The sequence below is a fragment of the Phyllostomus discolor genome, chromosome 8 (genome assembly GCF_004126475.2).
Source record: "Phyllostomus discolor isolate MPI-MPIP mPhyDis1 chromosome 8, mPhyDis1.pri.v3, whole genome shotgun sequence".
Taxonomy (NCBI): domain Eukaryota; kingdom Metazoa; phylum Chordata; class Mammalia; order Chiroptera; family Phyllostomidae; genus Phyllostomus; species Phyllostomus discolor.
In genome coordinates, this window is record NC_040910.2 from 112,456,632 (window position 1) to 112,731,006 (window position 274,375).

Genomic DNA, 274,375 nt, shown 5'->3' on the forward strand with positions numbered 1-274,375 from the left:
TAGGGGAGTCTCCGACTGCCCCGACTGCCCCAAAGCGGCGCTGTGCCCGCGCCCGCCCGCCCAGGGAACAGACGCCGGGCGGCGGGCAGTTCTGGGAAGCGAGGCTGTGGTGAACCATCCGGGCTGCGCTGGGAATGAGGTCTGGCCGGGTGCCTGGAGCTAAAGTGCCGGTGCCCAGGAGCGGGAGAGCCCGGCACGGGGCGAGGAGCGCGGCTGGCTCCAGGGAGCTGTGCTCCGGGCCCCAGGCGCCTCTGGAGAGCCAGGCCTGGTGGGGGGCCGGCGGGATGCGGCTGTCCCGCTTGCCCTACGGTGACCCTGCGGGCTGGCCGCTGCAGGGAGACCGCCGGGAGCCCCTGACCCGCTGGGGTCCTGGACCGGGTGCTGCTCCTCGCCTCCCCTGGGTGGGCGTTTAACACGTGAACGGAGGGACCTCCACGGCCACGCTCCGACTTCCTGCAGCAGCGGCATCTCCACAAGGACCTCCCCAGTCCTCCCCACCCCCCCTGCCAGGCATGCCGCACCCCCAGGAATGTCCCCGGCTCCTCCACCCACACCTCGGCGTACACATTGGCACTAACGTTTGTCACCAGACTATTTGAGCAAGTTCCAAAGGAAAATGATACTCGTCTCTCTGGTTCCCAATCAGCCAAAGTGGCCGAGAAGTGGGTCGGAAGAGGCGGGGAGTGGGGTGGTGCCATGAAGGACAGAGGAGAGATTCCACCCATGACGGAGGGCACCTCTCTCTCAGGCCGCCCGCACCGGCCGCACCCGGGTGCGGTTCGGACTTCCTGAGCCCCGGCTGGGGAACTGCCCCCTCCCGTTGTGAACTGAAGGCTGCTGGCGGTCCGGATTCCCGGTGGGCAGGCGGACCTACTCCAGTCAATTTTTAAAATTTTTTTTTGCACACAGACTTCTCATCAAGGTCCTGCTGTTGTAAGGAGAGGTGGAAACTTCCACAAAGAGGTCACTTGGTTGGTTTCCATCTATTTTCCTCTCTGGGCACAGGGCTGACCCGCGGGCAGATCTGGAGCCCGAGGTGGCCCCCACCAGGGAGGTGAGGGGCACAGAACTGGGGAGGACAGCCGGGTGGGCTGATCCACGGTCGTGGGTGTCAGTGGAGCCACCTGAAGCGCCGCGGGGCAAGGGACGGGTGGGGACTGGACCCTGCTCGGGGGAAGACTGGGCCTTCGGAAGAGCGAGACCGGCACGCCGCCTCCGGTACCGCAGGCAGGACCCCCTTAAGCCGGGCTGTGTGCGCTCCTCGCCGGCGGGTAACGGAGAGCCGCGGTGTGATCCCAGGCTGGCACACCTGCGGGATCCCGGTGCGCCAGGAGGGCCCGGTGCGCGGGCGTTGGGGAGAGTCCTGGGTTACCTGCAGCCTCTCGCGGGGGACGCGGGGGCGGGGCCAAGTCCGGCCCTGGCTCCTCCCACCTCCCCGGACCTCCTAGGAGCCAGCAGGGGCCGCCTTGCGTCTTTGGTGGGGGTGCGAACGGTGGACGGAGGGCGGAAGCGTAGGGACCGGGCCGTGAGGCGTGGAGCGGGCTTATGTGCAACAGTCGCCAGGGAGCCCGTTGTCACCCCGCCTCCCTAGCGACTTCTCGTTTCCGTAATACTTATTCTACAAAACGATTCCTTCTTTCCTTCCTGCCTGCCTGCCTCTTTCCTTCCCTTCCTTCAAGAGGGAGGTAGGGAGCACCTACTGGGTGTCAGAGACAGCGCTGGGTGCCTGGCGTTGATCCGTCTGGGCGCTCCAGCTGCATGGATTCTTTCCAGCAGGACAAGATTATTCCATCACGGCCGAGGTCGCGAGTAGTTCATTTCTGCTACACTGAAGTGCTGTGGAGATGGGGTGCAGGGGTGCGGAGGCCTCCCCTCGCCTCCCCAGGGCTCCCAACCTGTAGGTGCCCGGAGCAAGCAGAGCCTGGGGCGGGGGAGCCTCAGGCCACCAGCGCCAGGGGCCCTGCTCGGCCGGCCACCTTGGGCCTTTTCTGCGGGCCACTCCTGCCTCACGCCGCTTCCCACCGCCTGAAGGCCTCAGCAGCCTGCTTCCAACATCAACCCGAGGGGGCCACGAGCTGAGAACATGAGAACACCCTACTCCCTCCCGCCGTGGGAGGTGGGTCAGGCTTGGTCTCCAACTGAGGGCATGTTGTAAACTTAAAATGTGCTTTACGAGCTGGCAACAGAGCCCCGCAGTTCGGCATCCGAGAGGTACAGACAGATGACCTCCCGTTGTCACCCTGTCCCCGGGGGGGGGTGCCAGGTTCATGTCTTCCCAGAACAAAAGGGGGGTGCAGAGTAGGGGGCCACAGGCTGGCCACAGGCCGGAGATACACCGTTGACCTGTTGTTGGAGACAACATTTAAACATTGGGAACTGCACACCCACCTCGGAACTGGGGGCTTTCTTTGGAAAAATCGGATGATCTGGCATCTGTGGACCTTGGTTCTGGCCGCTCTCCTTGGGCCCTGAGGTGGGCGGGGGGCCCTGGAGCTCAGCACGGCCCACCCAGGATGACGCCCCACCCCCGGCCACACACACACACACACACACACACTCACACACACACACGCACACACCTCCCCACCCTCCCAGGAGCCTCGGGCAGTTCTCTGCAAGTCACCTTCCCCCGCCCCCGCTCCTCTAGGCTGATGCAGGCCAGAAGGCTGTTGTCTTAGGGGCTTCATCTCGTCTCCTAGACCCCAGGAAACCGGAAATACACGGAGCCTGGGCCTGCCAGCCCCGAGCCTCTCCTCCCACCTGCTGGGGCCTGGTCGGCGTGGGCCTCCTCTCAAGCAAAACTCGCCCTGCCCAGGGTTCCGGTGCCAGCTGGCCTGGGGTCATGCGATGCACAGCGAGGGCCGGGCAGGGGGATGTTCTGCCAGGGAGCCCCCAGCCCCTGCAGCCCCAGGGAGCCGGGATTCCCCGGGACCTAAGTGGCCACAGGCCACGGCGCTTCCCCACGCCGGGCCGCCGGAGCCCGGGGAGGCCTGCAGCTCCGCGCCGGGGTGGCGCTGGCTGCCTGCCACGCCGCAAGAGGCCGAGCTTCCCCTGAAGAGGAGAGACGCATCCACCTCTCACCGGGACAGCGGCGCACCGGCGGCGTGCTCTGCCCGGGCGGCGTTTCCAGAAACCTGGGCTCTGGCTTCTGGTCAATGGAATGCCACACGGCCCCGGGCCTCGGCGTGGCCAGGGAGCCTTTGTGCAACAGGCATTTCCTGTGGCAGATGACACGCTTTTCGACCTTGGAAAGGCGATGTGGGCACTGCTGCCCCCCCCCGACCCTCCCCCCACGGGACAGGCTGCTGATTGGAGCTTCAGCATTTGGCAAGGTCATTCTCGAAGCCCTTCAGCCCCTTGGGGGCCCCCCAGGGCTCCCGCCAACTCGGGGCCCCGGTGCTGCGGGCCTCAGGCCTTCCAGCCGTAGGGCCATTTAGGGCACAGCTGTTTGCCAAAGCAGAGGATGGCAAATTGTGGTGCACGAGCTGGCGTACTGTTTTTGTAAATAAAGTTTTATTGGAAACCTAGCCACACTCATTTCTATTGCTTGCGGCTGCTTTGGCTGCTGAGTTGAGTCATTGCCATCTGGCCCACAAAGTCTAAAATATTGACTCCTGGGCCTTCTGAGAGGACGCTGGCCAAGCCGTTCTCTGAGGCAACGGGAGCCTGCCTGGTGCCAGGGAGGGCTGGGGTCAGATCTCGGTTTCTTGTGTTTTTTTTTTCCCTCAAAGATTTTATTTATTTATTTTTAGAGATAGTGGAAGGAAGGGAGAAAGAGAGGGAGAGAAACATTGATGAGGGAGAGAAATACCAATTGGGCTGTCTCAAGCCGCCAACCAGGGCACCTGGCCCACAACCCAGGCGTGTGCCCTGACTGGGAATTGAACCGGAGACATTTAGATTCGAAGTCCGGCATTCAACCCACTGAGCCACACCAGCCAGGGCCAGGTCTTAGTTTTAGGGAAAGGGTATCAAGGACTGAGGACATCAGAGTAACAGCTCGGTGGGGAAAACAGATCCTATGGCCTGGAGGGAGACCGGGGGCTCAGGTGAGCCAGCCCTGGAAGGTAAGGCCCCGGGCCGCCAGTTTGCGATGGGTCTATGCGGCAGGACCGTAAACCCCCAGGAGGCCCAGCCCCACTGTACCCCCCTGCCCCCGACCCTGGGGGTGTGTGGAAAAGCACGGAGGGTAGCTCCCCTCTGCGGCCTGCAGACTCTGGGGTGACCCCCTTCCGCAGCAGGCACCAGCGCGTTAGGCAGGCCAGCGTCTGCGGAGCCACCTCCGGTGCCCGGTCCTGTGCTGGGCGCTCAGAGGACACGGGGCTCTAAGGGCCCACGTTGGGGAGCGGGGGGGTGGGGGGGTGGGGGCAGGAGACAAAACACAACCATTGACCAGTGAACAGGGTTCGATCGCTGCGAGTGGTGGGAAGAAAATAAAACCGTACAATCGTGTTGCGGGGCCTGGAAGGCGTTGCTAGGGGGTGGTCAGAGCTTGGAGGATTAGAGGAGCTGGGGGAGACGCTTGTAGCACAGGGGACAGTGGGCACAAAGACCCCAAGGTGGCCACGCAGGTGGGCAGTCCCGGGGGCAGAGGAAGGCCGGGCTGGTGAGGTGAGGCAGTGGCCACCTGGGCTCGCTCCAGATCCAACAGGGAGAGCCTGCTGCTAGGGGAGAGCTGGTTACCGCCCCCCCCCCCCCCCCCGACCCCAGGCCGCCTGACAGAGGGAACTTTCACGCCGAGGCAGAAGCACAGCCCAGCCTCCTCCTCCTCCTGAGAGAACGGGCTAGCAGCGCTTTGTCTGAGAGAGACCCTTGCTCACGAAGCGAGCTCGGCTCCAACAGGAGGCCCTTCCCTGTGCGCCGGCAGGATCCCAGTGCGGGGTGGGGGGTGGGGGGTGAGTCACAGACAGTGGGGCACAGGCCCTCGGCTCAGGATGTCCGGGCGTTTCCTGCCGGGCAGGCCAGCTCCGCTATCAGGGGCAGCAGCCCACCCCCACCCCCACCCCCTGACGTCAACACTCCGTCCAGAGAATGGGTTTCCTCTTCCGTCTGGGAAGACACGGTTTCTGTCGTCTGTCCGTCGACCCCCTCACGCGCACCCTGGCACCTCCTGTTTGGGAAGCAGGGAGTGGACTAACGAGAAGGCGGTGGGTGAGGGGGGCTCAGCGGACATGCTTCTGAGCCGTGCGGGGGGGGGGGGGGCCTCAGAGGACAGATGCTTCCTCCAAGGTCATCGGGTGTGCCGGGGACCCCTCAGCGGCAGCGGTCGGGTCTGCCCAGACTGCCTGCCCCCCCCCCAGCAGCAGCTTGGTGGGGGGGGGCTCCCAGGCTGATTCTCTGGGGCACGTGCCTTCTCTGAGTGGGCCCTGTCTGCTCTATGCGGTCTCGCCAACCAGCCCCCGTGGGAGATGAGACCCCTGGAGAGAAGAGCGTTTGTGCCCTTCTCATGTAAATGTCACACTTGAAAAAATTGCTCAGCCTCTGAAGACCATCATTTAAAATTTTTGCAATCGCTAAATGTGCGTGTTCTGGGGCAAAGTGGTGGTTGCTTCGCTCTGGCTGTAGCCGACAGTGTCTGCCTCCCAAGCCGGAGGCTCCCGGCGAGTGGGGGTCAGCAGGCTCCGGAAGAAGGCCTGCCCTCTGCACTTGATGTAGACCCTGCACGTAAGCCTCCCGAATGCAATGCTGCCGACCTCAGGGCGTGTTACTAGAACTTACTGGAGATCGGAAATTCCCAGTGGGTCAGGACTGCAGTTGTTTGTCTCACTTAATCCTTCACCCAGCAAAGCTCGGAGTGCCAAGGCGGGGGGGCTCTTTTCTGGAGGGGCAGGGGGCTCCGGGGGTGCAGGAGGGGCTCGCCATTTCTCACCGCGGCACGGCCGTCCGGCAGCGCTGCTCTGCAGCCGCCCCGGGCGCTGCGGGTGCTGTGCAGACCTGGAGCCGTGAAACCGATGGTCTCACTCCAGTTACTGGAAGTTAGGAAATTTGATGATTCACCACTTCTAACTTGGAATAGTTGAATCAAATTCCATCTTCTGTTTGTGAGGCTATCTCATCTTAATGGAAACATTAAAATCAATGTGAATCCCCGCTGATTGTAAACGGTGTGGAGATTCTTGAATGGCACCAGCAGCCCGTGTCAACATTTTGGTGGACTTACGTCCTGTCTCCCCGTGCGCACACTCTTTTCAATTTTTAACGAAGTAAGATAAGCTTTATTCGGTAATCTGGTTTTACACTTCACGTCAATAAACAGTTCTTTTAGAACAAACATTCTCTTTTGGTTGTTGGTTTCTTCCCCATTGTTTTTGTTAGAACAAACATTGTTCAAGAACACAGTTTTTTTTATGGATGCCTGGTTTTGCAACGTTAGTGACGTATCATTACTTATGTAACCAACTCCCCCTCTGTGGATTGCATTCACATGTTGTTTTTTTTTTCAAATTGTAAGAGAAAGTTTATTTAGAGAGTTACAAAGGTGGTAGATTGGGGTGAGCCAGGTGGGCTGCCTAGGCTGAGGAAACGAGTTACAGGAGCAAAAGCAGGGCCCTTGGCGCTTAGGAGAGGGAAAGGCCCAGGTAATGCACCTGGGGGTGGAGTGGGGTGGGGTGGGGTGGGGAGGGGAAGGCGCGGTCGTGCACAGTTTTGAGTTCAAGAACAAATGCTGAGATGAACATTCCTGGGGGGGACCTGTCACTGTTCTTTGCTTGGGATAAGTTGGTGGAAGTGGAATTCGGAATGCTTTGTATCCAGGGTGTCTGCACCTTTTTAACCTCGCAACACAGCTCCCCCGCCGCCCCCCCCCCCGCCCCCCGCCCAGCAATAAGTAGGAAATGACTGTCCCCTCTGGCTTCTCCAGCCTCCAAGGCCCAGCCCACCTGGGGCGCCCGGGGGGCCGCACGCATCAGACCAGGGCTACCTTTCCCGTCTCAGGATCCTGCGACGTTTTCCTTTTAAACGATTGGCCACCAAGTGTCCTTTGGCTGCAGGGATGAGCTCCCTCAGCTTAACCAGCCAGAGACCCGTCCCTTCCCGGGCGGGGGCTGGTGACAGCAGGTGTCTCGTAGCCTGCACACACGGCGGGGGGGTGGGGTGGGTGGGGGGGGGGCTGCAGGCCGCGGGACTGACAGGGCGAAAATGGGGTTTTCCGTGCTCAGTGCGTGACGTGCGTCAGCGGTAACCCAGTTTTGCACAAAGCGTAACCCACACCTCCGGGGGGTGCGTCGGCCGCAGGTTCAGCCGCACTGGATCGCGGGGTCTACAAGGTGAGGTCCCCACCTGTCGATGCGGAGTCAGGGGGATGCAGGCGACCGCGCCCGGGCGCGCAGCACACGGGGGACCCCCCGCCCGCCCCACCGCGTCCCCAGACGGGAAACTCGGGCTGCGGGCAACCGGGCGCCTCCCGGCCGCGGTCCCGGCGCGCGCCGCCCCGTGTCGGCGCGCGCGTTGTCAATAAAGTTCTTGCGCGCCGGAAGCGGAAGCGGCGAGTCTCCATGGCGGCGGCGGTGGCCCGGCCGGTGTTCTGGAGGCGGCTGCTGGGCCTCCTGCCTGGCCGGCCCGGGCTGGCCGCGCTCCTGGGGCGCCTGTCCGACCGCCTCGGCAGGAACCGGGACCGCCGGCGCAGGAGGTGAGAGGGGCGGCGGGGGGGCGCGCGCGGCCGCCCCCGCCCGCCCGCGGCGTCACAGCGAGGCCCGAGTGTCCCCCCCGCGCCCGGGCCCGCCGCCCCGGCTCCCCCCCTCGGCCTCCCCGGGGGCCCGGGCCCCTCAGCCCTGCCCGCGCCCCGCGGTGCGCGGAGACGAGCCGGCCGCCGGCCGCGGGCCGCGTCCACGTGCGCGGAGGGCTTGTGTGCGCGCCGCGGGAGGGGGCGTGACCGTCTGGTTGCGAGACAGACGGTCCGGGCTCCGAGGGGTCTCTTCCTTGAGCAACCCCGGCCGCGGGGTGACCCCGCGGCGTGAATCAGCCCTGCTGGGATTGTGTGCACGCAGCGTTTCTCACATCCTGCCATCCGGGGCTGTGAAGCAATCCTGAGTCAGTGGCACTCGGGCCGGGGAAGAGGAACCACTCGAACCCCCTTCTCCGAAAGCTTTCCAAAGGGCCCGCGTTCTGGAAAAGTACTGAAGCGGGTTACGTAAACGGCGAAGTAGGCTTGCGAGCAGGGTGTGCGGGCAGTGGTCTCTCAAAGCAAACATTTGCCCAGAACGTGACGACTAAGAAGCCTGCTGCTCTGGCTGAGATAAAAAAAAAAAAAGAAAAAAAAAAAGAATCCTCTTGTGTTCATATGCTCTTTTTTTAAAATTAGATTCTAGCGTTACCCTTGACCCGTGGTGTGTGTGGGTCAGGGGGGAATCTTTGAAGGACATCCTTTATACGGTTTGCGTCGCCCTAGATTTGCATCTGCGGCTGCTGTGTGAGGTTTGACCCCCCCCCCCCCACTGGCCTAGGGTGCCGCCGACCGTGGCCCCCTCCGGTGGCTGATTCTAGATAGGAAGAGGAACTTGCTTCATGGTGGGTGACGGTGGGAGATTTACAGCAAAAGAGCCGATTAGGGGAACTTGTGGGTGACGGATGGAGCTCTTGGAAGCCTGCTGATCAGAAAGGCTCTGAGATTCACATCAGCGCACGCAGCGCGAGTGGGGGTGGCCTCGCCGCGCTCGGCACCCGGTTCTGAGCAGAGACCAGTGCGTCCCAGTGGGGGAGTGAAGTCAGATGACTTCTACGTCCTAGCCCCGGGCTACCGAGAAATTTGGTTGGAAGTTTCAAGATTCTGTTCTCTCCTGGAAGATGTTTAGGTGATTTTGTCATTTCCCTGTACGTGTTTAAATTGCGTGAAAACCGTTATTAATCACTGTTAACATTGGAATTGTTTGCTAAAGGGTGTTGGGCAATCACAAATTCTTCTAAAAATGATATTTCTCTTGGGTGGTTTTTTTTTTTGCGGGGGGGGGGCATTGTGTCAGTGGGGATGGTCTGAATTGACTCCCTGAAGTGCTTTTTGTGAGTAGCGGCCCCGAGTTTCCTTGTAATGGCGTGGGGGGAGGCCGCTGGTTTCCGGGGCCCACAGCCCCACCAGGAACCCAGGGGAGCCACACACAGAGGCGCACATGCCGGAGACTCGTGTCCGGGGGTCCTTGGGGGTCACGCCTCCGCTCCGACCGGCGCCGTCACCGGCCTGTCGGTTTCTGACTCTCGGCCTTTTTCGTTGTTGTGCGGCTTTCCTTCCGATTCCCGGTGGCCTCGGCGTCTGGGGCTGTTCACGTCTGCAGGGGCGCTCACCCGTGGCCGCTGGCTTTCGTTTCCTCCCCCTCCTGAGTCGCACCTCCCGATTCCTCATTCCCCGAATGATGCGGTTTCTTGTAACTCTGATCACTGATTCATTGACAAGGGTTCTGTGTAGCCGTGAACTGAAGTTATTTTAGATTTCAGCCCGCCGGTCTGACTCAGCTGTCGGAGCACCGGGCGAACCCTCGGGGCCAGCCGGACGGCAGGGAGAGGGGGCGGTGCCTTCGCTGCCCTTCGCTGCCGCGGTTTCCTTGCCGTGACAGGCACCCGTGGTGACGGAGAGCTCCCCTTACTGTGTCTGCTAGTCACTGGCCCAGAAACCCTGCAGTTGTCCCTGAAACAGGCCTCTGGCTCTCCCCCACGGGCTGCCGGGCCCGCCCCTTCAGCAGGCGCCGGGCACCTGAGAAGCAGTGATGAGACCCCAGGTGCTCAGCGCCGTAGCAGCAGCAGCAGCAGCAGCAACAGCCCAGCGAGGCAGGGAGAGGCACGGGGGTGCCCGAGAGGCGCACGTGGGAGTCACGGGAGGCCTCCCGGTGCTGGCGAGAGCAGGAGTGGGCGTGGGCGCGGTGCAGGATGGGGGGTGGAGGGGGATGCTGGGGGGACCGCGTGTCTGGAAGGACAGTGAATGACACGAGCTGATGGTCACAGCAGCAGCGGACCGCCGTCCTGGGCTTCCACAGGTTCTCCCTCCCCCGCATTTCCAGGGGCTGCTGGGGGTGCCGAGCGGGGAGGGGAGGGAGAGAGGAGCTGGGCATAAGCCAGCCCTCCGGGGAGGCAAGCTCTGAGATGCTGTGTAGTTTGTCTTGCTCGTGGTCTGGGCCGAGGCAGGCGGGGCTGATGGGAAGCCAGGGCGGCGGGAGGAGAGGAGAGGGCGGTGGGAGGGTCAGCCCTGGCGGAGTGTGAAGGGGCGTGCCTGGGGGGCAGCCCTGGGCTTCGGTCAGACGGGGAGTGAGGAAGGGCCAGGTTTGGGGGCTGCTGCCAGGGAGAGTCAGGGGCACGCTTAGGGTTCAGGCAGAGCGCCCAGTGCCGAGCTGACTGTGGGGGTCTGGAGCACGGGGTGGGGGGGCCGGGGCGAGGAGATAGGAGCTTCCGACGGTTGTCGGAGCCGCAGTGTCGACTGTCTGGAGCCGAGGAGACCCGGTGGGAGGTGCGTCGGGGAGGCGTCAGCTCCTCACCTTAAGCTCCCTGCCATACAAGGAAGTCGTTTTTCTGTGGCCTCCTTTAAAAAAAAACCAAAAAACAAAAAACACCCATATTCAATTTGAGTTACATGTGCAGAAAAGTCTGTTTTTGAAACTCAGGTCCTGTTTTCCTCGTTCTAGGCGTGTGGCCGGGGGGTTGGCTTCCCCGAGTTGGGAGGGGAAGCGTCACTTGCAGATTCTCCTTTCAGCCAGAGTTCCTTGCGCCGTGACGGCATCAGCACGCGCTTGTTCAACTGGGTAGCAGTCTCTGCCCTGAGGGACCACCGGGTTCCAGAAATGACTTGCTCTTTGAACTTGGCGGTGCCGGGACCCAGTCCTCCTGACTCATCGGAGTGCGGTGGGGTCACCTCTCGGTCTATTTATAGCCCTGAAACAGGTGGGAGGGGGAGACTTGGAGTTGCGGCACGGTTTCCCCCAATCCACGTTCTCGGACCCGGCCTTGCCGGGAATGGAGGTGCGGCGTGCAGGGGCCGACCCCTGGGCTGCAGCCGTGTTGGGCTGGTGCCGGCCCGCGTCTGCCCCGAGCACGCTGGTGCTGGCGCTGACTCAGGCCTGGTCGGCGGCTGCGTGGACGGGCAGGAGGCAGCCCGGGGCCGCAGGGTTGGGAAGGATAATCCCCCGGTAAACACTGGCCCTGATGCACGTGAAGGGGCCGAGTTCAAGGCTGCCTGCCGGGAAGTCGGGCTGGCGGAGGCGGCTTGGACTCCTAGCACAGGACTCCCGGCCGGCGGTCAGGTGGGCCTCATGCGTTCGGCCAGGCCAGCCCGCGGGGCGGTGGGGGTCGTGCGCTGGATTTCTGGCGCCCTGATGTGACAATCGGCTTTCTTTCGGGGGCGCGTCAGGAGCGGAGTCAGCGGCCTGAGCGTGGCCCCTGGCGGGCCAGGGTCAGTTGCGGCCGGAGGGAGTCCGGGAACCCGCCCGCCTCCCCGGCAGGTCCGGCCTCGCGAGAGGCAGGCAGGGCCGCCCGCCGGGCTGCCGGAAGTGCGCGGCCGCGGGTCGTTGCCCGAGCCTTTCTCAGGAAGTGTTATGACTGTTTCTCACTAGTTCACTTTTTTTTTTTTTACACATGTAAACGTGTGTGAGGGAAGGGGAAGGGTGGGTTTTTCTGAAAATAGTCGTTTCTGAAAATACGGCAATCCGGAGCGCTCAGTTTCTTTTAAGACTTCCGTCTTTCGGAGGGGACCCAAGCCGCAGGGTCTGGACCACGAATCTCATCTCCGAGTCCCCGGGGCCCTGAGCCTGCAGCCGCGGACACCCGGTAGCCCTCGAGTGGGGCCCGGAGCCTCGACGCCTCGCACTGCCGGCGTGGAGGTGGGGCTGGCGTCCGAGGCATCGCTGGGTCCTCTGTTCAGAGCCCCGCATGCCCTGTTTGGGAAAAAGCCCTGGGTCGCTGGCCTGCACTGAGTGTGGGGGACAGGGGGACAGCTGGACACAGGGAAGGTGAAAGGCGTGGCCGCATTTTCCCGTGGGTGCGGCCTCTGCTCCCCGAGGCGCCCTGCGGGGGACGGCGTGTCCGCGGGGTCTCGGCAGCCGCTCTGCTCCGGCTGCTGGTCCTGAACTCACGTCCCGTGTCCCTCCCAAGAGGGGCCAGGCTGCGCTGTCCTGTCTGGGGCCGGGAAGGCTCCCACCGTCTTGGTTTGCCGGCGGCCCCTGGTCCGGGGTCTCGGGCACAGGGGCATCAGGGCACACTGTGCTTAGTCAGGGCTGTCGGACTGGGCTCCTCCTGGACACGGAGGGGAGCGGCTGCCCTCGCCCGCACGCCCCCTCCCCCCATGCTTGAGGGTCCCCTTGTCATCCCCCGGCGCCCACCTTCCATCCCCCCTCCCCCCCAGGCCCCTGTCTGGGTGGAGGAAAGGGGCTCCAGGTCCGGAGTCCCCGGTGCTCAGGCCCAGCCCCTTCTGCAGATTCCAGGGGAAGCCTCGAACCGTGCGGCTGCACCCAGAGAGTCAGGCGCCCTGTGGGTGCTGGGCCCGCCCTTCGGCAGGGCTGCCTGTCGAGTTTTGCTTTTAGAACCGCAGGCTGGGGCTGGTTTGCACTGTTCGTTCCGGGGGCTGAGCGCCGGGCGCCCCTGCTCTGCCCGAGCGCTGTTCTCTAACCGCCCCCGATGTGCCAGAGGGGGGGGGCCCACTGCAGACCCCAGCCCCTGAGCTGCCCCGCCCTGTGGCTAGAAGTGGGAGCTGCGTGGCATCGAGGAGTGGGGACAGGAGCCCAGGTCTAGGTGCGGGGTGCGCGCGTGCACCTGAGCCGCCCACTCCCGAGGTGGGAGTGGGCCCGGCTGCCGGCCGCTCCAGACCCCCGGTGGGGGGGGGGCATCTGGGGCTGGTGCCCAGGGCACCTGCGTGACGGGCTGCTGCTGGCAGCGGGGAAGCCTCTTCTGAGAAAACTCCCGGGAGCCCCTCGGTGGGAAGGGCGGGGGGAGGAGGGGGAAAACGGATGGGCCCCGAGCAGGCTCCCGAGAAGCCTGAGGTGGCTGCTCAGGTGGGGTGGGCCGCGCGCGCCCCTGTGGGGGCAGCCGGCCGACAGTAGCCCGGACACCCCCGTGGCGTTTCGCGGCCGCTCCCCTCGAGCGAAAGCAGACCCGTCAGCCCGCAGACGGAGCAGGAGGCCCCCAGAAGAGGCCTCAGCAGGTCTCAGGCCGAGGCCCCGGGGGCGAGTTCCAGGGAGAGCCGCCCGGCGGGACAGCATCACTGAGGCACACAAGTCGTGTGCCGGCGTTCGGACCCCGATTAGTTACTTTTGGCGCCTGCTGTGTTGGGCCCCCCCCCCCCCCCCCCCCGCCCCCCGTAACTGCAGGTGTGAGAGCCTCCGCCGGGGCTGTGGGAGGCGGGGCCCCGCCTGGCCCTCCTTCCCGGCCCCGCGTGGTGCGTCCCAGGCGTGTGCGTGTGGCGACTTGGACGGAGGCCCACACTGGCACCTGCCCTCCCCGGGGTTGTGTGCCCGGGAGGTGCTTCCTCCTCCTGCCTTCTGCGAGCTGACCGCGTCTCCTGGCCCGCGGGGAGGGCGTGGGGACTGCCTGCGGGGCCGGGGCGGCGGGGGCCGGCGGGCCCCTCCTTAGGGTCCGAGCGAGCGCCTGCGCTGGCGAGGGTTGGCAGGCCGGGAGAGAAGTTGCTCTCACGCTACCGTGGGGTTTCCCCGCGGACAGGCCGCGTGTGGTCGGTGACTCGGAGACCCGAGGCCCCATCTGGAACCCCAGAGGGACCGACGGGCCGGCGTGCGGCCTTCCCGAGTCTCCGGTTTTCCCTCGGCCGGGAAGGGCCCGCTCCCCCGGGACGCACTCGGCCTGAGCTCAGCGGGGGCGGCCCGCAGTTCGGGAGGCCAAGGGGCCGTGCCCGGTTCGGTGCTTGGGGCCGGCCTGTGCGGCCGGTGCTCATCCCCTGGGAGCCGGGAAGGTGGCTGCGCACTTGCACACACGGGTGCAGTCACCGCCACTGCAGAGACCGCGGGCGGGCGGGGGGGGCTGCCCATCCGCCTCTGCCCCCTGAGGCTTCCCAGGACCCAGGGCGCCGGCACCTTGCAGGCCGACCGGTTTCCTCGGCGCTGAGTCGGCGGCGGCGACGGCGACATGCCGGTGGGCTTCCTGGGAAGCGCAGCTGTGGGCGTCCGGCGGTGTGTGGGGCCCCATGTGGCCCCGGGAAGGTTCGGGCTTGGACAGGGCGAGCGATGACGTCACCTTCCTGGAATCTGTGGCCCCGAGGCCCCCGGGGGGCTCGAGCGCCCTTTGCCCAGGGCCCTCCTGGAGGCCGAGCTGGAAGGCCACACCCCCAGGAGGGGTTTCCTGCTGCGATTTCGGGAATTTGGGGTGGGCCGGGTTTGTGCTGCAGGCTTGCCTGACCCTGTCCCTGCCCCAGTCCCGGAAGGCGCCCCCGCCCTGGGCCCGGGGGAGGCCCGCGGCTGCAGGTGCCGGCCCAGGGCCGCCCCGAGGGCGCACGGCCCCGAGGAAGGTGTGTCCGTGGGGAAGGGGCGGTGTGGTCACTGCTGTCGCCTCTGGAGGTGGCCTCTTCCTGCTGCAGCTTTTCGCTCCATTTCCTAGGAGTGAAGACAAAAAGTGTTGGACCCTTGGGAACGTTTTGGGGGTCAGATATTTAATTAGTTAATCCAGTGTAAGAGAAAACTTTATTTTTCTGGGTCTCTCACGGCAGACGTGTCCTCATGTTCGGTGGCCCCCCAGGGCTCCCGCCGCCCAGGTGTCGGGGGCCGTGGTAGCCAAGCGGTGGCACCTGGGGGCTCGCCGGTGGCTGCTGGAATCAACCTGGTGTTTGGGGCGCTTGGGGTGCACCCGCAGGCTCCGGCACTTCTGCGGGGGCTCAGCCAGTGGGGCCGAAGGGAAAACCTCTGTGTAGAGTTTGAGTTGGACTCACTTCACGTGGTCTAGGAGATTGGTAAAAAACAAACACCCCCCCCCCCCCCAACAAACTGTTGAGAGAGGCGTCTGAGGAAGGACCTGAGCAGTGCAGTAACCCCCTGCGTGTGTCTCTGGAACCAGGTCGCCATGGCTGCTGTTGGCCCCTCTGCTGTCCCCGGCCGTCCCCCAGGCCAGCCCCCCGCCTTGCTGCCTGTGCCCCGAGGGCGTGCACAGGTTCCAGTGGATCCGGAACCTGGTGCCGGAGTTCGGGGTCTCCAGCTCGCACGTGCGGGTGCTCTCCTCCCCCGCCGAGTTCTTTGAGCTCATGAAGGTAAGCCTCGCCCGAGGGGCAGGGTGAAGGGTGTACGGCTGGGCGGGCCCCAGGCAGAAGTGCCTTCCGCTCGGGAAGTCTCAGCGGGCCACCCAGCAGACCCCCGTGGGCTCGGCCAGGTGGTCCTCAGCGATGGAACGGCCGAGTGGGGGTGCAGGGCAGCTCTGGGTCCAGGCCTTGTGCACCGAGTGCCCTGCGCCCTGTGTTGAAGTGGAGCCCACAGGAAGGGGGGCGGGAGAGGGGGCGCCCCGCCCCGCCCGGCACCTCCCTGCTGAGGCGGCTGTACTCTTGGGCAGAGCGTTTGCCAGAGGACCGCTGGCCCTGGTGCGGTGGGCCACCGCACGTGCACCCTCTGGGCTTGCTTTAAACCAGGGGCGTCCGACCTCTTGGCGTCTCCGGGCCGCCCTGGAAGAAGAAGAGTCGTCTTGGGCCACGTGTTAAATACGTCGAGACACGTGATCACGAACAGACCTCGAAATGTTTTAAGTGAACTTGTGATTTTGTGTTGGGCCACGTTCACAGCCACCCTGGGCCGCGGGCCGGACTCCCCGCTCTGAGTGTTAACTGGCGCAGACACCACGGAACAGCTCAGCGCGGGGCGTGTCGGCCTCCGAGGCCAGGGGACTGCGCTGCTCAGCGGACTATGAAACGGTGGCTCTGAGTTCCGGGCGCTTTCTTCTCTTCCAGGGGCAGATCAAAGCGGCCAGGAGACGGGTGGTGATGGCATCCCTCTACCTGGGCACGGGCCCCTTGGAGCAGGAGCTGGTAAGGCCTGGAGGCGGGGGGGGGCGGTCCTGGTGGGAGCAGCGAGGGGGCCGCATGCCGCCTGGAGAGCGGTGTCCGGCAGCCCTCCCTTGCCCATCCCGGGGCCCACCTGTGTGCGCGTTGCCCCCAAGACTGGGCGTGTCAGGAAGACAGCAAGGAAGGTGTGGGGGCCTCACCCTTGTTGGCCTGGGCCCGCTTTCCCCCGCACTGGGGGCCCCAGCCGTTCTGCCTGTGGTCCAGGGCCCCCCAGATCTGGCCTGCGAGCTAAGTCTGGTTTGTATGTTTTCAAACGATCGAGTTAAAAATCAGAAGCAGCGTAGTGTCTGTGCCTCGTGGGAAGCACGTGAAATGCCAGTTTGGGTGTCTGTGAATAAAACTTTATTGGAACGTCGCCACACGAGTGCCGGCGGGGCAGTGTCCGGGGCCAGGGCTGCAGCCGACCCTGCCCCGCCTGGCAGGCTGTGCGCGTCACGGGCGCCGGGACCGGTGGGGGTGGGAAGGGTGGCAGAGGCCGTGCTTCCCGCGGCCTGGTTCCGGCACAGGTGCCGGTGCGAGGGTGACCTGTGGGCTGAGCGGCGGGAGAGCGGACGCGGTCAGCGGGCTGTGTCTGTGCCCCGGGGTCTTGCTGCTCCGAGGCTGGGGGATGGGACCCCTGCCCACGGGGAGTGCCGTTCTGGCCCAGAACGCCGCGGGTGGGAGCTGGGCAGCAGCGGGGCAGGGGGCACCGGGTGAGCATTCACGTGCCGCCTCTTCTTCTCTGAGCTGCAGGGGGGGGCCTCTCCCTGTTCCCCGACACTCTTGGCCGCTCAGCGGCCAGTGGCTGGAGAGCACCTTCAGGATGGGGGGTGTCCATGCCGGCCCTGTGTCCTGCAAGGCCCTGCTGGAGGGGGTGTCGGGTGGCGTCCTCAGGTGACCATTCCCACGGTGGCCTCAGATGAAGGTGCGGGCCTCTGAGCACGGATGGGTGTGTGTTCAGAGAGGGCAGTGGGGTGTCGGCCGACTGGGGGGTGGCCGTCGTGCGGTCTCACGCCCCGCCCCCTGGGGCCCGTCCCTCGGCAGGTGGACTGCCTGGAGATTGCTCTGGAGAGGTCGCTGCGAGCCGAGTCCCCCTCGGACCTCCGGGTGTCCGTGCTCCTGGACTTCACGCGGGGCTCAAGAGGTGGGTCTGACGCCTCCCCGCGCTTCCCCCGGTTCCCCCAGTCCCAGAGCCTCTGTCTCAGGCACTGTGAGCGCCCCCCACCCCCACTCCAGCACAGGGCGAGGCCAGGGGAGGCCTGTCCGGCTAGCCCAGGACCATCCCATTGTCCGAGTCAGGAGCCTTCCTGGGGCTCGGGCCTGGCGGAAAACAGCTTGGCCCGGAAGAGAGGTTTTGGGGCTCTCGAGACTGGCCTGCTTCGGGCAGGTCGTGACCTGGGCTTGGACATGGCACCAGGGCTGTTCTGCTGGCCCCGGGCCTTTGAGTGGCTTCCTCCTCCGTGTCGTGGCCTCCGACGGCCAGGCCCCACTGAGCATGGCCTCTGGGCCCCTGGAAGAGTCTGCTTCCCTAGTGGTCAGACCAGAGCCCCCGTGTGGCCGCAGCAGGGGCTCCCAGTGCGCAGCCTGCCTGGCCCGGTGCTCTCCCCCTGCGGGGCCGGGGTGCGGGCTCAGGGCGGGCAGGCCCCAGGAGGACGTTGGGTACAGTGACCCGAGGGGACGAAAGGGTGCTGGTGGGTGAAATGGCGGGTCTCCGCGGTGCTGACCGCAGCGGCCCTGCCCTGAGACAGGCGGGTGCCCGGACCGGAGGTGGGCCCGGAGCCCCTCTGGCTGACCGGTCCGGACAGGCGCACCGGTGAACGGGGCCCGCGGTGGGCGGCCCCACACCGTCGCCGCCGCTTCTCCCGGTGTGAGTCGCCCGTCCTTCTTACTCCGCTCGCCGGTGTGCGCAGGCCGGAAGAACTCGCGCACGATGCTGCTGCCGCTCCTGCAGCGGTTCCCGGAGCAGGTCCGAGTCTCCCTCTTCCACACGCCGAGCCTCCGCGGCCTCCTCCGGCTGCTGATCCCCGAGCGCTTCAACGAGACCATCGGCCTGCAGCACATTAAGGTGTACCTCTTCGACAGCAGCGTCATCCTGAGCGGGTGAGCTCCGCTGGGATGTCCGGCTAGCCCAGGACATCCCCCCCTCCCGTCCCCGCCCCCCCCCCCCCCCCCCCGGGCCTCCCCGCCGTGGTCCCCGCGGAGGGAGACCCGTCTGTCTCCGCGAGCCGTCGAGAACCCGCCCTCGTGGTTTTAGCCCCACTGCTGCTGTTGCTGCTGCTGCGGGCGCCCCCGGGCACCGCGGCTGCCTGGGAGGGGGAGCCCCCGGAGCCCGGGCGGGAGACGCCAGGGCCGCGGGGCCGCAGAGCAGCTCCGAGTCTGCTCCGCGCGGACGGGGGCGGGGCGGAGCCAGTGCGCGTGCGCGGCGGAGCCCCGCTCAGCGGTAAAGAGAACGAAGCCTCGCCGCTTTGACAGCAGCGGGGTTCACGCCAAGTGGGGTCAGTCAGACGGAGAGAGCTGATGTCACTGATACGCGGAGCCTAAAAAAACCCAAACTCGTCGACAAAACAAAACAAAACAGAAACTGGCCCGCAGACACGGAGCCCGAGCTGGTGGCCGCCAAGGCGGGTGGGGGTGGGGGTGGGGGTGGGAGGAAAACAGGTCTGTAAATAGAGTCTGGCCACACCCACTTCGTGGTAGAGCTGGAGGGGGCGGGGCTTGCTGCGCGCTTCCTGTGCGCGCCGCCGTGCGGGGCCCCTTGGGTGGGCGTCCCCTGTAACTTCTCAGTGACACGGGAGACCAGAGGTCCGAGAGGACGGTGACTTGGTCAGGCAGAGCCCCCAACACGCAAGAATGGGAAGGCAGAGCCAGGAGGGGACCCAGGTCCTGCTGAGTGTCGGGCTCGGGCACCGTCACTGTGCTGGTGACCCGCCACAGCTCTTTGCTCAGCCGCCCGGTGGCTCTGCGAGGGAGGGGCTCCACCGGCCCCTGTCCAGTGTCACCTCAGTGCCACTCTTGCCTGTCTCTCGTCAGTGGTCGTGCTCGGTGGCCCACAGGTGGCCGCCGCAGCCCCCGTGTCCTGACCGGAGCCGGCACCCCCGCCCCTGTGGCTCACCGGAGGCCCGCCCCCGGGCCCGCCCCCGCCCGGGCCTGAGTCCTCGCCTGCTTGTCCCCCTCGCAGCGCCAACCTGAGCGACTCCTACTTCACCAACCGCCAGGACCGCTACGTGTTCCTGCGGGACTGCCCCGAGGTCGCGGACTTCTTCGCGGAGCTGGTGGAGGCCGTGGGGGACGTGTCTCTGCAGCTGCAGGCGGACGACACCGTGCGGGTGGTGGAGGGCATGGTGCACCCTTACAAAGGTAGGGCCTGGGCCGGGCCGCCCCCTGAGCCTGGGCTGGGGGGTTGGGAGGGCCGGGAGAGCACGTCTCTGGTGGCCTGGCCACAGGCGGGGAGTCTGGGGTGGCAGGGCCCGGTTCTGCTTTTGTCGCAGGAGCCAGACGGATGACTCACTGGCCGTCGGTCACGCTCTGTGGGGAGGGAGCCGGGTGGGAGCGTGGGCCTCGAGGCTGAGCGGGGGGGAAGGGGGGCGAGCAGGGGAGCCGTGGTGCGGTGTCTGCCCCCCCCAGGGCCAGCTCCCTGCTCGGCCTCGTGGAGGCCCTGTGGCCTCCCGCCTGGACAGTGACCCGGAGAGCCCTCAGCCCGGCCCTGGCGCATCCTGGCAGCGAGGTTCCCGGGGGCAACTGCGTTCCTGTGATTCCTGTGGTGGCCACTTCCCGTGGCCTCCGAGGGCTGCTGCTGGCTCTGCTGCATCAGCAGGCGGGGAGGGGTCAGCCCGGCGCGGGAGGAGCTTCTCCGGCCCCACCTGGAGCGGCAGCGTCGGGAGTGCGGTGCCTGGGGCCAGGGGCCACGGGGCCACGTGAGCCGGGTGCCTGCCCGGTCTGCTGCCGGCTGGGACGCTGGGCTTCGGCCTCGCTTTTTAATTTGGTCCTCACAAAATTCATGGAAACCTGTTTTCCCTCTCGTGTAAACTAGCATTCTCCGTGTTAGCCTCCACTTTGCCCTTTGGCTCTCGGAGCCCAAAACTTGCTCTCTGCCCCACCCGGAAAGCGTTGGCTGACCCCCGTCCGACCCCGCAGGCCAGGCGGGAGTGTGCTCAGGACGGGTCCCTGCGCTCGGGGGAGGAGGGTCGGTCCATGCGGGGGGGGGGGGGGGGGGGGGAGTGCCTGGGCAGCGCTGGAGGGGCAGGCGCTGGGGCAGGGCCCTCAGCCCCAGGGCGTAGGAGGGGCTCCCGGGACGGTGCGGTGTCGGCGAGGAGAGGGCTGCGCGCTGACCGCCGCCCCGCCCCCCCCGGGCCAGGGCTGAGCGCAGGTGCCCTGGGCGCCGCTCTGGCTCTGCCTTCTCAGCCCGCCATGCGCAGGGCTTACCCGGTTCCCCATCGGCCTCCCGGAGAGCCTGCTTTCGCGGCATCGCTGTCCCGCCTCCATCTGCCTCAGCGCCACTTCTTGCTCACGCTGTCCTTCCGTCTCCTGCCGTTGCCCCGCCCCCAGCGTTGCCCCGCCCTCAGCGTCTTCAGCAGACGCTCGCCTTCCGTCTCCCCTTGCCCGACAGCAGCACCCACAGCCGTGCCTTGCCGCTCAGTGTGTCTGGTCGTCCGGTCTGGACGGTGCGGCCCCGGGCTGGAGTCTCTAAGTACGCAGGCCCTCGGTGCGCCATGGCCCAGCTGGGCCCCGGTCCTGCTGCACGTGCTTGTGCTCACACGGGTCTCTGTTGCGGAAGGTCCCAGGCGTGGGGCTTGTGTGCGCGCGCACGGGGGTCAGGTCCCCGAAGCTCCTCCGATGCCCCCCAGGCGTCCCCAGGGTGCCTGCCCCCGTGGCGGCCCGTGCCGAAGTTTTCACGCGCGGAGCGGGTTGCGGCCTTTCCCCATGCCCGAGGGCAGGCTCCCTGTGGCGAGGCCCTTTGCTGGCCCTCGCCTGCGTGGCCAGGTGTGCGGTGGAAATGCATTCGGTGCTGACCGGCTGTCGAGGGCTGGGCAGGAGTGCGGCTGCGTCCGCCCCCTCACTCCTCCTCCCTGTGCCTCCCCAGGCGACCGGGCGGCATACTGCAAGGCGGCCAACGCCAGGGTCATGGGTGTGATCGAGGCGGCGCGGACCCGCCAGCAGAGGCTGCACGCGCAGACCTTCCATGGCGACGCCCTGGTGCCGCGAGAGGACGCCGCGGCCGCGGGGGACCGCAGGCCCGCGCCCGACACCTGGATCTACCCGCTGATCCAGATGAAGCCCTTCGAGATCCGCATTGACGAGGCCGTCACGGAGACGCTGCTGACGGAAGCCGAGCGGGGCGCCAGGGTGTTCCTCACCACCGGCTACTTCAACCTGACGCAGGCCTACATGGACCTGGTCCTGGGCACGCGCGCCGAGTACCAGATCCTGCTGGCCTCCCCGGAGGTGAACGGCTTCTTCGGGGCCAAGGGCGTGGCGGGCGCCATCCCCGCGGCCTACGTGCACATCGAGCGGCAGTTCTTCCGGGCCGTGTGCAGCCGCGGGCAGCAGGAGCGCGTGCGGCTGCAGGAGTACCGGCGGCGGGGCTGGACCTTCCACGCCAAAGGTACCGGGGCGGCCGGGGGCCGGGCGCGGCCCACCCATCCTGCTCGGCGCCTGTCCCTTAGGCCGCGTCTCACGCTCGTGCACCGGGAGTTCACGGCTGGAGTCGCTCGGGTGGCGGCTGTAAGACGCGCTTCACCTGTTCCCTCTCCAGACAGACGGCGGGGCGCGGGCTGCGGTTCTCCTCGGGTGTGGGCGTCCTCCCGTGCCTGCCACGCCCTCCTGGGGGGCAGGGCGGGCAGGGCTCTTGTGTTGGGCGCCGAACCGCCCACGCCATCGCCCTTTGTTTACAGTCGAGAAGGTCGGGGCTGTGCCTGTGGACGCTGCTGCCGAGAACGGGCGGCGTCTGGGCCGCTGTTGGAGAGGACTCCTCTCGGGCTCGCATCCCAGGGGCGTGACGGGGATGTGGGGGGCGGGGCTGGACCCTGCCCTGCAGAGGGATCGCGCTCAGGGACCCTCACAGCCCCGCCGGGTGGTCCTGAGTCCGGGGGTGGGGAGGGGCGGTGCAGAGGCGGAGCCTTTCGTGGAGCACCCGCCTCTCCTCACTTCTCCGTGGGGGTCAGGGGCCTGCTCGGCTCCTGTGCGGGCTCCAGAGCCTCGGGAACAGCTGAGCAGGACGGAGGGAGGCGTGGCCCCGGTCTCTGTCCCAGGTGGGGGTCCTGGCTGCAGGCTGCCGCGGCTCCTCGTCCGTAGTGTTAGCTTTGGGGGTGTCTTGGAGCCCCTCCCCAGGAGGTCACGGTGCCTCTCGGGCAGCTCCCATTTCCTGTGTGGGGCCCGTGGGCCTGCTCAGGTGCGCGTGGGCAGGGAGCCGCCCTGCAGGACTGACCCCAGCCACTGGCGCCGGCCGGGCCATGCCCCAGGTCAGATGTCCCAGCAGGTCAGCCGGCCGGCCAGTTGGGGGGCACGTGGAGAGCATTTCAGGGGTGGCTTTGTGACTCGTGTCCACAGCAGCCCTGCCGAAGGGCGGGGCCCTGGAGACCCTGCTGGGCAGCAGGAGCGGCTCTGACTTCCAGAGCCGTGTGCATGTGTGTGTGAGCGTGCATGGGTGCACGTGTGTGTGTGTCCGAGTGCACCTGGGGGGTGCACAGTGCTCACGTGTCCGCCCCGGGGCTCTCTCCGTGTGGGGCTGCTGTCGCTGGGGCCCCAGGTCGGCCCGGCCCCTCGGCCCTGACTGCCGTGGGCCGTTTCCCTGAAGCCGCCTCAGCGGTGACTCCCCAGTTACCGTTGAAACAGAAACACTCAACCGGCTTTTCCAGTGCGTCGCGCCTTTTCCCGGACTGGCAACTCCTGCCGCTCCCTCCCCCGCCCTGCCCTCCTGTGGGCGGGGCCCTGCAGCCGGGAGGGAGGGGGCCGGGGATCACTGGGGAAGGCCAGGGATCCCAGGGCCTGCTCCTGCCTGTGCCGGAGGGGGCGGGGCGGGGCGGGGAGGGGAAGAACAGATGGGGGAGGGTGCTTGGACAAGGGGCCTCCTCCTCCGAGAGCCAGGCGCCAGCCAGCGGTCCCTGGGGGCTGCGGCGAGAGGCGGGGCCCTCCCTCCTCTCAGTGGCTGTGACTGGCAGTGGGGGTCCTCAGCCAGCCCTGTCTTCTGGCTCTGCCTTTGGCGGGCGAGTTCCCAGCGAGGCCTAGGAGGGGTGCAGCCCGCGCCGCTGAGCTGCAGGCAGACCGCGCGGGTTTAGGTGGTCGGGGCAGAGGGCCGTTGCCCTCTGCGGGGGGGGGGGGGGGGGGGGCAGGGCTCGGGACCGCTGGTGCGTCTGTCTGGGTGTGCCGAGGCTGGGGGCCATTACCACCGTCCCCCTCTCCACGTGCCTAAGGACAGGTCAGGGCCGCTCCTGGGTCCTCCTGCTCCCAGAAGCCCTTGGGGGAGCAGAGCAGAGGGAGTCGGGGCCCCCTGCTTGCGGCCTCTCGGTCCGGGAATCGCACACCCCTGGGCGTCGCACCTGCTGGCGGCCCCGAGGGCCTGGTGCTGCAAGAAAGCCCTGCTTGGTCCCTGCCCACGGGAAGCCGGCCGGCCGGATGGGGACAGACGGCCTCGTCGTGGGGAGTGGCTGCCCCGGGCAGCAGGTGCCAGACCGCGGTCCAGCGGGTGGCCTGCATGGGCGCAGGTGTGCCCCACGGCATTTTCTGTGGCACGGACCGTTGGCAGTGCTGAGCTGCTGGGTGGGGGTGTGCGCTGCTGGCCGGCTGGCCGGCCGGTCTCTCAGCAGGCTTGGACCCGCGTGCCTGGACTGGATCGGGCCGCTGCGGGTGAGCCGGAGGGGCCTCCCGCTGGAGCAGGGGTGTCGCCCTTGCTGTCACGGGGCCACATCGGCCTCGCGGGCGCCTTCCCAGGACCGAGTGTGGTCTCAGGGTTGTGCACATGTAACTGTTCCTCGGCGAGGGGCCAGGAGCTGGGCGCTGCCGCCGGCAGGAACGGGGTGCCGGGCCAGGCCCGCAGGCCCGGCGTCTGCCCCCCCGTGTGCCGGACACTTCCCTTGTGACACGGTTCGCCTGTTCCGTTGGGTTGCGTTTCCGCGGAGGCTGCCCGTTGAGAACACTGAGGAGACCCGTGTGGACGGGAGTCAGCGGAGAGGCCGTTGAACTTGGGTCCTGGAAGGGCAGGACTCGGAGGCGCTGCGGGGGTCGCCGGTGGGCGCCGGGGGTCCGTGCTGCTTCCCGTCCGCCTGGGTTGCCGTGCGGGCGTCCGTGGCCGGGCACCACGCCGTGCACACGGAGCCTCACCGGACAAGCTCTTTTCTGTAACGAAGTTTCTGCTTTTCTGTTTGCCTTATCTGTTTGTTAGAAGACTTCGTTTTCTTCAGAGCAGTTTCGGGTTCACAGCAGAATTGGGAAGGCACAGGGGTTTCCCCCGTACCCCTTGTCCTGAGCAGGAGCGGCAAGCAGTGGGTACCCCCCCACGCCGGGTGGGGGGAGGGGCGGGGCTTTGCCGAGGGCGGACATTTCAGGGAAAGGATCGGAAGGAACTTTGATTCACTGGGCGGGCGGGCGCCGCGTCCCAGGTCTGGTCCCGGGTCTGCGTGGGTCCGGGCGGGGCCGGTGGGGGCTGGGGGGTTCTCGCTGGTGCTGACAGGGGCCCGTGAACGAGGGTGGGGCTGTCACTCCTGCCCTGCTTTCCAGCGGGCTGCTGGGCGCGGGCGGACAGTGCACTTGGAGCGCTGGGCAGCGCCACCCGCCTGCCCGGCCCTGGCGGGCCGTCCCCCCTGGGAGCCGGCAGGTGTGCCCACCTGAGGCGGAGCCCGCGCCGGCAGCTGATGGGCAGCGCCGGGTGCCCGAGGAGCGGCCCTGGTGTCTCCTGTCCCCTCCTGCTCGTGCGGGCTGAGGGCCCTGAGGTTTACTGCGGAGTGTTGTGGGGGGAGGGAGATTTGGGGTTTCCTGGGTGTGGCCCCCACAGAGGCCTCTGCCCGGTGCCCCGGGGGCCCCTGCCGGCGTGCTCGGGTGTCCTCTCACCGTCAGTTCTCGGCCGGGCCTCGCTGTGCAGACCGGCGGCTCCCCCGGGCCAGGCCCTGGGCGCAGGGCAGCCCGACGCTGCCCTCCAGAGGCCTCTGGTGGAACGGGGGCAGGCCACGGGCAGGCGGGCCGTCCGGCTCAGGCACAGTGGCAGGGCCGGGGGCGGGGTCACGAAGGGGACGGCAGAGGAGGGGTCCCTGCTGACAGTGGGGGTCTCAGGTGGGGGGTCGAGGAGGGCCTCTTCGAGCCGGTGACCCTGGGGGATGGAAACACCCAGCCCGAGACTGGCTGGGCCTGAGACCCCGCACGGGGCCCTGTGGCGGGCAGTGGCGTTGGAAAGTGGCGGGGGGTGGGGGGTGGTCGGTGAGGGCTGGGACCGTGGCAGTAAGCACTGTGGGGAGCCCTCGGGTCCCCTGCTGCCCTCTCCATAGTGTGGCTTCACTGGGGGCGCCCGTGGAGCAGAAGCAGGAGTCCCCCTTCCTCAAGGGGGTGCTCAGGGGGTGCGGCAGGTCGTTGGGGCCCGTCAGCCTCTGGCCCCTGCCACACCCGCCCGTGTTAGCCGCAGAGCCGCTCCCTGGGCGGGCAGGCGGTCCCCGGGCCGGCGGAGACGCTGGGCCCAGAGGCCAGGCCTGGGCTGAGGCGCTGGGGCCGGAGAGCAGGTCCCGGTGGCTGGGAAGTGTCGCATTCCCGGGCAGCAAGCCTGTGGCCCGGCGCGCCTGACCTGCGGGATGAGACGGCTCCCAAGGGCCCCTTGCTCCCCTGCCCCAGGGGGTGTTTCCCAGCCGCGGGCAGGGTGCAGCGCAGCGGGAGGGCTGGGCGCCCCGGGCTGGTGGGCCTCGGACCGTGCTCCCGGCTCTCGGGGCCCCGGCACTGGGAGGCCGCCCGCTGCTCCCTTCATGGTCTTTACCTTCTTGTTTTGAAGAGTTGATTGTTTTCTTTTTTTTTTTTTTTTTTATGTTTAGATGGGGGAAAGGGAGGGAGAGATCAGTGGTGTGAGAGAGAAACGTCGATGGGTGGGCTGCCTCTCAGACTCACCCCGACCGGGACCAAACCCACACCCCAGGCCTGTGCCCGGACTGGGAGTTGAACTGGCGACCTTCCGGCGTGCAGGGCGCACTCAGCCAGCGGAGCCACACCGGTTGGGGTGGTCTTTATCTTTTCCTGGTGGAAGACGGTTGCCGTGAAACTGGACTCCCGGGGAAGGTGGGGGGGGCAGGCTCCCCGGTGGGGTTGGTGGGGCAGAACCCGTGTGCCCTTTGCGGCCCCGAGCCCTCGGCTGGAGTCCAGCCTGAGCGGGGCGGGTGGGGGGAGGCAGCAGGGGCGGAGGTCCTCGCGGGTCGCTCTCCCAGGGTCTCTGGCGGGCGAGGGGGGGTTGGTGGTGCTGGAAGGACGGCGGACTCCCGGCATGTGAGACGCAGATGAGTGGACAGTGTGTCCGTGGTGATCAGGTTGTTTTCGGGGGGCGGTGGTCAGAGAGAGCGGGCCTTAAAAACCTTCGGGGGGTCGGTGATGGGAGTGGGTGGAGAAGCGGATGCGGGGGTGCCCGTCCGGGACTGTCTGGGGGGCGGCCGAGCCCCGGGCTGTCCTGGGAGGGAGCGGTCCGTGTTCCCTCGAGTTCCACAGATAAAGAGCGCCCGTGGGACCAGGCCCTGCAGACCCTGCGGTCCAGGAGCCTGGGATGGACACGGGGCAGCGAGGTCCATGTCAGCCGTAACCTTGGTCACCCACGTGGGTGTCAGGCATCCCCTTCCTTGCCCCCTACCCCCGTCCCCTCTCAGTGGCCCTGGGGAGCTGGCCGACCGGCGGCACTGAGCGGACCCGGAAGAGCCGGGCGGTGATGGCAGGTGGCCAGAGCTCGCGCCTCCCTTCACTGGAGCCCGGTCGCCCGTGCCCCCGGCTGCAGGCTTTGCGGGCGGTGGGGCGGGGGAGCGAGCCCGGTGTGGGTGCGGAGGACGAGGGTGGCGCTTTGCTCGGGCCTCCCGGGCGCCTGCGGCAGGGTGCCGGGGCCAGCCTGGCTGCCCCACGGGGGCTCAGCAGCGGGGCGGGCGGGCGGCCGAGCACGCACGCAGGCGAGCAAGAGGCTGCGCCGTGGCCTCCGCGAGGGCGCGTGCGGAGGGTCAAGTGCGTTACAGGAAGAGGCAGCCGAGCGTCGTCACTTCTTGCCCAAGACGTTCTTGGAAGTGCTCTTGCCCCGAGTGAGAATTAGGAAATGGCCTTCTATTTTAGGAGGCTGGTGTGTGTGACTTGTTGATTGCTTGTGGCCGTGGGCCCTCTGCAAAGGTCACGCTGGCAGGGAGGCCCGCGGGGCGGGGGGGGGGCTGCTGCAAGTGGGGGCCCTGCCGAGGGGCTGGGGCGGCGGGGTCCTGGGGCGGCTCGGTGTGGGGGGGAGTGTGTTCCTGGGAGTGGCCCCGGCCCGGGGGTGGAGGGGAGCAGGAGCAGGGGCTGCCTGTGCTCGGGTCCCCGTGACATGTGCGTTCTGAGAGAGAGAGCCCGAGACCCTGTCACAGCGCGTCCCCGTGGGGGTGTCGGACCGGACCCCGCTCCTAGGGTTGGGGGCAAAGCAGCCCCCTGCCTCATGGCCGCGCGCACTGCCAGCCCAGGGGGGGGGGCTTGTCCTCAGGGAGGAGGGCGCGGTGCCCACGGGCCCCCGGCGGGGCAGGGGCCGTGGTGGGAGCGCAGGGCCCCGTGGTCTTCAGGTGGAAGCAGGGTGGGGTGCCCCGTTCTTCCCCCCACCTCTGTCGCCAGCTCTTGAGGCCCAGGGAGCTCTGGTCCCGGGCTTGGCGGGGGCCGCTGGGAGAGCAGGGCTGCGAGGCCCTGACTCCGGGGGAGGCCCTGACACGGTGCCACCAGCTCCCCTCAGGGACCCACCGTGGCCGGCCCGGGGGTGGGGGCCGTGTGCAGTGCGGCCCGAAGAACAGGACCCACCCAGGGAGCCCCGGGGGCCCGCAGGGAAAGCAGGCCTGGGGGCGCCGCGGGAGGGGGCGGGACTGGGGGGGTCTGCTTCTCCCCCAGGTGGAGCGAGGCGCGGCCCGGCCCGGCGCTCACTGCTGTCTGCACGTTTGCTCTTCCCGCAGGCCTCTGGCTGTACCTGGCAGGGAGCAGCCTGCCCTGTCTCACGCTGATTGGCTCTCCTAATTTTGGGTACAGGTCAGTGCACCGGGACCTGGAGGCCCAGATCGCCATTGTGACGGAGAGCCAGGCCCTGCAGCAGCAGCTCCACCAGGTCGGTGGCCAGGGGCCCCGGGGGGCGGGGTGCTGGGTGCTCAGACCTTCCCGCGTCCTCCTGGTCCGGGGTGGCGGTCCGAGGTGCCCTTGGGGCCACTCCTCGGCGGGCAGGGTACAGTGCTGTCCCCAGTGTGAGCACGGCGGGGGTCACAGCCGATACCCTGTTGTTCCTGGAAAAGAGCCTCCCAGGGGGAGGAGGCGCTGAGGGGCGGCGGGGGGGCAGTGTTCCCACGAGGGGAGATGCACGTGGAGGGGGGCGGCTGGAGAAAGGCGGCACCCCCAGAGGGTCTCGCCCCCCTGAGGGACGACGGTCTGACTTATCCGTTCCAAGGGCAGAGTCCCAGGAAGCCACTGGAGCTCGTGGGGGGCCGTGTGTGAGTGTCTGCCCGGGGCTGACGGGCTTTGAGGGCGCGGCCCAGCTCCCGTGTGTGTGTGGGGGGGTCCCGGGCAGGGCTCCAGGCGGCGGGGTCTCAGGCCCCCCAGGCCTCAGCCGGTGGTGGCGTGCGGCCTGTGCCCTCGAGTGTTGGGGAGTCACCGTTGCGAAATCACCGGGGCCTCTGTGGATGGGAGGGGGGAGATGGTCACAGCCCCGTTCGTCCCCGGGATCTGCCCCCCGGGATCTGGGAAGCTCGTCTGGCCGCGCGGGGCCGCGGTGCCGGGAAGGGCTGCCGGCCAGGGGCGAGAGGAAGTGGCAGTGGTCATGCTCCGGGTGGCCAGCTGGACAGTCTGGTCTGCTCGGCAGCTTCCTGGCCACGGGGAGGCTTCCAGCAACTGACCGGGGAGGAAGCCCCTGCCCTGAGGGTCCAGCCGGGGACGCTGGCCTCGGGGCCGGGCCAGTGTGACGGGCCCGGTCTGCAGCACCCCGTGGCAGCGGGCCGGACCCCGCCTGCGCCGTGCAGAGGGAGGGGGCTGCCGCCCTGGGGGCGGGGGGGCCCACAGCGAGTCTTAGTGTGAGCCTGGCCTCGGGCCAGGACGGGTCTCATGGGCCGGGGCCGATGCAGGGGAGCAGCCCCCGGCCTGAGCCCCGGGCCCTGGGACCGCCTGGTCGCCCCACTTCCCGAGCGGGGGGACTGAACCCACATCCTGGTTCTTGAGAAAGGCTGGCCAGTTGTGGTCAGGGCCCGCTTTCCCAAGCGACGTGTCTGGGATGTTTTCTCTTCCTTCCCAAGCCTGCCTCCCCGGGGCTTTCGGCGGTGGGGGGCGGCAGGCCCTGCCACCGCGGCTCTGCCGCCCCTTGGGGGTAGGCGCGCCGGCTCCCGGGCCTCGGAAATGCAGAAGTGTGCTTCTGGATGCTTCCACCTACGTGCCAGCTTTCTGGGACTGCGGCCGCCCCCCGGGAGGCCTGTCCAGGGCCCGGTCCTGGGAGTGCCCAGCCACCCAGAAAGTCCCTAGAACCCCGCCGCCCCCGGGGGGTGGGTGGCTCCACAGCCGCCTCTGGAGCGCCGCCGGGGGCGCGGGAAGGGCCCGCGGGGTCGCGGTGGGCACCCGAACGGGGATGTTTTCCCCGGAGCCCGGGGCTCCTCCCTCTACCCGGCATACACAGTGGGCCCCGCAGGCTTCCTGGTTCTGTCGGAGAACCGGCTCACCACCCGTGACCCCGGAGGGACGCCCTCAGACGGCGTGTGACCTCACTCGGCTGACTTCCTCCTCCGTCCGCGTGTGGCTTGGGGAGGAAACTCAAGTGTTTCTGGTAATTTAACTGGAATCTTGGCTGCGAGTTCCTTCGAAAACTTAAAGCCGGAGCCGGTCCGTGGGGACCTCTGCCAACCAGCCCCCCGAGACCGAAGCTGGCTTGTATGTCGGCACAACCACCAGGCCTTGGGCCCCGCAGCAGCTGCCGGCCCCGAGGGCCCGCGCCGGGGCAGGGGAGGGCGCCCAGGCTGGGGGCTGCGCAGACCCAGGCCAGAGAGCGCCCCTTCCACTGCCGTGGGCCCCCGCCTGGGCGGCGGACCGAGAACCGGTCCTGTAAGGCTCTTCCTGGGGCCCGGGCAGCTGTCAGGTCTCTGTAGCCGGGGCCGCGGGGGTCTCCACTGTGGGGTGTGATGCGGGCAGCTCACAGCCGGGGGCACGGAGGTCCAGGAGGGGCCGAGCCCCCGCCTCCACCGGCCGTCAGTGCAGTTCTCCGCCAGGAGGCCGGGAAAAGTGTCTCCTCACTCGCTGTCAGATAGTTGTCGGGTAAACCGCGGACTGGAAGCACCGGCAGGCGCGGGCTGTGTGCCTGGAGCGGACCGCGGGGTGGCGTCTCCGTCCTGGGTGCGGGCGCAGGGGCCGACCCTGGGGTGGGGTTCACGACGTCGGGGTTACAGGGTGCGTGCCACTTCACGGGCGGCGTCTGGTTGCTGACTGTGTCGGGCACTTGCCCGCGTCACTGGGGGAGCGTTCTGGGATGCGGCCACCGTGGGGAGTGCTGGGCCGTCCCCGGGGCACGTCGTGTTCCGGTGGCCGCCGGCCACCCCGGGGGTTCCCGGTCGTTCCTGGCTCTGCGGGCTCCGGTGACGGGGTCCATGGGGAGCCCTCAGCCTGGGGTTCCGTGCAGCCCTCCCTCGGGGTGAGGCCTCGGGGGCGGCGCTTCTGGAGCACCTGAGACCGCCAGGTGTGCCCCCGGGCCAGCTCGCTTAAACAGCGGCCCTGAGGGCAGCCCTGAGGGCTGCACGTCTCGGGCTCAGAGGCTCCGGAACACCGGGCTCCTCGGCTTTGCTCAGGGGCGTCCGGGAGGGGCCCCGGCACCCGCTCGCTGGCGCCGGGCAGGGGCGGCGTCACCGGGGGCTCCGGGCGGCCCCTGACCCCGCCGGTTCCTCCTCCCCAGGAGCAGGAGCAGCTGTACCGGAGGTCGGGCATGGTGTCCCCCGCCACCTTCGAGCAGCCGGGTCGGCAGGTGCAGCTGTGGGTGAAGATGGTGACTCCGCTGATCAAGAACTTCTTCTGAGGACCACAGGTACTGCCCCTTCTGTGCGCACGGCTCCCCGGGGACCTCTGGTGGGGGTGCCCCAGGGCTCCTGGCTGTTGGGGGTGGCTGTGTGCGCCTCTCGGTTCGGGGGTGCTGAACGGGGCCACCCTCCCCCTTCCATCAGGTACCAGGCCGGCTGGGGCGGGGTCACCCGCCCGGTGACCACAGGACACAGAGGGAGACTCTGTGCTCCCCACGGGAAGCTGAGCAGGTGCAGAGAGGGTGGGACCAGGAGGAGGGAGTGCTCAGCCCTGGGGCGCCTGGCTCGCTGCCCCCAGGGCGGCACCCCAGGGGTGCTGCCAGGAGCCAGCATTGGTGACGGGGTGCACGCACTCCCCTACCACGAGAACTGCCCAGGCGTGGGGGTCAGTGTGCGGGGTGTGGCGGCTCTGACTGGCGGGCCTTCCCCCAGCCATCCTCTGCGTCCGGGCCCTGCGGATTCCGACCCCACCCCCAGAGGCCCCTCCTGGGCCCAGTCTCCCGGCTCCCCAGTCCTGGCTGCACCGGCCTGGTGGGCAGTAGTGGCCGGGCCTGGGGCCCATGGGGAAGGGCGGGCGAGATGGCTGGGGGGCGGGGGGCGGGTGTGCGCAGTGCTGACGCCGCTCTGCCTTCACAGCGTGGGTTCCTCCGGGTCCCCCGGAGTATAAACACTTCTAAGGAAACCCAGCCCCCACACATCCTACTGGTATCACACCTGCTTAGAATGTCAGCAAGAGTTCCTTTGGGTTACCAGATACCTAGGAGGCGCTCACAACGCCTTTTGGTTTTTTAATTATTTTTTTTTCCTTTCAATTTTTTGACGCTTTTGACCGAGGTCTGGATAGGGCCCCCACCTTGGGATGGGGGACCCTTCACCCAAGTCCCGTTTAATGTATGGGTTTCTTTTCCTTCCCTTGAAACCACTTTGTTGAGGAACGAACCTCACTTTGGTCCGGTTCGCTGGAAACCTTCTTGTGTCACCTCGACCCGTCCTGGGTGCTGGTCAAAGGCCAGGGCGTCCCGCCCCCACGTCCCCGGGAACAGATCCCAGAGCCTCACTGCCCGGCCACACATGTCCTGGGGCTGGAACTGGCACAGAGGCGGGCTTTCCGGGGGCGCGGTGGGGGGCTGGTGGCGCCAAGGGCCCCCTCGCTGGCCCTGGAAGACGGGCTGGCCGGGCCGCACCGGCAGGCCTGCATGCGCGCCGGGCAGCCCCAGGGCAGCGCGGCCTGCAGGGCTCGGGCTGGAGGTGGGTGGCGGCTGGACGCCCTTCCCTGGGGCCAAGGCACGTGAGCCAGCCCTGTTTACCTTGCAGCTGCTTAGTAAGCTCGCCTGTGGGACAGTTGGACTGGAGAGGCCGAAAGAATGTGCCAGGGCCGGCTCTGTTTGGAGAGGCCGTGGGCGGGGCGGGGCAGGCTGCAGGCGCGAGCGACCCCCACCCCGCCCAGCCCCTCCCAGCCCCTCCCCTCGTCTCTGCTAATCACCTCCCGGCAGCCCCGGGCGGGCAGGTCTCTGCCCCCCACCCCAGGAGCTCTCCGCAGACCTGGGCTCCGGCCCCCCTGGGCAGCCAGGGGCCAGGTGCAGACCTCAGGAGTGGTGCGCACGTGACCGCGGAGCAGGCCGGCCCCTGGTCCCTGCCTCCCTGTCCCCACTTGTGCCCTGGAGCACCTGGAGCTGAGGCTCCTCTTGGGAAGTCCGGAGATAATTCTGTCAGCCCACAGCATGTTGTGTGATACGGCTGTTTTGGGCCCTGAAGGCAAAATTGGGGAAACTTCCCATTTTGTGGTTATTACTAGGGATCGAGAAGGAGGTGCCTGGTGGCTGCCCTGTTCACAGCCCCCGCCCCCCCGAGCCGTCCCTTGGCCTGCATGTGAAGGGCTGCAGCGACCCCTCCTGGCTGGCAGAGGTGGTGGCCGGGCAGCCAGGCTCCTTGGCTTGGACGCCTGCCCTGGAGGCCGCAGCCCTGCCCCCGGGCCCAGGATGGTTGGTTGCCTGGTTGGTTGGTTGTGACTCGCCAGCCTCAGGTTCCGGGCTTCTGGGACCGCCCACTGAGCCGCAGTCTGGGCCCAAGTCCTCCAGCCAGACGTCCCTGGGGGGCGGCCTTGCCTCTGCTTGCGCCGTCTGTGGGCCCACCAGCAGCCTCCCTGTGCCCCCCACTTCCCAGTCTGTCCCCACGGCCCTGCACCCCACGGCCCTGCCAGCCTCCAGTGGCAGCCCGGCCACCTGCCGTCAGACGCTGCGGGGGTGGTTCTGGGGGCAGGTGATCAGGGCTACAGGTCTCAGCCAGGTGTGTCCCAGGGCAGCTGGGGGCGGCTTCACAGCCCCCCATTACTCGGGGCGGCCGCGGGCCCCTCTGGCGCCATCCCCCTTGGCCACCGTGTGCAGCCACTAGTGTGTCCGACTGCCTTTCCTTGGAGGTCCCAGTTGGGTCTCTGAGCTCCGTCCACCTGGACAGGGCCGGGGACCCGACATGTGACGACATGTGGGCCGAGGGACGTGCCCAGGGCCTTGTTCCCGGGCTGCAGACGGTGGCGGGGAGGCCTCGCTGGCCTGGGTGAGGGTCCCTGTGCTGTTGGAGGGCAGGTGTGCCTGGCCTGGCGACCCACCCGGCTCACGCGGGTCCTGAGCAAGACCGCCAGAGGCACATGCCTTGGGGCACAGGGAGGGGACCCAAGACGAGGAAGGGGGCCGGTGGACTTGGGGTTCTTTGTGTGGCCGCCCAGGACAGCCATGGCTAAGCTGGTCCCTGTTCCCAGGGCTTTGGGGACGTGGGCAGTGAGGGGATGTGCGTCAGCTGCGTGGAAGTGGCTCCTCCGAGCGGCGTGTGGAGAGGGCGCCGCCGCACCCCAGACGGGGATGGAGGGTGCCCTAGGGGACGGAGTGGCCTGGGGGGGGGGGGTCACGGGCTGCAGCCAGGCCGTGGGCGTGGCGGCGGCTCCCTGACCCTCGGTGCCGCTGCTGGGAGGAAGCTAACCCGACCGGCCCCCCAGGGAAGTCGGGACTTGGGGCCCGGTCCCTGGGACACTTGCCCTGGGGACTGGGAATCCCCCCTCCTCCCCAAGCCTGTGTGGGGCCCTCGGCGGCCATCAGGTGCTGGTCTGGAGCCGCTCAGGGGACGCAGACACGACTGGGTGACGTCGGTGCTTTAATGGGCCCGCACCCCCTTCCACGTCCCCCCACCCCCGCCCCCCGCCCTCAGGTGCCTGGGGCCCTAACGGCCCCGGTTACTCAGGGGAATGGAAGGCGACCTCCGGCCGCTGCGAGAGCCAGCGCCGGTCGCAGGACGGGGTTTCCGGTGGTCCTCGCGGCCTGCGGGGAGGGGGCTCCGGCCGGGCTCGGGCTAGGCCTGCAGCAGCAGCGCCACGGCCGCCAGCACCCACTTGGAAGCCCTCTCCTTGGTCTTCAGGTTGAAGGTCCAGACGTAGGTGGGGCCGCGCACGCGCGTCTTGTACACGGGACACTCATACATGTTCTTGGTCTCCATGCGGTCCACAGGGATGGCCTTGACGAAGACGACGGGCATGGCCGGCGTCAGCTCCTTCAGCCGCGCCTCGGCGATGACTCCGGTCTGGGTGTCCCAGCGCGCCCCTGCGGGACCGTGCAGGCGGTGAGCCCGGGGAAGGGCCGGGAGGGCGTGGCCTGCCGGGCCCCGCCCCCGCGCGCACGGGCCCCAGTCTGCCTGCCAGGAGCGCAGGAACGCTAAACGGGGGGTTGCAGACGGGCCGCCGCTGGGGGCGCGTGACTGCCTCTGCCCACGGCGCACCGGGTGCACACTCCACGCTGCTCCATCGTACGCCCGTGACTATCGGAGCCTGTGCTCAGTGCAGGCTGGTACCACTCCGCGGGAGTCACGGGGTCAGCAGCCCCGGCTCCGCCCCCTGCGCCCTGTGCACCTGCGCAGTGCGGCCCCCACACATGCGCGCGCCCCGTTCTGCCTTTACCCGGGCCGCTGTTGTGTCTGCCCCCAACTCGGTGATGGTTACGTTTCCTGTCTGTAATTAATCCCGAAATAAACACGGAGGAGGGCAGCATGCCTGTCGGTGGTGGTGTGGGCGCGGGGCCCTGACGCCGCCCAGCGCAGGGTGGCACCACTCGCTGAGCAGGGCGGGCCTTTGTGGTGGAGCCGCTGGCCCTCGGCTCAGGGTGGCACCGGGGACACGGCCTCTCCCTCCTGCTGCTCGGTCCTGGCACACAACACCCCCCTCCCACCCCCCGTGGTGGCCAGCCCTGAGCTCCCCTGCTTGGTGGGGGTGGGGCGTGGCCAGGGGCCCTCACCACTCACCCTCCAAATGCACCTGTGTCCTGGGGTCCCTGCCCTCCCTCAGACAGGGCCTGCCGTGGGGGTCCAGCCTGCTCCTTGCCTGGAGGGCCATGCTCCCGTCCCCCAGACTGGGCTGGGTCTGTCTGTGGGTCCCGTCACTGTGCCTGGTCCGCTCTGAGCGCCCGGCCCCCGCCCCGGTCCCAGTGCACCCGGCTGTGGTGGCCCAGAGCCCATGCCGGCGGCCCCGGGGCCGCGCCCCTCACACCCCTCACACCCCTCACCTTCCATGAAGAGCCCGTACACATAGGAGCCCTCTCGGGGCGGGGCGGTCACGTCCTCCCGGTTCTTCTTGGTCACCTCCACGGACAGACACATCCTGTCCAGCGGCCACTCGTTCTTCCTGGCCATGGACTGCATGATGGCCGTGAGGAAGGACTGCGGGTTGAAGAAGCCGGCCAGCCACACGGTGGTGGGCAGGGCGAAGTCCGTCGTCCAGGCCTCCAGCTCCTGCGGGGGGCGGCGGGGGGGAGGGGAGGTGAGCGGGTCACGCGGGGCCTCCACCAGCCCCTCAGCCGGGACCTGGCTCCCTGCCTGGCTCTGGTTTACGTGGGGGAGCAGGAGGCTAGGACCACGGGCGGATGGGGGGCCCGAGAGAGGCTTCCGGCACCCCGCCGCTTCCAGCAGCGGGTGCGGCTTCCTGGGCCCCGCCAGCGCCGGCTACTGCCGGTGGGTCGGGGGGAGCTGCTCGCGCTTCCGGCGCCGCCGGTCCCGCTCTGACCCAGCCCAGCCCCGCTTCGGGGCGCGCCGAGGGCCAGGGGCCAGTGCTCACCCTGATGCGGAGCAGCAGGTCGGCGTACCAGGCCGCCAGGCCCATCATGGAGGGGTAGGCCCGGGACACCCACGAGTCGGGCACAGTGTCGTAGAACAGAGCCGTGGACAGGTCTTCCATGTCGGTCGTGATGGTCAGCTCCCCCTGAGGGACGGGCAGGCGGGTGGGCTGTGGCACTCGGCTTGGTGCGGGGCTGGTCCGCCCCGGGCCGCGTTTGGCCGGCTCTGGGCAGGCAGGGGGCACCACCCGTGTGTGTGGTGAGGGTGTGGCCGTGTGTGGGGTGCGGGCTGCTGCAGACGCCCTGCAGTGGCCATACTGGCACCTCCTGCCACGGACGGCCTGCTCTGGACGCACGCAGCTCCACGCCGGGGACGGCAGGGCCAACGCCGCAGGGCCGAGCCGCCCAGCCGCCTGCAGACGGTGGTTCGTTGTGTGGTTGAGGCAGTGAGTCAGCCTGCGGCGGCCAGCCCGGCCCCTGCAACCTGTCCCCAGGCCAGCTGACCCTTCAGTGGCCAGCCCGATCTCTACGGCACGGCCCCGGGCCCAGCTGACCTCTTGGTGGCCAGCCCGACCCCTGTGGCGTGTCCAGGGGCCCAGCCGGCCCCTGCGTCTCTTACCTTCAGCCCCAAGTTCAGCTCCTTCAGCGACCGCCGCATCTCGTTGGTCAGGATGTTCATGCGCTCGCACTCCTGGAAGGCGACCACCACGTAGGGGGTCTTCTCGGCCGCCTTCGCCATGATCTCGGCCATGTTGAACATCTCCGGGGTCTTCTCCAGGATCTCGTCCAGCACAGCCTTCACCTGGAAGGCGGCCCCAGCAGCCCGGTCACTGCCCCGCCCGCCCTCCGGCATCAGGGTCAGGGCGCCCGCCCCCCGTTCCCAGCCCCGACTCTGGGAGCAGAGGCGGGGGAGTTGCCCGGAAACCAGGGCCACGTCTGACAAGGGGAAGGGAGTCTCGGCCCACAGGCTGCAGGGTCCTGGCCTTCCGACACTCAGCCTGCTCCCCCGCGGGGTCACCGGGCGGTCGTGGTGTTGGGCGTTGGCCGTCTGCAGGGACAGGCCTGCAGGGTGGCCAGCAGCACGCCCTGCCCGTCAGCAGACTGCTGGTGTCCGTCCTTAGACCACCAACACGGTCACAGGGCCTAGCAGCACTGAGGGTCTTCCAGGCAAGGATTTGCTCTCCAGCCCTGGCCGGTGGGGCTCAGCGGACTAAGCGCCGGCCTGCGAACCACAGGGTCACCAGTTCAATGCCCAGTCAGGGCACAGGCCTGGGCTGTGGGCCAGGTCCCCAGTAGGGGGCGCATGAGAGGCAACCACACATGGATGTTTCTCTCCCTCTCTTCTTTCCTCCCTTCCTCTGTCTAAAAATAAATCAATAAAGACCTTTAAAAAAAAAAAGAATTTGGTCTCTTTCCCTGGAAGCCCACCACTTGGCTGGCTGTGAGTAGCGCTCGTCACAAAGGGCGGAGGGTGGCGCCTGCTGAGGCGGCTGAGGCGGGCCAGCCACGTGGGGACACAGTGGACGCCCTGACGGCCTCAGTGCTGCTCGGGTGCCCCTGGGGCTGCCCGCTGCCGCCGTCCTCGAGCCTCGGGAGGGACCGTCCCGGGTTTGCGTGCAGAAGGCGTGCTGGGGTGGGCGGGGCAGGTGCTCCCCGGCCCGCGAGCCTGCACCTGCCCCAGGGTCTCTGGCTCTGAGGTCTGAGCGTGGTTGCTGACCGGTTCCAAGGGCCGCCGCCAATCAGGGCGCACCCCGTGGCCCCCGCTCCCTGGTGCAGAGCATAGGGCCCCTACCTTCTCCTCGCGAGACACGCCGGTGCCAGCGCCCGAGTCCGTCTCCTTGGGCTGCATCTCCAGGACCGTGCGGAACAGCTTCTCCGAGGTGACCGTCAAGAAGCCAATCTCGGCATTGGGGTGCAGGCCGTACAGGTAGGGACTCTCGGGGGGCAGGTTCTCGTTGATGTACTCATGGTACCCCTGAGAAGGGCGGCAGGTGATCAGCGGGTCAGCAGGCTGCCCAGGTGGACCTGTGTGGGCCGGGGCCTGCCTACCGGAAACCCCCCCCCCCATCTCACCCTCTGCACACACCTGCGGCCCCCGACCCTCCTTCCCGGGCCGCTGCCCTTTGCTCCCCAGCTACTGGACTGACCTCCCCAGCCCTGCCCCCGTCCCCCACCCAGAAGCTGCGTTTCAAACCCTCCTGGGTTCCCTGACTTCTCTGACTTCTCCCCCAACGACTGGTGCCCCCTGGAGGACGCCGCTGCCCTCTGGCGCCGGGCCTCCCAGAGTGAGTCCGAGTTGAACGGGTGGCCCGCCCTCGGGAGCCCCCCTCACCTTGTAGTCCAGGTTGGGGGGGATGTGGAAGCCGGGGGCCAGCTGCACCTCCCCCTCCAGCATCTCCACCCGGATGTACTCCAGCAGGTAGGTCCTGCAGAGCCGCCGGTCCCAGTCGTCCGTGATGTGGCCGCCGTACATGATTTCTCCGAACAGGTAGCGGAGGTCGTCCCAGGGCACCTTGGGGGAGAGGGTGGAGGCAGTGGGGGGGGGGGCGCACCCAGCCCTCCGCCTGCCCCAGTGTGAGGTTGACTCCCGTGCAGTGGGGTCCTCCGCGCCCGCCAGGGTCACCTGCGTCCCTCCCCACCCCGCCGTGTCTGTCTCAGGCCGCGGGGGACGGCCCTGCTCTCTGCGCTGTGTGGCTTCTCCAGAGCTCTGCTGCTGTCCGCGGCCCCTCCGGTCCCAGCTGGCCCCCTGCATGTTCCTCCCGTGTCGGCCACGCCCCGTGGCGTGGGCCCCGGGACTCCTTCCCTCCACCCCCACTCTGGCAAAGCCGTCCGACGCCACAGCAGCGGGTTTAGACTCCTGAGCAGCACCGAGTGGCTCTCTGGCCGTGAACTCCAGCTCGTCTGGTCTTGGGGGTGGGGGGACGGTCTCCCGTCGGGTCTCACGGGCAGTGCCCCGGCCCCAGGCCCCTCGAGCGCCCCTACACCCCGACCCTGGACTCCCCGGGGCCCACGGAGCAAAGACCCCGCTGGGCAGGCGGGGGACCCTGCCGGTGGCGTGCGATCACACGTCCTGGCTGTCCGGGTCCTGGGGTCCAGCCCAGCGAACCGGCTTGCCAGCCCGGCGGCGGCCCATCAGCTGCCCGTCTGCACCCGTCCAGCCTCGGCCGCTGTGGCTGCACCCCGTTCTTCCGGCTGCTCGCCGAGCGCCGCAGCCACTTAGCCGAGAACGTGCCTCCAGAGGCGTCGGTGTACCCGTCACCAGGGAGACGGTTCACGCCAGCTTATCCCCAGCCCCCGGGGGCAGGTGCTCTCTGCTGATGCCGGGGCTCCCGCAGCGCCCGCCCGGAGTGGCTGTCTACCGCATGCCGGCGGGTTCAAGGTCACCGAATAAAACCGAGTCGACTAATCAGTTGTCTGATCTGGTCTCGTGAATTTTCAGTTGTCATATTGACGTTCTCACGACTCGTGTTTCTCTGCTCGGCCACCTTGGGGGGTGCTGAGCGGCTGCTCTGGCACCGGACTGTTCCACTGCCTCACAGCGTGGCAGCGCTGCTCCTCCTGGGGGCACACCCCACCCCGCCTCCCTGGCCCCCAGAGAGCTGCCCCCCGGGGGGGCACGGTGCGCTCACCCCAGGGGCGCCTGTCGGACATGGCACCGGGCCCCCGCAGGGCGTCTGAGCAGGCCTGAGTTTGTAGCAGACACTCAGCGTGGGAAGCACAGATCTCCTTCCTCCGGGTCGGAGGGACCGAGGGACAGGGGTGACGCTGTCACTTAACATTTCCGGGGAGTTCGGGCAAAGCAAGTGCCCGCCCGATGTCCCCACCGCCCTCCTGCACCGCCCCCATCCCCGGAGTGCAGGGCGCAGCCTGGACGCGGGTGTGCGCACGCGGGAAGGGCCCGAGTCAGCCTCTAGCAGTGCCACGCTCCCACACGAGAGCCCCTGGAGACGGCCGCTCTGACACGGGCCCGGTGACAGGGGACACCCTTCCCGTGGGCTGTGCGTCCACTCATGTGTGAGCGTTCGGCTCGGAGCCGGTCCCCGCTGAAGTGACCACCGCCCCGTCTGACCACTGCCAACGAGAGACGACCGCCCCCTTCCCTTCCCCCAAAGAGCGGCTCCGGGACCTGAGGCCACCTCGGGGGTGGAGGGTGGGGCAGGGGGTGCAGGAAACGGCTCCTGCCCCCTGGGGCCTCCTGCCTCCCCCGGGTCTCCCCTGGGAACCAAGCAAGCAAACGGCATTCCGAGTTCAGACGTGGGTGACAACCCCCATGAGAGGCGCAGTTTCCCTGCCCGCCCCCCCAGGTCTAGGCTGCCCAGGCCGGGGGGTGCCCCCTGTCAGCCACGGGCCAAGGTGACCGTAGGCCATCCGAGGTCGGCAGGCTGTGCGCCAAGGTGGTGTGACAGCACAGGTCACCAGAGGTCACTGCGGGGCTGGGCTCCCTCCCCGCCCTGCCTCCAGCTCCCTCACAGCAGGGAGGGGAGCAGCAGGCCTCCCGGGCCTGGCCACGGTCACCAGGCCACGGTCACCAGGCCACGGTCACCAGGCCCCGGGGGGTCAGCTAGTGGGGGGTGGAGCTGCGCTGCAGCCCCAGGCCCCTGGCCCCAGCGCCCTTCCTGACTGCGCCACAGAGGTTAGGGGCAGCCTCCCCGGGCAAGCCCAGCCCTGCTCTGGCTGCCTGTCCTCCTCTCCCCGGCGCTGGGGGCCACAGTCCTTGCCGCTGTGGCTTTGGGGGCCTGATGAGGAGCGGAGCCCAGGGCCTCCTCCTGGGGCTCAGGGGCAGGTGCTGCGGCAGGTGCTGCAGCAGGGCCCAGCTTCCTGGGACGAAGAGCCCGACCAGGTCATGCGAGGGGAGACGGGGAAACTGCCCACAGTCCTGGGTGGTGGCCACGCCCCGGGGGTCTTAGACAGGCTGCCGGGCCAACCACCGGGGGCCCGAGCCACTCACTGCGGGCTTGGCCCCACACCCGAAGCCGCTCTGCGACTGGGGCCAGCCCTGCTGTGCCTTTGTGGCCGGCCGGCCGGAGGCCATTCCCGGGGGGCGTGCCGCTTTCTTGCCCATCCTCTCGGCGGAGCACGCCTCACTGCACGGGCACGCTCGGTGGAAACGCCGGGAAGTGGCCCGTCCTTCCTGGAGGGACACTGACCCAGCACCAGCCTGTCCCTGTTCACCCCGCCCAGGTCCCGGACACCTGACCCTCGCAGAGCGTGACGACACGCAGAAACACTGCCCCACGGCTGACACTGGTGGGAGGCGACCCTTCCAGTCCACGTCACTGACGTCTCTCGAACTCGGGGCACAGCCCAGGGCAAAGGGAGGGGGCGCTGAGCTGGGCCGGGGGCCCGCCCCTACCTTGGGGTTGGCCTCCAGGTAGTTGTACAGCACGTTGATGGAGATGGTGAGGTCCCCGTTGTTGAAGGGGTACGACCTGTTCCAGCCCTGGGCCCCAAACTTGCGCCTCTCGGCCACCACCGCGTGGAAGTAGCAGAGGGCGAACAGGATGCACTTGAACTCGATCTCCTTGGTGCACATCTCCAGGGTGTCCTGCAGGGGGCGCACACTCTGCGTCAGGCAGGCTCCACAGAGCAGCCAAGCTGGGGACCAGGGTCCCATCTGCCAGCTGCTTCACAGAGGGTGGGGTGCAGGTGGGGTGGGGGCTGCAGGTGGCGGGGACAAAGCCATCAGCGGCTCTGGGTCGTCTTTTGAGTCTCTTGGGTCTGGGTCTGCAAAGCCTGGGAGAGGAACCTCAGGACTCCCACAGAAAGGGTTTTATCCAAACTCATGAACCGACCACAGTTCAGTCTGGGGCTCCCTGGGACACTGCTCCCCAGAGGACAGCCCCGGGCGTGCCCAGCACCCCCACCCCGTCTGGACAAACAGCGCCCCGCACGCTCCCTCTCAGGTGTGCCCCCCCCCCCCGGGCGGGGCCTGCCCTTCCCAGCCGGCAGGTGCTCCTCGAGGAAGGACAGGCCCGCTCCAGGCTGGGACTCAGGTGCGTGAGATTTTACTGATTAACCATCAGTCTTTGCTAAGGGGCAGCTGTTGAACGGACGGAGGCTTCTGGAAGCTCAGCTGCGTCTTGTTCATCCACTCAAGCGCTGGCTGAGCGCCTTGAGCTAGAAGGGGGTGAGGGGGCGGGCGGGGAGCTACCAAATGGTCACCACGACAGAGAGAAGCGCAGGGGAAAAGGCCCCGGTACACAGAGGGGGCGCCCCTCACCCTGGGGAGCTGTTCCAGGGTCTCAGAGACCCAGGAGTGTTCTGTTCCCAGACACCCCCCAACCCCCCCGCCCCTGGCTAGTGCTGACACCGCTGACCTCAGCTGCCTCTGCCTCTGCACCCGCTGCCCAGCGAGCCCTGGCTCAGGCGCCCCCTGAGCCCGCCGCGCCCTGGGCGCACAGCGGTTACCACACGGCTCTCCCTGCCTTCGGTCCTTGTGACTTCACTCACACCCTGGGGGTCCTTTGCAAGCCAGTAGGGGGTGTGTAGTCAGCGAATCAGCTGTTTCCACTCATCATTTCATGTGCTCAGTCGGAGACAGGAGCTGCGCATTCTTGCCACAGTGAACTCCGCAGGCAGATGGCTGTGCTAGGGGTTACTGGAGAAGCAGGGTTTCCAGCTCGGAAAAGTTGTAGACTCCAGCCCTGGCTGGTGTGGGCCAAAAATTCACTGGTTCAATTCCTGGTGCGGGCACATGCCTGGGTTGTGGGCTGGGTCCCCAGCTGGGGTTGTGTGATCCATGTTTCTCCCCCTCTTTCTCCTTCCCTTTTCTTCTTTTTAAAATAAATAAATAAAATCTTGCCTTGGCAGATGTGGCTCAGTGGACTGAGCGCCGGCCTGTGAACCAAAGGGTTGCTGGTTCCATTCCCAGTCAGGGCACACACCTGGGTTGTGGGCCAGGTCCCCAGTAGGGGGCGTGCGAGAGGCAACCACACATGGATGTTTCTCTCCCTCTCTTCTTCCCTTCTCTTCTCTCTAAAATAAATAAGATCTTGCCTTGGCTGGTGTGGCTCAGTGGATTGAGCACTGGCCTGCAAACCAAAGGGTTGCTGGTTCAATTCCCAGTCAGGGTGCACACCATGCCTGGGTTGCAGACCAGGTCCCCAGTAGGGGATAACCTTCTCCTTTCCTCTGGCTATTTTTAAGATTCTCTCCTCTTTAATCTTGGCTAATGTAATTACGATGTGCCTTGGTGTGTGCTTCCTTGGGTTCAACTTCTTTGGGACTCTCTGAGCTTCCTGGACTTCCTGGAAGTCTATTTCCTTTGCCAGTTTGGGGAAGTTCTCCTCCATTATGTTTTCAAATAAGTTTTCAATTTCTTGCTCTTCCTCTTCTCCTTCTGGCACCCCTGTGATTCAGATGTTGGAACATTTAAAGTTGTCCCAGAGGTTCCTAAGCCTCTCCTCATTTTTTTGAATTCTTGTTTCTTCATTCTGTCCTGGTTGAATGTTTATTTCTTCCTTCTGGTCCAAACCATTAGTTTGAGTCCCGGTTTCCTTCCCATCACTGTTGATTCCCTGTGCATTGTCCTTTATTTCACTTTTCACAGCCTTCACTCCTTCCTCTGTTCTGCAACCACACTCAACCATTTCTGTGAGCATCCTGATCACCAGTGTTTTGAACTGTGCATCTGATAGGCTGGCTATCTCTTCATCACTTAGTTGTATCTTTTCTGGAGCTTTGATCTGTTCCATTTGGGCCATATTTTTTTGTCTTGGCACACCTGTTACGTAGTGAGGGGCGGAGCCTTGGGTGTTCACTGGGGCGGGGCTACCACGTCCCTGCGTTGTGATGCTGCGTGTGGGGGAGGGGCCGAGAGGGAACTCTGCCTCCTGCTTGGCTCTCAGCGGGCTCTCAGTCCCTTCCCCCGCTTCCCACAAGCACAGTGGGCCCTGCTGGTGCCGATTCCTGGGTGGGTGGTTTGTGCACGCTCTAGACCCTGTGGGTCTCTCCAACAAACTCTCCTGTGAGGCTGGGAGTTTCTCCCGCCACCGCCTCAACCCCCACAGGTGTTTTCAGTCAGAGGCTTTGAGGCTTCATTTCCCTGAGCTGGAGCCCTGGGCTGCTCGGCCTGTCTTGCTCCCCAGTTGTTCCTCCTGGTTTACCCACATGCAAACGCAGGGCCACCCGATTTGCCAACTGCTATCTCACTCACCTAGTCCGCCAGGCGCCGCCTTGCCATGAATCCTCTCTGCCCGGCTGCCCGGCTCCGCCCCGCCCACCAGTCTGGATGAATGTTTCTTCTTTAACTCCTTGGTAGTCGGATTTCCATACAGTTTCTATTTTTATGTTTGTTTTTTTGTTTTGTTTTCAAAGTTTTTGTTGTCCTTTTGGTTGTGCAAGAGGCAAACTGTATCTACCTACACCTCCATCTTGGCCGGAAGTCCGTCTTTCTCCCTCTCTTCCTCCCTCCTTTCCCCTCTCTCAAAATAAATAAATAAAATCTTAAAAAAAAAAAGTGGTTTTAGCACTGGGTGGTGTGGCTCAGTGGATTGAGTGCCTGCCTGAGAACTAAAGAGTCGCCGGTTTGATTCCCAGTCAGGGCACACGCCTGGGTTGTGGACGAGGTCCCCAGTAGGGGGCGCATGGGAGGCAACCACACACTGATGTTTCTCTCCCTCTCTTTCTCCCTTCCTTCCCCTCTCTAAAATAAATACATTCAATAAATAAATAAGTAGATAGAATAGAAAAAGGTTTTAGACTCCAGCTTCACGATCAAGGGTGCGCACCCAGAAAACTCCCGCGTGCAGCAGAAGATGGCAGGTGCGGGGAGAGGGGACACTGGTGGGGAGGGTGAGGAGACGGGGGCCAGGATGCCGGGGAGGGCGGCCGAGAGGGTAGCGGCCTGGGGCCGAGGTGTGGGGGAGGGGAGGACTCGCGTGAGTCAAGACCCGGGCCACAACGGAGGGCACAGGCCCTCAGATCAGGGCCGGTTGAGGCCCCTGCGTCCCCCCCTGGAGGACCAGGGCGCCTGGGTCAGCATCTCCCTGAGGTAAGTGGGGGGACCTGCTTGGGGAGGGAGGGAGACGCGGACTGAGCGCAGAGCCCAGCGCGGCCACGAGGAGGAAGGGTCGGGTCAGCGGGGCCCTGTGGCACGGCCAAGCCCAGTGACCATCACAGATCCACCCTCGGGAACTGGGCCCCTGCCTCGGGTGCCCGGACACGCCAAAGCCTGGGACTGCGTCCACCGGGGCCGCCCTCGAGGGCCGGGAAGCCGAGCGGACGCGCGCATTTCCGCTCTGACAGCTGTGAGTGGTGGGCACGCCCTCGGCTCTCGGCTCAGTCTCTCAGGGACATGTTGGCTGTGCAATGCGGGGTGCGTGCGTGTGTGGGTGTGCATGCGTGAGTGTGCGTGTGTGTGCATCACAGGCGGTGTGGACGGGAGAGAACCAGAGAGGAGCGCCCTCCGAGTCCAGGGTCTGACCCTCGGCGCAGCAGACCCAGCGATCCCGCGCGCTCTGGGGCCCCTGGGCCGCCCAGACGGGGACGGGCCCTGGGCGCGCGCACGCACGCACGCACGCACGCACAGGAAGCCGCCCTACCTGGGTGAAGAGGTCCAGCGCCTTGTGCAGGTTGGCGTGCATGCCCGTGGGCGGCTCGTTGGTGATCTTGATGGCGTTCTCCAGGATGCCCTGCGGGATGATGTGGGACTCGGGCGTGGGGGCGGGCTCGGCGCTGATGAACACGCGGTAGTCGCCGTGGCTGCCGGCGCTGTACCGCTCCAGCTTCTTGTCCAGCGTGCTCAGCCACCGGGCCACCAGGTGGATGTTCTGCGGCCGAGACGGGGCTCAGCGCCCGCCCCTCGCTCTGCCCTGCCCTGGGCCCCCAAGGACAGGCCGCGCGGCCGTGTCTGCCCCCGACCGGGCTCTCCCTACCTGCGCTGCACCCCCCACCCCGGTGTCCACTCTTATGGGGGTGCCTGGCGTGCGGGGCGATTTCAGCGGAGCAGCTGCAGCCCCAGGACTGATGCCTCCGCTCAGTTAACCCAAGACTCCGGCCTTTACAAAGCCCGCCCTGCCCGCCCTCGGCCCACACCGGCTGCGGCCCCGCGGTCCCAGCCCCCCGCTGGGAGGTCTGGGTAAAGGAGAAGGGACCGGGCGAGGCCCCCTGGGCTGAAGTTAGCCACACTGCGGGCTCTGCGGGAGGGAGCCAAGCGGCCTGGAGGTGGGAGCGGGACAGCAGGATCGAGGAGGGGCTGGGAGGTGGCTGCACCCAGGATGGGGGTCCTGCTGGGGTCCCCCCAGAAAGGGATGCAGAAGTCTCCCCGCCGTCGGCTGGGGGCAGGAGGGGCACTTTGCCGCTGGAGTTCTGTGCTCTTAACCATGTCTAGCTGAACGTGGGGCGGGCGCCTCCCGCCCGCCGGTGACAGCGACCCGCGTGGCCCTGGGGCTCGGGAGCCCCGCACCTGCAGGATGACCCAGTGGCCCTTCTCCGCAGCCACGTCCAGCGCGTCCTCAGCCACCACCTCCTGGCCCTGCCCCAGGGACACGTTGTGCAGCTTCCCGTTGTCGATGGTGAACCCCAGCTTCTTCCCTGGAGGGGAGGAAAACAGGGCAAGGCTGGGGGCGCCTGGGGGGCGAAGTCTGGGCCCCCCCCCCCCGGTCCTGCAGCTGGGATGCCCACGCGCCCCCTCATTGGCCTTTGTTGTGGCGAAACACGTATGGCTCCAAAGCTGCCACTTTAAATGCTGCCCTAATGTGCGCAGCGCGGTGACGCCCAGTATGTCCACGGTGTCAGGCCGGCCTCCTGGTTCCGGGGCATTTTCGTCCGCCCGGGAGGCGACCCCGCACCCACGGAACAGTCATTCCCCACCCCCCTTTCTCCAGCGCCCAGCGGCCGCCCATCCACCTTCTGCCTGCGGATTCGCCCATCGTGGAAGCTTCGGACAAATGGAGTCACGCAGGCCGGGGCCTCTGTGCCCGGCACCCTCCCCTTGGCACAGTGTTTCCAAGGTCCACCGCAGGGCGGCACGGCAGGGCCGCGCTCCTTTTTCACGGCGGAGTAATATTCCACCCCGCGGATCGATCGCACTGTGATCGTCCCTTCCTCAGTGGAGGGACATCCGGGCCCCATCTGCCTCGTGGGCGTAGTGAGTGGCCGTCTGTGTGAGGCGCTCGCTTGAACGCCTGCTTTCGCTCCTCTGGGGTCTGCGCCCGGGAGCTGGGGTGCTGGGCCGTGCGTCACTCTCCGTGTAAGGCACTGACGCGCCGCCACGCTGCCTCCTGGGGTGGTCGCAGCACCGCACGCCCCCGCCAGTGGGGCCCCCGGCTTCCCCCTCTCTCCCCCTCCTCCCTGCACTCGCCACGTTCCGGGTTTGTGGTCACAGCCGCCCCGGGTGTGTGTGGGGGGGGCACGTCCCTGCAGGGGTCCGGGTGTGCCCCCCCCGGCGACCCAGCCGCACCTACCCAGGGCCTCCACGTCTTTCAGGGGGTCGACGCCCGGGGAGAGGATGAAGAAGATGGGGGTGGACGGGCTGCTCTCCTCGTAGGACTTGGAGAACTCGACGCTGCGGCCCTCCACGAACTTGCTGCCCATCTTCTCCTCCACGAAGTTCCTGGGGGGGCGGGGGGTGGGGGGACACGCCGGGTCAGCGCGGACCTGGGGGGTTGGGGGGAGGGGCCGTTTCTCGGTGGGCTCTCTAAAGCGGAGGAAGGCCCGCTGTCCGTGTGCAGGGGCGGGCGGGCGGCCCCGTGCGCACAGGTGCGGGGCACACCAGGCCAGCCGGCCGGGAGGGAGGGAGCGCAGGCCAAGACGGGGCCGAGCTCGGGGCTCACAGGGGGTCACATCCCGGGGCCAGGGGGCCCGAGTGCCCCCGGGAAGTGTTCCGTTTCCGCCGCCTCCCTGGGCCCCATGCAGGTCCCGCGGGTGGGGCAGACGAGGGTGGCCGGGCAGGGCACAGTGCAGCTAGGCCTCCGCGCCCCCCACGACCGGGGCAGGGCTTGCTGAGGAGGAAGGAGGCCCGAATCCCGGGCGTTTTCTTTAGGGACCACACCGTGCGGCCAGAGGACCCAAGGGAAAGAGTGGACTTGATGTAAATCTCTCCTCCCATCTTGACCCCCACCGCCCCGGGGTCCACCAGGGCCCTTCCCGTGGGGGCCCAGTGCTGCCTGGGGTGGCCTTCGGGGGCGCGAGGCCTCCTGCCCCGCCCCTGACCTGAGGGGGCGGAGCCGCCGTGTTCTGAGTGGGGGGGGGGGCAGCCCGAACTCCCAGGGCTCCTCTGCCCACCCAGGCCGCGCCCCAGGGAGAGCTGGCCCACCTGCAGGCCGGGGGCCCTCCGAACTCGCTGGGCACCCGTGAGGCCCTTCGGGGGGGCCTGTTCACCCAGAGGCCCCCCCACAGTGCCACGGGGAGCCTGCGGCTGGTGCCAGGCGGGGGGCACCCCAGTACCTGCAGTCGCCGCCCCCCCACTCTGGCCTTCGCTGGCTTCTGACCAGGACCAGGGCTGCCCCCCCTCTATGCCCCTGGGGGGGTGCGCCCACTCTTTCCCACCCCACGGGAACCCAGTTGGGGTTCGGTGGGGGGCGCCTGGCGCGGGGGCCAGAGCTTCGGTGCCTCCGTGTCCCCCTCTTCCCCTGTGCGCCGGGGTCCTCGCCGAGCCAGGCCACGGAGGCACCGGTGCCGGGCGAGGTGGAGACAGTGGGCCCCTCCGCCCTGCGCCCCCCCCCCCCCAGGCCGGGCGGGGGCTCACTTGATGGCGTAGGTCATGCGGTCGGGCCGCATGCACCGCACCATGCACAGCTTCTGCAGGGCCGTCTTGTTCTTCCACTCCTTCGGGAAGACCTCCTTCTCCGGGGCCTCCGACTCCACGAACTTCTTCCAGCGCTTGGCCGACCCCTCTATGTCGTTGTCCAGGTTTTTGAACTCGTCCATCTCCGAGAGCGCCTGGGGGGAGGGGGAGGGGGCCCTCCCGCGCTGAGACCAGGCGCCGCCGGCGGACCGCAGGCGGGGGGGGGGGGGGGGGGGGGGGGGGGGCAGGGGGCCAGGGAGGAGGCCTCTCCTGGGGACCGACTCCGGCCGCTGCTTCTCCAGAGATGTCCCCCACCCTGCAGTGGGACTGGCCCCCCCAGGCTGTTCTGGGCGGAGGGAGACAGGCAGGGCCCCTGCACGTGTGTGCCCAGGCACCGGGAACAACCCGGACACTGTGCCTTCTCCTGGACACTGCAGGTGGGGAGCCTTTTGGGGGGGCGACCCCTGGACTCGCCCTGGGGCTCAGCCTGTGCCGTGTGGGGACCACAAAACGTTGCTGTGTTCAGATAGGAAAGAGGGGTCCCCCTGGATGGGCGGGCAGCCTGTGTCTCAGGGCCCCGCCCCGGTGCCCCCCGGTTCCACTGAACGGCACAGCCGGTGAGCCTGGGGGGCACCCCCAGCGGGAGCCGGGAGAGGGGCCGGCGTTCCCGGCCAGGCGCGCACCTTGATGCCGCCCCAGCCCTGGTTCTGCAGGAAGTCCACGGGCGACACCACGCCGGCCTTGAACGGGAACCGCAGCAGGAAATCCAGCTCCACAGGGTTCAGCTCCTTCTTCATGGACAGAACCTGCAGGGGCGGGCGGGGGTGCGGGTTGGGCAGGGCCACTCATCACGGGAGGGGTGGGGAGGGGCGGGGAGGCGCCTGTGGCCTGTCCCGCCCCCTCGGGTCAGGGCAAAGCTTGGTCTTCGCCTTTATTTTTTAACCATTTTATTTATTTATTTTTAAAGAGAAGGGAAGGGAGAAAGAGAAACATCAATCTGTGGTTGCCTCTCTCGCACCCTGTACTGGAGACCTGCCTGGCAACCCAGGCAAGTGCCCTGACTGGGAATCGAACCGGCGACCCTTTGGTTCTCAGCCCGTGCTCAATCCATGGAGCTACACCAGCTGGGGCTGTTTTGTCTTTTTAAATCGTGGTAAAACGCACGTAACAGAATACAGCATCCGAACCCCAGTGAAGGGAGTGACCTTAGAACAGTCACATTGCTGCACGGCCCTCACCCGAAGGAAGGGGAGCCCGGTGACCCCCGCCTCCGCCGGGGGGTTGCTCCCCCGCCCCCCCGAGTCGTTGGGCGCGGGGGCACTCAGTACCTGGAAGGTGACCTGGGCCAGGAAGATGAGCTTGTCCCGCTCGAAGAGCCCGCGGGCCGTGTACATGAAGACGGAGTAGGTGATCTCATCCGTCAGGTTGGTCACCCGCTGCCGGACCTCGTCGGCGGGCGCCGTCCTCTGGATGGCTTTCTCGAAGACCACGTGGAAGGCCTGGGGACGGCGGGCACGCCCACGGAGGCTCCAGGACCGGGACCCCCACCCCCAGCCGCTGCCTGCCCCGCCCCCTCGCCGCCCCGGGCGTGCCCGGCCCCGCTGGCCCCACCGCCGCACCTTGAGGGAGAACTGGTAGATGGGGTTGATCTTGTTCAGGTCGTTGAGGATGAAATACAGCAGTGACGCCCTCTCCGCGGCCGGCCGGTAGCTCTCTCTGGCCTCGTTGATTTTCGCCTCCGTGATCTTCGCCTCCAGCACCTGGGGACCGACCACAGGGGCCGCAGTGGAAGCGAGGCGGGCGACCCCCGAGGGCAGGGGGGCCGGCCTCCCCGCCCTGGGCGCCCTCGGCCCACGGCCGGCCCGGGGTGCTGCAGCCGGGCCCCTCGCCAGCCCAGCGGCCAAGCCCGCGTGCCCTGGCCTGGGGCTGGCCCACCTTCTCCTCGATCTCGCTGGCCGTGTGCTTGGTGGTCTCCAGGTTCTCCACCAGGGCCGTGTCTCCCAGGAAGTTGCCGGAGGCGGCCGACAGGCGGGCCAGCAGGGAGTCCTCCAGTTCCTTGAGAACGATCTTGAACTCGTTCTGAGACTTGGTAAGGTTCGCCTGCGGGCGGGGCAGGCGTGGGGCGGGGAACCACCGGTGGGCTCGGCCCTGCCTGCGCTGACACAGCGGCGGACGGGAGCCGGCCGGGGCGGGAGCCCCCAGCTGGGCCAGTGGCCGGCCCCCACCTCTGCAGCTGCCTGTCATCGGCCACGGTGTGACCAGGGCTCGGGGACCAGGGGAGAAGCGTGGGTGCTGGGGCCGCTCGGTGCCCTGCGAGTGCCCTGCGTGGGCACTTGGGGGCCGGCAGTGAGGCCAGCCTCGCGGGGCAGCCGGCTGGCGCTTGAGGCCCCTGGGCACCACCATGCCTCCCGGTCTTTCCCAGAGGCGGTCGTGTCATTGAGAGCCACACGTTGGGGCAACCAGGAGGGAGTGGCCGCTCTCTTGTCTGAAATGCAGCTCAGCGTGATACGCCGAGGCGGCTTCGCAGGGAGACAGAGAACCAGGGAGCCCCCGACCGTCACCCGCACCCCTGTCTGTCCTGGAGCCGCCACGCCCCGGGCCCCCCTCTGTGGCCGACGTCGGGCCTCGTACCTTCAGCTGCTCCAGATCCGGGCGCTCCTTGGCCACCACGGCGGCCAGGAGCTGGTCCTCGAGGCCGTCCCTGGTGACCAGGAAGTTGATGAGGGTGCACTGGGCCTGCATCTCGGGCTTGTAGTGGGGGTTGAAGTACTTGGTGTGCAGGATGAGGCGGAACTGGGGGTGGTACTCCACCTCCTTGTCTCCGATCTTGATGTACCTGGGGGTCAGCGGAGCAGGGCTTGGAGGGGCGGGGCGGGGCGGGGCGGCCGGACAGACACCGACCGCCCCGCACGCCCGCACGGTGGCCGCTCCCCGCTCGCTGCCGCCTGGCCCCCTCCCGCTGCGGCCGGGAAGGAACGGTGACTTCCTCTGCCCGCCGTCCTCTCTTCTCTGCCCCGTGGCCAGTCCGGCTGGGAGGTGCGGCTGCCCTGACCCCGGCTGGCCAGTTCTGACCTTTACGGCAGTGTGCGCCCCCCCGGCTGCAGGGCAGTCTCCCTGGGGCGGGGAGGGGGGCAGGGGCCCGCTGCAGAGACGCCCAGCGGGGGCTCGCCCCAGAGGCCGCCCGCCACAAAGGCCCACGCGCCCACTGCCGAGTGCCGGCACGTCCCGGCAGCTCCCAGGGCCGAGCCGGGTGTGGGGTCCTCCCCGGGGGCTGCTTCTGCCTGGCGCCCCACGCTGCTGCTGCTCCCCTCTTTCGGGCCACGCTCACACGTGGGGGCCTGACGGCACACTTGCTGGGCCTTCTTCAAAGCCCAGACCTCAGCGCGTTCACCCGCTGCTTCTGTGCCGGGCTCCTGCCCCCGCCCCTGCAGCTGAAGGGGGCGCCCGCCCGCTCCTGCACTCACACTCTTTGTTCTGATTTATTTATTTTGTAAAAAATATTTTAGCCCTGATTGGTGTGCCTCAGTGGATTGAGTGCCAGCCTGCGAACCAAAGGGTCACTGGTTCGATTCCCAGTCAGGGCACAGGCCTGGGTTGCAGGCTGGGTCCCTGGTGGGGGGGGGGGTGCATGAGAATCAGCCACACATTGATGTTTCTCTCCGTCTCTTTCTCCCTCCCTTCTCTCTCCTTAAAAATAAATAAATAAAATCTTTTAAAAAACCAAGTATCTACATATAAATAAATAATTGATTTAAAAATTAAAAAAAATATTTTTAAAAAGATTCTATTAATTTTTTTAGAGAGAGGGGAAGGGAGGGAGAAAGAGAGGGAGAGAAACATCCACGTGTGGTTGCCTCTCACACGCCCCCTACTGGGGGGCTGGCCCACAACCCAGGCCTGTGCCGACTGGGAATTGAACCAGTGACCCTGGGGTTCCCAGGCTGGCACTCAACCTACTGAGCCACAGCAGCCAGGGCTTGTTATGCTGATTTAACTCCTTTATGTTAGAAAGGTAAATAGCAGCTCAACGCCTCAGGCACGACTGGAGAAACAAAACGTGGTCCACCCACAGGATGGAGTGTTACTCAGCCAGAACCAGGAGCTGGGCTCCAGCACCGGCTGCAGTGCGGCCGCGCCTGGACAGCTCGGTGCTGAGGGACAGAGGCCGGCGTGCCAGGCCGCACAGTGCGGGGTTCTGCTGATGGGGAGCATCCAGGGCAGGCGGCTCCGTGGGGACAGAGAGCAGACTGGGGGCTGCCGGGGGCTGGGGGGGCAGCGGGGTGAGTCCTCCATGGCACAGGGGTTCCTGCTGAGCCATGGGAATGTTCTGGAACTAGATACAGTGGAGGCTGCACCGCACTGTGAATCCACTGAATGCCACTGAATTGTACGCATTAAAATAGTTCTTTTCAATGTGCACGGTATGCACTTCACCTGGACTTGGAAAACTAAAACAGACTTCCAGTCAAGATGGAGGTGTAGGCAGATACACTGTGCCTCCTTCTCGCACAACCAAAAGGAGGACAGCAACAAATTAAAAAAACAAAACCAAAACCCCCCGCCCTGGCTGGTGTGGTTCAGTGGATTGAGCGTGGGCTGGGAACCAAAGGGTCGCCGGTTCCATTCCCAGTCAGGGCACGTGTGGGGGTTGTGGGCCAGGTCCCCAGTAGGGGGCGCTTAAGAGGCAACCACACATTGATGTTGCTCTCCCTCTCTTTCTCCCTCCCTTCCCCTCTGTGTAAAAATAAATAAACAACCCTGGCTGGCATAGCTCAGTGGATTGAGCGCGGGCTGCGAACCAAAGTGTCCCAGGTTTGATTCCCCACCAGGGTACATTCCTGGGTTGCAGGCCATGACCCCCAGCAACCGCACATTGATGTTTCTCTCTGTCTCTCTCTATCTCCCTCCTTTCCCTCCCTAAAAATAAATAAATAAAATCTTTAAAAAAACCAAACAAATAAACAAAATATTAACAACAAAAAAAGCCCCAAACCAGAACTGCCAGAGGGTCGAACTGTATGGAAGTCTGACGACCAAGGAGTTAAAGAAAAAATATTCATCCAGACCAGGTGGAGGGGCGGGGAGGGGCAGAGATGGGCAGCCCAGGCGGCAAGGTGGCCGCTGGGGGAGCGGACGGTCCCGCATTCGCACGCAGATAAACCGGGAGAAACAATTGGGGAGTGAGACAGGCTGAGCAACCCAGGGCTCCAGCTCAGGGAAATGAAGCCTCAAACCTCTGACTGAAAACACCTGTGGGGGTTGAGGCAGCGGTGGGAGAGACTCCCGGCCTCACAGGAGAGTTCACTGGAGAGAGCCACAGGGTCCTAGAGTGTACTCAAACCACCCACCCGGGAGTCGGCACCAGCAGGGCCCACTGTGCTTGTGGGAAGCGGGGGAAGTGACTGAGAGCCCGCTGAGAGCCAAGCAGGCAGCAGAATTCCCTCTCGGCCCCTCCCCCACACGCAGCATCACAACGCAGGGACGTGGTAGCCCCGCCCCAGTGAACACCCAAGGCTCCGCCCCTCATACCTAACAGGCGAGCCAAGACAAAAAATATGGCCCAAACGAAAGAACAGATCAAAGCTCCAGAAAAAATACAACTAAGCGATGAAGAAATAGCCAGCCTATCAGATGCACAGTTCAAAACACTGGTGATCAGGATGCTCACAGAATTGGTTGAGTGTGGCCGAAAGACAGAGGAAAGAGTGAAAGCTGTGAAAAGTGAAATAAAGGACAATGCACAGGGAACCAACAGTGACGGGAAGGAAACCGGGACTCAAATCAATAGTTTGGAGAAGGAAGAAATAAACATTCAACCAGAACAGAATGAAGAAACAAGAATTCAAAAAAATGAGGAGGGGCTTAGGAACCCCTGGGACAACTTGAAATGTTCCAACATCCGAATCCTAGGGGTGCCAGAAGGAGAAGAGGAAGAGCAAGAAATTGAAAACTTAATTGGAAGAGCAACCAGACTGGAAAAAAAAAAGGAGAGACAGGGGAAAAAAAAATATGTTTTCAACAGAGCAGATCAGTCCCCCAGGACTCATCCTTTTGAGTGACCAAGAATTAGCCAATCTATCAGATGCACAGTTCAAAACACTGGTGATCAGAAAGCTCACAGAACTGGTTGATTTTGGACGAAATTTAGATGAAAGAATGCAGATTACCATAAAACAGATGCAGGAAGACACGCGGAGGAGAGCCAATAGTGAAAGGAAGGAATATGAGTCTCAAAACAATACAGTGGACCAGAAGGAAGATAGAATCAACCAAGCAGGAAAGCATGATGAAATAAGAATTCAAAAAATTGAGGAAAAGATTAAGAGCATCCAAGACACCTTTAAACGTTCCAACATCCAAATTATAGGGGTACCAGAATCGGAAGGGAAAAGCAACAGATTGAGCACGTATTTGAACAAATAATAAAGGAGAACTTCCCCAAACTGGCAAAGGGAACAGTCTTCCAAGAAATCCAAGGAGCGCAGAGAGCCCCAAAGAAGTTGGACCCAAGAAGAAACACACCAAGGCACATCATAATTACATTAGCCAAGGTAAAAACGAAGGAGAGAATCCTAGAAGCAGCAAGAGATAAGGGGACAGTCACCTACAAAGGAGTTCCCATCAGACTGTCAGCTGATTTCTCCAAAGAGACCTTACAGGCAAGAAGGGGCTGGAAAGAAATATTCCAAGTCATGAAAGACAAGGACCTACATCCCAGATTGCTCTATCCAGCAAAGCTCTCATTTAGAATGGAAGGGCAGATAAAGTGCTTCTCAGATAAGGTCAAGTTAAAGGAGTTCATCATCACCAAGCCCTTATTTTATGAAATGCTAAAGGTACTTATCTAAGAAAAGAAGATAAAGAAAAGACATGTATAGTAAAAGGACAGCAAACTCACAAATATTAACAACCACACCTAAAGCAAAACCAAAAGAAACTAAGTAAACAATTAGAACAGGAACAGAACCACAGAAATGGAGGGCACATGGAGGGTTAGCAGCAGGGGGGTGGGAGGAGGAGAGAGGGGGAAAAGGTATAGAGAATAAGTAGCATAGAATGTAGGTTGAAAATAGATAGGGGGAGGGCAAGAATAGTACGGGAAATGTAGAAACTAAAGAACTCATAAGTATGACACATGGACATGAACTAAAGGGGGAAATGTGGGTGGGAGGGGGTACAGGGTGGAGGGGAGAGAAGGGGGGAAATGGGGCAACTGTAATAGCATAATCAATAAAATATATTTAAAAAAAAGAAAAAAAAAAGAAATTGAAAACTTAATTGAAAACATAATGGAGGAGAACTTCCCCAAACTGGCAAAGGAAATAGACTTCCAGGAAGTCCAGGAAGCTCAGAGAGCCCCAAAGAAGTTGGACTCAAGGAAGCACACACCAAGGCACATCATAATTACATTAGCCAAGATTAAAGAGGAGAGAATCTTAAAAATAGCCAGAGAAATGAGACAGTTACCTACAAAGGAGCTCCCATCAGACTGTCAGCTGATTTCTCAAAAGAGACCTTGCAGGCAAGAAGGGGCTGGAGAGAAGTATTCCAAGTCATGGAAGGCAAGGATCTACATCCCAGATTACTCTATCCAGCAAAGCTATCATTTAGAATGGAAGGGCAGATAAAGTGCTTCCCAGACAAGGTCACGTTAAAGGAGTTCATCATCATCAAGCCCTTACTATATGAAATGTTAAAGGGACTTAGCTAAGAAAAATAAGATAAAAAATATGAACAGTAAAATGACAACAAACTCAGTTATTGACAACCACACCTAAAACAAAAACAAAAGCACACTAAGCAAACAACTAGAACAGGGACAGAATCACAGAAATGGAGATCATATAGAGGGCTATCGGTGGGGAGTGGGGAGAAGGGGGAACAGGCGCAGGGAATAAGAAGCATAAATGGTAGGTACAAAATAGGGGGAGGGTAAGAACAGTGTAGGAAATGGAGAAGCCAAAGAACTTACAAGTACGACCTGTGGACATGAACTAAGGGGGGGAATGTGGGTGGGAGGGGGTACAGGTGGAAGGAAATAAAGGGGGGAAATGGGACAACTGTAATAGCATCATCAATAAAATATATTTAAAATAAAAAAAAAACTAAAATAGGTCCAAGATTCGCAAAACGTATAAAATAGAAAGAAAAACGTGACCAATAAGAATCACCACCTGGCCCTGGCTGGTGTAGCTCAGTGAACTGAGCGCCGGCCTGCCAACCAAATGGTCGCCAGTTCGATTCCCAGTCAGGGCACATGCCTGGGTTGCAGGCCAGGTCGCCAGAAGGGCGTGAGAGAGGCAACCAGTCAATTATTTCTCTCCCTCTCTTTCTCCCTCCCTTCCCCTCTATAAAAAAAAAGAAAAGAAAAGAAAAAAAAAGAACCACATCTGGAGGTCATCACTAATAAAACACTGCATTTAGCCCCGGCTGGCGTAGCTCAGTGGATTGAGCGCGGGCTGCGAACCAAAGGGTTGCCGGTTCGATTCCCAGTCAGGGCACAGGCCTGGGTTGCAGGCCATGACCCCCAGCAACCACACATTGATGTTTCTCTCTCTCTCTTTCTCCCTCCCTTCCCTCCCTTCCCTCTCTAAAAATAAGTAAAATCTTTTAATAAGACAAAACGCTGCATTTATTCCCAACTGGGATACGGCCCCACGACCTCGTCTCCCCTCTGAGCCGGGGTCCGTCCCACGTGGCAGCATTTTGGGGAAGCTCCTGCTGCCCCCCGGGACTGTTCCCCACTCTGCTCCCCGGGGCCGTGCGGGTTAGCCCATGGCGGGCTGCACCCGGAACTCACTTTCCCTTTTTGATCGTGTTCCTGCCCAGCAGCGGGTCCAGCACCGGGTCCACGGTCTCGCCGATGTTCTCGATGAGCAGGGTGTCCCCTTCGGAAACGGCCTGCTCGATGATGTCCAGGTAGCTGCGGGCACAGCGCCGGCCCCAGTGAGCCCCCGGGGGGCTGGGGGGCTGGGCACCGGGCAGCTGTGCGCCCCAGGGGGCTCCGGAGGAGCGGTGGCCAAGGGGCCGGCAGCTCAGGCCCCCCTGTGGGGAGCGCAGGGCGTCCGTGTAAGCCACCCTGTGGGATCCGGGGCGCAGAGCGGGAAACGGAGCCGCAGACCCTTTCACACCTGCCCCGTCCGACCTGCCCTGTGCTCCTGGACGGCCCGGACGGTCGGCCGGCGTGCAGGGCGGCCCTCATCCCGGCCCCTGTTCCTCATCGGTGACGAGGAAATAAAGCACACAAGAGACGAGGGACGAGGGAACGAGCAGCCAGCAGCCGCCCGGCCCGCCAGTGGCCAGGCCGGCGGAGTCCAGCCGGGCCGGGAGCCCAGGGCGGCACACCTGACCGCAGGAGCCGCAGGTCACGGGGGTCAGAGCTCCAAGTTTAATTCTTTACTCTTGGTGCCATTCCAAGGGCCAGACAGTAAAAAAACAAAAATCCACCCGTTGGATGCTGTGTGCATTTGAAGACCCACGGGTGGTTTAACAGGTACGAGGCCCCCCCCCCCCAAGGGCGCGCCCGCACCTCTTCTGCCCCAGGCGGATGGCTTTCAGCTCCTCCCCGTATTTGTTCCGGATCCACTTGATGCCTTGCAGCTGAGCGTCCACAATGAGGGGCCAGCGCTCCGTGTTGCACAGGATGGTGGCGTTCTCGGTGGACATGCGGTCGCTGGGGAGCCCCTGGTTGTTCCACGTGGCCACGTCCGCGTCATCGGTCAGCAGGGTCAAGGGGTCCAGGCCCTCTGTGATGGGGATGGGGACCTGCGTGGGGGGGGAGGGGGAGGCGGTGTCTCTCGGAAGCGGCGGTGCAGCCTCACGGCCCCGAGGACACAGGTGGTGGGTGACCGACCGGCCACCGGCAAGGACACCGCCACCCCCGCTGCCCTGACGGGCATCAGCATCGGCCACCGCAGGCCGCGGTCTCGACCCCGAGTGGCCGGGGCCTCGGTCTGGGGATCGGAGGGGAGGCCCGGCTGGGACCACCCCGTGGGGGGGCCTCTGGGGCCTCCCGAGGGACCCGCCGCTCACCGCCAGCTTGTTGATGTAAGGGACCCAGAACTTCTCCATCAGCTCGTTCCGGTACTTCTTGGTGAAGTAGCCCACGTAGGACACGAAGGCCGAGATCAGCAGCACGTCCCCGCACAGGGTGACCCCCTGGCTCTTGAAGCTCTGCACCGACTCGGCCCAACGCACATTCTCCGAGGCCAGGCCCCCCACCAGCCTGAAAAAAACGGGGCCACAGTGAGCAGGGTCGGGGAGGGGCCGGGCATCCAGGGTGGGCGGGGTCGGGGAGGGGGCCGGGCATCCAGGGTGGGCGGGGTCGGGGAGGGGGCCGGGCATCCAGGGTGGGCGGGGGCGGGGTGGGGCCGGGGATCCGGGAGGCTCCGGGGAGAGGAACGAGGCGGGCACGCCCCCACCTGTGACCTCTGGCCCTGGCCTAGCGCCCCCTACTTCGATGCTTCAGCGGTGGCCATGCTGCGGGGGGTGGGGGCGGGGAGTCGGGGGCGGGTAGAATTCCAGGGAATAAACGCTTCAGGGAACAAGGCCAATGCTTTCTGCTGGCGGCACCGGGCGCACCGGGTCTCCCCCTCCCCAGGACGTCTGCGCGGACCCATGGCGGCCCTGACGCTCCAGCCACTTCGCCCACGAGCGGGAGCCGCTCCCCCGACACCAGGGAGCGCACTCCGGCTGGCGGTGGGGGGCTGGGCGGTGGCCACAGCGGCCCCAAGACAAGGCAGCCTCCGAGGGCACCTGGCCGCTTGAGTAGTGGGCACCCCAGGGTGTGCCTCGGGCCTCGGGCCGCCGGCTGGACCCTCAGTGGCCCACCACAGGTCCGAGCGCGTCGACCTGCGTCTGCCGGATGCGGCCCAAGGTGGTTTGTCTGCAGCGTCGCCCACACCGCCCTGCCTCCCTGTGACCCGCGGCGAAGGCAAGGGCCCCACCCCTCTGGGGCCAGCCTCTTGCAGCCTGGGGAGCCGCGCCGCTCACAGGGCGGCCTCGAGCGCCGGCGGCCGGCACCCCGCACCCCGATGTGGCGGCCTGGACCGAGAGGGCCGCGGCGCAGACACGCCCGGGCCTCACGGACACGGAGAGAGACAAGCATGGGAGACGTCCCCCTGGTCGTTCTCACACTCATCTCTCGTCGGACACGACCAGGTGTGGGGTTAAATAAAACGTATTGTCAACACTGATTTCGTCTGCTTCTCTGCACTGTTTCAAGGTGGCAACCGGGCAGTTTTGAAGGACAGATGTGGCTCATGTCACGCCCCCCCCCCCCCCAGGGACAGCCCAATCCAGAGGCCACCTGTGCCGGACACACGGTGCCCGGAGCGATGAGCCTGCAGGCCTGCACCCGCCTCCACGGTGCAGGTGGCCTGCGGACACACCCCGGTCCCGCCTGTGTGGGCGCCCCAGGCAGGCGGGGGCCTCGGGACACCGTGCTGTGCCAAGCTGTATTTCCCGAAGGTCATGGAACGTCCCGAAGGTCACGGAATGCCCAGGTGCACCCGGGGGGCGTCCCCAGCTCCAGGAGGTGGGGCCTCCGGTCAGCAGTCGGCCATTCTATTTACCCAGGCGACTGAGCTCAGGGGGTGAAAGCTGGGGCGACACCGCCCCCACCTGGGGCTCCTCCCCCCTCCGCCAGAGGCCACGCTGCAGGCTCCTCCCCTTCGGGGGCATCTGAGGGACAGGAGGGGTGGCCAGCGGGGCAGAGCGAGCTACCTGTTGGCCAGCGAGATCACCCTGTTGGTGGCATCGGCCTCCTGCTGGCACTTGATCTTCTCGGCGGTCGCCTTCTCGAACGCCGACGTCAGGTTGTTCAGGTTGGCGTTGAGTTCCTGGAAGGACCGGGCGGAGGGTCCAGAAGTGCATGGGGACGGCGGCTCCCCCGCCCCCGCGCTGGGACCGGACCCCCTGCATCCGCCCGCGGGCGCTGTCCCGGGCTGCAGAGCGTCTCCCGGCAGCGGCCGTGACGACCCCCTTTCGGCAGAGTGCCGGGCCGGCCGCGCATGCGCACTCACGGCGATCTTGTTCTTGATGCGGGACAGCTTGTCCTGGGCCTCGGCCAGCTCCGCGTTGGCCTCCTCCAGCGCCTGCCGCTTGGGCGCCACGTCGCAGTACACCTCGTAGAAGCGCACGATGTTGATGCACCAGGAGCACAGGCCCGCGGCGGCCGTGGACTTGGAGCGGATGAACTCAGGGTCAAAAGTCGGGTTACCCTGGTAGGGCCTGGCGGGGGAAGAGGGGCGCTGGCCGGGGGCTCCGCAGGGCGCCGCAGGCCCCATGTCGGTGCCCCCGACCCGGGCCCCGCGCTGCGCGCGGCTCCGGCCGTTGGCTGCAGGGGACAGCAGTGAGGGAGCGTAGGGTTTTTTTTTTTTTTCCTTCACTTAAGATACAACAACCCCCTGACTGGCGTAGCTCAGTGGATTGAGCTCCGGCTGTGAACCAAAGCATCGCAGGTTCGATTCCCAGCCAGGGCACATGCCTAGGTTGCAGGCCATAACCCCCAGCAACTGCACATTGATGTTTCTCTCTCTTTCTCCCTCCTTTCCCTCTCTAAAAATAAATAAATAAAATCTTTAAAAAATAGATACAACCACCACAGGAAGGAGGAGGAAAAGGGGAGAAGGCCCCTGGGGTATAATTTGGGGTGTGCGGGGTCTGGCGGGCAGCGATGTGAGGCGCTTCAGCCTCTCCGTCCCCGGCTGTCCCACAGCCAGCCTCTTCGCAGTCCAGGGGCTTAAAGCCCTGACTGTGTGCGAGCTACCGCGTTAGAGACCAGGGGACACGCCCATGGGGGCAGGGGAGGCGGTCCGGAAACCAGGGTTGTTTTACGGAGCACCACGTCCTGAAGCATAACCCAGGCCTGCCGGCCGCAGGGAGAATGAACTCTGCGGATGATCCGAAGCAGGACGGATGGCGGACTTGGCCTCGGGCTGGGGGCGCAGCGGCCCTCTCCGCCCCCGGGGGGGGGGGTGTCTTACAGGGAATCGGGTCCACGTGGCCTGAGGTTTTCACACACTCGGAGAGTGGGGGGCGGGGCGGAGGGGGGGCGGTCAGGTTTGCTGGGCGAGGAGGAGGAGACAGTCACGCAGGCATGGACATCCAGCGGCTGCTAAATAACGAAGCTGACGGGGCGTCGTAAACACACAGGGAGAAGCGTCTTATTTCCCCAGCGAGGTCAGGTCGGGAAAGTAAGAGCAGAACCAATGTCATTTCCACTTTGGGGAAAAAAAAAACTTTGGAAGAAGGACCGAGATTCCCTAAGCGCTGACCGTGGCGGCTCCCCAGGGACCTGTCCTTCCTCCGACACGTCACACTAGTCTTTATTTTCACACGCTTCCCGTTCGTCCAGGGGTTTCCTCAGCGGGCAGGGCTTGGAGATGCGGGGGGTCTCACCAGGGGTCCCGGGGACCCAGGGATCCGGGGTGCGGCCCCTCCTCCGGTCGGGGTGGAGCCGACCCTGAGTCTGGGTTGCCAGGGGAGATCCAGGCAGGCGCCCCCCCCCACCGAGGTGTAAACGGAGCGTGTGCAGTGCTCCCGGGCGCAGGGCCTCGCCAGTGCTAGTGCACTGGGATCTACGGGTGAAATGTGGGTGCGTGGGAGTCCCCCCGCACGCTCGTCCCAGTCCCCCACCCAGGGGTGGCACTGCCGGCTGGGTGAGTGTGTCCCCTCCGGGTGAGGTGCGCTTACAGGGGCAGCCAGGCGGGGCGGCTACCTGCTCTGCAGCGCAGGCCCCTGCCCTCCCCTGGCAAGCGGGGGTGGGGGGTGGGGGGGAGACTCCGGGGCCTGACGGCGCCTGGACGTGGCCCCCGGGGGGACTGAGGATGGCACCGCGGCGCCACCCACGGCGACCAAGGACACTCACTTGAACGCCTTCAGGCAGGCCTCGGGGATGTGCTCCTTGTCGAACTTCTTCAGGGAGTCCAGGAACGTGTCCACCTTGCCCATCATCATCTTCGCGGCCTTCCAGCTCTTGTCCTTGGGGATCTTGCCCCCCGGGGCGGTCAGGATCATGACGGCGGCCGTGACGTTGACCACGGCGTCCGGGGGCGACCCGAAGGACTTCAGCTCTGTCAGGTTGTTCTGCAGACGACCGACACGACCGGCCCGTGACCTGGGAGGGGGCCCCGGGCGCCCCGGGGACGGTCCCAGGGAACCTGCCGTGGACACGCCCCGCCCCGGACCCACGGCCAGGGCCCCCGTTCCTTTCTCGCTCTCCGCTGACCTTGTTCAGGGTGTCCAGCGCTTCCTGCGCGGCCAGCAGGGCCGGCTCGGCCTTGGCCAGGTCCGTCTCGCAAGCCTTTTGCTTCTCAGTGACGTTCTGGGAGGGAGCCAGGTGGGAAGGGTCAGCGCGGGCGGTCTGCCTGGGTGGCGGAGTGTGGGGGGAGTGCGCAGGGATCCAGGGGGGCGGGGAGGCGGGGAGCCCCCCCTCCGAGTGCCCCCTTCCTGCTCACGGAGCGCCAGTCACCGCCTGGAGTGCGTGCGCCCCTCTCCCCCCTGCCTGCGTGGTCCCGGCCCCTCCACACTCAGGGCCATGAGCCTGCCGCGGCGGACGGGGGTCGGGGCTGGGAGCTGACCCTTCCGCCGGCCCCAGCCCCCGGGCTGCAGGGGAGCCTGCAGAGCAGCCTGGAGACCGTGAGGCCGTGCTGCCCCTGGGACAGTTCAGGGACGCAGCTCCCCCTCCCCTGGGGAGAGTGAGGGCGCCTCCGGTCCCGCACGAATTCCTTCCTTCCTCCATTCGCGCACACGCCCGTTCCCTGAAGCACGCATTCCTTTGCCCTGTGGGTCAGGAGGAGTCCCTCCGAGCCTTTGGGTGCCGGGCAGACAGGCCCGTGGAAGCCTGGTGTCTGCCAACAAGAAGCGGCACCTGCCTGACACCAGAGGGCGATGAGGATGAGGAGCCGGGGTGTGTGTGTGTGTGTGTGTGTGTGTGTGTGTGTGTGTAGCATTTCTGGGGCTTTGCGGAGCCCTGAGGGTGAGTCCCAGGCGGGGCCAAGAGCCTCCCGGGGAATCCCGTCCCACATCTGCCTCGGGGACGGCGCGAGCGTCACTGAGGGACACATCTGGAAAGCACTCCGCTGGCCGGCTGCGCGGGAAGCACCGGCCTCCTTCCCGGGAGCTTCCCGGGGGCTGTTTCTGGACTTGGGGGCCGCAGACAGGTGGGTGCCCCGAGGGCGGGGGGCGGGTCACAGAGCTCAGGCTGTCGGATGAGGGTCCCGGCCCAGAGTCTGACCGCACCACCTGCTAGTTCTGTCCTTGGGCCTCAGTTTCCTCATCTGCCTCCCTCTCAAGAGACAGCGGACGGCTTCTGGGCCGCCCGAGATCCAACGCTCTGCAGACACGGGATGGGTGGCCCACAGCCATGCAGGGGGGCGGGGGCGTGACACCGGACCAGCAGGGACAGGGAGCTCCTGCTGGGAGCCCACCCCGCCAGCGACAGCGAGACCTTGGGGGGCTCCGGGGCAGCAAGTCCGAGGGCCAGGGCTGCGGGGGCGGTGTCCCCAAACCCAGCCGTGCCCAGGGGTCGCCGGCAGCGTCTGGTTAGGACGCAGACCCGATTCAACCCAGCGGGGCCGGGATCTGGGATCCAAGGACCTGCACTTATTGGCTCCCGGCCACGCTGCCACCCGGCCTGGGGACTGCACTCGGAGGGGCGTGGCTTCAGGAGGACATTTCTCTGACAGACAGGCCTCTTCTGAGCTGGAGGCCCTGCCCCTGGCGACGTGCCCTCCCCCCGGGGGTGGGGGGCAGTCCCCTGGGTGGGGGGCCCTCTCAGCCTCCCCCGGGGCCTCCCGGGAAGGCCCGGGCGTGCAGACTGGCCACCCACCTTGTTGATGACCTCCACCTTGATCTCCTCCTCGTCGGCGATGGCCTTCTCCTTGCTGACCTTCTCCGTCTCCACGCCCACCACGTGGATCAGCTTGTCCGCGTTCTCGTTCTTCTGCTTCAGCTCGGCCTCCTGGATGGCCAGCTTGGCCTTGAGGTCGTCCACCTTGGGGGGGAGACACCAGAGGGTGGGCGAGTGGGGCCCGGCCCACGCGCGCTGCCTGCCCTCCGGACGGGCCTCGGGCCAGGGCGGCCCCGGGGCTCCGCAGAGCTCCCCGGGACACACTTGGAGGCACCTTTGCGGTTTCTCTCAGGGAGGTACTTATTGAGCACCAGCTGTGTACACAGGGTCTCGAGGATAAGACACATTCTTAGTGAGCTGACATCCAAGGTCCCCCGATTTAAAAACGTCAGCAGTGTCAGGGTGCCGGGGGTTCTGGGGAGGTGGCCCAGAGAGGGAGCCAGAAGCCAGGAACAGACGCTCCCCGGGGAGTGGCGGGAGGGTGGGCTGGGAAACGGCGGCTGGTGGAGCGCCCTCCTGCCTCCTGCTCGTTTCTACCCCAGGGAGGCCGCTCAGCAGCTGCAGGCTCTGCCCGCCCCCACCCCCCTGTGGATGCTGCCCCCAGGGGGTCTGAAAGGCACCTGAGGGAAAAGGACGCAGCCTGCTGGGCTGGCCTCCCCCCCCCCCCCCCCCCCCCCCGCTCCCGCCCTCCCGGCCCCCCCACCTGGGAGGCCGTGCTCTGCAGCTTCATCAGCCCGTTCTCCAGCCTCTCGATCTTGGCCACCAGCTCCATCCTCTTCCGGGCCAGCAGGTTCTGGTAGAGCTTGATCTGCTCCAGGAAGGTTTTGGGTGTGGTGTAGTTGTAGCGCCTCTCGGTGGCCAGGTACACCTTGGACATCTCGTTGACCGTGGTGTGCACGTAGGCCATGAACAGGCTGATGGAGGCCTTGACCTCCGGCTGCAGAGGCGACCCGGGTTGCAACGCTTTGTGGCCCGTGCGCCGCCAGGCGTGCCGCCCCCCAGCCCCGAGGAGGGGCCCGGTGACCGGGAGGCTGCCGGCCTCCGGGAAGCCGAGAGGCACGGCTCCCCCCTCTCCCTCTCTGAGGTTCCCTGTCCCGTGAGGCGCGACACAGCCAGGTCGCAGGGGGCAGCAGAGCTGGTCACCGTCACTGTCTCTCAGTGAGCGTCACACTCACACGCGTCCCTGTGCCCCTGGTGAAGCTTGGAGGAACCCGGGCCGCCCAGCAGGCTCCCACGGTGCCTGTCCTCTGCTGGGCCCCGGGCTGGTGGTGACCCTCTGACCAGCCCCCTCTGTCCGCCACCCACACCACAGTTTCGTCCCCCACTGCCCGGGCCCACCCCGCCCGCCCAGAGACCGGCCCTGGGAGCTTCGCTGCCCCGGGAGCCAGCCGAGGAACACGGGTTCTCCTGCAGGTTAAGGCGTGAATGTGTCCGGCACACGTTTCTCCGGCATCTAGCCGGCAGCCTTCGCTGGTGCCGGCGGCGGGGCCACACCCCGATCCCAGCAGGCTCGTCCTGGGGCCGGACGCCCGCCTCCATGCCCCGGGCGAAACGCCGTGACCGCGGTGTCCCCCTGGGTACGGCCCGTCCCGCAAGGGACCGCTCCCGAGATGGCCAGCTGGGGACCCCACCCCGCTGTAGGAACTTGGGAAAAGGCTAATCCCGGGTTCGGTTTATCCCGCGACGCAGCCAGATCTGCGGGCAGAACGGAACGGGACGACGGAGCGCGAGGGTGCAGAGGCCGGCTGGGCCGGCAGCGAGCCCCAGGGGCGGGCGCGGGCGCCGCCTCTCGGCCGGGAAAGACGCCGTGGGAGGAAAGGAGGGCAGGCTCCCGCCGCCCTCACCCTTGTCCTGCCCTGGAGACGGCCAGGCCCGGGGAGGCTGGGCCGTGCCGGGCCGAGGCAAGAGGACTGGGTGTCACTCATCACAGTGCACACGGGGGGCGGGGGAGGGGCAGCCGCTCCAGGCGGGGGCTGGGCGGAAAGCCCGAGTTGCCCAATCTGACGGCAGGTCGGTGCCGACCCTCCTGACCCCGCCTTGTGGGGCGCGGCCACAAGGCCGGACCCCCGAGCTCGCAGAAACAACCCTCCCTGCCCAGCAGTGCGGGGCCGAGACCCCCACAAACAGCAGCCCCCTCCTGGGGTACGGGTTCCTTTGCTGTGAGTCTTTTGGCCTCGACGTGGACCTTAGACAATCCTGCATGACACCTCCACCCGTCTCGGTCACCTTGTGGCCGAGGCGAGCACCTCACCTGCCTCGCCCCAGCCCGGGCCCTGTCTCCGGCGCCCCCCTGCCCCCGCCCGCCGCGGCTGGCACAGCCGGGGCAGGGGGGAGCCGTGGCCCAGCGACTCACCTGGATCCCCTCCGTCTCCTCCAGAAAGCGGGCGCTGACAGACACCAGGGCGTCTTGCGGCCACTCGTGGAACCAGTCGATGGCCGTGCAGTTGACCACAGCAGGGAACTTCCTCGCCCGGACTCGCAGGACAGAGCCCACGGGGGAGAAGCACAGGATCACCTGCGAGTGGGGCACGGAGGGGGCCCCCGGGTCGAACGCGCGGCCATGGCAGCCCAGCAGGCCGCGCTCGGCGGACGCCCCGACCCTCCCCAGGGGTGTCGGGGTGCAGAGGTCGGCCCTAGGCGCCCCCCCCAGAGTGACGCTGCTCTCCAAGGGGGCGGAAGAGTCGGGGTGAAGGGCGGACGGGGGATGGGCATCCACGCTGGGCGGAGGAGGCCTGACACTAGGGAGGAACACACTCCTGTGAGCGGGTCTGGTCCCCCCGGCCCCGGGAGACTCGCAGCCCCCTCCAGGCCCCAGGGGGCCGTGGCCGGTGCACACACAGGCTGGGGCTCCTGGGACCCGAGCTGCAGAAGGCCCAGGGGGCCGGCCCTCTTGCAGGACCAGGGTCTGCCTCTTCACGGGAGCCCCAGCCTAGTTCTGCCTCCGTCCCCTCAGAGGGGAGAGGGAAGGCCAAGGTGTACTTGTCTATTTGAACTTGCCGTCTGTTTGCGTGTGTGTGTGTGTGCAAAACACTTCTTTCGGCCGTGAAATGCTGCTAGAGGCCCCTTCCAGCGGGCAGCCCCACGGCCCGTCCACTCCTGACGGGTTTCCCCATGCTGGGGGGACAGCCCCCGCCCGCACCCAGACTGGACACGGGGCGCCCGTCCCCCGGGCCCCCCCACGGAGACGGGGGCCGTACCTTGAGCTGCCTGCGGACCTTCTCGATGAAGAACTTCCAGCAGGCCTCCCGCGTGTCGGCCATGCCCTGGGACTTCACCTGTGGCCGCATGGACGAGATGATGCTCTCCACCTCCTCCTCCGCGAACAGCCCCGGGATCTCGCCCGAGGCCAGCAGGTCGTTGATCAGCACCAGGAACTGCTCCTCGGCCACCTGGGAGTCCGTCATCAGGAACACGGACGCCACGTTCTTCACGGCCGCCTTGATGTACTGCGCGTTCAGGTCCACCTGCGCCGGGCAGACACGCGGGGGGTCCGTGTCGGTCCGTGTCGGTCCGTGTCGCCCGCGCGGAGGCGTCCCCACGGCCCGCTGGGAAGGGGCGCCCGCTCCGCCGCGTGAGAGCTGGGCAGGGTCCCTGAGGGGACGGGGGTGGGGGGGAGCCGTGGGCAGGGAACCCCCGAGGTGCAGTGACGCCGTTCCCTGCAGCCGTGCGTGGGGGCACCCCGAGGGGGAAGCACGGCGGGGGGGGGGGGCCAGCCTCGCCAAGGGGTGGGAGGAGCTCAGCCCTAGAAGCAAAGGGAATCGTGACCCTCGGGTGGGCCTTGAGGTCGTGACACTGAGTGGCACTGGCCAGGCTCCGGAGGACGGATGCTGCGCGGTCCCACCTGTGCGGGGCACCGACACGGCACTCCAGAGAGACAGGAAGAGGACAGTGGGCACCGGGTGCAGGGGCGGCGAGGGTGGGGGGGAGCTGTTGGTTCAGGGACACAGTGTGGGTTTGGGGTGATGACAGCAGCGTTCTGGAGACTGGGGGAGGGGGGCGGAGCGGCCGCGCACCAACGTGAAGGCACCTAACGCCGCTGAGCTGAACGGTTCAGACGGTGAATCCAGGGTTCCGTGGGTCTCACCACACCCAGAAAAGGGGGGACCCACGCCTTAAATGGAGACCCCAAGGACCCCCCTAAAACATGTGCGCCACAGGCTTGGATCGGGGGACCGAACGCTGGAGAGAAGGGTTTTCCAAGGCCCCCCGACACGAATGGGCCCCTCCCCATCAATGGCGGGGTTTAAGGAGGGAATGGAACACCCACCCAGGCACCGGGAAGAGGGTTCGGGCATCACAGAGCGGTGGGCTCGGGGGGGCTCACGGGTCTGAGACACACGCCACGGACGCGTGTAGGTGGTAGACAGACGTTTAAAGTTTGAGTGTCGTCCGTGTGTTAGGTGTGCGACTCTTCAGGTGGGGTTGGCGGTTCGCTTATCTACGCTGCCTGTTTTTTTCTGTGAGACCCGCGGGCCTCTGCAATCGTTACAAAGGCTTTAGAAATGTCCACTACAGGCGTCCCCAGGGCTCAGGTCTGCCCCGTGGAGCCCACCCTGCTGACGTCTCCCTGCTCAGAGAGACACGGCCCAGGTCCCGCAGCTGGGGTTGGCTGGGGTCCAAGCCAGCCTCGGGCTCCCTCTTTCTCAGCTCTGAGAGCAGAGGCCATGCCCCGGACGTGCCCCGCCCTCCCCCCACCTGCAGCCGGACCCCCCTGAGCTCCGCGCAGCCCCGGGGGGAGAGGAGCAGACCACCCCCTGCATCTCACAGCCGCATGGAGCGCGTTCGGTGGAGGCCGGCCGCGCCAGGATTGCCGGCCTGCACCCGACTTCAGGAGTTGATGGCACGTGTGGGCCTCGGGTTGGTCATCCAGGGGAGCAGGGAGGAGGGGGCTGCTGGGGCGGGGGGCAGCCCGGGTAGGCCCGGGCGGCAGCCCGCGTCCGCCACCCCCGGGAGCTGCGGAGGGTGCTGCTTCGCCCCTGTGCCTGGGGACGGCCGGACGGGAGAGCCGCAGAGGTCCGCCCAGTTCAGACTCGAAGTCTGGTCGGACTGACCAAGGCTGGGGACGCCGGTCGGAGAGGCTGCTGCTGGGTCCGGGCCCGAGCGGCCGGATCTGGGAGTGACGACAGACCCTCCGGTCCCGGGAATGGAGTCCAGGGGCTTCGAGTGTGAGAAACGGCCTTTCCTCTGGTCCCAGCGGCGGCTTCTCCTCCCGCACCCAGTGTGCGCGGCACCTCTGTCTCTTGCTCCCCCTCTCTGCTCGGGGGGCCCCAGGGCAGTCAGCTAGGGCCACCACCACAGGGCCCTTCCGCAGCCGCGCCCCTTGTCCTGCCTGGAACCTCCGTGGCCTTGACCTTGGGGCCAACTCCTCCATCTCGAAGCTGAGCCCTCGCTGGCCTTCCCTTCACGCCTCTCTGCTGTGGGTCTTCTGCCGACGCTGCGGACCACCACTCCGGGCCAGGGCCCTCGCCCTGCACCCCCCGGGGGGTCTGTCCCACCCCGGCCTGTGCAGTCCCTCTATGCAGTCCCCTCCTCTCCCCGGCCGTCCGGCCTGCCCCAGGGTCGCCCCGCCCCTCCCCAGGGCCCCCTGCCCTGCTCCTGCAGCTCCCAGCCCCTCGGCGTTCCCTGCTGTCGGCGACCCGCCCTGCACTGTGCTCCAGGTCTTGTCCCCTCGGCTCAAACATCTTGCTGGCTTCTCGTGTCCTTGGGACCAACATGTCCCTCAGGGTTGGGTCCCAGCTCCTCCCCTGCTGCCTCTGTGTCCTCCAGGGGCACCCACAAGCTCAGGGTCCGGCCCGCACACTGCTGTCACGTCACCGGCATGGTGGAGGACACACACGTCCCAGTCCCAGCACTAACACACACACACGCTGCTGATATCGTCCTGGGACTCTATTATCAGAACAACAATGTGTCTTATGAACTTGTGTTGGCTCGGGAGTCTGCTTCCCCGACAGGAAGGAAGCGAGGGCCTTTCGCCCCAGTCCCTTTCTGTGCTGACCTCTGAACCCACAGGAGCTGCTTTAGGAATGAAAATGGGGGACGGTGCAGAGCCACCCGCCGAGGGCGCAGGGGGAATGAGCTGGGAGGGGCGGAGCCCGGAGCAGCCGCAGCCCCCGACCGACAGGAAACATTGCATAGCTAAGACCCAGCACCCGTGACCGTCCCTGACATGAGGCACCAGGAGCAAAACCCACGCAAGAACCGAGATGCGCAGGACACCATCAGAAAAACAAATCACTACGATGCGGCGGGTCGAAGAGAAACGTCAGTGGAGAGAACGTGGTAATACAGGTGGCTGGTCCCTTGAGAGAGAGAAAGAGTAGAACCCAGCCCTGGCTGGTGTGGCTCAGTGGAGGGAGTGCGGGTCCGTGAACCAAAGGGTCGCCTGTTCGATTCCCAGTCAGGGCACATGCCTGGGTTGTAGGCCAGGTCCCCAGGGCAGGGGCGTGTGAGAGGCGACCACACATGGATGTTTCTCTCCCTCTCTTTCTCCCTCCCTTCCCCTCTCTCTAAAAATAAATAAATAATAAAATCTTAAAAAAAAAAAACAGAAAAAGAAAGAGTAGAATCCACTGGGCACAATGACAATCGGAAGGCCCATGTCGTCCTTCTGGGGCCCTCTGCTCGCAGACATCCCCCCCACTTCCTGCAAGATCCAGGGCTCCGAGCTGTGCAGCGCCCCAGAGGCGTCCTGCTACAGCCGCCCGTGCCGTGGGGAGGGGCTGTGGTCCTGGCCCACGGAAGCCGCCACGGCACCAAAGCCAAGAGAGACACGCCCACACAACGCGGCCAAACCACCGTCAGCTCTAACCGGAGGCGGCGTGACAACCCATTCTGAACAAGCTGCGTTTTCGGGAAGAAGAAATCGATGCCAGGCCTCAGCGGCGTGTCATGGGGTTGGGAGACGGGATTGCGCTCATTCGTGTTTCATGAGCTCCAAAAGCGGCCAGCATCGCGAGCGCGCAGGCAGAAGCTAGGGACGGCGCCGAATCACCCCACCTGGGAGCCCCGCCCAGTGACGCGGGCCGCAGCGATCCCTGGGCAGCCCCGGTCTGCACGGATTTTACAGACTCCGACCTACCGTGCAACGGCACCCACGCGTCCTCCTGCCTTTGTCCTTAGGGCCTGGGCCCCGGCCGAAACGTCCCCGGCCTTTACTTTCCACGGTGCGGAGCCCGCTGGAGAGGGTCAGCCCGCCCACCTTCTGGAAACGGGGTGTGAGGGGCCCCGCCCCCTGACCCCCCCCTCACCTTGAGGTCCGCGACCCCGTAGCCCTTCTTGAGGGTGATCTGGAAGACTTCCAGCGCGCTGATGTAGGCGGCCAGGCGCGAGAGGCTCTGCTTGCCGCTGCCGCCCACGCCCACCAGCAGGGCGTTCCCCCGGGGCGACTCCAGGATGCGGTTGATCCTGCAGATGTGCGCCACCGCGTCTTCGAACAGCACCTGCGGGGGCGGGCGCGCCTCAGCCTCTCGCCTGCAGGGGGCGCTCCCTTCCCCGGCACGGAAGTGCGCCCGGCCCCCGGCAGGGGGCGTTCGCCACCGTCGCGCAGCCCCGGAGCGCAAGGCGGGGTGTTCGCGCTGTCCGCTGGGGTGCCGCCCACTCACCAAGTTCATGACCGCGTTGACCTCGTTGTAGCTGTCCAGGACCTCCCCTAGCAGCTTGTTCAGATGGGCGCTGTCAGTGACCGGGAGGTACTTGGGATCGCCGACGCCCTGGGCGAAGTGGCTGAAGATGTTGGGTTTGGCAAATAAAAGCTCCTCACTGAGATCCTGGGGAGAAGCCGTAAGGGACTCCTGTCGTTTGCCTCCCGCTGTTTGCACGCCGTGGACGCGCCGGGGACGCGCCGTGGACGCTGCAGCCCTAGCACCTTGCCACGGTGCCTCAGGAGGCGGGGCCACGCGTCCAGGGCCCAAACCATTGTTTCTGGCTGCCCGGCAGACAGCTGGGTAACACTCCCTGGCGGGATGGCCCATCGCCCGTATAGGAGGAAGAAACTGATAGTCCAAAAAAATGACTTCAAAGAAAACAAAAACAAAAAGCAAAGGCACCAAGAACACCCAGGACGCAGCAGCGAGAGCACAGACACCCAAGCGGGGCCTTTCTCCACCCCGAGTGGATGCGGAAGGTCGTCACACCCTGACCTGCTGAGGGGCCGACTCCTCCTCGCTCAGGTGCGCCCCCACATGGCAGGGTCGCTCCGGCGGGACCCAACGTGGTCCTTCCCGTCCCCACCAGGGGCTCTTCCAGGAGGGGCGAGGCTCTCAGGGGCCCCGGGGCTCGCTGCCCATTGGAGGACTTTCCGGGCTCCCCAGAGGGACCCGGTGGCCGGACTCACGTCAAAGAACTTCTTGGTGGACGCGATGGTGACGCGGCGCAAGGTCTCCTGGTCTTTCTCATCGATCATCTTGTCCCCGTACACCCTCTCGGCCTCATGCAGCCAGAGGCGGACCAGGTCCATCGGGGTCTTCAGGACCTCTGCTGTGGAGAACAAGACCCCCTTCCCGGACACAGGAGGGTCAGCGCCTCCCGCTGCGGCAGGAGGGGAGCCGGCCTGGAGCTGTGCGTGGGCGAAACCAGACAGCGGGTGTTTCCCCAGGGAGCCAGCCCTCGGCTGCCGGTGCAGTGTCTTCCCCACCGGGAAAGCCGCCGGTTGCCAAGACCACGCAAATCCCGAGGCTGGAGGGTGTGTCTGTGGCCAGGGAGACGTGGGGGATTCCTCCCCACAAGACAAGGTTAACGGCTTCACCCGCTAGTGGGCTGGACGGTGAGGAAGGGACGAGACAGGCTCATCTCGGGGGGGGTCTCAGGGCGGTGGGGGACGAGCATGCTCTGCAGCCAGCCTGCCCGGGTCCGGGTCCGGCTCCGGCTCCAGCGCGGCCGCTCGCTGACCAAGGGCCCCCAGCAAGGTCAACAGGTGCTCATGGAGGGTGTGCTGTTTCCAGGGCTCTCCGGGACGCCGGGAGCACAGTGCCAGCAAGACAGACCCTGCCCTCACGGAGTGTGCGTGTTAGTGGGAGAGGCAGCCAGGCCAACAAAACAACAAGGTGAATTGCACATCGTGATGTGCTCGAAAGACGTGCACAGGGGCAGCCGACAGAGGGCGTGGGGAGGAGGAGGAGCCCTGGAGAGCAGCCGTCTGAGCTGACGCTGGAAGGGGGGAGACGGGCGGGGCTTAGCCGCCCTGAGCTTCAGACTCTCCTTCCGGCACACGGGGGTGCGAGAGCACTGACGTCGTGCGGAGGAGAAAGCGGGTGTGGGGGCCAAACCCAGTGCCGGGCTCAGACCGGACGGTCAGTAAATGAGGGGCAACAGCATCACTACCACCCCCATGACCCTCATCGTCACGTCGTCACCACCACCATCACGGTGTCACCATTATTACATCATCTCCATCACTAACACCGTCACCATCACTACCATCATCTCCATCACTAACATTATCACCACAGCTACCATCATCACCATGGCCACCATCATCACCATCACTGCCATCATCATCACTAACACCATCACTAACACCATCACTAACACCATCACTAACACCATCACCATCACCACCACCATCACCATCGCTACCATCATCACCATCACTAACAATGTCACCATCATCAACACCATCACCATCACTACCACCATCTCCATCACTACCACCATCTCCATCACTACCACCATCTCCATCACTGCATCATCACCATCACTACCATCATCACCACAGCTACCATCATCTCCATCACTACCATAATCATCACTAACACCATCACCATCACTGCATCATCATCACTAACACTGTCACCATCACTACCACCACCACCATCACTACCACCATCACCATCACCACCACCATCACTACCACCATCACCATCACTACCACCATCACCATCACCACCACCATCACCATCACTACCATCATCACCATCACTAACAACGTCACCATCATCAACACCATCACCATCACTACCACCATCTCCATCACTACCACCATCTCCATCACTACCACCATCTCCATCACTGCATCATCACCATCACTACCATCATCACCACAGCTACCATCATCTCCATCACTACCATAATCATCACTAACACCATCACCATCACTGCATCACCATCACTACCACCATCACCATCACTACCACCATCACCATCACCACCACCATCACCATCGCCACCATCATCACCATCACTACCATGGCCACCATCATCACCATCACTGCATCATCACCCTCACTAACACCGTCACCATCACATCACCAGAAGCACCATCATCATCATCATCACCACTGTCATCAGTCCCCAGGTCACTTTGCCGTCCCTCCTGACAGCAGCGGAGGAGCAGAGCCCCTGTGCGCCAGGCGCTGGGCCGGGAGGCGGCACGGCGTGCAGCGGAACGCACGGGTACCTGGAAAATATTGGAGAGGTCCCTGAGGTTGAAGATGTAATGAAACTTAATGGCCGTCGGAAGAAACGTCACCGTGACTTTCTGGTGCAGGGCTGTGAAGGGAGAAGAAGACAGTGACCCTCGAGGACTCTCCGTGGCCCCGGGAAGGGCACGGCTGCAGGTGCGGGGTCTAGAGCAAATGGACTGTGAGCCGGCGACGCTGTACGGAAGGAGCCTGCACAGGCGCAGAGGGGGACCCTGGCTGCCCCCCATGACTGCAAATCGTCTCTGTGTCCACTGGGCTTCCCACCCGCTGCTCCCGCTCCAGTGACCGGATTGCACCGCATCTCCTGTTGAACCCAGCCTCGCTTAAAACACATTGATTGAGCCCTGGCTGGCGTAGCTCAGTGGATGGAGCTCAGGCTGCGAACCAAAGCATCGCAGGTTCGATTCCCAGCCAGGGCACATGCCTGGGTTGCAGGCCATAACCCCCAGCAACCGCACATTGATGTTTCTCTCTCTCTTTCTCCCTCCCTTCCCTCTCTAAAAATAAATAAACATAATATTTAAAAAATACTGACTGAGAAGTGTAGATAAAATGTCAACCAGGGGAAAAGAGGAAGCAACCACCAGCCCCTTAAGGCAGCAGGGTTTCCTGGCGGGAGCGGGGCCCTGCTTACCCAGGGCCGAGTTCACCAGCTGGCCGCTCATCCTCTGGACCACGGCGGGGGCCGAGCGGTAGGTCAGGTGCTGGGACAGGATGGTGCTGTAGATGGTCATGAGGGCCTCCTGGCCCGGGAAGCTCACGGCAAACACGCAGAAGTGGCGCTGCCCGGAACAAGCGCGACCCCGCGTCAGGCAGCTGCTGGGGGACCAGCTTGCAGTCCAGCCACCTCCCGGGGCGGGGGGCAGGTTCTGTCCTCGTCGCCCAACTGTCTTGTGGGCATGGCCAGAATGCCTGGTCTGTGGTAGGGTCCCGTAAATATTGACCATTTCCGAGACAACCAAATGTACTTCATGCTCGCAGGGAAAATTTTGACGGGGGTGAAAGTGTCTCGGAGCCCAGGCCTGGGGTTATTTTCCAGGTCTCCGTCTGCTTAGAGGAGCCGGAGCTGAGGTTCTGTCTGGGCTGGGGCGCAGGGATAACCCTCTCAGCATGTCCCGGTTATTGCACTGGACATGCGCCTGCTGGTCGGATATCTCTGGCTCATCCGAGACCCGGATTGGACAGGGCGTCTGCTCTTGCATTTGCTAAATCTGCCGGCCCCGTGGGGTCCCAGGGCCCGGCTGCCTGCCTCCGGACACCCCCAGCCCCTGGAATGTCCTGAAACGTTACGGCGTTCTCCGGAGAATGCCCGCCTGCAGCCCTCCCCTCCCCATCGAGGCTCGCCTTCTCCTTTTCCCAGGGGACCCTCGCCCCCTGGCGGCTGCGGAGTGCGTCCGCCGCCACCCACCTGAAGTCGGGGGTCGATGGTGAAGGACCCGGAGGTGGGATTCATGCAGGCCACGTACTGGCAGTTGTGGACGTCCTTCAGCGTCAGCTTCTGCCGGTCGTACCTGAGCGGGGAGGTCGGCGTTGGGGTCCCGCCCCAGCCCGCGCCCCACCCCACCCCACCCCAGCCATGCCTAGCCCGTGGCAGGAGAGGGAAAAACCTCCGTCCTCCCAGCCCTGCCCCATTCCACATCTCCCTGTGGCCCCGCCCACCACTGCCCCTGCCCGAGAAGCCCCGCCCCCAGAAGCCCCGCCCGTCTCGGCCCCGCCCCCAGCAGCCCTCCCTACCAGTGCCCGTGGTCCATGTGCTGCCGGATGAGCGTGTGCGGGGCCACAGTCCCGTACTTGTCCACCTCGGGCATGTTCATGTCGTCAATGAAGTAGATCAGCTTCTTCGTGCCCGGCGGCCCGTAGTTTCTCCCCGATTTCTTCTCCAGGGGCTTCTCCAGGACCCCTGGGGAAGGGCACTAGTGAGCCGCAGGTCCCGCAGGAGGCCCTGCAGGCCCAGAGTCCCCAGCGCTGGATGCTGGGGCCGGGGAGTGGGCCCCGGAGGGGCCGTCCACCCCCAGGCGAAGGGGGAGGGGTGGACCTCATGGGTGGGCGGGGGGCTGTAGAGACCTTGTGCCCCGTCAGCCTCGGGGCCCCTCAGACCAGCTGCGACGGAGCGCCCTGTGGGAGCTGCCTGGGGGCACTGGGCAAAGGGGTCCTGGCTCCCTGCTGTGCCCCCCACTCTGGGGGTGGAGGCCAGCGGGTGGGGGTGGGGAAACCAAGAAGCAGTGGCAAGTCCCTGGGTCTGTGGGGGGAGAGGAAGAGGAATGTGTGTGTCTGGTGGGGGGCGGGGCGCAGCCGTGTGGTTGGTGGGCCCAGGCTGGGCTGCGAGGCCCCGCCCCGGCCCGTGACCCCGCCCCACACCCCCGCTCCTGGCCCCGCCCCCCGCAGCCCGGCGCACCCTGCAGCATGGCCGAGGTCGTGTAGAAGTTGAAGGGCACGGCCTGCACCAGGTAGTCGTCGGTGTTCAGGCTCTCCAGCTTGTCCCCCATCAGCACGGACTTGCCCGTCCCCGCGTTGCCCACCAGCATCACCGGCCTGGACTTCGCCATGAGCAGGTCCATGAAGAAGCGGATGCGGATGGTCTCCGTGGTGTGCACCAGAGAAGCCTGGGGGGATGGGAGGAGCGGCGACCCTCAGGCACACCTGAGCCTCCCTTCGCCACCTCTGGCCACTTGCACACCCGAGCGTCCCGTTGAGGCCCCAGTCTCACTTAAAAGGCCCTGTTGCGTGAAGCCACCTGCACCCGGACGTCCCGTTCCCCACCCCCGCGGCCGGGCGCTGGGTCCGGCCCCCACATCGCCAGGGACCTGCCTCCCCCTCGGGGGCGGGGGCGGCCACCTGCAGCGGGGCGTCGGGGTCCAGCTCAAAGGCGGGCACTTTCTCCGTCCAGGGCAGGAACTTTTTCGAGTCAGGGTCCAAGTAGTAGTCGAAGACTGTGCCCTGCGAGGGGAACTTGATGGTCTTGAACTCGTTCACCCACCACTTGCTGAACTCGACGCGGTAGTCTATGAGCTGTGAGAAGACGCAGCGGTGAGAGGGCCGCGGAGGGACCTGGGCCGTGCGGCCGGGCCGGCGCGGGGCGGCGCCCACCTGGTCCTGGAACATGGCGCCCCCGAAGGCCCAGAAGCAGGCGAACACGAAGTAGAGCTCGTACAGCTCCTTGGGGGAGTCCGGCGGCGTGTTCTTCTCCGTGAGGAGGCACTCGAGCAGGTACAGGATGGTCTGGATGACCGTGACCTCGGGCACGGGCGTGATCCTCTTGAAGCCGAAGCGCAGCTTGTCCAGGCACAGCGGCAGGTACTTGTCGAAGAGGATCATCAGGTTGGCCTTTTCCGACTGCACCTTGCGCCTCTCGATCCAGCTGCTCACCACCCTGGGGGAGATGGGGGCGCTGCCAGGCGAGGACCGCCCCCTGCGCTGGCTCCGCCCAGCGGCCCTCCGCGTGGTGAGCACCTCTGGGCGCCCCCATGGGATTCCCGAACTCTTGCCTGGCGATGCAGAGCGCAGGAAGACCCGAAAACAGGGCTGGGGCAAGACTCCAGGGCTCCTGCTCCCTCCCACCCGCAGACCTGCGGCGCCGGGCAGCCCCCCCCCCCCCCCCCCCCCACAGCATGCCTGAGCCCCGGTCTGCTGCGGGAGGACTACCGCCCCACTCACGGGTTCCACCCCAGGTCCGTGGGGTTGATGTAGAGGATCCCGGCCCTGGAGACCGTGGCCGGGGTGGCCGTCCGCAGGTGGCTGATCTCGAACACCAGCCTCATGGTGCGGTTCAGCGGGATGCGCTCGTTGCTGGCCAGGGTGAGGACCTGGGGCGGGTGAGGCCCGTGGGCTTTCAGCAGCTCGCACGCCATCATCCCGGCGGTGCACCGCAGGGACGCATCTCAGAACCAGGAGGGGGCAGCAGGAGACCCCCGCACCGCGCCCCCCCTCCACTGACAGCGCCCCTAACCTAGCGTTTCTCAGCGTCCTTGGCGCCGGCCCCACCCAGGACAGTGTGAGGCTGTGGGGTGGGGGTGTCTGGGTGCCCTGTGGGCCTCTCTATTGTATTAAATTTTCACTGACCGGCCTCCCATCCCCCGGAATTCTGGAGTTCCCTCCTCCACCCGACAGATTCATTTTCTTTTTTTAAAGATTTTATTTATTTATTTTTAGAGAAGGAAGGGAGGGAGGAAGAGAGAGAGAGAAAAACATCCATGTGCAATTGCTGGGGGTCATGGCCCGCAACCCAGGCCTGTGCCCTGACTGGGAATCGAATCTGCGACACTTTGGTTCGCAGCCCGCACTCAATCCACTGAGCTACGCCAGCCAGGGCCTGAGATTTTCTTAAGCTGCTGCTAGAAAATTCTTCCTCCCGAGGTATGAGCTATCCTTCCCACACTGGGTCAGGTGGGACCGGACCACAGTGTTTCCCTGTCTGCACCCTCCACCCACCTGTTGCCAAAAAGTGACAATGACGGGGTGCATGGGGCACTGGGTCCGGGGAGGACACCTCCATAACAGGGGACCCTCCCTCGTTCGCAACTCTCTGTGTGGAGCTCCAGGCAGATGGCACCCCCAGCCCCAGCCTGCGGCGGGTTCTGGCCGCCATGCGCCGCAGGTTGCGAGGGGGACGCTGTCCATGTGCCGCAGTTCCTGTGGCTCTGGGGGGTCCGTTGTGCAACCCGGGTCCCCTCGAACCTTGTTGTCGTCCATGACGGTGTTGAGAGATTCTATCCACATGGGGTCAATGTCCCCGTCCAGGACGATCCACTTGGGGCCGTCGTGAGTGATGTTGGCCAGGTCCCGCATTATGGTGGAGAACAGGCCTGTGCGCGGGCGGGGCCGGTGTGAGCGGGGCTAGTGTGTGCAGGTGTGAGCAGGGCTGGTGTGTGCACAGGTGTGAGCGGGGCTGGTGTGAGCGGGGCCAGTGTGGGCGGGGGCCACAGGGGCTGAGCCCACCCTGCCCCTCCAGTCCCCAGCGGGCCTAATCCTTGCCTCCTTCTCCTGCAGGTGGCCTGTGCCCTGCTTCAAAGGGCAGTGGAGGGCCTCAGAGAGGGCATGGCTGAGCTTATTTCCTGCCCATCTTCTCAACCCTGGGGACCCTCCTTTACCCCTGAGCCTCAGGCCCTCCTCTGGGCTGACCCGCCGCGGCCCTCTCTGGTCTGGTTCCTTTCCTCAAGGTTCAGCCACCCTCTGTGGAGCCCCAGGCCCCTGCTCTGCACTCCTCACTCATTCATTCACTCGTTCATTCACTCATGCACTCACTCACTCATGCACTCACTCACTCACTCACTCATTCACTCACTCACTCACTCATTCACTCACTCACTCATGTACTATTCAGTCATTCACTCATTCACTCACTCAATTACTCATGCATGCATTCACTCATTCATTCACTCATTCATGCATTCACTCACTCACTCATGCATTCACTCATTCACTCATGTATTCACTCACTCATTCCTTCACTCACTCATGCATGCATTCACTCATTCACTTGTTCACTCACTCTCACTCATGCATTCATTCACTCCCTCACTCACTCATGCACTCAGTCATCCACTCACTCATTCACTCACTCACTCATGCATCCATTCAGTCATCCACTTACTCACGAGTTCACTCATTCATGCACTCATTCAGTCACTCATACATTCATTCACTAATTCACTCACTAATTCATTCACTCACTCACTCATGCACTATTCAGTCATTCACTCACTCATTCCTTACTCACTCATTCATGCACTCATTCACTCACTCAATTACTCATGCATGCATTCATTGATTCATTCACTTTCACTCATTCATGCATTCACTCACTCATGTATTCACTCACTCATTCACTCACTCACTGATTCACTCATGCATTCACTCACTCATTCACTTGTTCACTCATGCACTCATTCACTCACTCACTCACTCACTCCTCATCCGAGGTGTGCCGAGTGCTCCGAGTGCCAGGCTCGCAGCAGGGCCTTGGGCTCAGTGGGAGCTCTGCCCACCCCTGGGAGTGGGTCCCGGTTGGGGAGAAGCACGAGACACGCACAAAATAGGACGGGGGGATTGAGTCACACAGAGAAACTGGGTGAGGGGCAGAGAGGAGGTGGGGGCTGGGGGGCCGCCTGGCAGCTGTGAGGGGTGAGGGCAGGAGCCCCCACAGGCAGCCGTGGTGCTGGCCCAGCGCTTCGGGACCCACCCTCCCCTGGGACCGTGCCTGGCCCAACCTCAGCCTCGCGGCTATCCCTGAGGACCGTCATCATGCATCGAGTGTGGGGGTCCCCCAGACCTGCATCCCTGGGGGCCTGCCGGGCACGGAGACGTCTCCCCACACGCTCACTGCCCGCTGGTGACCCCACTGGTGACCCCGCACCCCCACGCAGCCCACCCCGGGGCCGCCGCCTCCGTTACCGTCCTTCCACTCTCTGGTGGCCGGGTTGATGATGCCAAAGAGCTCGTCGCAGGTGACGGCCTTGGGGTCCAGGTCCACGGCGACCGGCTTCCTCTTCAGGTTCTGGTAGGTCTTGTTGAGGGACTTGAGGACCTGGGCGAAGGCGGGGTCCCTGAGGACGGGGCTGCAGGGCGGTGCCCACGTGGGGGAGCGGCCCCTGTGTGAACCCGGAACCTAGACCCCCCGCCCTGGGGGTGTTTGGCTTTGGTGACACGCCGGTGCCTTTGCATCGAGGACGTGGGGGCGGCAGACACGCCGTGACTGTTCTTGTCCTCTTGTCCGCAGACGGCACCGAGCTGCTGGCCCTGACACCACGCAGAGGCCGGGGAGGGTCACAGGAGCTCCCGGCTGCTACGAGCAATCCATGCTGGGGAGCCCTGGCCGGGTAGCTCAGTTGGTTAGAGCGTCGTCCCGATACTCCAAGGTTGCGGGTTCAATCCCCGGTCAGGGCGCAAATAAGAATCCTCCAAAGGACGCAGGAATAAGTGGAGCATCAAATCAATGTTTCTCCCTCCGAAATAAATGTTTTTAAAAAAGTAACCCATGCGCACTGAAAAAAATTATTTATGGGACAAAAGCAACCCCTAAATCCTCACAGAAAAAGATTTGTGAGTACATTTGAGGCTGTTGTATTTGGTATGTACATATTCCCTTTTAGTGGACTGGAGTCACCCAGTGTCTGCCTTTTAAAACGACGACTCGCTGTGGGTGCCCCCGTGTCCCCAGCCTCTGGGGACGACCTGCACTGAGGGCACAAGAGTGCGTCCCGTGGGCCTCTGGCTGGACATTGGCTGCCTCGGCATTTGCTACAGAAGTCGGGGACCTGGGCCCCGCCCTCTGCTTCCACCGCACCCTGGGCAGGGGCAGCAGACAGCAGGGTGGGGGTGGGGGCTGCCCCCAGGGAGGCAGGCGAACCTGCGAGAAGGGCCCCTTTCACGGGACCGGGCTCCCGTGGCCACTCCTCACGGCCTCCCACCCCCCACACCACAGCTTCCTTCCCGGCCCGTGACACGTTCTGGTGTGCGTGTGTGTGGGGTGCTTCCAGGAGGTGCTGGGCTGGGGGTGGGTGGCAGGGGGCAGCCCCCCAGCAGCTCTGCACCGTGGTGCTAGGACGCCGCCGCGCCCCGCCCTTCCGGTGGGGGGGGAGGGCGCCATGCCTGGGACTTGCCGCTGCCCGCGTTCCCGATGACGAACACCGAGTGGCGCACTTGCAGCAGCTCCTCCAGCTGCACCACCTTCAGCAGGAAGCTGTCCTCCGCCTGCAGCTTGAGCTCCAGGATGCTCTGCTTGATGATCTGGGGGTGGGGGAGGGGCACTGGGCGGTGTTCTGGGTGGGGAAGCCCCCCCTCACAGCAGGAGGTATCACCCTCCGGGGCGGGCGCTTGTACACGGTGCACCACTGAGGCTGCTGAGAACCCCCTAGGCTTGGCCGCTACCCCCGAGCTCCTCCTGAGACCCCCGGCACTGAGACAGGACAGACCAGGGCTGGAGGGGCAGCTGGGGGCCGCAGGGGACCGCGGGGGTGTGAGCATCGCAGACCGGATGACCTGGCCACCTACCCCAGCGCGGCACCTGCCACATAGGTGCCCACCCGACCCGTGGCAGAAGGCAAGGCCCCAGGCCGGCAGGACCCACCTTCTCGAAGTTGAGGTCCCGCTTCCGCGGCACGTCCAGGGCCGGGAAGAGGTCGCCGATCAGCCCCATGAACACAGGCAGGTCGTCCGTCACGATCTTGGGGATGTTGAAGTCCCGCAGGGCCCGCATGAGCACCTGGTCCTCCGCCCGGCTGGGGTCGCCCCGCTTCAGGGAGCCGGCCACCACCAGCACCGACTTGATGGCCCGCAAGCCCCAGTCGTAGTGGTCCTGCGGGCGGAGGGAGCGGCGTGGTGGGCATGCGGCCGGGGCCGCTCCTTGCGCAACCCCGCCCCCTGCGCACCCCGCGCCCCGCCAGCGCCCACCTGCTTGGAGAGCAGCTCCTTGCACAAGGTGTAGAGCGTGATGAACTTCCTGGCCAGGAGGCGGGCCTCCAGGAAGCCCTCGGCCACCAGCATGATCTCGCATATCAGCTCGAAGTCGGGGACGACCATAGCGCAGGGCCTGGGGGGTCAGCGGGTCAGCCCTGGCTTCTCCTCTTCCGCCCGGACCCCACTCGCCCCTCCCCACCCGGGGCACACTTCGCCTGTGAGTGGGGGTGGACCAACAGCGTCACTGGTCTAGATGCTGGGGGCCGATGCCCTCCTTCCTCCGCGCCTCCCGTTCTCCCTCCGCCCGCCGCGCGGGTGTCTTTGGGCCCTCCTCTGAGAGTCGCCCCCAACCCTGCCTGCTTCCCACGGCCTCGGTGGGGGCCCCTGCCCCAGGGGGCCGGAGCGGGAGACCCCGTGTGCTCTCCAAGGGGCCCTGGCCTGCTGGATCCTGTCCACCCCGCGTCTTCTCTCTCCCGGCTCCGTGCCCCCCCGCCCCCCGGCCCCCAGCCTTTCCCCGCACGCCGCCGCCGCCCCCCGCGCACCTGAACAAGGCCTTCAGGTTCTCCGGCAGCTCTGTGCGGCCCGCGTACCCGGGGTTCATGGTGATGAAGATGCCGACGGTGGGGATGAGGCGGATCATCTCCCCCAGGAAACTGAACGTCTTTTTCTTGGCCCGAATGGCGTCCTGGACGCACTTGACCTAAACCGCGGGCACACAGACACGGCCGTGGGGGCGTGGCCGGTTCCCTGGCGTCGCAGCGTGCGGTGGCTGTGCACTGGCAGAGGGACCCCTCCCCTCCACTCCCACCCTCCCAGTCTCCCTTCGTGTAAACCACACTTTACGTTTGGAGGTGGTCCCAGACGCACATGTGGTTGTGAGACCGCACCCCAAGGCTCAGCGGGCCCCCACCCAGCGGCCCCAGGGCAGCGTTGCCCACAGCAGCGCCGCCGATTCACTGCCAGCGGACGGTCAGGATGTGCGTGGGACGTTCCCGTCCCCGAGAGGACCCTCCTGTCACCTCTGCAGCACACGCTCCACCCTCCCGCCCCAGCCTCTCCTTGACCCGCACACCCCGGTCTGCAATTCCGTCATTTCATGAACGGGACTAAGTGGATCGCGCATGCGTCACTCTAGACCGGCCTCCGTCACCAGCAAAACGCCCCGGAGAGTCCCCCTGGGCGGGTGCTGCTGCGTCTGTGGTCTACCCCCGTCATTGCCGCGTGCTGTCCCACCTCCTGGCGGTCTCACGAGTCCCGTTCCCGCTCTGGCTGCAGCGACTGACGGCAGCCACCCTCCCCGCGCGTCAGACAGGGTTTGGGGAAGCCGGTACCCAGGGACCTCGCAACTACGGGGATCTCAGGGCGGGAGGAGGCGGCGGCTGCAAACCTCCCCGCCGCCACGTGAGGGCGCCCCAAACCCATGGTTAAAACCTTTAAAGGCCTGCCCGCTGGATCCTCGGGGACCGGAGCTGGGGACGGGGGTCTGGCAGCGGGGGGCGGGACCCCTGAGAACATTTTGCTGGGTCACCTGTGCGCAAGGCCTCCCCTAACCTTCTGTTCCAGTTCTTGCTCCTTCATTCCAGGCAGCAAACAGTTAGTGCCTGAGAAGGCTCCACGTGAGTATGCTGGCTTCTGACTTGGGGGCCGGGGGAGGGGGACCAGTACTCTGCTACCGCACTGGGGTTGGGGGGCCCCCAACCCGCCTCGGGGTTTGGGAACAGCCCTGCGCAGAGGAGGGGGACCGCAGCGCAGGGTGCCGGTGCCCCGCACTCACTGCGGACCTTGCCGGCAAACCCGCGTCATGGAGCCCATTTTACAGAGCAGGAAAGGCGGGTGGCGGGGGCGGGGCACGGAGAGCTCGCGTCAGTGGCGAGCACGGAACTGGGCAGTAAACTCAGTCGCTGGAAGCCAGGCTTCACCCGTGTACCCAGGCTCCCCTGCTCCTCCCACGGCTGGGGGAACCCGGGGGCTGCCCGGCCTGCCCGCAGCCCCGCCTCCCCCGCGGTCTGCAAGGCCAGGCTCCCGTGAGCTCGCGTCCACCCATCTGTCCGCTGTGAGGGAGGGGGAGGGCCGCAGCGCCCGCAGTGCCCGGACCCCGGAGCCTTCCGGAATACCGGCGCTGATCCCGGACCGGAGGTTGGCCGCGGCTTCCCCGGGGTGGGAGGAGGGAGCCCGCGGGTGGCCTGAGGCATGTGTCCCAAACGCAGACGCGGCGGCCCTCCAAACACGCGGGCTGTGGTGCGCAAGGGCGACAGGGCGGTGCTGTCCCATCGGAAGGCCTGGCTGCGCCTTGTCCCGGCCCCTCCCCCCCACGTCCTGCCCTCACGCTCAAGAGTCCCCAAAACACCAGGGCACATTTCTTCCTTTTCTTCTCTTCTCCCCTGCGGTCCTGCTCTCCCCGAGCCTCCCTGTCAAGCTGACGAACTCCTAGGCACCCTTCAACACCCGGCTCCGCTGATGCCCGCAACAGAACCCTCCGTCCCAGCCCCCACGCCGGGTTCATCACGCCCTCGGCTCTCCTCAGTCCCGCGGATGCCGCCTCGGCGCATCCTCAGGGTTCTCGCTTCTGTTTGTCCGACCACGAGCGGGCCCCTGAGGGACCGGCTGGGCGCATGCCCATCTCTGTGCCCCCCGGTTGGGCTGAACGAATGCGCGGCGGGAAGGCTTGCCCGCCCGGAGCTGGCAAAGCAGTGGGTCACCGCACCGGACCACAGAGCCCCGCAGCCCTACCTGCACGGCAATCACGGACAGGACCTCCACCGAGATGCGGTTGAATTCGTCAAAGCAGCCCCAGGCCCCGGTCTGGGCCAGGCCCTTGTAGATGTTGCCACAGGACTGGGGAGGGGGAGGGAGAGGAAGGGACGCTGGGTGCCGGCCTGAGCCTCCAGCCACGCCCAGGGGGCGGAGCGACAGGCTCTGGAGCATTGGGGTCCCCAGAGGCTGGCAGGCAGGACGGCCCACTCCCCGGGAGGGGTGGATTCTGTGTGGGGTGGGTGCCAGGAAGAGCCCCTCCTCCCCGGGAGCCCTCGGCACCCAGACCCTCCGGGGGCGGGGCTTCCCCCGGGTCCCCTAACGGGATGGGTCAGAGGCACACTCGCTCGAGGTCCAGTTGGGCCACAGAGAAGAGGCTGCCCTCACCCCGTAGGGGGCGGGGGCGGGCAGCTGGGTGGTCGGGACAGTTCCTCATGCACATGTGGCTCCCCGCACGGGCAGGCGGGGCGTTGGGGCTGGTCTGTCCGCCCCGGGAGCCTCTCCCAGACACTCTCCTCCTGCTCAGGAGGCCCCAGCCCCCGGGGGCCAAGGCCACCAGCAGGGCCTCAGCGGCTGGCCTGTCCGAGGGGCGGAGGCCTGCAGCCGCCTGGCGCCTGGGGCCCCCTCCCCGGGTTCAGGGGGACGCCTGCAGGCATCTGGAGCTCGCTGGGGGTGGGGGCTGCGGGCTCCTGGGGCAGGGGCCCTGCCGAGTGCTCTGGGGGGCCTGGGGCGCCGCCCGGGGCTGCGGGCGCACCTTGTAGTCCATCTGCTCCGAGCAGTTGAAGACGTACACCATGGTGCCCAGGGCCCGGCCCAGGTCCTTTGTCGTCTCCGTCTTCCCCGTCCCGGCCGGGCCGGCCGGGGCCCCGCCCATGATCAGGTGGAGGGACTGGGTCAGGGTGATGTAGCACCTGCAAGGGAGCCCCGTTCAGGCAGGTGCCGGCACCCCCGGCGGTCCGCGGCTCTTCCACCGTGGCTGCCGTAGCGCCCGCTCAGCCCCGCGGGCAGGCACGGGCTGGAGATGTGACCGGGGGCGAGCCCTGAGCCGGGTCACGGAGGTGAGGCTGCAGTCCCGAAGGGCTCGCTCGGAGCAAGCAGGGCTCACGCCGGGGAGTCACACCGAAGCGTCCCCATTGTGTGGGCCCTCGGAGAGGCCAGGCAGCTCCCCCAAGGTCACACAGCCAGCACGGGAACGGGGGAGTCGGAACGCGGCACCCGAGGCCGGGCCCCTGGTGGGTCTGGCTGCAGTCCCCCCCGCCCAGGCGCCCGGCTCTTTCAGCCTCCGCAGGCGGGACCTTTGGGCCTGACGGCGGGGAGAATCGTGGGAAAGGACCAACGGAAAACCTGCGATGTCCTCCCCTGAGAGGTCCAGGGCCGGCCCGGCGGCCCCCGGAGGCAGGCCCTGGCGCCCTCACCTGTCGGTCAGCGGCGTGATGACCAGCCGCGGCGTGTTGCCCAGGTACTCGTAGGAGTACTGGATCTGGGCGTCGCAGATGTTGGCGAAGCAGTGCCGCTTCTCCTCGTCCCAGCGGTGCCGCAGCTGCGACTGCCAGGTGAAGGCCTGGGAGCTCTCCACCTGCGGGGGGCGGCGGGGGGCGGGGCCTGAAGGCCAGCTGGTCCCGGGCCTGTCGCGCAGCCCCGGAGCCCAGGAGAGCGCCCCCGCCAGCCCCTCCCCCCGTGCAGGGGCGAGTCCTCATGAGGGGCAAACTGGTTCCCCAGCCCCCTTCCCCCGCACAACCCCCGGCGCCCGTGCCTTGGCCGTGATCATCTTGGCCACCACGTCGCGCGCATGCACGTCGATGGTGCAGATGGTCATGATCTTCATCCGGTCGCCAGCGCTGAGGCTCCCGATGAGCAGGGTGATGAGCGCGTTCAGCTGGCTGATCTGCGGGAGCGAAGGCCCCTTCGATGGACGCTAGGTGGCGCCCGCCCCTCGCCGCGTGGTTCCCCCGAGCTCACCCCAACCGGACCCGGCGCGGAGGACGACCTGGCGCGGAGGACCACCGGGCCCTGGTCCTCAGTAACGAGACTAGAAACAGGTTCTCAAGAGCCTCCACCTCGAGGCGGGACAGCTGCGGAGCAGCCCCCCGTGCCCCTGAAAATGACGCAGTGGGAAAAAATCTGGTGCCGAGGAAGGTGGTGGGTATTAAGTGAAGACAGTGGATTGTACAGCGTTGGAAAACAACAAAAATCATAGAAAGTGAGGCGTTGCATGTGTATTTTTACACATAAGCCAATTGTATGGACACAAAGGATTACAGGAACAGTGTTATATGTGTTTAACATGTAGTATTTATATAGTGCATATTAAATGATAGTATTAAACTAATATTAGAATAACAATAGTATTAGAATAATAATTAGGTAATAATACTTTGGAAGCAGTTATATCTGGGGATGGGTTATGGGTAGCTTTTCCTTCTTCCTTTTAAACATTATCTTTCGTTTTAAAATTCCTGATCAGGAATCTTTCAAAATAGACCCGTGGCAGCACGTGATCATTTCCAGACCAGAAATTCAAGTCCAGTCTCCGTGAAGCGGGTGCCGGGCAGAACCCCGGGGGCGGGCAGTGTCGGACTCGCCCCCGCGGGGGGGTCTCTGCGCTCTGGGCAGTTTCCCGCCCGCGCGCGCGGCCCCCACACCTGCTTTTTGTTGTAGTCTTTGATGGCGTTCTCGTATCCCTCCTCCAGCCGCGCGAACGCCATGCCCACCTCCGTGGTCCACCAGATCTGGGTGCACGTGAGCGCCACCTGCAGGCAGACGGCGCGCGGTGAGCGGCGCTGTGCTCCCGGGGCCTGCGCGGTGGCCCGCCCCGCTCAGCGCCGGTCCTCGCCGCCCGCACACCTGGGCCGCGTAGTCAAAGATCCACTGCTCCCTGGGCTTCTCCTCGTACGTCACCACGGCTTCCGGGATCTCGTGCCGCAGCGTGGCGCACATGTGGTCCAGCACGCGGTTCAGCCAGACCTCCACCTGCGGACCGGAGCCACACGGACCAGAGAGGCCGTGAACGCATCTAATTCCCATGACTCGCTTTATTATTTTAAAAAACTGGCCCTGGCTGGTGCGGCTCAGTGGACTGAGCACTGGCCTGTGAACCACAGTGTCGCTGGTTTGATTCCCAGTCAGGGCACAGGCCTGGGTTGCAGGCCAGGTCCCCAGTAGGGGGCGCGTGAGAGGCAACCACACATTGATGTTTCTCCCTCTTTCTCCCTCCCTTCCCCTCTGTCTAAAAACAAATAAAATTTAAAAAACCATTCAAATACTGAGTATTTGTCGCAATCCCCACCTCAGGGGTGAACACGTGGAGGTTTTTCTAGAGAAGGGAGAGTGACCAGCGGGCAGAGAGGGGCCGGGAAGCCCAGGGGTGGGCAGGCGTGGGCGCGCACACGAGGCTGCCGGCACTCCAGGCTGTGCGTCTGGGTCCCTCCCTGCCGCCCTGTGCTCCTGGCAGGCTCTGACCCACAGGGCCCCCAGCTGCTCCTCGTGGGCACTGCCTGGGGGTCCAAGACCGACACTCGGGGCAAACCTGTCGTTAACAAGCCTTGTTTGTATTGTAAACACAAACCCCCAACCACCTGCTACTGGGGGGTGGGGTTTACGGGGTCGCTTTTCCTCTTTAACCCCCGTCCCCTGCGGGCAGCCTTCGCTGCGGCTTGTGGTCACTCTGGGGAGCGGGTCTGAACACTCGGTGAGGGTTGGGTCTGGCCACAGCCCGCCGGCCGCCACCCGCCACCGCAGCCGGCACTTGAGGCCGCGTTGCTGAAGCTCTTGCGTGAGATTTTTCTCCCCAGACCGACTGACCTCCGAATCACGTTTCGCTTAGGCTAATGTCGACATGGGCTCAGTTGCTCGATCAACTGATTCTTGGACAATGAACCGTCTCAGGGAGGGCTGGCCGGGATGTTTGCCATCAGCCTCCGGGGGTGTGGGGAGGGGGCTGGCAGCCTTGCTGGGAAAGCTCAGAAGGGGCGTGGGGTCTCCAAGGTCAGGGACCTCCGCAGCCTCTCCAGGGGATGAGGCCAGTGGTCCTCCCCGAACAGGAGCTAGAGCGTGAGTCAGGTGCGCGCAACCCCCTTCAAAGCCGCAGAAAACTCCAGGGCCTTCCGTTAAACTCTTTTCTCCCTCTCCTTTTCTATTTTTTCGAGACACCCCCCCACCCCACTGTGGGGCGGGGCTGTGCTAGGGACCCGAGAAACAAGCCTGTTAAGCGCTCATTCTATTGAGGCAGAGGGAACAGGGCAGAGGCTCTCACACCCGCTGCCCCGTCATCCTGGGGGTGGGGTCCCTGCCCCCCCCCCCGCCCGCCTGGCCTGTGACCCCGCGCCCGCACCCACCTGCCCCGAGAGGTCGCACTCGCTCTCGAAGTCCATGTACTCATCCTCCTTGCTGTACATGCCCAGCCCCCGCTTGAGCGGCTTCCCGTCCTCGCCCAGCTGGAACTTCAGCTTGCACAGGCTGTCGAAGAGCTTGGACAGGTGGCGGCTCACCTGGGCCGGGGTTGGGGGCGACACCAGAGTCACGCGCCTGAGGACCTCCGAGGGGCATGGGCAGCCCCATGCTGCTTGGCATTTCCAAGAGTCTTTCTTTTTGGGGGGTGGCTGTACGCCCCCTTCTCAGGTCAACATCCGCTAGTGTGCCTCGCCGGCCGAAGGGACCGTGGAGACTGCGCTCGGGCAGGACCCAGGAGCCAGCCCCAGGGACCCTGGCTGCGGGGACAGGTGGCTGTTCCTGAACGTTTCTTTTCCTCGGTCAGTTAACCCTTCCCTCTCCAGGAACCCCTTCTTCCTGGCCTGGAGGTAGGCTTTGGGGGTGGGGGAGGAGAGGAGTCCAAGGGCCGCCTAGCGCGGGGCGGCCCCCTCAGCACCCGGCCTTGAACCCACCGTCCGGGTGAGGACACCGAGACCCGTAAGGTAAAAGGCAGGGTTAGCGGTGAGCCCCCCGGTCCTGCCACCGCTGGGCCCCGGGGCGGGGGGGGCACGGTTCTGGTGTGCACGACCTCATGGAGGTGACCCAGGGACACCGGGGACACTCCTCCACAGCCCCAGGGCTGCCCAGGCTCGGGGAGCTCGGGGGCCCCCCAGAGCAGGCCCGTCCTTCAGGGTGGGGGGCCGCCTACCTCCACGGGGTCATTCCCATTGGAGAGGATGTCCAGGAGGTCAGCCGAGGACACAAAGTAGAACCTCGGAAAGGCCAGCCTCTTGGTCTCCAGGTACTCGGCCAAGGCCTTTTCGCACACGGCCAGCCTGGGGGCGGGGCACGAGGCCGCTGAGTGCCAGGGTCCAGGGGGGCGTCTCTCGGACCAGCCTGGCGTGGGGGCCAGGGGCCGGAGACTCCCAGTCTGCTGTTCTGTTCACGGCCCGGGTTGGCTTCTGCCTCCCGACAAGCAGGGCCCACCCTCCGCCAGCCCCCAGCCCTATGGGTGGGCGGGTGCCCCTGGCGGGAGGGGGCGTGGTTTGACCCGCACAGCCGCGGCTCCCTCCCTCTCGGCTGGCTGCGCTGCCCGGAGTGGCGGGTGTGGCTGGGCGGTGGGGCGGGCAGGGGGGCACCAGCTCCCAGGGCAGGGCGCGGGGACCCGTGACCGGGGGCGTCTCTGCCTCGTCCCGGCCAGCGCGCGGGTTCCTGGCGCCGCCGCCCCGGTCGAGCCGGACGGGGACGCCTACCGCTTCTTCAGGTCCTCGAGTTTGTTGTAGAGGCCGGGCTTGTTGGTGGCCTCCACCACGTTGGGCGTCTTCACTGCGTCCTCCATCAGGGCCTGGGGACACAGGGGGCCGCCGAGGTGTCAGGAGCCCCGCTTCGCCGGCACCGCCGCCTCCGGAGGCGCCCGGGCAGGGGCCAGGCGGCCGCGCCGACCTTGAACTCCTTGTCAATGTCGTCGAAGCGCTGGGAGTCCTCCGGCAGCTGGGCACGGATGTCCTCGGAGCCCACGAAGATGCTCTCCAGGTGGCTCCAGGTCCTCTGGACCTCGAACCATATGGAGATGACCGAGTCCGCGGTGGACAGCTTCTGCTGCCAGCTCGTCACCTCCTTCAGGAAGTGGGACAGGTACTTGGACATCATCAGGTTCTGGAGCTGCACCTGGTTGTCCTCCAGCGTCTCCACCAGCACCTCGTCCGACTTGAGCATCATGACGCCCGTGCGGGGGTGCGGCTCGTGCTCGAACTCCATGGTGGACCAGGTGCTGTCCAGCGCCTTCAGCACCTGCGGGGGAGGGGCGGGGCCGAGAGGGGCCTCTTTGACGAAGCCGAAGTGTCCGTGAACGTCACTCGCGACGGCCAAAAGGCGGAAACAACCAAAATGCCCATCAGCGGATGGTGGAGAGGCACAGTGTGGCCCGCCCACATGCACGGCGGAATATTACACAGCCGTGAAAAGGAACGCCGTTCTGACACACGCTGCTGTGTGCATGCCCCTCTAGGACGGGATGCTGAGGGGAAGGAGGCAGGTCACACATCGTGGAGATGCCCCGGGCAGACAAAGCCGCAGAGACAGGAAGGGGGTGAGCAGCCGCACAGAGCTGGAGTGGGGGGTGGGCGTGGTCAAGGGCATAGCTCCGTTCCAATGACCGTGAAATGCCCTCAAATGGACTCGTGGTCCCACGTGATGGTTTTGCACACCTCAGACTCTGCTGAAACACATCGCATCGTCCCCTTTACACGGGCGGGGGGTGTGGCATGTGAGTTATGGCCAAATAAAGCAGGTTAAAAAGAAAAAAAAAGCCAAACTGTGACCATTGGAACTCTCTCAACAGTTGGGGGCGGAGAGGTCTGGATTGTAGAGGAGCCCTCCAGGTGGCCCTGCGGCCGGTGACCCATTAACGGCCCAGGGCTGGTTGAGGGCGGGCCCTCCCGCCCCCACCCCCTGGGCCCGCAGGAGAGGAGGGCAGGGCCCAGGTCAAGGGGCTGCGGCGGGATGGGAGGGGGCCCAGGGTGCTTTGAAGTGTGCAGGCTGCTCTGGGCGGGAGGCGGAGCCACAGCAGGAACTGGAACCCCTCCCCCTCCCGGTGAGGGCGTCTGGAGACACTGGACAGGATTTCTGCCGTGGGTCCCGTCAGGAAAGGCCTTTCGTGCTTGGTGGGTGCCGGCCCCCCTCGAAGCCCCAGCCTCGGCGTCCCCCGGGCGAGACCCCCGCCGCCGCCGCGAGCACACGGTACCTTCTCCATCCCGGACTCCTTCACCGCCTTGTCCACGATGTTGCGCACCTCGTCCTCGTACTTGTGCAGGTTCAGCTGCAGCAGGTCCGCCAGGGTGGTCTCCTCCGACATCTGGAACTTCACCTGGGCGGGCCAAGCCAGTCGGTGCATCCCACGCGGGGCCTCCCGCACCCCAGCACGGGCGCCCTCGTCCCTCACGGAGACGCTCCCAGGTCAGGGAGCGCCTGGAGCCGGAGCGCCCGGGGCGGGTGGGCTGCTTCCCCCGGCCCCGACTTCCTGCCCCGAGGAGCCCCCTCAGGGCAGCGGGGTGAACGGTGCCCCCAAATTCCCACCCTACCCCCCCACCCTGGCCTGAGCATGCAGCCCCATTTGGACAGGAGGTCTTTGCAGATGTGAAAGGTTGTGGGGGGACTCCGCCCTGCCTGACCACGTGGGGCCTCAGGCTCCGGGCGGGCGCTCTCGTGGGAAAACACAGAGGGGTCCGAAATGCGGCAGGGGGCCCTGTGACCTCGAGGCGGAGACGCGGTGTGGCGTCTCTCCCGGGGCCCTGCGTGGGGCCTGGGCCCCCTCTGCTCGTCTGGGTCTCTCCCCGGGGCCCAGGCCACACTGCACACGCTCCTCCCTCCCCGTGGAGGCACAGCCTCCTCCCAACAGCCAGAATCATGGTCGCGGAACACCCAGCCCACACGCCCACCCCAGCGTGGCCACGTGGGTTCTTTCTCTGCTTCCGTGGGAGCAGGGCCACACTTTCTCTCCTTGTATCCGTGGCATCTGCGTGGGGGCCCTTCCGGGGGCGGTCGGACTCAGCTTCGCTCAGTGTTAGCTGGTGGGGGGAGGGTTCCCACCGGCCTTCCAGGGGGTGGGGGCGGGTCAAGGCCAGGACCCCCCTGCCAGAAGATGTCCTTCGGAAGGTCTGGGCACCAGGATGGTGCTCCTGGGGCGCGGGGGGGGGTCCCAGGAGCGGCTCATCCCCCCAAAACGTCCTGAGCGCTGTGGACACTCCGCCTACAACCAGCGCCGGCTACACCTCTGGTGGGACCCCGGTCGACGTGACAACGGCGGGCCCTCTGCTAAAAAATGCAGAAGCTCCAGATGGCGACCGGAGGGCATTCAGTGCAGCGCAGGCTGCAGGGCTCGGGGAGCCCACGGGCGTGCGTGTGAGGCCGCCTGGTCCGCACAGGCCCCTGGGGCAGCCCCCAGCCCCGCGCATTGGGCGGAGCGGCCCGGCCAGCGGCGCCTGGGGCCGCGGGGAGGTACCTGGGTGGCCTGCATCAGCTGCTGCCAGTGGCGGTCCCGGATGGCGGGGTTCTGCAGCTCGCTCACGGCACGCAGCGACGTGATCATGTTCTTCACCGTGTTGTCCAGCCCCACGAAGGCGTCCCAGGTCCGCATCTCCTTGTCCAGGGACCTCACGTCCTTGGCGAACTTCTTGCAGTCAATGTCCATCTGCTCCACATTGATGTTCTTCCACTTGGTGGTCTTCCAGTCGTCGATGCTGGTGTTGACCTGCGGGGGGCGGGGGGAGCCACTCAGGACGGCCCCCCGGCGGCCCCACCGCTCCCGCAGGGCGAGCGCCGCGGGGAAAACCATGTAGAACTGACAACAGAGTGCGGGCAAGTTGGGAGGGGGGGCCCGCTCGCTGTGGAGACACGACCTCACGGACAGACGCATCAGACTCTGAAGGATGCCACCGGAAGGCTGGCGGTTCAAACGTGTTTTGGCAGAAACTCGGCACCCAGAAGGCCCAAACCACGAGTTCAGCCTCAGGGCCTGACGAGAGCGGGACGTGCTGGTCCCCCTTGAGTGCGGCGGGACGCCCACCAAGCGACACCGCGGCCCGCGCCGCACAACCGGCCAGGGCGAGAGGAAAGCGGCCGACGCCCCAGAGCGCGCTCTCTGGCCGTGTGGGAGCGAACCGGACGCCCGTGGGAGGGAGGCAACGGGGAAAAACCCCAGGCGTTCGGAAATTAAAAACACGCTTCCAGGTAATCCGAGGCTCTAGAGGAAGCCCCGAGGGAAATAAAAGACGCCGTGCAGAACCGAAGGCGATGTCAGAGCAGGCAGGACCTGGCTGACGTGGAGAGGCAGGTCTTACAACGCGGCGTGTTTGCACTGGAGAAGGGGAGGAGTCTCAAGGCGACAAAAATCGCATCAAGAAACTAAAAACAGAGCCAGATAAACCCACGGCAAACAGGAGGAAGGAAATAATAACGATGGGACCCAGACACTGATGAAAAAGAAATTAGTAAAACAATAGGAAAAAAAGTATTAAATGCAAAGCCGGTCCTTTGAAAAGTCGATGAAATCGATCGTTTACGCCCACCCGTTCCGCTGACCAAGGTGACGGTGCGGGGGGGGGGGGGGGGGGGGGGGGGTGAGCCGCCAGTGTCGGGGGAGGGAGGCCCCTGGAAAGGGTGACGAGGGGAAACCGTGAGGACTTCACCCCCGAGAACCGAACCTTGCAGGAGAGACGGGCCAGCTCCTCCGAGGCCACGTGTCACCGACTTGTCGCCAGGCCTCTCCCGCAGTGGGGGACAGGCAGCCGGAGCGGGCTGCGCCCACTGAAGACATTGAATTCGTAACCCAAGATCTCCCCAAAGAAAAAATCTCCAGGCCCAGGTGGCTCTCCTGAACACTCAACCAAACAACTTAAAGAAGAATTCACACCAGTTGTACACAATCTCCCCAAGGACGTCAGGGACGAGGACATCTGTCGGTCCACGTCACCAGCCTGGCAGCACCCCGGGGCCGAGACCAAAGACATCCCCAGAGAACTGCAGACCGAACCTCTCGTGGACTCGGGTGCAAGACGCGCCACAGACGGTTCTCAGGCCGGGTCCAGCGGCGCCTGGACAGAGTCATAAGCCACGGCCAGATGGGGTCCGTTCCGGAGGTCGAAAATCAGTCGACGTCACCCACCGTGTTAGAGAAGAAAGATCACACGATCGCAGCGGCTGGCACAGAAGAACGCGGGACAAAACCCAACACCCACTCACGGCAAACCCCTCAGAAATTAGGAAGAGAGCACGTCCTCAGCTTGAAAACGCACAGCCGGCTGTCCTGCGTAGCGGTGAAATGCTGTCCCTGAGACTGACACAGAGAACGGGGCGAGGGGTCAGCTCTCGTCGCTCTTACCAGCACAGTGCCGACGAGCCAGCCGCCGTGATAAGGCAAGGAAAGAAATACAAGAGCCCCGGCTGGCGTAGCTCAGTGGGTTGAGTGCACGCTGCAAACCAAAGTGTCGCAGGTTCGATTCCCAGTCAGGGCCCATGCCTGGGTTGCAGGCCACGGCTCCCAGCAACCGCACATTGATATTTCTCTCTCTCTCTCTCTTTCTCCTTCCCTTCCCTCTCTAAAAATAAATAAAATCTTTTTTTAAAGAAAAATATAAGCCACACAGTTGGAAAAGAAGGAGGTGGCCTTATTATCTGTGCAGAAAACCCCTGAAGAATCTCGTTAAAACAACACTCCTAAAACTGCTGGTGACCTCAGCAAGGTTACAAGACGCAAAGCCAACACGCAAAACTGTTTGTGCACACGGAAACACACGTGTGGGAACCCAAACCGCAGGCGCGGTGCCGCTCGGAGTCAGGTCGAGAAAAGAGAACAGGGAAGCGTTTGGATCTGGATCGAGCCGCGCCTGCATGAGGCCCGTGCGCTGAGGTTGAAGCCCGGAAGGAGCCCGAGGAGACCCAGGGAAATGGAGAGACGAACCGTGTTCACGGGCTGGAAGGCTCAGCGCGGCGAGGAGGCTGGTTTGCCCCAGAAGAATCTACGGATCTGATTAATGCGAGTCCTACAGAAACCCCAATGAGGCCTTTTTTTTTTTTTTGGAGGTGTGACGAGCTTACTCGACAGTTTGTGTGGGGAAGCCCAAGTCCTGGAAGCGGCAGCACTGTTTGAAAGACAAGAGTCAAGTGGCAGGAGCCCCCCCCCCCCCCCCCCAAACCACCAGCCTCGCAGACGGGTGGCTCAGCGACAAGACCACAGCGTCATTGTCACGGAGGGTCGGCACGACCGGCGGGAGACCCACCCACAGCCCCCCACACGCATGGGCACGGCCGGTTTCTGGTCACGGCGTGGGGGCAGCTCAGCGGAGGGAGGCCAGCCTTCCCGACGGAGGGCGCTGGGCCCACAGACACCCCCAGGCAGAGCAGCGGCCCTCCGCCCACGCCTCCCCCCTCGCGCAGAGAGCGACCCCCCGTGGACCACGGGCGTCGGTGTGAGACACCGCCCGGCACGACTCTTCAGAAAAGAGCATGGGAGAAACCTCTAGAATGCAGACACAGGGCTCTCTGATTTGACCCAGAAGGCACCTCCCCCAGCCCGTGCAAAAGACCAGCGGGCTGGGCAGCACCCACACCAGGAACCTTCGCTCCTCAGAAGGCCCCGCCCCGTCGGGGGCGGGGGGCGGTGTTGAGGGGGAGGGGGTCCGGCTCCAGACTGGGAGGAGCTGTGTTCGGACACAGACCTGACTGGGGACGAGCTCCCAGGCTGTATAAAGAAACCTCAAGCCCTGGCTGGCGTAGCTCAGTGGATTGAGCGTGGGCTGTGAACCAAAGTGTCGCAGGTTTGATTCCCAGTCAGGGCACATGCCTGGGTTGCAGGCTACGGCCCCCAGCAACCGCACATTGATATTTCTCTCTCTCTCTCTCTCTCCCTCCCTTCCCTCTCTAAAAATAATAAATAAAATCTTAAAAAAAAAAGAAACCTCAGAACTCAAGAGCAAACAAACAAAGAACCCCAGTTACAAAAGGGGCCCAAGTCGTGTGCGGTTGCCAGAGGAGCAGGCACAGGGTCGCCCAAGCCAGGAAGAGAGGCGCCCCCACCCGTCCACAGGAAAAACGCCGATGAAAGCCACAGGGGCCTTCCTTTCCCACGGACCGGGGTGGGGGGTTGGGGGGGCATTCCTTACTTGGACACACTGTGACAGAGGTGAGCTCTGAGGGAGGCGGAGGGGAGGAGCGGAGGGAGGCCGGAGGGGAGAGAGGCAGAGGAGCGTGAGCCCAACTCCGGTCCTTCGGCGCCTCCGTCGGGGTACAGGAGCGCCCGGGCCGCGTCTCCTCGGCACACCCCCCCCCGCCCTCGGCCCGCTGCCCGGCTCACCATGACAATCATGTCCCAGAGCTCCTTGAGCAGGCGGACCTCCCTGTGGCAAGCCTTGAGCTGCTTGTAGTCGGGCACGGCCACCTCGAACAGGCTGCCGGACTTGCACAGCGCCTCCATGACCTCCTCCATGGCGGCGATGCTCTTCTGTTGCTGGGGGGGCGGGGACACGGGGTGGGGTGTGTGTGAGCAGGCGCCCGCCCTTCCCTCCGCCGCAGGCTCGCTCTCCTCCACCCCTCTCCCACTCGAGGAGGAGGAGGATGACGACGAGGACGGCAAACTTCCCGGGGTGGCGGGCAGCACCCTTCACCCCCCCTGTGCCCCCTTCCGAGGCCCCCCGGTCTCCGTTCCGACGGGAAGTCGGTCTGTCTTTGCGAGTCCCAGCCTGGGGGCCGACTTCTCATGGACGTGGTGTGAACGCCAAATTCCCTCCCGAGATTTCCCGATTTCCCAGAATCTCCGCCACTTTTATGCTACGTGAATTTTTTTCGTCTTATTAGATATCATATAGGCAACGCCTGGCTGCTTTGGAAATTGGGAAAATCTCCATCCGCGAAGAGGAGAGGAAAGAACAGCCACCTCAGACCCGTGGCCTGAGCGTGGACCGCCGGGGGCGCTTCGGTGTCCAGCAGGCGCGGGTCCAGAGGCGGTGCCCGCGGGGCCATGAGCGCACCTGCCCCTCCCCCACAGAGCACACCCGGGAGCCCTCCTCCTCCAGCCCGCCCCCCGCAGACATGCCCTGGGGTCCAAGGAGGGACCGGCCCGTCTGCACGGCGGCTTGGGGAAGTGGAGGTTAGGCCATGGGCAAAGGGTAGGGCCTTGACCTTCCGAAGTGGTGGGCTTTGAAGCTACGCAAGCAGAAGAGCAGAGGCTTGAGGGCAGGGAAGTATGGGGCGACTCGGGGGGAGACCTTGGGGCTCCCTGCGCTCGCGCCGGTGGCACCGAGGGGTGAGGCGGGGAGTGTCGACTGGGTGGGGCACTGCGAGTGGGGGCATCTGCGGGCACGGTGGGTTCCCGGGGCTCCCCGCCGGCTCTGAGGAGTCCGAGGGACCGGGCTTGAGCGGCCCAGGCGCAGGGCTGCAGAACTTGCACCGGCGGATGCTGACCATGATCTTGCCAGGGGGGACGGAGCAGGGCAAGGGCGAGGCTGGGCCGCTGGTGGCACGTGGTGGACCAGGGACAAGAAGGCATGGGGTGACGGGCGAGTGCTAAGCCCGGGGACAGGAATCTGCTGAACGCGAACGGGGTTGGGGACCCAGGGCGTGGGGCGGGGGGAGGGGCAGGGTGGGGGCTGTCAGCTGCCGGCCTGGAGCAGCGGCCGGACCCACGGGGCCCCGTTTGTGGACTCGCAAGAACGGCCGCCTGAGGAAAGACGGGGGAGCGGCGGGGCCCCGGGGCCCCTGCCCAGCTCGGGCCGGGGCACCAGTACCTTGTTCAGGGACCGGTAGGGGTCAGGGTCGCTGAAGGTGAAGGGCGCCTCCTGCCGGAACTTCTCCCTGAACTCGTGCTGCTTGAGCTGCGGGAGAAGCGCGGGGCGGCGTCACACGGCGAGGCCCCGCCCCCCAGGCCGCAGCCGCGCCCCGGCCCCGCCCCCGGCCCCGCCCCCAGGGGCCTCGGACCTCGAACTGCTGGCACCTCCTGCGCAGGATGTTGACCTCGTTGGCCTGCAGGGGCGCCACGTTCTGCTTCACCTGCAGCGCCAGCTTCTTGGTGTTCGTCCACTGCTCCGGCAGCTCCTGCGGGGGCACGGGCCGGGCGGCGCCCTTCTCTGTCCTCCGTCCGCCACAGCGTCTCTCGTGGCGAGACGACGGACCCCCGGGGAGCGGCGCCGGGAGCAGGGAGAGCCCCGTGTGCCGCCCCGCCTCCCGGCCACGGCGCCGCGGCCACACCCGGCGATGGCAGGGGTGCGCGTTTCTGTCACCCAGGAGACCCAAACCCATGTGTGCACGGGTGTGCATGTGCCCACACGCGTGTCGTGTGTGTGTCGTGTGTGGGTGCGTGCTGTGTGCCCTGTAGTCCCAGGCGATCTCATCCCGTGTGTAGGTTCCTGTGGCCACCGCCGCGGTCCCCACACAGGGCTGCTGCCGAGAAGGAAGCTGTCGGCTGTGTCACCTCTGGGCCCGCGCCCGCCGCGCCCTGTCCCTAGGCACCCGCCGCGCCCCGTCCTCCATTCCCCTGGTGCCGCCAACTCAGGAACAGCTTTACCAGCCAGAGAGGAATGTCTGTGTTTTCCGAGGCCTTCGTGCCCGGGCAACCCCCGTACTCACACACGCGGTGTTCTAACGAGGAAACCCCAGCCCGCCAATTCTCTGCCCACCAACGGCCCCGGTTTCACTTTCCCCCGTGACCGGCCCGTGGTGTCCATGGTGGGCACCTCTAGCGCCATCTATCACCCCACTGCCCCCACCCTGTGCCCAGGCGCCCCCGGCCACACACACTGCTAGTCCCCAGCACGGGTGGCCCCGAGGCTTCCGGCCCCTCCCCGCTCTGCCCACAGTCTGGATGGACCCCCCTCGGCTGGGGGGTGTTGGGCACGAGGCGGGGGCGGTGCCCACGGCGGGGGAGTGGGTCCGTGTGACGGGACACGGAGCCGGGCTCAGAGTGGGGAGAGGGAGGGGAGGCCGCCAGATCTGGGCGGGGGCGGGGGGGACTGACACTCCGAGGCAGGGTCCTCAGGACCTACGTTGTCTGTGCTCCCTACCCCCCACCCCCGGCCCGCTGCCTGGAGGCTGAGCCGGCTGTGGATGTGCTGCACGGCCCTCCGGTGTGCAGGGAGGCCGCAGCTGGCCTGGGGCCTGCTGGGCTGGGCTGGACTGGGCTGGGCTGGGCGGCCCCGGAGCAGCGGCCCCACTGCCCCTCGGAGTGGGGCGCGGGCCCCGTCCTGATCTCCATGGGGCCTCTGCTGACCCCAGTCCCTGTCGTGAGCCTCATGCCCAGGGCTGGCCGGGTGTGCAGGAGGAGGGAGGGTAGGGAGGCACCTTCAACCGGAGGGAACGGCAACCAACGGAGGAAATCTCGTCCACCTGTGAGGCCGCCTCGCCGTCCCACCTCGCCGTCCTCGGGGGTCCGTGCCCGGAAGGGAGGTCCCGCCCGCAGGCCCACGTGGGAGGCCTCGTCCCCAGTGACCACAGCCCTCCGCTCCGGCCACAGCTGAGGCTCCCGGCTCAGGACGCCCGAGGCTCCGGGCCCCCACCCCCGGACACCCGACAGGCCCGGGCCGTGCACGCACCTGCAGCTTCAGGTACGTCTCCTCGGGCATCTCCTCCCCGTATGTCTTCAGCAGCTCGATGGTCTGCTTCAGGGGGTCGAACATGGTGTCGGTTGCCACCTGCCGCTCCTTGACCTTCATCAGGTGCCCCATCATCTTCACGAGGCCGTCGTAATCCCCCTCCTTGAGCGGCGTCGTCAAGCCCGCCCGGGCGACCTTCATGAAGGCTTCCAGGTCGTCGAGGCTGAGGGGCCAGAGGGCAGCCCGTCACAGGCGCCCCCTCCACGGTGTCCCCACCCCCTGCCATCGCCCCAGGCCCCCTAGCTCCCTGCTAGCTGATGGGCAGAGCCCAGGGTGAGGCCGCATCTGAGAGGCCCCTCCCTGCTGGCCCCCCAGGGGCACTAGGCTTGATGAGGCTCCCTCACGGCCCTGGCCGTCACCTGTACCTGCTCGGTCACAGGTATCTTTATCATGTGCCAGGCTGCAGGGTCCCGGGGGGTTTCTGCGGCACCTGCCTGGCGCCTGACACTGCGTGCCTGTTAAGTGGGTGTTGGCGGGAAGAAGCAGGGCACCCCCTCGTGGCCAGGGGACCCCTTCTGCTGGGGACCACCTTTGGGGGGGCCACCGGGCTCCAAACTGAAGCTGCACCTTCACCCCTTGCCAGCCCCGGGGGAGGAGCCGGACGACACGGCTCACTTCCCAGGAAGGCTGTGCGCCACACCCCTGGCTGGGTGGGGGGGAGGTCCCCTCGAGTTCCCCCGGGGCTGGGCGGGCGCCCACCTGCTGACGACGTGGTTGCTCAGGTGGCGCTTGAACATGAGGCTCCAGCGCTTGATGGTGTTGAGCAGGGCCTGCTTGAAGGGCCGGCAGTCGCACTGCAGCCAGCCGTTGAACACCTTGGTGCTCTCGCGCCGGGACACCTCCTCATACAGCTTCTCGTAGGAGTCGATCTGGGGGGGGGCGGGGCGCGGCCCTGTCACCCGCCCGCCTGCCGCCTGGCGCGCTGTTCTCCTGCCAGCACCCGGCACCCCCCCCCCCCCCGCCCCGCCGTGTGTATCTGGGCTCAGCAGAGGCTGGCGGTGGGGGTCACACACGAGGCCCGCTCCCCAGGACACCGCTGAGGAGGCCAAGTGGCCGCCCAGCCCTCTCTGGAAAGCCACCAGCCGGCTCCACCTCGTGTGGCAAAGGGCGCCCCCTGGGGTGCCCCGCGGTGGGCAGGCCGCTTTTGCTCATGGAAGGAGGGAGGGAGGGGGCCTCTCTCTCACTGTGCAGCGGAGAGAAGGCGGAGCTTCTTTCCTCCACCCTGATTCTCGCTGTCTGCGTGCTCGCAGCTCTGGTGCCTGGGGCCTTGCTGACCCAGACTGTCCCCCTGTCCTGGTCACCCAGGGCCAGGTGCCAGGCCACTCAGACTGGCCAAGCCTAACCCCGCCTGCTCTGGCTCACCCTCTCCTTCCCACAGAAGCCTCGATGGAGGTGCCTCCCCACCCTGTGCCGACCCCTCCGCCTCCTGACCGACCCTGGTGCGCCCCACGTGGCCCTGCGGGGCCTGGCACGCCCCCGTGGGGACCCGGGAGTCACAGACTGGTTTTCCAGCGGCAGCTGCCCCCGGGTCTGCTGGCCCCCCGGGGGCCCCGGCGAGAACAAAACCCTCCTCGCTCTGCGCCAGCCCCCACGACCCTCCCTGGGGGCGGCCCCCCCCCCCGCACCTGCTGCTGGAACTGCGCCAGGGTGGGCGGCGTCCTGGGCCCCGTCTCCTCCACCCGGACGTCCAGGTCCTCTGGGCTCACGGCGTGGCCGTGGATGAGGAAGTTCCGCATGGACTCCTGGAGGTCGTCCACCCAGAGGTAGGAGTACCTCTCGAAGGAGTCCTGGTACTCCTCCGCCTCCTTCAGGGTGCTGACCACCACGCTCGACATCTCCTCCCGCATCTCGATGAGGTCGGTCATGTCCTCCAGGTCCGACTGCGGGGTGGGGGGAAGGGAGGGGCGCCGCCCGTGACCCTGGCGCCTGCGGCCACGACTTGAATGGGATCGCCCCCGCCCGGGGGAGGGGGAGGGTCTCCCTGCTGGTGGAAGGGCTTCTCCCTCAGGAAGACATGCCAACCGTGACTTCTGCCCGGAGAACCCAGGGTGACCGGCTGCCAGGGGGTGTAGACGGAGTTCGCGCGGAGGGAGGGCGAGGGCCGGGGGGCGCCCAGCAGGCAGTCCCAGAAAGGAGGCAGCAGCCACTGGGCAGTGTTGAAGGTGTGGTGGGGAGGAGCTGAGGGAGGAGCAAACAGGGCGGGGGCCCCAAGGCCCACCCCCCCTTGGGGAAGGAGCTGACGTGGGTGGGGGCAGGGTGGGAAGGAGTCTCCCCTGACAGCCGGCCGGAGCTGGCTCTTTCCGGTCCCAAGTGACAAAACCCGGGCGAACTGGTGTCCCCGAAAAGACAGCCATTGGCTCGTCAGAGCCCCCAAGGCAGGGCGTGGGTGGGGCTTCATAACATTTTGTTTAAGATTTCATTTACTGACCATATTTTTCAGACTTTAAGAGGCACTTTTCCCCCCCCCCTCACATTTGGGAGGAATAATGGTGGTTAATGCTGCTGTTGAGTTCTGTTTCCATTTACATTGGTGAAATATTATGTTATTTATGTTATTTAACACATTTTTTGTTTCAAAATTTTTTTCCCTGTTTTTCTCCTCTGAAACCTAGGCGTGTCTTATGGTCCAAAAAACCCCGCAGTATTTATTTGTAGATAGAGAGAGTGGAGAAAGAAAGAGAAAGAGAAACATTGATGCCAGAGAGAAACATGTGGCCCCTGGTTCGCGTCCCTGCAGGGACCGGACCGGACCCCAAACCCCGTGCCCCGACCAGGCGTCCAATGAGAGCCCTTTCGCTCTGCGGGACGACCTCCAAGCTACTGAGCCACACCGGCCAGGGCTTAATCCTGTTTTTCATTTTCTGCGTCTTGAGATGGTTTGACACCTTCAAGCGTCTGGCCTGCTGAGGAGAGGCCGCCTCCCCCAGGGGGAGCCAGGTCTGAGAGAGCAAAGGGCGGGGAGGCAGGGACACCTCCCAGCGCAAACCCACCTGTCCCAGCCGGCCGCCCGGCTGTCTCCTGGCCCTCACGCTCGGAGCCAGCGGGCCTCCCACCCTCACCCCCCGGGGTGCAGGTGCAGCTGCAGTCCCCCCTAACCTGAGCAGCCCCCTCACCTGCAGACCCCAGGGAGGCCCTGGCCTGGCCCCCCCCCCTCCAGCTCTGCCCCGAGTGCCCACTAAGCCGGCCCTGCATGGGCGCTGCGCCTCTCCTCCCTAGGGAGCAAAGTCAGAGGTCTCTTCCAGTGGCATTGACCTCTCCACGTCCCTCCGTCATCACCTCCGCAAATCGTGTCACTCGCAGGCACCAAGATGGGGCCCCCCCGCACACTGGGGTACAGCGGCTTGATCACCAGGACCGAGTCCTGCTTCCCTCCGTCCTCTCCTGGGACCCCTGCTGCACCTGCTGCCGGAGCTGCGGACGCGCGTCCCACCCGGGTCCGGAGCCTGCGCCGACCCCCGGGGGCAGGCCCCGTTCTGGACTCAGGGCAGCGGGCACCTGGGCCAGACCGACACCTTCGTGTTGTCGCCGCCTGGGAGTCCCTGCTCCCCTTCCCGGCTCAGCCCCCCGGCAGCCCCTCTGCCGAGCCACTGCTGAGCTCGACGGGCAGTTCCCCTGGGTCCTCGCCTCGCTGCAGACGCATGCATGCGCACGTACGCACACGTGTACGCACGCGTGTACGCGCACGCGCATCTCTCTCCCCGCCAACAGCGCGGAGCGCCTCGCTGTACACATTTGCTGTTATAAGCACCGTGCCCAGTGCCAGACATTCCAGACAACGCGGACAGACGCTAAGGACAGAGCCCCGTCCCGCTGCTCTCGCCCCAGCACCCGGGGGTGGGGGGGAGCACCTCCTTTGCGCCCGGGGAAAGCATGCTAACGGCTTAGAGGGCGTCCCCAGGAAGACAGGTTTTTGTTTGTCCGGGCGCATGAGCTCACATCCCAAACATTCTTTCACCCCCCGACGCACGCCCAGTGGCCTGTGGGGGGCGCTGTTCCCGCCCTGGCTCCCGCTGGCGGCTCGTCCCGGGACGCCCGCGTGCAGCCGGGCCAGACCTGCTGGCGGACCCGGCTCCAAGGGCCATGGGGGTTCTTCCAGTTCATGCATACGACGCCGGACGGACACCCCCCGCCCGGGAGCCAAGCCCCGCCCCCCCCCCCCCCCCCCCCGGCCGCGCGCCCACAACCAGATCTGACCGCAGGTCACTTACGGGCGGGCGGCATCTCGAGCCGACGGACCCAGGAGCCCGGGGAGGCACGCATGGGGACGTGCCCCGAGTGTGGACGGAGACTCAGCGCCCACGTGGCAGACAGGGGAAAAACACCAGGAACCCGGGAGGGCGCACTCTGGGGGTCCCGCAGGGGTGGGCGGGTGTCAGGGGCGGGCGGAGAGCCAGGCCGGTGGATGAGAAGCCGCTTTGGGGGGCAGCACCAGGCTGCGGGGGTGAGGACGAGGAGCCCGCCTGCCGTCCCGGGGGTAGAAGCCACTAGGCCCGGGTCGCGTTCTGGGCCCCCGTCGCTCAAAATGTCAGCCCCCAGGCCCTGCGGGGTCCGGGAGGCCCCTGGGAACCAGGAAGGCGCCCGGAGCCCCAGCCGGCGGGGTGGGCGGGGCCGCGGGGGGCGCGGCGGCGCGGACTGACCTTGTAGCTCAGCCGGCCCTTGGACAGCCGGGGGATGAGCTTGGCGGCGTTGTAGATGTCGTTGACGAGGCCCTCGATCAGCGCCAGGAAGCCGTGCTCCGCGCCCACCTCCAGCGTCGGGCTGAAGGTCATCCCCTCCTCGCCCAGCTCCATGCGGATCTCGAACAGCGGCCATATGCCCTCCTGCAACGGCGGTCACGGGGGTCGGCGCCCCGCCCTCGGGGGTGGGGGGAGCCGGCCTCGGCACCCAGTGCTCACTGCGGACTCCACGGGAGGGGGGGCGCTAAGTCCCGTGGGCCCCGTAGCCCCTGGTGCACATGGCATGAAACCAGATGGTTGGCCCTCAGACCAGAAGGGGCCGGAGCGGCTGGAGGCAGGGCGGGACGGGACAGGACAGAGGCTGGAGCACAGACCCGGGGCCAACGGCCTCGGTTCGAAGCCTGTGCCTGCTGCTTAACAGCTCTGTGGGCCCCACCTCCCGGGTTCCCAGGAAGGGCCAGCCCTCGTGTCCCCCGGAGGGTCCCACTGAAAAGGCTCACGCACGCGGTGGCCCTGTCTGTACCCGGGTGCCCCTCGTGGGCCCGCCGGGCAGACAGGGCCGGCCTCGCTGCAGGGTGACCGGTGGGCGCCTTGATCCTTCCAGTCCCCACAAGGCGGCAGCTCGGTGCCCACCCACCTAACCCAGCTCCCACCCAGCCCGTTTCCGGAACGGCAGACGGAAGGTGGCCAGGTGTCCCGAGTGCAGGGCACCGGGGACAATCTGGGGTGCGGGACTCTCCCTTTTACAATGGGGACCAGCTGCCCCCCGCTCCAGCCAACTTTACTCGTCCTGTTTATCGGGAACTCGCTAGCCTGCGCTCTCGCCGGAAACCGTCGCCCGTGGGTGCCCCCGTGAGCCTGGCGCGGGCGCCGCCGTCGTATCCGGGACACGCACACAGCCGTGTGCACGCGTGCACGCGGATGCCTCCTGCGCGTGCCGCTCACCTCCAGCACCATGTTGTTCATGAGGTAGTTCAGCGAGCGGCGGACGAAGTTGTCGAACTCGTCCAGCACCATGTTGTCGATGTAGCTGACGTAGTCCTTCCAGGCCTGGCTGGTGGTGTTCGCGCGCAGCAGCTCCGCGTTTTCCTGCGGGTGGGCGGGGCCGCGCGGCGGGCTCCCCGTCAGCTCCCCGGCCCGCCCGCCCCCACGCCTGCCCTCCAGCACCCCCCCCACCCCCCGGCGCTGCCGCCCTCGCCAGGCCTGGCGTCCTCTGACCTCTTCGGTGTCCCCTCACAGGTCACCTCCTCCCAGGGGCCCTCCTGGTCTACCCCCACCCAGCGTCTGATTGGTGCCTGTCCCCGCACCCCCACTTGCATTCCCTTTAGCAATGCATTATTTGTGTCAGGGCACAGGGGGCGACGTTGAGTCGTGTTTTTTTTTTTTTGTCTTTGGTCTGTATCTCCCCTTGGTGCCAGGCTTCATGGGGACGGAATTGACTGTCCTTTCCACCATTGTACTTCCAGCCCTCAGCAGCGCGCCTGGGACAGAGCATGCGCTGACGGGTGGGTGGATGGAAGGACGGATGAGTGGACAGATGGATGGATGATGGACGGATGGGTGGATGGAGGGATGGGTGGGTGGATGGATGGGTGGATAGACAGATGGTGGATGGATGGATGGGTGACGGATGGGTGGGTGAATCTGTAGGACACCAAGGGCCACAGGGGAACACAAAGATGAATATGACCAGGTCCATCCCCTCAAACAGGTACACTCGACTGAGAAGAGGAGACGCAGGCTGACAGGACTCGGTGTTGGAAAGCAAGAAATCGTTCCAAGGACCAGGGCAGCCATGGCGGGCTCTGACCAATGCACGTGACAAGGACACCTCATCGAGTCGTCAGCCCCCTGGCCTCTGCCCCCTGGGTGCCTGTCCCTGCGGCTCCTCACCGCGACCATGGCCTGGATCCTCAGGCCGGCCTCCTTGACCGCGGTGTAGCGCCTGTTGAGGTTGACCAGCCGCCCGTCCAGGTCCAGCAGCGCCTCTTTCTTGTTGTCCTTCCGCTCGAACAGCGGGTTGGCCGACCAGTCCTGGGTGGGAAATGGGGAGTGAGGGGCGGGTCTGGAGACAGTGCCTCTGGCCTCCGGCCTTTGCTGCGTGCGCACTCCGTGGTGTGAACGTCCTCACCCCCCACTGACCTCAGGGAGGACGAGGGGCTGCAAGGAGCCTGCGGTGTGTGCACTCAGAACCCAGCAGGGTCTCGGAGGACAATGGCAGGTCCCCTTCCACCGAGGCCACCTCCGCCCTCTGGATGACACATGACACTCTGTCTGTCTGGTGTCACCCTCTCTGCTCCCTCGCTCTGCCTCCAGGGACAGTGAGGGTTCAGATCTCCCGCCTCCCCTCTGCCTGGGACTTGGCATTTACACGCAGTGTGTTTGAATTCTGTGTTTCAGTCTGGTGGGCTGACTGCATCCATCCATCATCCATCATCCATCCATCCATCCATCCACCATCCATCATCCACCCAACCATCCACCTATTCATCCATCCATTTATTCACTCATCCATCCATCCATCCATCCACCATCCATCATCCACCCAACCATCCACCTATTCATCCATCCATTTATTCACTCATCCATCCATCCATCCATCCACCATCCATCATCCACCCAACCATCCACCTATTCATCCATCCATTTATTCACTCATCCATCCATCCATCCATCCATCATCCATCATCCATCCATCCATCCATCCACCATCCATCATCCACCCAACCATCCACCTATTCATCCATCCATTTATTCACTCGTCCATCCATCCATCCATTCATCATCCATCCATCCGTCATCCATCCATCCATTCATCATTCATCCATCATCCATCCATCCATCCATCATCCACCATCCATCCATCCATCCATCATTCATCCATCATTCATCCATCCATCCATCATCCATCCATCCATCCATCCATCATTCATCCATCATCCATCCATCTGTCCATCCCTCCATCCATCCATTCATCCATCATCCATCATCCGTCCTTCTATCCACCCACCCATCAGCGCATGCTCTGTCCCAGGCACACTGCTGGGGGCTGGAAGTACAATGGTGGAAAGGATAGTCAGTTGTTTCTATTCCAGTTACTTGGTATTCTCTTGAAGCCAGGCGGCCAGATGCCACCTGCTCGTTCTTGTCGTCAACTCTCAGACAGGGTCAAAGGTGGGAAGACTCAAGGCTGGGAGAGCTGGGGGTCTCCCAGATGCTGCTACCTCGTGGCACTCAAACCTGAGCGTGCTGGCCCCTCCCCCGTCCCCACTGGGCATGAGGCCACGCCCCTTTGCAGCTCCGGCCTCTGAGTGGCTGAGGATAGGGCTGGGGCGGCACCTAGAGGGGTCAGCTTGGTTCTTGCTGTGACCAGCCAGCTCGCCCCTGCTGGGTGGGTGGGAGGTCTGTGTCCCTCTCAGGTTCACGTGCTGAGGTCCTAGCCCCCCTGGCATGACTATATCTGGGGGGGCCTTTGGGAGGTGACTAGATTTAGATGAGGCCAGGAAGGCGGGGCCGCCGTCAAGGGATCAGTGTCCTTAACTCGGGGACACAGTGAGAAGGGGGCCGGCCACCTGCCAGCCAAGGAGCGAGGCCGCAGGAGAAACCAGCCCTGGTGGCCCGGTCTCCCACTCACGCCCCCGGAGGCCTCCTCCCAGGAAACCAGGCCCTGGGCGCGAGCCTCCCAGCCTCTGGCGCTTGGTAGTGGCCCTGAGCCACAGACGCACGGACGCTTCTAGACCGTCGGGGAAAAGACTGTCTCCTCCAATCCTTTACCTGGACGGGATCACTGTGCCGGGGAGGTTTAGAAAGAAAAGGTGTTTAGGAGCAAGCGAGGACTCACGCAGCACACCCTTCGTGCACCTTCCTAAGGGAACTACACAGGGGGACGAGCCCGCTCGAAGGAGACATGCACCAGGAACGAAACGGTGGCCCGCAACGGTTTCTGTCTGCGGTCCTGAGCGACCCCAGGTCAGGGGCCTGGAGAGGAAAGCGGACGCGGGCGGAGAAAGACGCGGGGCACGCCAGAGTGATCCGCGATCAGGCACAGTGCCACGTGCCACTGAGGTCGCTGGGACGGCCTGGCCCGTGTCAGAGACGCTAGCCTGCCTCAGCTCCCGCGGGAGTGCGGGGGGTGGGGGGGCGGAGAGCGCGGGGCTGGGACCCCCCCGGGGGGCCTGAGGCCCCTCGTGGGTGGGGGTGGCCGGGAAGCAGGTGTGGGGGGAGCGGTCCTGGCCATCTCATTGTGGCACAGGGACAGAAACACAGCTCCAACCCCCTCGCCGTCCAGTGCAGTGCAGCTCCCCAGCAGGTGCTGCAAACTGACGGGGCAGCGGGTTTGCAGCTTCCTCCGGGAGAACGCCCTGCAGCTGGCTTTGCAAATTAGGGCCTTGGCGACAGACCCCGGGTGGTGGGGGGAGGCTCCCCCCACCACCCGGCTCGGGGGCGGGAGCCAGGCTGCCTCTCTCTGTTGAGCAGCGAGTGCACACCGGGTACCACCACTGGGTCTGAGTGCCCCTTTCCGCCTCTCGTTCCCAGCACCGGCCTGGCACAGAGGGGACCCTCTGTAGGGAGCAGGGACCTCACGGTGACGTCAGGACAGGTGGCCCCAGGGCCCCGGTTTCCCTCCCTCCCTGCGAGGCAGCGCACGTACCTTCATGGCCTGGGAGATGCCCTCTATGTTTTGCTTGGCTTTCTGCATCCTGTTCTCCAGGTTGTGCAGGATTTCCCGCATCTCCTGGATGTACTCAAACACGCCTGTGACACAAGCAGAGAGGAACGTCACACGGCGGGGGACTTGGCAGGAGGGAAGCGTCTCCGGGGACGGCCTGACCCTCGGCGTTCATCAGGAGGCAGTGCTTGGGAAGTCCGTCCGCTCCTCCGGGGCACAGAGCGGACATGCCGGGGACGTCCCTCCCCGAGGGGCCGCGCGGAGCCTCTGGAAGCGGCGTCTCCCTGTCCCCAGGCAGGCAGGTAGGAGACGCTGCCCGGCACGCCAGACCCCTGACGTTCAGGGCCCACCGGTGCACCCGGCTCTCCGACCGCAACAGGAGCTCTCACGGCTAGGCTAGAGCGTCTGACACAGAAACTCTCAATGGCCCGGCGCCGGGCGGCTGGAGAGACACGTGCCCCTGGGCGGAGGCGAGAGGGAAGGATCGCAGGACCTCCTTGCCCAGAGGAGTCCTGGCAGACCCGGCTGGGGGAAGTGGACAGCCCCGCCTTCTTGCTGCGGAACCAGTGGCAGGACAGGCGAGGGGAGTCGGGGAGGGCGCCTCTGCCTGGCGGTGGGGTGGAGGGAGGAAGGGGGACCTGGGACACATCGCTTCCCAAGTCTCTGACCCCTGCTTTGAGGCAGCCGCCCCCAGCACTGTCTCTGCCGTGCCCGCCTGCAGGGGGTGGGGGGGACCACCACGGGCCCCGGCCTCCAGCAAAGTCCAACCGGGCGGCTTTGAGTGCCCGAGGGGTCCCCGCTGGCTCCCACGTGTGAGTGAGTGACACAGACAGGCTGTGCCGGGACTGCCTGGGGGAGCGGGCTCAACCACCGCTGGGTCAAACCACGTGACCCTCGCTGCTGCGGACAGACGAGCGGGCCCCCCAGCCAGGGGCGGAGGAGGCCGCCCCCCCTTGCCCCCCCAGTGTCTCCCAGGGCCGCGGGAAGGCGGCCCCCGTACCATCGCTGTTCCAGAACAGGGTGGTCTCCGCGTCCAGCAGCCGCACGTCGATGGCTTCCAGCTCCGAGTGGATCAGCGGGAGCTCGATGTCCATCACCGTGGTCTTGACCTGCAGGGCACACCGGACGGCCTCAGGGCCTTCGCCCCCCGCCCAACCCCGAGTCCGTGGCGGTGGAGGGGGTACCCACGGGGCGAGAGGCCGAGGAGGCTCCCGCTCAGCACAGGCCGAAGCTGGTGCTGCCGCCGCCGCCGCTCACCTCGTTGTACCAGCCCACGATGAGCTCCAGGTTGCCCACGAACTTCCGGAAGGTCTCGTGCTGGGAGAAGAGCTTCTCGGCGCTCCTGGGGATCGCCTTCTGCTGCTGGAAGTTCAGGTACTTGACCTCCCTCAGCACCGCCACCAGCTGCGGCCGAGACAAGGGACACGGGGGTGGTCAGGGGGTGGCCTCCCTGGGCAGCGCTCAGCAGCCCAAGGGGGGAGGGTCTGTCCCCAAAGCCTCCACAGCCTGGGGGCCTCCGAGCTGGGGGTGGCCCGGGTAGGGCGGGGGGCTGCTGGCCGGCTCAGGACGTCCTCACCCCCCGCCACACTCAGCGGCTCGGGTGGGCGTGTCACCTCGTGTGTCAAACAAACGTCTGAGGACGACCTACCGGCTTCCCCCGGTTCCTCTGGGGGACCCGCCCCTCCCTGTCCGCTGCCTCCTACCTGTCACCGCCCGCCCGCCCGGGAGACCAGTAACAGAGCCCTTCCCAGGGAGCCGCTGCCCTCGCCGCTGGGTCAAGGCCCCGTCCGTGGAGGTCCTGGTGACCCCCATGTTGCTGAACCCACAGGTCACTTCATGGGTCTTATCTCACGTGACCTCTCAGCAGCTGGTCACCCCCATGTACACGCCAGACACTGCTGGTCACTGCTCCCAGTCCCTCTGATGCCCCGAGACGTGCGGGTCGGAGGGTGCAGAGCGTGGCCCCCACCATCTCCCCCTCATGATCCCCCAACATCATGGCTTTGAGAGCCATCCGCGTGTGGCTGGCTCCCATGTTTGCGTCTCCATCTGGGGGCTCCGTCCTGACCCCTGCATCCGCCCGCCTGTGCAGCGTCTGCACTTCGACGCCCGCCTGACATCAATGCGGCCAACACAGAGCCTGGGGGCCCTGCCTGGCAGCCGGCCCAGCTCGCCCGGGGGTGCAGCTCGCCCCCCACAGGGTTCCACCCACATCTCCCCCCACCCCTGGCTCCGAGACTCCCCCTTCACCCCGCCTGCTCTGTGGGGGAGGTCGCGGCCACCCCCTCTGCCTCTCTGTGGCGCCCACCCACGTCCCCTCCCTTTGTGGGGGGACACGGCCTCCGGCTGCCTGGCTCACGGAGTCACCCCAGCGCACACACACTCGAGCAGGTGCTAGTGTGGGCTCACCCCATGAGAGGAAGAGCGGGTTGTGGGGAAATGCCCCCGCACTCCCCCCCTCCGGATCCTGCTCCTGCTCCCTGGGCTGCCTGGTCCCAGCCCTGGGCACCCCCCACCCCCCGCCCCCACCCAGCCTCCCTAGCCACAGGCAAAGTCTGGGCAGCCGGCCGAGCTGGGCTGGGCTGGGCTGGGGGCGGGCGGCCAGGGGGCCCAATGGCTCGGATCCTGCCGAGACCTTTTCCTTCCTTCCGTCTTTTTAAAACATAGACCCTCAGACTGACGTGTCCTCCGGGGACCCCGTGAGAGGCGACCCAGCTTCAAAACCCTGCTCTCGCTGGGGTCACTGTCAAGGACACCAGTGTTCCGTCTCTCCGGCCGGCACTCTGTCCCGAGCACACTTGAGAAAGCACCGACGGGAGGGAGCGTCGGCGCGAGGAGCACCGGTCCCCCCCAGCCCCCCGCCAGCCCCAGGCCGTGGGAGGCACACCCACCGCCTTGCTGAAGTTGACGCGGACCAGGCCGCTGAGGGGGTCGCGCCGGATGAGCGGCTGCCCCAGGTTGATAGTAGCAATCCTCGTCCACGCCCGACACCCACTGCCGGTTAGGTCCGCTCGCGGTAGCTCCTCAGCAGCTCCATCATCTCGTCGTACTTCTGGTAGATCAGCCTGGCCTCCACGCTGGACATGACCCTGCAGTCCGGGCCGGGCGGGGGAGTGAGGCCCCAGGTGGCACCAGCCGGGGGGGGGGGGATATGCACACCTTCTGGGGTGGGGGGCCCTCTGCAGCGCCCCGGTTGTGAGGGTGGGGGTGGCCGGCAGCTTTCTGCTTCTCCCCTACTTAGACCCTCACTCCACCTTCTGCAAGCAGCCCGGGAAGTCGAGCAGTGACCCCAGTACCCCCGGCCCCACGAGGTCAGGGCTGGGGCCACCCCCGCTCACTGCCCTCCTGTTCTCTGGCAGACCAGCCACAGGGAGCTGGAGGTGCTCCGGCAGCCAGTGCCCGAGGGCGGCCCTGTTCCAGCCCCGGGTGGGTGCACCCGTACGCGCACCTGACAGGTGCTGCTAGGAGGCCCCCTCCAGCCCCCTCCCACCTCTGCCTTCCTGCAAGCCCACGGCGGCCACAGGCGACCTGGCCCGTCCCCCCACAGCCAGCTCTGTGTCCGCGGCCTCGGCCTGGGCTCGCGTGGCTGGTCCCAGTTCACCTCCATCAGGTTGAGGTCAAGGGGAGCAGGGCCAGCCAGGTCCTTCCTGACCACTCATGCCGAGACGGCACCCAGAGGTGGTGGGGTGAGGGTGGGAGACACGCACGCACCTCTTCTGGGAAGGCTGGGTCTGGGAAGTGGAGGCTGGGCCTCTGTGAGGCGTGGGGGTGCCTCGGCGCTGGACTGGCCCCCGCCCCCGTCCCCTCCCCTCCCACCTCGGCCAGGCCGCTCCCCCACTCACGGGTGCTCGATGTGCTTGAGGTAGCCCATGGGCACCTCCAGCCGCTCCTGCAGCTCCAGGCTCCACTTGAGCTGCCCGGCCACGGGGGGCATGTTCCTGTGGATCGGGGGGATGCTCCCGTCCTTGGAGGCCGCGATCTGGGCGTCGTACAGCACCTTGGTGTTGTCCAGGTCGGCGTCAAACAGCTCCAGCATGACCGAGTACCTGGGCACCACCTCGGCGAGGATCAGTGGCCGCTCCAGGAGGCCTCCGCACATGTACAGGAGCTGGGGGGACGCGGTGGGGGGCGGCCGGCCATCAGCGCAGGCCCCCGCCACCTGCACCGCCTGCGTCCCCCCTCTGCCCACCCGCTCTGCCCCGTGGTTGCAGGCACAGCGCTCCGGCCGCGCTGCTGCCAGGCGGAGAAAACGCCGTCCCGCCGAGACAGAGAACCTCTCTCGCTGTGCAGCGGCGCCTGGCGAGGTGGACACTGCCGTGATGTTGGCCGGGTCCCAAAACCCCGGTCCTGCCAGCCGATGGCATGAACCAGGGCCAAGGCCCTGGGCCAGGAGAAGCCAGGGTTTGGGCAAGGAAGAGTGGAACAGTTAAAAAATACAATTTAAAAAAATATAAAAATCGCCCTGGCTGGTGTGGCTCAGTGGATTGAGCACCAGCCTGTGAACTGAAGGGTCGCTGGTTCGATTCCCAGTCAGGGCACAGGTCTGGGTTTCGGGCCAGGTCCCCAGTAGGGGGCGCTCGAGAGGCAACCGCATGTCGATGTTTCTTTCCCTCTCTTCCTCCCTCCCTTCCCCTCTCTCTAAAAATCAATAAATAAAGTCTTTAAAGAAAAAGACCACTGGGCAGGGGTGGGGGCCGGGGAGCGGGAAGCCGGGGGTGCAGGAGGGCCTTTCAGGGCCTGGACAGAGAGAACGGTGTGGAAAGGCCCGCTGACGAAGGGCCAGCAGCCCCGCCTCCAGGTCAGGGCAGAGGAGATGCCTGCAGCGCTCTGCCCTCCGCTCTCTGCCGTGCCCCGCCCCCTCCCCAGCGGGGGCACCCCTTCCCCTGCCCGCACCCAGGCCCGGCGGTGCCTCAGGCCGAGGGCGGCTCCATGGACAAACAGGGATTCATCCGCGCTCCAGCCACCCGGCGCCCCTTTTATTTCGGGGCACGTGGCTGCGGCTCTCCGTGGCTGCAAGGGCTGGACCCGAGTCTCCCGTGTGCCCCCGTTTTTGGTTTGACAAATGTGACCAGTGTCCCTGAAGGTGACCCTTTGGGGAGAGAGGAAAAGACGGCTTCGGGGGCAGGGGAGCGAGTTTCAGGTCCTTGGAAGCCAGACGGAGCAGCCAGGGCACCCCGGGGGGAGGGGGGAACTGAACCGCCCCCTTTCTATCGCAGCCCCTCCTCCCTCCAGTTCCCTGCAGGGACGCTGCCCGCAGGCCAGGTCCCTGGCACTGTTTAAAGAAGGTGACGGGTGACAAAACACCAACGGTCCCCTCGCTGCCGCGCTGCGACCCTCCCCCCGACTTCCCTCCTTCCCAGGCCTCTTCCCTCCTTTTCACGTCCACGCACTGTTCTGGCGGAAGGCGTGCGGGAAGGAAGCTCATTTTACTTTCTGCCAAGAGCAGATGAAGTGGAAAATTGCTCTAGAACGTTCCTGGCTGCGGGTGAATTGCTGACAGTGAGAAATCTGGGGAGCAGCTTGGGAAGGGGGGGGCGGGGAAGGGGGGCTCCAGGCCCCTCGCGTGGGAGCGGCGGCTGCGAGGTGGGGAACTGGAGGAAGCTGGTGACGGGTCACACATCGCCTTCCCCCTTATTTTCCTTGGTTTTCTCTTTTTGATGCGGCGCAGCCATAGAGGTAACATGCAGGAGGTGGCTTGTCCTTTAAAAGAGCAAAAGCCAGCCCTGGCTGGCATAGCCCAGTGGATTGAGCGCGGGCTTCGAACCAAAGCGTCGCAGGTTTGATTCCCAGTCAGGGCACATGCCTGGGTTGCAGGCTATGGCCCCCAGCAACCGCACATTGGTGTTTCTCTCTCTCTCTCTCTCCCTCCCTTCCCTCTCTAAAAAATAAATAAATAAAAATAAATAAATAAATAAAATCTTTAAAAAAAAAGTGCAAAAGCCGATGGGGGCCATTGGCAGGTCCAGAAAGCCCAGCGGCAGCGGAACAGGTGCGTCTGTGAGCTGAGCTCCCGGGGGGGGGGGGGGGGGGGGGGTGCGAGTCCACCTGGCCCCCGGAGTGGGGACCTGAACGCTGGGTGGCAGAGGGGTCCGTGCGATGCAACGGCCCAGCCCCATCCTCAGTCTTGGAAGACCACACAAGGTCCCCCCTGCAGGACGTCGGGGGCCCCTTTGCCCACTGTCACCCTCATCCTGGCACCCCCAGTCCCACCTGGCGAGCTCTGGCACCGTCTTTGACTTTTAGGGACCCCATCCCAGAGGAGCACCTGGCGTGTCCCCAGGAAAGGGCCCTGGGGACCCTGCCCTGGGAACGCCCTGCACTTGGGCAGCCCTTGGGGCTCCGCGTCAGCGCCCCAGGGCTGGGGGGTGTCCTTGCCCGGGGCTGGAGGAGTCTCTGAAACACTCAACTTTGGGTCTCAAAACCAGACAGTCCTGGGACTACAGGGGGGAGCTGGTCGCCCAAGTAAGAGGAGGTCTCCTCACAGAGAGAGGGTGTGCCCCGCACTGGACTCGCCCGGGCTGGCGGAAGGGTCTCTGGGAGTGTTCAGGCACCGCCCCACCCCCGGGGGCTGAGGGCGGAGTCTCAGCCGGCCCCGCCCCCACCCCCCACGCCGCGCACCTTCGCACAGGTCTCGATGGAATTGCAGTCGTCAAAGCCCTGGCAGAAGATGGTGGCCAGCCTCCTGTCCAGGTCTTGAATTTTGGTCTCAAAATCGGCGTAATCGTCGTCAAAACTCTGAAAGCGAATTCCGACGTCAACCTCTTCATCAGCCCGCAGGGCTGGGACGGGGCTCACCCTGACGCCCTCTCCCCCCACCCCGATGCACCCCCAGGCTGGCAGGATGTGGGGTGCCCTCCCACAGTGGAGCCTGCTCATCGTCTGTAAGAAGAGGGCTGGGAGCCCTGGCTGGCTTAGCTCAGTGGATTGAGCACGGGCTGCGAACCAAAGCATCGCAGGTTCGATTCCCAGTCAGGGCACATGCCTGGGTTGCAGGCCATAAGCCCCCAGCAACCGCACATGGATGTTTCTCTCTCTCTTTCTCCCTCCCTTCCCTCTCTGAAAATAATGAATAAAATCTTAAAAAAAAAAGAAGAAGAAGAAGACTGGGGCCCTTGCCCCACACCCCCCCCCCCGCGTGTCCCCCCCCCCCCCGCCCCCACCTCAGGGTGTCATCTGCCGCCGCCCCAGCCGGCGGCCGGGCCCCCGACCTACCGAGTCCCCCGGGTCCAGGGGGTCGTACTTGCAGTCCGCGAACACCTTCACCAGCTCGAACACCTCCTCGTAGATCTGGGCCACCAGGCTCCCCAGGATGTTGCCCCGCACCCCGCCGATCTCGATTTTCTCCAGCTTCAGGAACTCGATGGCGGTTTTGTACAGGTTCTGGGGGAGGGGAGACCCCGGACTCCCAGGCAGCGGCTCGGCCTCTGACCGAGCCCGGAGCCCAGCAGAGAGCAGCCAGGGAGCGCGTGAGGTCCCCCAGGGCCACATGACAATGGTGACGGGGGGCGGGGGGCGGGGGAGGCTCTGCCTGTTGGAGTCAGTGTTCTCCCGAGTCCCTTCTAGCACATCCCCGGCGGTGACCGTGGAGGAGGAGGTGGAGCTGCAAACTGCGCCGTCCTGGGCCCAGCGTCCCCAGCAGGGGAAGGCAGGCCTAGGAAAGGCCCCCGGACTCGGTCCCACCGACCCTCCCCCTGCGGTCCCCAGGCTTCCTGACCGGGGTCACTCCCTGGGTCATGGACGGAGGAGGAGAACCAAGGGGAGAAGCCCCCAGCTTGGGCCTCGTTCACTCCTGGCCGAGGGCTCTGGGCCTGGAGGAGGCCGCCGGACGACCCAGCCTCCCCGGGACGCGGACGAGTGGGGGCAGTGGGGACAGAAGGCGCAGCCCCTCCCGGGGCGGGGCGGGGGGGGGGCAGCCTGGGAGCGGCAGGCGAGGCGACCCCGGCTTCCCCTTTACCTCAATGGTCTGGACGCGCCGGAAGAAAGAGTTCATCCTGGAAAACGCCAGCGAGGACGGGAATTCCCAAGGCACCGGCTCCTTGTCCTTCGAGGCGAGACGGAGAGGGAGAAGGCGGAGTCCGCCTCAGCCACGCCCCCTCCGGCCGCACTGCACCACCCCCTGCGCCGGCCCCCGCGGGCCGGGCCGCACCTTGAAGAAGAGCTTCATGTTGGCGCAGCAGAAGTCGTAGGTGCGGTACAGCTCCCGCAGCACGGCGGCCGACAGCGAGATGTTGTGCAGGACCTCCTCGATCTCGCCCTGCAGGCCCTTCAGCACCTCCTCTGGGCCCAGGTAGGTCCGCGTCTGCGGGGGAGGAGACCGCAAACCGCCTAGGTCAGCCGCACGCAGGCGCACAGTGGGGCCAGTCCGAGACCGGCTTCTCACCACCCAACCCGCACCTGCCAGCTGCCGGGTGGTTTTCGGGGGACAGGGCGGCTCCCCTCACCTGGCCCCTCGCCCTGAGCTAAGGCTGCAGTGAGATGGGTTTCGGTCACAGGTGGGTGAGGCTGGGGCACCCTGCTGTGGCCCTCGGGGTTGGGGGGGGGGGAGTCCCCCAGGGCTGGCTGACAGGGCTGCGGCCACCGAGGTGAGTCCCGCCAGCAGCCCCGGACTCGACCATGTGCTCTTAGGAAGGAAGGAGAGCGAGCCTTATCCAGGAGACGGGACTAGAAGACCCCACAGAGCCCCCGGCTGAGTCCTGGGGCGCTGGCACTCGGGGGGCAGAGCCCCGGTCCCCTTCCTCTCCCTCCCGTGTGGGCTGGGCAGGGCAGGCAAGGCCCAGGTCTTGGGAGAGCGCCGGGGGCCGCCGAGACCCCACGCTTAGCCCAGAGCCTAAACACCCGGTGCCGACAGCTTTGCCCGTGTTCCCCTGCTGGGGACGTGGGCGGGGCCAGGCCAAGGTTGGGAGGGTGGTGAGGACCCCTTGGGCGGGGGGGTGCTGGCTGAGGCAGGGGCAGCTACCAGTTCGATGATCATGTTGCAGAGCTCCTGCAGGATGACGATGACCCTGGAGGGCGTGCTGTAGTGCTTGGAGGTGGCCCAGATGTAGCAGATGGTGTAGAGCGCCTTGGCGATGAAGGTGGGGAGCTGTGGGGAGACGGGGGGGGGGTCAGTCATGACACCCTGGCTCTCCTGCCCCCACAGCTCCAGGAGGGGCCGCCCCCAAAGCAGAGGGAGGGGCTCCTGGTCGCAGCCGAGCGGCCCCCGCCAGGGGCCCTCCCCCGCGGACGCACCGCCGTGAAGTCCGCCTGCTCCATCTCCTCCAGCAGGACCCGCAGCGGCGTCAGGTACAGGACGATGTCCTCGGCTTCCTTCAGCCCTGCGCGGGGCGAGGACACGGTCGGGGGTGCGTCCGCCCGGCAGCGAGCACCGCCCGCCCCCCCCTCCCCCAGGCATAGGACGGGCTGCCAGTGCCACTTGCCCCGAGTCCGGGGCCCCCGAGTCCGGGGCCCCCGAGCCCTCAAAACACGGAGGCTTCTTCAGAGGGCAGGGGCCGGGAAGCTGCTCGGGGTGGGGGGCAGGCTGCGTTCCCCGGGGTCCCCCGCACGCCCCCCTCCCCCGAAGGCACCGACGGCTCTGGGCGGGCCCGAGGCCCACCTTCGTTGACGCTCATGTACACGTTTTGCAGGGCTGGCCAGTAGCAGCTTTTGGCTTTTTCCAAGACCTCGACTATCTTGTTCACCTTGGGCCTGTTCAGCTGAGAGGGTGAGAGGAGGGACCTCAGCTTTTCGGCAGGGGACCCGCAGACCCCAGATGCCGCTGCCGTCCGACCCCGCAGCCGGGGTCAGCGCAGAGCCCCAGTGGTCAGCGCAGAGAGGCCGAGGGCTGGCGGCTGCTGCTGGCGGGGGTGCAGGCCGCCTGGCCGCCTGGCCGCCGAGCGCCCGGTCCCCGCAGCACAGCGGGGTGAGGGGAAGGGGGGGGGCGTCACCTGGTCGTAGATGCACTTGAGGTTGGTCAGCCGGGCATCCCAGAACTCGAACTCCACCCGGGGCAGGGGGTGCAGCCCGTCCAGCAGGGCCTGCGCCGAGTCCTTGCTCAGCACGTCCCGGATCTGGTGGGACCAGTCGATGACGATGGTCTCGATGGCGTGCAGCAGCGAGTTGTCCTGGGAGGTGGGGAGCCTGCGGGCACAGGGTCGGCGGGCGCTGGGCCGGCCTCGCCTGCCTGCGGGGCTCCGGCGGCTCCGCCCCAGCGGCCCCCAGCGCCCCCACCCCACGTCCCCGGGCCCCTCATAGCCGCCTCGGGGAGGCTGGAGGGGTCCCCACACCACCCCCTGAGCAAAGGCCGGGTGTGTCAGAGGTGGCTCCCCTTCCCCCGGAAGAGAAGCAGCCTGGCTTTGGAACAAATGTCCGAGACGGCTCCCCCGGCGGTTGTTGGGGTCACACGGGGCGTGTGGTGGGGCTCAGAGGGGACCCACGCAGAGTCCCCGGAGCGTCCCCTGCCATGGTGGGTGCATGGGACCAGCCGCCACCCTGTCCAGCCCCGGGAGCCTCGTGCTGCAGGCAGCTGCAGGGGGTGGTCAGGCCCACGCGGGGCCCCTGGGACATCACAGCCCCTTCTGGGGCTGAAACCCCTCCTGGCCCCTCCGCACCCCTCAGTCCCTACCTACGGCCTAAAGCTGGCGTCCCCTTCCCTGGCTGCGTGGCAGGGGTGACCGCTGGCACCCCGTGCCTGCCGTGTGATGCCGGGGCCCGGACGCATGGGCGTCTGTCCCGCCCTGGTGCCCCCCCCCCCCTTGGACTGGGCGCCCGGCCCCGGCCCTGGCCCGGGGGGAGGGGGCACCCACCTCTCCAGGGACTCCGACGTGCCGTCCAGGCTCCCCAGGTGCTCGGGCACCGGCAGCAGGGTCTTCCCCCGCACCTTGCCCCCGATCACGAACACCTCGTTCTTCAGCTTGTGCACCTGCCGCACGATGTCCTCCGCCACCACCTGCGGCCACCCGCTGGTGTTCTCGCTCTGGTTCAGCAGCGAGTACAGGATCTGCAAGGGGGGGGGGCGCTGAGCCCCGCCCCGCTCACGCCCACTCCGGGCGGAGTGGGGGGACGGCGAGTGCGCGGCGCCTGGGCCCGGGGCAGCCGGGTCCTCTTCCATGCCAGGAGGCGGGGCCGGCGTCTCCGCAGGGGCCAAGCCACCGCCAGGGAGGGACGCCCCGCGCCTGCTCGGTCGGCTCGCGCTCTCCAGGCTGGAAGCCGCATCCTGAGCTGCGTGGGGGCACCGTTAGGGGCTGAAGCCTGTCCCCCGAACCCCGGTGTCGAAGTCCTGGCCCCCGGCACCTCAGGGTGCGACTGCATGTGGAGGGGGGCCCTCGAGGGTGGGACCGAGGTAGAGCGGGGCCCCTAGGGTGGGCCCTGACCGCCACGGCGGCTGTCCTTGTGAGGCGCAGCAGCCGGGGCAGACCCGGAGGGGAGGCCGTGTGAGGACACGGGGAGAAGGCAAGCGTCTGCGAGCCCAGGGGAAGGGCGGCACTGCCGACACCTTGACCTCGGACTCCCGGACTCCGGGGCCGCCGGCTGCTGTCACTGGGGCTGGACGGGGCGGGAAGAGAGGTGCCCTGCTTCCTCGACCGGGCCTCGGGGTCACACCAGGCAGGGGTGCGGTCCCCACTTCACAGAGGAGGACCCCTGCGACGAGAGAAGCTGAGACACTGGCACCCCGGCCGGGCTGCGGGCCCGGAGTGGCTGCGCCCGCCGTACCCTCGAGGGCGACGCGGCGGAGGAGGCAGGACGTCGGGGGTCGCACAGAGCAGCGCCCTGTTCTCCCCTTCTTTCCTGGGGGTCTCGGGACCGGGCACGCTCGTTTCCCTGGGGTCACGGGGTGCACCCCTCCGTGGCTGTGAGAAGGGACGGCACCCAGCGCCGTGCGGCCAGGGGCCCTCTGAGCGGTCAGGGGCGCGGTAGCCCCCGGAGGTCCGGCCGGAACACCGGTCTGCTCCAGCCCCCTGAGGGGGCGGGGCCCAGCCTCCCGCCTCTCTGACCAGCTGCCCCGCCCATGCTGCTGGCCTGCGGACCGCCCTGTGGGGGGCGGGGCTCTGGGCCGCTCCCTGCAAGGTTGCCCTCTGAGCCCTGGACCCCCGGTCTCGCCCCCCGCCCGGGCCGCCCGCCAGGGGGCGCCTACCTCCCCCACGATCACGATCAGCTGGTCGACAGGGGCGGGGCTGATGTCCCCGTAGATCAGGTTGTCCTTGTAGGTGTCCTTCTTGAGCGTCTCGGGCTTCTTCTTGATGAAGTACACGCCCTTGAACTTGAGGGAGGCGGGGAAGCCCAGGCAGGGGAGGATCATGCCGGCGGGGTTGAGCGTCAGCACCAGCACGCAGACGTCCGCCTTCTCGAAGAACTCGGTGAAGAGCGCCAGGTTCTCCTCCGCCCCCGTCATCTTGCTCCACTTGTCCGGCTTGAACTTCAGGATGACGGCGGCGACCTTCTCCAGGTACTCCAGCCGGGGGTCCGGCGTGATGGTCATCGCGGCGTCTCCTCAGGCCGCCGCCGTCTGTCTGTCAAGTGGACAGACGCTCGGATGGGATGGGGGGCTCCCAGGGGCGGCCCTTGGGGACCTCGCCCTGACCCAGCGAGAGGACGGGCACGTGGTGGAAGTTTGCGCTGCGGGTGGGCGAGGGGTGGGCAGACTCGGGGGAGGGGCAGGGGTCGCACTGTCTGCTGGGCTGGACAGCTGCCCGCCGCCCCGCCGTGGCCGGTCACGGGTGGACCCCGGCCGCAGACAGGGGCGTGTGTCTGTGTGAAAGGCAGGCATGGCTCTGGGGGGCGGGGGGAGGAAGCAGAAAGGAGACGGTCACGGCAAGGTCGTCCAAAGGGGTGGCCAGAGAAGGTCAGGTTCAAGGGGCCAAGGAAATCGAGAATTAAGGCGTCGCACCCCGAAAATACGTGGGAGATGCAGAAGAGGAGGGGTGACCCCGGAGTGCAGGGTGAAGTTCCTCACGCTCTCCCCGTCCTGACCTGTCACAGTGTCCCCCAACTTCTCCCTGCGCTGGAGTCTCTCCCTGCCCCCGCACCCAGGGCCCGTGGAGGGATTCCACGGCACAGTCCCCACCGCCCCTGGAGCCCGTGCCCGTGTCTCCCTGGGAGAATGCTCGTGGCCCTCCCCGGGTTCCCTGGAGGGTTGGGTGGGGACCCCCTCGGAGAAGACCCTGAAGTCTCAGAGGGCCAAGACCGGGGTGAGGAGAGTGAGCTCCTCCCCGTGGGCACAACCTTTCAAGGGACGCCCGGAGTTTCAGTAACCAAGGTCAGTGACACTTCAGTATTTTTAACCAGAAAAATTAATGCAAACTTGTGATCAACAAACTATCAAAATTCCAAATAGAGACAGGCTCCTTGCGAGGGCTGGCACCAGTGGGGCGGGCGGGCGAGTGCCCGGTGGGATGCCACACCGTGCCTGAGGCTGGCTTCCCCGACGCCTGGGGGGCATGTGGCGGTAGGTTTCTGGGGGAACCTGGGGCTGCTCAGTGCCTTTGGGGGCCAGGAGGGACAGCCCAGCAGCTGGGGCACCCCTCCGTCCCAAATTCCCTGGCACCTTCTCTTGCTGCGCACCTGCAAGAGCGCCTTTCCAGGTGTCTGTGTCCACGGAGGATTCTAGAAACACCGTGAGTCTGTCCGTCGGCGTTGCCACCGGAATGAAGGAAGTCACGTGCTGTGTAGGATTTCATAGACTTGGGTTTTTACAAAATTAACTTTTCTTCTAAGACTGGTATCGGGGTGGGCCCCCTCCAGAGCCCCCCTGGTTGGAGCCCCCGCTGGCCCCCAAGTCTCCCCCCATCAGACAGTCTCATCTCCAACTGCCATCTAGCCACGTTTGAGGGGAGGGACGGGGGGCCCCCGGGAACAGCGTGGTCCCCTGTGATGCATCGGGCAGAGGCCGCACACCGTTGTGGGAGGGGGGGCTCAGGGACAGCTTCTCCAGGAGGCGGCCCCACGCCGGGCCCTCGGGACCAGACGGGAGAAACCAGGGCTGGGGGCCCCAGGAGAGGACAGTGGGCCGAGGCGGTGGACATTGCAGAGCGGCCGGAATGAGGACGGGGGACGCAGGAGTCCGGGAGGGGCTGGGCCACCGTGGGCAGCCTGCACGCCGGGCCCGGGCCTCTGACGGGCTCTGAGCCGGAGCAGAGCTGTCTCCAGTGTTGGGGGGGGCGTGATGGGCCTCCTGCCCCCCAGAGCCAGGGCGCCGCCTCTCCCCGGGCTCGGGGCCACTCACCAGGGACGGCACGCGCCTGCCCCGCAGACCTGCAGGGCGAGCCGACAGGCAGCCTCCCCCCCAGACCGGCGGAGGAAATGGCTCCCTTCCCTCGGAGGGCTCCAACTGCCACGGAACTCCCGCGAGCCCCCTCAGCGCCCGGGACTTCTAGAACCTTCTCCCCCAGACCCGAGTGACCGGGGCCTCAGAGCGCACGGGCACCCCTCCACCACCCAGCACGCAGGAAAGGCCCTCGGCCCCGAGTGCCGTCGACCTGGGGCACTTAGGCCATTTCTCGTCGTCGCTGGGATTCCCATCTGTGGTCTCAGTCAGTGCTCACCATCTGCTCCACCGCTTCTGGTTCCCTCTTTCTTCCTTTTTTTAAAAGATTTTATTTATTTATTTTTAGAGGGGGAAGGGAGGGAGAAAGAGAGGAAGAGAGAGAGAAACATCAATGTGCGGTTGCTGGGGCCGTGGCCTGCAACCCAGGCATGTGCCTGACTGGGAATTGAACCTGCGATGCTTTGGTTCACAGCCTGAGCTCAATCCACTGAGCTACGCCAGCCAGGACGGGAAACAATCTTAAAAAGAACCACCTTGGAGGAGCTGCCCTCCCTACAGGGCGGAGCCTTCGGCACCGAGTGTGGCCGGCCGGAGGACGGACGGACAGCTCTGCGGGGCGGGGCCGAGTCTGGAGACAGACCCCCACACACGCGGGCAGCCGGTGTCCGACAAGGCACCCGGCAGTTCCCTGGGGCCGAGGACAGTCCTGCCCACAGATGGCGCTGGGGCATCTGGACAGGCAGATGCCAGGGCGGGGGAGTTGGACCCTCCCCTCGCACTGTCTACAGAAATGAACTGACAGGGGTCCAAGATATCGAAGTAAGAGTTAAAATTATCAAGTGACCAAAAAAATAGATCAATTGGGGAATGCCGAAATCAGACACGTTTGCGCCTCACAGCTCGCTGCAGAGGAAGTGGGCAGAGAGCGCACAGAACGGGGGGCACCAGCCCGTCACACGTCGGAGAGGGACCCGTGTCCAGAGGAGTCAGAGGACACGTAACACAACCAAAGCACAAACAACAGCCTTCAGGACGGGGTAGAGGAAATGCCCGGCCGGGTGGCTCAGCTGGTTGGACCACCGGCCCCTACCCCAGGAGGTGGTGGGTTCGATCCCCGGCCAGGGCACATGTCTTGGTTGCCAGTTCGACCTTCAGTGGGGGAGCGAGCGCGGGCAACTGATGGGTGTTCCTCTCCCTCTCTCCCTCTCTCTCAAATCAATAAGCACACCCTAGGGTGAGAATTTTTAAAAAATGGGTAAAGGAAAAAATAGACATTTGTCCAAGACAGATATACAAGTGACCGAAAACCAAATACACGGAAAGGAACCCAACACCGTTAGTCCCCGGGGAAACAGAGCGGCCGAAGTCACGGACACGGAAAGCGGAGGGTGGGGGCGGGGCGGGAGCTGGTGTTCACGGAGGCCCGGGCTTCGGGGCGGCGAGGAGGGTGCCGGAGGGGGGCGGTGTGGCTGTGCAGCAGTGGGGGGTGTGCAATGCCCTGAACTGCAACTGCACTCTTAAAAATGGCTAAAATGGCAAATTTTTATATCCTGTCTCTCCACACCCCCCCAAAAGCCCTACACTCGGGGAGACCCAGGCTCCCTGGCTGCTGTGGTGCCGCCCCCTCTCACCCCCACCCGCCCTCGGCACATCAGCGCCCACCCACGCGACCCCAGCAGCCCCCCGGCTCCCTGGCCTCCCGGGTTGCTACTCTCCGGCCCACGCTGCTGCAGCCGGCCCCCGGGCCGGGACCCCTCCCTCCCTCCCCCCACACCACTCCTGTCCCCAACGGCCCATTCCCCAGAGCCTCTTCAAACAGGCAATGGCCATGTCTCCCCCTGCTTCAGACCCACCAACTGCTTCCTGCTGCCCTTGGGATCAAGCCCAAACAACCCCCAAACGGCCCTCTGAGCCTTGGCCCGGCCCCTTGGTACGGGGAGGGGGGGGCGGGGGGCAAAGAAGCGTTACCGTGGTGAGCACACGGAGCCCAGAGCTCACTCTGCTTCTCCTACCCGCGGCGCACTGTGCCGTTTATCGCACCGCAGCTGCAAACCGGCCTTTGCCCAGACCTGCACTGCTCTCCCCGCTGGTCGTCCCGGGACCCGACCCGACCGGACCGGACCACACCTGACCGGGACCCGCTGCAGCCCCGCCGATCTTCCTCCCGACGCCCGCTCCCCCGGGGGGCTCCCCGCCTGGCCTGGAACCCCCTGTCACACGCTCACTCTCTCACGCACGCACTTGCACATTCACATACGCACAGACACCCACACACATGGGCAGCCACGTGCATGTACACACATGTGTGCATACACGCAGTCTTGCATGCATTCACACTCATGCACACGCACATGCCACATGCACACACACACACACACACCTGTCCCACTCCTACTCACCCCCAGTGCCCAGCTGGGGTGTGTCCCCCAGGGTGTGTCCCGCACGGCTGTTGCCCCCTTGGTCCCCAGGAAGCCCCCTGAGCACTGGGCGCTGCTCCTTGGAGTCACCCTGGGACAGGTGGTGGCAATTGGCAGTCACGTGACCGGGCGTCAGTCACCCACCTCGCCACTGCTGGGCCCGCCCTTGGACGAGCACGGCCAGCCCAGACCCCGGCCCAGGGCCCGCCCACCGCAGGCCCCCACGGGCTGTCCCCGCTGAGGGGACAGAGCTCCTTGAAGCCCCGCTGTGAGGGGCTCCGCTGCACCCCTCTAACCAGCGCTCCCCAACCACCCGACCACAGAACCTTCCCCCCTTTGGGCCCCATTGCGCCTCGGGAACAGTCTGAAGCCCTCGGTCAAGGTCGTAGCCGGTCCGCCTCCCTCCAGAGCCGTGCTCACCGGCTCTGTGCCCCGAGACCCCGAGGGCCAAACACTGAGGATGAAACCGTGGACGTGGGGGGGAGCCGGGGAGCCAGGGAGCCCCGGGCGGACGCCCTGTCTAGCGTGGAGGAGACCCACGTTGTGGCAGACCCAGCGAGCCCCCAGGGGACGGCCGGGCCCAGCCACAGGCGGCTGATGGCAGCTGTCACCCGCCCGGGAGGGCCCCCAGCTGGGACACGCCACTCCCTCCCCCCCTCGCGCTGGCGGTCACAGGGCCAGGGCCCGTCCCCGACTTCCTGTCCCCGGGGAGCCCTGCTGAGTTGACTTGGAGGACGAGTGTCAGGGCAGACACGACCCGTCATTAACTGCAATGTCAGGACAATTGTCCCTGCTGGGGATGCTGGCAGATGGCAGGAGTCTGGGCCATCTGGGTCTCGTCACTCCCCCGGCACACGCGTCCTCCTCCTGTTACTCTGGCCTGCTGCCCCCCGCCCCCACCCTACGTGCTCAGGCAGAGTTCCCGGCAGAGCGGACGGCGGGGGGGAGGGGCGGGGGGAGGGCGGCCTTTGTCCTCCAGCCCGGGCGTCCAGGCTGGGACACCGGGCAGGACAGTGCGGGGGCTCCATGGGCAGCTCTGCCTCCACCGCGGGGAGTCGGGGCGGGGCCCACAGCCCTGGGGTTCAAAGACCCCGAGCCCCTCCTAGTCCGGGAGGGGTCAGGGCCCCTCAGGGGGGACAGCCTTGCTGCCCTTTTGGCCCATCCAGGCAGGAGGGTCGCTAACAACACAAATGAGGACTCGGGTAGTGGACAGGGGCGTCCCCGAGTCCGGGGGACTCCAGATTCACGGTCGATTTCGGCTCAAAGCCCTCTCGGGGTGGGGGGCTCCTTCCTGCCGACTGTCCCCAAAAGGACAGACCCCAGACTTCCCTCGGGGTCCCTGCAGGAGAGCGCCTGGCCGGCCCTCCGGTCAGTGCTGGCCGTGTGGCCTGCGTCCCGGCCCAGCGCCCGCCGTCCTTTCCCCAGGCTGGCTGCTCACCACGTGACCACTGAGGCTCACTTTCTATTCCGGGGGTTGGGGGGGTGGGTGCCCGAGGACAGGCTGGGCTCTAAGATGCCCGCGGCCCCTCCAAGGGTTTCCACAGCACGACAGCTCTGCTCCTGCCGGAGACCTGGGAATAGCCGAGAGTTCTTCCCTAAAGGGTCAAGGACCCTTTTCCTTGGACTGTTAAGAAAAATCAAACTGCGGCATAGCATGACCTCTTCGCTGCCTCAGCTCAGAACAGCTCGCCCCGGGAAAAACATCTCCAGGACGGAAACCACGTGCTCCGGGGGACATCTGGCCCCCGAGGCGGCGGCCGAGGCTGCGGACCCTGCCGGGCCTCCTCGGGGTCCGGCACGCTGCACGGCGTCACTGACTACGCTCCAGCTCACCTGTGATGTCCAGGGAGGGGGACAGGCCCCCACGGCCCGGGGGGGCCGGCCTCGGCTGGGGGGGCTTCTCTGCTCTGTTTGCAAAATGAGAAGCGCTTCGAACGTAGTGAGTCGGGGAGAGGAATCCGCACGTGGTCTGGAAGTGAAGTTTCCTGCCGCGGTCTGACTCGGCCCGTCTGTCTCTGCGCGTCCCCCAAGGACAGGCAGTCCACCACGACAGGGCCGCCTCCGCCTCCCCGAGACCCCCGGGGTGGGGGTGGGCACAGAGGCCGAGAGGGGCCTCCCCTGCCACCCCGAGAGGGTCCGGGGCACTCATCGCCCAGGGCGTGTCCCCTTCAGCGTGGCCGCCGTCCCCGAGTCCGTCAGGAACTGGATCCCAGCCGTCCCCGTGTTCCCCTGCGTCTCTCTCTCTCTCTCCAAGGGTGGCGTCCCGGAAAACCGGGACGCATGCACCAGCCGGTTGCAGCGCCATGCTGACCGGCGTAGACGGGGTGGGGCTGACCGCTTCCCGGGACCCGGCGGGACCTCTGGAGTCCCCGGGGCTCTCTGAGAGGGGCACTCTGTCAGGACCACCCCCTGAGTCACCCGGGCAGCCCGGTGTGGAGTCTGGTGTCCGGGTCACCCGGCGCTGCCGGTTCAGCCCCTGGGCGGGGCCCTTTCATACACTGTTTTGTGGAGCAGAAAGAGCACAGTTCCCGCAGACCTCTCCGGCCTGGCACCCGCCCCCAGCCCTCGGTTTTCCTGTTACTGACGCCTTGTGCTCACGGAGGACCGTTGTCATGAGTGACGAGCCCATGTGGACTCTCGGTTACGGGAGGGTCGGCTCTGCAGCTCATCCTGGCAGGTGGGGCAGGCAGGTGGAGCCTGGCGGCCCCGTGGTCACGGGTGGCCCTGCCACGGCGGTGCGTCAGGGGACCCCAGAGCCTCTGGAACGCCGGGCCCCTTCCCTGTCTCGGCCCGAGTGTCCCAGAACCACGTCACCATCACACAGACAGCCACAGGACTCAGGACCCCATTTCCACGTCATCTGCTGCTGCCACCCAGTCCTCGGAGCGCCCTCAGGTGGCCAGAGGGGTGTGTCCCCCAAACCTTGGGTCCCCGGCACAGTCTGGTGGGGCGGAGAGGGGACAGAATGTGAGACTCTGACATCTGCTCCCAGGCCAGCTTGGGAAAGGGCCGCCCTGCCCCACCGAGCCACCAGGAAGGGGCGGCTCCATCCGCTGGGGTCCGCCCCTTCCTGTCCTAGCGAGAGGCCGGAGTCGGGCACGGTGCAGTGGCCGCGGCTGCACCTCGGAGCCGCCCCAGGAAGCCGCCCTGAGTCTCTGCAATGCCTCGTGTCCGCAAGTCCCCTGCGGGAACTGCGACACTGAAGACACAGCACGGCTCTCGAAGGGCACAAGAGCGAGTGTGCAACAGGCCGACCCTGGGCTGTTCTGGCAAATTTTTTTTAAAGATTTTATTTATTTATTTTTTTAGAGAGGGAAGGGAGGGAGATAGAGAGAAAGAGAAACATCAGTGTGCAGTTGCTGGGGGTCATGGCCCACAACCCAGGCATGTGCCCTGACTGAGAATCGAACCTGCGACACTTTGGTTTGCAGCCCACGCTCAATCCACTGAGCTACACCAGCCAGGGCTATTCTGGCAATTTCTAAAGTTGTGTTCCTACGTTAGTCATGAATTTCGTCTTTAAAACAAGGAGTGACTTTGGAACTTCTGACTTCTACGGTGGTCGAGGGCTGGGGTCACGTGTCACCCATCCCCCCCTGCCCCTCTGTCCCCTAGGACACAGGCCAGGTCTGTCCTGGCTGAATGTGCCCAAAGCAGGAGCAGACGGGCCAGTTCCCCAAGACGCACTGGGAGACGGTGGGGGGGGGCGGGGTGTGAGCAGGGACCGGGGAGACGAGGGCGGTCTCGGCCGCCGCCCCTCCCGTCTCCTGTGTGGGACACGCCCCGGCACCTGGGGCAGGTGTGGGTGACCGTGTGCGTGCTGACGGGCCGGCCTGTGCTCACGACCGAACGACTGTGTGAGCACGCAAAACCACTGGGCTGTGCACTCGGTGTGTGTGCGGCACACAGGGCACGTGACTGTGCTGCAGTGAAGCTCTCTCTCTCGCTCTCTCTCTCACTTGCTCACACACAGCCCAGCAATGTGAGGAAGGAAGGAAAGAAGGAAGGAAGGAAAGAAGGAAGGAAGGAAGGAAGGAAGGAAGGCAGTGTTTTCCAATGTCCATGAGCGTCAGCGGTCCCCGCAGAACTCTGCCAGTCGAGACTCCGCTGCGGTCGGCGGGGCCGGGCGCTGACACTGCTCGTTTCTCACGCGTCCCTGCACTTCCAGAACCAGTGAAGCCGTCGGACGGGGCGGCATCTGCCGTTTCCAGGGTCGGTGGCTTCCATTTCTGCGAAAGCGCCGGCTGGGACTGCGGTCGGGACCGTGGTGAGCCCGCAGACGGATCTGGGGAGCGTCACCACCTTCCGGCCCACAAACACCGGGTCTTTCCGCGCGAGACCTCTCTGACTCCTCTCAGTGATGTTTGCACGATAGTTCTGTGTGCGTCTTGGACTTAACAAAAACCCCCGATTCCTAAGTAGTTGATTCTAGTGGTCTTGCAAATGAAATTTTCTTCATTTTGGGGTTGTTCATTGCTTCTGAGCTGTAAAAGGGACTTTTGTGTATCGACCTCCTAGCCTGAAACCCCGCCCAACTCGTCCATTAGCTCCAAGGGGTTTTTTGTAGATTCCGGAGCATTTCACAAACACGGGGTAACGTCATCGGTAAACACAGTCGTGTAAACACTTCTTCCTTCCCCACCTGGAAGCTGTCTCTCTCTTTCTCCCCTGATCGCCCCGGTGAGAGCCTCGAGCACAATTCTGGACACAGGGGGCAGGAGCGGACAGCCGGTCTGGCTCCTGAATTTAGGGGGCAGTTCTGCACACGAGAGACTTGGACCCCTTTGGGGCCTGAAGGAATCAGTGGGGAAGGAGATTGAAGGACGCGCACGAGAGGGTGGCTGGCAGAGACCCGAGGGAGGCAGGCAGGGAAGAGGTCCCGTCCTCCAAAGACGGGAGGAAGCCGAAAAGGAATGTAGTTACGCTTGGCATTGAAAAGGAGGACACCCAGCGGTCTGTTGTCCAGGCGAACTGCCAAGGTCGCTGGAAGGGAGGCAGGCACAAGGCTGGGGGCTGGAGGCCAGAAGCAGAGGGGGGGCCCGCTGCTGCTGGGAGGGGTGGCAGACCAGGGCGGCCCTGCACCTGGGCGGCCACGCGGAGGGTCTGCCCTGCTCTGTGGCGCCTCCCTGTGGCGCCTCCCGGGCACTGCGCAGGCCAGCTGGAGACTGAGATCTGCGCAAAACACACCGGCAGAAGGCACACTTTTTAGTCTTCATGAAATTGGATGGGTGCCGCTTGTTTCTTCTTTAAAAGGGGGCAGCCCTGCCCCCTTTGTGGCTCAGTGGAGTGAGCACCAGCCTGCGAACCAAAGGGTCACTGGTTCGATTCCCAGTCAGGGCACATGCCTGGGTTGCAGGCCAGGTCACCAGTAGGGGGCGTGCGAGAGACAATCACATACTGATGTTTCTCTCCCTCTTTCTCCCTCCCTTCCCCTCTGTCTAAAACTCCTCCCCACACAGTCGCTCGGTTTCAGACAGGAGAGGCTGTGACAGGCCAGCGCGCCCAGCGCACCACGTGCCCGCCCTGCCCCCCGGCCTCCCCTCCCCCTCCCCCCCAGGACAGAGTCCACAGGTGACCACGCGCGTTGGGCAGATTGGAGTTTATTTGCTGCAGCCCCTTGGTGCCGGTTTACAAGGCAAAAAAACCAACTGAACAAAAACTGCAATAGTAACTATAATTCTTTAAAAACCCTGTCAACAGCTTTGCTTCCAGCCATTTCTTTATATTTTGACAAAACTTTTTAAAACAAATACAAAATAATCTAAGAGGAGAAAAGCTATACACAGATAATTTACACCTCTGATAAATAGACTAATACTGACCAGGTCCCTCGGTCTGGGTCGTGGCCCCGACCCCGCCCGGACCCCCGGGCCCCTTCAGGAGCCCCCCCTGAGGCCGCTCCAGGCAGGACCCGCACGACGGGGGGAGGGGCCCAGGGAGTCCCCCTCTCGCCCCCCCCCCCCGCACCCCGCCAGTCCCTTGGAGGAGAGCGATCTCCAGAGATGCCGGCCCACCCTCACGGTGGGGAGCCCTTGGAGGCCCACCGCCCCCTCCCTCGGGGGTCCGGCCCGGACGGGAGACGGGGCGCCCTGAGAGTCCCTGAGAGCACGGCAGGACGGGGCTGCTTCCGGCCCCCGCACACCGCGGGGTGGAGGGCAGGGCCCGCTCGCGTGCCTGAAGGGACGACAGCGAAGCTGAAGCCACAGCACAGGCCGCCCTCCCCGCCGCCCCCTCCACCTGCCCCGCCCCCCAGCAGGGGGCCCCTCCCCTGCGAGGCCACCGCCAGGGGCGGGGTGGGGGAGGGCCCGGGGAAGTGGGTGCTGAGGCAGAAAAAGCTGAAGCCCTGGGTGCACGGGAAGGCCCCCCCTCCTCTAAAACGAGGACCGGGGCGCGGGGAGCCAGCCAGGGAAGGAACAGTCGGGCCACCGCGCCTCTGCCGGGCCGCCCGCCTCACAGTTTTGGTTGCTAGGCATTTAGCTCAGGAAAGTGCTCCCTGTTCCGGAGCCCACGGTGCGAATTCTGAGAGCGGCGCAGCTCGCGCCCGCCCGGCGGCCCTGTCCCCGCCCCACCCGCCCCCAGAGGCGCCCACGGCCCCCTGCAACGAGGGGCTCGGGGGCCCCACAGGGCCCGGGGCCGCTCCCTTAGAGCTGCCAGGGGCGGCCTCCCACCGCGGGCGGGCGGGCCGGGTGCATGTGAAGGCTCTGCTCCACGGTTCTCTTTGTAAAACACAAAAATATATCTTTGTGGAACGTGGCTTCTCTTCCATCCCGCACTCAGCCTGCGGCGCTGCAGGGACCCGGGGGCTCCGGGGAAGCACCGGGCACGTGTCGCCCTGACCCCAACACGGCGGCCCTGCGACAGGAGCTCCGTCCTCGCAGAGGGAGGGCGCCGGCCACAGCAGCGGCGCCAGCTCCCTCGTCCCCAGAGTGGGGGGCAGCCTGTCCGGCGGCCCCCACTTGAGAACGTGCCAAAAGCTGAAGCAAGTCTCTGGGAGGGCAGGGCGGACCCCGCAGGCGCTCCCGCTCCGGGGGGCCCCGCTCCGCTCCGCACACAGCTCAGTGTCTCTTCGTGGAGGACACCTTCTTCTTGCGCGCTGCCAGCATCTCGTAGAAGGGGTCCCTGCTGATGGCCGCTCTGGAACACAGACGGGGCGACAGGGAGAGGCTGAGGGTTGGGGCGCCGAGACCCCGAGAGCGGGGCTGCCCCCGGGGTGCCAGGCCCAAGCCCCATCCACTCGGGCATCCCCGTAAAGGCCCAGGCCGTGGCCCGAGGAGAGACATATGGTCAGGGGACAGGACAGGGACAGAGAATGACACACGCGTCCAGTCGTGGTCCACCCCGGGGGAGCGGTCCACCCCTGGGGAGCACGGGCTGGACGCTACGTTCCACGCCAGCAGCAGCGAGCCCGCGGTCTGCGGGCCCCACGGCTGCACCGCGTCCCTTCGGAGTCCCCTCACCTCCGCCCTCCTCTGGGCCCTGGGACTGGGCCCTGGCGCCGTCACCAGGCTCCTGTGAGCCCCAGCCCGGGGCCCGGACAGCGCATTGCGGGAGCTGCAGTCCGACCGACGGCTGCAGTCTGACGGCTCTGCGTTTCGGGAGCGGCTGCGCTCCAGGCGTGGCCGTCTCCAGGGCTCCCAGGGGACACCAGAACTGGGCAGTGCCCGGAGCGTGTGCCGAGGGGACTGCTCGGGTTGTGAGGGGCTGCTGTCCACTCGCTGCTTAACTGGCCAAAGGACGGCGCCGGCCGCGGGAGCGGGTCCCATGCAGCACACACACTGCAGAGCCCTCGGCCCCCTTGGGGGAGACTGTGGCCTCGCGGGGCAGCAACCCACGCGCTTCAGGGCCCCTGGCCATGTGGTCAGTGCAGCCTCCCCGGCCTCCAGGGAGACGCTGAGGGCAGCTGGGGCGCGTCTGCTGGCCGGGGAGAGCGAGGACACGCCCCAGAGGGTGTGGCACCGAGACGAGCGGATGCCCGTGGGGCTCAGCAGCAACCCGGACAGACCTCCCCGATGCCCCGGCCAGATGGGGTGCAGGATCGCCCCCCGGGACACGGCGCCCCACATCCTCACACCGAGGGGCACCGACACAGGAGGGGGCCTGGGCCGGCAGCTCCGCTCACACCGGGCGCCCCTCCCAGACAGCTTCCCCGCGACAGCAGGGCCCTGCACTGGCACAGTCCTTCCCCTCGGGGGCCTCCATGTCCCCTCTGGGCCTGGACCCACAGCGCCCCCGGGGTCAGGAGTGACGGAGCATGGCGTTTACCACCACTGCCGGGCGGGGCGGCCGCTGGGCAGGGAAACAGACCCACTCCCCCGCTCCACTGTGGGGCCGAGAGTGCCTGCTCCCGCCCCCGTGCTGGGCCTGGGAGTGCGCCCGGGACACCCCGACCCGACCCGAGGGCAGCCCGTACCTGATGCACTTGATCCACTCGCCCTTCTCCTCGGGCGTCGGGGCAGAGATCCGGTACACGGTGTGGTTCCCCTCCACCACGCGCCCGTCCGCCTCCGTCTTGCAGGCCTTGATGACCTGGTCCTTGTTGTCCGGGATGTACAGCTCGAAGCAGTTCTGAGGATCAGAGCGGGGCGGTCACCGAGGGCCGAGCGCGTGGCTGACCGAGCAGGAGCTAGGAGAGGCGCTCAGGCTCCCAGAGACCCTCCCGCGGCCTCCGTGAGACTCAGGCAGGGCCTGCAGGGAGCTCTGCACAACGGGGACCAGGTGCCACCGGCTCACGGGCAGAGACACCCGCCGATGGGGGGAGCCAGCCAGCGATGCCCCGGTGCCCCAGCCGCGGGGAAGACACCGACAGGCACCGCAGCTCCTGGGACGGGGGGGCCTGACCATGAGGCAGGGGGGGCTGCCCTCTCCGGAGGGACAGCTCTGCCCCTCGGGGTGACGGTCAGTAGGTGGCCCTCAGCAGGTGGGCAGAACGAGAGGGTGCTTAGGGCCCCATCTCTGGCTTGAACACCGAATTCAGGGCATGACGGGTGCTTCTGTTTCACTGTTGTTGTTGTTTTAAGTAAATCTCTGTCCTTGAACTCCTTTGCAGAGACCTGCCACGCCCATCCTTTCGTCCCGAGTGTCTCGGCGAAAGCACTCACCGGCTTTTTGGAGTCCTCCACCTCCCGGATGCTCAGGTTCTCCAGAGGGATGATTCCCCGCGGCTCCTTGTCCTGCGAGAGACCGCACAGCCTCAGGAGGGAGGCCTCGGGGCCCAGTCCGTGTGCACCGCGCCGCACACCCGGGACACGACTCGCCCCAGACCGCCTGCTCCCCCAGCCTCTCCCAGCTCAGCCGGGCCGCAGGCGCCCCCAACAAAGCAGCACCAGGAAACGCGGAGCACTGTCGAGGCGCCACACCTGAGCCCCCCGTCAGCAAAGGCCCCTGCAAGGAGCTCGCCCGGGGGTCCGACGGAGGCCCCGCGAGAGCCACGACCAGCCCTCGGGCAGAACAGGCGAGCCCTTCGCACCGAAAACTCCCGCCTCTCGGCCCGGCCCTGCTCATCTTTCGAGCCCTGGTTCCGAGTCAGGCACCCCCAAAGACCCCAGCCTGGTCCCAGAGCCCCAGCGCCAGGGACGACAGCCCCGGCCCGTGACCTCCTGCCCCATCTTCTCCAAGAGAATGTGCCCGCCTGACACACTCCACCGGGGCCCAAAGGGGAACCTCAACTCCTGCCTGTGCCCGGCCCCTCCCCAGGGCCCCAGCTCCCAGGGGTCACCGTCGCACAGGTGCCTGAACACCCCAGACGCCCGTCTTAACCTCCCCGTCCCCCATGTCCGGCAGCCACGGCCAAAGACCTGGCTCCAAGCTCAACAGTTCGGCCGGGCTGTGCCCCGGAGCCCGCTGCCCACACAAACGTGCCCGGGATGCCACGCCCTCTCCTGACGGGTTGATCGAGGTGCTTCCTTCTTTGTAGGGCGGTAACTCCAGCTCAAGAGCACGTCGGGGTCCCCCCCACCCCTCTTCCTCACCACCTTCCTCACACGCCTGCCCGTGGCCGCGCTTCTGCATCAAAGGATTCAGCCTCTCCACTGCCCCGGGACCCCTGAGTTCCCCAGGTCACGCTTAGCGTCACGTCAGCGTCACCCCCTTCAACAGGCCACAGACTCTTGCTTGGCAGCTGGCCCAGGCTCACTCCCTCCCGCCCAGCTCCGAAGCCCGTTCCACAGTGAGGCGCATGCCCCGCCCTCCTGCCTTCCCCGGCCCCGGGCTCCATCTGGAAGTGGGGGAGACGCCCCACATCCGCAGGGCTCCCAGGCCCAGGGCCCCAGTCCTCCCTCCGCCCTGCCGCACCCTCTTCCCGGCCCGGCCATGCGGACGGGCCTGGGGTCTCCCTGCCACCTCAGAAACGGGGCCGCGCGGGGCACGCTCACCGTCGTGTACTCGAAGTAGTACAGGCAGTTGTCGGTGAGGATGAACCAGCGCCGCTTCCAGGTCTTCACCCTGCCGCCTGCGGAGCAGAGAGAGACGCCTGTCGGCGGGGGCGCGGGGTGGGGTCCCCCCGCACGCAGCTCCCTCCGGGCGAGGGGAGGGAGCGAGGGCAGGGCCCCGGGGAGACACGGAGACCACGGCGGGGTTTGCACCCGTGACAAGACACAGAGCCAGACAGAAGCGCCTTTCACAGGGTGAAAGTCTGTGGACATGAGCAGAGCAAGCGAGTCAGGCGGCCGGGAGACGCCCGGGAAGCGGATGAGAGCGGGTGAGCGCGGGCTGCGTGCGATGAGGGCGCCGGGACGCTGCGGGCGCGCCGGGATGTGTGGCATGGCCGGAGGGCCTCTCTTGGTGGGGCGGGATTGGGCAAACCAACAAAAAAGGGGGGAGAGGGCCAGCCCCCCAGTCCGGGCCACAGTGCCGGGCCTGCCAGCCCCGCCGCGGGGGGCTGCACCGCCAGAGGGGCCGGGGAGGAGCGGGAGGGAGGACGTCGTCGTCCGTCGCCGTCAAACCCACGGCTTTCTCGGGATGTGTGACCGCACCTCCCTGGGCGCACGCAGTGCGGCTCCCCCGGCTTCAGGCTCCCGGCCAGTGTCCCAGAGCCCGGACGGCCCGGGTCCTGCCTCAGGGAGGACTCCCCGGGGGTGGGGGCCACTCAGGGCCTTCTACATGGCCCTCCCCCCGCCCCCCGGAAAACTGGTGACAGGGACAGCCAGACCAGGGGCCCCCGAGTGCCGAGTGGCAGCGGCGAGCCGGAGACCCTTCCCTGGGTCCCCCCGACACAGTCCCCCCGACACAGTCCCCAGCTGCAGAGGAGGCTCGGAGGGGGCCTGGGGTTCCCGCGAGGCGGGTGCTGAGGCGTGAGCCCGACCGTGACCTGCTCACATGCAGGCGCCACGGCCCTGCCTCCCCTCTCCGCCAGGGGGGTCACGGGAGAGCTTTCTGGCCGCGAGCCGCACAGAGCACGCCCAGGCCCTCGGGGGGCACACGGGGCGCCCCGGAGCGCGTCTTACTGCCCGGGACAGCAGGGGCTCCTTGGCTGAGCCTCAGCCCACAGAGGGGACCACCTCTGCAGTGTCCGCAGAGGGCAGGGCCTGGGGCTGTCCGTCCAGCGGGCCTCGGTCCCGCCTCCTGTCCCGCCTCACCCCAGGAGCGGGCGGTTCTGAAGGGCGCGGTCCAGCCGCCAGGACACGCCTGCACTTTCGGTCCCGGTCCCGGCGTACAGAGCATTCGTGCCTGAACTCTTGGGAGACTCCGAGGTCGACCACCAAGGCCCAGGCCCTGCCTGGCACCGACCCCGGCCACGGAAGAGGGGTGCACAGCGAGCACGCGCGGCCCCCGCCAGGCCTGGCTGGTGTCAGGCAGACCGACTCTCTCCCCGCCGTGGGGGGCGGTCTCTGGGAGCTCGAGCCCCTCCCTGAGGCACGGGTGGGGGGCCGCGGACGGAGACAGCAGGACGGAGACGGGAATGGGAGCCCGGGCGGATGGAGATGGATGAGGAGGAAGGAGACGAGGAATTCTCGTGGAACTGGGGCCTCTCTAACGTAAAAAGCACCCCTCCCCCCATCCTGGAGTCGGGAACTCGGCTCTTCCCCCTCCTGGGCCTCCATCGCCACCCAGGGCTCAGCCCCCCCCTCCCCTACACTTGCCCCTCCCCTCGCTGGCGACCACCCACGCACCCCCAGGGGGCAGGGCTGCTGGGCCCTAGGGCTCAGGGAGTCATGGGAGGGGTCGAGGGGTCGAGGGGTCGGTGCCAGAGCGGGATGGGCGGGGAGTCCGGCAGGACAAGCAGCGGGGGCGCCCCCTGGCGGCCGAGGAGGCGCGGCGGTCCCCTGACCGCCGGCGGGGTTCCAGAGCCCCCACCAGAAGCATCGCTGCGGCCCCCAGGGGGGCGCTTCCGCGGGGAAGGGGACACAGATGGGAAGCAAGCAGACAGGCCCCTGCGCGCCCAGGACAGTCCCCGTGGAACTCACAGGGCCACCCCCTCCTCAGGGTCCCCGCGCCCGAGGGGGACGGGCCGGAGGCCTCTGGAGCCTGAACGGCCCGCCGGCCCCCAAATGTTCCAACGCACGCCACCACTGGGGACGGGGGTGCTGCTCCTGGGCAGTGTTGCCCGAGTCGGGCTTACGCCGACGGCGGGGGAGCTCCTCGCCTGGGGGACCCCGAGTCCCCAAACCAGCGGCTGCAGAGTGGGTCTCCACAACGCCACTGAGGCTGATCTGGGGGGGCCAACGAGGCCTCAGTGGGAAAGGGGGGGACGAGAACAGGGCTGAGGTCCGAGCGCCCTCCCCGAACGCCCAGGAAGTGAGGCAACGGGACTCCGAGGAGGAACTTTTGTTTTTTGTAATTTTTTAGAAAAGAAGTTCTACCGGGCGGTGCTTTCAGCTTAGGAAACACCCTTCCCCTTTCCACACAGAGCTCAGCGTCTCCTGGGCCGCGCAACCCGGACCCTTCCGCTCACCGCGGACCAGAAGCGCACACGGCTCGGGAAGTCAAAACGCCTTCCTCCTCCTCCCCTCCGCTGTGGGGACCCCGTTTTAGCTCCTGGGTGTCGACCCAAATGGAGCACATGCCCTGGCTACTGGCTGCGAGACGGCAGGGCGGGCACTGCCCGTGCCCCCACGCGCTGCCATGTGGGAGGGTGCGTGTCTCCGCCTGGCACCCCGCCGTCCGGCCGCTGCGCACCATGCGGACTCGGAAGGCAGCGACAGCGGCCCCGGACCCTGGCCAGTTCCTTAGGGACTGCGCGGGAAGTTAGAAGCAGCGTGAACACTACCACCAGCAATTAAAAAGAAAATGACCAAAAATAACAGAAGAAGCAGCTGCAGCAGCATCACAGAGGCCTGGGCAGGGCGAGCGAGCAGCGGGGAGGGGGTACATACCTCCTGGAGTTTGGGGCGGGGAAAAGGAGAGCCAAAATCATGGAAACATACAAATGAGGGAGAAAAGAAAATTAAAACAAAGAAATTCAACCCAGCTCCTCAGTCTCAATGCAATGCACCTGTCACTCCCGTCTGCCTGGGGTGGGGCTGGGGGGAGGGGCCGCCTGCCTGGCCTGAAGGGAGGGGCTCAGCAGCCGCAGCCCACCCAAGGGTAAGGCAGGTGTCCAGGGCACTACAGAACTTGGCCCCAAGGACCCCACGACTGAGTTCTCACAAAGCTGCCATTTCTTCATTCCCATGACAACTACTTTGGGGAGCAGTCACGGTCTTTTGTCAGCCGGCCACCCCTTTTCAAAGTGTGTGTACACACCGGAGCGCACAGCCTGCCGCTGCCTGTGCCCGGGGGCCCTGAGGCGCAGGTGTGAGGGCGCTGGGCAGACACGCCCTGAGAGTGGTTGGGTGGGGGGTTGGAGAAAGGAACACAGGGATCCAAAAACCGGGCCCCACGCTTAGCTAGATTCTGTCTAACGTTATGGGAAACCTCATGAATTTGCATGTCCTGCTGCAGGTCCCCCTATGGCTCTAATTTTAGCAGCGGGCTGCCGACACAGGCGCTGCCTCTCCGCACCAGCGCTTTAACAGACTTCGCTGGGGGGTGGGGGGGCGTCGCTGCAAGCCCAGTGCCCTCGCCCGGTTTCCAGCAGGCCCCCGGACACTGGAGCCACTTGGCACCGAAGACTCAGAGCGCAGCGGCCGCCTCTGCTGTTAGTAATTTGGATTCACTGGCCTAAACGTAGATGGAATTCAAAACCCTCATCGATGAGGCAGTGCTTTCACAGCGGATGGGCCAGGTCACCAGGTGTCAACACAGGGACTCGGGCCGCCCTCCCGCAGGAAATGCAGACCCTGCCGCTGTCGGGGCCGGTCAGGGGGGCGGCTGCCCTCCCAGCACTCCCCGGCCGGCCGAGCCGGTCACAGTCAGGGGCAGGGCTCTAACCCCGGCCAAGCAGCTGAAGGGGGCGGGGGGGACCAGGCTGGTCAGCAGCCTGCTGATGTGGGACCCTCGCCACGGAAGGCTGAACTCCGACAGCGGCCCAGAGACCGACCCCGCGTGTCTGGGGGCCCAGCGCTGCCACTGGGTGTGGACAGGGGTGTCACGCAAACCCCGCTGCTCCCTCCCTCTGGGTGACTGGAGCTCCTTCAGGGCAGGAGTCTCAGCCCTGCAAGCTCGCTTCTGCCCGCGGGAGGAGGACTCCCCAGTCTTTCAGGGTGAACAGAACCGCCGGCAGGGCTGACGGGGCCCGGGGAGGGGGGAGGGGCTGCAGGGGGTGCGGCAGCCGGGCTCGGGTTTGCCATGCAGGCGGCCGGTGGGAGCCAGATGCGAGCATGATGATGCACTGGGCGGTGGGCGTGGGGTGCGCGTCTGAGTGATGGGAAGTAGAGAGATGGATGCGGCGGGCCCCGCCCCGTGAGGGGCGGGGCAGCACGGAGAGGAGAGGCCAGGCCGTCACCTCCGGAGCGGACGTGTGGCGTGCACGTGCTCGCGGGCCACTGCCCTGGCGGAGCGAGGCCTGCCCCCCGAGCCTCCCACGTCCCCCGGGGGCACTGCTGGCCTCCACCTCCTTCCTGGAGGTGGCTCTGGCGCCAACAGCGTGAGTTCACACCCAAGCACCGCCGCGGCCGCGCGGGCACGTGTGAGTGCGAGCACGCACGCCTGCGCCCCGGGGCGCCGCTCACCGAGCTTCAGGAGCCAGCCCTCGCGGTCGGGGTTGAAGAAGGTGTGCGTGAGGTCGTTCCCGTCGTCCTCGGGGATCTTGAAGGGCTCGTTCTTGATGCTCTCGTAGAGGTTCTGGTGAGAGAGGGGCCCCACGTGCGTGTCTCCGGCTCCCCCGAGGCGCCTCTCCCTGCTCCCCGCACCGTCCCTGCCCACCCGGACCAGGGCTCCCCCGCTGCAGCCTGCAGCCCGCGGGCGAGGCGGACACTGAGGCCCGGAGATGGAGCCCCGCCCTCAGCACCAGTGGGAGGCCCAGGGGACGACCCAGGAAAGACAGAGAACAGCCTGACCTCCGGTCCCGCCTTCAGCTCCAGACTTACAAACCCTCCCCCCACTTCTGACTCCCTGGGGGGGGGAGCCACACCACCCACCTCCAAAGGGGACACAGCACACGCCCCAGTGAGGGAGGCCCCCCCACAAGTGCTCACCCGCAGCAGCTCCTCGGGCAGGTCCCCGCCGTCGTTGATGCCCCGGTTCATGGCCACGAACCTCTCCACGGTGGGCTTGTCCTTGACGTTGGGGTTGTGCAGGCTGGTGTTGAGCATGATGATGGCGAAGGAGAGCACGTAGCACGTGTCTGCGAGGGGCGGGGGGCCGTCAGACACGCCGCGGGGGCCCGGAGCTGGGGCCAGCTGCCGGGCAGAGCGAGGCGACCCCCGTGTCCAGGGCGCCCAGGGGCTCGCCGCCTCAGGTCGAGACAGGACGGCGCACCGCAGGCACCTGGGGGTGTCACTTGGCGTCCGCCGAGGAGAGCGCGAGCTGCCTGGAGCCCCGCCCCCTCACGCACCTGCGCCCCGTGCCCTGCCCCCCCCACTGACACGCGGTCACCAAACTGGAGCCGGAGCGGGGACACGGTGTGTAATCCTGTTCTTTGCTCACCTTATTAGCATTTCCCTACATCAGTAAGAACTCTTTAGAAACATGCGTGGTTTCAAGTTCCGTAACTTAGAGACACCACCAGCTCCACCCACTCCCTGTGGGTGGGCCTCGGGCTGTCCCCTCCCTGCTGCTGCCGGAACCCCCATCTGGACACGTGTGTTCCCAGGCACGGCCCACCCCGTCCCGGGGGAGCACCGCGGGCCCGCCGTGCCGGCCGCCTACCCGTGGACTGGAACACCCCGGGGTTGCACTGGCAGTACCGCTGGGCGAAGGCCTCCATCATGCGGTCGATCTTCTGGGCCTCGCCCGGCAGCCGGAAGCTCCACAGGAACTGCCTGGGGGGCCGAGACGGCTGTGTCACCTGCGTCGTCTCGGGGCTGGGGGCTCGCGCGCCCTCCCTCCCTCATCACTGTCCCGGCGATCCTCCCGCCCAAGGGCTCGGGGCCGCTGTGACGGGGACTCCGCCCAGATCGCCACCGCGCACCCCTGCTCTCCAGGTCGAAGGGGGGGGCGTCCCGGGACACGTGGAAAATGAGCATTTTCCTAGTGGGGGGCGGGGGGGGGCTTCCCCCTCAGGAAAGCACGCAGGCTGAAACACGGTTGCGGCACCGCTCACGTGAACTCTGCCGCTCAGAAACCAGGGTGAGGCGGGGGCAGAGGACCGACCCACCAGAGCGGAGACCCGCGGCCGGCAGTGCCCGTCCTCACCGGGTCCCCGTCTGAGCGGCCGCAGGGACCGGCGCCATTGCTGCCGCCACAGCAGGGCGAGCCCCCGGTGACGGTTTCCCCGAGGCCCAAAGTCACAGACCCAGTGAGAAACGGAAGTTACGTTCCCTCTGCACTGACGGGCGCGGCCACCTGCTCCCTGGTCTGGGCCGGAGACCAACCAAAGCCTGCTCCCACCTGCCCGCCAGGACCGACTCCAGGACTGGAGCACACGCCCCGCCCCAGAGACGGGGCGGGAAGCCGGAGGGAGAGCTCCGCCCAGTCCGCCTCTGGGCACATCCCCGACCCCCCACTGCTATCTGGGGCCCAAGCGGCTCCTCTCTTAGAGGCAGGGAGACCTGCCTCTCTCACCCGCACGGGCGCCCGCCCCACCACGCTCACCGCAAGGCCTGCACCAGGTTGAGGTCGGTGAACTCGTGCAGGCCCACGAACGCGTGCAGAACCTGGATGTTGAACTCGTCTCTGTCGAGAGAAACAAGGCCCGGGGCGGGGTGTCAGGCACCGGGAACCCCGGCTCCCCCGACTCCCCACTGGCGGGTCCCCACGCTGAGTCCTGTGGGCCCGGGACCCCAGCCAGGGCCGCGCCGCCGGTGCGGGTGCTGCTGCTCGGGACACACTCTCGGGAGGAGCCCAGCGTTCTGGCCCTGGCTGGTGGCTCCGCGGACTGAGCGCCGGCCTGCTCCCTTCCCTCCCTCCCTCCCTCCCCCCCTCACTCCCCCTCTCTAAAAATAAATAAATAAAATCTGGAAAAGACAACAGAAGAAGAAGGACTCGACGCTCTGAGCCGGCCCCGCCCCCAAGGCCCGCGGCCTCACCTCTCCCCCAGGCAGTCCCCGATGGCCGTCTTGTTGAGGCCCTCGCCCTTGTACAGGAACTGGGCGATGTCTTCGCAGGTGTTCTTCAGCAGGTCGTTGGCGACGAGGAACTGGATCCCCTGGAAAGCACGGCGGAGATGCCCACGCGCCCCAGACCCGCCCGGAAAGGGGGCAAAGGGCGCGGGTGGGGGCCCGGGACGCAGGGGCGCTGACGGCAGGCTGGGCGCCCTCCCCCTACCTTCTTCGGGTCCATGTTGAACTTCTTCCTGCCCATGGCCACCTGTTTGTTCCTCTGCATGTTCTTCCTGCAACACGACCGCCAGAGCCAGTCAGGGCCGCGGCTGTCGGCGGGCGGGCGAGGCTGACCCGGTCCCCACGCGCGCGGCTGTGCAGGGGCCGCGGAACGCCCGGCCGGGGCCCACGCTCGGGTGCCCCTCCCGCTCCCCGAGTTCTCTCGCACGGGCGCGTCCGAATGTGCTAACTCGTGACTCACGCCGCCCGGCCCCCGGCGCCGTGTGCCCGGGACGACGGTCCGTGAGCCGGCCTGTGCCGCTGCACCAGGGGCGCGGAAGGTGCTGCGACCCCCCCCCCCGCCCCGTCCCCCAGTCCAGCCTCCCCGCCACCTCCGCAGCCCTCTCGGCCACGACCCCTGCCCTGGAGGGGGGCAGGCAGTAAGGGGGGCTGCGTGAGTGCTCGCGAGCAAACCGGGCAGGAGACACACTGCTCCCCCCGAAAGCGCCGGAGCGGCCGGCTCACCTCTCCTCCGTGGACCCCAGGTTTTCGATTTCGTTAGCCACTTCTGCTATCTCATCCTTCAGCCTCTGCAAGACAGACAGCGCGGGGTCACCTCTGTCACCAGGGGGGGGGGGGGGGAGGCGCGAGTCAGGCCAGAGCCTCTGCGGTCCCACAGGGCCCCCCCCAGTGAGAAGCACGATGAGGTGAAATGACACAAACACACAAAAACGTAAAACACTTTGCAAAAGACTCCCCGGGCACAAACGCTGACCTCCTCCCAGCAGGCAGCAAGCAAGGGGACACCGAGGTGAGAGGCACCTGCTGACCCCCAGGAGGCCCCACGGACGGACGCCCGCCCGCCCGCCTACCCCCGAGGAGCCTGCAGGCCAACACAGCTGCCGCGCGGCCGTCCAGACGGACGCCCGCCCGGGGCCTGCCTCCCGCCTCCCTCCCTCCCTCCCTCCCCCGCACGTCGGCGTGGACTGTGGCCGCAAGGGGCCCCTCTCCCGGCATCCACCAGCGGCGCAGCCGTCCAAGCATCAGGGCAAGTGGCCACAGTGCCCAGTACCGGAGCCGGCACCGCAGCAGCTCCGCGCTTCCTCTGCACGCTGCTGCAGCACACGGGGTGCCGGGGGGCCCCCAGCTCCCAGCCATTTCACGGAGAACCCCAGAGGAGCGCCTGCTGCCTGGGGGGAGGAGCCCAGCTAGGGCTCCAGTGACTTGCGACCCACAACGCCTGCCGGCCACGCGGAGGAGCCCAGAAAAGCCCCGATGGGCACTCATGGCGGACGACGTGTCTCTGAGCGACCGGCCGCCCCGCCGAGTCCCGTGCAACCGTGAACGCACTCGGGCCTGCGGCCGCCCGCCCACACCAGGCGTTTCCATCCTGCCCTCCGGACCGAGGGATGGACGCGCAAGGAGCCGAGACTCAGGGCTCCCACACCGCTCGCCCAGCAAGTGGCGGCACCGCGGGGCCGGCCCTCTGCTCGGCCACAGCCCTCACCCGAGGCCCCGCGAGCCCGAGGGCCACGCTGCCTCTGACCGCTGACCAGCTGGTGGAGCTTGAGGTCCACGCACCTCTCTGAGCCCCATCCCCCGAGAGCACTCTACCACCCACACTCGGTTCCGGGGCCCCGCGGGTCGGGGGAACACGCTCTGCGGGACGCCTGTCCCGGCGGCCCCCGGCGCCCGCCTACCTGAATGTCGGCCAGCAGCTCCTGCTTCCTCCGCCGGATGTTCTCCAGCTCCTGGCGCTCCTCCGCCGTCAGGTCGCTGGGGACTGCGCGGAAGGGGAGAACATGAGAAGGGAGCTCACGTCCTGCCGAAAAGTAAAGCCCAGAGGCCGCCAGACCCGGCCGCAGAGGAGAAGGAGCTGGGGCACGTGGCAGCGCAGGGCGAAGGAGCACCCGCCCTGCCCCGGCCTCGGAGTGCGGGGAGCTGGTCAGCTGACCTCTCTGACCCCGGCTCCCTCCCCGAGTCCGACCCCAACGTGGAGGGCCGTCTGGGACACCTCCGGCGGCGAGGGCACGGGCCACCGCAGAGCACGGAGGCTGTGCGTCTCCCCGGAGGGGCAAGGGGAGGGGCTGCGCACGCTGAGGGAAGGCCCACCAGGATACACCCCCCCACCCCCCACCCCCCAACCCCCTGCTGAGAGCCGTGCTGAGCTCTGGGAGCTTTTCTCCCCGCCTCATCCTTCTACTTGGTCTGAGCGAGGTTCTAAAACCAGCTCGTGCCCTCTGACCCTGCTGGGGGCCGCAGGGTGCCGGGAACAGGATGCACTGGCGTCAGGCAGGCCCGGCCCGCGCCCACCGCACGCCAGGCAGCCCACCGCACGGGCGCGGGGCCCCGCAAATGCAGGTGTGCGTGCCCACCTGGCCTCAGGAGAAAGCGAGACCGGCAGCGCCCCGGCCACATCGGAGCAGCCCGCTGTGAGAAGCCACAGGCCGGCCACAGGGCCCCGCCCCGTTCTGGGGGGAGCACGCCCGTCCGCCCCCTCCGGCAGCTCTGCACTTCACACACGGGGGTGGGGGGGCTTCTGGTCCGCCGGGACCGGGTATTCCCCAAGAAGCTGGTTCCTGGAGGCCCCGGAAGACAAGCACTCGCCCCAACACGGCGTGGCGTTGGAGTCCAGGCGACACTCCCTTTTAACGGCTACTCTGCAGGGAATGGACAGTGGGGCTTCGACCCTGCAGCTACGGACAGAGCTCGGTCAGCTCGTCGGTGAGCCCGGCCCCGGCGAGGCCAGCGGAGGCCCTCAGCAGGGGGCTGACGACAAGCGGACCCGTGTCCCCCGAGGAGCCTCCCAGGCCAGGACAGAAGTCCGGGCCGACCTGTGAGCGAGCAGCCGGCCTGGAGCCCCCACGCCGACGGCGGCGGGGAGCCGGGCAGGGCCTGTCCCGAGGAGGCCCCTGGACGGACACCAGCCTCCAGCAGGGCTCCTGGTCCAGCAGGCCCTGCACCGAGTCCCCGGCGGGCAGAGAGCGCGGAGGAGACAAAGGACACTCCAAAGAACAGGCAACTCTGAGAAGGGGCAACGGAGGAAACGAGTGAGCTCTCGGAAATCAAACCCATCTGGCCCCTCTGGCCCCCTCCCACAATGAAGCCCTGGACAGAGGCGGCTGAGGCGCTCCCCCGAACAAGGGGCCGAGAGAAAACAGAGGCAAACTGAAAACACGCAGCCAATCCGTTCGGTGGAGAGACGGCTCCTCTCGTCTCGCAGAGAAACCTGCACCGTGCCGGGGGCAGGAGCTGCAGCCCGGAGCTGCCCTCAGACCCCCGCGGGAGTCGGGAGGCCGCCGCGGTGCGCACACAGGTGCACACAGGCAAGGCGGGGGCACCGTGGGAGCCCGGCACAAGGACCCCGGGCCTAGGCTAAGTCCCTGTCGGGCAGGAGGGCAGGTGGGACCCCTTTCGCACCGAGGACCCCGAGGCCCATCTTCTGGGCCCACCCCCTGGCCTCCCCCCAACAGGCGGACCCGCCACTGGCTGACCCGGGCGAGCAAGGGCCTGGCCCCCGGGGCGGCGTCGCAACGTGGTGACCAGAACAGGCGGTCCGAGGGGCCCCGAAGGCCGCAGGGGGACGGGCGGCAGGGCTGGGCCTCAGGCAGCCACACGCACTCTGCCCTGGGCCCCGGGGGGAGTGGGGGGCCCGGGGAGGGCGCCCCACCGGGTGGGGCTTCCTGTGCGGCCATGCGGGGTGCCGTGCGGGGTGCACGGCGGAGGACGGGCGGACAGGCGGGCCAGATGGCAGCGCAGCAGACAGCCCCTCCCCCGACGGCCGCCACGTGCCGCGGCCACGCTGCTGTGCCGGGGAGGCAGCTGAGTAAGCCCTCGTCTCTCCCTCAGAGCGGCGGGGGGGAGGGGGCAGGGGGAGGGGGGCGGCGGCCCACGCGCAGAGGACGCCGAGCAGAGCCGGAGGGGCCCGGGGCCCCGGGAGCTCGTTCACAAGGCCTCGCGCTCAGGGCACCGGGGCGGCCGCGGGCCCCCCGCCGCCCCCGGGCAGGGCCCCGGGTTAATGAGGGAGATGAAAGCACCCACAACAAGGGGCCCCTGTGCTCGGCCGCGAACAGAGGAGCCTCACAGGGGAGCTCCTGTTTGTTTCCCTGCTTAAACGCTGCTCTGCAGACGGTACCAGTGGGCAGGAGCCCGGGCCGGGACGTGCCCCCGCCGCAGCACACAAAGGGGGGCGTCTTAAAGGGGCAGGCCCTTCCTCCCGGCCGGAGGCACCGGCCCCGGCACAGTGAGTGGGTGCAGCACGTGGTGGCCGGCGGTGCCGCGGGCAGCGCCCCGGGACTGACCTGCCGGGAAGCCCCCCCGTGCAGACGCAGGAGCACAGGCCGCTGCCCACCGGGGCGGGCGGCACCGCCTGTGCCCCATCGCAGGGGCTGAGTGAGGGTCCTCGGTGCGCGCTAGGGCGAGGCGCCAGGGGTCCCCCGGCCACGGCGGGACCCTCTGCCCTGCTTCGAAGACACGCTGGCCTTCCCTTCCCACTGTGACCGCCAAACGTCCTCCTCCCTCTCGTGGCCCCTCCTGGCAAAGGCCAAGGACGCAGATCGACGCCGGACCGGAGTGAGGACGACAGCCCAGGAGGCCCACCCTTTCCCCAGTGCAGGGGGGAGATGGACGAGAGACCAGCCTGGCACACCCCCCCCCGACCCTGCTGGGGCCCAGGAGGCACCGCCGGTCCGACCACGCGCTGCCCCAGCCCGGCCCCACACAGAGCTGCCGCTGCAGAGGCCGAGAGCCCGCCACAGCTCGGGCCGGCCCGCCCGCCCCCCTGCCCGGGCAGCACACGGACACCTCCGGCTCTGGAGGGGACGTCGGCCACTGGCAAACAAACAGCCCTGGGTTCGAAGGTGCAAAGCTGGGACACTGCCGTGAGCAAAGGCGGCGTTCCGCCCCCGAGGACCGGGATGCCAGGCGGCCCGTCAGCAGTCCCAGCGTGGCGGGCTCGGGTCACGAGGCCGGGCACCCTGCCCGCACGCCCGCAGCTGCGGCTGCATCACCGCCCTGCCCTGCCCTGCCCTGCCCTGCCCTGAGGGCAGGCCGCCTGGCCTCCCAGGGAAGCCCAGTGACTCACAGAGCAAAGTCAAAGGACTGGAGAGGTTTTGGCGACACAGGGCCGTCCCGCAGACTTCCACAAGCCCTGGGTCCTTGCCGACCAGACGTGGGCGGGGTCAGCCCTTTAAGACGGGCACCAGCCCGTAACCAGGTCCGGGTGGCCTCCCCGGTAGGGACGCAGGGGCCCGTGACGCGGAAGGCCGCGCCCTGGGTCGACCAGCAGGCCTGGGGCCGGCCGGCGAGACCAGAGCCGGTGGCGGGGGAGGGACGTGGCGGAGGGGTGTGACCGGAGCCCAGGCTCGGTGACGCGTGCCACCGCCGGCACTGACACGTCCCGGCGTCTGCCTCCTTTGGGGAACGAACGACCGGCCTTTCCCGCTGACCGGACACCAGAGCGGCCCTTTCTAAAACTGGCCACCAGGGGCTCGGCCTCCGGGAGGAGGCAGATCCTGCCGCGCCGACGCTCGGAGGGGTCTTGAGGCCATTGTGAGGAGTGAGACGGGCCCCAGGGGGCAAGTCCCGGGTGGTCCCACCGGCAGGAGGGCCAGGGCGAGGGCACTGCTGGTTCCTGGGCCAGCGGACGGCGGGGTGCACTCCACACCAATGACCCCACCCCCGGACACGGGAGGGGGCTTCTGGCTGCGCACATCCCGCCGGGCACCGGGGGCTGCAGAGCCGTGCCCGGGACTCCTGGCTTCTGCGGACCCTGGCTCCTCTCTGAAGAGGCTACGATTTGAATTTCGTGTGGAGACCTCAGAAGAAATGTGTCCCCACCGGTTCACGGCCTGAGAGCCGTTGGAAACCACGCGAGACCAGAACCGGGCCGGCACACCGGCCCGGGGCCAGCAGAGCCGCTGCTCGGCACAGCCGGGAGAGGAGCCGCCTCGCCACCTGCGGCGAGCGGTTCGGAGCCCCCCTCCCTGGCCCGGGCTGTCCCATAGAACCACCCAGGCCCCTGCCCCGGAGGTGCGAGAACTGAGGACGTCAGCACCGTCTCCGGAGACCTTTCTGAGGAACGCCGGCCTGAGCACTCGCCCGCCCCACGGGTGAGCTGCCCGGTGGGGCAGGGGCACTTGTCCGCCCCGTGGCCTCGGGGACCCACCCCCACCCCGCACCCCCACCCCGGTCCCCGTCCCCGCCTTCTCGAGTGGGGGTAGCTGTGACCGAGCTCTGCAAACGGTCCCATAAAAGCCAAGCGTTTCGTCCTTAACCTTCCACAGAAAATGCTAGAACCTGCAGACTCAGTTGGTGTAACGTTCTGACTTAACCAGCTAACCAATGGGAAATGAAGCCAAATCTCAAGGCAGTAAAAGAAACGAAGCTATAAAATTGTATCCTAAAAAGTTCGGTTTAGAAAAACAAAGTTTACATCTGCTTTCAATAAAAGCCACACGAGAAACTGGCCGTTTTAAGAAGCTCGCCCTCTTCTAAACCCTGGCGGTGCCACACCAGCGCTGCAGCCCCGCCTTCCGGGCGCGCCCACCCCCACGCCCACGCCCAGCCCAGCCCGCTACCAGGCGGCCCCTGAAAGGGCTGCAGGAGCGCAGAGCCAGCGGGACCCTGCCCTGCCTTCCGCCTCCCTGGGACCCGGGCGGAGTCCCTGGCTCTCGGGAAAGCCCACGATCCCCTGCCCTGCTGACCCCCCGAAACCGAGCCCTTTGTGCCCCCCCTTCCTCCGAGGCCCGGGCAGGCCTGTGCCGCTGTGGTCACCGTCACGTGCACAGCTGTGCCACCACACCCCCGCCTGCCCCAAAGAGAGGTTTGCCGGGGCGCAGGGGGTCCACCCTCTGGCACTTGACTCTGGTTCCCGGAACCGGCTGGCACGCTGGCCCTCCGTGAGACCCTGGCTTCTGCTCGCTGACACGGCCCCTCGGCCTCACCGGGGGGACGGACACCCGGGTCAAATTAAACGCGCACCCACCTGCTCCTGTACGTGCGCTGGTGGGAGCAGGGCTGCCCACACCCGGGCCAGGCCCCGAGGTCCGTAGGGAAAAGCAGAGACCCCTGCGGTTCTGCGGGCCTGTGCCTGGCCCCCACGCAGGGCCGGAGGCCCACAGACGGACCCTGAGCGTCAGCTTGCTCCTACTCCCCAGGCCTGAAGAAACCACGCCGGACGCCTGCACGTCTCCCACGGGGGCTCACGGAGACACCCTCCGCGGCGGGAGCACGACACGAGACCCCAGGCCCCGCGCCGAGACCGGCCCTCGCCCGCGGCAGCCTGGCTGGGCCCCAGGCGGCAGGGAGCAGAGCGGGGTCCCCTCGCTGGACACGAGGCTCCGCGCCGAGGGCGCCCCTCACCGCCCGCCCGCCTCTTACCCGGGGCGCGTCCTCGCTCCCGCCGCCCGGCAGCAGCGTCAGAGCCTGGGCAGGGCGCAGCCGTCCGCCTCAGAGCCCATGGTGGGCCGGCGCCGCGGCCCCACAGCCCCCGGCTCCTGGTGCACCCAGCGCCCCCGGGGGAGGGAGGGCCGGAGCGGGCCGAGCACGTGTGCCAGCGCAGCCAGGGCGGGGGCGGCGGGAGGGAGCAGAGGCCGAGCGGAAGCCGGGGAGCCGGAGCCGGAGCCGGAGCCGATGCTGGCGGGGATGCCGGCCTGTCCGGGGACGGTGGTGCGCGGGGGGGCTGTCGCCGGCCGACACACAGAGCCCGTGCTCCGGCTCTCTGCAGGCTCCCCGCGAGGACGCAACCGCGGCCACCCCCCCTCCGGCTCCCCCGCTCCCCGGCGGGGCCTCCTGCAGGGGCGGGGACGCGCCGCCCGCCCGCGTGCGCTCACAGCCTCCGCTCTCCCTCTCCTCTCGGCAGCGGCGGCAGCAGCGGGGCCCTGGCGGCTGCTTCCCCGGAGACGTTAACCCTTGCTGCGGTGCCTCCCCGCACGGCACGGGCGGGCGGGCGGGCGGGTCTGCCGAGAGCAGGCCGCTCTGTCCCCCCAGGACCGGCCGCCTCCTTCCCTGCTCTGCTCCGAGCCGCCCACGCCAGCGGCCGCCCCAGCAGACGGCCCCACTCGGTGCCCCGGGCTCCCGCGCTCCAGGCCGCGGGCCCCTCTCCCCGCGCAGATGCTCCGGCCCGCTCCCCCGAGGGGCGAGCCCCCCCCCCCCCGCTCAGGACACACGCTGGCCACTGTCCCCACATGTGGCCCTGGGTCTGGGCCCCGACTGGGGCCGAGACGTCACCCTTGGCCCCGCTCCGGTGCAGCTGCAGCGGGCAGCTGGCCCTGGGACACCTCTGGCTGCGGGTGGGGGCAGGAAGCACGGTGGCGACGGGCTGAGGGCCGCGGCTGCCAGGCTCGGGGGGCGGGCGGCACCGAGAACACGGATGTGGTTTGGGGACCCAGGCCCCACAGGCCCACGCCCCACGCACACGAGAGCCGGGACAGCTGGGGCGGGGGTCTGCGGGGTCCCCCAGAGAGACAGGGCCGTTCCCTGGGGCGGGGAGGGAGGGACGGGGAGGGAGGGACGGGGCTCCCACAGTGAGCCCCAGAGGAGCCAGGGGACAGGCGGAGGACGGGTCACCACGCCAGCCTGACCAGGGCTCTTGGACCTCGCCCCGCTGACCGGTCGGGGTCACTGTGCTATGGGGCCACGGTCCACCTCCGTCCAGCTGCACCCTGGCTCCGCCCACCGGCTGCGGTAGCACCGCTGCCCCACCCCCAGGGGTGACAAATGTCCTCTGGAGGGGGCGACGGCCCTGGGTAAGAACCTCGGCTCTGGATAAACAACTAAAAAGGGGAGAAAACTGAAAACACCGTGGCCTTCCCGTCTTCTGTCTGCAGGAAGCTGCGGTGAGGAGGCCCCGCCTCCTACCACCGCCCGAGCTCTGGGGTTTCCTCGTCCCCGCGGCAGGGCCGCAGACGCTGAGCGCCGCTCCGACGACAACTCGGCCCCTGACAAGAACGGGGCGGCCTGGGCATGCGGCTCGGGGAGGACCCCTGAGACACAGGGGCGCGGCAGGAAGGCGGGGACAGGTGCAGGGCACCCGTGCTGGTCAGGGCCCGGCTCCTGAGGCTGCACCTGGAGCCACCACGGGGTCCTCGCCGGAGCCGGGAGCAAGCGGGGGCCCCGACCTTCGAGTGGGCCCTGTGCACACGCCCAGCCCTCACACGACACGGCTGAGGCCACGTGGGCCACTCACGGGCGGGCTCCTCTCCTCGCCGCCCCTGCGGCTTCCGACCTGCCCCGGGAGGCTGTCCGTGGGGGCAGAGAGCCGACGGCCCGCGCCGACCTGCCCCGTTTCATCCGGGGGCCGAGCGTCCTCAGGCTCCGGCGTCTGCAGGGGGCCCCGGACCCAACCCCCTGGACACACAGGGGCTACTTAAGTGTGGGAGGAGCCGAAAGTTGTACGTGGATGTTTTGACCCTAGGGGTCAGCGCCCCAACCCCACGCTGTTCAAAGGTCAGCTGTACTGGAACCCACAGCCACGGCAGAAGTCGATGTGGAAATCTGCATTCAGAAAACACTCAGACGTGTCACCAGCCACTCCATGCCGTGGAAGGGACACAGGTGTGTTCTGTCCCTGTGCCTGTGACCGCCCTGTGTGGGCTCCGCCCAGGGCCTGGGGTCCGAGCCCTGGGCTCTCGGGGAAGACGAGAAGGAGCAGAGGCTTGGGCCCGGGAAGGAGGGAGATGCAGACACAGCCGGGGCGTCCTCGGGCCGGAAGTCAGGCCTCGGGGCTCCTCTGCGGGGCTCGGAGGGGCGCACCCACGGCAGGAAGTCCCTTGAAGGGATGGTGGGGCCTGCTGGGCGACCCTGAGCCTGGGAGCCTGGGAGCCTGGGAGCCCAGGGGCCAGCAGAGCCCGCCTGTCCTGCCCCTGGGGCGCCGGCCACGCAGGACAGCCTGGGGCAGTCGGACCGGAGCGAGGCCCCTTCAGAACCCGCCACCGCAGACGGCGCCGCCACTGTGCTATGACGTGCCCTTCAAGCGCCAATGCTCCGGCTTGAAAACAAAGACCTCACCGGAGATCGCACCGCAGCAGAGTCCGAGAAACGCAGACGCAGCCGTCAGCAGGGGCGTGGGACCGTCTGTGGGACACGGGTTTACGGCTGCAGCGCCTGCCCTGTCCTTTCCACACCCGGCTCGGCCGCAGCCCGGCCCCCGTGAGCGGGCAGGACCCCACGGGACGCCGTCAGCACGGGGGGGGGGGCAGTGCTGCGGGGGCCGCCTGGAAACACAGGGTCCCCGGAGAGAGGCAAAGGGACCCTCGGTTCCCTCTGGAGTCTCTCCCTGCAAGTAACACCGCTTCATGCCCACTCGGCAGCGCACAACTTCAAACGCTTTTCCACTCCCACGTCCATCAGGACTTCACAACAAAGCCCAGCCGCGGGCACAAACAAGGTGCCGAGGGCACGCTGTCAGCAGGCAGAGCCCCAGCCGATCCGGCCCGGCCTCGGCCCCGGCGCGCCCCTCCCTCGGACTGTCACAGTCGCTCGGCAGCTGGCGGAGCGTGTGCACAGGCCCAGCTGTGCGGGGGGGCAGGGCCGCGGCTGCAGCTCGGGCCTCCGGGCCCAGACGGACGTGAAGGGTGGCAAGCCGACGCCCCAAAGGCAGGAGCAGAGACGGTGGGACGCTCGCTCCCGGGGGGCAAGCCGGCCGGGAAAGCAGGCGGTGCCTGGGTCGGAGCAGGGTGGTCCAGGGCCGCAGGGACTGGGAGGGCACTCGGGACAGAGCCCGGCGTGTGCCTGCGAGGACCCCCCCCACACAGAGAAGGTTCAGAGGCCAAGCAAGGGGCCTACACGCTCTGAAGGGAAGAACCGCCAGCTGAGCCCACCGCGGGCAGGGGAGCCGGCGGAGCTCAGACAGCCGGGGACACTGGGGTGTCGGGCGCGCGAGCCCGGCCCGGGGGAGGGCGAGGCGAGTGCAGCAGGAGAGGGTGGGGCTCCTTGAAACCCCCCCCGCCCCCCCCCCCCCGCCCCCGGGGACCAGACCAGGGAAGGCTGCTGCCCGTGGAGCGCCCGCCCGGCTGACGCTCAGCCCTGCCGCGGCCGGGCCCGGGCCCCAGGCCCCACCGAGGACAGCCACTCCCCCCGCCCTGCCTGAGCACCGAGCCTGTGTCTCCTCTCGGCACCCGGGCATCCCTTTCAGCCTCGGGCGCAGGGCAACGGGCACGAACACTCCAGGAGGGAGGAGAACGGCCGCCCGTTCCCGACGGTCCCGTAGTCACAGCGCAGGTGCCCGGCACTAACCCGGCCCCGTGGACCCTGGCTGACGCGGCACCCCGCCCGCCCCCCCCCCCAACCGAGTGCACGCGGAGGGCGGGCGTCACGCTGGGAAGTCTCCAGGGTGGCGGGAGGCCCGGGACACGGGACCCCGGGTCAGACCCGGAGGTGACGATGAGACGGCACCCCTCGCTGGGGCTGGAGGGGCGCAGAGACGGCGGCCACGGCCCGCCCGGGCCAGGCTGGGCACACTCACTGTCCCGGCATCATCAGGGACAAGTGGGTGACGTCCTCTTCCACTCTCAAGAGTGTGCCCGCTGTCCATGAACTAGTTAGTTAGTTAGTTAGTTAACTATGTTGGCCCCCCCCAGGACCTGGCTACTGGTCTCAGAGAGGGTGGGGGAGGGGAGGGAGGGAGACGCCGATCTGCTGCCCCTCGCACGTGCCCCCACGGGGCCGAGCCCGCCACACGTCCTTCTACTGGACGCTGCGGCAGCCACCGGAGCCCCACCGGCCAGGCCTGAGGTGCCCCATGTGAACCGGAGACCTTGGCTACTAAGGACTCACCTTCCAGGTTCGCTGCCGCCCACATGGACAGTCACCCCACCCTGGGGAGCCTGGGCTCCTGCCCCGCGGGTGCTGCCCCCACACTCGGGCCTGGCCCTGCCCGGAGCCTGATGCCCGCGGGGCAGCTCCCCAGGTCACCCAGACACGCCCAGACCGTCCGGAGGGGAGACGGGGGTGCAGCTTCACACCGTGGTCTGCCGTGAACCCGACAGGAAAACGTGAAGGGAACCCCCGAGTCCGCCGTGACCACCGCGGGGCCCGTCCGAGCCGCAGCCCCACGTCTGTTCCCAGCGCACCCGCACCCTGACCGCCGGCTCCCCACACCGGGGCCTCGGCGGGGGCGCCACCGTGACCCCCCCCGCAGGTCCCGTGACCCCGGCGGGGCGGGAAGCCCCGACCTGCGCCCCCAGGTGGCTCTCCTACAGCACCTTCCGGGATTTATAAGCCAGAGTGGCTCATCCTTTTACTCACGGCGTCACTGTTTACGGGCGGGTGTGGGGCGGGGAGGCTCAGACGGTCCCTGCCTCCGCCAGACGGTCCCGACCCGGGCCCCTCCGTGTGCCCCACTGTGCCGTTCTGTCTCGGGAAACGGACACCCACGGCCCCGACCTCACGGTGCTTTCAACCTGCTCTCCAGTGTCCCCCCTCCCAGCGCCGCGCCCCCCTCCCAGAGCCGCTCTCCCTCTGGACGGACGGACATGCGGCTCCCCCAGCTCCTGACAACTGCCGCTCGGGCGCGGTCCCCACGGCAGAGTGCCCGCTCCCCGAGGAGCGCCCCGGCTGAGGCTGGGGGGGGGCTTCCTCGGTGTGTACACACACACACACACACACACACACACGAGCCTCAGTCCCCCGGAGAGCGGTGAGACAGAGCGGACTGGGCTGTTTCTCCCCCCAAAGGCAGCGAGACCGCGGGCACAGGGTCTCGAGTACCGACGGGAAGAGATCCCGAAACCCCAGCCGGCGCCCCCAGGCCAGCACCGGACTCACCCTCCTCCTCTTCAGTTTTTAGGACCATCTTTCCCCCGCTCACAGCCGGACCCGAAGGCTGCCCGGTCAGGTCTTCCAAGGGGAGCTGGGCGCGGCTCCCCGGGGAGGCGGGGTGGGGCGGGGCGGGCGGGACACCTGTGGGCTGTCTCGTCTGGTCCGGCCGCTGCCAGAGCAGCTCGGCGCTCCCCTCCCCAGGAAGTGGCTGGCGGCTCTCCCGCGCCAATCAGCCGCCGGCCTCCCGCAGCGTCACTTGTCGCTCTGTCCACAGCCGCCACCCAGTTCCTGAAGTCAAGCTCCAGTAGGTCCCCAGGCGTCAACTCCTCCCTGACCAGCGACCCGCGGCCTCAGGCTGGGGGCCCGGGGGCTCACAGCTGCCCTCCGGCCTCCTCCGGCGCGGCCTCAGCGGCGGGCACGGCTGGTTGGCCTCTCCCCACTCCCCGTCTGGGCTCTTTCTCAGAACGGAGTCTCGGAAACCCCCTGTGCTCCCCACAGGGCGCCACGGCACATTTCCTGAGGATGAGTGAGAAATCATGATCCCTGGGTCGGCGTCATGAGGTCACAGGGAAAAGGCAGAAGGCGCACTTCACAGGCGCAGGGAAACCCTGAGGCCACACCCCCGACGTGAGTCCAGCTGGACCCCCCTTGTGTCTCGTGCGCCCCCCCACCGCCCGCTTCTCCGCACAGTCTCAGTGAGTGCACACACACACACACACACACACGTGACGTGGAGCCCGGGCAACGGCAGCGAGGGGCACCCTCACCCCGCGCCGGGACAACCGGTTCTTCCAGCCCTCCGGCGTGTTTACACTCTCTGCCTCCCCCACGTCGCTCACGTATGGTTACGGGATGGATTTCTCTCACCGCGCAGACTGATCTCAAGACCAGCACACAGACGCACACGGACACACATGGAGAAATGCATAGGAAGGTACACGCACATGTACACACACAGAGAGCCCTGGATGTTTCACACGCTGCTTCCCACCCGGCTCCTGGCGCCCGCCACAAGCCCTGTGGGGCCCTGAGCACAGCGTGGCCGGCACAGGGATAACACGGTGGGGGGGGGCACTGGGGCCTCAGAGGCTGTTTGAAGGACCCTGGTTTCCACGGTGGGTGAGCTGGGCAGCGGCTGCCGGGGTCCCACCCACAGTGGAGGCTCGGATTCCCTGGGTCGCTGAGGAGGAGCGGGCCGTGGGCGGGGAGGTGAGCATAGGCAGCCCTCGGGGAGGCCATCACAGCCGTCCAGGGGCCAGCTGGGCGCCCCGAGCTGGGAGTGAGTGGTCGGACTCCGGCACTGTCCACTTTCAGGCAGAGCCCAGGACTTGCCACGGGGTCCACGTGCCACGCGGGGGATGAAAGGGTCATGGAAGAGCCCACGGCTGCAAACTGGGTGGGGGGCAGGCAGCTTCAGGAACAGGCCCCAACCCACCCCATGGGTCCATCTCCGCCTCTTGGCCCCATCGCTCTGTCCACTCTCGGCCCATCCCCGCTCAGCTCCTCCGGCCAGTGACACTCACTGCTGTGTTCCCGCCACACCGCCCAGGTCACACGCTCACGACAGGGGCCCTGACTGGTCACCCGGCCACCCTCCCCATCTGTGCACGGCGGGCCGCCCCACGGACCCCGCCAGCCTCCAGGACAGGGCTCTGTCCGGCTCCCATGAGCCGCTGGCAAGAGAGCTGCCGCTCAGGCCTTGAACCTGGGAGCGGGGTGGGCACACCTGGCCGGAGCCGCTGTCTGCGGGTGATTCCCGCCGCGCCAGAGCTGGTGCCACACCGCCCTGTTCGTCTAAAAAGGGGCGAGGAGCAGACATCGGGGTGTGTGTCCCCCCCACCCCCAACCAACAGACACTCGCAGCGCCGGGCTGTGCGCTCCACTTGCCCACAGGGCAGTGGCCGTGCAGCCCATCCCCACCCACGGGTGGGCCTTTCCGAGTCTGGAAGTGGGATGACGTCACTCGGGATGACGTCAGCCACCGGGCCGGGAGCGGGCCGCCCCACAGCCCGGTCGCCTGGAGCCAAGCCGAGTCATCGAGGCTCCCCGGCACGTCTGCAGCCCGGAACCCGCGGAGCACAGGAGAGGGAAGGACGCTGCTCAAGGGGAGGCCGTGCAGCGGTTCAAAGGACACTCTGCAGCCTCCAGGAAAAGCAACGGTGAATCACAGGCCGGCTCGGGCTCCAGGCCTCGGAGCGGGGCCTGACGAGCAGGACGGGACAGGCGCTGGCCCTGGCCTGCGCCAAACCCACGGCGGGGGCGGGGGCGGGGAGCAGGGGGCGCACACCACAGCCGTTCAGACGGAGTCCCACACAACGCCGTTTGGAGGCAGGGGATTTGGCTCAAGACACTTTATTTTCAGTCAGCGACACGCCTCACCCAGCCTTCACCCCAGCCACGGGGGATGGGGGGGAGCCCATCCCTGGGCCTCGCTGCCCTGCCGCCCTCCAGCGGCCGGCGGGCGGGGCCTGCACCGGGTGGGGATGCCGGGGGCCACCGCTGCATCTGCCAGCCGAGCCTCAGCTCCTCGCCCCGGTCTCAGGGCCCCCCCAACCTGACCCTGCTGCCCCGCCCCCCGCCCCTCGCCTCTCACTGCCTGTGCCTGGGTTTGCCTTTAAGCAAAACAACAACACGGCAGCATCCTATGACAAGAGGGCGGCACCCACGGCTCGAGCCCGAAAACCACGGTTTCCTGCCCAGGCCTGCGCCCGCCCCCGGCTCCGGCTCCGCAGCGGAAGCTCTCTCGGCTCGGCTTCTGCAAACCAGCCCGCCGCTAGTCGGGAGCAGGCTCGGGCCATTCGCCGCCCGCGCTGCGGGCCTCGGAAGACGATCGGGCTGTGGCCCCGCCCACACGTACGTACGCACGCACGCACGCACGCACCCTCCGGGCACGCCCCCGTGCCCGTTTCCACCCGAACCCGCATTTCCGTGAGCGCGGCTCACAGCTCAGCCAGACGGGGGCGGGGGTCAGAGCCGCCACGGAGGCGGTCGTGTCCTTTTCCGTCCTGCTCGCGCGGTGCCCTCTGCTCCCGACTGGTCGCCGCGCTGTCTGCCCCGGGTAAAACCGCCCACGGGGCCCGCCCGCCACGAGATGCGCTCCCGGGAGCGCCCCCACCGCCCACGCCTGCTCGCCCCCCGCAACCCCCGTCCCCAGCGCGGCCTTCTCTGGGCCTGGCCCGGTGCTGGCTCGGGTGGAGCGCACCCTCCACTGGCCAACAGAGCCGGGGGAGCAGGGGGCGGTGCACCTGCTGTGGACGGTGCACCTGAAACCCCGCGACCCTTCCCCCTCCCGGCGGACTCTCAGCTGGGCACAGAAGTCCGCGGTGACGTCACCGTCCTCAGGACCGCGGAGACACCCCGTTTTCTGGCCCCGCACCGCTGTCAGAGACGGGCCGCTCTGATCCCGCGTCTCCAAGCGGCCCGCTCGCCGCAGACAGCCGTCGGACCTCACCTCCACCCTCGGTGCGGTGACCCGTCCTGGCGAGGGGGCGAGGCTGAGTCTTTTCCCGCAGGTTACGGTGGCCACTGGGAAGCTGCAGTCCTGAGGTTTCATAGCTCTCGAATAATGACCTATATCTTTTTCTTTCCGTTCGCATTTTTTTTTATTTTCTATCCGTTAGACACTGGATCTCCAATGCGAAACATTTTATCTGTCATTTCTACTGTTAACTCCTTTCTGAGCTGCCTTCTAGGAAATATTCCTGCAACACACTGAACGTTTCCCCTCAGAACTCCTGTGCTGAACCCCCCGCCTGGAGGAGGTGGGGCCTTGGGGAGCTGCGCGGGAGGTGAGGGTGGGGCTCCGGAGGAGGGGCCAGCACCCTGGTCAGGAAACGCCAGAGGGCTCCCGCCATCTCTTCCCACCGGGCTCGGGCTCAGCCAGGGCACGGCCGCCACGCTCCAAAACGTTGACATTCGCACCCCCCGGCCGCACGTGCCTCTCTGTTACGGCGGCCCAAACCGAGACCGTTCTCCAGTTTACCTTCTCACCTCTCCGTGAGACGTTTTACTTCTGCAATTTTGAATCTGCGAGAACCCACTCTTAACCCCTGAGCACTCTGTTGTGGTAGCACCCCATTCTTGTTGCATCAACGTCACACCGAAGATTGTAAGCACACAGTCCCCGCAGCTCCCGTTAACACCCAGGGTTCTCCTAACCGTCTCCCAAGCGCTGGCTGTCCCCTGCCAGTGACAGCCAGGCGCCGGCACACTGACGGAAGCTCTGGGTGGCGGCCGTGGCCCACGGAGGGGCAGGTGTCACCGTGAAACAATACAGCCGTACCCTCATTCCTTAGGCTGGTGACCAAAAGAAGGCGTCCTCCAGCCGCCTCCCTGGGGCTCCGTGGGCTAGAAACTGGCCAGCGGCACGTGGGGGGGCAGCCAGAGAGAGGGAGGCCGGGAAGCTCCTGGGCCCTCGGGCTTCCACTCACTGCACGCCCTCACATGCACAAACACGCCCGAAGCCGCCCCGCTGCCGAGACAGTACAGCCCTGGGCCCCGCTGATGGCACCGCCCCAGCCGAGAACCATGTCTCCGTCCTCAGAGGCCCTGTGCCTCGGAGCCTCCCTAGGACTTGGGGGCACATCACTGTGCTTCCGATGCCCCCACCCCCGGGCCTAGATCTCCCCGACAGGCTGCTCGCGGGAGAGGGCCTGGGGCACGCAGCACGCAGGCCCTGTGACACCCCGTGCACTGGTGAGCCGCAGGGGGAGGCAATGGAGCCCGTTGTGCTCTGCGGCCCGCACCCCGCCAGCACCGCGCCCTCTCTGGAAGGCCACCGCCACGGGGCCGCCAGGGAAGCAGGGACGTGCACTGGCTTTCCTCACGGACACGCTGGCATCGGATGGGCCTGGGGAGGAGAGGCTCGGGGGCAAAGGAACACGCCTGTGCCCCAGAGAGTGCAGACGGAGAACCTCTGCCCGCGTGTGCCTTCGTGGAGCAGACGTTCTGCCACTTTTGTCATCAAGAGAAAAAGTCAAAATCAACTGGAGATCAACCAAAACACCCCGAACTCCAGACCGTGCCTTTCTGCCCTTTGTTTATTTTACGTGCACAGCTTGAGTTTCAGGTTTTAAACAAGAAAAGAGAGCGAGAACGGCGCGGCTCCCCGCCGTGTCTGACCTCGCTGTCCACGGAGAGCCGTCACCGGCGCCACCGAGCGCACTGGGTTCGCGTCGGTGCGTGGACTGCTGTGCCCAGGGGCCCTCGAGCTGCGGGCGCGCCCGTCTGGGGCCGCGGTCGTCCGTCCACGAGTGGGTGGAGGGAGTGCTGTCCCCAGGGAACCCTGGCTGAGGGGTGCCCCGTGGCCCCCGCAGGACGGCCCTCAGCAGCCATCGTCACCATCGCCACGGTCCCTGGGGCACCCAGAAGCGTGCCGGGTGTACTGCAGACAGTCTGACTGTGACACGCTCACAACGCTAGACAGGCAGCTTTCTCCACAAAGATGGAGGCGCAACGCACTTGACAAGCAAGAAAGGGGGAACCCCAAGTCGTGATAAGCTTCACACTACACCCCAAAGCAGTTACAGCACTTGTAACACCCTTGTAAAAAAAGTCAAAAACAGCAGATGCGGTACAGCCGACCCGTGCTGCCCTCTGCTGGCTGATCGAAGAGACGGTCTTTAAAAAGGTTTGTGAGCAGCCACTTCTGCCACTACATCCGAGCGCCTCTGGGGTGTCCGTGTGCAGGGGACGAGGGGACTCTGGGCCGCCCTGGGGCACAGGCCTGGGGGCGCCTGCCCACACACACGCACGCACCCGCTGAAGAGGTTCTGTTCCCAGTGGAGTCGCTGTGCCCGCTGCCCAGGCGCTCGGGCTGCTCAGTGGAGCCGGCACGGCCAGGCAGACACGGGAGCAGCCCCGCAGCGAGTGGGGGACAAGCCAGCAGTCCCGGCAGCGGGGGTGTGGGGACCGGCAGAGGCCGGGTGCATTCTCGGGAAGGAGGGAAGGCCGTGGAAGCACGGGACGTGGTGGTCTGAGCAGGCACCGCTGAGAACGTGACCCCCCCCGGGGAGAAAAGAGCCCAGAGAGACTGTGCTGTGGACAGGCTCCCCCCTCAAACCCTGTGTGCACGGAACGCACGCACGTTCTCTCCTCGTCCTCGCCACGGGGACCAGTGAGACGGCCGTGCGGCACCTCCGCGGTTCGACCACCCAGGCCGCCTTCCCGGGAGGAGACCTGGGCCGGGGACCCGGGGCCTGCGGTCCTGCGCCTCCCGCTCCTACTGGGTCCTCCCCGCCAGGAAACGACCTGGAAAGACGTCTGTGCGACCAGAGAGGCCTAGAAAGAGCAGGTTCGGGCCAGAACAAGAGGCAGGGCCCAGCCAGCAGCAGGCCCACGGGGCTGTCGGACAGCCGGTGAGGCCGGCCACGCTGCCCGCCGGCACGCACGCCACTGCCCCACCGTCAACCAGGCACCTCGACAGCAGTGTGGCTTTCAAAGAAACGGCTCCTTTTGCAGACACACAGATGCTCTGAGGCCTCGACACGTCCCTGGGGCAGAGCAGGGCCGCTCCGACCGTCACCCTCCCGCCCATCTCCCAACGCAGCAGGCTGAGGACACGGGAAGGGTGGCAGGACCCAGCGTGGCCCTTCCCTGTGGGCGTGCACCCTCGCGCTGTCTCAGGACCCCTCTGCCCCTGCTCCGTGACTGCCGCCCCACCGGGGTGCACGCTCTGTCCAGATACACCGAGTGGGCACGGCATCACCGGTGACGTCCCTTCGCTCTGAAATTGCCTAATGACAGCCCCTCTCCACCGAAATGAGTTTAAGAACCACAAATATGAAGCAGTAAGGAAATTTTTCCTAAAGGCTAAATTCTGGTGTTTTTGTTTATTTTTTACCAAAGTAAATGGCTTGCCCTGGCTCAGTGGATTGAACGTCGGCCTGAAAACCAAAAGATCGCCTGTTCAATTCCCCGTCAGGGCACAGGCCTGAGCTGTGGGCCAGGTCCCCAGTAGGGGGCGCACGAGAGGCGACCACACACTGATGTTTCTCTCCCTCTTCCTCCCTCCCTTCTCCTCTGTCTAAAAATAAATAAAATCTCAAAAAAAACAGGAAACAGATTATGAAATAAGATGATCATTTAGTATTTATACTTTGAGGATTTTTTTTAATACACGAGAAGAATTTCTCATTTTGGGCGGCATGCACCATGCTTGCTTTCTTCTTGCCCTGCAATCCCAGCAGAAACACCTGGTCCCTGCGTCTGGGGCGGAGGGGCAGCCGCACACCCAGCCCGCGACACCGGGGTCCTCTGGGCTACTTGCGTCACCGAGTCACACACTGTGCGTGCGCTCTCCTGCGCGGCCCTGCGTGTCAGTGGCCACGTCTCGGCGAGCTCCCTGCGTCAGAGCTCCTAGGTCCGCCTGAGTGTGAAGCCTGGGGCGTCCCCACAGCGAGTCCGAGGAAGGCACTCCTAAAAGCCGAGTCACGGGGCCCCACGGGGTGTGGGTGGGCACGCACTTATTCCGGATGGCTGTAGACTTGCGGAAAAACTGCCAGAACACGGAGTTCCCCCAACTTCCCCAGCGCCACCGGCTCACGTAAGCCAAGGACAGCGGCCGAGACCAGGAAGTGGGCGCCGGCCGACACGGCAGCGGAGAGTGGCCCGGCCACCCCGGCGGGCAGCACTGGCTCTCCCACCAACGCCCCGGTTTCTGGTCCAGAGTCCGAGCCAGGAGACCCCACCGCACTCTGCTGCCCTGTGTCCCTAGGCTCTTCCGAGTGTGCGGCTTCGGGGGCCGCTGTGTGGCAGACTGGACCCCTTTGCAGGGTGTCCCCGGCCCGCACTGGCCTGCAGGGTTCCCCTGACCTGAGAGGCTGTGCACTTTGGGCACGAACGGCACAGGAAGTGCGGTCGTGTCCTGAGGCATGGTGTCCGCTCCTCGTTGCCCTTTCTTGCCCACCCGTCAGGGTCCCCGGCTGCGGACCTCTGGGGCTGGCTCCACGTCTCTCGACCCGTCCCCGTCCTTCCCCAGCATGGCCTCGCTCCCTGCTCCCCACCCCCCCGAGACTTCCCGGGCACACTCACTCTGCACCCTTCCCTGCCCCGGCCCGGAACCACCATGTATGTCCCCAGGGTCCGCGGTCCCTTTCCGTGGGGAAAGGCTTTCAGAAACCAGGGCCCTCGAGCTGGGTGTGCCCTCCACCACCGCAGACACTGCCGCAGGGCCCCCCCGGAGCACCCGCCCCAGCGCCTCCCGGGCACAAGGGTCCCCAGGCCCCACCCCCTCCGGCATTCTTCTAGGCTGGCAGCTGCCATCCTTCCTGTGTCCCCGCTTGTCTGGTCGGGAAGACGGAGCACGGAGCCCCCGGGCAAGCTGCGCCTCCTCCGTGGAGGGGCCTCATGCACCCTCTGTCCTGCGGTCCACGGTGTCCGTCTCCTCACTGGTTCCTAGGACCCCTCGTGTATCTCAGGTAACGGTCCTTTGCTTGAAAGTGTTGCAAATATTCTCTACAACTATGCTGCCTGTCTTCGCTTTTTTATGAGAGCTTTCGTTACACAAAATGAAATGTAAGTATTTATGTGTTAAGTTCATTTACATGAAGTCAAGTCCGTCGACGGCTGCTTCTTTCCTGACGTCCCTGCCTGGGAAGTCAAGTTCCTTCCCAGCAAAACCGTGAGAAACGTTCACCTTCTAGTGCACGTGTGAGCCCTGGCTGGTGCGGCACGGCTCGGTCGGCGGAGCACCGGCCCAGCCACCGGACGGTCTTGGGTTGGGTCCCCCGGTCAGGGCACGGGCATGGGGCGGGGGTTGGGGGGGGGGGGCAGAAGACACCGTGGACGGATGCTTCTCCCCCCTCCTCTCATGTCCTCGTGTGAGGGTAAAAGTTTTTAATTACTAAAATTCCCATGTATGCATATGTGTGTGTGAGAAATGCACGGTTTTTACATATTTATACTTTTTGCCATTCTATACTTAAAAAACCCCAAATGGCTCCAGGTCTACATGTACATAACATATGACACGTTCTTTTACATTTTCTAACAGACACACGAACAACAACAAAAACAGGTAAAATTAACAACGTATTTCATTTAACCCAATAAACCCTCCCAACATGGAGCCGGCAGGGCGAGCTGCTGTGCACTCCGCGTGCGGGGTCTCGCGCTGGTGGCCTGTGCGCTTCAGTGCTAGCCGTCCGGGGCGCAGCCGCAGTGACCAGACCAGCCACGTGCGGCACGGCCAGGCCCCCGTGTGGCCGCACGGGGAGCCACTGTGTCACCCGTGTGCAGGCAGGGGAAGGGCTGGGAGAACTAAGTGTCCACTGGAGACCGAAAAACAATTTCCTGGCAAACTGGAAACAAAAGCTTTTTTTTTAAAATGTGGTCAAGGGTAGTGACGAAGAGCTCACGGTAAACACTGTCTGTGCTCCGTGGGGTGGGGCTGAGAGCCTCCCCTTCAGGAGACGCAGGGAAAGCAGGGCCGGCTCTCAGGCCCCCACACGTGCGCTTGGCCCCACGGCCCCGCCACCTCGGCAGGCCTGCAGAGGACCAGACAGAGAGGGGAACAGTGAGGCCGTCACCGCCGCGGTCGGTCCCAGCGTCCACGCGGAGCAGGCGTGCGAACAGCCGGAGTCGTTACCGGGTTTAACGAGGCTGCTGGTGACAGAACAAATACGCAAAGCCCCGTGCGATTCACTCCACTGACAGACAACAGCGATGAGAGTGCCCAGTGATAAACCTGTCGACACTGTGCAAGGGTTTTAGGAAAAGTGTTAAATGCCTCGGAAAGACTCACCAGGCCCCAAACTAACAGGGAGAGATGGACTCCTGGCTCAGCTGAGCGCAGCCCTCGGTTACTGCCCGGACGACCCCCCAACCCGAGGCCACGGCAAGGCACGGCCCAGCGGGCCCTGCGGGGGGTGAGGATCACGGCACAATGTGGTGCTGGCCTGGGGCAGGCGGACAGAACAATCGAGAACTCAGCCACAGCCCCATGCCTGACCTATGACACAGCCGGCACAGATCAGTGGAAGAAAAATAGACTTCTTTTTCTAGAGATGCTGCCGGGGACGCATGCGCACTGGCGTATCCGGAAACTCCAAATGAATGGTCACGGCAGGGACTGTAGCAGCAACTGCTTCTCCGCCCTGGAAACCCCCTGAATGTCCCCCAAAAGTGGAACCCATGTGTCAAGTCGTGGCCGATCCAAACAATGAGTCACAGACCATGGCTGCATGACGCAAGGTGAGATAACGTTCATGGACATAACGGTGGGCAAGAAAAGCCTCCAAAAATTAGAAGGAAACTTCGCTGGGAGAACCTTACACCAAACCCAGGAGGCATCGGGGCAGTGTGGGGCAGACTGAGGCGGTCCCTGGCCCGCGCACTCTGGCCACAGACCCCCACGCCCCTCCCTCAGAGCCCCTCGCAGCGCCGGCTTCTGCACACTCGACGCAAACCCGAGCAGAGAAACCCGGACGAGGGGGCAGGAGGCCCGGCAGAGGGGCGGTCCCAGCGCGCCGCTGCGGGAAGTCCGCACAGCAGGCCCGACAGCCACTGCCTCCCCGCCCCCGGCCCCGAGCAGAACCGGACGGGCGCGGCGCGGGGAGACAGCTGGCTGGCGTGCTGGGGCACCCGGCGAGCGTCAGACTGGCCCCGGGCAGAGGCGGAGTAGCTCAGAGAGCAACGGGCGATGTCGAGGAAAACCGCGGGCAAAGGACGAGCGGAGGCGACCTCCCCCAGCTCCGGGGACACGCGGGGGGGCTGCGCAGGGAGGGCGGCGGCGTGGTCGCAGAGCACGGCCCGGGGGGTGCCAGCGCGCGTCCGAGGGCGGGGCCCGGCGGCAGGGGCGCACTCTGTGGGCGCGTGCAGCCGCGGAGCGCCCCCTGGGGGCAGGGAGCTGCCATCCCTCACCCAACGCCTTCGGGTCCGTGAGGTTTCCCTTCGCTCCAGGATGGCAAACGCTCGTGTCTGGTATTTAAAAGGCCTGTTTGTGCGTGAGGTTTCACGCAGCGGGCTGAAGTCACGCGGTGCTTCCCAACGCGAACGAGCAGACGGACTGTCGCCGGTCCCCGCGCGGGCTCCCCCACTCCTGTGAAGACGTCGCAGTCCGAAGACGTCTGGTCTCCACTCTGACAACGGTGTCCAAAGTTAACTTTCCCAAAGGGAAGACTTTTTAACAATTGAGATGTGATTCACAAGCCATAAAGCCCGCTTTCTGAGAGCGCACGACCCAGCGGGTCCCCGTTCTCGCGAAGGTGTGCCGCCGTCAGGGGCTGAGCCGCCGGAGGCCGCAACCCCCACCCCGAGGCGCACCCTGAGCGAGCGCGGCGCTCCCGCAGCGGCAGACGGCTCACCAACGCCAAAGGCCCTTAACCAGAGAACTGCTCTGGAGCCGTCTTTTAGGGTAACCCCTTTTTCTAACAAGACGTTAGGCACCCCCCAACCTTTAAAGAAAGTTTCCCGCTTTGTGTGTCCGTGGGGCCGTCACCCGAGTGGGCAGCGAGTGCTGGCCGGCAACAGGGCGCCGCCCTGGGGGAGGACAGAGCGGGGGACCAGGCTCTGCCAGGACGTGTCTGTCTCAGGAAGGCCACGGCCGACGGCCACGACCTCCCCGGGGACGCTGTCCAGACAGACAGAACCTCCGGGCAGGGGAAGCGCAGGAGCAGCGGGCCCGGAAGCTGGCGGAACTTTCCAGAAGGCCGCCACGCCGTCGCCCCTGATCTCCGCAGGCTCCTAGGTGGCCTTGCCCACCCATGAGAATCGGTCCTTTTAACCTTTTGCATGAAGCCCTCTTCCAGTTTTAAGGAAGTACAAAATTGTGATTTTTCTCCTGGAAGAATAGAAACATTTTTTTCATTTAGTTTGAGACCGTTTCAAGTGTTATGTCCCTTTTTTTTTTCCAGGTAAACCCAGATTTTTTTTTGACTGATGCAAAATGATAACATACTAAAAACGTTCTTCAGCAGACTCACACATTATGCTTACGTCTCACAAAAGCTTTCTGAGACTTATTTTAAACCTTGTCACAAATCGCCTGTGCATGCCGTTCCTCGTTGCCTCCATTACTCTGAACAAACACACAATAAAGGCTTTTCAAGGGGAAGAGGAAACCCCCACCACACGCTCCCACCAGCCCCTCCCACGCACCACCCAAGAGAAGCGGCAGCGCCCACATGATGACCACAAACTAACTGCACGTGAGCGCCGCCTGCACGGTGGGGGGACAGAGAGTGAGACACGGCACAGCCGGCCTGCCATAGAGCACCCCCGGCAGAGCAGAGGCGCGACCTTGAACTCTGCCCGTGGAGTGCGAGCCGGACACAAGCGTGCCCTCCGCAGGGTCCTGGTTGTGTAAGACCCGAACACCGCGGCTGGCCCGCAGCGACAAGCACACGCAGGGCGGGCTGGGCTGCGCGGGGCTGCACGTGGACAGGAGCACTGGACTGCACATGGACAGGAGCGCTGGGCTGCACATGGACAGGAGCACTGTCCCGGGGTGGCACACAGACCCTCGAAGGAGAGCCCAGCACACCGGACACCCGGGAGGGACCAGTTCACTGGGCACAAGCCCTGCCTCCACGTGGCTGTTCTCCCAAAACCGCAGGGAGGGGAACCTGCAACGTTCGCAGCTCCCAGGCAAACAGACAACACACGCGTCACACCCGTGACCTTTAAAGGTCGGTGCTGGCGTCTCTGGCTGCTGTGGACACTCCCTGGCGCCCCTGTGCCTGTGGAGGTCGGCCACTGCAGCTGCCACGGCCCAGGCGCCTGCTGCGGGGTGACCCCCCCCCGACGGGGGTGCAGGAAGCACCTCGCTGGGCCCTTCCCAGGGGCCCAGAGGCAGGTGTGACGCGCCGTCGCCCCAGGCCCGGGCCCTCCGGTGGAGAGGACAGGTCGCCAGTCCAAGGCCCGAGCGGCCAGCAGACTGAGGCCGCGGGTGGGGCCTGCGCTTCGCTCAGCCCGGGGTCCCGGCCGGCTCGAACCTGCCCTCCTGTCCTGACAAAAGCAGCCCAAACCCACCTCTGCAGAACCAAGTCACGGTTTGCGCGGGCCCACTGCCAACGCCTCTCACAGGTTTTGGGGACACGGGTGTCCGCACAGAGGCCTCGTTATTGCGAGGGCACAGGCGAACGCCCAGAAGTTCGGAACTCGAGTCCAACCAGTGGCGGGTGCCCGACAGACGTGGCGGCCACGGGGCCGTGGCGAGCCACGGGGCGGAGGCAGGTGCGCCCTCACTGCGCGTGAGCCCCGGAGGCACGCGGCCTGGGCTTGCCGAGAAGCCAGCCCCGCCGGGGGGCGGGGGGGTGGGCAGCAGGCTGACCTGCCGCCCGGAACGGAAGGCCCCTGAGAACTCGGGGGGCTCTCAGCCGAGACCCGGAGAGGAGCTCAAGGAGCACCTGCTGAGGGAGTGAGTGAAGACGACCCTGGCAAGCAGCCGCTGTGACGCCAACTCCCAGGTACCGGGCGAGGTCGCGGAACCGCCCACGCCCCCCCCAACCCCGCCCAACACCGGGAGAAGGGCCGGGAGAGCACATTTAAGGTACACGGAAACGCCACGTAGTTTTCAGAAACAAAGTCGACCAAGTTCACACACTGGTGTGCAGTGGGAACGGACAGGACTCTCTGGGAGGCCATGCGGCAGCACACATCAAGACTAAAACTAAAAAAGGTGAACCCACCGACCCAGGGGATCCCCGCACAGGAAGCGGCGTCAGAAAGTCAGGCACGTGTGCAAACTGTCACCGACAACAGCGTCTCGGGGCTGTCTGCCACCGGAGCGAAGGGGACTTCTAAGGAACCTTCAACTGAGGCGCACCCGTGTCGGGCCTTGGGCCTCGGGCCCCGTTTCTCATTGGGCAGGGATGGCCCCGGGGCCCCGGCACACCTCTCCGTCACATCAGCCAGCCAGGGAGACCGCGGCACAGCCTGTGGGCTCCCCAGGGAGGGGCCGGGCGGCCCGCCCCAAAAAAGGCCTCAGTTCCGGCCCTCGGCTCCACGCTACAGACTGAACTGCCCAAGCGCAGCCGCCGCCTGGGCCCGTCCTGTCACCCGTGGGACTGGGGGTGGGGAAGCTGTCCTTCCCGGGGGAGGACCCCCCCCCCCCCCCGCCCTCTGCTGTCAGCACTGGACTGGCTCTGACCCAGGTGCGCCAGCACCTGGCACCTGCCCCAGGCCCCACGGGACCATGGTGAGTGCCGCTGCCGGTCCCCTCCTGGGATGAGGACGGGCCCCTTCCCTCCCGGTGCCGTGGCGGCAACTGTCCCCGGTCACATGCCAACGGCCCAGAAACACGTGAGCTTGAACAGCCCACCAACTGTTCCGAGGGACGGCTGGGGCTGGTTTTTAAGCTTATTTTTTTAATCCTGAAGTTGAAAAAATGTTTAATCCATTCATTAACCCAATAATATCCAAAAAGAGTTAAGGCGGGTGGTGAACATGTAGGAATAGGCACAGAAAAAAAAACCTGAGAGGAAATTACACGGAAACAATGTTCACGGTTCTGGCCCCAGGGGCTTGGTTTCACGCTCCCCCTGCTTTGCATGTGCTCGAAATTTCCCGTAGTAACGACTTCTCCACGGGCCGAAGTAAGGACACACGCAGCTACAGCCAAGGCCAGCACGGCTGCCCAAAGTGACTCGGTTTTCAGACCCTCGCCCGTGGCCGCAGAGGACAGGCGGAAGGACAGACGGAAGGGGCCTCGGGGGAGGCGGCCAGGCCTTGGCTCTCACCGGTCTCCTGGCCCGGCAGCCCCGCCCCAAATGGGAAAGGGACGGGCCTTCTTGGTCACTCCCCCTGCTGTCCGGAGCAGGGCTCGCGATGGCACCGTCCAGGGCCTGCCTGACACCAGAGCCGCACGAGAGAAGGGGTCTTCTGGAAGGGACAGACTGTAGCCCCGGCCAGTGGGGCTCAGTGGATTGAGCACCGGCCTGAAAACCAAAGGGTCGCTGGTTCGGTTCCCAGTCAGGGCACGTGCCTGGGTTGCGGGCCAGGTCCCCAGTGGGGGGCGTGTGAGAGGCAACCACACACTGATGTTTCTCTCCCTCTTTCTCCTTCCCTTCCCCTCTCTCTAAAGTAAATAAATAAAACCTTAAGTAAAATGAAATAAGAGGAACAAACGCCGCACAGACTGGGACCCAGAGAAGGGAAGTAGATAAACTCGGTGGCTATAATAGGCGTTTAAAAAAAAAAAAACCCAAGCCTGGTTATTTTTTGCTTCTTTGATCTGCTGAGCCTCTACTTCAAAACCTCTGCTTGAAAGCTCACAACCCTCTAAGGGATCTGAACGGCCTGAAGCGAAACCACATCCCTCGGCCCTCGGCCGGCTGCAGCTGGAGAAGGGGATGGAGCGCTCGGCCGGCCCCTCCGGCACGCAGCCCCGGACACGCGGCCGCGCACCTCCACTTCCCGCGGGGGCACAGGAGACGACGGGAACCGTCCCTGGCCGGGCCAGCCGAGGCCGGGGCCACGCGCCCGCCGGGACCCCGGGGAGGGCGGTGCGAGGTTGCCGGGGCGGGTTTTCCACACCGGGGCTCCTCGGGCTCAGGGCTCTGAAAACAGCGTGTGCGTGTGTTGCACACACACGTGTGCACTCCTCCTCCCTTCCTTCCTTCCTGGGCCTCAGCTGGGAGGGCCCTGGTTCACGAGGCACGGCTGGAGCAGGGCCCAGAACAGACCACGTTTTGAAAACCCCACCCAGGTGTGTGTGCAGGTGAGGCAGGCACTGGAACGGCCACCACAGCCCCAGCTGACGGGCCGTACGCCGGCCACTGCTGCCGTGCGTCTGCCGGGGGCACCGACAGCTCCGGCGACACCAGGGGCCCCGTGGACCTGCGACACCCCCGGTTCTTTCACAAATCTGCATGTGCGGCCCCGGCCTCTCGTCCACGTCTCGGGGCTTTCCACGGTTCAGCAGAGGGCACAGCGGCATTTTACGAGTTTAGAATGCTTCTTCTACAGCAAACAAAAATCCACTGCCACAGGTCTGAAGATTTTTAAGCAGAAGTTGAAAAGTAATTCCACACAGAAATGAAATAAGTCTGCTGACATGGCTTCTCGGAATCAAAATCCACCCCGAACACCGGCGTTGGGTAGCCACCGCCGTTTGTACTGGTTACCAGGGAGGCTCTATTTCTCTCGCGTCCTGCACTCGCACCTGTAAAAACTGAAACAGCCCCCCCCCCGCCCCCCCGTCCACGGTTCAGTCTCGGTTTCGCCGTGATGGGATTCTTGTACAGCCCACGGAGCGGCTGCTCCGCACGCTCCGCCGTCCGCCGGTACAACAGCGCACACGCGCCTGTGATGCACAGGGCTCTACCGACAACCTGCTCTCCCCTCGGCAGCACACGGCCGCCCTCCGTGCCGGCAGAGGCCGCCGCGCCCCTGCTCCGCCACGGGGCACCCGACTTCCCGCGGCGCCAACACGCAGCCAGGGACCAAACGCCTCTTCGTGGGGAGCTCGGAGCCGGCTCCCGGCCCCGCCCCCTGGCAACGCCGCGGCTCCCGGCCCCGCTCACGGGCAGCAGCGCTACTGCTCTCACCCCGCTCACGGGCCGAGAAGCTGCGGGGCGCGTCCCCGCTCGCGGGGGCAGTGTTAGTCAGGGTGCACACGTGCCCCTTTCCACAGGCAGCAGAGCCACGGCACACGCGTGTCCCCGCTCGCGGGAGGCGACCGCAGCGCACGTGTGTCGCCGCGCCCAGGCAGAGACGCTGCAGCGTGAAGCCCGGGACGCCCGCGTGCCCCGGCCGTCCGAGCCCGAGCGGACCGGAGGCCGTGCTCTCGCCCGGCTGCGGGGCTGCAGGTGCGGCCAGTCCCCGGGGGGGGGGGGGGGGGGGGGGGGCCTGTGTGCGGCGGCCCGCCGTCCAGGCCGGAACCGGTGCCGCGTGACTCATCTTTCTCCAGAAATCCACTGACCCCAGGGTAACAGAGGCTCACACGCACTCCAACTTCCTGGGGCCTGTGAAAATCCCTTTAAAAGTCACAAGTGACTTTACCGATTGATTTTAACTGTAAGGATGTATTATTGTGATTTTTTTTTTAAAGTAAAAGTTTAAGTTCCTTATTAGAGTGATATATATACACATATTTATTTGTTTAAGAAAACGGGAGTTTACAGCAATATCAGCAAAAAGACAGAACAGTAACACTTAGCCAAAAGTTTAGTTTTCTATCCTCGAAATCTATTCAGGGTGAAAACTGAGCCAAATGAAGATTTAACACGAATTCGTGAGCCAGAAATCGCACCCAGGCTCCTCTCTCCGCTGTGAGGTGCCCCTCCTGTGACGTGGGGACAGAGGCCGCTGTCTGGGGGAGTCATCACTGATGACACCCCGCCAGAGTCCCCTCCGAGAGCAGTGGCCTCCCCCCACCCCCGCCCTGTGAAACCTGTGGCTCAGGAACGCTCTGCCCCCTGACACAGGGTACTGCCCTTCACCGCCGGAGGAGGCTCAGGGCCGCTGCTAAGCGGGCAGGGAGCCCCCGCACCTGCGGCCTAAGGACAGAACGAGGCGCTCAGTGCAGGTCTGCCAGCAGCAACGGCCACAGAGGCACCAACGGACGCTGGGTCACGTGCTGCGGCCCCGCCTCCGTGGGAGGAGCGCTCTTCTTGAGGCAGAACCACAGAAGGACTCGAGGCCAAGTCGGCTGACACGGTAGCCCTGGTGCCCACGGGGGACACGCCCTCCAGGAGGAAGCAGCGCCCACAGGGGCTCGCCGCCTACCCTGGGAGGGAGGGGCGTCTGGGGCACGGGAGCAGCGGCGTGGGCATGCAGATCTCAGCCCAGAGGGGGCCGAGCGCTCCTCCTGGACCCCAGGGCCTTCGCTGTGACACGGCCAAGAGGGATCGAGGCCGCAGAGGGAATCCAAGCGGCAGTCAGCCGACCCAGAGACGGGAAACTACCCTGGGTCGATCGGGCGGTGGCTGCAATGCAACGGCGGCGTTCTCGACCACGGAAGAGGATGGCAGGACAGCCAGTGTCGGAGTGACGCGAGGGGGCAGAGACTCGAGCAGCCACTGCCCACCCCACAGGTGTGACGGGACCACGAGCCCGGAGCCGCAGGCGGCGTCCAGAAGGTGGGGACGGCAAGGGCACGGACGGCCCCCCGAGCCCAAGGAACCGCCCGCAACACCGCCATCTCGCGGTGAGACCCACCCCAGACACGTGGTGCCGGGCAGTGAAGTAATAAACCGTGTCCTCAGGCCACTCTCTCTGTGGCGGCCTGCTGCAGCTGCAGCAGCCACGAGAAACCCATCCAGCGGACGGCCAAGAGGGCTCTCCGGTCAGAGCAGCGTTCTGCCGGAGGTCCAGCTGCCTTCCCGGCTTTTGTGATCACACACACAGTCGACCACCATCTCCGAATCCTCTTGAAGACACACACATCCGCCAAACCCTCAGTACTCCCGACACAAACGGCAGACCCCCCCCCCCCCCCGGCAGAGCACCCTGCTGGGGGCCGCAGGGGCCCCACCCATCGCGTTTCTTTGCCATGCTCCCCTTCCAGGAGCAGACCCGCCCTCCCCTTCTTCCAAGGCGCCTTTTTAAAGACTCGCACCAAAATCTCCGATGCATGGAGAGGGTCCCCGTCACCCACCCGGTCAGCCCACACCGAGGAACCTCCTAGCCAACGGGTCATGACCGCAAACAGAGCAGCAAACTCAGGCCCCCAACAAGCCCCCGATGACAGGGGCCTGAAATCGGGCGCCACACCCGGGAGGCAAGAGGCCCACCTTCCAACTCCAAGGGCGACTCACCAGGCGCGGCGGAGGCGAGCGATTTCAGTGACCTCCACTCCCGCACACAACCAGGCGGGGGCCGGGGTCAGGGTCACTCGTGCGCCAACTCAGCCCGCAGCGGGGAAGACCAGACCCCTGCCTCCGGGCGCTTCCCGCTCCAGCCGCGGGGGAGCCTCCGTGGGCGAGGAACACACGGAGGGGGCTGGGGCGGGGGGCGGGCACCCAGCAGGGATGGGGGCAAGTGCGGGCAGGGCACCCCGGCTGCGGCATTAACTGGGTGACCTGGTGAGGGGCGGGGGGTGGGCACCTGGGCAGAGGCTGGGCAGCGGGGGTCAGCTGTGAGGACACGAGGTGACAGCACTCGAAGCGAACAGCCAGAGGAGCCTTGTGGGGGGGGGGGGCGTGAGCCTGGGGGGCCAGCACGGGGGGGGGGGCCAGCAGCCCCTCCTGTGCACCGAGATCTACCGGAGCGGGGGTTCTTTCTGGAGTGAGACCGCCGTCCCGGGTGGTGTCCCCGGCTCTACGGGGACACTGTGAATGCAAAAACAGCCCCCTTTCCGTTCCTCCCCCGGGGGCTTTCCAGGGTTTCACTTCCTCCGGCTCGCTCTGAGCACAGAGGGGAGCCGGCGGGGGCCTCGGCCAGCCCGAGGGGCTGCGCAGGCAGAAGGGGCTGCCCGGGCCGAGGGGCCGCCCCCCGCCTCCACGGCAACGGCAGGTGTCGCCCCCCGGGGCGGCCTCACGTAAAGCGGGAGGCGTGTCCCCGGCCCCCGAGCCGCAGTCCCCTGCAGTGTCCCCCGCAGTGCTTCTGCAGCCGGGCAGGCAGCAGCCGGGTGACCAGAGCCCGGCGTGTGGCGCTCCCCCCGACAGTCAGGGCCCTGGGCCCCGCCCCACCGAGGCACGGTCACCCCCACGGGGCCCTGAGCAGTGGGGCTCACCTGGCTGGGCATCGTCCTGCGAGGTCAAAGGTCTCCAGTCGGAGTCCCGGTCAGGGCCCAGGCCTGGGTCACACAGGCCCGGTCCCGAGTCGGGGCGCGTGCGACCGACGGACGTCCCCCACACTTCGATCTTTCCCTCCCTCCCTCCGTCCCTCCCCATCTCTCTAAAAAACAAATCAGATCTTTACAAATAGAATAAAAGCACACAGTGCAACGTTTTGTGTTAAATAAAAAAAAGCCGCCTCTCCTGCGAACAGACAAGGCCGCAGCCGCAGCCTGGGGTGGGAAGACCCCCAAGCACACTCTGACCCCCCGAAGAAACCCCTTTCTGCCCCCGCCACGCTAGCCCCCCCCCCACCCAGCTTCCTCCCGCACGGGCCCTTCCCGGCTCACCTCCCGGGGTGGGAAGGCCGCCCTGCGTGGCTGAGGGACAGCTGCAGTGCAGGGTGTGAGAGGCAGGGCCGCGGGCGCGCCCCCGCGCCCGGCCACCTGGACAGCCCACGCCAATCCCGGCTGCCCCAGCGCCACCTGCGTCCCGCCTCCGCAGCCGTCAGGGCCAGGCTGCGCGACTCCGGGGCCTCAGCCACTGCCCCAGTTTTCCCGGTCAGCGGTGTGGCCCGCCGGCCAGGGACAGGGAGCTGGCTCCGCAGCAGGAGCCTGCTCAGCCCTCCAGTCTCGACCCCAAGACCCACAGCGGGCTCTTCCAGTCCATCTGTTCACGGCCTGCAGCGAGGGTCTGAACCAGAAAACCACCCTACCGAGGCTCCGGAGCCCGGTTCCAGGGGCAGACACGCGAGCCTGCGGCCGTGGGGGCAGGGGCGGGCAGAGCCGGCGGGACGGCCCAAGGACGGCCTCTGCACCGACCCACCAGGTCCCCTTCCGTGAACACCAGTCTCGGGGTCCACGGCCCCCTACCCGGAGACCATGGAGGACGACAGCCTGAGCCCGGCGCCGGCCAGCAGGCCACCGAGGCGACCCCAGGGAGGGCTAGTTTTGCCGCAGCGCCCGGCCCACACGCCTCTGCCCTCTGGCCTCAGTAGGCGGTCTATGCAAAAATGTGTTTCGCTCGAAGGGCGCTGAACCCTGGGGTCCTCCCGCCCCCTCCGCCCCCTTGGAGCCATCGGGGAGTTCTCCCACGTGTCAGCAGCCCCTGCACCGGGAGCTTCTAGAAAGACGGCCTGGGTTTCATAGCTCTCCGAAGCCCGGCCTCGAGCCAACGCCCTGCCGCCACGGAGGGCTGGGGAGAGACTCACGTCTGAGGGGCGGGAAGCGGTGCAGACAGCACGGAGGAGAAAGAAACCGAGCGTGCTTTCAAGCCTGGGTACCTGGGGCAATGAGCAAACGGTGGCAGGGCTGGGAGTGAAGAAGGAAAAGTCACAGGGACGCCGGGAGGGGCCTGGGGCGGAGAGCGAGGGCGGCCCGCACGCAGCTCCCGGGCCCGGAAGGTACCTCCTCGCCAGGTTCCCCTCACTGGCACCCGCCCCCCCTCCCAGCCCCGGCCCGCCCGCCAGCCCCCCTCTGCCCAGCCGGCTCCACCCAACTCTCGGCAGGCCCGGCCCTCCGTCCGCCTGGGGCTCCGCGCGCAGCCTGCTGCCACCCTCTGGGCTCAGCGCATCCGTGACCCGGGGCTGCTGGTGCCCACGCCGCCGCCCCGTCACAAACTGCTCACGGAAACCGAAGCTGCCACGGCACCGCTGCGGAGCAGCGATCGGCGCGCCCGAGTGACGCCGGCGCTCACGCCGACATCGACCACCGCGGTGTCGCTGTGACGATGACGGCCGCCTCCGGGGAGAACCCTTCCCGAGGACAAAACCTTCCCGAGGGGCTGTGGGGCAGCACCCGGCGTGCGCGAGCAGGCGCGGCAGCACCCCCGCGGCCGCCAGCCGGTGCTCGCTGCCCTCGCCGACGCTCAGAGAAACAGCATCACCACAGTTTCGGGGGGTGAGGCCTCACTTCTCGAGCATCTCTGAACGATTTTTCCACCGCCTCCAGCTTCTGTTACTGCGGACGAAGCCCAGCAACGGTAACTGGAGAGGCCGCCACTGCAGGGCGTGGGGCAGCGGTGCCACAGACGGCTGGGGAGCCCCTCTCGGGAGCCGGCGTCCAGGCCCCTGACCTGGGGGCCCTCGGAGCGGGAGTGTGCCGGCCACCGGCCCTCCTCCCGCCGCCCCGCTGAGGGCCTCACCTGTCCCCTCCCCCCCCCTCCGCCAAGTGGCCTCCGTGTCTGTCTGCTGTCGCCCTTGGCCCAGAAGGCACGCCCCTGGTGACAGCACCGCCTGACCTGGGATGCACAGCACGTACGAGGAAAAACCTCTTGGGCGAGACCGCCCTGAGCCACACCTGGGACATTTAGAAAGGAGCAGGCACGAGCCTTCAGACCCGGCGGACTCCGAGCCGCCTCACTGACCCGCGCAGCCCAGGGCGGTCAGAGCCACGGACTCACGGCCCCTCCTCCAGAGAGAACGCCACACGTGCGTCCGACCAGAGGCCAGCAGGCTGGTGGGGAGGGCTTGACTAAGGGACCACGGGGCTGGCCAATAAGTCCGTTGGGTTTTTTCGCACGATGGCTCTCGTGGCTCTTAGCTATCTCTAGATTCATCCGAAACAGTTTTGTTAGAGGGTATTGTGACAGCTGTCTCACCAGTGTGCGTTTTTAGAAAACTTACCAAAACTGGTGAATTTTTGTGTAGTCATGTTTGAAAGAGATTTTATTTATTTACTTTTAGAGAGAGAGGAAGGGAGGGAGAAAGAGGGAAAGAAACATCCATGTGTGGTCGCCTCTCTCATGCCCTCCACTGGGGGTCATGGCCTGCAACCGAGGCGTGTGCCCTGACTGGGCATCGAACCGGCGACCCTTTGGCTCACAGCCCGCACTCAATCCACTGAGCTACAGCAGCCAGGGCTTGTGTAGCCATTTTAAAGATGGAAGAAAACATACAACATTTTGGCATACTGTGCCTTCTTCTTTCAAGAAAAGTAAAAATGCAACTGAAATGCAGAAGATGTGAGCAGCGTACGGAGAAGGTGCTGTGACTGACAGAACGTGTCAAAAGTGGTTTGGGAAGTTTCTCGGTGCTGCTGACCTGGCCAAACCAGTCTTTGCCGCAGGGCTGTCCTAGGCGCTGCTGGAAGGTGGTTAGCAACACCCCGGCCTCCCCGCACTAGAAGTCAATACAGTAGTGGGAGACATTCAGAATAACCACATCAGTGAAGTTACCGGTGAAAACGAAAAAACGGGTCTTTTATCTGACGCAAAAAAACAAACGGACTTTCTGGCCACCCCAGCACAACTGGTCAGACTCTGACCACACCCCAGTCAGAACGAACATACACGTTTTCCCGGTGCTTAAACTAGGAGTGAGCAGAACGTCAATCCCTGGGGCTGGCAGAGGCCGCAGAACGAGCGCGTCGCAGGGAAGTGAAACAGCGAGCCCTCCCCCGGCGGGAGCGGCCGGGCCACGGCGCACAGACGTGCAGAGGACCTCCCCCGGCCCGGCGATGAACCGGCAGGTGCAACGCGGTGCCGTCTCGTGACGTTCCACTGTTCTCGCTGCTGCTGTTGTTGTTGTTGTTGTTGAAGCTCTCACAGGCCAGTCCTCGCCAGTGACGCGTCCGCGGTGACAGCGGAGCTGCGGCCCCGTGCATCGCGGCGGAGCACAGGGTGACGGGCACAGCCCCCTGGAAAGCACACGGGCACCCTGCGCCGAGGATTCTTCGAATGTCGGTGCCGTCTCACAGGTCAGTGTCGCCCCCGGAAACCCACCTCTTGGGCCACGGACTGTGTAATCACGGTGATCTCACGTCCCAGACTGCCTAGGAAACCTCTGACTTCACAGAATTGTGTTCTTTTTTTTTTTTTTCCATTTCTTTTTGGTGCTCGCTTCCATATTTTTTTACAGATTTTATTTATTTATTTTTAGAGAGGGAAGGGAGGGAGAAAGAGAGAGAGAGACATCAATGTGCAGTTGCTGGGGGCCGTGGCCTGCAACCCAGGCATGTGCCCTGACTGGGAATTGAACCTGCGATGCTTTGGTTCGCAGCCCGTGCTCAATCCACTGAGCTACGCCAGCCAGGGCAGAACTGTGTTCTTTTCGATACAGACAAATCACTGCGTGTATACCTAAATCCGAGAGCAATGAAAGTCATCGATATCAGAGGAAAACAAGGAAAACGAGTTTGGCCTCAGGTCAGACACGTGCACAAAGTGTTCTTGCTCGGTTTGGGACAGAGGGAGGGGCGAAGGGGGACAGGCAAGCCCACGAGATGGACCGGGTGTGAACTTCTGCCACGGGAGCCTGGCTCCGGGTCTGGCCCCCTCGGCAGCGCCGGGCGGCTGCCATGGGTCCTGCTCGGGAGGGACAGACAGGAGGCCGCAGCCTCCCCGGGCGCCAGGGCCCTCGCCCGGCAGCCCGGCCCCCCGGGAGGCGTGTGCCCTGTCAGGGTCTCATCTCCACTCCCTCACGCAGGAGCACGTGCTCTCTTATTTAATTCTCACCCGAGAGAACGTGCTCAGAGACAGGAAGGGGGGAAAGAGAGAGAGCGAGGGACGGATGGAAACAGAGAGAGAGAGAAACACGATCGTTTGCCTCCCGTGTACGCCCCGACCGGGGATTGAGCCCGCAACCCAGGTACATGCCCTGACCGGGGATCGGACCCGAAACCTTTTGGTGTATGGGCCGGGGTGACGCTCCCACCCACTGAACCACCCGGCCAGGGCTGGAAGTGAGTCTCTTAAAGGGCAATCCTCCCTCGAGGTGCAGGCAGAGAAGAGTCTAGTAAAAAGCTAATAAAAAGCCCGAGGAGGCGACGCCGTGTCCAGGAGGCGGAAGCCGCCGCCAGCAGCTCTGCGACTGCCACTGAAGAACCGTGCTCAGAGTCTGGACCATGCTGTCACCGCTGTGACACCCGGCCGCCACCACGGCCACCTGCGAAGTCACTCCGGCATGGCCCTGCCCGTTGCCGCCTCATGCCAGTCCTCAGGGACAGGTGGCCTCGGGCGCGGCAATGCCAGGGGTCGGAGGCCTGTGAGAACCGGCGAAAGCTGAGGGCGCCAGGCAACCGGCACACTGCAGGTTAAAAATCTCTGCTCAAGTTCAGAGTCAGCAAGAGGAACTGAGTCACGGGGCCTCGCCACGGGCAGGGCACCCGCTGGAGGCCTCTTCCTTCCGTGCGTGAGGTCCAGGAAGCACAGCGACCCGACCAGGAGGCACCGTGACCCTGGAACCCCCAGCTCTTTCCCGGTGTTCAGAGGGTGGGGGGATCAAGACCAATCAGCCACAGGCGACGTGAACGTCTCCCTTAAAATGCCAACGGAGCTTTTGGAAAATCACTAATTCCACGTTTTCAGAGAAAATCACGTTTTAAAATGACTCTGTCTGACCCCCACCCCTGCACGTCTTCAAGCTAGAGCTCGTCCCCCTAGGTGTGTGGTGGGACCCCGTCACCTGCCCGGGGTGCCCCTGAAGGAAGGACCGGCTGTTCCGGGGCGTCCTCAGCAGGAAGGGCTTCAAGCCCGGGGTGGCCGGGTCCCCAGCAGCACCAGGGAGACCCGGCGCCAGGGAGACGAGCCCAGCCTTGCGCCTGCTGCGGAGGTTTTCCTGGGACGGGACCCTCTGAGACGCACTCCTGTTAGAATGTTAAAACTGGGTCACGTTCTGCACGTGTTTGACACCGGGTGGCAGCCAGGAGATCGGAGCCCAGGTCCCCGGACCACATGGTACACCGGAGGCTGTGTCCTGGGCTGACCCCTGGACCACGGGGCCCTGCGGGAGCCGGGGGCAGGGTGTGCCAGGGGCTTTCTGAGCCTGTAGCAGAGCTTCCTTTTGACACGGGGGATCTGAGTAGCTGCCGTGTCGCTCAAAGCGACTTCCCTGTAAAACCTCCGAGGGAAACGGACAGTTCTGGAAACTGAGGCCCACTTTGAAGAACTCAGAACCTCATTCTCCGTACGATGATCTTAAAACTTTGAGGTACTTTTTGTGTGATGAGCCCTGTGGGTGGGGAGTCCTCTTTCAACCTTTCTGGTCCCTTCGAAATACAAAGAAGATGGTTTTATAAAGAGAAAAACAAACTTTGCCCCTATCTTTACCAGTGCTCAGCGGAATAACAGCCCCCAAAGGTGACCACGTCCTACACCAGGATCCGCCAGTCTGTCACCCCATGTGGCCCAAGGGCGCCCGCCTCGGCAGCATGGGGGCGGCGGACCCTCAGGCCGGATCGCCCAGGCGGGCCTGGCGTAACCCCAGTGAGAAGGGAGAGGTCAGGGAGAAATGACACAACGCTCCTCGCTGGCTCTGAGGGCGGAAGGAGGCCGCCAGCCAAGGAGCGCCCTCGGCCTCTCGGCGCTGCACAAGGCACGGAAACGGATGTCCCCTGGAACCTCCGGAGGGGCTCACCGCCCTGCCAACCCCTTGACCGTGGCCCAGGGAGGCGAATGTGGACTTGACCTCTACGCTGCAAAACAATGAACGCATGCTGCCTCGAGCCCCGAGTTCGTGCTGGTTGGTGACAGCCGCCACAGGAAACGCGCACACCCTGCTCCCAGCGACCCCCTCCTCAGCACACTCATGTCGCGCCTGGTGGCAGAGCCCTCGCTGCACTGAAAGCAACCAAACCAACCGCTTCCTGCCCGGGCAGGCGCGGAAGAACACCGGGAGGGGGCGAGAGGGAAGCCCGGCGGCGGGACCCTGGGTCTGAGAGGGGTTACAGGGCAGGAGAAGGTCGAGAAAACAGCAGACGAGAAAGGAGGAAAAGCTGAACAAGGCTTTTCACAGGCAGGATGAGCGGGGAGGGGAAGGAATCCTTCGGAACCAGCCAGAGGGGTTTGGGTTGTTTGGGGTTTTTTTCGATCACAAAGGAGAGCGAGCACACACGGCTTCCACTTGGAAGGTAACTAGGGGACATCTGATGGGCGCCCAGCCCGAACGCGCGCTGGACCTCAGGCCGTGCCTCAGTCTGGCGAGCCGCTTTGCAGCCCCCCGTCTGTGGCTCAGCGTCAAGTTGCAGGTGATAAACCCTCCTCTTCACCCGTCAACAGCTTCTCCGCGCCGGCCTGGCACACGAGCAGGACACCTGCGCTAACCGGCCGCAGCCAGTGAGCCAGGACCTGCTTCCACGCTGTCGCCACAGAAACGTTTCAAATCCTGCTGCTGTATGTATCTGTTCTCTGCTACCAAACTGCAAAAGTTCACCCCTTGTTCTGTGTGCCTTTCTTTCTGAAATGCCTCGTGAACAAAATGTAAAAATTAACTAGAGCATTCCAAATAACCTTTTGAAACGCCTAGCATTTCAAGCCATTGGAGGGAGGGAACCCCTCCCTGCTGACCAGCAGATTTGGGGGTACGGTTAGCGGGAGGAAAGCTGAAAACTCTCCGTTCTCAAGTTTTCGCTGTCCGTGCGCACCGACGAGAACGCAAACTTGGGTCCCCGTCCCCGCATCGCCAGGCAGCCCCGCACGCGTCCCTGGATCAGCAGCCGCGGTGCCGCCTAACGAGGTCAGCAATAATTAACCCCAACCTCGCGGGCGACCAGCGGCCGGAGTTCCGGCCCTCGACAGCACCCTACTGCCTGCCAACTCGGCCGCAGAAACGTGCCGGGGGGAGTCTGTCCACTCCGGGGTGGTTCGCTGTTTTCTCCTTTTCGTTTCAGACAAAGACATGGACCGGGGCACACAACTTGCGAATACCAAGAAGGGCCGGAAACTACAGAGAGCGCACACGGGGGCGCAGGGGAGCCTCAACGCTCGCGGAGGCACCGCCAGGCCTGCGCGGGGTGACAGCGGCCGGTGACCCAGACACTACGATCCCGGCGACTCCGGCCCCGCGACCTCCGGCCGCCTCCCCGGAGACCCGGGCGCCCCTCAGCCTCCCGGCCCCCGGCAGCTCCTCGCCCGGTCCAGCCCCCAGACTCCCGTCCCTCGCTACCTTCCCCGGGAAACGCGAGCCGCCCGAGGCGCCGCCGGGCCGGGGAAGGAAGGGAGTGAGGGAGGGGGCGTCCGCCTGGCGGGCCGCGGGCAGTACTGACCGTAGCTGTCGTCCTCTTCCATAGCGCCGGTGCCGGTGCCAGGCTCCGCGTCGGGATCTCCGCTTGCCCCTCGCGTCCTGCCGCTCCCGGCCTCGCTCGCCTCTGCCGAGCTCCAAGCTCCGAGCCCCGCCCCCGGCCCCGCGCCACCCGCTGGGCGCCCCGCCCGCCGCCGCCAGCGCCCGCACCCCCGGCACGCGGCCGCCTCCCGGCCCGAGCTTGCGCACGCGCGCCCAGGCCCCGCCCCCGAGCCTGCGGCCCCGCCCCGTAGCCCCCGCGCGCACTCCCCTCATCCCCGCCCTGCGGACCCCCGGCACGCGACAGCCCCCTGACACGCGCCTGCGCACGCGCGCCCCCAGGCCCCGCCCCTGGTCCCCAAGCCCCGCCCGCCCACTCACGCGCGCACATCCTTTCTCGGGGCCGCCTCCCAGCCCGCGCCCGCGCTCCCGCCCAGGCCCCGCCCCTAGACCGAAGCCCCGCCCCGCCCCCCTGCGGGCCCCAACAGGTTTCGCGTTTCGCGTTTCGCAATGGCCTCGCAGGGCCTCGCAGGGCCTCGCAGGACCTCGGCCTGGCGCACCAATCCGGGCCCGCAGCCCGGCTGCCCACAAGGGCCCGAGGTCGTGTGCGGCCACAGAAGGACAGGGTGGTCCTGCCTGACGTCAAGCGCGCAGGCCAGGCCGGTCCCAGCTCGCCCAGGGAGGGCCGGGTCTCGGCCCCAGGCCCCAGAGCACTTGGATTCCTTTCTTTCTGCGGCCTGAGCCTTAACACTAGGACTCTTGTCACGAGTCCACTGCCTCCGAACTTCCTGCTATTGTCTGCATCTTCCTATCTCCCAGCACTTCAGGGTTGCAGTGACCCCGACCCACGCACCTCTGCAGTGCTCACGTTTCTAGACGGTGTCTAGCTATGTGTTCCATTCGCCTGCGCTGGGCCGCTGGAGTTGGGCCGGGCCGAGCCCTGGCAATGTCACAGGGCCTCTCCAGTGTCACTGGGCTCTCCATCGGGGGGAGGTGAAATGCAGGCGCTCAGAAAGCTGTTTCTTCCTGGACCAACCCTAAAAGGGGCCTCAGGGGGGTTTGTTCAAGACAACAAAGGAATGTCCTTGCCCCCCCCCCCCCTTGGAGAAAATAAAGGAGCTCCTTCCAGACCCACTCTGCTTTGCCTCGTGACCTGGGCCACCACCCCTCAGCCCCCTGGACCTATTTCCCACCCACAAGACGCAGCCTCTGCCCACAGACTCCCGGCTTCCCCCCAGAACGGATCGCCAGAAGGGCAGGTGGGCGGCCGTCTTCCACGGACTTCTACACAGCGGATACTGTTTCTGTTAGGGGAGCTGGGTCCCAACATCTCAGCCTCAGGGACCCTCACCTTGTGTTTTAAATCCTCACCCGAGGATATTGGTTTGAGAGAGAGAGAAAAAGAGAGGGAGGGAGAGAAACATCCATCGGCCGCTTCCCATACGTGCCTGGACCCGCAGCCTAGGCGTGTGCCCTGACCGGGAGTCAAACCCGGAGCCTCTGGGTTGCTTTATTTCTGCAGCCCGAAGCTTAGCATGACGACGGTTGCCACCAGCCCTGTGCCTTCATGCTTTGTAGTGTTGTCTGCGTTTTCCTCATCTCACCAGGTTCCAGCGAACTGAGCCACTCAGTCAGGGCAGGGAACCCCGGTCTTGACGTCTGTGGGGGGTGCAGCTCCGGCTCGCCCGTCCAGAGGCTAAGGCGGCGGCCCACTCCCAGACAGCCCCCTCCCAAACGCAGGAACCGACTCACCACAAAGTCTGGGATGGTGTCTATTTTCTCGGGCACACTCCCCGACCCCAACCCCATGCCGCTTCCAAGTAATTCCAGAAATTAGACCCTTCCCTGTAGAGAGGTCACCCTTCTCCTGAAAAAGATTGATTCTGGCGGATGCACGGGTTTCATCTTCACTCATGTCACCAGGCTGTCTAGTTTTACAGGCGACGTGGGAGCAGGGAGCCACGTCGTCGTGGCCCCACGTCCTTGCGTTTGGTGCCGGGTGCTCAGGGATCCAGCTGCATTTCGTCCCTGCCAGCCTGGGCCGGGGTACCCTTGGAACGGCCCCCTTTTTGCCTGGTGAGCCTCTCTTCATGGCAGCGGAGCAGGGACGCCCCAAAGTTTGCCGTAGGTGCTCTTGACCGCTCTCCGTCCCGGTGTCCTCAGAAAGTTCCCGGCCTTCCCCAGCCGGCTTCCTTCCCGTAACAGCGGGCAGGTGTCCCTCTGGCCACCAGAACTCTGGCTCTGTGACCAAAACTCAGGAAAGAAAGGTAACGTGTTAACTGTCACTCTCGTCCCTTTCAACTTCCTCTCTGAACTCCCCACCCCGTAGACCAGGGCAGGGAGGGATCCTCGGGGAGCCTGGTGCTTGACTGTTCACACATTCCCTGAGTAGCGTTATTTCATTGCAACGGTGTCTTCAGCCCACAGGCCTGGCTCTCCAGGGGCTGCGGACACCGAGCAGCATCAGAGGAGGAGGAGGGAGAAGAAATAAATACAACGGGGCCCAGGGCCCACGGCACAGGACAAGGGGGATGTTTGTGTCGGCTGTGGACGGAGCTGGGGGCGCCAGCGAGGGTCTGAAACTGAACTGCAGCCGCCGCTTCTGCCCCAAGCCCCTCCCCTCCACTGTGTCACTGTCCCCCAGAAAACCCTGGAGACGGGCCAGGGCTCCCCGCGGGCCTCCCTGTGGTCTGCTGTTCCGTGCGGTCGGTCCACCTGACACCTGTTTTTGTAAAGTCGGTGCTTCCCTTCCGCCGTCCCCGCCTTACATAATCTCAGACACCAGCGTCACGGAGGAAGCCTTTGAAGCAGAGGTAACCGAATGCACATGTTCTTCCGGTGCTGGTTACACGGCAGCATCTCCACCTTCTTCAGAGACCGCCTCGGTCCCACCGGGGAGCACTCACAGGCTTGAGAAAGGTGTGGTTCTCTCCATGAAACAAAAGACACATTTTTCATTTTCACCAATAACATTGATTTAGACATTTTGAGTGTGTCGGCTGCCTCCTGCGTGGTGTAATGTTAATTGTTCTCAAGTCATGTCTCGATGTGACGGCTGTCACCTTCAGCGGGTGTGCCTGACCTCGGAGCATCGTCCAGCGAGAAACCTCCAGCACGGAACCCCACACACCGCTTCCGACACGCCGGTCGGCCACACAGCTGCGTCTCCACACGCTGCACGAGTCTCATATTTCTTTTTCGTGTCGCAGTGTGTTTTCACCTTTCTTGAAATAATAAAGCATAATATGCTGGAAATGTTGCGTGTTTCCTTCCATCTTCAATATTAAAATGCGTACACACAAATTCACCAATGTTGATAAGTTTTGTTGTGAATGCACGCTGGTATGACAGCTGTCACAATATAATCTAACAAAATTGTTTCAAATGAAGTTAAAGACAACTAAGTGCTACTAGAACCATCATATGGGAAAAAAAACCAAATGAACTTTTTGGCCAACCCAATATTTACCAAAATGAGAAGGTTCCCCAGCCGTATTCAGTGAAAAAATCAAGGACGGAATGGTGGTGCATAATATATTTCCATTTGTAATAAAAATTCCCAGCCCTGGCTGGCGTAGCTCAGTGGATTGAGCGCGGGCTGGGAACCAAAGTGTCCCAGGTTCGATTCCCAGCCAGGGTACATGCCTGGGTTGCAGGCCATAACCCCCAGCAACCACACATTGATGTTTCTCTCTTTCTCTCTCTCTCTATCTCCCTCCCTTCCCTCTCTAAAAATAAGTAAATAAAATCTTTAAAAAAGAAATTCCCGTATGTGTCATATGCACATTTGCGGATGGAAAAGGAAAAGGGCATCCATGGGAAACAACCTCATAGGGTGATCTGGTCGTACATTCCTACCTGGGCAGGTCGTGGCGGGTGGCCACGCCCGGGCCCGTAACTTCTTCTCGGAGCGGTTTTCACGAAGCCCCGCCCATTCTGGGCTAACACACCTTTGACATGCCAGATGTAATACACCCCCCCCCCCCCCCCGGGAATAATACCCCTTCAAGGGCGCACCTCACCTCACCGGAACGGTCCTGCAGTCCTATCCCCACCTTGCTTTCTCCCACCTCCGTGGGCTGGAAGTAAAATTCCTTCCTTCCCTCCTCACTTCCAAATGCAGAAAAGAAGCTGCAAAACTTATCCTGGGGAGCATTTGAAATCTTACAAAACTTCTCTCCGGGTTTGGGCATTCTTACGTCGACACATTCATAATGGTATCTCCAGCCATTCAACCAATATCGGTTGGGGGGTGCCAGACACTGTTGCGGGTGCCGGGGACGCAGCGGCAAAGGGCGCAGCGGGGACACCCCGCCCTCCAGGGCCTTCCACCCTTGGACTGTCCCCAGCAGGGTTCAAGAGGGACTCGTCCCCACACTGCCTCACCTGGAAGGTGAGCTGTTGCCAGCGAAACAGGATGGGAGAGAGAGACTCCATTACATAACCCTCCACATGGTCAGGGGTTGAATTGTGTCCCCCCCCTCCACCCCACAAAGATACGTTGTGGCCCAAACCCTCAGGAGCTGTGAAGTGTGATCTTATTTGGAAACAGGGTCTGGGCCGATGTGATCAAGTTCAGATGAGGTCATGAAGGTGGCCCTACGCCAGTCACTGGTGTCTTTATAAGCAGAGGCGTTTAGGGCCCTGGCTGGGTAGCTTGGTTGGTTAGAGAGCATCGTGCGATACACCAAGGTTGCAGGTTCGATCCCTGGTCAGGGAACCTACACGAAGCAACCGGTGAATGCATCAGTAAGTGGAGTATCGTATCAATGTTCCTCTCTCTCTCTCTAAAAACCCATAAATAAAAAGTTTAAAAAGAAGAGATTAGGAAACGGGAACACAGAGTTGGTGGTCATGTGAAGACACAGGCAGAGATCGGAGCGGTGCAGCCACAAGCCGAGGGACACGGGAGTCACCAGAAGCTGGCAGAGGCGGGAAGGACCCCGCCCCCCCAGAACCTCTGGAGGGATTGTGGCCCCACCCACACCTGGGTTTCAGACCGAGGGCCTCCAGAACTTGGGGAGAACCATTCCTGCTGATATTTACTAATTTTTTTTAAAAAGATCACATTTATTTTAAAGAGAGGGAGAAAGAGAGAGACAGAAACATCAATGTGTGAGAGAAACATTGATCGGTTGCTTCTTGCAGGCACCCCAGCTGGGGACGAGGCCTGCAACCCAGCCACGCGCCCCGACCGGGAGTTGATCCAGCAACCTTAGGTGTTGCGGGACGATGCTCAGCCCACTAGGCCACAGCAGCCAGGGCGGTGCCTGTTGTTTTAAGCCACCCAAGCTGTACGGTTCTGTCAGAGCAGCTCCAGGAGATAGGTGACTTTTAAATTCTATAGCCGTATGCCTATATTACTATTTTAAATTAATTTTAAAATAAACACTGTAGAGAGAACTGAGGTGCCGGATCCTGGGTAGGAGGACTTCACAGTTTCCCTTGCAGTCCTGCCCACGCCGCTGTATCTGGTTCCTTTTTCTAGAACAAATGTTTCCATTTCCTTGCCCTTCCCCTCCCCCATCAGGGTCGGGGATGGAGGGCGCGTGCCAGGTGGGAGGCGCCGCTGGAAGTCCTGGGGAGAAAGGGAAGGACAGGTCCCCCGGCCACAGGAGCCCCGACAGACACGCCCCCGCTCCCGAGGACGAGGAACAGGTGAGGGAGGGAAAGGAGCAAGGAGGGCGGATGAGGAGAAACTCAGGTGCACGTGCTGCCGAGGCCGGCAGGGCGGACGCATCCCTCCAGAGGACTCCAGCTTCCCAGAAGCAGGTCCTCGCCAGGCCTGCCGGCCACCACCTGCCCCATCGTTGTGCCACCTGAGACGGAGGTGAGAGAGTGACCAGGCAGGGCAGCACCCCCTCTGGCGGCCCAGCTGCAGCGGGCCCACCCCAGCGTCAGGCTGGCGTTCACTGCAGGCGCCTCAGTGGGTACCGGACGGGGACGGAGGAGTGGCCGTCTGCAGGTTGCACCCTGCATGCAGGCTGCACCCCGGCGGCGCCCAGGGAAAGAAAGGGTGCCTCTCTCGAGCAAGAAGCAACCACAAACCGAATCGCTGACACAGGCCGGGGCTGGGGCATTGTCTCGCTTTGAAAGCCCCCAGATTGTATTTTGCTAAAGCGTGCAATTTCTTCCGCGTGTGAGTGGCACTTCAAATCTGTTTGTAATGGAACTTGATTGTATCCAGCTGCCGCCGACTGTTCCCGCGCCGCCCGACAGACAGCTGGCCCCGCGCCACGCGGCCCGGGCCCACTTCAAACGGAGCAGCGGAAAGAAAACAAGGGTGGGGGGTGTCGAGGGGCCTGGCTCAGAGGGGGCGGCGTCAGGGACAGCTGGTGCGAGGAGAACTTCCGAGGCCGTGTCACTGATGCGGGGTGCGCGCGGGGGTGGGGGTGGGGGTGCGTGTTCTGAGCAGAGTCCGGAGCCGCTGCCCGGCACAGCTTCTCCGGTTCGCTGGTTCAGCAGAGGTTTCCTGGGCGCCCGCGAGCACCGGGCCCTGCCGGCGGGAGGTGTCCAGCTGGGGCCGGAGACCAGCAGACTCGTGCCTGCAAAAGGGGGGGAAAGGGACAGAAAATGATGACGGATCCTTCCTAATACCGCAGGAGCCAACAGCCCCAGGAAGGCGCATTTCCACGATCCGAACGGCCCGCATGAGATGAACCAGGGGCCACATTCATTCCACACGCAGCCGTGACGAAGCCCGCGGGCACGGGGACACGCACAGCGTCTCTCACACGCGGTTCCCAGCAGGCGCTCGCCCTGCTCTCGGGCTGTGTACGACCTGCCGGAGGGACCCCCGCCCCTCTGTGGCCATGCTGCCTGCAGGGGAGGGGACGGGCAGGAGGGCTGGGTCCCGCCCCCTCTTCCGATGGGCGTCCTGCAGAGGGGGACCCCCGGGGAGAGCCAGCAGTGAGCACGGGCAGGCCGGGCAGCCGCGTGGGAATGAGGCGGTCACGCCGTGCTACAGAGGCCGCCGCCGCCACCACGGAGGTGGCGTGGCCAACCCGAGCGCCCACAGCTACACCGTGGCCCGGCCCCCAATGGGAATGCAGGCTGTCACCCCCAGTCTGGCCTCTGCCCCCCATGAGTCCTGACCCCACGGCCGGCCGGGCCTGCCTCCTTCCTTGTGCCGCGGGACAGCAGGCCGCGGCGACTCCTGGAGGAGGCTGCCGCCCGAGCAGAGGCTGTGTCCGGAGCAAACACGCTCCTCACCGGGGCCCCGGGCCCGGGTCTCTGTGCTCCGCTCCCAGGTGCCTCCCGGGGGCGGCAGGACACTGCGCCGGGCGGCTGCCCAGAGGCCTCCGGGGGCGCTCCCGGCAGAAGAGGCAGAGGGGCCCACCGCACGAAACGCCGCCGGCTGCACACGGACAGGCGGCGGGGACGCTGACGTCGGGGCACGCTTTTTTTTTTTTTTTTAAATAGATTAGAATGTTGCAAAGTCACATTTTTTTAAAGAACTATTTTCTGTGTCTTTTAACATTTGTGAATCAAGGTACTAACTCTTTTTTTAAAGATTTTATTTTATTTACTTTTAGAGAGGGAAGGGAGGGAGAAAGACAGAGAGAGAGAGAGAGAGAGAGAGAGAAACATCAATGTGCAGTTGCTGGGGGCCGTGGCCTGCAACCCAGGCATGTACCCTGGCTGGGAATCGAACCTGTGACGCTTTGGTTCGCAGCCCGGGCTCAATCCACTGAGCTACGCCAGCCAGGGCAGGGCACATTTTGATGAGGGTTTCTTGTCTTCAAAGACGGTCCGGGTGCCAGGACGGTGGAGCAGGGAGCGGGGTCACCGGGGCTTAGCGAGCTGGGAGGAGGCTGCTGGGGCCCAGGAGGACCAGGCTGGCCACTCAGACCGAGAGCCAGGCGGTGCAGCAGGGAAGACCAGAGATTTCGAGAGAGCCAGATGGAAAGATGCGACTCTCGTCACTGACGTGTGGGGGTCCCCCACAGAGGGACCCGAAAGGAGCAGGCCACGGGGGCCAGCAGGACACGCTGACCAGTCAGCAGGGCATACCGGTGAGCCCTGCCCACCTCCACACGTCCTCGGAGGCCGCGGGTTCAATGTTGAGGGGACAGAGAGAGAGATCAGAGTCCTTCCGGGACCGGGCGGGGAACAGGGTCACATCCTGAAAAGAATGTGCGGGCCCACGCCCGTCGGATCTGGGACGTGGGTCACTGGGTGGGGCGATGAGGGTGGGAGGCGCGCTGAGAACTCGGGGCGGGGAGGACCCCGCTGACGCTGCACTGAGGGACAGGGCGGCCGGGAGGAGACTCGAAAACAAGGACTTTTTCAGCGTGGCCGACACTCAGACATACGAGAGAAGGCGGGGGGACAGTGGAGACAGCAGGAGCACCCCTGAGCAAGGCCCCCCAAGGAAGAGGGCCAAGGGCTCAGGTGGGGGGGCCGGCCCGACAGGGGCCGCCTCTTCCAAGTCTGCAGGGAGGTCCCCGCCCGGGGCCCAGAGGTACAGCCCATACACTGACTTCCTTCCCAAGCTCCCGCCCCCTCTGGCCACTCCGTGGGCGACGTCCCGCCAGCGGCAGGGTCTCCGCCCACTGGGAACATGTTAGAAATGCACATTCCCGGGCCCCGCCGGGCCTGCTGAATCGGAATGTCCGGGGTGGGGTGGAGCCCAGCGTGGGCTGGGGGACGGGCAGGGCCGGGGACTGGCCACAAGGTCCCGGGCTCCAGGGAAACCCACGATGCCGAGCACCGATCAAGTGCCGGCACCGTGCCTCCCCTCACAGCCACCGAGGAGAGGGCCACTGCCTGTCCACACCGTTTCACCCGTGTCCCGTCCACTCCGGAGCTGTCCAGGCCACGGGGACGCGGCAGGGACTGCGCCCTGGCCTCCCTCACTCCACCGTACCTCCAGCCTGTCACCGGAGGTCATGTTCTCCACTACAGGGGCCCCGACATGGGTCCCAGAGCTGGACGAAGGCCCAGCTGGCTCCCTGGGTGTCCAGACGCCTGGGCTTTCTGCGTTTTAAAGATTTTATTTATTTACTTTTAGTGAGAAGGGGGGAAGAAGGAAACAGCAATGTGGGAGAGGTACATCGACCTTGTCACCCCACATCACCGCCATACATGCCCCCCACTGGGGACCTGGCCCACAACCCAGGCATGTGCCCTGACTGGGAATCGAACCGGCGACCCTTTGGTCCGCAGGCCGGCACTCAAGTGCACTGAGCCACGCCAGCCAGGGCTGGCCTTTTTCTTCACCTCGCAGCTCACGGTCACCTGCTGCTCGCCCCTGCGGTCCTGCCAGGGTTCCCTGTCTGGTGCAACACGAAAACACCTCGGGCGTGGGTGCGTCACTGCCCCAGAATCTGCCCCACGCCCAGCGCCCTCCCTGACACCAGAGGCCCGTCACCAGCCTCTCGGGTGCTACTTGGCCCAACTGCCCGAGCCCCAGGTGGCTGGGCTGTCCTCACAGGGCAGGGGGGACAGGTGGGCACCGGCCAGCCCGCCTCCCCCGCTCCATCCCGCAGACCAGGCGGGAGGGGCCGCACTGGGGCCTGTGTCGCTCCTGCCGACCGTGAGTGACACACGCAGCCTTGAGAAACCTGTTCTACCCCCCTCATCTTTGCCTGCGGGAACCGGGCAGGTTTCGGTGGGAGGGGGCCCCGGCGCGCCGCGGTCTCGCGGCCCCGCTTGTTCCCTCAGCCCGGCGCTCGCCGCCAACGGCCCCCCCATGTGCCCGACCCCCCCACCCAGGGGCCCTGTCTCCTCGGACTTCAGCGAGTGTGCTATTCTCCCAGGAGGAGAACGAATCCCCTCCTTCCCCTCGATGAACTCAGAGCTGCTCAACCTTTCCCACCGGGGCACCGACAGCGCCTCCCCCGCCCACTCAGGGACGGGCCAGGGGACGTGCAGAAGCCCACCAGTGGCCACTGCGACCGGGGAGGACAGTTCGGGGCCGGCGTGCGCCTTTTTAAAACCCAGAGGAAAAGAAACAAAGACACAGGCGGGACTCTCAAAAACTCGTTATTTTATTGCACCGAGATCTTGGCCACAGCGGGGGCTGCCCGGCCCCGGGAGCACAGGCGCGGAGCGTGGGGCGCAGGCCTGCACGCGGAGGCGGGTGGAGGCGGGGGGCGGGGAGGGGGTGCAGGAGAGGGGGCCCCTCCCACAGACCCCGGCCCCCACTGTAAGCTCAAAGTTAAATGAAACCCAGACCCTGAGTCGACTGAGCAACCGTGATTATAAAAGCTCTGGTTATTTACACGTATGTTCACACGTGTCCGTGTCACCCACAGCTGGGACTGGGTCCCTGGGCCCACCCTTTCCCATCCATTGGGCTGATGACAACGGGGGGGCGGCCACCTCTGACGGTGATAAAGGCTGTGGAAAGTCAAGGCCGGGGCTCAGCCCGGCCCCCGGGATAACGGACACGTTTCCTCAGGAAAGGGTTTTACAATGACTCGGCCGAGGAGGGAGGGACTGACTCCCAGGGGTGGGCGGGGACGCACGGCCGGGTCTCGGAGACGACAGACTTGCCTTCCCCACACGGAAGGGTGCAGAGCACACGGCCGGGGCCCGGGCCCGAGGAACAACGTGGGCACGGCACCCGGGAGGGACGGAGCCCTGCCCACACACAGGCACCTGCCCCCCTCCGGAGGGGGCAGATGACAAAGCACCGGGCACCAGGGGGCCGGGGCTGTCTCCGACCGGGCGGGGCTGACAGGCAGAGGCCAGGCTCCCGAGAAAGGGCCGAGGCTCCCGGCGGCGCCCGCACAACCCCGCTCACCCTCCCCCGGGCCAGCGCTGTCCTTCCCATCTTTTCAAAGAGAACTGCCCCCGTGAAAAGGTGAACACGCCTCCCGTACAAAAAATCTAAAAAATCTAACGCTTTTCCAACACCCCTGGAGACCCCACAGCAGGGGCAGGGCCGTGGGGAGGAGGGGGTGCCGGCCGCACCAGGGGGCCGGTCAGCCTCAGGCTGAGGGGGACAGCCGTGGTCCAGCACCACGCACGTGTCGCGGAGAAAGGGGAGGCGCGGAAGCGGAGGGTTTCCCACGATCTGCAAGTTCACGGGCACAGCTTGAGCGAGACCAGGGGGCGCTCCCCTGGAGCCACACGGCCGCCTCAGTTCACAAGCATGTGCATGGCCGAGTGCAAGGCCGGCACGCTCGGGGCGGGGAAGGGCACACGCCACTGGCGGAAGCCTCGGGCTTGGTCAGAGTGACGGTTCCCCAACCCCCCGCCCGGATAAGGGCCTGCGGCTGCCCGGGGCTGCAGGGGCTGCAGGGGCTGCCGGGGCTGCCGGGGCTGCAGGGGCTGCTGAGGCCGCAGGGAAGGTGCAGGAAAGGCCCTCAGCGCAGGCAACAGCTGGGCGAGCAGACGCCTCGGCACAACAGCTCGAGGCCCCAGCCCGCCCCGAAGAGGAGGAGCCTGCTCCCGGGACAGGGTCCGGCTCCCAGCGAGGAACAGGTGCACTGGGGGGCCGGGCTTGGGCGGGGATCCCGGGGTGGACAGGTAAGGCGTTCAGGCAGGGCCCTGCCGAGGGGACGGGGAGGGCAGTGCCCGCCTCCAGGAGCAGAGCGTGGCCGCCGTCCACCCCTGGCTCTCCCCCACAGCCCAGCCTCCCTGCGGTGCCGCCGCCGCAGGCCCTACGTGCGGCCAAGTGCTCTGTTGTGGGTGGGCCGTGCTGCCAGAGGTCCCGACCGCAGGAGCGGGAGCCCCACTGTGCGACCTCCCGCAGCAGCTCCCGGTGTGGGGCCGCTGGTGACTGGCCCTCGGAGTCCACAGCAGGGACGGTCCCCAGGAACGGAGGCCGGTCTCCGCAAGTCTGCGGGGCAAACAGCGCTCCTGAGAAAGGACACGGGGTGGCCCCGCACCCGCTCTCCCCCACCACCCGGCAGGGGGCCACGCAGGGCCGCAGACGGAGCCGGAAACCCCACGCTGTGCTCGGTGAGCGACCGCTGTGCGTGCGCCCCACTCCCCGGGCCACCGCACACACACACAGGCACTCCCACGCGTGCACACATGCACTCGCACCCCCGACTGACCCGCCTGGACAGCAGCGGCTCAGCGGCGGTAGCTGAGGCTGGCGGCCTTGGCCGGGTGAGTCACAGACCAAAAGTTCCGTCTGTTCTGAAGCTTCTGGAAGGCGTTGAAGTTCCTCTTCTTCTCCCTCTTGAACTTCTTAATTCTCTTTTCCTGGATCGAGAACCATGGGCGTCTTGAAAACGGCGAAGGGCTGTCCCTGGCCCCAGAGCTACTGTGTGCGACAGGACCCACTGTGCGCGGTGACAGCCTCACTCCGCACGTGGCCTGGGGGAGCCCCGAGGGCCCCACGTGACTGACGAAGGGACAGGGTGACCGGGGACCTCGGCGCCACCCGTGGTGGCCGCACGTCTGCAGCGACCGAGCGGCCCGTGACCCCGGCCGCCAGGCCTCAGTGTGGCCCTCAGCCCTTCCAGCCCCCACAGAGGCCGCGCCCTCCCTGCCACGGGCCCCCTGGGGGAGACGGTGCGCGGCCGCGGGCAGACCCACCTTCCCGCGGTCGAACTCCTCGTCCCAGCTGTCGGTCACCGCGGAGACACGGGCCAGCCTGCGGTCCCGGACGGCGTCCAGGCTGACGGCCGACACCGCGCCGCTCCAGGTCAGCACTGCAAGACACGTGCGCATCAGCCCTCAGGTCCCGCCACCCTGCCCGCCCGTCGGTCGGTCTCCCCGGCAGCTGGGTTCCCTGGGCGGACGCTGGCGGGAGCACTATGCAGGTCTTGAGGGTGCGGCTCCGCGGCCCGCCGTCCGCTCCCCGGGCTGTGTGCCCGCCGCCCGAGGTCACAGCTCTGGTCACCCCACCCCTGCCCCCTTGAGGTGTGCTTGAGTTTAAACCCGTGCCCTCACTTGAGAAACAAAGACCTCGTTCTCTCTCGGAGGTCCACCCCCCCAGCACGGCACTCGGGCTGCACCCTCCCGCCCCGGGCCCAGGGAGAAGCCGTTCGGGACCCGTCCGCGGACAACCCCCCTGCAGGGACTGGCCCCGGACCCTGCCCGGTGGCTGCGGGGCAGAGACCGCTCAGCGCCCCCTCCCGCCCGTGAGGCCACCAGGCTCGTGCGCTCACGGGGTCTCCTCGAGCGCCCCACGCCCCGCACACCGGGGCCCAGTCCCCAGACGCACCTTTCTTCCCGTAGGCGTGGTCTGACGAGCACCCCAGCAGCTCCCGGAGCACATCGCTGCCGCGCTCCCGGTGACAGGACTCCAGGGGGGCCCGCCGCAGCCCTGCGAGCAGAGGCACTTGGGAGTGGCACCGAGGCCCTGCCTGGGGGACCCACCCCTGCACTCGGAGCAGCCCCCCCACCCCAGCTCCCCGGTGACAGCTGCTGGAAGCAGGTCCCATGGATAGCTCCCCAGCCCACAAGGAGATGCGGGCCCCCGGACCCCCAGGAGGGGGCAGCCCGCGGCCCCTCCTCCCGTACCCCTCCCCCCCTGCCCGGCACACTAACCTGTGAGGTCCCCGGGGCCCTGGCCGTGGGCAGTGGGCACCGGGCTGCTTCCAGGGACGGCCAGGCCCCTCTGCCTCTCGCGCCCCCAGCCTTCGGGGTGCTCCTCCTCCGCTGCTTCCTGCCCAGCCTCCGGCTTTCCTTTCTTCTTTTTCTTTTTCCGCGGGGACGCTGCAGCGCTCTCCGGCTCGGAGACCTCGGAGGGAGAGCCGCTCCTGGGGAGTCAGAGTGCACCGTTGGCCCCTCCTCCCCCAGCTGCACGGGCCTCCCCCTGCAGTCACCCCGCACAGCACCACCCTGGGCCTGGCCTGGGGGATGCAGCCTGCTGGCCGTCCACGCCACAGGAGGCCCTGACCCAGGTGAGTCCTGCACACTGGGTGACGCCACCAGAGCCGGCGGGCCGGGGTCCGGCGACCACCCCACCCACAGTGCCGGCCAGGTGAGGAGGGCTGCACCCAGGCACCACGGGCCAGCAGGCTGCATCTGCGGGCGACACCCACCCGGACGGGGGCGGGGCTTCACTGGGGGGAAGGCAGGGCTGCCTGCTCCTTGCTCTCACCCGGGCCACGGCGGGTGCTGCTGCGGGCAGGCTGAGCCGCCAGCACCCGGCACCGCCTTCCGCCGCCTCTTCTTGCTCGCGTGGGGGCCGTCTGCCCTGCGTCCCGCCTGCCAGCCATTCACGGGGCCCTGGCCGTTCACCGGCTGCTGCCTTCCCTCTCCCTGCAGTCTCGCTGCGGGCGGCTCTGCCGGACCCTCCTCCCCGCGCTCAGGGCTCCGGCGGGGCCCCCCCGGCGGGGCGCAGGTGTCTGAGTCCTCTAGGCGCTTTCTCTTCCTCCTCTTCCTCTTCCCAGGCGGGGCTGCGGCCACCTTCCCCGCCTCTGGGCCCTGCCCCCGAATCTCCCCCGGGCGGCTCCTGTGCTCCTTAGAGGGGCTCTGTGGGGGCTCGCTGGCCCCCAGCGGCTGGTGTGGAGGAGCCGGGGAGCCCCCGTTGACCTGAGGCAGGGGAGCAGGCATGGACGTCCGGAGGGGCTCGGGGCTGCTGGGCAGTGTCGCAGGGCGGGGGCCGGGGGGGGGGCTTCAGGCGGCCGGGTGACCTGGGAGCAGGAGGAAGAGGCCTGTGAGGACGGACGGCCAGGCAGCGGGGACAGCTGCTCTGAGGCCCGGTCCGCCCCGGGCCCGCCCCTCCGGCCGGGGTCTCCGCGGGAACCTCGGTGAGGCAGCAGAGACAGGTGAACAGCACGGCTCAGGCCCACGGAGCGTCAAGGTTAACGACGAACAGCGTTGCACACCCCCTGGTTTCTCGTCACCGAGCTGTTCACGGTACTTTTGCGGGCTCCAGTGTGTTTCAGTTTCCATGCCGACACGTCACGACGGCCAAGCTTTGCTAAGCAATGCATTTCTGGCCCCCCCCCCCACACCCGACCCCGAGGCGGCCTGGCACGGGCGGGGAGCCCGCGGAGGAAGGCCGGCGCAGGGCTGCGCGTCGTCGGCTCCGACCGTCTCCCGGGACGCCGGGTCCAGGAGGACCGGGGAGGCGGGTTCCACGGGCGGGGCGCGGCAGCAGGTGAGCGAGGGACGGCGGCCCCCGTCCGGCCCACGACGGGACCCGGGAAAGGCTAACTCTCCACCCGAGATCCCACCTACCGGCGACCGGCCAGAACGCCCGTCCCACAAGGTCACGGCACAAACGGGGTCATTCTGGTCACCGTCTGAGCCAGAACAACGTGTGGTGGGCATACAAGCTGCGCCGTGTCTCACTATCCTGTGCTTTCTGGGGCCACGAGTCAAAGACTAAACACCGAATAAACGCCTTACGTATTTTTGCGATGTGCAAAAATACCGCGCTAGAGCCCTGGCTGGAGTGGCTCAGTGGATTGCATGCCGGCCTGCAGACCAAAAGGTCGCTGGTTCAATTCCCAGTCAGGGCACATGCCTGGGTTGTGGGCGGGGTCCCCACAGGGGGCCCGTGAAAGAGGCAACTGGTCAATGTTTCTCTCCCTCTCTTCTCTCTCTCTTACCATCTCTCTAAAAATAGATAAATAAGACCTTTTAAAAAAAGTCCCCTGAGCTAGAAATAGCAGTGTTTTAAGTGTGAGCCGGGGCAGGGGCGTGCGGCCAGACAGCGCCCCCAAGTGGGGTGCACCTGTGCCCAGGACCCACACTAACCTCACCCAAACCACCTCTTGCCTCGCCCGCCTTCCGCCCACCCGCCCGCCCTCCCTAGCTGCCGAGGCCTCCAGCTACCCGGGCAGACAGCGTCTGCCCGACTCCCTGCTTCCCGCCACTCAACGCGCCGGCACAGAGGGGAGCACGTCTGGGTCTCCCGGGCCAGGAGGGGGACCCTAACCCCCAGGGAGAGCGTCTATGGGGGCCGGGGCTCCGGCAGCGCCCACGGCACGGCACTCCTGCTCGAGGCGCCAGCTCGAAGCAGATGGCGGGCGCCAGGGCCGGTCCCCACCCGAGAAGGCTCTGGGGAGCCAAGGAGACAGACCCCGCCCCGCTCAGGTGCACCCGGGAAGCCAGTGCAAAGGCCCCTGAGTCCATCCGGGGTCTCTCTGGGGCTCCCGCCCTCCTCTCCTGCGGGCCCTGTCCGGAGTGGGGGAGGGGACACAGGACGGTTCGCTCCCAGCACACCTGTCAGCATACGTGTGTGGCGGGCAGGTGGAAAAGGAAGGCGAGAGGACAAAACCCGGGACCGGGAGACCACGCCGCCGAGGAGCCGCCGGAGCCCCGGAGCAGGCAGAGCCTGAGAGCCGGGCGCACACCGTGCCGTGTCTGTCTAGCTGTCTGCCGCCCTCACCCAGTGACCGAGCGCGTGGCACCGGAGGGGAGGGAGAGGCGCCCACCCCCGGGGCCTGAGTCCACGCTCACCTGGTGGGACCCACGGGCCGGGTGCAGGCGGCAGCGGGGTGATCGGCTGTCCTGGGGCGGGCGAGGTCGGAGGGCGGCGGGAAGGGGGGTGCGCGGCGGTCAGTGCCGGGGGCCCTCCGCGGGGTGCTGGCCTGCAGTCATTGACATAAACAAAAGCTTGGTGGTCTAAACGAGGTTGCCGTGCGTGAGGAGAGGAGATGGACGGAACATAAACAAATGAAACAGACGGGAGAGTCCAGAAAGCAGGATGAGGGGACAGAGGAGAAAAGGGGGGAGTGGGGGTGGGGGCGGTGGAAGAAGAATCAGAAGTGACTTTGGTTAGAAACAGAAAGGAGAAGAGGAAGGAAATTCCAGCACAACCCCGAGCACGACCGTCCCCCCACCCGGAGCTCTGCGCCACACACAGGGGGTGGGGGAGGCCCCCCCCACCGCAGGCCCTCGCTCTGCTATTCATTTCCTCCACAGACTGGGGTTGGGGGGGAGGGGCGCCCTGCTGCCCACCCCCACACCCCGCTGGCATCCCGGCAGGGACAGCAGGAACTCGAGGCCCGGACTCCGCCTCACCCCTGGACCCCCCACTGTCCGGGAAGGCCCCAAACAGCCTGCTCCCCTGATCCAGGGGCCCGCTCCCCAAACCACAGCCCCCCGACACCACCGGCGGCGGCGAGACCCCCCACACCCACCTTCTTGGCAGAAAGGGCCAGCTTCTTGGCTGGCGGAGGGGACGTGGCATTGGTGGGCTCCAAGGCGGCGTTGCTCAGGACGGGGGACCGTGGCTTCGCCACCTTCGCGTCGTCGCCGGTGGGCTGTGCCCTGGGGGCGCCGGCCCCAGGGGTCCTTCCCTGAGAGTCACAGAAGCGGGCAGCGCCGCTCCGGGGGGTCGAGGGGGGCCGGGGAGGGTCGCTGCTGGCCGAGCGCTCGGGGCTGGAACTGCTGGAGTCCCCCGAGCTGAGGGCGGCGGCCCCGAGCCCGTGCCCGTTGACGGCGGCGGCGGCCGGCAGCTTGGGCGAGGTAGAGAGGCCGGCGCCCCTGCGGTCCCAGGAGCTGGGCCGGTGGCCGTCACACCGGCTGCCGCTTGGGGCTCGGGCTCCGTGGGGCCCCCGAGGGGTCTGGAGGGGCGGGGAGAGGCGGGGCTGCAGGGGCGCTGGCTTCTTGGCCTTCTTTCCCGGCTCGTCCAGAAGGGTCGGCTGGGGCGCGGGTGCTTTGGAAAGTCGGGGGGAAGGGGACCCCGAGGGTGGCTTTGGAGGAGCGTGTCCGTTCTGAGGCTTCAGGCCCGACAGGGCGCCGTGCCGGGACACGGGCACGCCCGTCTCCTCGGTGCTCTGCGGCCGCCTCGCCGCCGCCACCGCCGGGTCCGGTCTCTGGGGGACGGCAAGGGGGGTGGGGCGCGGTCAGGCACCGGTGCTCCCCGGCCGCCGCGGCCCGTGTCCAGCGCGAGGACACTGACAGGCACGCAGGGACGGCACCGACGCTTCCTGGAACCGTGTCACTCACGGCGCGCACCTCTACATCCGTGTGCGCCCGTGCCACGCCGTCCCCACGGAAGCAGCACGTCTCCACCGGGGCCCGAGAAATACGAAAAAGCATCAAGAAACAAAAACTGCCTGGGCTCCGTCACCAGAACGTAACTACCGATGGACCAATGGGCACCGTCTTCCCTTCTGGGGTCTGGCCACTCGGGGAGCCCGTCGGTCTCCCGGGGCCCCACGTGACGCCCTTGGTTCCCTCCGGCTGCAGTGTCTGCCCGCCCTCCTCTCGTGGCACGGGGCAGTCTGTAAGCTCTACCCATCCCCCGCTGCCACTGAAGCCAGCAAAACCACAGGAGGCACCTCGCCCCCCTGCCCCACAGGCTCACTGTCGCTGGGACAGACCCTCTAAGCCAGCAGCTCGGAGTTGGAAGGCGCCCCAGGCAGCCCCCGCCCCCAGGCCCTGTGCTTAAAAGCCGTCGTTTGGAGAGACAATCGGAGACCGACCCTCTCCTCCAGTACAAGCCGCCAGCACCCAGCCGGGCGCGCTCGCCAGCCGGGGTTTCCGTCTCAGAACAGGTGCCGAGGGGACTGGATTGGGGCCCCCATCCACCCCTCCCCCCCACTGGCCTTCTCTGCTTGGGCGACAGAGGGACTTGAAGTCACTCGAATGAGTCCTTCATATCACTTGATGCTTTGTCAGTAAAACTGAGCTCAGCGTTTTTAGTAGGAAATTTCAAATACACACGAAAACAACCGCAAGGGTATTTCCTAACTCTAGCATTTTGCCACATTAGCATCCTCCCCCCCCACGTGTGTGTGTGTGTGTGTATACACACACACACACACACACACTCTAACTGCTTGAGTGAATTTCGGACACGCCACCTTTTCACCTGTAGGTGCACCCGGTGGGTCCCCAGGAGCACGGGCGTTCCCCTAACACAACCCCGGCTCAACAACTGAGACAGGGAGTCAGCGCGGGCACAGACCACTCACACGGGCAGCGTCGCAGCGTGAGGACAGCCCGGCAGGGGGCCCGGTCGGCCGGGCGCTGTCCCCTCCCCCAGAGGCTGCGGGTTTGGTCCCTGCTCAGGGCGCAGGCCTGGGCGGCAGGTTGGACCCCCCTCGGGGGCGCCCAGGGGAGGCAGCCGACGGGTGTTCCTCTCTCTCTCTAAAAACCCACAGACGTGTTCCCGGGTGAAGATTTTTAAAGAGAGAGAGAAGAAACTGAGGACAAAACACATTTTCCCCGGGTGCTTGCTCAGCGAACCCGCCGCCGGGCCTCTGCAGGGCAGCTGGTCTAGGACGGGGACGGGGACACACTGTGACTCAGGCTGGATGTGCTGGGTCATCACTGTCCCCGCCTCCCGCTCAGGCAGTGTCAGCTGATGGCCAGCGGAGGAGAGGAGGTGGGGAAAGCAGGCCAGACCCCACCCCCACCCCCATGGAGACCCAGCCTCCTCCCCCCCCCCCCCCGCCCCCGCCCGCCCAGCGGCAAACCCGTCCCCTTGAGGAATCACCTTTCCGGCCAGCGGGGCCGAGGCAGCCCCGTTGCCGCCGACACTCTTCCTGCTGTGGTCGGGGAGGACGCCGGGGCGGCCAGCGAGGGCGGAGCCGGGCCTGGAGACGGGGCCCTCGGGGCCCTTCTTGGCGCTGGGAAGCCTGCCACGGAGAGAACACGGGCCCGGCTCCACCACACGGCACAGGGCACAGGGCACAGTCGCCGTGAGGAGGAGTCAGAACAGACGACAGTCAAGGTTACGAGTCCGTTTAAAAAAGGGGGTGTCAGGGGCGAGAAACCCCGCCAGAGAGAACCTTGACCTTCCTAACGTGCGTGTCTGAAGCCACACGTGGCCCTCAGACCCGAGTGCAGCTGCCACGCGCCGCTCGGACACCAGCTCCGTGGGGGCAGGGAGCAAATCGCAGTCGGAGCTTCCGGACCCGAGTCCCCGTTCTGCCGGCCAGCGGGCCTCACAGGCCCCCTTCGGGGTCAGCACTCGGGCACTGAGCCACAGGAAAGCCTCCGTCTCCATGCCCCCCAGCCCCAGGGCGGTGACAAGCAGCCCCGAGAACAGGCGCCTTCCACAGGTGCTCCCTCTGCTGCAGCACCCCCTCAACCGAGCCACACCCCCCACCCCCGACCTCCCTGCCCACCGAGACCACCCTGCCCACAGTGGAAGCGCTGGCCAGCCCGGGTCTCCCACCTGGGGCACTGAGGGAACAGGTGACTTCCCTACCCCATTCACGGCCACCTCAGTGCGGGGTGACGGGCGGGGGGGGGCGGGGGTGCCTACCGCAGGTAGAAGAGCACGTAGGCCTGCTGGTTCAGAACCACCTTGATGTTGCTGGAGTGGACCAGGGAGTCGTTCATCTGGTACCACTGCCCGTTGCTGGCCTGGGGCGGCGCAGGGTGCGGGGCGGACACAACACAACCAAACCGAGCGGCTCAGAACCCTCGTAGGAAGGGGGAGACGCAACCCGCAGCTGACCGCCACCCCCACCCCCACGTGCTGGCTAACCAGCAACGCCGCCGCACCAAACGTCTAACGCCCGTCCAGCTCCGGCCGTGAGCCCGCGGGGTGCTCCGCGTCCCCTTCAGCCTCTGCCCGGGACCCCAGCTCTCCCTTCCGCGGGGCGTCTCCCACCAGGGCTCGGCCCCCCGCCCCCGGGCGGCCCCGCGCACGCGCCGACCTTCACGTAGCAGTAGTAGTGCCCGGCGTGGCAGCTGTAGCCCGAGTGCACCAGCACGGCGTACAGCCCGTACAGCACCGGCTCGCCGCTGCTCTGCGACATGTACGGGCGGACGTTCAGGAACTCCGGGTAGCCCACGTCCTGCGCGGGAAGCCAGCGAGCGGCGGCGGTTAAAACCCACCCGCGAGCCGGAGGCCTCCCGTCCTCTCTGTCCCCCCCCCCCCCCGAGGACAACGCCCGACTCAGCTGCCCACGCCACCTGGGGCGACTGGGCGTGCAGCCCCGGGGCGGGGGAGGCTCCCCCAGGCCACTCCGAGAGACCCGGGGTGGAGATGCCTGAGCAAGGACAGTGACCGACCGGCCCCTGTCCTCCCCGCCCCACCACAGGCCCCGCGTCGGGCCGGGGAGGAGGGGGGACTCGGGCTCGGGTCTGCGGGGGCAGAGGTGCTGCCTCCCCAGAGCCCGCGGCCACAGTGAGCTACACTGTCGCCCGTGGCCCAGAACACTGGTCACGCCACACTCGCTTCAGAACTCAACAGTACTCAACAGTCCCTCACAGGACGGTGGTTCCTACCTTGTCTTTCAGTAAACGGCAGGAGGGGACCCCTGCGCACCTGCCGACGCGCACACAGGCTCCTTCCGTCACTGCCTGCAGCACGGCTCTCGGCCGAGCTGCACGATGAGGGTTCACCCGTGCACCCCCGACCCACAGGCCTGTCAGGAGGAGCCGTCGACCCAAAAATCCCTGCATCCCTCTCAGTGCCCCGACCTTGACCGTCCCATCTGACCTCTGCCAGCGCTGACCTGTCCCGCCTGCCTGGCCTTCGGCAGCTAGAAGCGCCCGTGTCTGGCCTCTACGCGGGCATGGGCGTCTGTGGTCGTGACCGCTCACCGTTCTCCCGGCGCCGCCTGACGCCCAGCCCCAGAGGCCAGCACACGCCCCGGGCCTGTGGGCGCCGGGGGCCCCACACTGCTCCGAGGGAACACCGGTCCCACCGGCTCTTCAGGCAGGTCCCCGGCCCTACACGCACCCCGACGGCCCCCGCCCACCCCGGGTGCCTCGTGGGGCGCGGGGCCCAGCGAGCTCGGGGCTGCCCGGGGAACGAGGGGCCCCAGGGCTGCCCGGCAACTCGGGTTAGACAGCTCTTCACTATAAACTCCCCCCGGGGGAGTCGGAATGCCACAGAGCTCCGCAAAGGCTCTGACAAGGCCTGCCATCAGAAAGAGTTGTTGGCATTTCCGAAACCCGGCCGAGCTGAGGACACTCTTCCCCGAAGTGCGGTGTCCCACTGTGTGGAACGTCGGTCAGGGACGTGCTGGTTGGGCCAGCCCCCCCCCGCCCGCCCCCACCAGTGAGGAGACAGGACAGGCTCGCACGGGCACCTCGCCCCGGACTGTGTGACGGGCTCCGGCAGCTGGGGACAGAGCCCCGGCCTGCTGTGCGGCAGGATGAACGTTAAGACGCCGCCGCGTGGAAGGGAAACCTCCCTCCACGTCCCACAGAAGCCACGGCAGGGAAGCCCGCCCGTTTCAGAGACCAGTGGGGTGTGGAGGTCAGACCTACATAGTCCCACGTTCATTTTATTTATTCTTTTTCAAAAAATGTTTTACTTACTTATTCCTAGAGAGGAAGGGAGAGAGCGAGAGAGGGAGAGGAACGCCAGTGTGGGGTTGCCTCTCGCATGCGCTCTGACTGGGCACTGAGCCGACAACCCAGGCCTGTGCCCTGACCGGGGATCGAACCCGCGACCTTCCCTCTGCCAGACGACACCCGACCCACTGAGCCGCACCGTCTGGGCCGTCCCACTGAGGGCCGTTGTGCTTAAGGAAGCCTGGACGCGGGGAACACCCGAGCACGGGCGGAGGCCGGGAATGAAAGCCCAGCAGGACGGCGGTTCTGGAGCACGACCGTGTGCGGCCATCGTGCGGGAACTCCGCGGCCCCGCGGCCCCCCCGGCGGGCACCCACCTTGGTGATCTTCCCGCCGCTGAAGTTGGCGAAGCGCTTGAGCGACAGGGTCAGGACGTTGGACGCCCGGTGGACGGTGAAGCGCTTGCTGGCGGGCACCTTCCTCTTGCACCTGAGGGGGGCGGGGGTGTCAGCTCGCGTCCGAGGGCTGTCCTCATACCAGGGCACCGCACCCCAGGGTCGCCTGCCTTAAACGGCACGTGGGCCTCCCGCAGCCCCAGCCGCCGCAGGGGCAACGGACACCCCCAGCTGGGAGCCGAGGAGCACAAGCAGGGACCCGGGGCTAACTCGGCGGCTGAGAACGAGGGAGGGCACGCAGCTCGAAAGCAGCGCGGGCCGGGTCGCCGCCCAGGGAGGCGGCCGGGAGGGGACAGCGCGCGGCGGCGGGGCCAGGCCGGGCGGCTTCCCAGGGTCCTGTGGGGCCGCCCCCCTGGCGGCCCGGCCGCGGGCGGAGAGAAACTCACTTGGCACACATGTAGGCGTTCTCCCCGCTCAGGACGTCCGGCTTCACGAACAGCTCCAGGGCCCGCACGATGTTCGCGGCTTGCTGGGGAGGGCGGAAATGAGCCCCGGGGCACGCGGCTGGGGGGATGGGCACTGGGACACGTGGCGGCGGGGGGTGAGCACCGGGGCACGCAGCGGGGGGAGAGGCTCCCTCCAGAAGCGCCAGGTGCGCGGGCTCTTTCGGGCTGAGGCAGCGGACCGCAGCGCTCCGCTGGCATAGAAACCGGCCCCCGAGCTGCCGCCTTCTGGGGCTCACACCCCTCCCCCAGGAACTGGGGAGCCCTCGAGCCTCTCCCACAGGAGAGGGCCATGGCGGGGGCTGGCCACCGGGTCTGCTCTGGGCCCCAGGCTGCCGGGAACTCTGCCGGCCACAGGCACAGCCCAGTCCCTGTGTGCCTTAGGGTGCAGCCGCAGCCCATGTTCTAAACGGGGGGTGGGGGGGGGACATGTGCAAGGAGGAAGGGCCTGAGAGAGCGATGCGACAGCGGCCGCTCCCACTCCGAGACACGAGGCTCTGAGGATCTTTGCCTTGTCTGCTTGGATCCCACGCCCTGGCGGGGGCCCGTGGTTTGGGGGTGTTCGCCCTGCGTCCGGGGCCTCACGCACACACCACCGCGCTCCGTACCCGGATCTCCAGCGCCACGTCCAGGTAGGGGTCATAGGTGTCCGAGACGCTCTTGCACACCGAGCACTTCACTGCCACAGAACAGAGAGGGGCGGGTGGTGGCTGTGGCCAGCCCCGCCCGCCATCCCCAGGTGTCCCTGGCTGCTCCCCCCTCCCCCGGCCCCCGGCGGTGTCAGAGTCCCAGAACTGGGAGGTCCTCTCAGCAGACAGCCCCCCCGCCCCCGAGACCCCGGCACAAGGAGGAGAGAGAGCTCATCGGCCCCCGGAGTTCACAAGCAGATGCACATCACACCCGGCGCTGCCCAGAGATGGGGCCCTGCCCGGCTGCCCCATGGCCCTGCGGGCGTTCACTGCCCAGTGAAGGGCAAGGTCCCCCCTGAGGGGCTGAGGGAGTTGGAGGACGGACCACACCGCCCTCACTACACACATGCACTTGCATGTTCTGCTGCAAACTCCTCCTGGGACTGGCATGCCCGTCAGGCAAAGCGCGGGGCCAGGGCACGGCTTAGAGGCCAGGCCCCAGGCCTCGGGGACCGCCAGGGGGCTGCCCGCCAGGAGAGAGCCCAGCCCAGGTGCACACTCTCAGTCCTCCCCCCAGGTCAGCCTTCTGGCCTGCGGCCAGGAGCGGCAGAGAGAAGCCCCCACTTACCACGTGATCTCAGGTAGCCTCCGAAAATCTGATGGACCAGGGTCGTAGCCTGCGTCTGCCGGTCCAACCTGGGAAGGAGGCCACGAGCCTTCAGGCGAATGACAGGCCACGCAAAGCAGGGCCTGCACCCCACCTGCTCCCCTTCCATCTCGCCACCAGCTCAGCCTGGGCCTTTTGCACCCCACACCACGGCCAGGGGCCTGGTGTGTGCCCCCTACCATAGCCAGGAGCCTGGCGCACCCCCCACACAGCCCGGGGCCTGGCGCACTCACGCTGAGTCTCAGCGGTGCCCCAGCAGGGCCCGGTGGTCTTTCCACACCGCTCTGAGCCACACAGCTCGCTGCCCACAACCGCCCCCTTCAGCCTTCGGGGTCCCCTCCATCCCTTCGAGACGGCGACCTCACTCCCTCCACCTGTCCACTTGCTGGCCTCAGCCCTGATGGTCACCTCCACCTCTCGACTAGCGATACCAGCCTCTTTTCCGGGACACATTCCCACGCGGATGCCCCCTTGGTAAGACAGCGGTGGTCCCAGGCGTGGGCTCAGGGCCGGGCAAACCGGCCTTCGAACCCCCCAGCCCACTTACTAACTATAGGACGCAGAGCACAGCCCCTGGACGCTGCTGCTGTCCGTGTGAGGAAGCTTCTGGAAGCAACACACCCCATCTGGCTCCTGCTCCCGGCTTTCACTTGCAGCGCACTGAACCCACCCGCCTGGTTCCTCGGAGCCACCACGACCCCGGGACACCGGTGCGGGCGGCTTTAGCGACCCCCCAGGGAGCACTGCGGCAGCTCGCAGTGTGGTCCACCCCCACTGGGACCAGCGTCCCCTCCACCAGCACCTGCCCCTCTCTGCAGACCCCCTGGGGCTCCCAGGCCGGGGCTCCTCTCACTGCGTGTGCCGCCCAGAGGACTCTGTGCACACGCACACGTGCACGCACGCACCACGGCCCCCCGCTACCTGTGGAGCGCGCCGAGGGCACCCGTCCCGCCCTCCCGGCCGGCGCACGCGACTCTGATGGCCGGCTGCCAGACCCCCCCGGGCGCTCGCTGAGGCAACAACTCCAGAACACGCGGGGGACCCACAGAGTCCCCACGTTCTCATTTGGCAAAGCCAGGAGATGAAAAACGAACGGCCACCACCTACGATCGCCACCACTCGCCAGGAGACGGGACAATGAACCCCAGCAGCTAACCAGCAAGGCCGGTGAGGCCACAAGCGGCCGCAGGGCGGCTCTCAGGACAGCAGCTGCCACCGGGTCGCCCGACAAAGTGGGCTGGAGCTCAAGCGGAGGGAGCCACCCAGCCCTCTCTCCGGCAGCCCGGTGCGGAGACAGTGCTGATGCCACATCACCGGCAGCGGACACTGGGGCCAGCTCCCAGCTAGCCGCCTTGCGACCCCACCGCAGCCTCCCTGCAGGTCGAGGGCAGGTCCGGAGAGAACCGAGCTTGGGAGAGACGGGAACCAGAGGGGCCCGACGCACCGCAGCAAAGCCCCCCTCGGGACCGTGGGAGCCCACAGAAAGCGTGGCTCCCAGACGCTGGGCACCAGGACATGGCTGGAGAGGTGGCCCAGAGATGGTGACTCTTGGGCAGAGGCGGGCAGGCGGGCCCCCCAAGAACCTGGGTGGCGAAGGGCAAGAAAAGCCGAGGGGAACTCGGGCCTGACCAGCCAGGAAAAGACGCTGCCGTCCAGCCCACTGCCTCCGCTACGGGGCGCACTTCCCCCGGCTGGCAGGAGGGGGCGCCCGGGCTACCAGCTGGGCCAGTCCCCAAACTCCCTGGGCAAATGAGAGAGCAGCGTGAGGAACCAGAAGCAAACACCTCACTGGTGAGGATCAGTCCCAGAGAACAAGCACAAAACAGAGAGAGAAGCACCACAAAACCCCAGGCTGAGGCTCGAGCATTTGGGGAGATGAGAATGACCAAGGATGAGATACTTGAAAACTAGAAAACTAGAAATAAGAGAAGCAAGAAGGTAGCCCTGGCTGGTGTGGCTCAGTGGGCTGAGCACCGGCCTGCAAACCAGGGGATCCCAGGTTCGATTCCCAGTCAGGGCTCAGGCCTGGGTTGCGGGCCAGGTCTCCTGTTGGGGGCATGTGAGAGGCAACCACATGCTGTTTCTCTCCCTCCCTTCCCTTCTTCAATTACAAATAAATAAAATCTTTTCTAAAAAAAAAAAAAAAAAAAAAGAGGGAGAAAGTTAATTGAACTCAGGAAACACTCAGGAAAAACCACCATCAGTTCAGAAATGAAGGCTGAAGCCCAGGGTGCCCACCCAGTGGGGACGAGAGCCCAGTTACAGACCGGGCCCCGGCCACCGGGGGACAGCACTTGGGGGCAGGCAGGCAGACGGTGGGGCCTGGATGCGGACGCACGCCGTCAGACCACACACAGAACCGGCACACAAGGAAAACCCCCAGACTGGGCCCGGTGCGCGTCCCCGAGGTGAGCGTGGCTTTCCGATCAGTGGCAAGGCCCGCAGAGCAAGGTCACCTTCCCTGGCGCCAGCGGACGGACCGTGTCAAGTTCACAGAGAAGCCAGGTCAGGGTGCGTGGCACAGCCCGACGGCATCCGCCTGGCTTGCTGGGGAGTGTCTCCAGGGCCGAGCTGACGGGGGTGCGGTGGGGAGGGGGGGCGGGGTAGCACTCAGCCGCCAGCCACCAAGCTGCCCGGAGAGGACCCTCTGTCCCTGGCTGGGTGCCTGGTGTCCGGGAGAAGTGGCCAGCAGCAACCGGCTCCGGCCATTCCTAGTGAAACCAGCAGACCGTGAAGAACAGAATCAGGCCCTGAAGGCCTCCGGGCAAAACACCAGATGCTAGCATCACACAGCCCGGAGCTGGGCTGGCCTCGGGCCGCTGGACTGGGGCAGCCCGGCCCGGGGCGGCCTGCGAGCTGAGACCCAGAAGCAGAGGGAGGGCCCGATGTGGGGGGAATGTGGGCAAACCTTGTCTGTTCCCACGAAACAAGAAACAATGCAACCAAGAACTAGGGGGAGACAGGTCCCCCTGAAGGCCAGACGGGAGCTGGAACTGCACGGGCAGAGAGGGAGACACAGCCGATGCACTTCGTGTAGTCATCGCACAGTAGAATAAACGGCCAAGTCAGGACCAGACATCAGTCGCGACAATCCCCGTGAAGGGGCTGAACCTGCCGATGGAGGAGGCAGGCTTCGTCTCCACAACCGGGCAGGGAGGGCCGTGTGCCTGACCGGGACAGAGGCTAGGCCCGGAGCATGGCCTGCGCCACGGGAGGGCACCCGTGACGCCGGCGGCGGCCAGTCCCCAGGAAGACCTGGGGGTGGAGACGGTCTAAACACGGCCTCCTTCTTAGGGCGGCGGTCCGGGAGGCGTAGGGGGCAGAGCCGTCTAGCCAGACCAGGGGACGACACGCAGCAGCGGATCGGCCACGCAGGGCTCGCAGACAGATGCACGGAGGACTCGGGCCCAGCACCCAGACGTCCTGCCGCAGCCTCACGGGGAACGTTCGAGGGGGAGTCGCTGGGAAGCCCCAGAAGCAGAAATGTAACACTCTGCTCGCAAGCTCGAAGTGACAAAGCAGAAAGGCCTTCCACCCGCCCACTGAACCGCACACCTGTCTGTGCAGAGCTCACACCTGCACCCGTGTCCTCGCTCACTGCACCCGCCCACTGAAACGCACACCTGTCTGTGCAGAGCTCACACCTGCGAGTGTGTCTCCTCACTCAGTGCATCCGCCCACTGAACCGCACACCTGCCTGTGCAGAGCTCACACCTGCACCCGTGTCCCCGCTCACTGCACCCGCCCACTGGACCGCACACCTGTCTGTGCAGAGCTCACACCTGCGAGTGTGTCTTCTCACTCAGTGCAGACCAGTATAAGCTTCCTCACGAATGGACCTCAGCAAGCATCCCACCCCCCTGCATGGGGCCTGGCCACACCTGGTTCACCCCACAGGACCCCCATCACCCCAGCAGCACCTGGGCCCCGCACCACACATGGCTCACCACACCTACCTGCTGCCTGGACCACAAACCTGGACTCCTCCCCGTGCTCAGCCCAGATCCCAAACGCACCCATCCTACCCTTCTCCCCTTCCCTCCCCGACTCCCCTGCCTCCAGAGAGGCTAGCTCACGGGCCTGGCGTGGGGTCAGGGCTAGCCACAGCCCTGAGAGCTCCCAGGTGGCCCCGCCCACTGCACAGATGAGCCCCACCCACCAGCAGAACAGGAAGTCACACCCCTGCCCCACCTGCCTCTGCAGGCCTGCCTGCCCAGCCACATTCCCGGGGCAGCCTCCTACTGCAGAAGAGGCGCTCGGGGCAGCGGGGTGCAGGAAGGCCCCTAGGGGCGGATCCCCCGTGCTCCCCCCAGCACCGGCACACGCACCGGCACACACCGCCCAGCTCAAGCACTGCCCCCAGAGTCAGGCTCCCGCACCAGCCACGGATCCGGACACGGTTCCTGCCTGTTTTCTCTCGTCTGAGCCCACAGGCCCAGGAGTGACACCAAAGCCTGTGACAGTGACTGTTTCACTCAAGGGCCCAAAGTCACCTGTGTGTCACAAGCTTTCAAACGTGAGATTGGGAAACGTCACTGGGCAGAGCGATGGGTCAAAAATCACCCACCTCCTACCCGCAAACTGTCCTGCACGTTTTCCCGCTCTCTCATAAAGACATTTAAGGCCTACCACCCCACCTCCGTATCAAAACAACGGGGCGGTTTAAAGATGAGGGGCAACCTCCAAGGGGAAGGTCCCAAGATCTGCTGAAGCCACCCCCCACCGGGGTGTGGGGACAGAGTGTGGCCACCCCGCCCTGGGCTCAGGGCAGGTGCCGGGAGCAGCCTTCCCCGGGACCGCTCGCAGCCCTTGGCTGCGCTCCGCCGGGTCCAGGACCCAGGTATGAGCAGGTGCAGGGACCGGGGCAGAGGCCGAGGGTCCCCGCGACGGGGACGGGCGGCGAGGCAGGCACGCACTTGGCACAGCCGCCCAGGCAGGCCCGCTGCATGGCGTCCACGGTGTACCGCAGGAACTCGTGCGCGTCCTCCTGGCTCCCGAAGCGGAAGTGCCGGGCGATCTCTGCGGGGGGCGGAAGCGGCCGTCAGAGGGGGCGGGGCCTGTGCAAGGGGCGGGGCTCCGAGCAATGAGGGCCCCTCCCGGCTCCCCGGGCAGAGGTTTCCGCAGGGCCACGAAGGGCTCAGACCCTCTGCACCGAGCGGACGCCTCGGGGTGCCCCGCACTGAGACTCGGAACCCACCACGAACCGGTGTTCCCAGAGCCGGTGCAACACCGAGGGATTAACGCTGCACCCCTTGTGGGTCTCCAGCGCCAGCGGCGCACACCAGGTCACGGACCCTCGAGGCCCAAGGGCGCCTCCCCCTCCCTCCCCCACCCCTTCCAGCCAGCCCTGCTGTGGGGCCAGCGGGCAGGGGTTCGGACCTACTTACTTCTCAGGTCCCGGATGAAGGACACGGGTTTGATGGCGTTGCCGCTGTTGGCGAAGGCCTGGACGATGTGGTTCTGCATGATGCACAGCATGCAGAAGCCTCCCTGGTGGCCTGAGAGAGGGACAAGGTGGTGACGTGAGGGCAGCCCTCCCACGTGACAGAGATAGGGGGCTGGGAGAGCGCGGAGCAGAGAGAGGCCCAGGTCCTGCGCCCCCTGTGCAGGAGGGCACCAGCGCCACGACCCACCAGAGGTGCGACCCACACTCGGGGGGAGGGGGGACCACAAATCCAGGTAGGGCGCGGATGGCACCGAAGATGACCTGACCCCAGGCCCCCACCAGCCCAAACGAAGAGCTGCCCCCCAGCGCCCGCCGGGGTCAGACGCCGCCGAGGACGCGGCTGCCACCCACGCCTGTCCCCATGTGCCCTCGCCACGTGAGACGCTGCGGACTGCAGCCTCGACGGCGTCGCTCTCTAATGGGCCGAGGGGCACTTCCTGCCAGAACCGCCTGAAACAGGGCTTCCCGAGCCCCTGGTGACACACGGCAAGTGTCGCGGTCGGACACTTCCTCAGCAGCGCGGAGAGACACAGTGCGCCGCTGTGACTTGGGAAGCGTGGACGAAGGACAGGACGTGCCCTCCCGGGGGCCCCACGACGTCTCCTTCATGCTCTGCCTGGAGGCAGGCGTGGCCCAGGCTCGCGGCAGGACCCGCACCAGCCCCCTGCCCCAGTGGGCCTCGTCGGGTTCAGGGAATACTGCTCGGCACCCCAGAGAACCCCCACATGCCTGTTCAGGGGGGCTAGGCCATGCCCCGCCCACCATGGCGCCCTGACTGCGCCGAGCCCCGAGAAAGCTCAGGAGTCTGGGTTAGGAACACGGCAGGGTGAGGCGGGTCACTCTCGGAGGTCTCCTTCCGCCACCCGGGGGGCGGCCCCTGGCCCCTCGCCCCTCCAGCTCCCGCGCTGGCCCCCAACAGACCGCCGCCTACGTGGGCTCCTGGTTTCCCCGTGGTGGGGCCTGTCTGCAGACCTGCTGGGCAGCACGCTGTTTGGAAGACAATGCCGGGCTGTTTCCCAAAGCACAGAAGGTCCTCGATGCGGCCAACAGGCTCCAAGATGTCAGACGTCAAGCAAAGCGACACACAAGAAGCCCAAGCTCACCGGAGGCTGAGGAGGACCCGCCCAGGCTGCGCCAGTTCAACCCGGGGGACCCAGAGCGTCTCCTCGGTCTGCACCCCGCAGCCCACCCCCATGCTCGCCCCCGGGTGAGGTATCCCACCAGGTCATTGGCAGCAGGTGACCGGGTGGCGTGCTTCTCCCCCGGTGCTTCTTGGCCGGGGGTTTCCTCTTCCGGAAGGTGCCTGTCCACGATTTGTATCTGCTTTCAAATTACTCACTGTCTTCTTGTGGATTCTGTTCTTCACTTGTTCCTGGCTCCTGGCTCCAGCGCTTGGTTTCTGCGTCCCAGGCCTCCCTCTCCGGGGCCCCCTGCTGGCCTTTTGATTGGAAGTGTGCTTCATGCACGAAAGTTCTCGACGAGAAGGCGGCGGACCACACCAGCGTCCTTGGTCGTGGCCGGCACTGAGTCCCTGCCCAGGGTCACGGAAATGTCCGCCCACGGCCGGCACGGAAGTGTTGCCTTTACTCCGGACGCCAGGATTCCTGTCCTTTGTGCAAGCGTGTGCCGCGGCACGAGGACCCCATTGTGTTCTTTCCACGTGTGAACCCAAGTTTTTGTTTTCTAAAGTTCTGTTTACTTAAAACAGAGACACACGTATCATGCACGTGAAAACCGACAAGTCAACACCACATTCCAGACCCATGACCCAGGTTCCCTGTGCTGTTCCGAGGGTCGGCCTCTCCCCTGACCTCTGACCCCGACACAACCGTTTCCCCGCTGCCGCATAAACACTTTGGCGTTGGGGTCCCTCCTCAGAAGTGTCGCGGTGATCCCTGGTCCTCTGCTTCTCTTTGCCACGGAGGCTGCAGCCACGTCAGCCATGTGTGTTACACGTGGCTGGGGAGAACCGGCACCCCCACACCAGCGCTCCCCCCTCCCCCCCCGCCCCACAGCACCTGCCTCCGTGCAGGCAGGTGGCCACGAGACATCATTCAGTAATGGTTTTCCACGTGCATCTCGGTGAATTCAGGTCTAGATACTTTGTATTGTTTGGGGGGCTTTTATAAATCGTTTTATACTTGTAACTTCTCACTTGTTCGGTGCAGAGAAATCCCACAGCTTCCTGTGTGTCGATGTCAGGGGTCCGGCCAGGCAGCCCACTTTCCACCCTGTCTGCAGGCGCCTCCGCCTCTCCCCGCAGGAGCGCGACAGGAGGGCCCCTCCTCCTGCCTCCCCCGGTCACTGCCCTGCCGGGGCCGGCCATCTCGGACGAAGCGCTGACCGCGGCATCCTTGGTTCGCCGCTCAGGTTAAAGGGCGGGCTTCCAGTGGTTTCCTACTTAGATGCCGTTTTGTGGTGTTTCCTTTATCAGGAAAAACTGCCTTCTGTTGCTATGTGGCTGGGACTTTCATCACAGGATAGTTTTTTGGCTTCTGTTTTCAGGGGACCTTTCTCTTGCTGTGTTAAGATGGTAAGGGTCACTCAGGCGGGGAAGTGGGTGCCCACGCACACGGCAGGCGCTGTGCACCCAGCCCGGCCCTGCGCACCCACCCCGTGTGGTTCAGGTGAGGCCAACAGCGCTACGAGGGAGATGGCGTGGCCCCAAGGACGGGGCACTGGAAGCAGACCCAGCAGGAGGCCCAGCGCGGTGCCCTCAAGCACTGTGCTGCACCCACCCCACCCCACCCCACGGTTAGACCTGGGACCCTCTGCGGGGGAGGGGGGGCGCGCCCTGGCATCCCTAGGATGCACACTCTTTGCTCGTGGTGCTTAAAAGGCTGTTGAACTTGCTGGCATTTTGTGTGGATCTGGTATCCTTGATCACGAACAGGAAGAGCCTGTAACCCCTTTCCTCGCCTGTGCTCGTTTCCGGGCTCCGAGCTGTGAAGACCTCCCAGGACGGGCGGGGGCCTGCCGTTTTCTGCTTCCCCGGGGGAGTGTGAGAAGCACCACAACCACCTCGTGCTCAAAAACCTCAGAAACTCGCCCCAGACCATGTCAGTCTGGGGTTTTCCTCACGGGGAGATTCTGAACCACCGACTTAATTTCTGTGTTGATACAGCACCGGGGCGGTCAGCATGTAGAATGACTGGAGCATGTGCAGGGCGGAGCAAGAAGAGGCTTACAGCCGTGCGCACGCGAACGGTGTCGTTCTCCGGCTGTCACCTGCTGGCTGCTGCACTGCTCCCCCCCGAACAGCGGCAAACCTGCACTGCCCACTCCGCACGTGTCGGGGGGGGGTCTTCGGAAAACCCTGCTTTCTGTCTGAGGAGCTCTGCTCCGGGACCTCCGGGGGACACCGCGCTCCCCGGAGCGAGCGCTGGCTCTCACGGCCCCCCGCCGCGGGCACTCTGAAGTCCCGTGTTCAGCGGCTACCCAGCGTCCTGCACTTCGCCCTGCGGTCGGTCCGGGCTGCGAGTGGCAACACCACCCGCCCGTGGGTCTGTGCCGGCGGCAGCAGGCCGCAGCCCCGGGGACGCAGAGCCCGCCCCCAGCAGCCACTCACAGGCGCGCGCGTGCTCCCGGGACAGCAGGTAGTTGGCCAGCGGCGGCGTGTAGGTCAGGCACTGCACGGTGGCGTTCAGGAAGCAGGTGTTGCCCAGGTTGTGCAGCCCGGCGCCCACGCGGCAGACGCGCTCCCACTTCAGGGACAGCCGCTCCACGGGGAAGAGCACTTTCTGGGGGGCGGGGACGCCGTCGCCGCCGCCGCCGTCGCTCGGGCGCTCGCTGCCTGGGAGACAGGGACGGAAGGGGGACGGCGTCAGTCTGGGCCACGGAAAGACCGAGGACAGAGGCCGTGGGCGCACGCCTAGCGCGTGCTCGTCTGAACACGGCACCGGAGGGCGACTGGTGTCCGTCTCCTGGACGTGTGAGAAGGCCCGGCAGAAGGCCGGCCGGCCGCAGACCCTGCAGACTGAGACTGTGTGGGCTGGGATCCAGGGCACCCCCCGCCCCACAGCTGAGAGGGGAGAGGCAAAGGACCACAGGCCAGGGGAGCTGGGGCCTGGCCCGTGCGGCCCACCTGCTTCTGTCCTGTTTCCGAGCCCCCGCTGGGTGGGGTGAGACACACGCGTGCCCAGGAAATCTAAGGACACGCACTGCTCTCGGACCAGCCCCACATCATTACTCCTGCAGCTCAGTCCACGGACCACACGCAAAACCCACAGCTCTCCCACCACACTCCACTCCGGCCCCTCCTGCCCGGTCAGTGTTCCGCCCGCCCTCTCCGCCAGCAAGCGCGCGAGCGCCCGTACCCTGTCTCCTGACTGGCGGCTCGTCTGAGCTCCTGCGGCGGCCGGCCCCCTCGGCTCGGGGGTTCAGCAGCACGTACTTGCTCTTCAGGGACTCCAGCTGGTAGGAGAAGCTCCTGCTGGCCGGCGCGAACTCGATCTTCTGCAGGAGGACCTTCTTGGCCGAGGCGGCCAGGAGCCTCCCCAGCTCCCCATCGTCGGCCGAGTCCTTGCGGCCGGGCTTCAGGGCTTCCTTCAGCTTGTCGACGATCGGCATGGTGCGTCACTGCGGGGACGAGAGGGGACACCGCAGGGCGATGAGCGACCAGGCCCAGGGGCAAGGCGCTTCTGGGAAAAGTCCCCCTCTGGTCTTTACGCACAGGCACCCGCCACAGGGAAGCTTCCCTGGGCTGCAGCCTGTGGGGCTCCTCTCAGAAGGACGAGCGGCCGCCCCCAGAGCGCCAGGCCGACAGGGGCCCGGAGCCCAGGTCATGGGGCAGGGGGCGCATCTCTCCCACCAGTGACTGTGGACTGGGCGCCTCCTGGGTGCAACTTCCTCTCCGAAGGCGCCCAAGGAGTCCTAGTGTCTGCTCAAAGCCAGGGGACACCAATTCCCCCAAGACCCTCGGTCACACACCCAAGTCCACGTGACAAGGAGTTAACACAGCAAATCAGAGAGACACGCCTGTCCGCCCAGGTCCACACTCTCCAAATCGAAGGCCACGGGCCGCACGGGACCACGAAGCACGTGGAGAGAGCCCACGCCAAACTGATGTGCTGCGTGGTAGCGTGCACACCAGGCCCCAAGGACTCGGCGTGAGGATCAGAGCGCCCAGTGATGCTTCGGTCGCTCACGTGCCGAGATGGTGTTTTACGGGCGCAGCTCAGGCTAAGCCAGGCCACGGGACCTAACTGTGCCTGCTTCTTTTCACCATTCGACCAGCCACTGTAGCACCTGTAGCACCTGCGGGGGGGGGGGGGGGGGGGCTTGTGTGGGTCACCTGCAGACAAGGCACCGAGCCGGGACCCAAGAGCAAACACAAGACGCCTCAACATAAGCAAAGTAGCGGTGGCAGCCCCAGGCTCTGGCACGTGGCCGGCTATACGCGATAGGACGAGCACCGTGCCTTTCACGGGCCTCCCAGTCCTTCCTTGCAGAGCAGGGACACAAACTGTGCCCCAGGTGGGTGTGACGTTAGCGGGACGACAAGCCCTGGGCGAGGGCAGACACCAGGGGACAGCCACAGAAACCAGAACCAACAGGAACCCCGTTCGCCTCTGACGGCTACACTGTGTCTGCCACGTCTCCCCCCAACCCCCGCCTCTCCCCAGCACCCCAGGCCACGGCGGCCCGCCGGCCGCAGCAGCAGCACCGAGTCGGGCGCACCCCAAACCCCCGCTCCAGGGAAAGGGCCGGTCCGATTTATCGCTGTGCAGCGTGACTGCATTCGTGGGCCAGGTCTCTCTACCTGTCAACGTGTCTGTGAAGTACAGACTCGTAACACTTACGTCTTTAAACACTGTCTTAAATCCTCACCCAAGGACATGTTGTTCATTGCTTTTAGAGAGCAAGAGGAAGGAAGGGAGAGGGAAGTGAAAGAGAAACACAGATTGGTTTGCCTCCCAGATGTGCCTTGACTGGGGATTGAACCCGCAACCTTCTGGTGTACAGGATGGCGCTCCAACCAACTGAGCCACCTGGCCCGGGCGTAAAAGTCATTTTTGAAGAAGCGAGCGCCAGTTCTTTGACTTGAGGAAATAAAAGCACTTCTCATTGAGGGGCTCGACAAAGAGCCCGCACACTGAGCAACGGCGGCGGCGGGGTCGCTCGCAGGAAGGGAAGACACGCCGAGGCCTGTGGGGCTCACCTGGGACGTGTGACCTTGGGCACGCCGCTGCTGCGGCGTGGGCTCAGGGCCTCGGCCAGAGGGGCTGCTGTGGGGCTGGGCCCGCAAATGCACGTGCCCCTTGTCTCCGGCTCGTCAAATCGCCAAAGCCGCGAGCGTGCGGTTGGGGACGGGAGTCAGAACCTGCGGGATAAGCAGAGCACCCGTGAGGCTGGCTCTCTTCCCACAGCCGCGGTGGGGTGCGGAGCAGGGAGGCTGAGTGCCGGCGGGGAACGGGATGCCCTAGGTAGGGCTGGGGGGCAGCGGCAGCGGGGATCTAGCAGGGTCGAGAGAGGAGCTGAGGAGCTAGCTGCAAACTAGTTACCGGCATGATACGAAAACACGCCGTTTGCTCTACATTTCAACTTTCGTGTTGGGGGACAAGACCAGGGAACGAGGGAACAACCCTCCCCCCCACCACGTTTTCCGGGCAGCTCCAGTCTAAATGGCACTCTGGAGGGAAAGAGGCAATCAAGAATGACCTCCAGCTTTTGGATTTCATGAACCACTGAACCCTCCCTTAAAAAAAAAAACACAAAAAAACAATCGAAGGAAAAATAAGCATCGCCAGATTTTCTCTTTGCTCAGGGTGCACTTTTCCCTTTCATCACCGCCGCCCGCAGTGACCACAGAGAACTGAGACACTTGACAACGTCTAAGGGCGAAGATGCTTGGACATTCACAGGTGGAGAGGACAGCAAGGTGGATGCCTTGTCCCCTTACTCAGGGTCAGCCACGACCACCTTGCAGGGCCGCCCCGACTCCTCTCCTGTCCCCACAGGACTTCACAGCAAATTTCAGATACGTCATGTGTCCGACACGCCCGAGCAGAAGCTCATCAACACCAGACACGGGGGGAACCCCTCCAGTGTCCCTGCTGCAGTGAAGACACTCACACCGCAGCGGGGACAGGCCAGCACTTCGTCCTGGACCCGTGTGAAGGGCGAGCGCCTGGGAACCCAGCCGCTAGAGGATGCACAGAACTCGGGAGATCCGACCCAGTTAACTCGGGGTAAGTAACTTAAAGGGCACCCATCCCTTAGCCCACCTCTTGCGGTCGAGTCAGACTTTGAACAAACATCGTTTTCCCAGTTCTGATGGAAAGGCCAACCTCTACATCATCAGCTTCACCTGACACAGTAAGCAATAACCTAAAACGATTTCCGAGGTGTGGGAACCCACGGAAGGATGTCCTCCTATCGCCAGCACGCCCTGCGAGGGACAGGCGCCACAAACACGCTTCAAAACCGGGGAAGGATGTGCTCAGGTCTCCCCCACTCCAGGACGGGCTCCTCTCCTCCGCGTCCTTTTCCACCCCCAGGAGTGCTCGGACGCAGCGCCCTCAAACCGAACACCGCTCCCGTGCAAGCGCGCTGGCTCTCCCACCGCTGATCCACCGCACTGAGACTCACAGGGTCAACCACGTGCAGGCGGGGCGGGGCCTCGCAGGGACCTGGCTGGGCCTCCCCGGGGCGCCGGCAGGGGGGCCTCCAGGCTCTTCCGCAGCGCACCAGTGCCCGGCAAGCTGCGTGTCCCTCTCCTCCGAGGTCCGGTTCTCGCATCCCTTACAGAAAGGCTCTTTCTGGGGATGCTACTCTAGCTAAGACCGTGGGGGAGACCCAAGAGAACTCCGTCCAAGCAACGGTGCTTTAGACACCCACATGCCCCGTGACCGCGACAATGACCATGAGGAAGGTTACCTACCTTCTCCAAGGATGAGCCTTCTCCGCACCGCTCACTAATGGGAAACAACTAGGATCTCGGCCCTGCTGCCCAGCGGAAGGCTCTGCTCCCGATTTTGGCTTAAACCACCCCAGAGCAAGGCTAGATCCTGCGTAAAAGGTGCTTCTGTGCCTAGCGACTGTACCCCACAGCGATGCAGGCCACTGCCTCCTGCCCGCCTGGGCTCCTCTCCCTTCCACCTCGGCTCGGGGTTCGCGGGGGACGCGCAGAGTGGACCTAGGGCCTCTCCGCGGATTGCGCAGCCCCGGGCCCTGCCCGTGGAGCCGGGAGCCCTCACAGACACGCACCCACGTTTCCCCGCGGACCCCCGAGCCCCTCGCGGACCGGGAGGCCCTAGACCCTCCCCGTGGACCCGGGAGCCCTCACGGACCCGCGCTCACGTTTCCCCGGATCGCCCCCCGGGTACGCCCGCGACAGGCCGCAGCTTCCAGCGCAGCAGGCCTAGCGGGGACGCGCAGCCTTCCCCCGACTCACGCACCACCCAAACGCGGCCCCATCCTACCCGGCCCTCCGCTAGCCCGTTGCAGCCCGCGGCGCTGGCGCCTGCTCGGCCCGGGCCCCGCACACTCACCATCCGGGCCTCTAGCGCTTCACACACGTGTCACGGCGACACTTAAAGGGACCGCGGCCCGCTGCCAGCGCTGCAGAACGCAAAAAGGCCGAGAGGGCTTTAAGAGGAGGGGCTTACTTCGGCCCTACTCCCTGGACCCGCCCACAGCTTTTACGCACCGGAAACGTCACCTCCCCATTCTGCGGCCGCGCCATCTACGCAATGACGCAAGCACGCACAGTGCAGGCGCCCCGCCCCCAGCAAGGCCAGTTCCTGCCGAGCACGCGAGACTCTCACTTCCGGGCCCGGCGCGCGGGGCGCGGGGGACTTGCACACCTGGAGCTGCGTGCGGGCTGCGCCTCAGTCTCACTGCGTTCAGGCTTTGACACGGAGGGCTGGGCCTCACCAGGGCCTTCAGTAGCCGAGACAGGCCGGCGCGATGCGGACAGCCTGCCGAGGAAAGGCGGGGGTGCGAGCCCTACGCAATTCCCTGACACCCCTCGCTCCAAAGGGTCATCCCGTGATGATTCCTTAAGTCTTTGGTTGAGTGTTTGCAAATACGCACTGCTTTTGCAATATTGAATATTGCATTAAAAATATCCCTTTTCCTTGTAGCAGCTTCTTTGGCCTCGGACAGGTGGAGAGAGCAGTTCCTAGCCTGACCTCTGGTGGTATTCTCAGAGAAGCTAAGGGTGGGAATAAACGCTTTTCCCCAAAGGCGAAACTTGAGTACAGCGTCCTATCTGCTGCGTCTGTCTCCAGGTCCCCATGGTAGTCCTCCAGGTGGGGACAGAGAGAGAACGGGTGTCCTTGGAACAGGCTGCACCGTGTAGTGACACGTGGGTCTTGGTGTTTTTTGAAAAAGCGAATGAGCCGGCACAAAACCTTAGGAGCCTTTTCCCTATCCGAGAATCCTTAGTGTGAATCCTCCCTGCGCCCGAAGACAATGATTCAAACGAAGGCAGTTTTCACTGTTCCGGGCCTGATACAATGTGTGGATGATTAAATTGTGGGGCAAGTTCGGGGCGGGGGCTGCGGGGGGGGGGGAGGGTGCAACTGGCAGGAATGGGTAACTTCAGTTTTATTCTAACTCTGTCCTAACTAGGATTTTCTTTTTGGACACCTTAACTGTGGGTCTCAGTTTCCTCCTCTGAAATAAAGATAATGTCCAGCATCTCTTTAATCCCAGTAACGAAACCAACAGCATTTATCTCCATTGCTGAGCTGCTCTGTGCCAAATACCCAGCCGGCCTCTGTACCAGCACTGTCGGACTTAACCCCCCACCCCCAGCAACCCTACAAAAAGATGCGGTTCCCATCCTACAGATGCAAAAACTTGAGTGTGCAAGATCCCAGCAAACAGGTGGTAGTGACCTGAGGGTTTACACCCAGGTGTGTGTTAGGCTCCAAGTTCACACCTTGACCTCCGGCTCTCAGAGGTAACCCGGAAGTTCTTAGGAGATGTCAAGGAAATAGCCCGAAAGGCCTGCAGGCTGCTGTGAGACGGCTATTTCCTAGATGCCGGGAGGGGCCTGTGGCCGCCACCCTCTGCCCCTGCTCCGCCTCCCACCTCCCACATTCTCAGCTTCCCTCCCAGAGGCTTCGGAGTGGAAGCTTCTGGAGCTTCGTCCACACGGGCCCACAGGAAAGTCCTTCCTAAGGCACTCAAGCTGAGAGGTCACTTGAAAAGTGCCGGTTAAAACCACTGTGAGGTCCGCTCCACCCCCTCTAGAACAGCTGAAATGAAAAGACCGGATGTTGGCGAGAACGGGGAGCTTGTAGACCCTCTGTAAGACCCTGGGCCGGTGAAATGAAGCAACCATTTTGCAAGCTCATTTGCAGGTTTCTTTTTTTTTTTCCTTAAGATTTTATTTATTTATTTTTAGAGAGGGAAGGGAGGGAGAAAGAGAGAGAAACATCAATGTGCAGTTGCCGGGGGCCCTGGCCTGCAACCCAGGTATGTGCCCTGACTGGGAATGGAACCTGCGACACTTTGGTTCGCAGCCCACGCTCAATCCACTGAGTGCAGGTTTCTTTTAAGGGACAGCGGCACTCACCGTGACGGCACGTGCAATGCTATCACCGCCACAGCGAGGGCGGCGCCGCCGGCTGGCACGCCCCAGACGTGCAGAGGCGGGCCTCTGGCCCCTATCTTTGGAATCAGGGGTCCGGGAAGTGCCTCCTGGACACCCCCTGGAGGTCTCCGGAGCACCTCAAACTCACCACGCCCAGGAACAGCGCCGCCCCGCCCTCCCCACACCACCGCTCCGCTTCTGCCCGGCGCCCCCGCGGACCGTGATGCTGGCGCTCAGGCCAAATCCTCTCCCTTTTCAGGTCTTTCCAGGCTGCCTCGTGAGCCAGTTTCCAGGGTGCCTGGCCGCTCGGGCACGCTGGCGAGACCGACGGCAGAGGAAAGCAGAAAGAAGCAGGGCCGTCCCCGCCCCTCTGCTGAGAATGGCGTTTCTGACCCTGGCCCGAGCCTCTCCCCACGTCGTCCCCTTCCTGGCCTCCAGGGGGCAGCCGCCGCCTCTGCCACACCGCCCCAGAGGCGCTGACAGCTTCCTGTGTGCCCTGCGTGGCTTCTTGGGGAGTTTCTTCAGTTAAGAGGAAAAAAAAAACAAAACACTGAACTGAACTTCCAGAGCTAAAAGTCTTGAGAAAGGTTTTATTGAGCCAAAAATGCGAGCTCAAAAGAAGCCTGGTCTTGGGGCATGGAGTGCAAACCGCCAGCCGCCCGGCCGGCCGGGTGGGAAAAACCAGCGTTTGTGCTCCTGAAGCTGGGGGAGAGGGAGGGAAGACCTGAGCCGGCTGATGGAATTCGGCGACAGGCGAACGGGCGGAGGAGGGGGTGGAGCCAGCTCGGGGACTGCAGAGTCGGCAGGAGGAGGTCTGCCGTGCGCAGACCGGCTGTGAGCAGCCGGCAGGAAAGCCCCGTGTGCACGGCGAGCAGAGGGCACTGGAGTCCGAGGGCGCCCGGCTGAGGAAGCCCTCGGGGAGGGCGCCTGGACGTGAATTTGAAGTTCCAGCAGGCGGAGGAGGAGTGTGGCCGGGCCTCTGTCAGCGGGTCCCGAGCCAGGAACGGACTGGCAGTCCCCTCTCTCTCTCTCACTCTCTGGCTGCTGCGGCGCAGTTTAGAGCATCTCAGAATGCTCCCCTCGTCACTTCCCAGGATGTGGCCACCCCCTGCGCGAACCCTGCCGGAAAGGCCGCCGGGGTGGCTTGGGTGTTCCCGGCGGGACCTGGACACAGACAGAAACCGCAACCGCCACCTGCCTGGCCAGCGTTTCGGGCTTCTCTCTCTCTCTCCTTCGCCCGCCGTGTAAGCCATCAGTGAGCACATTTTGCTCATTTCACCTCTCCAGTGCTCCCGAAACCGTTCCCTCCCTTTCGTCCAGCTGTAGCGCCCACCCCCAATCCCCTCCTGCGTTATTGGACTCAGGCTGCTAAATGGAATGATGGGTTTAAACGGCCTATCTGAGCGCACTGCACATGCATCTGAAACTTCCGTGTCCGAGGATGCTAATGGAACAGCCACACCCCTCCGCTTGGTCTCTAAGGGCCCCTGGGGGCTGGCTCCTGCCTGCCCTTCTACCCTCCCCCCCAGCCACTCCCTGCCCTGCCCCGGATCCCGGATCCGGAGTGTCTCCCAGACCCCAGTCCGGCTGTGTCTGCCCCAGGCTCTGCAGGGGACCGGCTTGTTTTGGTCTGGCAAATGTGACTCAGCTCTGTATGGAAAACCAACAGAAGCGCGGTGGTGGGCAGGAGCCAGACCTTCCAACCGAGTTTTCCCGTGGGAATCAGGCCTAGAAAATGCACACAGACTGGTATGGCTTGCTCTCACTAAAACTCCATCACCCTGGTCTGAAGCAATAAATGTGTATCGTCTATCTTGAAGGTAATTCCCAAAGCCTGTGTGAATTCTCCCAAGGACAGAACTAATCAGCTCGCCGCCATTCCCCTCTGCATGTTATTTTCATTTCCTCGAATGTACCTAAAATGTAGACAACAATATTCTATGCAATAGATAATAAATCTTCTCTGATAATAAATCTTGGTTCTTATGAACCAAGAAAAACAATAAAAGCCTGTCTAGGCAAGGGTTGAGGCGCTCTCCTCTTGAGAGAGTGGCCGTGCGGTCCCCCTTTTCTCCACAGGACAGCTGTCACCTGTGCATTTGTTCTCGTCTTCGGTCACAACAGGCAGACTCTGCTGGCCGGAGCCCTCCCCAAAGCTCAAGCTGGCCTTGGGCCTACAATTCCCTTTCCCACTCACACTTCAGCCACCACCATCTCTGGCATCACCTCCTCCAAGAAGTCTTCCTGGATTTCCTCCATCACTGCCATTAGGTTGGTACTGCCTTGGGCTGGCCTGCACATTCCACTTAGACATTCAATGGGAACGTTCTGTGGACTTCTCCCTCTCTCACCGGCCCTGCATCTCATTCATCTGTTTGTGAGTGTCGGGCAGGTGTCCCCGAGACCTGAGCCACACCTGCACAGGAGGCTCTGTCGTCCTCAGCTGTGCCCAGGGAGGAGTACAGGAGGGTGGGCTACTGAAGCGCTGGGCCTGGGAGTCCGCCTCTGCCGGGGCTCAAACCCGAGCTGCAGGGCCCCTGCCTGGGCAACCAGGGAGCTCCCTCCCATGGCTCGGCTCCCTTGTCTATGGAGCGGGGGAGACGAGAGGACTGACTCGGCAGGGTTGGCAAGGGCTCGAGGAGATGCCGAGTGTCGAACTCGGACACCAGTCCTGCCGTGCAGCGAGCGTTCACAGCAACGTCAGTGACATGAAGTGGATGGCGGCTGATGCCACGGTGGGACACCGACATCGGCGGACACTCTGCCCCGCTAACTCTCCGCTGCTTCAGAACGGCGTCTGGAAGTCCGTTCTCGCAGATGAGGCCGACTCTGCACAGAACGGGACCCCAGTCTTCGGGGGGTCCCTGGAGGAGCAGATTCTACCCACGGGCCGGGGTTCAACCAGGTCACTCGAGAATTTTCACACGGTGACTGCGGCGTATGATACCTGGTTCGAGTTGAAATCACGATGGGGCCCCCTCTCCCAGCAGGAGGAGGAGGAAACCTGGGGGAGGGATGGAGGGAGGCCCGCAGAACAGGAGCGCCCCCTAGGGGTCAGGTGCCACATACACCCCTTCGTGGATCCCTGTTCAAACCACTACAGCACGAAGGAGCGTTCAGGGGACCGTCAGAGGCAGCGCCACACTAGCCAGGGTTCAAGGCCACGGTTCAAGGCCAGCTGTGGGCTCTCCCTCACTTCTCGGGTGTGGCAAGTCGTCGGGGATGTTTTTATTTTTATTTTTTTTAAAAGATTTTCTTTATTTATTTTTAGAGAGGGAAGGAAGGGAGGGAGGGAGAGAGAGAGAGAGAGAAACATCAATATGTGGTTGCTGGGGGTTATGGCCTGCAACCCAGGAATGTACCCTGGCTGAGAATCGAACCTGGGACACTTTGGTTCCCAGCCCACGCTCAGTCCACTGAGCTACGCCAGCCAGGTATTTTTATTTTTTAAAAAAAGATTTTAGAGAGGAAAGGGAAGGAGATAGAGAGAAACACCAATGTGTGGTTGCTGGGGGTCATGGCCTGTAACCCAGGCATGTGCCCTGACTGGGAATCGAACCTGCAACACTTTGGTTCGCAGCCCGCGCTCAATCCACTGAGCTACACCAGCCAGGGCTCGTCGGGGATGTTTTTAAAACCGTGGTTAATTTTCAGACGTAAGAACTGAACATTTAGAGGTGCACCTGTACCATGTCTGGAACTTTCCCTGCCTGATAATCTTGGGCAGGGGGGTGGGGTTCGGCGCCAGCGCAGAGGGAAGGCACAGGTGTGAATCCTCAATGTGGGAGATGCAGGTGGGTGTCGGGTTCTGCTGGGGTGTGTGCGCGTGCGCATGCTGAATGAAGAAGGCTCCTCCCCATCGTTTGCCAGTTTAAGAAAGTCCTGTTCCCACCACCTGCCTGTCTTGGCCACACCCTAGGCTGCCCTCCGGGCACCCAGGCCAGTCCCTCTCGGGGTCCGAGCCCTTCCCTGCCCCTCCCCCGGGGCAGAGCCTCCTAGCGCAGAGGTTCCGCTGGAAAGCAGGGGCTCTGCACGCCGGACACAGCCACACACAGAGAAGGCCAAGACTCTTCGATAATACTGTTTATTGTCCACTGACCGAGCGACCACTCCAGAATGATACAAAGCATCGGAGACATGCGCAGCCTGCTTGGCGACTCTGAGTGTCTCTCGCGGTTCCCAGCACGGGGAGGTCCCTCCCGCGCTTGGCGTTCCAGCAAAAACACATCGCCCCAGATTTTTAAAAATCCAAACAAAACACACAAAATCCACAAAGCTTTAAATTACGGCAGCAAGTCCTGGTATTTCTTATTACTCATCAAGCAAAGGTTTGGAAATAACTACAATGTAAACTTTATTGTAAATATTTTGAGTCGCTTGCATAAAGACAACGGAGGGAGGAGAGAGAGCAGCGCTCAGCACATAACATAAATTCACGACGCCGCCGAGTGCCGGGCCTTCTTCCACCGCGCGGACACCGCGACGGGATCCGAGTGGCCTCGTCCCTCGGCCGCCACTGGGCACTTCCTCTCGGCTTTTTCTTTTTCTCCCGCTTGGCCTGGCTAATGGACCACTGTGCGTGGATTAAGTTACAAAGACCAACCGACTCAGAGGTCCTTTTCCTTGTGATACCTTGAACCCGAGAAAAGACGGGAGACAGAAATAGCAACGATAACTCGAAAGAATGCAAGGCGAGAGCTGGAGGAACCGCCGCCCCGGGCTGGGACCGCACCGCACTCTCCGGTCTGGGGCCCGCGCTGCCACGGGCAGAGACCTCGAAAGGGAAGGTGCCCGTCTAACGCCGACCAGGGGTGATAACACACACAGCACAGGAGTGATTACAACGGGCGTCCGAGACCAGCCAGAACATCGGCAGAGTCAGCGGAAACGGGAGTGCACGTTACAGAGGATAACCCCGTGCAGGCAGCCGGCGGGAGGGGCGGCCGCAGCGCCCGGAGGGCCGGCGCGGACTGATCCCAGGCACCTCGCAGACTTCCCGCCGCCGCACAGCGCGGACGCCTGCGCCCTTGGAGCGGGGCTGGTCCCCGGCTCTTCTCCTCGTCTGCCCCGGGAAGGGAAGTCATCGGGGTCTCCGCTGACCGGGTCCCGGCTGCGCACGGGGCTGCATGCCACTCGGGGGTCAGGGGTCTTGCAGGCGCTGTGGGGGTCCCTGCAGAAGAGGGCAGGCTTGGAAGGTGGTGACTTTGGAAGCGGTCGGCGGGGGGGACCCTCGCAGGCCAGCAGGCCGGCCACGGTTTCGTGGTGCGTGGGCGTGCATGCACGTGTGCCTGACGTGTGTGTGCGCCTGATAGTCACCATACACTCCGAACAGCTGGTCCTTACAAAACAAGTAGGATTGAAAAGATTATCTTTGTTCTTACTGAGCAATCTCTGCCAGTGTTAACCCCCACGTGGCCGGCATCCGAAAACCACCCTTGGGGAATAGGTCCCCGAGCTCCCTAGGAACGAGGTTTCTTAAGGGAGACATCTTGGCGCCGTGAGGGACACCAGCAGAAGCCAGGGCACCTGTGGGTGGGTGCGTGCACGGCCTGAGAAGCCGTCTTTAGCAACAGGAGCCCGATGCCTCTTAAAGCCGGCAACCGCGTCCTGGGGGCCCAGCAGGAAGGGAGTTTCACGGAAGCCACCTGTGCCGAAATTCGTCCCTCCCTGGGTGGGACTTCACAGGACACTAGGCTAACTTCCCGCCTGGAAGTCCAGGCACAGGGACTGCCAGTCTGGGGGGTGAGGGGGGACACAGCAGGACCGGGCTGTTGAAGTCCCCAGGACGCATGTGGAGGGCACGGCCACCTTGTGCCTCTGGCCACACGCTGCGCCCTGCAGAGCCCGTGTCTCAGCATGGAGGCCAGAGCAAGGAGGCAGGGGCAGGAGGGACTCTGGGAGCTCAAGGCTAAACCGCAAGGGCGGCCAATGGTGCCCCCCAGCACCTGTCCTCGGGACGGAAGGTCTGAGGTCCCCCCAAGGGTTGGGGAATGTGTGTGTGTGTGGGGGGGCTGCAACGACTTGGCTGACATGGGAGCGGTCACGCCCACATCTCCCCTCACCCCGGAGGGAGCGCCCACTGAATTCTGTGGATGGAGGAACAGGAGTGACGGGGGCTCCCCGGGGAACGAGCTGCCCCTGGAACGCGGGAGTCACAGGTGTGCCGTCCGAGTCAGCTCCGGGGAGCCGGGGGCGGGGGCGGGCCACCCCAGGGCGGGCGGGGTGGACGCTGCAGGAAACGAGGGACGTGCCCCTGTCCAGACGAAGGGACCTGGTAGGCCTGCTACACAGTCTTGCGACGACCCTCGAGTTTCTGCAAAATGCACGTTCCCAGGCTCTGCCCTGACCAGGCCAGGGGGAGGGCGGTGGCCCCCGAAGTGCTGCCCGCTCAGCGCCGGTGCAGTGCCAAGGCCGGGCCTGGGGAGAAGCCCGCGTCCCGCCCCTGCCTGCAGCCCGGGACCGAGACCGAGGCGCTCGGAGCCCAGGCCGGCGGTGCCGTGCAGGGACGGGCCTGTCCCTCCAGAGCCGCAGCCGTGTTTGCGGGGGGCGGGGCGGGGCGGAGAACGACACGGATTTAGACCCACTGGGAGGACTGCTTTATTCATGCTGTTTCCGGGGAGGGGTGTCGGAGCTAGACCAGTCTGCACTCTCGGAGGCTCTGGGGTCGGCCGCGGGGGCGGGGCGCCGCGGCCTGCCTACGGGTCCTCGATGTCCAGGAACTCCTGCTTGGGCGGCGCCGCCCCGCGGTACCACGCGCAGGAGCCGTCGTTCCGCTTGATGCAGGCGAAGAACTTGGCCTGGTGCCCGCTGATGCTCTTCTCCGTGACCCAGTCCATCCACAGGCACTCGTCCAGGGAGGAGATGTAGCAGGGGATCATGGGGCAGCGCGTGATCTAGGAAGAGGGGCGCGGAGCAGGGCTCAGGGGGGGACCGAGGTCGCTGGGGGGCGTGTCCCAGGCGGGGCAGAGCCCCTGGCACAGGCGGGTGGGGTGGAGGACCACAGGGGAGCGGCATGGGGAGCCCGCTCTGCCCGCAGTCTCTGCAAACAGCAGCAGGCAGGCTGCCTGTGGGGAGGCGAACCCAGGGGGCCCTGTGCATCTGTCTCTGGCCACTGTGGGTGCTCCTCTACCTCGGGCCTTCTGGTCTACCCTCCCCAAGCACAGCACAGTGACGCTGCCTCCGCCCACCGCCCCCAGAGTGCAAGAGTGATGATCGCAGCAGTGAAGCGCCTGAAGCTTCCTGCAGGGAGTTGGTGGGTGAAGGGAAAGGCCGCGTCTCGGGGCAGTGGGGTGGGGGTGGGGGTAAGTCAGGAAGCAGCATTCGGGCTGAGGAAGCTGAGTCTACAGGAGGGCGAAACCTCCATGGCCACGTGAAGAAGAACTTGTTTTTTATTTTGTGTTGGGCACAGAGGCGTCTGCTCCACGCACGTGGGGCTGCAGCTCAGAATCCTTGTCTCGAACGAGCGAAGGGCCGGGCTGGGGATGACCCACGAGGATGGGCGGGAGGGCCATAGGCACCGCCCTGGGAGGTGCCTAGCACCTCCCAGGCCCTCGCTCACTCGTGATGAGGCCGAGAGGCGCCTGGTACCCAGCAGTGCGTCCTGCGACGGGGCTGGCAGGCGGAGTGGGTGGCACTGGGATGGCTCACCTTCTGTGCCCATATGAAGATTGGAGATGCCCTTACTGGGCTGCTTTTAAAGAAGGGGGCTGGGGCTCCCGGCGCTCTCAGCACATGGGTCCCACCGTTACAAGGACCCGTGTGTGGAAGGGGCTGGGCGTCAGCAAGAGGGCAGTGCGTGAGACTCTTACACAGCCCAGGCCTCGCCCCTGCACCATTGTGGAAACAGAAGGGCTCCCCTTCCTAGGTGCACCGGGCCCCTGCCCAGACCAGGGCCCAAGGCTTCGACCCCACCAGACGGCCTCACCGGTGGGGACGCCGCATGTCCCCACAGCCCTAGCCGAGTCGGGACCCTGCGCATCGAGCGGCCCTGCAGAGCCGGGCGTGGGACTCTGCAGCCCACCCCGAGGCGGCGGGGACGGGGTGAGGCCCGGAGGGAGGGCCTGCTTACCTTGCACTCACAGCCCATCTGGTACCTGTGGTTCAGGCTCTTCTTCTGGGTGGTGCTCAGGGTGTCCCAGGGCACGATGAAGTCACAGAGGGTGACGTGCATCTTGCCGTCCCCCTCAGCCTTTCCTGGGGAGAGATGGGGATCCCGAGCTCAGGGCAGGTCCCGGCTGCCTTGGTGCTCCTGCCCGCCTCCTGCCTGGCGCGGTTTGGGCACGGGCAGGTTCAGTCCCAACACCACCGTGTGCTGGATCGAGCTGTGTCCCCAGATTCGCAGGCTGGAGCCCTGGCCCCAGCAGCTCAGGAGGTGACAGTGTGTGGGGAGAGGTCTTTGAAGAGGCAAATTGGTTAAAATGAAGTCACTCGGATGGGAGCAAATCCAGGCCTTACGAGGTGACCAGGGCACAAATGCACACAGAGGGATGACCGTGTGGGGACACGGGGAGAAGACGGCCGTCTGCACACCACGGAGAGAGGCCTCAGGGGATGCCAGCCCTGCCAACACCTGCCCTTGACTTTCAGCCCCCAGGACCGCGAGGGAACGAGTGTCTGTGTGTAAGCCGCCCGGGCTGTGGTGGTCATCACAGCGGCCCCAGCTGACGCAGACGCCACGTGTTCCTTATTCTCTCTCGCGCGCGCGCGTGCGTGCACAGGCGCGAACCCGTGCCTCTGTTTTCGCGGGGCCTTGGCTTTGGGAGCTGGCGCTCTGTCTCTCCCGGCACCCGTTCGGCCTCCGCACGACACTGCGGGGGAAGAAGCGGACCGAGGGGCAGGGCTCCCCCTGCAGCAGTGACTCCGAACTGTCACAACTGGGAGAGAGAAGTGTTCGGTGGCCTTCACACTTCCAAATTAGATACTTGACTTTTTCCCCCCAGACCCGTAGCCATGTCCTGTGAGTTCAGCGCATGGAAGGACGGCGCGCCACCGGCCGAGGGCAGGTGACTCGCCCCTCCGTCCTGGTTTCTTCCGGCACTTCCTACCCACAGTGCACTGCGGCCCCTCCCCCGCCGGCTTACCCGTTACCCACAGTGCATTGCGGCCCCCCCCCCAGCTTGCCTATTACCCATAGTGCACTGTGGCCCCTCCCCCGCCGGCTTGCCCATTACCCACAGTGCACTGCGCCCCCCCCCCCACCTGCCTATTACCCATAGTGCACTGCGGCCCCTACCCGCAGGCTCACCCATTACCCGCAGGCTCACCCATTACCCACAGGCTCTGCTCCGGGCCCCTCCCGCACTCCCCGAGCCTCGGCTACTGTCTCCCGGCCGGCCTCAGTGTCTAGTCTTGCTGGCCCTGGTCTCTCTCGTGCATCTTGCCCCCTCCCCACATCGTAAGCACAGGTGCACGGTTGTGCCTCAGTCAGCCACAGCTCCTCGCACAGAGTAGTTGCTCAATACAAGTTCCCTGACGCTGACTGCGGCATTTGTTCCAACGATTTGCTTCGTTATCTGCTGTTCTCCGTTGTGAGCTTTTCACCACCAATCCCAGCCTCTGCGGACAGGAGGCGGAGGCAGAGCGAGGACGTGGCATGCAAACCGGATTCTTTCAATGGTCCTGGCTGCTGAGCTGACTGACTCAAGGGGTGTGTGCAGGTGCAGGCGCATCTCAGGGCGCAAAGGGAGACCCCTCGAGGAAGCGGCGATTGACATTCGCCTGGGTGTGCAGGACGGGAGCGTCTGTTACAGCACTCCACTCTCGCCCGCCTCGGAGGACAGCGACGTCGTTCTTGGATCCAAACAGGAATTAATTAAAATTTGTAACTGAGGGTGGTGTGTTTGTTTTTCCTCTTGGAGGAGAGGGCCCTAGGAGAAAATTACAGGGCCGATTCCCCGAGAGCGCCTTAACAGGAGTGCGCGACTCGGCACGGGAAGGTGACTCATCGCCCAGGAGGGGGTGGGCTGCCTCGGGCCGGGCGGTCACTCCCCGCCCCGTGACTTCCGGTTAGCCCGTCCAGACTCCGGGGGGGAAAAAAGTCAGAACGTGTGCTTTAGAAAGTTCACACGGGGCTCGACCCGGAGCCATCGCCGGGCCCAGGGAAGAAGCTGGACTGGAAGGGTCAGCAGCACCAGCCACGGAACTGAAATGCGTCCCATGTCACTTGCTGGCTTCCGCTGTTACACGTGAAGTCGGCTGAGGGGACAAGCAGTTACCGAGTGAGTGCATCTTCCAACGTCCTGAACGCGATGGCAGGCGCGGCTACTGCTCGGCAGTTCGGGTGCAGCACGCCTACACTGTGGGCGCCGCACTTGCGGAGATAATGAATTAGACGACTCATTATTCAGACCGGGGACATTTCAGTAGGCTCGTGTGTGAGGCCAGCAAAGGACACAGATGTGGGACAGAGATGAACGGAAGTTAGGCTTTCTGTGCTTGGTCCTCACCACTTCTTCTGGACACAGACACCCCGCTTTCGGACACAGGACTGAGCAATACAGATCCTCCTTCCATGTCCCCCAAAAGAAAGAAAACAGAGCGACCCCCAGCCAAAGGGTCACCACAGAGCGAAGCGAGAAAATCCCTCCTGTCGTGGAGATTTGCATGTGGAGGTCACATACATGATGAAATCTGTTCTGTGGAGCAAACACGATGACAAAGCAGTGACACCGCTCCTGCCCTCGGCACCCGCCCTGGACCCACGCCTCCCAGGCAGGCCTGCGGTTTCCTCACGGGCTTCGGGGCACGTGGGGCAGGGACGGACTGGAGCCACACACTCAGTGTGAACACGGCCTGCTGGGACCGTCTCCCAGGCAGCCTGGCCCTCGGATCCAGTCGGAGGGACCCGGGATTTGAACTGTCCGTCTCTGGGAGTGAGGGGTGGTGCCGAGGTCGTCGGGGCCTCTGGGTGAGAGGCAGGTCCGGCTGGCCAGAGAGCGCCCTGAATACAAACTCGACGTCCTCTGTGAGGGAGGCGCAGGGCCTTGGCCTGGGTGCGGTGCCCCTGAGTGTGTGCTGGCAGAGGCCCGGCCCGGCCTGGTGGAAGGGGAGGTCAGCCTGTGACCTGGAGCCTCGAAGGTTCTTGTTAGAAGCTGGCTCTCAGTCCTGCCTGCACACTGAACTTTTCCGGAAAGCTTTAAGGATGCTGCTGCCGGGCCCCAACCCCGAGATGCTGCTGGAATCTGGGGCGAGGTGCGGCCTGTGCATCGGGAGATTTGCAAACTCCCAGCAGAGCTCTGCGGGGCGGTGGGGGCGGAGGGCCCCTGGCTAGGTGTGGGGCGGTGGGACCATGCGGGCCCGGACTGAATGAACAAGGCAGCGGAGGGGAGGAGACCCCGCAGCCAGGCTGACTGGGGGCTAGCTCCTGGCTGCACCACGCCCGGCCTCCAGATCCAGGCTGAGGCGTGCGGAGGACTGCCTGCAGGCTGGCGCTGTGGGGAGGGAAACCTGGAGCCTACAGTGTGGACACATGGGCCCAGGCCGGTCTTACGCTGCCAGGGCGACGTCCACTGACATTTAACAGTCGGTGGGTGGAAGTGGTCTCCGCGCCCACACTGTTTCTGGGGTGCACGGCCCCACCACCCTGCTCCCCAGTCTTCCCACCTTTAAACTTCGGGGTCGTAATGGTGCCCTCCTCACGGAGGGGCGGTAAGGGGTGAACTGACTCAGCGTGAAAGGCATGGGGACGGCGTCAATGCCAGAATAAGGGCACTCCGATCTCCAGTCACAGGCACGCGGTGAAGTCCGTCGTAGATGCCAGATGGAGGTCACTTTACCACCCGGAGCCCAAGGCGATGGGACCCCAAGCCCTCCCTCCTCCCTGGGGCTTCCGCAGCGCTGCAGTTCGGCCAGACAGCCCCTAGAGGGCGGTGTGAGGGGCTGGAACGAGACTCGGGCCGTCGTTTCCCAGGGCTGGTCCTCCTGGACCAGCACAGAGAGGACGAGGGGACGCCGAGCCCTGGATTTGCTGCGGCAGCAAGTTCCCAGCGCCGTGTAAGTTCTGTCTCCTTCCTCCGCTCCGCAGACCGTAGTTTTCTCACCATAAGAGCAATAGATGCCGTGATTTGCAAAACCGAGCCAACACAGGAAAGTAGCAATAGGAAAGGAGACATAAGGGGTGATAAGACGCAGGCTGATTTCCGCCCACGCTGTTGCTGAGCGTCCCTGCCAGCCCTGCGCCTGCTGCCGCGCCTGCGCCGGGTGCGCCACCGCCCACCCCCGCCCCCCACCCCGGCCTCTGCCCCTCCTGTGTTCCTGCTGCAGCGGAGTCAGGGGTCGGAGCTCTGCCTCCTGACTTTGTCCCCATGCCCTTCTCTCCGCTGGATGTCATTTTTCTTACAAAAATAGCGGTTGCTGGGACCGGAAGAAGGAGCGGAAAGGCAGCTGCTTTGGAACGCAGTCTGGCGGCCCCCCGAGCGATGAAACGCAGTCGCCATATGTCTTGCAGCTCCACGCCTGGGCACCCACCCAGGAGGAATGAAAACACACGTGCACGCCAAGGCTTGTGCACGAGTGTCCATGGCGACGCGGTTCACACTCACGGAGAGGTGCAAACCACCCCACGTCCACGAGACGATTGACGGGGAGAGACGGCGTGGCGCGCCCGCTCAACGCTGGGGTGTTCTCCGGCCAGTAAGAGGCGTGACGTTCTGACACCTGACTCACCGCACACGGACTTTAAACACAGGGGAGCGACCCCACGGTGGGAAGGTCTGGAACGGGGGCTCCACAGAGTCAGGACGCCGGTGGGTGGTCGCTGAGAGCCGGGGTGGGGGTGGGGAGGGGGCTGGGCAGGCAACAGCGAAGGGCACACACACCTGTGTCAAGGCCAAAACCACTGGGTCGCACGTCGCCGATGGGCGGACTGCGCGGTGTGTGAGTTTTATCTCAGGAAAACGGCTAACGAGCAGCTCTTAGAACACGTACGCTGTTCAGAAGTGCCCACGAAAGAAGGAAAAAGCCTCCCATCACCCCACAGGAGGGGAGCCAGAGTCTGGGCGTAGCATCAAAGCCGCCTCAGCGGCAGGTGCCGGGCATGAGCGCTGCAGGGAGGGCAGGAGGGGCAACCGAGGCTGCATCCCAGAAGTCTCCCTCCCGCAGGGGCCTGCAGGTACACGGTCAAGGTCAGCCGCTCCTCCCGACACTAAATCAGGGTCCTTGCACCTGCGAGGGTCTATCTCTCTTTGCCTGTGACGGGCACTCACTTGAATTCCATTTGCCGAAACACAAAACCCGTCTCATCTTCCCTAAACTCCTCCCCTGCGCCTCCCCTGCCGTGGGGCCGGGTGCGGTGTCTGGACCTCCAGAGCGCCCGCTGCCCGAGCACTGTGGGGGGAGGGGCGGGGGGAGGGCACTCCGGGCACCGGGTGAATATGCACCGAATTTTGAACATTCCCAGTGCAAGGGGGAAAGGCACAAACAACCCGAACAGAAGGAAATCCCTTGAGTCACGGAGATTCGGATTTGGAGTTCATTTACATGATTAAATTTATACTGTGGCGCAAAACTCGATGCCTGTCTCTTCCTTCTGCTTAAGGCGGTGATCCGAGCTCCACTGTCCCTGGGGGGGGGGGGCCAGGAGTGGCCCTTGCTGACCGACATGGCGCTAGCCAGACCGGGGCCACCAGCCACACGAGGCTGTTTGCAGGACACTTAAACCAATGGACATGGAGTCTTACCAGAGCTCAGCTCTTCACGGCACCAGCCCTACACGTGGGCTGGGGGCCGCACGAGGCAGCATGGAGCATCTCCCCTGTCCCTGGGAGTCCTGTCAGGCCAGTGGGTCCAGAGTCCCGGCAGCTCTGCCCCCCGAGGGACATGTGGTGATGTCTGGAGACCCCATGACGAGGGGGGAGGATGGTGTCGCAGTTGCGGGTGGAGGCCAGGGACACAGCCCCAGGCCCTGCGCTGCAGGGGACAGCCCCACAGGACAAGGGTCCCATAGGCCGAGGTGAGCACCCCGCCCCCGACTCCCAGGGTGCAGCCTGGGGCAGGAGAAAGAAGCGAAGGGACATGCCTTCATTTAAGAATCGGGTATACCTGGCTCGCGTAGCTCAGTGGATTGAGTGCGGGCTGCAAACCAAAGCGTCACAGGTTCGATTCCCAGCCAGGGTACATGCCTGGGTTGCAGGCTATATAACCCCCAGCAACCGCACATTGATGTTTCTCTCTCTCTCTATCTCCCTCCCTTCCCTCTCTAAAAATAAATAAATAAAATCTTAAAAAAAAAAAAAAGAAACTTCATATTCTAAAAAAAAAAAAAAAAAAAGAATCGGGTATAAACAAAGCAGGTGCGACAGTCACCCAGAGCGTCCACCAGACCGTGGGACATGCTTCCACCCTGGAGAGGCAGGAATCCCAGCCCCGCCGCAGCGCGGAGGGACCTGGGGCGACACCGGCCAGATGCGAGGGGACAAACCCTACGTGAGCCCACTCAGAGGCGCCAGGTTCACGGAGACAGAAAGTAGGCGGTGGGTGCCCGGGGGCTGGGGGAGGGGCGGGGAGTGGTGTTTCGTGGGGACGAGCTTCCTGTCCGGGAAAATGAGGTTCCGGAGCCGCTGGAGGCGGCGGCGGCCGCACAGCAGCGGGAACGCGCCTGATGCCACTGAACTGTGCGCTCAGAAGTGGTGAAAAGGCTCGATTTCAGGTGACGTGTGTTTTACCGCCATAAACACGAACAGAGACGCGAACACAGGAGCGGGGAAGGGGCGTGCGTGCTGGTCCCTAAGGACGCCCGCAGATGTGAAACGGGGTCTCAGCGCTCCCTGGCGCCTCCTGCCCACCTGGGGTCTCCCTGGCGCCTCCGCAGCCTCCCTTTCCCGAACCAGAGGCCCAGCTCTCCCCTCTCCGTCCCCACCCGAGCTCAGACCCCCTACCTCTTACTGCTTCTCCCCGCCCAGGACCCCCCACACCTCCACCGCTGCCGCAGGGGAGTGGGGGCGGGGAGGGGCGGCAGGCGAAGGGGCGCCAGGGATTCTGGGAAAAGGCGGGCGGGGCAGAGGGTCCCCGCCGGCTGCTCCTCCCGCCCCCACGGTCTCCGGGATCACTCCGCGCCCACACCCGCCTACGTACCGGCGATGAGATATTCCTTCTTTCCGCCGACGTCCAGGGAGACCCCGCAGATGGCGGAGGAGGGGGCCGTGTAGATAAACTCGATGTCCTTGTCGGGTCCTTTGAACATCTGCAGGGTGAGGACGAGGAAAGGTAAGCGGAGGAAGCTGTGCAGCCAGCGGCACAGCGATGCTCTGCAGTCCTCATCGCCCGGTGTGGCGCTGTCCGCAGGCAGCGGGGACACTGCCGCCCGGAGGGACCCCTCTTGGACACCGCCTGCGCTCTCCAGGCAACCAACAAGGTCACTGCCGAACCTCTGCGAGGGGCTTGTGTGTCTCTGCGGCCTGTGCTGCCTTTGAACCCCACCCCGCGAGAGCGCAGGCCCCCACGGGCATCACGGGAAGTTCCGTAGAACCACGGTGGACGTGGTGACCCCACCTGAGGCCACGCCATGGTTTTCACCCATTGAAACGAAGGGAACTCATTCCCGAAGTACCGGAGCTGATGGGGCCACCCCGCGTCCCCACAGCCTGTCGGGCACGAACAGACGGAGGGACGCTGGATCAGCCCGTACCTGACGCCCTTGCTGTCTGCTCCAAGGATGGCTGGACTTTGTCCAGGAACCCAGTGGCACCCCCGAGACCAGGGTGGGGGGCCACTGCCCCACGGTGTCCGGCCTCTGGCGACCCAGCCTCACTGCCCGCCCGCCGGAGGGGGCAGCCGGGGCGCCCGCCCTCTCACCTTGATCTGCTTGATCTCGTACTCGATTCTCTTGATGGGGTTGCCGTAGATGTCATTGCCCGACCCCACCTCCTTCTCGCCGACCACCTTGGCCCTGATCACTGCAACGAAGAGAGACGCAGGGGTCAGCGGCGCCCTCGCGCCCCCGTCCTGGCTCCGAGGCGCACAGACCGAGGCCCCAGCAGGGCCCTGGAGGCCGCACTCCGGCCGGGCAGGCAGGCCAAGTGGTAGCCCCGAGATGCCCCCTGGCTCCGGGATTCCTCAGCAAAGGGCCCTGCAGACCCCTAGGCGGGCTGCCGGTTTCGGACGGACACCGGTTGGAACAAAGCCCTCTGCGGCCCCTGGGGCTGGAGTGCCTGGGGGCCTTCCCACGCGCTCCCAGGTGCCCGCCGTGGCGGCTGTGGGGGAGGGGAGCAGACGGACCGACCCGGGTCCCAGTCATGAGTTCAGATGCTGAGACTCCCCCGCCTGCCGTCCCTCTGCTGCCCGCCGGCAAAGGCCTTTCCAGGCCGAACCTCTTAGAGGGGGGCCAGGGGCCCACCCTCCAGGGGCCCTATCCCACGTAGGTCTGGGGACTTCAATCTAAAAGGTCTCCCCTGCCCTGCTGCTCCCCCAATCTGTCCTAAAAGGATCCCTGAAAAATGCCCTGCGGACGGTTCTTTGTAATAATGAATGTTCTACCCCAAGTGTGATGGAAGGGGCGGAGCATTGTAACCGAAAGGGCGTGGGCTGGGGACGGGAGCGGTCCCGTGGCCCATGGACAGGGGCCCAGGAAGGAGGCCAGGAGGAAAGAAAGACGATCCTGGACCAGGAAGCAGGATGAACGACAGGGGAAGAGGTCAGACTGGAAAGGTTCCGGAATGTTCCCCAGTGCCCGAGGCCGCTCAGGAGCCCCGCACCCCAGGGCTCCCTCCTGGCACGGAGGCTAGGACCCGTTCCCCTCCCCCCACCCCCGTCACCTGACAACAACCCACGTCAGCGGCTCACACCGCCCCTGGGCACAGCTGCCCTCTTTCCACTTGGAGGCTTATCGGCTGGCGCCACAAACTGTTGTAATGGCTTTAAAAGCTTTGCCCTGCAAACTGCAACTGTGCAGGGCCGCTCGGGGGAAGAGTCGCCCTGGTGTGGATGTGCGGGGAATCAGAAATGAGGAGCGGGCAGCTCCCCGCCGAAGGGAGTGTCCTACCTCCAGCCCTCCCCCTGCCTGGGCAGGCAGCTGGGGTCGCAGGCAGCTGGGGTCTCAGGCCGCCTGTCCCCACAGAGCAGGCAGGCCCAGGCACCTGGGTCCACCATCTCTGCCCATCGCCCTGGCCCCCAGAGGGTCCTCCGAACCTCGGCCGGGCACCACGGCCCCACTGGGGCCCCAGCACGCCCGCCTGGGCCAACCTGAGTCTTGTTTCCGCTGCTGGCGCTGAGTCACGACTGGCCCCGGCCGCGGGTTCCTGTTTCCCAGGCCGAGCCAGGCCCCCACCTGCACAGTCACGTCTGGGAAACGCCACCCGGCGGGCCCCTCCTGAACCGTGGGCTCCGCTCTCGGTCTCGCAGGTCACCCGTTTCCCGCGTCCACACCCACCCCCAGCGCCAGGCATCTTTTCACAGTCCCAGCCCTTCCAGCTAGAACAGCCACGTCGGCCGCCCGCTGCCCTGTCCGCACTGGGAGGCGCTCTGAAGCCTGGTGCCCAACAGGCGCTGCCTCGGTGGCCCCTGCTCTGCTGTGCCCCCGGTCCGCAGCATCCCCCCCGAGCCTGGGCCTGCGCCGGGGTGGCCCCAGCTCTGGATACACTCACACACACACACACACACAGCGTTCTTCCGTGTGCCGGCCCCTCCCCCCTGCCGCCAGAACGTCCACTCGCCCTTCAAGGCCCAGCTGGAATCGCCCGTCCTTGTTCCCTCCCGCCCGGGAAATGCCGCCCTGTGGCACGCCCCGCACCACTCAGCCGCCCGCAGAGAGGGCCTGTCCACCTGTCACCTCAGAGGCCCAGGTCAGCTCCCGTGCAGATGCGAGGAACCGTGGGCCGGACCTGCGGCTCACCGCCTGCCTCACCCGCACCTGGTGGCCGCCACCCTGCACCCACACGGGTTTCTGCCGCCCCGTCATCGCAGCAGAGCCACCGTCCCAAGTCTCTGTGGCAGCGTCATTGGCCCGTGATGCACATGAACTGGAGTAGCCAGAGGAGGTGATGACAGTGGAAACACCGCCAGCTGAGCCGGGCGCACCGGCTCTGCACGCTCGCTGGGACCGTCGGGACCTGCTCTCCAGAGGCTGCCGCCCTGCAGCCGCGCGAGGCACAGCAGGGGTGCCCACACCTCCAGGGGCCAGAACAGTGGCGGCGAGGTCGGCTGCCAGACAGCCGGGGGCTCCGGTGTGTTTGGCGTGCTGCGGCCCGTGCGTTTTACTCCCGCAGCGGCCCCCTCCGCGCCCGGGCAGTCCGAGCCATCCCCAGAAAGGGGCCCCAGGGGCCACGTGGTCTCAGGGAAGGCCGCTGTCCTCACTGAGACGCAGGCACAGCCCCCGGTGCCTGCCTCCGTGGGGCGGGGTGAGGATGGGGTTCGTGGTGTGTGGGACACGGACTGGACACGCAGCCGCGTCTACTTCAGGCCCACAGGACGGAACAGACTGCTGAGGGGACCGAGGAGACCCCTCCCCCTCCCCCTCCCCGGGTGACAGCTGCGTCACATGCGCCTCATCCCGGTCGGCTCACACCCCACGTTTGTGTGTGCCACAGCTCCTGGACGTAGCGCTTAGTTTGGGGGCCACAGACCACGCGCCTTCTCTCTGCACGTTGCCGGCCCAGGAGAGGCTGTGGGTCCAGAGGCCAGGGCAGACTCGTGGGGCGGCCCTGGACTGCTGACCAGCGCCGAGGCCGCCAGCAGTTTGCAGGGACGGACGGGGGCAGGGGCCGACGGCAGGGGCCAGCGGGACCTCAGCTCAGCCGGTCCGAGCGGAATAAGCACTCGGATTCTTTGGGGTCTCCCCGAACTCTGGGTGGGAACCTCGCCCCCACTTTGCAGAATGAGAGCTAACGGGACTCCAGACGGGCAGACAAGGGCCGGTTCCCGGGAAACCACCCCCGAACGCAGTGACACCTTCCAGCCACGAAGCAGAGGGCTGGCCCCACTCCCGTCCCAGCGGTGCCAGGGACTGACCCTCTGGGGTCCGCATGCTGGGTGGGGAGTGCACACGCGAGGCTCTGGAAGTGGACTCATCCCAGCCCGACGATCCCACGGGTGAGGGGAGGTGGCGGACGGGGGAGGGAGGGCAGGCAGGGCGGCGTCATGCCGGCCCCGTAGCCAGCTCTGACCCTCGACTTGTGCATGGTCTCCTGCGCTGAACTCCGAGCTCGGGGCAGGGCGGGGCCGCCTTTCGAGGGCACACCTGACAAGCACGGCCCCGCAGGGGGTCCCAGGGCTGGAAGGGGGGAGGGGCGGGTGGTCCTTCAGTCACAGACCCCGGGAGCACCCACGGCGGGCAGGACGGTGGGCGATGGACCAGAGCACAAGCAGCGCCGTTGCCAGCGGCCAGCGGTGGTGGGGAGGGAGGCGAGGAGAGCCCTCCCGTAACACATGTGTCCTGCACCCAAGGTGACCAGCGTCCCCAGGAGCTCTAGGGTGGAGCCCTCTGGCTCTCAGGCCACTTATGGAACGGGGCTGGGAAAAAGCACGGGGACCCAAAGCACCTTCCGGGGGGGAATTAAACTCCAGGTCAGGTCCGGACACAGGTCCACTAAACACCTACTGTGTGTTGGGTCTGGGGTTGGGGCCTGGGGCAGCGGATGGACTCCTGCCCCCCCCCCCTCTAGGAGCGGGCTGCTCTGCCCCACCAGCCCCCGCCCCCACCCCCGCTGCCCCCGCAGGAACCAGAGGAAGCCGGAGGAGCGAGAGCCTGCGTACAGATTCAGGTTCTGCTCCGCTCCCCGGAACGACGGCCGCACCCTGGGGAGCCGGGTCTTGTTTTTCCCTCCCTCCCTGCTGCCGCTCACAGCACATCTGGGTTTGAGATCGAGGGCGACCCGCTGGCTGATGCGCTCACCGCCAGATGTCGGCTACTGGAATGCACAGGCGTCCGCTCGATTCCAAGCACACGCAACCGCAGGCCCCGCCCCCACCCCAGGCCGCGGACACCGCATGAGGTCACTTCCCCCAGCTCGGAGCCTGCAAAAACAATCCCCCCCACCCCGTGCAGCCGCCAGATCGGGGGCGGAAAAGAACCGGGCGGGTGGGAAGTCGAGACCACGGACGGCGGTCCAAGGAACACAGGCTCCGTTGAGACTGCGGGGAACGGCAACCACCCACCCGGGGAGAAACCAGGGGAGGCCAGACTGCCCGCTGCTGTCCTGAGGGGCAGGGGACAGTGAGGGGCCTTGCTGGAAACCTCGGGTGTCCCCAGCACATGATGTGGCTTGGCCAAGATTCGTGTGTCTCCCCCGCCCCCCGCCCAGACACATGGCGAGCCCTGCTGTGTCTGGGGAGGCCCCGGGGGAGCCGCGGAGACGAAACTCAGGCTGTGCCGCTCACTGAAGTGTCTTTATTGTCCTGCCACAGGCCCGGCGTCTCGGGGGGGGGGGGGGGGGGGGCACGTGACATTCGCAGGAGTTTGTCCTGAGGGACTTTCCCAGCAGGCGTGTGCTCCCAAGCCCGAGGCCAGGTGAGGCTGGGGGTGTGGACACGTGACTCCCACGCAGTCCCGGCCCCGCTGTCCCCGGGCCCTCTGCACGCCTGGCTCCCAGCCCCCAGCGCCGGCTGCGGCAGAGCTGCTGGCGGAGGAAAAACATCACCCGTTCCCCCAGACCACGTGCGAGAGCCCCAGGACTCGGAAAAACATCCGTCTCACGGAAGGTCCCGGATCATCTGAGCCTGGCGGGCGCGCTGACTCAGCTCCCAGGGCCGGCAGCGTCCCTGCCCAGCCCACCTCCCGCGGCCTCAGCTCGGACCCAGGAGGCGCGTGCGGGCAGGGCCGGGGTGCTCTCGGGTGTCGGTCTCAGCCCTCTGGAAAATGCCCAGAGGTCCCTCCCACGAGGGGCCCACGCTGAGTGCCCTTCATGGGGCAGGGGGCGGTGGACAGAGGCGCCTGCGACCGGCCGGCACATTTGCCAAAGCCCCTGCTGGCCCCTGTCTGAGCGGGGGGCCGTCCTGCTGCCATGATGGCAACTGCCGGCAGCCAGGAGCGCCGTGGGCCTCAGTGCGAGAGCGGGGCAGCCGTGTGCGGCCACGGGGGCCGCCGGCCGCAGGAAGGCCCACACGCGACTTAGCTGCGGCCGTGCCCTGCACGTCCCGTGGTCCCTTCTGCGCCTGCGGGCAGATGGCCCGGCACCCGGCCCAGAGGACTTCCGAAAGGAGACCCAGCGTGGGGAGGGACCCCGGGCTCCCAGGGGGTACCCAGCTCTGCTGGGACCCTTGGGGGATGGGAGGGGTCCACGCTGCTGTCTGCCTGCCTGCACCCCAGAGCAGGGGCACGTGGCCGTTCCTGCCCTCCGACCGCAGAGCCACCGCAGTCCTCCCCAGCCTGCGACCAGCCCCCACGGCTGCCGAGGGGAGGAGGGGCCCCACCCTGCAGTGACCGAGGGTCTCTGCTGGCAGGCCACTGCGTCACCTCCCAGGGCTCCAGGGCTCAGCCAAGCCGGCTTTGCCCCTTTCAACAGGACTGTGCCGTGAGCCGTGGGCTGGCCTCACCAGCTGGAAGAGCTGGCAGCCTGTAAAGGGGGCCGGGCACAGTGCCCAGCACAGACCCGCCATGACTGACCGGGGTCCACGGCCCCGCCCCTGACCTGCCCGAGGAGACCGGTGCCGTGGGGCAGCCTGGGAGAGGTCACAGGGGGCGCGGGCCGCCAGCACTGGCTCCCAGCCTGGCAGTCTGTGGGAGCTGTCCAGTCCCACCCGCCCTCTGGCCCCACTGTCCGCCCAGCCCCCACCCCTCCCCAGGTGCCCCCAGTGGACGTGGTCCAGGGGGGCCGTCCCCGGCCTCCACGCGGGGCCCCCCTCGGTCAGTGGTGGAGCAGACCTCCTCCAAGTCCGCTCCTTTTAGGGAAATGAGGAGAAAAGGGGGCTGTCACGTAGTAATTAAAAACAGCCCTGTGCTGCTGGGGGAGGGGGGGCTGAGGGCTTCCTGTGTCCCTGCGGCAGCGGCTGTGAGAGACCAGACCCACCTCCGGTCCCTGCAAACCTCCCGTCCCCGGGGACCAGCTGCTGTCCCCGTGCAGGGGCAGGGCTGTGCCTCCCCAGAGAGGGCGAGAGCAGGACTTGGCCCACGTGACTCAGGCCCCAGCCAGAAATGCCTGCAAGGTCGCAGCGGCTCAGGGCAGACGGGTTTTGGGGTTGAGGGTCAGGCAGGCTGGGTGATGGGGTGCAGCCCCTCCCTGGCCCACGCCGCCCACACGCCTGGGACCTGGGGGCTTGCTAGGCCAGCCCAGTGCTGTTTAAGATTCTAGCGTGCGCACGTGAGCTGCTGTCCACTGGGTGCCCGTCTCCATGGAGACCAGCTCTTCCATCTCTGTTTCCTGTCCGTTTGCTTCCCACCCCCGACCCGGAGCAGGAGGGGCCGGTCTCCTCCAGGCGCCCAGCGCCCGCTCTGCAGTGCCGTGGGAGGCAGCAGACCCGCCCCCGCTGCCCTCCCTGCCCTCCTGGATCCTGGCACGACTCGACGCCAGCCCGGGTGCCCTCCTCCTCCCTCCTCCCTCCGAGCAGGCCCAGCGGGATCTCACGCCAGAGCCCTTGGTCACAGTCCCAAAGCCTTGGACCCGGCCCTTTGCATTCACGTGCCGCTGAATCATTTGAAAAAAATGTGCCCCATCCCGGGAGGACCCGCTGAGAACAGTGCGGCTTTGTGGAGGGGCCGCTGTCCCCCCTCTCCCTGCCAAGGCCCGAGGGGCGGCCGGGCTCAGCCCTGCGGCCTCTGAGCCTGGAGCCGGGCACACCAGGGGCAGGGAGGGGGCCTGGATGGGCACTGAGGGGTGACCCTGAGGCCCCTTGACGCTCCCCACCCACAGGCTGAGGGAGGGGCCCAGAGAGGCTGGGTGGGGGTGGGGGGGACTGCCGGAAACCGAGGGGCAGCACGTCACGCCCATGCTGCTGCCCGTGCGCTGAGACACCCGAGGGCCGGGCCCGAGGCTGGGACCCGGCAGCACCAACAGTGTGGGGGCCTCGGAGACCAGGGGTCTCCAGACTGAGCCCCATCCACCATGCTGCTCAGTCGGGAGACAGAAGCAGGGATGTGAGGGTGGAATCTCAGCGTCCACCATGGAGAAGACCCGCGAGGGTGCTGGCCCCGCAGACAGAGCCCTCGGGGCCGCTGTGGGCAGTGCTGGGCGTCGGTGAGGCCCTCAGCTCTCCGGGCCGACAGGGCCGAGCCGGGACGGCCCCCTCTAACAGAGGACGGGGGAGGCGAGGGGGGGAAGGCTGCAGGCAGGAGGTGGGATGCTGCCCACAGCTGGCAGCCCCTTCCAGGCCCCCGGAAGGACTACGGAGGGCCCCCGACTTTGAAAACCTGTTTTCCCGGTGTCTTCCATTTCTGAGATCCCAGACGCCACCACACACTGTGACCGTGCACTGGGCCAGGTGGGGGAGGGGACAGGTGTGCCGGCCACAGGGCAGCACCTGGAGTGCAGGGTCGCGTCCTGAAACAGACGACGCCCAAGAGCCCAGCAGGCGCCGGGGAGGCCCTGCCACCACGGGGGGACTGCTGTCCCCGATGCTTCCATCCTGGTTCCCCATGGACACTCGTGGCCCGCACCTGCCTCCGGACCGTGCACGTCAGCAGCACCCACAGCCAACGCCTCCGTCCCCCACAAACCCCTCGGACAGATGGGGCGACCCGTCTGCCACCACACAGGCCGAGGACACCTTCCCGAGTCCCCACGGTCTGGGCAGGAGGCCGGGCTGCAAGGAAGGGACCGCACAAGGAAGGTTCTAGTAAACTCGGAGTGAGAAGGGAAGAGGGCAGCTGCCCCAGATGTGGACGCAGAGGACAGGGGAAGGAGGCCCGTGGGGGAGGGCCTGAGAGGCGCTTCACGGGACGAGGGCGCACCCACCCAGCCGTGTGTCCGGGGTCCTCGTGGCCCCCGGGGCTCCGTGAAAAGCCTCCAGGTGGTGCTCCCCAGGGGCCTCGGCACCACGGTGGCACTGCCCCCGAGTGACCAACAGGAGCAAAGGGACATCCTCACAGAGATGAGAGTCCCGGTGACATCCCCCGGAGGGCTGTGCTTTGGGGGGGCAGGCCCAGGGGGGCTGTTTCCCTCTCCACCCCACTGGCCTGGGCAAAGCAGCACCCGGTGCCCCCTAGGCCCTCCGTGGGCAGGTGGGCAAGGGCGCTCTGTCCTTCATGCGGGGGACAGTGTGGGTGTGACTGTCTGGGCAGAGGTGAGTCACCCCCACGCCTACTTTTAGCTCGAGCGTGGCAAGGAGGGGCGGCTCCTCACCTGGAGCACTGGGACCACAGGCGCAGCCCCTCTGAGGCAGGCCCGTCCTTCCATCCATCCATCCGTCAGGCCGCGGCCCCCAGGCGGAGTTGGGAGGACATCGTCCCCAGTGGCTCTAAACCCGGGGATCCCACGGCACCCTCCGGGCCCAAGGTGACCCCGCAAGGGCAGACAGGACTAGCAGGTGGCCTTGCAACACACAGAAGCCAGCACCCTCGCTCCCCGGTTGTCGTCATAACGACAGCCCTCTGGGCCACAGTTGTGTGCGCCACGTCATCGGCTGACACCGAACTGCTGGGCGGCCCTGGGAGCAGGTGCCCCACGGCTCCCGGGCTGGCCACCCTTGCTGTGCGTTCAGAAGGAAAGCCACAGACAGTCGAAGCCCACGTGACAGCGCGGGCTGCTGGAGGGCTCCTCACCCAGCCCTTGATTGAGGAGCAAGACCCCAGCCACCGCGAGGCGGGCCGTTCCCGCCCCGCACAGTGGCATGTCTGCGGGTTCTCGGTGCTCCTCAGGGACGCCAGGCTCAGGTTCCTCGGGGACATGCCACTGGTCAGTCACCCCTGTCTCCCTCATTGACTACACAGCCCCCCCCTGACCCCCAGTGGAACCTCAGTCTCCTAAGGCCCGAGTGCGGGTCACTGGTCCCCACCAGAGCCTGGGGCAGCGTTTGTCACTCAGTGTCAGCAAAGGGAAGACAGTGTGACATTCACTCAGCATTTCCTGGGTGGGGTGGGGGTGGGGAGGAAGTGGGAGGAAAAGGAAGCACAGCACCTTTGTCCCCCACACGCGTCCCAGCTCGGTGCCTGAGCCCCCCAAAGCCACTGTTTGATACGTTTGACCCCAACGCCTTAGGGACGTGGTTCTCTTTCTGGGGACAGACACAGAGAAGCGGTTAGGTGGCCGTGGAGATGCCGGCCGCAGGGTGACACGAGGCGGTAGCAAAAGGGGGAACGGGCACCCGGGGGAGGGGACACGGATGGACGGGCTGCGCTGGGCCCGCGGAGAGCAGCCGTAGGACACGCGTGCTGTCACGGCCCACCCCCGTCACACGGCTCAAACCCAAGTAAAACCCAGCGAGGCAGTGCTTCAGGGCGTGTGCGCGCGCATGCGTATGCATGCGTGCGCGTGCATGTCTACACCGACGTCTACATCCTGCCGTAGAGGACGCAGGGCGACCCCTATGGTCAGCAGGCCCAGAGCCGGTGGGAGGAGGGGATGGGGGACGGGGCGAGCTCACAGTTGCTCACTGCTTTGTCTACAGGACCGACAGGAAGATGGAGGCGGCCGTTCGGGGGCCGAGGACGCGAGCGCGTGGGGACTGAGGACACCGTGATCCACGGATCCACTCCGCATCTCTGAGGCCCTGGGAGGGCGGGGCAGGGAGCCCGGGACCACCTCCCTCCCCTTGGGCCGGCCCAGGGCTCCGCCCACTGGGGCCCCGCCCCCAGGCCAGTCCCCACCTATTTTTGTCAACAGGAGCTTCTTGCGCCTCGGCCACGCCCCCTCATTTGCATGCCTGTGCTGGTGGGATGGGGGTGGAGCCTGTCTGGTTTTCTGCAGAAAGTTTGTCCCCCTCTGTCCCGGTCCCCTGCCATTGGCAGATAAAACCCTACCCAGTGCGGGGTCTCCGTGGCCGCCCAGTGGGAGGTAGGCTGGGGCGGGACCCCCACCACTGGCAGCCGTGGAGGGGCACCGACTAGGGATGAGCTTCAGGGAACCATTTCCCTGTCAGGCCCCGCCCCCTTCCTCTCTCTTCTTTTCCTCTCTCTGCCCTCCCTGCCTCCCTCTCCCTCTCCCTCCCAGCCCTCGTCTCCCCTCCCCCCACGTGTCAATATTAGCTGCAGGAATTCCACTAAGCGACGTCCTATGACACGACATTGGCTGGAAAGGCTGAGAGGTGTCCGTGAGATCTCTCCGTGGGGGCCTCCCCCAGAGGCTCAGCAACCCGTGATGATGCATCTTTTGAAACGGTGCCTGGCTGACCCCGGACGCCCCTGCAAGCCCAGCGTTTGCTGGCCTGAAACACTCGAAGGGCGGAATTTACCTGGACTTCCCGTCTGCACTGGCGGCTCCGGGGACACAGGCCCCTGCGCTGCCCTGGCCACACCCATCAGTGCCCCCATGGGGGGCCCCCTGTGTCTACGTGAAGGAGCCCTTCCGAGTGGGTCTGAGTTTCGAAGGCAAGGCGAGGGAGTGGGCGAGGGGCCCGGCGGCACAAACACGCACCTCACACACCGGGGCCCGGTTCCGGCACCGGCCTCGGGCTGTATTTGCCGCGGTGGGACATGCGTGCCCCTAACACTCGCTCTGAAACTCCCGCAAGCGTTTCCTGGCTTCTTCGAGAAACTGCTTGTGCAACTTGTTCTGCTCTAGAATTTGCTGCTCCCGGTCCCGGATCATCTGACTGTGCCCGCTGTCGTCGTCGTTGGTGCTGCTGGTGGCCGGGGGGGAAGCGGGACCGCGCTCGGGGGCCCCTTCCTTCTCCTGGTCCGGAGAGGAGGCGGCCTGGCTCGGGGCCGGCCGTGGTCTCCTCTCGGCCCCGCTCTGGTCCCCGCCTTCGGTCTGGCCGCGGGCTTCCAAGCACGCCTCTAGGGGCTCGAGCAACTCCAGCCACGCTGGTCTTCTCTGCTCCATCTTCTGCTTCTGCCTCGAGGCCACCGGGCCGTCTCTGTCCACCTGGCCCCGAGGGTCACGCTGCAGGGGGTGCGTGTCCAGTTTGGGCAGCCCGAGTCTGGACGCCGTGCGGCCCCAGGGCAGGCTCCCCTCACCGACGGGTGTTCCTGCCCCGGGGGATGACGGGGGCTTCGAGCCTTCCACCGCGGGCCTGACCGTCCTCCACCAGGCGTGGCCCTCCAGCCTGCTCAGCGCCTTCTGCAGGCTGGTTCTGAGCGACGCCTGGCTGGCACCCGCCTCGGCCAGCCCCGTCTCCAGTTCCCCGTCCGCCACCGGCTTCTCCCTCCACGTCCCCCCAGGGCGTCTGTGCCCCTCTGAGGAGCCCTGTTCTTCACAGGGGCTCGCCTCCAACCCCAGCCCGGACGCCAGGTGTAGGCTCAGGTGTCTCTTCAGCTTCCTGTTCATGTCAAACAGCTCCTGGAAGGCGGACTCCAGCTCTCTCTGCCACCTGCTCTTGCCGCTGTGCTGGCCCAGGGACGCCAGGGGCGAGGCTCTGCCTCCGTGGGTGTGGCTGACCGGCCACACCGGTGCCACACTGTCCACCTGAGCCTGGGGACACTGACCCAGACTGTTGCTTTTCAGGCTTGGGGCCAGACAAGCCGTCCGCCCCAGCTGCCTCCTCCAGGGCTGGGGAGGGTCCTCCTCCCTTTCTCCCAGGAGTGTGGTCCCCCCTGCCGCCGCGGTCCAGAGCTTTCCTGCGGCCAGGCCCCTGCTCACCCGAGGGCCAGCGGGACAGCAACCACCGTGGGTCTTCCTGGAAGATCCCCCCGTCCCTTTATGTTTCTCAGGATGGCCCGGGGGAGGGTGCGGCCAGCCCGTGACTTTGCCGGCCCCCTTCCTTTCCACGCCCACTGGCGTCCTCCGGAACTTGCTGGGACAGGGCTTCAGCCTGACCGGGTCTTCCCGGCGACACTGCTCTCCTCTGCCGGCCGCTCGCTGCCTCTCCCAGGCCGCTCCTCGGTGGGCCAGGCCCTCCACGTTGGGCTTACGCCCCTCGGCCCAGCCTCCTCCCATACCTAACAGGTGCGCTAGATGCAGCCTCACCAGGCCCGGGGCGCGCTGGCCAGGGGCCCCCCACCCCTCTGCCCACAGCGCCTCGGACAGGCGCGGGGGCCGCTGGCCTCTGCACGGCCTGAGGTCCGGCCTTCCACGCAGAGCGAGGCCGCCGTCCTCCCCGACCCGCAGCAGCCTCTGCCTCTGCCGGCACAGCCAGGCCTCGTCCTCGGGGTCGGGGGCCGGGCGGGCCGCTCTCTCCGCTCGCCTCTTCATGGCAGAGACCCCGGCAGACGGGGCGTCGGTCGAGGGAAGCTGGCGGGAGCCGGGGGCATGAGGGGCTCCGAGGAGCCACGGAAGCCACGGCTGTTCCACGTCACGCCTCCGAGGGCCGGAGGACACACGCCACCACCCGGAGGGTGAGCAAGGCCCTGGAGACAAGGCACACGGGCCGAGTGAGGGACAGGCTCTCCCTCCATGCCCGCCCCCAGCGCCCCCCCGCCCCGCCTCCCGGTCTCCGTCTTGCACACCTTGAACGGGGTCCTGACGGGCCGCCGTCTGCGGCGGGGGACATGGGCCAGCCAGCGCCTGCAGACGCTCTGACGCAACTGGAGGGCGGTGCTCCCAGCGTCTCACGGGTGGGGGCCAGGGATGGCGCTGTGGTCACAGCAGGGACCTGGCCCGAGGGGCAACAGCGCCCAGGTGAGACCCTGCCCTGAACGGACATGGGGGGGCTCAGGCTGGGGGTGGTAGGGTGCAAGGGATGGGCCCTCTGGAAGGACAGCTCTCAGCACTTGCAAAGGAAAGGGGGACCCAGTGCAGGAGCTGGCTGGGCGGGGGGGTGTGTGCAGGTGGTGGGGGAGCCTGTGTGCATGCATGTGCAAGCTGTGTGTGCACACTTGGCACTAGAATCCAATGCAAACCAATCAGAGAGCTGCTACCACTTCTGTTCATATGACCCCCAACTCTTCCCTTGTGTGATTATCAAAGGGAGACTCTGGACCATCAGAAAGGGATGGGGGCTCTGGCCCACCCAGGGCACCTGCCACTGAGGTCAGAGACCACCAGCCCGGGGGCCGCAGCGGCCCCTGGGGCAGCTGCAGGCTGTGGTGCCGCCCCTCCCCGCTCCCACCCGGTCCGGGCGGAGCTGGGCAGAGCCCCAGAGCCCAGAGCCCGGCAGCGGCAGCACCTGGGCTACGGGCGGCTCCGCTCGAGGTACTTTTTTACAGTGACCTGTGCCGTAAGGAGCTATTACCACCCTGGGTTCACAGGTGGGGAAACTGAGGCAGGGAGCGATGGAGAACCTGGCCCCAGATCACGCAGCCGGCAGGCGGCAGAGACAGGCCCTCTGCCGCTCGGGTCAACACATGCAGAGGCTGTGGGTGACCTCGTCCAGTCTCGCTGCTGCCAGCCTTGGGGAAAATGCCAGTCTGCCCAGCGCCCTGGCGAGCCAGAGGGGGCGAGAGCGCGGGCGCGCCGCACACTGGGACCCAGGTTTCTGGCAGAGGCGCTGAGGCCACCCAACGGGGGGAGGCACAGGGTTCCTTCCCCCGACAAGCGGTGCTGGGACAGGGGCAGCGGAGCTCACGAGCAGAGAAGATGAATTCAGACCCTCACCTCGCCACAGACAACCTCGCCCGCCCCACCCCAGGGCTGACTGGAAGCGGGCAGAGCCCTTGGTCCGAGGTCTAACACTACAGACGCCGGGCAGAGGAGGAAGCGCGTCTTCACGACCTTGGCCCTTGGCCCAGGCAAAGGCTTCTTAGGTGCCCCGTGGGGAGCACAAGCGATAACAGAAATGGATAAACTGGGCGCCTTCAAAATCAAACACCTCTGCGGCTCAAAAGACACCAAGAGCCAGTAAAACCACGAGGCCCAGAGAGGGAGGGAGCGGCAGCCAACCACACACCCAGCGGAAGGCCCGAGCCCAGAGCGCACGCACACTGCCCACTCAGGGGAGACCAGCAGCCCCGTTCGAACACGGGCAAGAGATGGAAGCCCGGGCCGGGGTGGCTCCTCTGGTTCAAGTGTGGCCCCGTCCCCCACACAGGAAGGTCATGGGTTCGATTCCCGGTCAGGGCACATGCCCAGGTGACGGCTTCCATCCCCAGTTGGGGTCACCTCCCTCGGACAGCCTGGGTCACACGACAGGGAGACGTAATCCCCCCACCCCCCGGGACCCAGTTTCCCATCAGAAAGTGGGGACAGGAATGGCACTCACACCCTGGGGTGGGACAGCAGGACGACAAGAGAGGGTGCCACAGTGGGGGGAGGGTGCTGGCCACCCCAGTCCCACGGGCCTGCTGTCCGGTCTCCACGGTAACCAGTGGCACGTCCACAGACAAGCCCCACTTCACCCTGTTTCCTTCACACTCGCCACCTTGTCTGGTCAAACGTCTGTGAACTCACACCCTGCCCTGGGCCTCTGTGGGAGGAGCTGCGGGGGGTGGGGCACAAGATGCGGCTGGTCCGTGCACCCCACTCTGAGCAGTGCAGCCCTGGCCGCGGTCTCCGCTCTGTGTCCCTGTCCTGACCGGTCCCTCCTAGCCGGCCTCCTCCCCCACAGCAGCTGAGCCCCTCCGGGAGCCTGCCACCCAGGCCCCCACACCCACGCCTGACCCCTGGTCCAGCACAGAGGCTCCAGCCACCGTCTAGATCAGCAGCGTGACCTCAGAGCCTACGCCAGCCAGCCTCAGGCCGCCTGCACCCTCATCACCTGAGTTGCTCATTAAATGCAGATTCCAGGGCTCTGCCCCGGACGGGTCCTATCCCAGGTTCTGCAGGGGGCGCCCAGGACCTTGCTCAGCTAACCATCCACCACGAGGGGCAGTCCCCGGGCCATGGGGGGGATGGTCCCACAGGTCACGGGCTGACTCCCTCTGCCCCGCACAGCACGCAGCTGCCAAGCCCCTGCCTTCCACTCGCCCACACCCAGGGCCAGGCAGCACCCAGCACCCAGCCTCCTCTTCCTCAGCCGGACACTCCCAATCCCGCCCACGCGTCCCTGGCCAGGCCGGGTCCCCTGACCTCCGCAGGGACACGGAAACTGCGCCGGCCTCGCCCAAGGCCCGCAGACTCGGCGTCTGGGGTGGCGTGGGGTGGCGCTTTTTTTTCCCCCTGTGAAACACATAAAAATAGATATAAAAGGGTTCCCATTGGCTGGCAGGGCCGGAGAGAGCACATTTCCATATAATTAAAGCTTACTTTCATATGTAAAGTTCATCACTCCTCCCTCTGTCTCCCGGGAGGGAGTCCGAGGAGCAGGTAGCACTTGGCCTTTCTGGGAAACGGTGGGCTGTCTTTAGGGCTGCAGTACAGGGAACGGCCACAGGTTTTTAAGCGGTATGGTGTGTGTGTGTGGGGGGGGGGGCCGTATAGGAGAGTCCCCCTGAGCCAAGTGACACCAGAATGTGATCTGGGTTCTCGAGGTCGGCTTTTTGTAGCTTCCCGTGTCTTCCTGGGTGTGGTTCTCTGTGAGCCTGTCCACTAGCACCCACCCTTGTCCCTCGGGGCGTCCGCACTGAGCAGTTGGCTGCAGCTGGAACAGAGCCCGGGCACTGACGCTCCGCCCCGACTCAACCCTGGGAGTGTGGAATCGGACACCCGCAGGGCACCGTCACCCCCAATGCTGCCGGAAGGCGGCCCGCCTGCTCAGACCTGCAGCAGGCAGAGAGCTCCTGCCGGCTCCAACGAGACCAAGGGGACAGGGATGCACCCACAAGTCACAGGTGAGCCCCCAGGTCCAACCACCCAGGTGCAAACTCGGGGCCTGGGGTCCGAGGCAGCAAGCTGACAAGGGGCTGGAGCTGCTGAGCCCAGAGTCGGCAGACACGTGGCCACCAGAAGAGCCCGGGTGATCTTCGCCTGCGTCGTCAGAAACTCCTCGTAGAACAAGTGGGGTCACGGTCCGGCCCAGCCCAGGCTGCACTGGTCAGACCTCACTAGACACCCTGGGCCCCCGAGGGACACACACTCGTGGCAGAGGCGCATGGACACCTGAGAAGCACCCGCCACTTCCCTCCGCGCGGGAGGGAGTAACTCGGCAAATCCCAGGAGCGGCGCCCGGCCCGTGGGGAGGCTCCGTCAGCGCCGATGCGCCAGACAAAGGACGGACCCCACGCGCCAGGGGCGGACAGCCAGCCGCGTGTCCGGACGACTTTAAAAAGGCGGAAACGCCGCGTCCAGCAGCACCCAACTAGACGTCACGGGAGAAAAGTCCCCACGTCAAAACACAACCACGGCAGCGCTCCGCCGTCAACAGGAAACACACACTAGAGGGTACACGAGTCACCTGGATGTCCTCGGCGACCTGACCAAACAAGGAGAAACCTGACGGATGGACGGACGGACGGACAGCTGCGTCTCCCCAGACAGGGGGCGGGACAGCGGCGAAAACACAAACAAGAAAACCTGGCAAAGGAGGAGAAGTCCTAAAGAGCCAAGAATGTGGCCCTGGCTGGCGTAGCCCAGTGGATTGAGCGCGGGCTGTGAACCAAAGTGTCGCAGGTTCGATTCCCAGTCAGGGCACATGCCTGGGTTGCGGGCCACGGCCCCCAGCAACCGCACATTGATGTTTCTCTCTTTCTCCCTTCCTTCCCTCTCTAAAAATAAATAAATAAAATCTTAAAAAAAAAAAAAAAAGACCAAGTCTGTTCTCAAGGGGGCTGGCAGGTGGTAGAAAAGTCTAGAACAGCATGCCGGGATGGTTAAGAGTATCAACTGTGTGACCTTGGCAGGGTGGGGGGCGCGTTTCTTAACGCGGGCAGCCTCAGTTTGCTCACCTGTAACCCAGGAGTGATGATAGCAACGTCCGCCCCCACAGATGCTGGCGCTCAGCACCATCACAAACACCCCGGCGCCCAGCGCGCTGTTTGGGGAGGGGGTGGTACTTACTGTGCGCGTCTCCAGGTGACGGAGCTAGACCGCCGAGGGTGCGTTACAGAGAGGCAGGAACTGACGGGACAGAAAGGAGCACTTCCTACGGGCTTGTGTTGAAATCATGGAGCTGACTTGGTGGGTAGTGAGACGCCCATCACTGGAGACATCCAAGCCAAGCCCAGACAAAACGAACATCGGAAGCATTTTTAAACTCCTTTTTTTCTGAATTCTAACTTCTAAAATTATACTTTGTGACACCCAGGGCCTTGGCTTTTGGCCACGGCTTGACTCCCAGCTACATTCCAAAGTGGCAGGCGGTCCATAAGCCTCTGGGCTTTGGACGGGCTGCATCAGAGCCGCCGGGGTGGGGGTGGTCACGGTAGCACACGAGCCTGGCAAGGCTCCCCTGCAGCTTTTCCGCCCCTGTCCTGGGCGGGGCTCGTGAACGTGGCTGTGTCACCATCTCCTAATGCACACACAGGGCTGGGACTGATCTGGGAGACCCAGGTGGCCGGGCGGCCGGCCTCGGGGGACAAGCCCAGTATCGCCACGTCCCCAGCACCCCCGGGCCCGCTTCATAGAGACACGCGAGAGGCACAGACTCCACACTCAGGGAGACACCGGGCTGCCAGGCGGGCCACTCACGGCCCATCCTGCCCTCGGCCATATCAGCCATTGGAGTCCCTCAGACCTTACGGAGTCCAGGTAGACCGCCTGGGGCAGGGGTCCCCACTACCGGCAGCTGTCTTGCTGCAGGATGCCTCCCCCTCCCCCTCCACGCCCCCAAGCAGCCCCATTTACCCCCAACTCCACGCCGCTGCCTTCCAGATCAGCGTGGTCACAGAGAGCCCTGGGGCCCGGGGCCCCGCAAACCCGCCTTCCGGACGTGCGGCCTGGAGGCCCTGAGTGGCCCACTTCCCACGAGCCTCCCTGGCAGCTGGCCCAGCAAGCAGCCCTCCCCACGACAGATGGGGCTGGGGGCGCCACAGGAGCCCCAGCCCCGGCCGCCTGCCTGGGTCTGCGGGGCCCACTGACCGAGGTCCGAGGTCGGCTGGACCTGCAGCTCCTGCCTCTACCAGCAGCCAGCGTCTGCCCAGCTGGTGACCTGTGGCAGGCCGCTGCCATGGTGACGACAGAGCTGCTGTGCTGTGACCTCAGAGCAGGGGTGAAGTCAGGGGCAGTGAAGAGCCAGCCAGAGCCAGAGCATCTGTCAGGGCACCTGCGGTCGGTCCACCAGGCCCCGAGATTCGGCTCCAACAGCTGGGGTGCTGGGTGGAGGGACAGCCCACACGGGGCGGCGCGCTGGCCCCAGGGTGTGCCCGAGGGGAGCCTCCCAGCCAGCGGGTCCACCCCCACCCCAGCTGGCAACGGTGTCCCTCCTCTAAGTCGTCGCATTTCCAGGCCAGGGGCTCCCCGGCAAGGCCTGCCACCCCTCCTCCTGTGGGGAGAGCCTCTGCCCCCACTCAGGCCGGGGACGTGTGCTCCTCCGGACGCCACCATCGGGCTCAGCCAAGGGAGCCGGAGGTCCAGGAACCCAGGCCCAGGCCACTGTTGTCACCAAGCCACCCACACCAAATAAGAACCATGCCTGCCCGCACGTGTGTCTGGGCTGGGGCACCCCCAAAATCTGACCGCTAAGCATCGTCATTTGTGGGGACGGGACGCTGGCCCCAAGAAGTTGAAGCAGCCCGGCTAGTGGGCGGGTTCCTGAGGGGCAGCAGCAGGCACATGGCTGGTTGCGGGCATCCCGGGGAGCCCGAGTTCCAGGGGAGCGGCCCTGGAACTCCGTCCGGGGCTGGGAGGGCCCTGGGCAAGGTCGTCCGGTCCCTGACCCAGCACGGGCAGGGGGCATCCCTCCCACGGCGGTTTCATCCGAAGCCCACCCCAACACTGTTCCGGGTCCCTCTTCTGGGCCCCGGAGACACCAAGTCTGCGCCACTGCTCCCCCAGAGGGTGCCCCCAATCCCTCAGCCTCTGGCGTGGTCTCGTGTGCCCACCCTCCGGCCGGGACAAGCTCGGGGCAGGGGACGGGGGACAACGCCGCAGCCCCAAACTTCAGCGTGTTGAGCCTTCCAGAACGCCCCATCCTCTCCAGGCTGTGTCTGGACGGCAGACACTTCTGACACTGCATCAGGGGTTCCCGTCGTCTGCAGTGACGGTCCACTCTGGGGGTCCGCTCTGGGTGCCCCCTCTGGGGTGCCACCGCTCACACTCAGCGCCAGGCGCCGGGGCCCACACCTCCCCGCACTGCAGGCGGACCCGCTCGTCTGCAAACGCTAAATGCCGGCCCCCGTCCCACCTCACTGCGGAGGGAGCCGGGAGAAGGAAAGTCTGATTTCCACTCTCCGGTCTGAACGTGCTACAGGCCCCACAAGTCCCACGCTGCTGGGCCCGGCAGAGCCTGGGAAGCTGCGATTCACCTGCCCCTCCCCAGCTGCTGTCCCGGGGACGGGCATTTCGGGCACGTCCCTGAGGTTGACAAGATGAGACGGACATCCTTGCGACCGCATGCCCGCATGTGTCCGCCCTTCTTCCTCTCAGAAAACCCCCCAGATGCAGGGTCCCCAAGTTCCGAGGGGAGGCCGCTTGCTGAAAAGCCCTTGACAGGTGCCGCCAAAACACCTTCCAAACCGCCCAGGTTCCGACGAAACATACCTGCCATCGGGCCCTGCCACGGACACCGCGCCCTGGGCCAGACGGAACACACCGGAAACCTGGAGGGTGACGTCCAGCCCCATTTCCAGCGCCGGAGCCAGGCGGGCTCCTGACACCCCGGGCGCCGGCGAGGAGCATAGCGGGGGTCCGCCTTCCTGCTCCACGCACGGGACTGCTCTTCACCAGCCCGGGGGGACAGAGGCCGACGGTCTCTCAGATCATCATCGTCCAACGTCTCAAAATTCTAGCTGGGGGGACAGGACCGGCGTCCCCAGAGCCCCTCCCCTGCTAGGCGCACTTGACCCACTCCCAGAAGTTGACCCGGTGTCTGCTGTGGCGCAGCCCTGAGCAGGTCAGTCCTGCGGCCGTGGGAGAGGACACCGAGGGCCACAGCGACCCCGAGTTGGGGCTCAGAGCCGGCTCCAGCTGGCTGCAAAGCCGGGCTCTTCCTCCCAGCACCTTCCAGGGTGTCCTTTCTCCCCGACAGGCCAGGCCACCGCCTCACCCTGCCCTCACTCACTCCCTGAAGGCTCAGCTGTCCAAGAGCTTTCTCACCAGGGCCTCCCACCGACTAGGGCGGCCGCAGCCCGCCTGGGCACAGCGCCCCAGGCTCTGCTGAGTCCGTGAGGGTGCCCTGCCCTGACTGGGGTGCCAGGAAGGCCGCTGGTCGGCCCCTGTGCTCACGGGCTGGCTCACGGGCTGAGAAAAGGTGGGCAGAGGTGACAGGGGACTTGAGAGTTGGAAAATTTTATTTTAAGTAATAGTTAGTAGGCTTAGTAATCAATGCCTGTAAAAGCTTTGTTCCAGGAACGGAAGGTGCGACCCACCCAGACTCCAGGAGACAGTAAGCAGTTCCACCTTTGGGCCTGGGGAGGGGGGCCAGCAACTCAAGGTGGCATCTGAGCCACGGGCTCCGGGGTGAGGTGACCACCACCAAGGACACAGCCAAAGACCACCGCCTGGGGCACAGCTTAAAACCACGCCCAGGTCAAGTTATTTTTTTAATCCAATGAACTGCTCCCTGAACTTCAAAACCCCTCCCCGCACGTTGTTTACTCCCTGCTGTGGAAACCTGGGCCTGGAAAGAAAAGGGAAGATGGTCCGTGAGGGTGCGAACCCGCCATCTCCCCAGACCGCCGGCCATCCGCATACAGCGCCCACAGAGATTCAGTCCCTGTCTCTGCTCCCTGGGTTTGGGGGTGACAGGCAGCCCGGACGCCGGCCGGCATCTCTTCCAGTTTCCGAGTCGCTGCACTTTGGGGTCAGTGTGCAGGCGGACACCCACCCAAGGCACCTCTTGGCCCGGAGTCCAGGGAGCAGGGAACCAGGCGCAGGGTGACGCCACCCAGGAGGCCCCCACATGCTGCGTCCTTGTGCCACAGCCCGGGGGTTGGGAGACATTTCCTCCAGGACCGGAGGGCACCTGGCGGAGGTCCTGCAGCCTGTGCTGCAGCTGGACGCTGCTGCTAGAGCCCAAGAGCAGCTGCGGACTCCGTCAGGGGGAGCTCGGCTGCTCCGGGCAGAACCCGGCTGACCCCGATAGGGTGCAGGGCGGCCAGCCTGCCAGGCCCTGGAGGGCCGTGAAGTCTCCAGGGGCAGCCGCGGCATGCCTCTGGGTGTGCACAACGAGGGGGCACGCAGCCCGGCCGAAAAGCAGCCGGGTCTCATCTCAAACAAGCAGGTAACCTCCCCAGGCGTCCTCTGGATGCCGCATGATCGCGGCAGCTGTGGGGGCTGCAGGGGCACCCCGAGGTGGAAACCGCTGGAGTGCGGGGCAGCCACACGGGTCCGAATAAAGCCTGTCAGAAGCCCAGCCCGTCTCCCATCGGGCAGAAGCCCCCACCCGTCTCAGCCTCCCCGTCCCCGAGGCCTGCAGCGATGCGGCAGCTTGCGGGCCCATCACGGGATGTTTAGGAAACTCGGACGGGCCGAAGGAGAGAAGACCGCCCCTGCTGAGAGCCGGGCGGGACGTCCTTCCAGACCGTCCCCCGTCCCGCCCTCCGACCGCACGCCGGCCCGTCTGCGGCGAGGTCGGGGTCGCACCCGGAAGGGGTGCACCCATGTGCAGGAGCCAGGGACTCGGCGCCACGACTCGGGACGGAGCCGGCGCTGAGAACCGGAAAGTCTTCATTCAGGCCGAAGAAGCTGGGCTTCTCGCTCTGGATATGAGCTGAACACCTTCCTGGGTCGCACACAGCCACCGCCATCGCCACTTAAAGGGCCTGCTCCCTATCCTGCTGCCGGGATGGGGCTTACTTTAGCTGGCTCATCGCCAACTGATGGGAAACCCGCATGAACAAGGCCTGCCCTCGGGTGCCCCCCCCCACCCCGTGGGCCCCCACCCTTCACCCACCTGAGCGGCGGACCACCACTCCCCGCTCCCTGGAGGCTGGATAAGGACCAGGCTCCTCCCTGGGGTTTTAAAACCTCTTCTCCCTCTATTTGCTAACAGGGTGACACTGAGCAATAAGTCGCTCCCTCGCCCAGGCCTCTACCTGCTCATCCGTGAAATGGGGACGACAATGGAGAATTACCCGAGGTGACACTGTAATGTGCAGAACACGACCCCGAGCCCCTGGCGCTGGGCAGCGAGTGACAGCGGTGGCTGCTGTCCCCGCTGTCAGCAGTGCCGTCTGTCCCAGCCCCCGGCTGCTGCTTGGCGTCCCTCTCAGCGACACCAGGACCCCTCTGCACATCCCTGTGGCAGCTGCCTGGTCCCCCAGGGCTGTGTGAGGATCAGGGGTCTGGCACGGGGTCTCACGTCTGGCGCAGAAGGCGCTCCCGACTCGGAGCTTCCTGTGGCCCCGCCCTTGGCACCTGACCTCTGCCCCGGCCCCCCCGGAGCGAGCGCAGGCAAATCCTCACCTCCCGCCTGCAGGGGGAGAAACCGAGGCGGGGCACCTGCCGAGGCCTCTGTCCTACCTAGCCTGGGTGGGGGGCCGCGGTGCAACTCCTGCTCTCGCTGGCTCCACACGGCACCCCCTGTCCGCCCCTCTGCCGTCCTTCCTCCTGCATCTGGGCATCTCATCGGCCCCTCCCCACCCAACACCCCGCAGTCCTCGTCACCCCCATCCTTCTTGGTCAGACCCTCTGGCACCCACACAGAAGCCTGGCCAAGCCCCCTGGACACTGTCTGTCTGTCCGTCCAGTGCACTCCTGCACCGTTCCCTTCACGCCCCCACACGGCCTTGCGTGCCCTGCTCTGGAGACAGCCACTCACTGCTCTCCGCAGACTCCTGGGCAGCGCCCGCCGCCCCGCGCACGGTGGCTCGCCCCGGGTCTCGGGGGCGGTCCCCGTGATGAGGCGGAGCCCCGACGTTTGGTCCCAATCACCCTCTTGGGCCCCCTTACTCCCCAGTCCCCCACTCCGGCCCGTTCTGGACCCAGAACGCCCCCTCGCCTTTGCCCAGGCAGCCGGGCGGCCCCTCTGCTGAGCACACCTGGGCCCTCGCACGCTGCCCCCACTAACACTGCCCCGGGCGTGCAGTCTCAGACCCAGGGGTCTCCACACACCCCGGTCTTGTCTCCCTGCTCTGCTTTCCCTTTCTGGAAAGACCTTCCTGCCCCCTCGCCCCGGGTCCTCGCCTGCGGTGCACGCACACTGGGATGTGGAGGGGGTGTCCGGGCAGGCGCCTGCGTCCAGCTCCTGGCACAGAGGCGCCGTGACATTTACAGCCCCGCGCCACCCCTGCCTCCCGCCCCTCCTGCCTTTCCTACTCCTCCTCTCCTCTCCTCCAGGCTCCCTCTCTCTCCCGCTGGCCTCTCGTCCCCCATGCCGCTGGAGGTTCTCCGGGCACATCTTGTAGCTGGTTTGTGACCCAAGGGGTTCATGGCCCCTCAGCCCCTCGGGCATCGGAGCAGGGGGTCTGCCTCAGGACTGGGGTGGCTGCAGGCCCCCCTCCCCGGGAAGCCTAGGAGCCCTGTACACCCCCGTTCCCCAGGGGCCCGATGTCACCCACCGCAGGTCCTCATCTGCGGGGTCTGCCCGGCCACCCTGCAGCCACAGCAGCGAATGGGTAGGGGCCGAGGACACACGCAGCTCACGCAGCACCGACCAGGGCCGGACTGCAAACCCTGAAGGACGTAGCTGCATCCAGTGCTGGGTCCCAGACAGGGAGGGCGTGGCAGGGGGGTGGGGGGAGGGAAGGCTCCCGACCAGCCACCGGCCACACCCGCTGCACAGCCTCCCTGCCCCCAACACAGCTCTTCCCTCCTCTGGCCTCCCAGCCCTGGGAGCTGCCGGCAACTCACCCCCAGGCCCTCTCCTGGGAGACCGAGCTCTCGCAGGGACACTGCCCAAAACTGAGCCCAGGAGCCCCAGTCCCCTGCATGGCCCCTCCCTCCTCAGCTTCCCACCTGATCCCCGTGTCTGCAGATCCCAAGAACGCATGACACAGTGGGTCACGGTTCCTTCGTTAATTATTCACGCAAAGCACATTGAACCTGACCCACTCTGTACCGCGCCCAGCGAGGGTGGGGGCCTGCCCGCCACGACCCTGACCCACGCAGGGTTTACACCCACTCCCCCAGGGCCTGGCACTGCTGCCTGGCACTCCCCTCCCAAGGGCGGGGATAATGCTGCTGCTTCCTCGCAGCCCCCCCCAGGTGGAGTTGGCACCCCCCCAGAGATCAGGCCCAGGACGCACGGAACACAGACGATTATGCGCTCGGCAGGCGGGCCGCCACCTCGCCCACCCCGCGCACTGGAGTCCGACTCAACTCAGAGGAATCTCGTCTGCCTTGCTCTCCCTGAGCATGTGTCAGGGGACGACAGGGCTGTCCTTGTCCTTGAGGGCTTGTGTGTCTTCCGGGGTGGCACCGTCTGGCCCCCATCGGCGCGTGCACAAAGCTGGCCGTTCGCCCCGGCAGCCGGCCCGTCTCCACCTGGTGCTGGAGACCAGCAGGGGGTTGGCAGAGAGCAGTTTCCAGAGGCGGGGACACCCTGAGAGAGATGGCACCTCGGGCGCCCCTGTGGAGTGGCGTGGCCTTGGGCATCGCTACCCGGGCCAGAGGGGACATTTTATTCTCCAGCAACTGGCCCCGGCACCGGGCCCCTCGGTGGGCCAGCAGCTGCGGGCTCTCTGCGCTGTGGCCCTGCCCGGCCATCGGCACCACGGAGAGCAAAGGACTCCGTCAGCAGAGGGAGACGCCGGCCGGCAATGCATCCGGGCGGCTTGCTGCCTGTGCCCCTTCCCTGGCGAGGACAGCGCAGGGGCTCCCAGGAGCCTGGCCCTCCTCTTTCCTCCTCCCCTTCATCCGAAATATCTCGACTTCAAGTCAGCTCTCTGCAGACCACAGTTCCAGGCCTCCCGGGCGCCGGGGCGAGGAGGGAGCTCCTGGAGACCCTCACGCGAGGGCAGACAGCCAGCTGCTTCTGCAGCCGCCGCCTCTGGCAGACACCAAGCTCGTTAACCAACCCGCGACCGGCCGGCCGTGAAAGGCACCAGCACGCCGCGTTAGAGGCCAGCCTTCAGCATCCCCGAGGACGCCAGGCCATCGCCCTCCCCCAGACCTCTGGGCCTCGGTCTGGCGGCACGATATCACCTGTGGGGCTCTGAAAACTGCCACACGGAGGGCGGGGCCGGACTCCGCGGCTGCAGAGGGACCCAGCCCCGAGTCACCTTTAAAAGGCCCCAGGCGGTCCTGCTCTCGGCCAGAGTGGCGAGTCGGAAGAAGTCGTAAGCCTGTCCCACGCGGAGCAGAGGTGACAGGGAGAGGCCACTGCTTTCCGGTGAGGTTCACTCTGGGCCGTCCAGGGCCCGCACGGCGATGTCCGGCACTGTCCCCCTCCCAGCCGACCGAGCACAGCGGGGCTGTGTGTGCGATGGACAGGGCAGCCCCGCTCAGACTGGGCCCTCCCAAAACTCACGTCCAGCCAGACCTGGGAATGGGGCCTTATTTGGAAGCGAGGCCTTTGCTGATGCAACCCAGCGAGGAGGATGAGGTCGTGCGGGATGTGGGTGGGCCCTCGTCCAGGGACGGGTGTCCCTGAAGGAAGAGGGGAGTCCGGACACACGCACACGCGGGGGAGAAAGCCATGTGGGGATGGAGCAGAGACCGGCGCGATGTGTCTATGCGGCCAGGGCAGCCACGCATGGCCGAGCCCCCGCAGGCGGGAGGGAGTCTCGGGGAGGAGCCAGCCCTGTGCAAACCTGGAATCTGGACTTCACACCTGAACCGGGAGAGGGTCACTCCCTGCTGCCCTCGCCCCCCAGTGCCGGGCCGCTTGTTCCCAAAACCCCAGGAATCCAACCCAGGGGGCTCTGCCCAGCAACTCTGGCCTCTGCAGGCCCCGCCAGGCCTCTGGGCAGGGATGCAGTTAAGGGCTTTGGCTGATTTTGACGCGATGACACCAACACCAGGAGGTCTAGGCGGAGGACAGAGTAGCACACAAAGCAAGAACGAGGCTCCAGGCATCCTGACACTCCCTGACCTTGACCCCTGGCTGCCCTGCGTCCAAACCCAAAGCAGAAACAGCCCCGCCCCAGCTGACCCTGAACAAGCACCGAGCTGCAGCGGCGCTGACCAGTGGTCCGAGGCCTGACCCCTTCCCATGTGCTGCCGCCAGCCCAGCCCAGGGCTGTCAGGACCCGTGATGCCTTCTGGCCGCAGTCAGACTCTGCCCCAGGACTCGCTGGTGGGAAGCGGCTCCCGGCTCCTCCCTCAGCAGGAGCCTCTCCTCCCCCCTCCAATCACTCCAAGCACCAAAAGAGACCTTCCTTCCCCCAACTCCGGTTTTGTGGGAACTACTCCTCAAGCACGCCCCATGCACAGGGGGCCTGAGCCATGTGACGCCCACAGGTAGGAGCACCTGCGGCAGGAGCAGCTTAAAGAGCCAACTGGGGTGCAGCAAGGAGCCATGGGGGCCTGGGGGGCCCAGGGCTGACAAGGAAACCCGGAAACTGCCCCGCGGAGTCCATGCCGGGGAGGGCAGCCCCGCCTCCCCGCAGCTGGCTGTCAACGGGGTGCTGGGCTGGCTGCGAGGTAGGGGCAGCAGTTACACCTGCAGAGAAGGCAGAGGGGGTGCAGAGGCCCGCCTGGGGGGGGGCTGCCGTCCTCCCGGTCACCCTCAACTTCCCCGGGAAACCGGGCTGGCCTGGGCCGGCGCTGCTCAGGCCTGCGAGGGTCAGACCTGCGTGGAAACCTCTGGGTGCCGGCTGGCCCTGCCCACTCCTGCTGCCCCTCCGTGGACCAGAACAAGTCACTGGGCTCCTCCTCCCTTGCTCACTCCCATCTTTGGGGGCGGGGGGCAAGGGGCCCTGCGGGTAATAGAGAGATATTTCCAGGGATCCTAAGCAGCCACACAGCCTGGACCCCCTCCCTACCCCCTCCAGTCCCCCCAGCACCCAGTTCTGGTGCATCTCCTGAAAAAGTCGTCACCAGCACCGAGCCGCTCAAAGACCCGCCTTCCTGTCCCGCCCTGCGTGCGATGCCTTCTGAGTAGAACTCGGGGCAAGGAGCTGGCCCTGGGGCTCTTCGGGCCTTTCTGAGCAGCCCCTCTGGGCCCGGAGCCTGCAGGGGGAGGGAAGCATCCATCTACCCCAACTCAATCCAGCGCGCCCCCAAACAGGGCTGGTAGGAGAGGCCTAGAGACAGAAGCCATTCTCCACCCGGCCCCAAGCCCAGAGGAGCCCGACTGCCAAATCACACGTGAAAGTTTCTTCTTGGGGTCCCCGGCCCTCCAGCCCACGGAGGCCGAGGTTCCCCTCCACTCACACGCGCTGTGTCCCCCACTCTCCCCGCCTCCCACCCCCGCCCCGCGCTGGTATCCCAGGGCCCTCTGCCTGCCAAAACCCAATCCGTTCGCTGGCTCCCTTTTCTGGGGCTGGAGCTGCAGCGGAATTTCGGTGGAATTTTGAGGTTGAGAAGCATCTCAGCAGAGAAGGAAAGAAAGGGCGTGGAGGAGGGGGAAAGAAAGTGCGATTTTGGCGTCAACTTGCAGGATTGGAGAAGGCGCCGCGGGCCGGGGGGCAGGCGCTGGGTCCTTCTGCAAGACGCGGGCGGGCGGGGCGCCCGCGCACCCTCGGGGGGTCCCGCGCGCCCCGCGGGAGCGGTGGGCACCCACAGGGCCGCGGCGGCCGTCGTCCTTACCTACGTCTGCATTGCAAAACGCCTGTTGCGGGTGCACCGGAGAGCAGCTGCAGGCGTCGGCCCAGCGGGGCAGCGTTCCCAACAGCAGGAGGCCGAGCGCGAGCCGCAGGCTGCGGGCCGCGGCGCCCATGGCGGGCGGGGGGCGCGGGCCGGGGGCGCGGGCTCAGGGCTCGGCCGCCGCCGCCTGGGTTCGGGGCGCTCCCCTCTGGGCGGGCTGAGGCGCGCGGTCTCGCTGCGCTCCCGGGCGCGCCCTCCGCACCCAGCCCGCACTCGGCCGCACAAACTTTCTGGGGCTGCGTCCGAGGGTGGCGGCGGCGGGGGAGAGGTTGACGCGGAGAAGAAAGCGGTGGGAGGCGGCGAGGCGAGCGCGAGAGGCCCGTGTCCCGGCGGCTCCCCAGCCTTCTATGGATGTGAGCGCCGCGGCCTCGGCCCGAGCCGGCCTTTTATAGCGCTCGGAGGACGTCGGGCTCCGCCGGCGGCCAATGGGGCTCAGGGAGCTCCGGAGGCCCCGCCCCCCGCGCCTCCCGCGCCTCCCCGGCCCTCCCCCTAGCCCGGCTTTTGTTGTGCCCAGCGTGGGGGCTCGCCGCTGCGCATCTGGCTCCCCACCTTCTCGGGCCGCACCTCGTAGCCTCCCAAGTCGCCAGAGGTTGGGGCGGGGGCGATCCGGGGGGGACGGCGCCCAGTGGGTTCTGACTCAGCACTTAGGGGTGCCCACCCCACCCACCGCCTCTTCCCCTTCCCCTCCAGCTTGGTATGGGAGGTATACACCGCCCGGTTCCCTGCCGCCCCTGGGGTCCCCTGGGGTTGAGCAAAAGCGGTGTGTGCCCCGGGGCAGGGGTCTCCCTGCCGCATGGGTGGCGGCCTCGTTCAACTTGCCGAGGACTCCTTTTTCAAATGGAGGCCTTAGAATGTTAAGTGCGCTTAGCCAGTTTACTTAGAAAGAGAGGGGGAGTGGTTACAATGAACAAAACAAGATTTTATATAAACTGGCCATATTTTTGACCAGCCAACAAGAGCCAGGGGGGTGGGCCCAGGAGCCCGAGAGGCAGCGGGATTGGAGGAAGGCGTTGGCGGGGCTCCGCTCACAGTCCCCTCCCTTAACCCCGCAAATGTGGGAGCTGAAGGACTTTCCCCAAAACACTTCTGTGTTCCAGAAGAGGCGGGGTGTCTTCGAGGCGCGGACGCCTGGGAAGTGCGATGAGGGGTGACCCCAGGGACCCTGCCGGCCTGTCACTGAGCCTGCCCGAGCCCCTCTGCGGTGGTCAGTTACACGCAGGACCTCCTTCTTGCAGGCAGGACACTCCTAATCCAGCTGGGGAGGTGTCAAGGGAAGAGAATGACACAATTAAGGAACGACTGCCTGCTAACTCCCTGGTGCCGACTTGATACACGAAACTGGAAGATACAAAAGGAGCGGAAAACCGTTTCCTTCTGTTTCTGCCCGCTTTGAAACAAGACAGCTCGGAGAAAAGTGAACGGGGCGAAGCGATGGGTTGGCCTCCTGACACACCCACACTCACTTTTTGGGCTTTTGTTCCTATGGAGTGGTGTCACATGCTCTCTGCTCAGCGCCAGAGGGTGTGACAAGGCAGGGGGAATTCAGGGAAAGGGCTGCAGCTCTGACCTGGCTCCGAGGCAGAGGACTGACTGGGTCGCACGCCCAGGCCGGAGGGAAGGAGGCGGGACGGCGATGTGGGCCTGGGAGCTCCCGTGGTTGTCTCGGACCCCACCCCCGTGTGCTTTCTGAACACAGCCTGCTGGACCCAGATCCCAGCAGAACAGACGGGGGGACCTTCTAGGACCCTCAGACCACACTCCCCGGCCACCGCTTACCACCGGGAGCCCTCACCTGGCCCACTCTCCCCCAGAGACCTTCCCGGCACAGAGCCCAGCAGGGACGGCCATACACCACCCTGCCTGCCTGCACACCCCCGGCGAGCTCCTCCTGGGCTGGGCTTGGCGGAGTCAACCTCGTCCAGGGCGAGGAGGAAGTGCCGGCGCCTCCTCCTGCCCAACCCCTCTGGTAAACAGAGTCAGGGTGACCTCACAGGCCTGGGCAGGCAGCCCTGCCAGCCGGGCTCTGTCCACGGAGCTCGAGGAGGAGCTCCGGAAATGCCTCCTCCTGGTGGCTCCCTCTCCCAGCCTGGAGAAGCTCCACTTCCTCCCGAGCCCGGGGTGCTCTCTCCCTGGAGACAGCTAGAGGGGCGCTGAAGCCCCCACACTCCTTCTGGCAGGTTCCGGAGAGCCAGATGCTCCACGGTGCATGGGCACAAAGACTGGCCCCACGCACGCAGGGAGGTGGGCCCGAAAGAATGGGCATGTCCTGGGCAGGTCTGAGGGCAGGCGGCGGGGGGCGTCCACATGCCTGGCTGTCCTGAGGTTTCTGTGACCTGTGATACGTGGTCCCGACTCTAAGGTCCCAATGGCCCCGCATCAACTCTGGGCATCAGACTCGTGGCCAGGGAACACAGGTGGTGCTACCAGCCCAGGTATCTGTCCCCAGCACCCCCTGGCGGGGCTGTGTGCCGTAGGACATGCTGGCAGCGACCAGAAGGAGTCAAGAATGACTGAGCCGTCCCTCTCCTGAAGCTGGACCCCAGTTCACCGCACAGTGCACGGAGCATCTTCGTGAGCACCGGTGGGGGCTCTACGGCACGTGTCAATTTTTGTTTCATTTCATTCACTTTATTATTTTTTATCCTCACCCAAGGACATGCTTGCCGATTTTAGAGAGACAGGGGAGGAGAGGGAAAGAATTGTCATTTGATTGCCTCTCGTACACGCCCTGACCAAGGACTGAACCCACGACCCAGGCATGTGCCCTGACCGGTAATCGAACTCGTGACCTTTTTGGTTTACAGGACAACACTCCAACCAGCTGAGCCAGGGCTCGTTAATCTTGGTATTAATTCGCTTTGGCCAGGGCCGGCCTCTTAGCCTCAGCACCCCTAGCTGCGGGGCCAGAGCATTCCCTGGCTAGAGCCACGCTGTGTTGCGCTGTGTTCTGAAGGGTGTTGAGCAACATCTCCGGCCTCCGCCCTCCAGATGCTGATAAGGCCGCCGCCTCCCGGTTGTGACAGCACAGTTCGGGTAAGTCCAGGCGTGGCGCAACGTCTGTCTGCCGGCTGGGCGGGGCCGGGGCCGGGGGAGCGAAACTGTCCTGGCTGACAGCCGTACGTGATAAAAATCTTGGGTCGTGAGAAGAGCAGAACACAGAGACACAAGTAAGTGTTTGTGCATATTGGTATGTGTCCTAGACACACCCGTCTGTCCACGCTAGTTCTCAGGGGAGGCAAGGAATGGTAAAAAGATTGTTTTTTTAAAAAAGGGTCCATGAGGCCCTGGCTGGCGTAGCTCAGTGGATTGAGCCCGGGCTGCGAACCAAACCATCGCAGGTTCGATTCCCAGTCAGGGCACGTGCCTGGGTTGCAGGCCATGACCCCCAGCAACCGCACATTGATGTTTCTCTCTCTCTCTCTCTCTTTCTCCCTCCCTTCCCCCCTCTCTAAAATCAGTAAGCATGTCACGGAGAATTTAAAAAAATTGAACACACCCATAGATGTATCAAAAGGTGTTCACCAAAAAGGTAGTGGGTGAGCCCTGCCTGGTGTGGCTCAGTGGACTGAGTGCTGGCCTGGGAACCACAGGGTCGCCGGTTCGATTCCCACTCAGGGCACATGCGTGGGTTGTGGGTCAGGTCCCCAGCTGGGGGCTGTGCCAGAGGCAACTACACACTGATATTTCTCTCCATCTCTTTCTCCCTTTCTCCTTCCCTTCCCCTTTCTCTAAAATAAGTAAATAAAATCGTTAAAAAAGAAAGTTAGTGGGTGACTCCAGGCGGTGGGAGCTTTGGTGGTAGGACGGAGGGCAGTCACCCCCCGCTGCTCGGGCAGGGAGAGCTGCGTTCAGGCGAGGACCCAGCCCTTGGGCAGACAGCTTGGGGGGCCCGGAGAAGGGGGCTCTCCGCACTCCCCAGCCAGCGCTATGAAGTCCTGCTGTGGCGGCAGTGCCGCAGGGCCCTCGCCCTCACACGGCCCCGCCCCACCACCTATGTGCCCACGCCTCGGGGCCCCATCAGGATTCCTCTTGCTGCTTTGGTGGCCGTGCCTTACACCACCCCTAGGGCCTCTTCTGGAGGGTGGGGCTCGGCCTCTCTCCTTCCCTGCCTGTCACCTGGGCACCTGTCACCCCCTTCCCTCTCCTACTAGGCAGGCACCCCTCTGGGCAAAGGCGGCCTTGAGCCGGGGTCTCCTCCTCCTTGCAAACCTGTGTGGACATCACCCCCTGTGCCCTGACATGCCAGGCCCAGGCAGCCGTCCCTACACCGGCCACAATGTCCTGGCCCGGACCACCGTGACTCCAGCAGGGAGGGAGGGGGGAGGCTGTCCTGGGGGCCAACAGGGAGCCCACGGAGTCCTTGGTCATTGGCCTGAGAGCCAGGCACGTGGGAGCCCAGACACCTCCTTGTGGGGGGCGGCGGCTCTGGGACAGGGGAGCCCTTGTTGACCTCGATCCACGTGGAGTGGAACAGGACACTGCCTCTCCTCCCTGGGACGCACGGGGTCCT

The 274,375-nt window shown here is 65.6% G+C and overlaps 5 protein-coding genes and 1 long non-coding RNA gene across 9 annotated transcripts; 2 read left to right on the top strand and 4 right to left on the bottom strand.

The window, feature by feature from the left end:
- Positions 1-7,470: 7,470 nt before the first annotated feature.
- On the top strand, positions 7,471-34,752 carry PGS1 (phosphatidylglycerophosphate synthase 1). 3 transcript variants are annotated; one of them, XM_028520113.2, is made up of 10 exons: positions 7,472-7,627; positions 14,965-15,154; positions 15,842-15,919; positions 16,979-17,078; positions 17,845-18,034; positions 19,113-19,291; positions 21,015-21,536; positions 28,051-28,199; positions 31,008-31,136; positions 34,623-34,752. In XM_028520113.2, exons 1-9 carry the CDS (start codon positions 7,494-7,496, stop codon positions 31,125-31,127), a joined length of 1,662 nt encoding a protein of 553 aa, XP_028375914.1. In that variant the 5' UTR covers positions 7,472-7,493; the 3' UTR covers positions 31,128-31,136; positions 34,623-34,752. The 3 variants fall into 3 exon arrangements, with proteins under 3 accessions (XP_035890108.1, XP_035890109.1, XP_028375914.1); XM_036034215.1 differs by lacking the exon at positions 31,008-31,136 and having other exon boundaries at positions 7,471-7,627; positions 34,623-34,740; XM_036034216.1 differs by lacking the exon at positions 31,008-31,136 and having other exon boundaries at positions 7,471-7,627; positions 28,124-28,199; positions 34,623-34,740.
- On the bottom strand, positions 34,032-123,705 carry DNAH17 (dynein axonemal heavy chain 17). Its single transcript, XM_028520107.2, is given in 82 exon segments — positions 34,032-34,715; positions 35,670-35,895; positions 36,218-36,361; positions 36,835-37,017; positions 38,008-38,190; positions 38,548-38,727; positions 41,569-41,760; positions 45,758-45,985; positions 46,621-46,748; positions 47,621-47,769; positions 48,904-49,097; positions 49,626-49,748; positions 50,271-50,441; positions 50,562-50,702; positions 50,878-51,042; positions 51,574-51,778; positions 57,743-57,865; positions 58,472-58,707; positions 58,975-59,167; positions 60,667-60,782; positions 60,966-61,173; positions 62,813-63,030; positions 63,173-63,268; positions 64,775-64,939; positions 65,499-65,732; positions 67,149-67,310; positions 67,993-68,259; positions 72,046-72,237; positions 72,400-72,564; positions 73,131-73,292; positions 75,192-75,283; positions 75,851-75,998; positions 76,625-76,727; positions 76,951-77,116; positions 77,612-77,819; positions 78,052-78,225; positions 78,304-78,586; positions 78,871-79,019; positions 79,891-80,018; positions 81,607-81,739; positions 82,804-82,941; positions 83,282-83,509; positions 83,605-83,743; positions 84,153-84,310; positions 86,341-86,445; positions 87,116-87,272; positions 87,777-87,937; positions 88,115-88,246; positions 89,004-89,111; positions 89,206-89,331; positions 90,696-90,848; positions 91,478-91,604; positions 92,022-92,113; positions 92,212-92,559; positions 93,512-93,634; positions 94,769-95,017; positions 98,618-98,770; positions 100,047-100,133; positions 100,237-100,353; positions 101,847-102,069; positions 102,606-102,775; positions 103,532-103,786; positions 106,544-106,726; positions 107,528-107,671; positions 108,476-108,616; positions 111,234-111,337; positions 112,252-112,360; positions 112,509-112,655; positions 114,143-114,211; positions 114,213-114,254; positions 114,256-114,340; positions 115,094-115,359; positions 117,870-117,986; positions 118,464-118,631; positions 119,206-119,292; positions 119,398-119,550; positions 120,208-120,333; positions 120,480-120,565; positions 120,844-120,943; positions 121,175-121,367; positions 122,033-122,226; positions 123,361-123,705. Coding segments are annotated over 82 exon segments (13,389 nt in total). The 3' UTR covers positions 34,032-34,467.
- A 9,974-nt stretch (positions 123,706-133,679) lies between these two features.
- LOC118502261 lies at positions 133,680-143,361 on the top strand. The gene is made up of 3 exons (XR_004904976.1): positions 133,680-133,746; positions 135,521-135,528; positions 143,350-143,361. It is a non-coding gene; the product is annotated as an uncharacterized LOC118502261 (long non-coding RNA).
- CYTH1 (cytohesin 1) lies at positions 134,865-186,165 on the bottom strand. 2 transcript variants are annotated; one of them, XM_028520240.2, is made up of 13 exons: positions 158,408-158,527; positions 147,343-147,425; positions 146,168-146,232; positions 145,650-145,716; positions 145,412-145,530; positions 144,978-145,058; positions 144,093-144,205; positions 143,420-143,568; positions 142,955-143,066; positions 138,278-138,354; positions 137,006-137,077; positions 136,318-136,472; positions 134,865-135,041 (listed from the first exon to the last, which is right to left on the bottom strand). In XM_028520240.2, the coding sequence occupies exons 1-13, from the start codon at positions 158,433-158,435 to the stop codon at positions 134,963-134,965; spliced, it is 1,200 nt and encodes a 399-aa protein (XP_028376041.2). In that variant the 5' UTR covers positions 158,436-158,527; the 3' UTR covers positions 134,865-134,962. The 2 variants fall into 2 exon arrangements, with proteins under 2 accessions (XP_028376041.2, XP_035890110.1); XM_036034217.1 differs by lacking the exon at positions 158,408-158,527 and adding an exon at positions 186,039-186,165 and having other exon boundaries at positions 134,866-135,041; positions 138,278-138,356; positions 142,954-143,066.
- Positions 186,166-197,681: 11,516 nt separating this feature from the next.
- USP36 (ubiquitin specific peptidase 36) lies at positions 197,682-224,292 on the bottom strand. Its single transcript, XM_028520779.2, is given in 22 exon segments — positions 197,682-197,843; positions 198,064-198,214; positions 198,551-198,666; positions 199,182-199,283; positions 199,508-199,719; positions 200,064-200,581; positions 200,583-200,619; positions 202,376-202,506; positions 203,059-203,736; positions 205,365-205,506; positions 206,139-206,239; positions 206,536-206,676; positions 208,504-208,615; positions 208,968-209,050; positions 209,633-209,703; positions 210,282-210,349; positions 215,237-215,339; positions 215,708-215,818; positions 219,335-219,559; positions 220,083-220,344; positions 221,927-222,088; positions 224,190-224,292. Coding segments are annotated over 19 exon segments (3,336 nt in total). The 5' UTR covers positions 220,336-220,344; positions 221,927-222,088; positions 224,190-224,292; the 3' UTR covers positions 197,682-197,843; positions 198,064-198,082.
- Positions 224,293-230,620: 6,328 nt separating this feature from the next.
- Positions 230,621-270,227, bottom strand: TIMP2 (TIMP metallopeptidase inhibitor 2). The gene is made up of 5 exons (XM_028520103.2): positions 269,809-270,227; positions 242,102-242,202; positions 241,382-241,490; positions 234,381-234,505; positions 230,621-233,205 (listed from the first exon to the last, which is right to left on the bottom strand). The coding sequence occupies exons 1-5, from the start codon at positions 269,936-269,938 to the stop codon at positions 233,008-233,010; spliced, it is 663 nt and encodes a 220-aa protein (XP_028375904.1). The 5' UTR covers positions 269,939-270,227; the 3' UTR covers positions 230,621-233,007.
- Between the last annotated feature and the right edge of the window lie 4,148 nt (positions 270,228-274,375).

Bases quoted from the DNA above. Each gene is read 5' to 3' on its own strand.
- PGS1 (XM_028520113.2), top strand. From the start codon at position 7,494: ATGGCGGCGGCGGTGGCCCGGCCGGTGTTCTGGAGGCGGCTGCTGGGC. The intron at 15,920-16,978 runs GTAAGGCCTGGA...GTCCCTCGGCAG, and splicing joins GCCCCTTGGAGCAGGAGCTG to GTGGACTGCCTGGAGATTGC. The intron at 18,035-19,112 runs GTGAGCTCCGCT...TCCCCCTCGCAG, and splicing joins AGCAGCGTCATCCTGAGCGG to CGCCAACCTGAGCGACTCCT.
- CYTH1 (XM_028520240.2), bottom strand. From the start codon at position 158,435: ATGGTCCTAAAAACTGAAGAGGAGGAGG. The intron at 147,426-158,407 runs GTGAGTCCGGTG...CCTTCCGCGCAG, and splicing joins AAAAACTGAAGAGGAGGAGG to TCCCCAGCGACCTGACGGCG. The intron at 136,473-137,005 runs GTGAGTGCTTTC...TCTGATCCTCAG, and splicing joins TGGAGGACTCCAAAAAGCCG to AACTGCTTCGAGCTGTACAT.
- TIMP2 (XM_028520103.2), bottom strand. From the start codon at position 269,938: ATGGGCGCCGCGGCCCGCAGCCTGCGGCTCGCGCTCGGCCTCCTGCTG. The intron at 242,203-269,808 runs GTAAGGACGACG...TCTTCGTTGCAG, and splicing joins GTTTTGCAATGCAGACGTAG to TGATCAGGGCCAAGGTGGTC. The intron at 241,491-242,101 runs GTGAGAGGGCGG...CTCACCCTGCAG, and splicing joins ACGAGATCAAGCAGATCAAG to ATGTTCAAAGGACCCGACAA.